We start from the raw sequence: 247154 nt of genomic DNA, 5'->3' as shown, positions 1-247154 counted from the left end.
AAAATGCCCAGAAACTTCCTATTTGGTTTATCATTTGAAACTTCAAGTTACAGAAGAAGACATTTTCATTTGGAAAAAAATCATTTAAAAATAATTATTTTGTGAGGTAAGAGAAAATCTGAAAAAGGTATCTTGGGATCAAAACTGATGGAGTTGTAGCTTTGGCTGTAGAAAGCACATTATTTCTACATTAAATAAAATGCCAGCCCACATTCTGTTTTATTCAGAGAACAGCTGGTAGTCAAACAATGTTTTTCCTGATTCCAACTCAACATAGAACAAAATAGTACAAACTATAAATAGTTTGCATAATCTTTGAGAAGAAATAAGCAAATGTTAGAAGACTACTTTTTCCACAGTGAAGTATGGAGGCCAGTAATAAGGAAGATGCTCTCACAAGTTTTTTAATAAGGGATAGAGTAAAAATCCCTTCTCAACTATAAAGATAATACTTAAAAATTACTTTTTCAAGTAAGCTTGTCGAATGGCATAGCTAAGCAATATATTCATTATTTTTAGTGACCTGAACTTATGACTTATAGTTGTAAATGACATGATTTTTTTCTATTGACACACAATAGACATTCAGTAAATATTTATTAAATATAGCACGTGTTTCAGGCGTGTTACTTTTTTAAAGTGTGATATTTTGAAAATTTATCTACTTGAAAAGAGAAATTATGAGTAGATAATATGCACATGGTACAATACAAGTCACCCAGTTTCTCATCTTGAAGCCCTGGAGTGTGCCCCTCCAGAAATATCCTGTGTATTTATGAGCACGTGCACACATAGATCCTGTAGAAGTTTGTTTTTTAAGAAAAGAGGGGAAGGGAGAGGGAGAAACACTGATGTGAGAAACAAACATCAATTGGCTGGCTGCCTCCTGCACACGCCCCACAGGCGATCAAGCCCAAAACCTGGGCATGCACCATGACCAGGAATCGAACCTGCAACCTTTTGGTGCACAGGGCGACGTCCAAACAACTGAACCACACTGGCCAGGGCCCTATAGAGGTTTTTTAAACGAACCAAAAAAAACCTTAGAGGAAACAGTAGTAAATTTTGCATTCAAGGTATATATGAACATGTATAATAACTAAAGCTAAGTGACTTTAGTTACTTTAGTTTTGACTTTTCTGATCCAAATGTCCTAAGTAAATTCTTTTTGAGGAACAGGAGAAATTTTAGAGCTTCACTGATCTCGTTGACAAGTAGTTCTCAAACTTGAGCATACATCACGGTCACCCGGAGGAATTGGTTAAAACACTGATGCCAACACATCCAAAGTTTCTGATTGGTTAAGGTTGACATGGGGGTCCAAGAACTGCAGCTCTAACAATTTTCCAGGTGATACTACCAATCCAGAGAACCACTGAGTAGACCAGAAAGCTGGCTACTAACCCATCTTCTACCACTCATGTGATCCTACTTAGAAGGTATCAGTGGAGCTATTAACCTTGGCTGCCCCAGCCCTGGCAGAGTTGTGGAAATATTCTTCCACTGATCTAGGCTCCAATTTAATCTCGTGGGATCATTTTCTCACTCACTGTGGGAGTGTCTGAAACTTGATCCTGTTTTGGTTGAACTGTTCATGAAGCTTCTCTGGGGGAGTGGTGAAGGGAGAAAGCTACTAGACACTCTCCTTCTGTAAGGGGGTTCACCGAAGAGGAGGGGCTGCCAAGAGACGCACTTGAGTAGGAGGAGACTGCTGTACAGACAGCCAGCCTTGAATGTCATTCTCTCAAAAGGTAAATAACTACCCATATTGCCTTCCTGGTGAACTTTTTACCAGAATAATTCCAACGATTCTTCTAGGTTTAATAGCACATTTCTACAACCTTGGGAAATGCTAGGGAAATACCTGAGGGAAATAAAGAACTTTTTTTTTCCCCCTTAGAGGTTTTTTTGGGGGGAGGGACTGAAACTTTCGTCTGAGAGAGGATGTCTTAGGCATAGTCTTGTTTTGAGACAAGTGAGGGGGCAGGGAGGGCTTCTATTGGTCCTATTAGCTACAGGGTGTCTTTGTTTTGAGGATTATAGTAGGAAAGCTTCATTTACTATGTTGCTTCATCATCCCCTCTCCCTTTAAACTAAAGTTATGGCCAGGGAAGAAAAGTTGGTTCTTTTTTTTAAGTTGTTTTGTTTGCCTAAGAAACATAAGGTACTTCAGATGGAGAAAAAGTGATTTGGGAAGGGAACACAAGGAAAGGAAGAAGTGATCAATCTTTCTCGGAAGTGTTGCGTAAAAGAGGAACTGACTTTGCTGCAGATTTGCAAATGCTATTATTCTGTTTCCTACTTTAGCAGGACCAAATTTTACGTAAACCAATAGATTGATGCCCAACCTCCTTTTCCCTACTTTAGTCCTGAGCAGGGCTGCTATTCATCTCAAACAAAACAGCAACCTTTAGAGCTACTAAAAAAAATTCTAGGAACAGGTCTTCTCTTTGGAAAACAAATTTTGGATCTACTATTTTATCTGTCATTTGTATCTGTCAAGAAACATTTTTTTGCCCAAGAGGTCTCAGAAGAAAGGTAAGAATATCCAAGGCTCCAATAATTTGTTGTGATTTTTTTTCTCTTTTTTTGTCATTCTAAGGTAAAACCTTTAATTTAGTTTTGTATTCAAAATCTAGTATTCTTTTTTTAATATATCTTTATTGATTTCAGAGAGAAGAAGGGGGGAGAGAGAGAGAAACATCAATGATGAGAGTCATTGATCGGCTGCCTGTTGCATGCCCCCAACTAGGGATCGAGCCCACAACCAGGGCGTATGCCCTGACCAGCAATCAAACTTTGATCTCCTGGATCATAGGTGGATGCTCAACCGCTGAGCCACAGAGGCTGGGCTAGTATTCTTTTTCTTAAAGAGAGCCCGCAACTTGTATAAACTTCAGGCCCTGTAAAACCTGGATCTGATTCCTGCATATGAAAATAACAGCCAAGAATGTACATGGCATAAGTCCCTGAGTTTTCTTTATCACTCCTATCTTCCTCCCACTATATGTCCATTTAATTTATAAATCTTGTCAAATCCTCTTTTACAATCTCACATCCATTCCTTCCTTTTTTGTTACACATTCAGTTACGCCAGTTTATACTCTTTGTTACCCCTTGTTCAGACTGCTACAAGCCTTTCTCACTGTTTTCCAACCTATGGTGTGTCTTATTTCCTGTCTCCAATACCTTTTACATACTGTTATCAGTTATCATCTTAAAGTATGGCTTATTTACCTTCCTATTTGCCTTGATTATTTACTGTCCTTCATTCAACAAGCATAAATTGTGTATGCACAATGTGCCAGGCTCTGACAGAGATACTAATTCATTCATGTAGGTTCACCAACCCTGCCCTAGGCCCCAAAGCTATGCTATGAACGTGACAGACAACACGTAGAGCTTACATACCAGTCAGAGTCAGTGGGATACACAGTAAGATACAGCCCCTGCTCTCAAGGCATTTGTCTGTTCAAAATCCTTCAGTGGTTCCCGTAGGCCTGGAAGCATAAAATTCTTGTGTATGCAAAAGATATGTGCTGCCCTATATGGTCCTAAGTTAAAAGTAGAGCAGTGCTAAGGAGGCAGATTTGGCTCAATGTAAAGACTACTTTTAAAGAATGGACCTTAGGAAATAGTCACTTCCTAAGCCCATGAAGGCAACTGGGGAAATCACTTAAACAGTCAAAGCAGAGGCTTTTCAGAAATGATCAGGAGGCTGTTGCACCAGATGACTTTTAATGGTTCCTTCCAACTATGAGATTCTGTGATTTTATACCTTTCACCTTCATGTATTGTGAGTTCCACCATACTGAATTAAGCAGAACTTCCCAAAAGGGTCCCCTGCTTTATTGTTTCCATCACTGTTCCTTCTATGCCGTCAGGACCTAGGTTTTGTGCTGTGCTTATTAAATGGTAAATGATGCGTTTAAATTAAATTTAAAGTTGATGGAGTTCAAAAGTAATAGAGGGACACCCATTTGTAATCTCTATTTCCCAAACCACACAAGTCTGTAGGTAAAATAAAGTGACAGGGGCCACTATAAAGGAGTATCTCTTGATGTCCCATGCCCTAGGACTCGGGTCTGAGTAAGCTCAGGGGAAGTGGGTCAAAGAACACTTTGTCTCACAGGTTATGTATTGTCAGAATCTTCTATCTCCTCTGACTCTAGTCAGACCCAGGAGCCCAGACTGTCTCCCTTAGGGTGAATTTTTCACCAGGAAAATCTCTAGTTAGAGACAAAACGGATGGCTAGAAGGCTGATTCCTAATCATCTTAAAGATGTGCTTCGACAGGAAATTCGGGAGACACACAGCCTGAGCTAAAAATTGGAATCCTTTCTTCAAGTCATATCACACTGAATATCTATTACATTCCTAACACCAAATGAACTGAAACCCAGAGTAGTGGTCAGTACTTTGAATTATGGGCTTCAGGCCTTCTTAGTTTCCCTTTGCTGTTGATGTTAGACACTTTTAATACTGCACAACTGTGACATATAAAGAGTGTGCTCCAGAGCCCCACTGAATGAAAAATTGAAATGGCATTAACTTTCAGATGCTCCATAGCAAGAGAAAAGGTGAAAGAAATGAGAAGCATAGTAAACCTAAGGAGGGTAATAAAAGCAAACACTTGCAGAGCAGATGGTATGTACCAGGTACTATTCTATGTGTTCTACATGCATTTACTTATTTAAGTTCAACATCTACCTCATAGGATTCTTATATATCATCCTCATGTTACAGATGAGGAAACCAAGACTCAGAAAGGTTAAATAACTTGCTCAGGATCACCAAGCTTTATTAGAGCCAGGATCCAAATCCAGATGAATTGGCTCCAGAATCCATGTTATTCACCACTGTATTACATTTCGTGATCGCCATTAAATTGTTCTTATTGTGGGTTGACTTATCTGCAAAGAATGCCCTTTGCCCTTCCAAAATCAAGAATTGCATGGACAAGCAGGAGTTTCTAATGAGCCCTTTGGCTCTTCATAGGAACCACACATACCCCACTGTCAAAAATACTATAGCTCTACAATAAACCTTGATCATTGATATGGGAAATCTCCCCACCCTATTCTTTTTCTTCCAAATGTATTTTTTCTTGGGCCTATGAGCTCCCATTGACACTTAAGAAAATCAGTTCATCAGTTTTCCCTAAAAACTCTGATAGGATTTTGATAGAATTTCATTCCATCTAACAACTTTACCATGTTGAACCCATAAACATGATGTATCCCTCCATTTACTTTAGGTGTTCTTCAATGACTTTCAGTAAAATTGGATAATTTCTTCCAAAAAGGTCCTGCTCAGCTTTTGTTAGATTTATTTTTAAATACTTTATATATTTTATGCTATTGTAAATGATGACCTTTTTAAAAATTTTTATTTAGTGATTTTTAGAGAGAGAAAGGAAGGGAGAGAGGGAGAGAGGAAGGGAGAGAGAGAGAAACATTGATTTGTTGTTTCACTTATTTATGCATTCACTGGTTGATTCTTGTATGTGCCCTGACCCAGGATCTCACCCACAGCCTTGGCATATGGGGTCAATTCTCTAACCAACTGAGCAACCCAGCCAGGGCCAATAATGCCTTTTAAAAAAATTTGTTTTTATTGATTTTTAGAGAGAGATGAAAACATCGATGAGAAAGAGTGATTTGATTGGCCGCCTCCTGCACGCCCCCTACTGGGGATTGAGTCTGCAACAGGGGGCATGTAGCCCTGACCAGAACTGAACCAGTGACCTCTTGGTGCATGAGACAATGCTCAATCCACTGAGCCACACCAGCTGGACAATTTTGCCTTTTTTAAAATTGCATTTTCTTATTGTCTGTTGTTGGCATTTAGAAATGCAATTGTCTCATGTATGTTATTCAGTCACCTTGTTAAACTCTGCTTATTTTTCATGTTTTCTCTAGATTACTCAGTGGGTGATGACATCTGTGGATAATGAACATTTTTGTTTCTTCTTTTTAAATCCTTACACCTATTTAGGACTGCTAGAACCTCCGGAACCATGTTGAATAAATATAAAGATAGTAACATATTTGTCTTGTTCCTGATTTTAAAAGGGAAGTCTTTCAACTTTTGACCATTATGTGAGGTGTTGGCTATACATTTTTGGTTGATGCCCTTTATCAGGTTAAAGCTGTTCCTTTCTATCCTTATTTTGCTAAAAATATTAACACAGGTGTTTAATATTAGTATTCAATTTTATCAAATGCTTTTTCTGCAACCATTAAGATGTTCTTATGTGTGTGTTTTTTCTCTTTTAATCTGTGTGTATACATACATATATATATGTCATTTACAGATTTTCCAATGTAAACTGCACTGCACTCCTGGGATAAACTCAACTTGGTATTTGCATCCATCGAGGTTTATTTGCAAAGAACAGAAACCATTCTCACTATTTTTAGTAAAAAGGGGTTTAATACATGAAATTAGAATGCTTTTAGTTTCACATGACCAAAAAAAAAAAATTCAAACTAGATTAAACAATACATGGGAAAGTATGGATTTGCTAAGTGTGGGATGCAGGGTTCCATAGGTTTTCAATAATTCAAGTTTGTTAATTGTATTATTCAAATATTTTACATCTTCACTAATTTTTGCCTAGTTGACCTACCAATAATTGAGAAAATGTTTTGACTATCCATTTTAATGGCATTTTAAAATCAATTTCTCCCTGCAGTCCTATTGTTTTCTCACTTATCTTAAGGCTGTTTTATTAGGTGTATGCAATTTGGGTTTGTTTATTTGTTTGTTTTTGGGAGGATTAGCACCAATTGAACATTTATTAATTACTATGCAAGTAAAGCTAAACTGTATAAGGATCTTAGGAAAAACCCCCAGGTTTTTTTTTTTCATCATTTCATATATATTCCAGCTGCTCACAGTTAAATTCTGTTTGGTTTCTGATTCTGCTGATTAGTGTACCAATCATTTTAGAACATTTTTGGATATTTTATGTGTAATATTTCCTTTGAATTTCACTTTGGACCTTTTTTATTCCAGTCTGTTAAAAGCACAACTTAACCTTGCAATTTATCCCCTTTTTTGAGGGATCAGAGAGCCCCACCTTTGTCTGCCAAATGTGGTCTGTTTACTTTGAATTTAATTTGCTCTTCTTTCTTCTAGTTTTCCAAAGTGGAAGCTTAAATTATTGATTTTAGATTATTCTTCTTTTCTTAATACTTTTAAATTTTTTTATTGAATTTATTGGGGATAACATTGGGTAATAAAATTATATAGGTTTCAGGTGTACAATTCTATAATAAATCATCTGTATATTGTATTTTGTATTTACCACCCAAAGTCAAGTCTTCTTTTATCACCATTTATCTCCCCTTTACCCTCTTTTACCTCCCCCACTTCCCTAAGTGCATACAATTTAGAACTGTTATATCTTCCCATTGAATTTTACCCTTTGTTATAATCTATTAATTCTCTCTATCCCTAATAATGCTTTTTGCCTTAAAGTCTATTTTGCCTGATATTAATATAGCACCTCAGTCTTCTTTTGGTTAGCATTTACACAGTGTACTTTTAAAAATACCTTTTCCTTTTAATCTTTCCATGCCTTTAAATTTTAGGTGATTTTCTTATAAACAGCCTATTGCAGCCAAAGGCCAAAAAATAGATGTCATTTTTTTTGTCTGCCCTACATCCAAAACCCCTTTCTTTTTGAAGGAAATCCTTCTTTATGTGAGTCTATAAGAGACAGAATCTCATTCCCACTATAGAAGTCTAGATAAACCAAGTATTCCCTCTTTCATCCCTACCAAGACTGGTGGCTAAGGTGCTGATGCGTGACTCAGCCTTGACCAGTAGGATGCTCCAGCCAGGAACCGGAATGCTGAGTGAGACAAAGATGACACAATTTATAATTCGGGCATGGCAGAAGGAGCAGTATCCAATGACAACAGCAGCAGTGCTCAGCAACAGCAGTGTCCGGTTGTGGTAGTGTCCAGTGCCAACGGTGCCCTAACCAGACTTTTCCTGTGCTGCCCTTGGCTGTGGTTCCCAATGCCTGGCCTCTCATGGTTTCTGCCAGTTTTATAAGATCAGTTCTCCTTTTACTTGATTCTGGAAGCTACCTGATCTCTCTATAATAAATACCTTCTCTGCTTAAGTAAGGGAGTCTCTGTTTCTGTTGCTTGCAAACAAGAATCCTGACTGATATAAAAGTGTTCTTTCTTCCTGTGGAATTGGGGAGAAGGAGATATGTGAGGAAGAGGGAATATGTGAGGTCTGGATTTGCTGGAGCCATTCTTGCTACCACAGGGAAGCCAGCCTGAGTATAACATCAACATAGAAGAAAGGTGGGGTTGAGAAAAATCATACACATATAAAGGCAGAACCCTGATAACACCTTGACTCTCTAGATTCAACCATGCCTAAAGTTAGCCTTACTTTGAACTTCACCCTCATAAGTCAATAAATTCCGTGTATTATTTAATCTCACTTAAGTGGATTTTTCTGTCACTTGCACCCAAATGCATCCTCCCCATACATTCCTATTCTGCCTTTGAAAAGGAATCTCTCATTAACCAATGAACTTATATGCATATATGCATAGCGCATGGACAGACAATATTGCAGGGAAGGCCCGGGGAGGGAGCAGGAGGTAGGTAAAGGGGGCCAATGGAGGAGAAGGGGAGACATCTGTAATACTTTCAACAATGAAAATAAAAGGAATCTCTCGCTAGATTCTGTAATAAACATTTAGCTGCTATTCTTTCTTTTCTTTCCTAGTTGAACTCCTCATAAATGATTTAAAATCTTAGTGTCTTCATTTTCTCACTGCCTGTTCCTGTTTAATCCACTAACATCTGGATATTGTTTACCAATCTGCTGACGCTCTTCTTTTTTTTTCCTTCACTGCCTTTGATCATATTTTTATTCAAAATTAGCTGTCCAAAGTGATTTGACCTTTATGGAATAAACAGATTTAAGCGTATGCCGCAGGCTTCTTTTCTTCTGTGGTGGGTTTCTTTTCTGCAGGCTGCTTCTCAGCTGCTGGCTTCTCGGTAGCTGCAGCCTTTTTCCCCACAAAGGCTTCTTCTGCTTCTTAACGCCAACAGCCTTCTTTCCTTCCATCCCTACCACAGGCTCCTTTCTCATCTGATTTGGCTTCTAGTGCTGCTGCTGCTTCATCCACCCAGAGCCTGTGATTCTTGGCCTGGTGAGGAATGGTGTTCCGACACACGGTCTTTTCATACAGGTTTAGCTTCAACACGATTTTTCAGCAGATTCTTCTGCAGGTCTCTGCGATGAATCTTCTTGCGTGGTGCTCCGAGGGCTCTTTGGATCTCTGGGCTTTTCAAGATTCTGCTCAGGTCTGTGTGTGGGAAGGTTGTGGTTACCCTTAAGGGAGGCAGCTTTACGCCAGGTGCCACACAGATCACCTAACTTGCAGAAAACATTTTCAGTCCAAATGCAGAAACGGCCCACATGCCCACCAGAAGCAAATTTCAAAATGTTCAGTTTGCTTACATTAAGTTGAGTAATTCCAGGGATGTTTCTGAAGACTTTGATGATACCATTGTCTCATTATAGATGATGCAAGGTCCCCTGCTCTGGATACAATGACTGTTTCTCACTTTGTCCTTGCCAGCTCTCCTTCTCTGAGAGGCAGAGACTTTTTTTATATCATTCCAGGCCTTAAGTTTCTTTTTCTTTTTTTGCATTTTTAAAATGTTTTCACTGATTTTTAGAGAGAGAGGAAGGGAGAGGGATAGAGAGAGAGAAACATCAATGAAAGAGAAGCATCAATTGTCTGCCTCCTGCACGCCCCCTACTGGGGATCGAGCCCACAACCCAGGCATGAGCCCTGACTGGGAATCAAACCAGTGACCTTTTGGTTCCTGGGTTGACACTCAACCATTAAGCCACACTGGCTGGGCAGGCCTTAAGTTTCTTAAGCAAAAAGCCTTGGTTTTCTTGTAGCCTTCAGCTTTATCTGCAATCACCAAATGAGGTTCAGGAACTTCCTCAGTACAATGACCTTTAGACATGACCAGTGCTGGTAAGACTGACGCAGCCAGCACAGAGCCAATGACATACCGTTTCAGTGGTGTGTTCCCTCTGCGGTGCCAACAGTGCCAGGTTTTGGTTGGTGCAAACATGCGGCCCCACGACACATATTTCCAAGTGTGCCCTGGCCAGAACAATGAATTTCACCACCTCGAACTCTGGGAATTTGAGCCACAGCTCTGCCAGTACCCCAAGACTCAGCACTGGTTGATGACCTGCCAACTCACTCTGAGGGCTCTCTATTGTTTTTGTGCAAGTTGGTGTGAACAAAGCTCACAATATCTGGTCGAATGGGAGCCTTGAACAGCAGGCAAAGTGACATTTTTGCCAGATGACTCTCGTTTTCAGAGTACACTGATATCAGTGGACGAGCACAGGCGATGCCATGGAGAGAAGGCCACACTCCTGACACTCTTTTAAATCACCAATAGTTTTCTCCTATCTTAATTCAATGCCATATTCTCAGAGTCATTCATTCATTCAACAAACATTTTTACATGCCCACTTCAGCAAAGTGTAGTGCTACATTTATTCATCGAACAGATGTTTATGAAACATTTAATACATCCTAGAATTTTAGGATAAAAAACAAAGTAATTAGATATGGTCCCTATTCTCGTGTAGGATTACTATTTTACCCAAGAAGCAGACACTAAAGTAATTATCATACACTATAGTGAATGTTACTAGAATATCTCCCTGGGAAATTAACACTTAAACTAAGGCCTAAAAGTTAGATAGAGAAAGAGGGGATTATTGCAAAGACAATGTTCATAGACAAGACTTGGAGACAAAGGAGGGTCATTCAAAACTCTTAGAACTGTGAGAAGTCCAGAACTGCTGGGTCAAAAAGTACAAGAGAGAGAGTGGCAATGCAAGGTACACCCAATCATGGAAAGCCTTGAAGCCCCATTAAGAAGTTTGAAGACAGCCCTAGCTGGTTTGCTCAGTGGTTGGAGTGTGGGCCCTCGGACTGAAGGGTCTTGGGTTCAGTTCTGGTCAAGGGTATGTACCTTGGTTGCAGGCTCGTATGGGAGACAACCAATCAATGTGTCTCTCTCACATCCACGTTTCTCTCTTTCTCTCTCTCCCTTCCACTCTCTCTGAAAAGCAATGGAAAAAATATCCTCAGGTGATGATTAAAAAAGAAGTTTGAAGACAGTCCAGCAGGTGTGGCGTAGTGATTGAGCACTGTCCCATGCACCAAGATGTTGCTGATTCCACTCTGGTCAAGGTACATGCCTGGATTTCAGGCTTGGTCCCCAGTAGGAGGCGTGCAGGAGGCAGCCAGTCAATGACTCATCATTGCTGTTTCTCTCTCTCTCTCTCTTTCTCTCTCTCTCTCTCTCTCTCTCTCGTCCTCTCTCTGAAATCAATAAAGACATATTTTAAAAGAAAAAAGGGAGGGGGGAGAAAACACATACATATACATGCAAACCAATAACCTTGTTCTATCCTGTCTTGTGTAGGAATACGACAACTCTGAAGATATGCCTGAGGAGGTAGCTGCAGCTGGACAGGGTAAACAGGGGTGTTCCCATGGGTGACTCAAGCCTACCCAGCGCTGTCGATGTAGACAAAGGCTTTGCCATTGCCTTTGTTGTTCTTCTGTTTCTTTTCCTAATGGTGATGATTTTTCGGTGTGCCAAGTTGGTGAAGAATCCCTATGAGGCTAGTTCACAACCACAGAACCATCTCTTAGCTGAATTATGAAAAAGCCTGGCAGACTCCTCCTCACAGGAGATTTGAAATCTTCTATACAAAGGACTGTGATCCAGATTTTGCATTATTTCGCCTCCCTACTTCTCAGCCCTCTCACTCTTGCATTCCACGATAGGCACATGAGGGTGACCTGCGAATAATAAAAAGGATGACACTTAAGCCACTTTGCATTGTTCCTGTTCAGGGAAATGGTTACAAAAGCAGGTCAGAGACAGGTTGAACTCATCGATTAAAATAAGGCCATGGGTGCCTGACAATGATAAATTCAATAAGGGATTATTACCCAAAATTTATAAAGAAATCAACACCAAAAAAATCCAATTTAAAAATGGGTAGAGGATCTGAATAGACACTTCTCCAAAGAGGACATGCAGATGGCCAAGAGACATATGAAAAGATGCTCAAGGTCACTAATTATCAGGGAGATGCAAATCAAAACCACAGTGAGATATCACCTCACATCTGTCAGAATCGCTGCCATCACTAGATCAACAAGTAAGTGTCGGCGAGAATGTGGAGAAAAGGGAACCCTCGTGCACTGTTGGTGGGAATGCAAATTGGTGCAGCCACTATGGGAAACAGTATGGAGGGTCCTCTAGAAATTAAAAATGGAACTGCCTTATGACCCAGCAATTCCACTTCTGGGTATTTATCTGAAGAAACCCAAAAAACTAATTCAAAAAGAGATATGCACCCCTATGTTCATTGCAGCATTATTTACAACAGCCAAGATATGGAAGCAGCCCAAGTTACGCATCAGTAGGTGAGTGGATAAAGAAGCGGTGGTACATATATACAATGGACTATTACTCAGTCATAAAAAAGAATGAAATCTTACCATTCATGACGTCATGGATGGATCTAGAGGGTATTATGCTAAGTGAAATAAGTCCAACAAAGAAAGACAAATACCATATGATTTCACTTACATGCAGAATCTAAAGAACAAAATAAGGGAACAAACAAAACAGAAACAGACTCATAGATGCAGAAAACAAAATGACAGTTGGGGGGGGTGGTTTGGAGACCTGGGTGAAAAAGTGAAGGGATTAAGGAGTACCAATTTGTAGTTATAAAACAGTCACAGAATGTAAAGAGTATTCCATTCTTTGGGTGTGCCATAATTTGGTTAACCTACCCCTGCTGATAAAAACTTACATTGTAAGTGTGGAACAGATTGATAAATCTCAGTGGGAAGGGGAGGGTGGGGAGTGGGTGGGGAGAGATTAATCAAAGACCTTGTATGCATATATGCTTAACCCATGGACACAGACAATGTGGTGAAGGCCTGGGGCGGGGCTTATGCAGGGTGGAGGGGATCCCTGGGGGAAAAGGAGGATATTTGTAATACTTTCAACAATAAAGATAAATTAAAACAAAACAAAACAAAACTTACATTGTGGCCTGGTGGGCATGGCTCAGAGGTTGAGCATCAACCTGTGATCTAGTAGATCTTGGTTCAATTCCCAGTTAGGGCACATGCCTGGTTGCAGGCTCAATCCCCAGTAGGGGGCATGCAGGAGGCAGCCAATCTACTATTCTCTCTCATCATTGATGTTTCTGTCTCTCTCTCCCTCTCCCTTCCACTCTCTGAAATCAATAAAAACATATATTTTTTAAAAATATTTGCAGTTTCTAAAACACTTTGCTGTTTCAAACAATGTTGCAGAAGATAATCTAGCATTTACATTATCTAGCTTTAGTTTATGATCTAATTTCATTTCAAAGGTATGCATATTCAAAGTATACAATTTCAAAGGTATGTAGTTTAATTCCTAGAAGTTGAATTCCTAATTAAAGAGTATTGCAAAGTTTACAAAATTTTTAAGTTAGTCGTCAACATTCAAAACTCAGAAATTTCACACAAAAATTTGGATTTTTAAGTTTACTTGGAAAATTTTAGGTCTGGCAACATTGTAACTATCACGTAGGACAAAAATTAGCTGGAGCTAAGTAGCAACTGCTTCCTGTAGATGAGACATGTATTTCCCAGGTGACCATAGTTCTCACCCAACCCATTTTACTCCTTTACATTATTTTCCTGATGCCAGAAGCCTTTTGACTTTTTAATCCCTATCTTCTTTTGTTTTGATTCTGAGATCACTCGGCAACCTTTAGCTTATGATCTAATTTCCCTTAAGTCTGTGTGCAAGGAAAGGATCATTTGGCATTCCAAGAGTTTGGCCCCTGTGCTATAATATCTCATGGTCAAGTATTAAGTAGCATGTGGTTGTGATTTTTCAAGGTATCACAGTGTATTACAGGAATGAATGTGCTGAGCACACCAACATGAGTATTCCAAATGGTGCATTAGTAATTTATTACATTATATTATCAAACTGGCAATAAGCTGTCTACCTCAATAACTTTTCAATTTTAATAATGTGAGTCATTTATAATAGGACCTGAATCTCTCTGACAAGAGCTAGTCTTCAGACCTTAACAAAAACAAAGCCAGAGCTTGGCTTCCTAAATATCCAGGCCCTGCCCTAGAAAGGATTACACAGCTCAGGCCTGCCTTTCCTACAGTGCTTCTCATATTTTAGTGAGCAAATTACCTGGAGGTCCTATTAAGATTCAGATTCTGATTCAGTACATACTTAGTGGGGCCAGAGAGAGATTTAGACTCTTTAACAAGCTCCCTGATCCTACGTTGACGGGCAAGGTCTTAGAAGATACTTCCTGAGTCCCACTGCTGATTTCTTTCAGTCTGATCACTTCAGTCTTCGGTGGGCAATGAAGAAAAATTGTAATATGATGCCCCACATAGCTCCTGTTTCTCTTCAACATTCCCCATTCCTTCTTTCCAGCCCCAAACACCCACACACACATCAGAGAGCTGAAAGTAACTAACAGAAACATAATCAAGGCAGAGGAAAGATTTTTCTTCATCATCACACATTACAGAGCACCACATGTGCAGGGAAACACTTCAGGTGCCAGGGGAACAAAGATGATTAAGACAGGACCTCAGCCCAGCAGGGTGTGGCTCAGCAGTTGAGCAACGACCTAGGATCCAGGAGATCTCCCTCCGATTCCAGTCAGGGCACATGCCCGGGTTACGGGCTCCATCCCCAGCAGGGGGCGTGCAGGAGGCAGCCCGTTGGTGACGACTCTCTCATCACTGATGTTTCTATCTCTCTCTCCCTCTCTCTGAAATCAATAAAGATATATTAAAAAAAAAAAAAAAAAGACAGGACCTCAGCCTTGAGATACTCACAAACCAACAGAGGAGACACAGGCAACACAAGTGGCGAGGAATAGCACAGAGGCAGAAGTTAACTCTAAAGAGGGTGAGGGATGGTCTAGGACAGTGAGTCTTAAACTCTGGTCCCAGTACCAGTAGCATGGGAAACGTTAGCCATGCACATTCCCAGACTCCACCCAGACCTACTCCAAGGGTGGTGAGGGGCAGCATTTTATGTTTTGACAGGCCCTTGAGGTGATTCTAATACATGCTAAAGTTTGACAACTACAGGTCTACAAAAACTTCACAGAGAACACACTTAGGTTGGACCTTAGAGAATTAAAACTTCACCAGACAAAAAAAGGAAGGTGCATCCAGAAGATAGATCACAATGAACGAAAGTATGGAGATGCAAAGTAAAATGTATGAACCTATTGGGGAAATAACACATAATCAGGGGTGCGAACAGAGGAAAGGGAAACAGAGAGGTAAGTTAGGGCCAAATTATGAAGAACCTGAAAATTGTGAAGTCTGAACTTTGCTTTATAAGCATAAAGAAAACACAGTTTTAAAGCAAGAGAGTGACATGATCAGAACTGTATTTTAGAGTTACATGTAGGATTGATCTACAATAAGATATCAATTAGGGAGCTATTTTGTCCTGGCAAGAAATAAAAGCTAAACAAAAGAAATAGAATAGAAAAAGAAAGAAGGGGAAATATATAATGAACATTTCCAAACTAGGACAAACAAGCTGTGTTGAGTGATAGTTTAAAATCACAAGCTGTAGGACCAAACTGCCTGATTCACTTTGTAGCTCTCTGACTTTGAGAAATTTAATTCCATGCCTCAGTTTTCTCATCCAGTAGAAGACAACAACAGTTCCTACTTCATAGGATTATTGAGAATTAAATAAATTAATAACTGTAAAGTGCCTAGAACAGTGCCTGGCATATAGTAAACACACAAATACTTTGTTTATATGTGTGTTTTATGGGGAGTTTATGTCCAAAATTATTAGCTCAGATTAGAAGATAATACCATGATGAGATGAATTTGGAACGTGCTGAATTTCAAACATCTAGAGGAGCCCTTCTCTTCTCTGTACTTCAATTCCTAATGTCTTAACAATTAGAAACAGGCATTCAGAATGGTCCCAGGAAACTGGTGGGCAAGTGAAATGAGCACAGATGAAAGTGTGGTCAGTAGGAGAGAATTTCAAGGACTTTGATAATTCTGGCTGCTTGGTCCCTGGTTCCATTCTTACATAGCAGGTTGTGGTTTATACTTTTTAAGTGAAGTCAGGCACAGTTATTATAAAGACTGCTGAACAAATTAAAGCAATAATGAGATACTATGGTAGTCAGTAGTGCTGATTCATCAAATATACCGGGTTCTCCCTCCTTTCAGAGTTGGAGACCTGACTGTTCTTCCTGGCCCCTTGTGGATGGGTAGGGCCTTCTGACTCATTCAGGTCAGAGTTGTAACTGAAAGTGTCCTGAGTCACTTTAATTGCCATTGTGAGACCCTCTAGTTTTCTCTCCTGGCATGATGACTCATTAGCCTGGGTTCCTGAGTAGCTGTTACGAGCAGAGGGAGCTCCACTGCCAACTTTTTAGAGATAATTATGCAGTGTGAACAAGAAATATACATGTTTTTTGTTTTAAGCTTTTGGAGTTGTTGCCATAACATAACCTAGTCTATCCTAATACAGATACTATTTTAACACGTCAAATTCTTTCAACTTAAATATACAGTTAACATCCAGTCCTAAAGAAGATGTGGGAAAATAAATAGTTCCAGGGATTTGCTAGTGGCAGTAAAAACTGTTTCAACTTTTTTGAAAAGTAATTTGACAGCAGAGTCTATCAAAATGGAGAGGGAAAAAAAGTAATTTCCATCCCCTCAGATTCCACTTTGGGAAATCTCTTCCACAGAAATAAAAGTATTACTTCAAAAGGATGTTAATGTTTATTGTTGCATTATTTGTAGTGGCTAAAAACTGAAAATAATCTAAATTTCTAAAGAAAGTTTAGCCAAACTATGAAGTATTATGCAACTGTCAAAAAGACAATTTTTATCCTTGTTATTGACTTTCACTTCAAGGGATGCCCAAATCCTCCCTCCCCCCAAAAATCCGTATGTATGAACTTGTACGTACAAACCTAGAATACTAAGTTGTTTTACCTTAAAGGAGCAGGGGTGGTAAGTGATGGGGGAGCAGAGTGTATTAGCATGTTTCTCTTATTACACCTTGCGATTCCTCAACTTCCTACAATTTGTAAGGCTTATGTAAATTAAAAAACTCAAGTAAAAGTGAGAAAAAAGCCCTAAACCCATGTGGCTGCCAACTGAGCACACAATAAGCTTAGTATTGCAGCCGCTAGCTGGGGGTAGAGAAAGAGGCGGAGCTTCTGTAATATTTCCAGGCCACGCCCACTTTACCATGCCAGTGACTTCTCACGTGTGCACTGGAAGGCTTGCTTTGACGCATGCGTACTCACCCGAGTTTCTCCAAGTCTCTGAGGGGCGCCCAGCAGTTTTGGGTTTGACCCCGTCAGGCTACCGTCGTGGGAACCGGAACGACACCTGAGGTTTGCTTCCGGCCGTCTCTTTTGCTTCCCCCTCCCCCCTTCCCTCCATCACGCTTTTTCCCCTCCCCCTACTCCCTTTTCCCTTTTCGTTCTCTCCCAAGGCGGCCGACCCCTGAGTCGTGAGTCTGGGGTCTGGTTGGTGAAAGGAGCTATAGTAGCTGAAAATAGGGAGGTGTTGAAAATTAACTGAGGTATTTGGAGACCAAGGGCTCGTCTGAAATATTTTGTTTGTGGGAGGAGGTCGGGCGATGGTGGGGAGGAAGTTTTCCCAGTGAAGCGGGCGGGGGCGGGGTTGAGCTGGGTTTGCCAGGCGAGGGTGGTAGGGTGGGGAGGGGGAGGGGAGGGAGAGGGGGCGGAGGGGGCGGTGAGGTGCGTCTCTAAAATGGGTAGCCCGGGGGTGGGGCTGTGTGTGGGCCACGGAAAAATGGAGGCGGTGAGAACCCGCAATGGTGTCGCACGGCGTTCTGGCTTCAGTTTTACTTTAACCGTTTGATGAAAAGGGCAGCTACTATTGGATTGTAGATTTCCGGTAGCCACATTTTATTCTTAGGTTGCTTTATTTCCCTTTACTTTGGAGAAACCTCTTTGCTGCAAGCTTTTGTATGCTTAAATATTACAGACTCTTTTAAAACGTAAATTTCCACATGGAAGCAAAGTAAGGGGAACAAGTAATTAAAGAGGAAACAATGAGTTATAGACCAACTCCTTCTCTCCAGATGGAGAGAGTTGCTCAAACTAGGCAATAGCATGCAGAGTTTTATCTAATTAGTTTTAAGGAAAACAGGTCATAGAAATACAGGCATTCCTCCTTTTATTGCGCTTTGATTTAGTGTGCTTCACAGGTACTACGTTTTTTACAAACTGAAGGCAAAGAGCCTCTACCAGCAAAAAGATTGTCATTAACTTTATTATTACAACACTCACTTTATTAAGGTGTTCTGGAAGCCCAACCCTCATGCCTGTGTCTTCCTCAGTAAATTGTCTTCAGTTTTCTAAAACATTATTTTCCATAGTTCCCTGTTGCATAATATATGCCCTCTCAAATTTTTAAAAGTTATTCAGGCCTATAGTCTATAGAATAAGGTGAGAACTACAAAATCTCAGCATCATATATGGGAGAATGGGGAGAGGGAACATATAATCCAAGGTAACTATTTGGGGACTGAAATTCTCTATTGTGGTTATGATGGCTTCAGAGGTAATTTTAGTTTTTTGTTCCATGTAGAGGACAACAGCATGTCCTCCCTCCCTGGGTGCCTTGGTTTGGATTCAGCAACAGCTGCAGTGGAGTCTGAAGAGATTGCAGAGCTGCAACAAGCAGTGGTTGAAGAGCTGGGTATCTCCATGGAGGAACTTCGGAAGTTCATCGATGAAGAACTAGAAAAGATGGACTGTATACAGCAACGTAAGAAGCAGCTAGCAGAGTTGGAGACGTGGGTAATACAGAAGGAATCCGAGGTGGCCCATGTTGACCAGCTCTTTGATGATGCATCCAGGTGAGGACTACATAGGAAGTGGGGGTAAACCTCTCCTTTGGAAGACACTCTTCCTCAAAAGTTAAGAGTCCAGTATCTTACCTCACAGCTACCCATTTATAGAATATTCATCTAGTAGAGCCTAATGTATGATGAACAGTATGGGAATCCAGGTCTTGAGTCCCTTCCCCTTCTTTCTCTTGCACTCTAGAGCAATTGATTTGTTCCCTTAGTAGAATTGTCTTGGAAGTGAGGATTATAAAGACTTACTGTCTTATGTAACTGTGGAGCATTAATAAGTTCCTAGAGCCCTGAATCTGTTTGTTTCTGGTGAGCTAGTTGCCACTTAGAAAGCATTTTCAAATAACAAGGTAAGTAATGAGGTATAGTTGAAAAGACCATACTTTGGGCTTATTTTGGATTTTTGAGAAACTAGTCTGGAAACCACTATTTAAACATTTTTCTATTGGAAAAGCATTCTAAATTCTAAACAGAGACACTTGGAATATGGCTGTTTATATGTTGAAGACAGCTTATACTTAAACATATATAAATTTTAATGGTTCCTACACCTCCTGCTGGCTTTGACCTTTTCTACATGTGTTCCAATATTAGGGCAGTGACTAATTGTGAGTCTTTGGTGAAGGACTTTTACTCTAAACTGGGACTACAGTACCGGGACAGTAGCTCTGAGGATGAAGCTTCCCGACCTACAGAAATAATTGAGATTCCTGATGAAGATGATGATGTTCTCAGTATTGATTCAGGTAAGAGATGAAGCTATGGAGAGGCAAGTTTCATGATCGAAATTGAAACACTGGAAGATGAGCAGATAGAAGATAAGAGAGTAGAGGAGAAACCATTGCTACTAACTTCATATTCTAAACTGTTAGACTTGTCTGTTACAGGAAAAAATAGAACATTGTTAGAATCATATATGTTCCCTTCATGCTACTTCCTGATTGAATTACCCTCCTTTCCCCATTCTATGTAACCTCTATTCTGAATTCTTGTGCTTTCCTTTATAGGTGGCATTAGCATCTATGTATGTCTCTCAAAATAGATTGTTTGGTTTCATCTATTTTTTAACAGTTTTTTGAAAGTATAATTTACATAATGTAAAATTCACCCACTGTAAGTGTACAGTTTGAGTTTTAGTAAATTTATGCAATAGTGCAATCTTTACTGCAATTCAGTTTTAGAACACTTGCATCACCCCCAAAAGTTCCCTTGTGCCTTTTTTGCTCAGTCTCCATGCCCCACCTCCCCAGCACCACTGATCTGCTTTTTTTCTGTAAAATTTTGCCTTTTCTAGAAATTCCATATAAATAGAATCACAATATGTGTTTTGTGTCTGGCTTCTGTCACGTAACATAATGTTTTTGAGGTTCATCCAGGGCTTGTTGCTGGTATCAGTAGTTTGTTCCTTTTTTGCTGAGTAGTACTCCATTGTATGGCTATACCACATTTTTACCCATTACTCAGTTGGTAAACATTTGGGTTGTTTACATTTTGGGGCTATTGTGAGTAATGCTGCTATGAAAATTGATCTACACGTTATGGACGTTATGTGTGTGTGGATGTTATGTTTCATGTCTCTTGGATATTCTACCTAGCAATGGAATTTTGTTGTCTTAAGATTAGTATATGTTTGAGTTTTTAAGAAACTGCCATGTGGTTTTCCAAAATGGCTATACCATTTTACATTCCTACTAGCAAAGTGTGGGAGGTTCTAGTTTCTCTACATCTTTGTCAATTTTTAGTATTACATAGTCAGAATTTTCTTTTAGCCATTCTAGTGAGTGTGGTGGTGTCACATTGTGATCATAGTTTGAATTTCCCTAAGGACATTGAGCATCGTTTTACATACTCATTTGCCATTTATGTATGTTCTTTGGGGAAATAACTACTCACATTTTTCCCTTTTAAAAAAAGTTGGGTTTGTCTTTTTATTATTGACTCAGAACACAATGTACTTTAGGTACAGTTCATTTATCAGATACATTTTACAAATATTTTATCCCAGATACGGTGTTTTTATTTTCTTAATGGTGTCTTTTAAAGAGTAAAAATTATTAAGTAGGGTTGAGGGTGTTTTGTTTGTTTATTTTGCTTATGGCTATCCAGTTCCACCACCATTTGTTGAAAAGACTGTTCTTTTGGTCCCCTTGTCAAAAATCAACTGGCCATATATGTGAGCATCTATTTTGTCACATTGACCTAAATGTCTATCTATATACCAGCACCACACTTTCTTAATTTCTATAGCCTTATGGTAAGTAGTAAAATCACTTAGTGAAAGGCCTCCAAATTTATTTGTATTTCATATACCAATTAAATTTTAGGAACAGCTTATTTTCTACCTAAAAACAATTTTTCTTAACCTGTTAGGACTTTTTAATAGGAATTGTATTGAGTCTAAAGATTAATTTGGGAAATATTGCCTTTTTAACTAATACTGAATCTTCTAATGGATGTACATGGTACATCTCCTAAGTATTTTATTCTTTCTAATGCTAATGAAAATGGGATTATTTTCTTTCATTTTAGAATTGTTTATTGCTGGGATATAAAAATATAGCTGGTTTTTATGTATTGATCTGTTAGCCTATGACCTTATTAAGCTTGCTTACTAATTCTAGAAGCTCTTTGTGGGTCCATTAGGATTTTCTGTATATTAGATCATATTGTCTACAAATAAAGTCAGTTTTACTTCTTCCTTTCTAATCTGGATACTTTTTATTATTATTTTTTTTTATTTTCTTGTACTCATTAGAATGTCCAGTACAATGTTGAATAAAGGTTTTGAGAGCAGACATCCTTTCCTTGATCCTGATCTTTGGGAGAAGCCATTTGGTCTTTAAACATTAATTATGATGTGAGCTGTAGGTTTTTTGTAGATGTCCTTTATCAGGTTGAGGAATTTGCTTCTAGTCCTAATTTGCTGAGTGTTTTTATCATAGCTAGATTGAATTTTAGATTTTATTATCTACTTTTTCTGTATGGTCCTCAAATGATCATATGGCTTTTGTCCTTTATCCTATTAACAGGCTGTATTACAAATAATTTGGGGGGCTTTAAACCAACCTTGAATTCCTGGAATAAACCCTTCCCCCTTTGTTTTAGTGTATAATCCTTTTTATATGTTGCAGTATTGAATTTGATAATATTTTGTTAGGAACTTTTAAAAATATTTTTTACTGATTTTGGAGATAGAGGAAGGGAGAGAGGGAGAGAGAGAGAAACACTGATGAGAGAGAAACATCATTGATCAACTGCCTCCTGCAAGCCCCCTACTGGGGATTGAGCCCAGAACCTGGCATGTTCCCTGACTGGACTCTAACTGGGACCTCTTGGTGCACAGGATAACACTCAACCAAGTGAGCCACACTGGCCAGGGCATTGTTAAGAAGTTCTGCACCTCCGTTCATGAAGGCTATTGGTTTATAGTTGTATTGTTTGTTTGGCTTTCATATCAGTGTAATATGGGCCTTATGAGTTAGGAAGTGTTCCCCTCTCCTACCTGGGAGAGTGTGGAATGATATTAATTCTTTCGTAAATGTTTGATAAATTCATCAGTGAGACCATCTTGACCTAGACTATTCTTTGTAGGAAGATTTTTTTAATAAGCTTTTTAGTTTGGAATAATAGATTTATAGAAAAATTGCAGAGATAAAGGAGAGAGTTCCTGTATACCTTTCACCATTTCTTCAAATGTTAATGTCTTATGTTACCATGGTACATTGGTTAAAAGTAAGAATCAAACTTGGTACATTACTTTTATCTAAATTCCATACTTTATTTGATTTCTGGACTTTTTCTGTTCTAGGATCCAATCCAGGATACCACATTGAATTTATTGTGGGGAGGTTTTTAATGACTGATTTTCTTTACCTGATATGACTGTTCATATTTTCTGTTCCTTTTCAAGTTGGTTTTATTAATTTTATGTCTTTCTAGGAATTTGTCCATTTTATCTACGTTGTCTAAATTATTGCCATAAAGTTATTTATAATATTCCCTTATGATTCTTTTCAGTTTCCATAGGTTCTGTAGTGATGTCATTTCTTTCATTTCTGATATTGGCTATTTAGATCTTTTTTTTTTTCTTGGTTAGCCTAGCTAAAGGCTTATCAACTTCGTTGCCCTTTTTCAAGGAACCATTTTGGGGTTCGTTGATTGATTTTCTTTTTCTACTGTTTTTCTGTTTCAGTGATTTCTGATCTTTATTAATTTTCTTCTTTCCACTTACTTGGGTTTGATTTATTCTTCTTTTTCTAGTTTCTTAAAGTGGAAGCTTGGCCCTGGCTGGGTAGCTCAGTTGGCTAGGGTGGTGTTCCAATATACCAGAGGTGGGGAACCTTTTTTCTGCCAAGGGCCATTTGGATATTTATAACATCATTCTTGAGCCATACAAAATTATCAACTTAAAAATTAGCCAGCTATATTTTGATCAAACATTTAATTAACTCACCCCTAATGCTATGGCTGGAACGGCTTCTCTTTGATATGCCATGGTTGCACCTTTGGATTCAATCCCTGGTCAGGGCACATAAAAGAAGCAATCAGTGAGTGCATAAATAAGTGGAAAAACAAATCGATGCTTCTCTCTGCCTGCCTCTCTTTAAAAAAAAAAAGTGGAAGCTTGGATTATTGATTTAAGACCTTTCTTTCTAATATAGTCATTTAAAGTTATATATTTCCTTTTAAGCATTGCTTCACTATATCTCATAAATTTTTATATGTTTATTTTCCTTTTCATTCAACTAATAATTTTTTATTTCCTTTGTAATTTTCTTTTACCACTGGGTACATTGTTTGATTTCCAAATTTTGGGACTTTCCCCAATTTCTTTCTGTTGTAAATTAATTTCATTGTCGTCAGAAAACAAGTAAATTACTGTTATAAAAATTCAAATATACAGTGAAAACCCAAAATCCCATAGACTACCACATGTCCCAGTACTTTACCCCAGGTAAGCACTGTCATCTATTTACTCTGTATCTCTTTGGACCCTTTTAGTACTTTTACATATATATGTATATGTCTACTTTGCAGTTGTTATTAATAATACTTCCATGAAAATGCTTTTAAGTAGCTTAGTTCTTGGTTTCTTGAAAATTCTTGAGTGTAAGTATCTTACACTCATTAGAGTTTTTCTCATCCATAGGTGATGCTGGGAGCAGAACTCCAAAAGACCAGAAGGTGAGTTAGAATAAGTAAGGGGGGGGGGGGGTGAAAGATAAGAATATGAAAATGGGCCTGGCCGGCGTGGCTCAGCAGTTGATCATCGACCTATGATCCAGAAGATGAGATTGGATTCCCGATCAGGGCATATGCCTGGGTTGCGGGCTTGATCCCCAGTGGGGGGCGTGCAGGAGGCAGCCGATCAGTGACTCATCATTGATGTTTCTATCTCTCTCTGTCCCTCTCCCTTTCTCTCTCTGAAATCAATAAGGATATATATATTTTAAAAAGAATGCAATAGAGGTTACTTAGGGGTGCATGCACTGATCGCCATATGAATATAGAATTAGGCAGTGCTCAGCTAGGTGGGATTAATCAAGGAAATCTTCCTAAAGCTGATTTCTGAACCAGATTTGTAAGGGCAGTTTTGCCTGATAAAGCAACCTCAAGCTTCCAAACGCAACTAATTCTATTTTTTTGAAAAGGCAAGTTATTCCTTATTCTAAAGTTATTTTTTATCAGTTGCTGCTATTTCAAAACTTTCTTCCCTTGTTCCCTTCCTTACAGCTCCGTGAAGCTATGGCTGCCTTGAGAAAGTCGGCTCAAGATGTCCAAAAGTTCATGGATGCTGTCAACAAGAAGAGCAGTTCCCAGGATCTACATAAAGGTTAGCGTTAGGAGATACTTTGATACAGGCGGGGGGAATTCCTACAGAGATTTCATGGATAACTGGCTTTGTTTTAGCTTCTCAGAATCCTTCTCCACCTCTGTTGGGTTCTTTTAACACCACAGACTATACAGGTCAATATAAAGTTACTTGTGATTTTGTTTTTCCTTGTCTGCGTAAATGTTTTTTACCTGCCACTTTTCCAGTGTGTGATGGCTTTATCCGAATACCATTTTATTTCATGCTCATGACTTACTTCTTCAGATGGAGACCAGAGAGGAGAGTACCCCAAACACTTATAAAGCAGCCTGAGGGAAGCTTTGTGTGTAGAATGAGTCTGTTATAGGAAACTGTTTTATAAATGCTTCTTATTTAATGAGCGGTAGTTAATATTGTTAATAAGGAGTTGTAAACTGTTGTTTAAAGTGAGCTGTTCTTGAATTACATGTGAATTTCGATTATTTAGGTTTTTCCTGTTAGCATTACAGTTGAGTCAGCTATGTTTTATGTTTCTGCCTTTGGCCAGGAGAGCAGCAAAAGTAGCTAAGGATCCAAGATTATCCCGTTTTCCCTGATTACCCTACTACTCTCTTTATTTTTCATTCTCTCCACACACTATGCCATATCTCTTTAGAACAACTTAGCTTTCTTCCATAGGAACCTTGAGTCAAATGTCTGGAGAACTGAGCAAAGATGGTGACCTGATAGTCAGCATGCGCATTCTGGGCAAGAAGAGAACTAAGACATGGCACAAAGGCACCCTGATTGCCATCCAGACGGTTGGTATGTTCAAGCTAGAGGAGAACTAATGAGAGGCACCCTGCAGGTCTCCGTTGCTGATTGTTTCTTTTCCCCACAGCCTTGCCTTTTGTCTCTCACAGCAGCCAGGATTTACACAGAAACTGGTGGTTTTTTAAAATGTTTGTTTATCTTTCCCTTTTACTCAGGGCCAGGAAAGAAGTACAAGGTGAAATTCGACAACAAAGGAAAAAGCCTACTGTCGGGGAACCATATTGCCTATGATTACCACCCTCCTGCTGACAAGCTGTATGTGGGCAGTCGAGTGGTGGCCAAATACAAAGATGGGAATCAGGTCTGGCTCTATGCTGGCATTGTAGCCGAGACACCAAACGTCAAAAACAAGCTCAGGTACCTAGACAGGATTGTAAAGAGAGCAGAGGCCAGGAGCATAGCACCTACCCTATCCAAGTCATAGTCCAGATCTCACAGTTAGCCTTCGTGCTCTTAGTCCCTGGTGGCCAAAAACCCCTTCTCTTTCTTTGCCCCAGGAGTCTTGTGGCAAAGACCCCTTTTTCCTTTTTTTTTTCTCCTTAAGGAGAAAACTTGGAGGAAACCTAGGAAGAGAGTAATCAGGGTTGGTTAATCATTAGTAGAGGAATAGGGAATTCATGTAGAAGGAAGAAATAAAGTGGCTAAGTGATTTTCAGAATAGGAATCTGATAGTTGAACTAATAAGTAGCTTTTGGAAAAACGGGGATATATTGGTCAGATTAAGGGAGAATTCTTAACTCCTGGGATGGGCAGGAAGAATAACAGGAAGAAAGTAGTAGGCTGGAACGTCTCCCCTGAAGTTTTCCTGTTTGATCCAAAGGAGTGGAAGCTATGATGAGGTAATGCCTGTAGCTCAGGTTAGATATAGTCCCCTGATCTTTCTACCATCACTCTTTCCTTACAGGTTTCTTATTTTCTTTGATGATGGCTACGCTTCCTATGTCACAGAGTCTGAATTGTATCCCATTTGTCGGCCACGTGAGTGTCCCTCTTTTCTTCCTTAGTTCTATTTATCTTCCTCTACCTTGTATTTCTTCTAAAGACAACTAGTTGAAAAGTCCTAATTTTGTTGCTTCTGTCTCAAAGAACATAGGTTTGATTATTGTCCTTTGGGAGATACAGTTTTATTTGTCATCTCCAGTGGTGGGTCTTTGTAGTCAAAGAGGGAAACACTGGAAGATGATGACTGACCTTGGGTGGACAATCATATGATAGATGTGTTTTGATTTCATTTCTAAGTGATTTAGGTGTGAGAAGATATTAGTCTCATACTTCAGCTAATGTGTGTAAATCGGTAGGCTGCAGAGTGCTTTCTACAGAAGCTGTGTTAGATGGGGGCTTCATGGTGTCCTCTACACTTGTGACTCAGGCTTGGGGACAGACTCACAGAAGAGCCAACTAACACTGCTGTTTCCACATAACGTGGTAGTAAATGCATTCAGGATCCCTTATAAGTCTGATAGAGAATGAGAAGGAAAGATACTTTTTTTTGATCAATTTCATGATGCCACCTGATCTTTTTTGATTTACCCCTAGACATAACAAGTTAGCAAGAATTTTCACTTGAATTTTCCTACGGAGAAACATCCATTTTTATGAAATTAGTGACTCACTTATATTTATTTACTGCTTGTAGTATTTACTAGATTTATGTGAGCATTCACACATTATGTTCAGTACTTTTAAGTGGTCTTAGTTTTGCTTCCCTTGAGGTTATGATTTTATTTATTTTTCTGTTCTCCCAACTTAAAAAGTACTAAACATCTCCTTGTCAGCCATTTTTCCCTGTCAAGACATGCCCTACATGCCCTTTCTCAGCCCTGCTTCTTTCTTGGGACAGTGAAAAAGACTTGGGAGGATATAGAAGACATCTCCTGCCGAGATTTCATAGAGGAGTACATCACTGCGTACCCCAACCGACCCATGGTGCTACTCAAGAGTGGCCAGCTTATCAAGACCGAGTGGGAAGGCACGTGGTGGAAGTCCCGAGTCGAGGAGGTGGATGGCAGCCTAGTCAGAATCCTCTTCCTGGTACTGTTCTTCCCTAGTTTTTGAGGCTGGTGTTGGGGTGGGCTGGTGTTGGGGTGGGCTGGGAGAGCATAAGAGCAATAACAAGGATGATTTTGTAGAACTTCATAGTTTTCCTTTCTTAGCCTCCTGTCTGTCTGTCCTCACTGTTTTCTCTAGGAATATTCACATTGAGTGTAGGTACAGAGAAAGCAGCCAGTTCCATTTGTCCATGGTTAGGGCTTTGGTAGCATAATGGGACAAAGAAGGAAGGACCAAGGAATTGGAATTAGAGGTCTTGATGAGCTTCCAAGTCCCACAATCTTTCAAGACCCAACTTAATTCTTAGATCTTCTGTACCCATTTTTTTCTCCCCTCTCTCTCTTTGCTTAAAATTCTGTGTCTCCTCTGAACTATCCCAGCTTTTTGTTCCTAAGGCCTTATGATCCTGCTAATGATTCTCATACTTAGTAAAAACATCTGTCACTCCTGAAATTTCTTAAACAAGGAATATGTTTTTCTTCCTTATGCTTCTGATGCCTGTCATGGAGCCTGGCACATAAGTTCACTGAATAGATAAGGAATTCAGGGCTCATCAAGGACGTTTTCCCAAGGAGTCACATGGTGTATATTCTCCACAAATGGCAGGATAGATTCTAGCCTATAACCCATTCCCCCCCCTTCCTCCCTCCCAATCCCCCAGGATGACAAAAGATGTGAATGGATCTATCGAGGCTCTACCCGGCTGGAGCCCATGTTCAGCATGAAGACATCCTCTGCCTCTACATTGGAGAAGAAGCAAGGGGGACAGTTCAGGACACGTCCAAATATGGGTATGTCCAAAAAGGTGCCCTGTGGGAGGGTGGAATGGGACAAACTAGCAAAGGAGATTATAGACGGTGGCTGTCCTTTGTTTACCAGGATGATACTACTGACTCATTGGAAACAGGACGTGTGCCCTGAGTTGTTTCCAGTAGTGGTGATGGATTTGTGGTGCTGCCTCCACATGCTGTGGCTCTGATTCATTCTAAACAACCACATAATCTGAAACAACTGGCTTAGGTTAGGGGTATTGGTGGTAGTAGTTACCTCTGTTACTCACATGAGGATAACTGCTTTTTGTTACCTATGGTCAACTTTTTCATTTTTAATTTTTTAATTTTTAAAAAATATATCTTTATTGATTTCAGAGAGAGAAAAGGAGAGGGAGAGATAGAAACATCAATGATGAGAGAGTCATTGATCGGCTGCCTCCTACATGCCCCTGACTGGGGATTGACCCCCAACCCAGGCATGTGCCCTGACCAGGAATCGAACCCCGATCACCTGGATCCCAGGTCGATGCTCAACTGCTGAGCCACGCCAAGCTGGGCTATAGTCAACTTTTTTAAAGCCTATATGTTTTTGTTTCTGTGTGTTCCCGGCATACTTTCTGGCTGATTTTTCCTGACTTACATTAGTCAAAGAATGCATTTTTGAAAGTTTTCACCAAAATATAATAAAATTACTAACATAAATCATCTTAGGCAGGAAGATAAAGTCTTACTGAGTGAAAGCCAGCCTATGCCAGTATTCCCAGTTATTGGTGTAAATATTGGGAACTGACAGTCTTAGCACTTGCTCAGAATGTTTTCTTTTTTTTTTTTAAATATATCTTTATTGATTTCAGAGAGAGGAAAGGAAAGGGAGAGAGAGAAAGAGAAACATCAATGATGAGAGAGTTGTCATTGATCGGCTGCCTCCTGCATGCCCCAACTGGAGATTGAGCCCACAACCTAAGCGTGTGCCCTGACCAGGAATCAAATCAAAATCTCCTGGATCCTAAGTCGATGCTTAACTGCTGAGCCACGCCCTGCTGGCCCCATTTTTTATTTTATTTTTTTATATAAATTGAAGGTCAGGTGTGTGCATAAGTACAAGTGACACAATTATCATCTTCTCAGAGGTCAATATCCTTTCTCCTATAGGTGCTGTGAGGAGCAAAGGCCCTGTAGTCCAGTATACCCAGGATCTAACCAGTACTGGAACCCAGTTTAAGCCAATGGAGCTCCCACAGCCTACAGCCCCACCCGTCCCACCTTCTACTGCACCCGTCCCACCTGCTACATCCACTCCACCTGCCCCACCTGCCCCACCTCTGTCCCCTCAGGCAGGTGACAACGAGTGAGTGCTATTCCTTTTTTTTTTTGGCCAGTTTCTTTCATATTTCATATTTCCTATATCCTTAACCATATCTCTAATCTCCTAGAAGCTTGGAAAGCCAACTTGCCCAGTCACGGAAGCAGGTAGCCAAAAAGAGTACATCTTTCCGGCCAGGATCTGTGAGCTCTGGTCATTCCTCCCCTACATCCCCTGCACTCAGTGAAAATGCCCCTGGTGGGAAACCTGGGGTCAACCAGACATACAGGTGAGAAAATCTCTGGTTCTCAGAGGGCTGTGAGGGGGAGTGCAGTATGGATTGAGTGGTCAATTGTAGGGAGGTTCTTTGGCTCCAAGGGGCTATGATGGTGAGGAGTTTGGACTTGAAAAGAAAGCTTTAACCTTGGAAGTTTCCAGGAAACAGAACGTAAAAATAATTGAATTAGAAATTGGGTGCCTAGAAATACAGAATCGCCAGAAAGTCATTTGTTAAAACCTCATTAAATGTGATGTCATCGTTGGTACAATAAAAAAGAAACACTTGAGTTATTTTTCTTGAATCATGGGAGTTAGTAAGGACGTTTATAAGACACGTAGCAGGAAAAAAAGCATTAGTAGAAGACTAGACTCCCATAATTTTTTTTTTTTACTTTTTAAAAAAAATATATCTATTGATTTCAGAATGAGGAAGGGAGAGGGAGAAAGATAGAAACATCAATGATGAGAGAGTCATTGATTGGCTGCCTCCTGCACACCCCGAACCAGGGATTGAGCAACTTGGTGGGCATGTGCCCTGACCGGGAATCGAACCAGGATCTCCTGGATCATAGGTCGATGCTCAACTCTTGAGCCACGCCAGCTGGGCAGGCAAAAAAATTTTTATGGAAAGGTATACACACTGTTGAAATAGAGATATTCTCAGTGAAGACTAACTAGAATGTCTCATTGTCCAGGTTTTTGGGTAAGGCAAGGGAAAATCTGACTTCTTTAGCTTCAGGAGCACAGTTGTTTAAAAGATTAGAGAAATGGTTTAGCCAGTTGGAGGGGTGATTACTTAACAGAGAGATCCTGTTACCTTCTTACCTTGATCTGTTGCATCTCATTTGCAGGTCACCTTTAGGCTCAACAGCCTCTGCCCCAGCACCACCAGCACCACCAGCACCACCAGCATCCCCAGTCCTTCCAGCCCTTCCTGCCCTCCCAGCCTTCCATGGCATGCTGGAGCGTGCCCCAGCAGAGCCCTCCTACCGTGCCCCCATGGAGAAACTTTTCTACTTACCTCACGTCTGCAGCTATACTTGTCTTTCTCGAATCAGACCTATGAGAAGTGAGCAGTACCGAGGCAAGAACCCTCTACTAGTCCCATTACTATATGACTTTCGGCGGATGACAGCCCGGCGCCGAGTTAACCGCAAGATGGGCTTTCATGTTATCTATAAGACACCTTGTGGCCTCTGCCTTCGGACAATGCAGGAGATTGAACGCTACCTTTTTGAGACTGGCTGTGACTTCCTCTTCCTGGAGATGTTCTGTTTGGATCCATACGTTCTCGTGGACCGGAAGTTTCAGCCTTATAAGCCTTTTTACTATATTTTGGACATCACTTATGGGAAAGAAGATGTTCCCCTGTCCTGTGTCAATGAGATTGACACAACCCCCCCACCCCAGGTGGCCTACAGCAAGGAACGAATCCCGGGCAAGGGTGTTTTCATTAACACGGGCCCTGAATTTCTGGTTGGCTGTGACTGCAAGGATGGGTGCCGGGACAAGTGAGTTGGTGGGGTGTTGCTGGCCCTGCTGTGGTTGCCTTTCTTTCCACCTCTTTCTTCACCTTATATCTGCACTCCTTTCCCCATCTCCCTTTACCTCCCCCTTCAACTGGAGTTCCTACCTTAAAGTGTCTATGAAAGCTGTGAAATAGAGATGCTGGGGTTAACTTGGTCCCACTGCATAACCTTGGTTACATGTGTCTTGTGTTTGTTTCCCTGATTCTCCTTTTCCTTTGCTTTCAGTGGCTACTTTATGTAGTCTGTATCTTATTCTCACTGCTATGTTCTTTTTCTGTCTTTTCCTTTCTCATTTACATGTATAAGAGAAGGAAAAGAAATTTCATTACCTTATCACCATCATTTTATTAGTACCTCTTGTTTTTTAAGCAAGTCTCAGAGGTCTAGCTTTTTAAGCAAGTCTCACAGCTCCTTTCTATCATATAGGTCCAAGTGTGCCTGCCATCAGCTAACTATTCAGGCTACAGCCTGCACCCCAGGCGGCCAAGTCAACCCTAACTCTGGCTACCAGTACAAGAGACTGGAAGAGTGTCTACCCACAGGGTAAGTATCAGGGGAAAGTGAAGCACCTCAGACTGAGGAGCATATTCTTGGTTTTCTCTGCTTATAGGAACCATCAGAATTCTGAAAATTGGAACCAAAATTAGTATAACTGAAATAGGCATTTCATTTATCATTTGAATCTTATTTACTGAAATCCCAACACATATTTCTTCCTTGGGCTTTCCTTGAAATGAAGACAGAATGATTGAACAGTGTCTATCAATTTTCTGTTGCAGTCAAAGGTGATCTTAATTTGATAGCTCTCTGAATGTCCTAGCAGATTATGGTTTGCTCTGGCAAGTGAAATGTGTTCAGAGAGGAAAAGGCAGAGACTTGATTATTTTAGAACTTTGTAAATCAGAATAAAGATTATAGTCAAATTCATGGTGCAATAGGAAGCTGTTGGAGATTTTTAAGGAGTTAAAGTATCTGCCTTTTGAAGATTATTCTGGCTTCTGTGTGGAAAATAAGTCTTAGGGCAGCAAAAGGAGAATTTAAAGCTCAATTAGGAAATATAAATGAAAGGTTGCTGGTACTAAAATGAAAGTGTAGTAGAGATGAAAGAAGATAGATTTGAGGTTGCATATAGAGGTAGAGCTACAGAACTTGATTGATGACTATGGAGTGGAGTAGGGAAGGGGCAGAATCAAGGACAATTCCTAAATTTTATACTTGAGTAACTAAGTGGGATGTGTGCTTTTTACTGAGTTGGAAGACCAGAGGAGTTGCAGGTCTGAGTGAGATTCATCTGTTCTAGCCATATGAAGTTTTGAGATGCCTGTTAGTCCAAGTGGAAATGTTGAGAAGGCAGTGAGATTTCTGAGAAAAGTGTAAGGGCTTCACAGGAGTAGTATTTAAAGCCTGGATGAGTTCAACTAGAAAGAATATTGGTAATAGAGAAGGGGGCCCAGGAGTCAGAAGGGGTCCCTGGGGCTCTTTAACTAGAGACTGAGCAAAGGAGGTAGAGCCAGCGTGTGAGATTGAGAAACAGGTCAGAGAAAGAGAAGGTCAATGAAAGATGTAACATGGTAAATTGGTTACATATGAACATGTGAACTAATAGGCTTAGTGCTCAAGATATATAATTAGCAGAGAGGATAGAAGAAGAGAGAAGAAAAGCATCAATGAAATAATTCAGAAATTTTCCCATAATTGAAGAATCAGTATTTCCAAATTGACAGGGCCAATCAGGTCCCAGTATAATGAATGAAAATGGATCCCCACTGCCCTAGATGGTTTTGCTCAGTGGTTAGAGCATTGAACAGTAGACTGAAGGGTCCCAGGTTTGGTTCCAGCTAAGGGCATGTACCTCAGTTGCAGACTCAATCCCTGGTCTGGTCAGTGTGAGCAGGAGGCAACCAGTCGGGGTGTGTGTGTCTCACATTGATGTTTCTCTCTCTCTCCCTCCCTCTCTTCCTCCCTCTTTTTCTCCCTCCCTTCCTCCCTCCCTCCTTTCCTCCCTCCCTCCACTCTCACTGAAAAGCAATGGAAAAAATGTCCTCAGGTGAGGATTAAAAAAAAAAAAAGATCCCCATTGAAACACATAATAAAGTGACCACTGCACTCACAGAACACTGAGAACAAAAAGAAAATTCTAAAAGCTTCTAGAGAAGAGAAATAGACCACACAAAAAAAGGATTTAAAATTACTTCAGCCTTCTCAGAATAACATTGAAAGGTAGAAGGCAATTAGGAATTTATTCAGAATTCTAAGGGAAAATTATTTCTAACCCAGACACATTATCAATTCAGTGTTCAAGTAGACTAAAGCATATTTTTTACATGAAATACATCAAAATTATCTATTATTTCACTTCTCAGAAAGTTACTGGAAATGTTTATCAAAATGAGGTGCTAGAGTCCAGAGAGAGGAAAGCATATGGATCCAGAAAACAGAGGATCTAACTCAAAAGAGGGGTGAGAGCCCTCGGCCAGCTGGCTCAGTGGGTTGGAGCATCATCCCGTGCCCCAGGAGGGTGCAGATTCAATTCCTAGTCAGGGCTCATACAGGAGCAACCATCAGTGTTTCTCTCTCACATTGGTGTTTCTCTCTCTCATTGATGTTTCTTTTAAATCAATTTTATATATATGTATATATCTCCTCAGGTGAGGATTAAAAAAAGGAATGAAATGAATCCCCCAGATGATAGCGAAATGAAGGGGGGAGTGAAGGAGGCGTCCAGGCTGACAGCTGTGTGCTGGGTGTAGAGAACAGCCAGTGGGACAGCGGGCCAAACCTGGCTACAGAAGAGACTGGGAAAATAAATGATGTTTTTTTGTTTTAAATATATTTTTATTGATTTCAGATAGAGAAAGGGAAAGAGAGAGAGAGAGAGAAACATCAGTGATGAGAGAGTCATTGGTCGGCTGCCTCCTGCATGTCTCCCATTGGGGATCGAGCCCACAACCCGGGCATGTGCCCTGACTAGGAATCGAACCTCGAACCTCGATCTCCTGGATCATCAGTTGATGCTCAACCCCTGAGCCATACCAGCTGGGTGAAAATGAACGGTATGATAGAAAACTTGCTTTGCCTGAGTATCTTCAGGGGAGAATGAGACTACTGAGGGGATCAGGAGATGAATTTGTGCTAAATACTTACTGAAAACTAAGCAAAGGAAAAGATAGTTATTATTTTACCTGCATTACTGTATCATTTATGTTTCATTTTTAAAAATTTGAATCTTGTAACAGTGTTTAGATTTGATAATGCTGGGTGGTAGATGAGTGTTTGTTGTATCTTTTTTACATGGCTTTTTTTTCTTTTCCAGTCATCACTAGAGGATATTTTTTCCATTGCTCTTCAGAGAGAATAGAAGAGAGAGAGAAAGAAACATCAGAGAAACACATTGATACATCGATTGGTTGCCTCCCACATGTGCCCGGACAAGGGCTGGGGATTGAGCCTGCAACTGAAGTGCATGCTCTTCACCAGAATGGAACCTGAGACCCTTCAGTCCACAGGCCACTAAGCAAAACCAGCCAGGGCTTTTAAAATGTTTTCAGCCCTGGCTACTGTGGCTCAGTGGTTAGTGCGTCGGCCGGCGCACCAGAGGGTCATGGGTTTGATTTCCGGTCAAGGGCATGTACCTGGGTTGCAGGTTCAATCCCAGGCCCCAGTTGGGGCACGTGCGTGAGGCAACCAATCCATGTCTGTCTCTCACATTGATGCTTCTCTCTTTTTCTCTCTCCCCCCTTCCTCCCTCCTTTGCTTCCTCCCTCCCCTTCCCTCTGTCCCTTCCACTCTAAAAATCAATGGGAAAATATCCTCCAGTGAGGATTTAAAAAAAATGTTTTTAAATAACCACAAATAATATATGATCTCTATGCTTAAACCTCTCTAATAGCTTCCAACTGTACTTTGGATTTTATTCTCTTAGTACAGTGTCTGGTGACCCAAGATTATCTTGCTCATTCCTATCTCTCTGCCTCCAAAACTGTTCCAGTCACACTGATATTTTTCACTTCCTGGATCCAGTTCACCCAGTGTTTGCCAGCCTACCTTGAGGGCCTTTGTACATACTGTGCCCTCTTCTTGGCATCCTCCCACTGTTCTTTGCGTAGTTATCTCCTTAGCCTTGAGCTCTCTCAGCTTTATTCTCACCTCAGAGAAACCTTTCCTGGTCACTCTAAAACTAGGTCATTTTCACTTTCTAATTCTGTCATTGAGCACCCTGTTTGTGTCCTTTATAGCATATGTGACAACTTTTATTTATTTGTTCATTTGTTTTTGTACTGTCTTTTTCATTAGAATGTAAGCTCCATGAGGGTATGAACCCTGTCTGTCTTACCATTTTATCAGCAGTAACTAACGTACCCAGTGCCTGGCCCATAGTAACAACTCAAATTTTGTTGAATGAATGATACTTAGTATAGCTACTCCAAAAGTTTCATCTGGTATTGATTAAACCTGAGATCAAATTCTAGCCTTATCCTTCCAAACTGATCCTGTTTTATCAGCTATAAACACAGGATAAGGACATTGACAACCCCCATCTCCAATGGGATTTTAAAGGACTAAAAGTTGTTCCTTTTATTTTTATTTTTTTTATCCTCATATGAGGATATTTTTTTCCATCGATTTTTAGAGAGGGAGGGAAAGAGAGAAACAGCTATGTGAGAGAGAGAGATGTCATTTGGTTGCCTCCCACATATGTCCCAAGCGGGGCTAGGGATAGAACCTGCAACCCTTTGGTGGATGGGCCAAGACTAGCCACTGAGCCTTGCTGGCCAGGGCTGAAAGTGGTTTCTTGATATGGTGTTGGTTCTGTGTTTTGTGAAAATTCATTGACCTATAGATTTATGTGGGTACTTCTCTCTGTGTGTATTATGCTTTAATAATTTTTTTAAGTTAAAAAACACCTCACATAGCTACTTAAGGATAGAATAGGAGAATGTATGTAAAGCATTGGCATAATGCCAATCACAAAGTATATCTTCAATAAATAGAAGCTGCCCTTACCATCTTTGTCTGGGGGATATGACTAATGTAATCAACCAACTGACTGTACTGTTATCTTTCCAAAAGTAAATGTCTCCCTTCAATTTACATACCAGAAAAGTAAGAAAAATCCTAACCCTGAGCAAAGCAGGTAGAGTAGAAACACCGATAGCTGAAAAGATGACAGTTTTCTCAGTGTAACTACTTCCTTTAATGTTGATATTTGCTATATCTGATTAACTTCAATAGTTTATTTTAAAAATAGTTAAGTTGTTAAGTTCCTTAAACTAGATAGAGAATATGAGCTCCCTGACATTAGAGATTATGATATCTCCCACTAGTACAAGAGCTGTACTAGACACTAGTGTTTTAATAAATTTTCACTGAATTGAAGAGTGAACATCAACTTTACCAAAAAGAAGAATCTAGTGAACTTTAGTATCAGTTCCTCCTCTTTGCTCCCTATTATATTGCTATAAATAGCAAAGGCTTCTGCTTTTCTTATACACCTTTATTTTATGCATCTATTTCTGCAAATTGACATAGCTTATTATTTTAATGGCTCTTAATCTGTGCTCACATCATAGTTTCTTAGTTTTTCTCCAGGTTAGACATTCTTGTAACCACTGGTATTAACTGTAGTGCTCTAACTCTCTGTATAAATCACTTTTCCCCCTTATGAATTATTTCCTTGGGCTATATTCCCAAATGAATCAGAGAGCATAGACAGTTCAGTAAATCTGCTCGCTTAGTCGTTACTTAATAAATGATGGTACCTTAAGAATTGTAACAGTTTGGTGGATCCAGTGGATGCCCTGGTGATCATGTCAATTGATTTTATTTTCCCCCCTCCCAGAGTTTATGAGTGTAACAAACGCTGCAAATGTGACCCAAACATGTGCACAAACCGGTTGGTGCAGCATGGACTACAGGTTCGCCTGCAGCTGTTCAAGACACAGAACAAGGGCTGGGGTATCCGCTGCTTGGATGACATAGCCAAAGGCTCCTTTGTCTGTATTTATGCAGGTTGGTAGGAACGGTTTGCTTTCTGGAATTAGGACATGGTGGGGAACTGAATCAGAGACGAGTTTGAACATAAGAATAAAATGCTTGACATATCAACTGTGTCAAGAGGAGGCCAGGATTTTCTGCGGTAAAGAACATGATGAGTGAAGTGCCTGTCTGGGCGGATGAGGGAGGGCAAAAGTGCTTCATGTGAAAAGGGGTGAAATTGTGGATGTGATGATGTTTCAGAGAAGGGGCATGATAGTAGGGTCGAGTGTTTCCTTTTCTCCCACATCACTCCACCCTGTCACTCCACCCAGAGATCTTTTAGCATAGCTGAGAACTCTCTTGGTAAACTAAGTAAAGAGGAACAATGGGAAGGCAGAAAGGGCAAGATACAGAACTCTACAGCAAGTTTCTCATACTGTCCTGGTGAAGACACAGAGGAGGTATTATCAAAGAGAAATGAAACAGAGTAATAGAGGCATTTTGACGTTATGTGCTGGTAGGCTGGGTATTGAGGGAATGGCCCTTACTCTTTCTAGATCTGAATAACCCTGGAAGGCCTTTAATTCTCTTCATTCCCAGGCAAAATTCTGACAGACGACTTTGCAGACAAGGAGGGCCTGGAAATGGGTGATGAGTACTTCGCCAACCTGGACCACATCGAGAGCGTGGAGAACTTCAAGGAAGGATATGAGAGCGATGCCCCCTGTTCCTCTGACAGCAGTGGTGTCGACTTGAAGGACCAGGAAGACGGCAACAGTGGCACAGAGGACCCCGAGGAGTCCAATGACGACAGCTCCGACGACAACTTCTGTAAGGATGAGGACTTCAGCACCAGCTCGGTGTGGCGCAGCTACGCCACCCGGCGGCAGACCCGGGGCCAGAAGGAGAACGGACTGTCTGAGACGGCCTCCAAGGACTCCCGCCCCCCAGACCTCGGGCCTCCACATCTTCCTGGCCCTCTGTCAGTCCCTGTGGGCGGCTGCAATCCACCTTCCTCTGAAGAGACATCCAAGAACAAGGTGGCCTCGTGGTTGAGCTGCAATAGTGTCAGCGGAGGTGGCTTTGCTGACTCTGATAGCCGTTCATCCTTCAAGACCAACGAAGGCGGGGAAGGCCGGACTGGGGGAGTCAAAGGGGAAGCTGAGAAGGCTTCCACCTCAGGGCTGAGCTTCAAGGATGAGGGAGACATCAAGCAAGCCAAGAAAGAGGTAAACTACGCGCAGTGGCGTTTGTGTAACCTGGATACGGTAAAACCTTAATGCACTCTCACCACGAGTCTTCACACACAGATTATTTACTTGGGTATTTCTATGGCAAACCTGATTATCTCCCCCCTCCACCCAGCACAGTTCTGGTGTTTGTTTAAAGAAATTATTTTAAAATCAACCTGCTGGGTTGATTCATTCCAAAAGAAAGGGTTTGAGTGATTTTTAAAAATTAAGTTCTATTTCAAGTTATCTTTGTCATTGCTTGCTTCTCTTAGAGAAATAAGAATTAATTTTAAGTATATTTTTAATGATGTTGAAACTTCCCACATTACAGGTAGTGACCTGTGTCCCTGTCCTTGTAAGACTCTGCCCATGTGTATCCATGAACATGTTATACCTTCTCATTGGGAAGGGTGAGGACCTCTCTCAGGGTGGTTTGCTGATAAGAACATGGTTGCTGCTGTCAAGTTGCAGTCATTTCTCCACATACACCTTACTTTAGAGAATGGACTTCTCACTGGCTAAGGTCTTTGAGGTCATGGGGGATGAATTCTAAATGTTGGATTTGTTACTTAGGACCATAAAAACAGTTAACCCTTCACTTGCTCTTTTCCAGGACCCTGATGACCGAAAGATGTCAATGTAAGTGCCTCTTTTAGACCTGTTTCCAAATCTGCCTTCTTTCAAGCCTACAAAAGACAAAGAAAAAACCAGTAACCTGACTTTTCTCATTTCTTCCCCTCCTGACAGTATTACTGAGAGCTCTCGAAATTATGGTTACAATCCTTCTCCCATGAAGACTGAAGGACTTCGCCGTCCACCCAGTAAGACTAGTATGCATCAGAGCCGACGCCTCTTGGCCTCAGCTCAGTCCCACCATGATGTAAGTGACCTTTCTCAAGCCATACCTTACCCCAGCCTCTGTTTTATTCAGTCCAAGTGAAGGGACATCCTCTCACTTCAAGTCCTTCACCATAATTACTGTTAGATCTTTTCTTGCATCTTTGGCCTTGACTTCCTACCTCATTTTCCTTCATCCAACATGTAATCTTCCTCTTGCTATAACCTCAGCTCCTTTCTGCCTAACCACAGGTGAGAGCAGGAACTTGAAGGGGCGCTCTCCATTCACCCTCTTCCTCCTTCTCCTCCTGCCTCCCAGGATGTCCTGACCCTGTCCAGCAGCACAGAAAGTGAGGGGGAAAGTGGGACCAGCCGAAAGCCCACTGCTGGTCAGACTTCAGCCACAGCAGTTGACAGCGATGATATCCAGACCATCTCCTCTGGTTCTGAAGGCGATGACTTTGAGGACAAGAAGAACATGTCTGGTAGTCTGGAAGAATTTTGGGGGTAGTTGGAAGGAACCATAGGAAAGTTGAGAATAGAGGTGGTTTTTGCTGTTTTATTTTGTTCTTTAGATTCCACATAAATGAAATCATATAGTATTTGTGTTTGTCTTATTCCACTTGGCATAATATTCTCTAGGTCCATCCATGTTGTCACAAGTGGTAAGATTTCATTCTTTTAATGACCTAGTAATATTCCATTGTATATCATTGTATATATGTGTCACATCTTTTCTATCCAGTTGTCTATTGATGGGCACTTAGCTTGCTTTCATATCTTGACTATTGTAAGATATGCTGCAGCGAACACAGGGATACATATATCTTTTCAAATTAGTGTTTTGAATTTCTTTGGATAAATACCCAGAAGTGGAATTGCTGGGTCATAAAGTAGTTCTATTTTTAATTCTTTGAGGAACCTCCATACTGTTTTCCATAGTGGCTGTACCAATTTGCAGTCCCACCAGCAGTGCACAAGGTTTCCCTTTTCTCCACATCCTCACCAGCACTTTGTTGATTTATTGGTGGATAGCCATTCTGACAGGTGTGAGGTGATCTCATTGTGGTTTTAATTTGTTATCTGTTGACCATCTGAGGGTAGAGGATTTTTAAAAGAAAAAATTCCTATCCTAAGAGTTGAAACTTTAGGAGGGCTCCCTGGCTCCCAGCTAAACTGTTAATATTGTTTGACGCATCTCCTTGCTCTCCTCCTTATTTCCCTGCTCTTCCCTCAGCTCCTTGATCTAGCAGATCTAATCCTGCTTGAAAAAAACTGCAGTTTAGACTCTTTGCCTCAGTCCCAGCTTGTTGTTATTCCTAAGCTGCAGTACGTGGGATGAAATGGGAGTAGACTATCCAGTCTTGGGTTGGGATGGGTCCTGAACCTGTTCTCTTTCCTGCCTAGGTCCAACAAAGCGCCAAGTGGCAGTAAAATCAACCCGAGGCTTTGCTCTTAAATCAACCCATGGGATTGCTATTAAATCAACCAACATGGCATCTGCGGAAAAGGGGGAAAGTGCACCTGTTCGTAAGAACACACGCCAGTTCTATGATGGTGAGGAGTCTTGCTACATCATCGACGCCAAGCTTGAAGGCAACCTGGGCCGCTACCTCAATGTGAGACCCCTTCCCTCACCTCTAAATGCTGGATTATCCCATGGTCCTTAAATTTCTAGTGCTTTTAACACAACCTATATATACCTACCTTTTGTTATAAATTCTTGGTCTCAAAGGATCTTGAGGTGGCTTTTTTCCAAAACTTCTGCTATGATGGGGGAGGTTCAGGTGGCATCATTTTTCACCCAACTCTCACTCACCCTACAAAGCTAGATTCTGTTGCCTTGGTTCTTACCGATCCTATCCTTAAACCTACAGCACAGTTGCAGCCCCAACCTGTTTGTCCAGAATGTCTTCGTGGATACTCATGATCTTCGCTTCCCTTGGGTGGCCTTCTTTGCCAGCAAGTAAGAGGGAGTCAGGAAAGAGAGGTGGTTGGGTAGGAAAAGAAACCCAGGATTGGGAAGGGGCAAGGCCTATTGAAATTCTAAGGGCCCCCTCCGTGTGTAATCCAGCTCCACCTGTACACTCTGTAACCCCAGGCAGCTGGGTTATCTGCTGTCTTCACACCCCATCCTTTTCTTCCTTTGTAGGAGAATCCGGGCTGGGACTGAACTTACATGGGACTACAACTACGAGGTGGGCAGTGTGGAAGGCAAGGAGCTGCTCTGCTGCTGTGGGGCCATCGAATGCAGAGGGCGTCTTCTTTAGAGGACAGCCTTCTTCCTAACCCTCGGACCCCTTCCTGAACTGACCTTTCCTCAGGAACTGGGTCTTCCTGACTGTTGAACTCTGACCCTCAAGTCTGCAGTTGAGCTACTCCCCCAGCTCCTAGTAGATAGAAATGGGGGTTCTGGATCAGGAGATCCCTTCCAATGTGGTGCTAGCAGGCTGGGTCCCTCCTCTAACCCCTAAGGCCTTAGGGGGCAGGGAGAGGTTACCACTCTAACCTGGGCCTGACATCTTTCGGTCCTCCTGTTGCTCATCCCTCCCATCTTAGTTTGTTCAAGTGTTCATGCTTCTAACACACTTTATTCCTGGTGTGAGGGCTGTGTATTTACTATCCCTGGTTTGTATTATTTCTTGAGTCTTTTAATAAGATGTGAAGACTAAGATTGTGATTTTATTTTTCTCTCCTCAGCCCCCATACTCCCAATCTGGGTCTTTCAGTGAGCAGCCTGTTTTCCCCCATCCTTCCCAATGGCTTATTAATCTCATACTTTCTCTACCTTTGCTTTTTCTTATTTGCCATGTGAAATTTAAAAAAAAAATAATGTAACCATGAGGAAGGCATGAGAAAGACTACCTTAGTTTATTTAGTTGATCCCCTTCTCAATTCCTAATAGTCTCCGACACTTGTTGCCATGTTTTACTTAATCTTTAATATATTTTAATTAAAAAAACCATTAACAGTACATTTTGGTCTGAAGTGGTCCCACTGCTAAAATGCCAGGTGCTAGCTGTAATTCTGGCTTTAAAACCGAAACCCCAAGTGTTTAATAAATTAAAAAAAAATAGAACTAGTTGCCATTCTACTCCAAACCAACTAGCCTAGGGGAAGAGGCCAGAGAAAGGAGGCAGTAAGATCTTGGACCTGTGACTAAAGGGACAGCTGGCAGAAAAGTAACACAAAGACTGTCTGAGCAGTCCCCGGTATGGCCCCCACTTTTTGGCAGAGGTAGGGTAAGGGTCATGTGTACCCTCCTACACTTAGTTCATTTGCATCTTAGGAGAGAAAAAGTTAAAGTCAGCTCAGCTTTGGTTTCTGGTCCAAGTTAGGGAGCTTAGAAAGGTGAGCCTTGGTCCAACTTTGGCAGAATGAGGCCCACAGACAGGACAGTAAGGCACGACCCTGGCTCTGGAGGTCAGGGAGTCAAAGGCAAACAACTAGGGCCAGATTCTGAAGGATAAGGAATGTGAGTTGTAATCTCCACCCCTAGAGCTGAGGAAGGGTCTTGAAAACAATAAAAAGGACAACTTGGAAAATAAGACTGTCCCCCATCCTCCCACCCCCCCCAAACAAAGACTAGAACCAACCTCCCCAGGTAGAGATGTGGGGATACGTTGGTTAGGATTTGGTTTAAAGGCATCTGGGTGACAAGCAGGGTATGGGAGGCACAGAGAAAACTCCTCTGGCTTTCTCCTCTCTCCAGAGCTTAAAGTGACCCTGTGGGGGGAGGGGAGTAGTTCCTTGGCTGTACACATTAATCTGAGGGGTAGCAGGGACAGTGGTTCAGTCATTCTTACGATGGTTGTTGTTGAGGATGGGATGGCCATTGGCTAGGGCCCGGCTCTTTGTTCCTACCCCAGCCGCAGCCTCCTCCCCCTCTGAACTCTCTGTTTCTTCCCGGTCACTGCGTTCATCTTCTACCTGCTGTGGGAAAGGTTAAGAAGGGTTACTTGATGTCCTCAAACCTCTAAGTACTGCCTCTCTCTGCGGGCTTTTTCCAGCTATTCCCAAGGCCCCATAGAAGTTTTTTAGAAGGTTGCTGGTATGGGAGGGAGTTCGGGCAGTTTCTAGAATTGAGGATAGTAGGGCCTACAAAGTGGGGGGAGAGCTTTTACCTTTCCAGTTATGAACTTGTGGGCCATGCGCAAAATGAGGTAGGCCCAGAAGATATGCAGCATCTGTAGCACTCCCATCATGGAATTGAAGAAGTAATAGCCAAAGAAGGCAGGATAGAGCTCCAGTGGGTACACCACAGTGCAGTGCAGGATCCTAAGGGCGGGACGGGAGAGACAATTGTAAACACAGAAAGGAAGGGGTTGAGATGGAGGACAGATAAATGGGGGGGAGACAAGACCCCTGATTCAGGAGAACAAGAGTATAAAGTCTGGCCCCCTACTCACCAGAAGGGGAGGATGACCAGTCGGGTGATGATGAAGACGATGGCAAAGACGATGAAGATGTTGTTGCAGGTGTTTTTCCATCCCGCATAGTTAAACATCTTGGCTGACTGCACAGACATCCCCATCCGTCATCGTGGGCTCCTGACTCGCCCGTACACATTCATATGTACACCCCAGTTACCACACTGGCTCTGTGCCCCCACCCTCTTTGGTCCCAGGAATGTCAACACCCCCACAAACCCCAAAAGGACAAAGGGACGGGAACCTGCACCAGGGTCTCTAGGTTTGAAGAGATGCCCAGAAAGCCTGACCTCTAGCAGGTAGTCGGAAGAGTCATGCAGAGCCATAATGAGTGTCCCCGCTCGGATGTAATTGGCAAACCAGGAGAAGCTGATGAGGATGATAGTGGCCACGTGGTGGATGATCTGTTCCTTGAAATCCTGCAGAAAAGATGTAGGCTCCAGGGGACTTTGTTTTGTTCCCTGGCGCCCCCTATTCTTTCTCCGCCTCACTTTTAGTTACTCGTATCCCACAGCTCCATCCAAAGCACCCAGAAATCAAAGGGGAGGCTGTTCACAGCTTCACGTTGGCTTCCCGACTTAATGGCACAGCCCCTTGACCCACCTTTCGCTTGACATCAGAGGCGATGCTAAAGAGCAGGGACCAGTAGAAAGAAAGTTCAATCATGTAGTACCAATACTGGGAAGGGATGGTGCTCTGGGGGAAAGGAGAGAGTGGGAGATTAGGTAAGGGGCCCCAGAGTGACTGGACCCAAGAGTCTCACCTCCAGAACCAGCCCTGCTAGCCCCTGAGATTGTGTTTGGCACCATGACTCCAGTCCTTTCTGCCATGTGTTCGAGAGATCCTCTCTTCCCAGGGATGTGTGCATCTAGTCCTATCCTATCCTGATTATCCTAATCACCCCCATACAAGGAGATCGGAACCCCACCTCATACCTGTATAGGATATCCCTCCCAAACTTTCTTCAGGTCATAGAACCAGGGTTTCTGCAGAAAAATGGTGAGAGTTTAAAAGGAGGGCCCCAAATTCTATGGCCTCCCCGCACCTTGCCAGAGAACCTACTCCCACCTCTCAGTAATCCCCACTCACATCCATGATGACAGCCATGCCCGCAACGAAAGCAATCAGGTAGAAGGTGAATCTCCAGCTGGAAGAAGAAGCGGAAACAGCTGGGAGAGCGGGGCAGGAGAAGGGCACAACCCCCCAGGTACCCCAGAGAGCCTCAGGAATATCCAACCTGATCCCCCCCCGGGTGCGATCTCACCCTGCATGCAGCCATTGCCACCCCCCAGCAAGTTACATCAGACACTCTGCTTCTCCTGCTGCGGCCTCCCCACCTGGCTTCTCGGAACTTCTTGAGGAGACTGGGCCGGTCCTGGTTGCGACGGCGGCGGAACCAGCGCTCTACCTGGCGGCCGGAGAGCCCACTCTGCCGGGACAGCAGCTCTACCTCCGCCTGGGTGTAGTGGGGAAGCCCATCACGTTTTGCTTCAGAACTCAGCAGCACTCCCACCCACCTCCTCCAAGTACTAACCTTGTAATAAGCCTGTACCACTGCTTTCCCATCTCTTCACCCACCAGAGCTGATATTCCGACCCATTCCTTTTCCCTCCCCACTAGAACTCAGCGACTCCTAGAGCAGGTCTGCAGCTCATACCTGTTTGGGATGCTTGCCACTGGTCAGGTAGAAATGCTCCAAGGTGGGGTTGGGAGGTGCCCGCAGCCGAGTTTTCTCCTTTACATTCAGGAGGGCAGCCAGTGGTGTGGCCACATAACTGGGGAAGGGACATGAGTGAGAAGTGTCTGGCTCTTGAAGCACCTCACCGTCTTGGTAGCCCTAAGCTGGGAGGGGGAAAGGACTGCAAGCTCAGACTACTTTATTCCGGGCCTCAGTTTCCTGGCAATCCCCTCTCTGGCCTCCTTGGGCTGCTCATAGCTGACAAAGCTGCCTGTGTTCACAAGTGACCAGGCGGGGTGGAGAGTGAGAACAAATAGCCATTGACAGAAAGGGCCTGGGGTGCTGAGCCCTCAGGAAGACAATGCTGCCTTCAGTGGGGGACACACGGTAGGCAGGGACCTGGGTGGCCAGAACGCCAGGGTCTAGGACCAATTAAACAGCAAGAGAGAAACTTGAAGTGCAAGCAACTGTGTGGCTGGCAACCAGGGAAGGCATGGGGGTGGGCTGGTATGCTCACAGCTCAAAGAAGTATCGAATGATGAGGAAGAGCAAAGCCAGGGGCAGTGTGACATAGAGGTCTGAGGCTTTGGCGTAGACACGTCCATCTCGGTCTTCTAGATCCGCCCAGGTTAAGTTCACGGGCAGCCACAGCCGTTCCCACCAAAAGTAGTCATACAAGGTCTGGAGCATCCTGAGTGAGGAGAGGGAGATAGAGGGCATCAAAGGGGATGGCTACGAGGGAGAGACAGGTGACAGTTTTCATGGTTTAGCAAAAGGAGCAGGGGCAGAACCTCACGCCCTGGACTCAGGTCCTTGTCATGTGGCCTTGGACAAATCACTTTCCTCATCTGTAATATGGTGGTTTTCCAGTTCTAACATTTACTATTTACAGCAACTGAAGGTAATGCTGACACCCCTGCCCCCAAGAAGTCCTGATTCCCTAGAATTAAGAATCTCGGGCTTCCAGTCAGTTTGCTATCGCAGCATGGGGGACAGGCAGGATCTGGTCCTAGGAGCTATAGCCAACAATCTGAGTAAAGTCAAAGGCACCCTCCCTTCCCAGCTCTCCCGCCACCACCTCCAGCCCCCAGTCAAACAACAACTGCAAGCTTCCTTGCCTGGCAACTTCAAAAACAAGTTTCAAGGCTGGAGAAAACCCTTCCTTCCCCTTCCCTACAACGCATGTCCCTAGGGAAAATTAAGAGCACAGAGTAAAGTAAAATAATGTCCCCAAATGGGCTGAGCTCTAGGACAATCTGGACTATTGCACAGAAGATTAACACCATGCCAAGCCGCCCAATTCCTGTACATAAAGCAAAAGAATCCTATCAGAAGTGTCTTTTCAGAAACAGTGAAGGCAAAGCTGCAGAGGAAGGGATTGAAGGACAGAGAATCGAGGCAGCAGACCAAGCAATCAGGTGGAATTAGAAGCTATTGCTTATTAAGGCTCATCCAGAAAATAAAACACTAGACTGCAGAGAAACACCGGTCACAATATCCTCAGCTCAGGAAAGAGCTGCTGCTTTCCCCACCTCCCCCTCTCCACTGAAAGAGTAGTGACTGGAGGAGGGGTAGTGACCATCTGGACACTCCAGACGAGGAAGGGAATGGTCTGTGGCCTGTGAGGGGCCAGCAGCTGCTTGGAGCTGAGAGAAGCAGCAAGATGGTCCTGAAGAGTCAGTGATGCTGGAACCAGCACACCACCTGGCAGTCTTGGGACTGAGCAGTGAACGCAGCTCCGGATAAGGACAGTACTTTGCAGACTCCCTACCCCTCATCCCCCCAGGAGGGAGGAGAGGTAGTGGTGGTCAGGCTGGCCTTGAGAGTAAAAGCTGACAGGGAAAGAAGGTGGTCGTGTGTCCCCCCAACCACACTCCCACCAGGGAAGAAGGAAAGAGTAGGAAGACTGTTCACTGCGAACTGGAGAGCAGTGGGTGCCCCTGGCAGAAGGCTGATCAGACAGCGCAGCTGGGCTGGTCCTCCTGCCCCTCCTCCGATGGCTCCACCCCCACCCACCACAGGAGCACTTGCGAAATCCCTCTGGGCCTGTCACGGGTCAGTATTCCAGCTCAAGGACTTTACCCTCTTGTCCCCACTCCTGGTCACTCCTCTCTCAGATAAAATCAGAGGTCAGCACTGACAAAGGAGCTTCAGCTCCACCTTCCCCCAATACCACACGAACGTACATTATACGTACGTATACACATGTGTACACACACGTGTACACACACACAAACACACACATTCCAGGCCTCGGCTCAAGCACGGCCCCTTCCTTCTCTACCTTAGAATAAATATTTAATTGGTTAAAAGATGGAAGCCTTTAGAACTGAACAAAATTAAACAATTATCCACAGTGGAACTTTTCCCGTACAACCATGCACACTCACATACTTTTTTCCTAGGAAAAGTGGTAGAGGAGGTGCCAAGATTGGTGGCACTTCTGGCTCTTCCTTCCCACCCCTTTGCTTAGTCTGACCAGAGGTGGGGAAGTTTACCTGACCCTGTCACCTGACTGGTGTGTCTCTTGGAGCCCAACTGTCCTCCAGTGAGATCTAAAGCCAAGGTTACAGACAGGCCCCTTCCCCACCCTGGTCGGTGGAAACTAACAGGGGAAGTTTCTATTGACAGGGACGTTTTGAGGATTAAAGATTCAGAGGGGTGAGTAGGGCCCCTCTCCCTGACTCCTGTGCCCCAGGAATGTCTGCTGCCAGTCTCCTCTACAAAGAGAGGATCTGGGGAGATAGGTAGGCAAAGAGTCAGTGGTCAAGGACAAGCCCCTGGACAGTGCAACTATCTCAACCCCAGGACAAAATATACCTGCCTCCTTCCGGCTCCCATAGGAAGATGGGTGTGAGCTGAGGGAGAAAGCATGTGTCAGGCATTCAGAAATGCAGATTAATGGGGGCTCTCCTCCCACACCTGGGTTTCAGGCTTTCTGTGACCACAGCCTTCCCTCGCTGCCTAGTCCTTCCATTAGCAGAGGAGCACTATCCCATCCCCCCATCCCCACCCCACCCCACCCCAACCTAGCCCAGCAGGGAGACACCAGATTCAGCAGGGTCAGGACTTCTAACTCAACATGGGGATGAGGGGGAGGGGAGACAACAGAGGCTCCCAGCCCGCCTGGCTTCCATATCCCCACCCAAGCAGCAGGTCTGCTGCTCCGGTGGCAGCCCTGGCAGCTTCTTGGCACCAGCACACCAAGCCAAGCAAGGGATCCCATAAACAAAAGGCTGGGGCAAAAAAAGGGGATGTGTACTGGAGATAGGGAGCCGACCTGCTTTTCCAGATACCCTTGGCCCTTAGGGCAGTTCCTTGATTTTCTGGTTGGGAAAAGTCACACCTACTGATATTTTTCCACTCTTGAAACTTACTCGTCCCACACCCGGGAAGACAACGGGGTGTGTGCGTGTGTGTGTGTCTGTGTCTCACACACACACACCTGCCACAGAGACACAGATGCCACTTTCTGAGGCACAGGCTGGAGAGGAGCCAGCAGAGCAGGGATTTCATGAGCATTGGGTTACCAGGAACTTGAGCTCGGCTCAGCCCAGTCCCCACCCTTTGCCCCAACTCTGACTGACCCCTTCCAGACCTTCACAGATGGATGAAAAGGGACAGAGGGTCTCCATGGGGACTTTTACACCCAGAGGGTTGAGAGGGCAGAAGTTTTGAGTCTGTAAGAAAGGCATCTTACAGACTCAATGTGAAAACAGTCCCACTGGCTCTCAGAGCTTGAAGGAATAACTGAGGAAAATATAATAGGACCAGCAAGGGGGGAGAGTGACACAGAGGGTCCCACAGGCTCCCAGCTCCCAATGAAGCTTGAGGAGCTACAAAAAAGAAGTGGAAGAGGGCCTGAAGTCTTCTGTTGGAAACTTTTCAGGCGGCAACAGCAGCAGGTCATGAACTAGAAGGCTGCGCGCAATGGATGAAGCCAAGAGGAGGTGTCATAGCTCCAGGCTGCAGTAAAGGCCCCCAAATCTAACTTGTCTGGGCTGTCCCACCAGGGGCCCCAACACACCCCAATACTGCATGAGACTACCCCCAGGGGTACGGAGAGGCTGGCAGGTTGAAGGGGCAGATAAGGGGCAGAGCTGAAGGGCAGAGTAAAGGATCAGCCAGTCTGTGGCCAGTGACAGGAGAGAGGAGGCCCTTCCTCCCAGGGGGAAAGTTGGCCAGAGGCCCCAGGGAAGGGTGTGGATTGTGGGGTATCAAGGGAGACAAGAGACTCTTTAGAACAGTGTGTGTGCAGGTCACTGTATGATCAGGGCCAGGCCCTGAGGGAGGAGGCTCTGGACAAGTCCTTACCCCTAGGAGCCCCATCACAAGCGCAGTCAGCCACCCAAATTCAGGCCCAGTCACCTGGACTGTGGTGTGGGACGACCACCCTCCAACACAGATGTGGGAGGATTGCCTGCTGGAGGCCTTCCCTGGTTTGATTCTCTGGGAATAGGGGCTCATTCCCTCCTCAGGGTCCTCAGAACCCCCAGACTGGGGCCTGGCAACTCAGGTGACTGAGCGCAGGTCTGGATGCACGACCCTGGCCTGGGGTCAGAAAAAACCCCCAAACTAAGGCCAAAAATTCGTGCCACACACCTGTAATTAACCTATTTGCCAGAGAACCTCCCAGCCAGTAATTAGCAAGATGTGGCCCAGAAAACCAGTTTCACCAGCAGCTCCCCCTCCACCCTGCCACACACACCCCATAACGGTTTAGGAGCCTTACCCTTGGGGGGCCGGGCAGGCTCCCCGAGCCGCTCCTTCCTGCTTCCCGTTAAGCACATGGGCGCTCCGACCTCCCTCCCGCGGCGGCCGCGGGGCGCGGGTCGGGAGGGAGAGCGAGACCCCCGTCCCCGCCCGCGCCGGGCCCCCGCGGAAATGGTCGCCGAGCCTCGCTAACCCCCCACAAAGCGCGCCCGCGCCCCGCGCCCGCGGCGAGCAGCCCGCGTCCCCACCTCCCGGCCCCTACCTGTTGCCCCCGGGGGCCTTTCCGCGCTCGGGGCGGCGCGTCCCGGGACGCACGGGCTCCGGCCGCCCGCCCGCCCTCCCGCCCTCCCGCGGCCCGGCCGCGCCCGCCCTGCCCCCGGCCCGGCGCCATGAAGCGCCCCGCAGAGGCCCGGGGCCCTGGGCCGCCCCGCCCGGCCGCCCCGCTCCCGCTCCCGCTCGGCCCCGCGCCCGCCCCGGCCGGGCCTCTCCGCGGAGCTGCGTCGGCGCGGCCCCGGGTCTCCGGCTCCCCCGCGGCCGCGGCCCGCCCGCCCCTGCGCGCCCTGCCCCGGGCTCGCGGCCGGGTCCCCACTCACTCGGCGGCGGCGTCGCGGAGCTGGCCGGGCCAGGAGCCGCTGCTCCGTCTCCCTCGTCCGAGCTCCGGCCCCTCCGGACTGGCTCGGCCCGCTCCGCTCCTCTCCTCCCCCTTCCGCCCGCCCGCCCGCCGCTCCCTCCTCCTTCCTCCTCGCGCCGCCCGCCGAGCCCAGCTGAGCCGAGGCCGAGCCCAACCGGGGAGGGAAAGGCCGCGAGCCACCCCGGAGCCGGAGGCTGGGCGTGGGCCCGAGGGCGGCGCGGGCCGGGGCCTCCGAGGGGCAGCCGCGCCCAGGCCCCGCTCCCCGCCGCGCCTCCGGGCCCCGCGCCCCCGGGCTGAGCCCCCTGGGATCGCCGCGCCGAGGAGCGGCCCCCGAGGACGGCAGGCAGTGCGGGCTCTTCCACAATCTGTCTCTGGCTTAGGGATGCGACGTGGCCCTCGGGGCCCCCCGCACCAGACCCGCGAGCTGGCCGGGGACCGGGGGCGCCGAGGGGCTGCGCCCCGCCCCCCACCGCGCTCCCCGACCTCGCGGGGCAGCGCTCCGCGCCCCTCCGCCCCGCCGGCTGCCGCACTTCCCACCTCCAGCCCCCGCGGGCCGCGGAGGGAGGAGGGGTCGGGGCCCCGGGCGTCCTGCCCGAGCGCCGTGCGCCCAGGCCCCGCGCGCCCGGGGCGGACCCAGGCTGCGGGCCCCGGTGATTCCGCCGCCCTCCCGAGCCCGCGACCCCTGTGGCGTCCCCACCCCGCCGCCGCCATAAAACCCACAAGGTTTCCACCCAAGAGCTGCACAGCCTGCCGCGGGTGGCCCACGTACCCTGCTGGTAGACTCTGAAAGAGCCAACCCCCAACTTTTGTTTTGTAAAATGTATTCGAGTTTCCAACCTACATCACAGTCAGCCGTGTTCAAATTCACATTAAACAAAAACATGTTTTCGCTGGTAAAATCGATGTTTCAGGAAGATGCAGGGTGTCTATCCTAGAAAAGCGTCCTTGACTCCTGGCCGGACGGAACACAACTGAGATGTGCTTGAGGGTTTGTTTAGAAAGAGCTACAACGTGCTCCGTGTACAGGCAACTTACTTTGTTACCTCGATGAAATGCTGGCGCTTTTATACTGTTACAGAACCTCTGACAGTAGCCTGTTGCACCGTGTATCTGGTCAAGTTCAGGTGCTCTGACAGTTCTTTTGGGGAAGAGTGTGACCCCCCCCCCACACACACACACACTTATTCAGTTTTGGAGCTTGGTTCTCACCAAAAACTCTTTCTTTCTGGAGAGGTAGAGAGGCAGAAGCTGGCTGATTTCCAGCCTGTTTGTTCATTTGCTCTTTGTAGCAGGACCCCAGCCCCCCTGCCCTGGCCCATCTCGCCCTGAGCCTGTCCAGGGGACTCCCACCTTTTTTAGCCCCAGACCTGCCAGTTCCCAGCAACTCCTCCAGCCCTATTTTCCTTTCTTTTATCGTTGGATCCCTTTGTAACACCCCCTCTCTCAGCCTGCCAAATCCAAAGTTCCCTCTACCTTACTTGAGGGGCCTCCCAGGTTCCTCCTCTGCTGCACATCCACACACCCTTTTCCAGCAGGTTCCAGGATCTCCTCTTTGGGCCATAGCTAACCTTGGGTCCCTTTCTAACTCTTCCCCACACCTCTGTCCTGCTTGGCTCCCCTCCTTTAGCTTTTGAACCCTTTTCTCAGGCAGTTATTTATTTTACATATCTTTATTGATTTCAGAGAGAGGAAAGGAGAGGGAGAGAGAAACATCAATGATGAGAGTCATTGATCAGCTGCCTAGTACACAACCCGGGCATGTGCCCTGACCGGGAATCGAACCCCAATCTCTTGGATCCTAGGTAGACCCTCAACCGCTGAGCCACGCCTGGCCGGGCTAGTTAACTTTTTTTTAAAGATAGCAGTGGAGAGGGGAAGCTTGGGGGCAGATTGCCAAGGCCTGAGAAATAAAGATAAGATGGTGTGCTGCCCCACCCCCAGGAGACAAAAGAGAAGGTGAAGGGAGAAGAGAAAACCTCACCTCAGGCAGCGTTAGAGTGATGCTACCAGTTTTGTCAACATAATTGGGACACACACTACTATACACACACAGGCCTTGGCTGGACCAGGAGATTTGGACTGCCACCCTTCTGACCCACCCCCACCGTCTGGGGCTGGCTGTCATAGCCACACCCACAATGCCCCAAGCTGCCTGCCTTGCCCTGACTCACTTCCTCTATAAGGGCTGCTGAGGTGTCCTGAGGCAGAGGACACCACCCGCCTTCAGCCTCGGATTCAGGTATCTGGTGAGCAAGAGCTTGGACTGCAGTTGTGTAAGGTGGGCCTTCCCAGGTGAGGCCGGCTGGTGCAAGACAAGCCTATCTGAGCAAAGGAGTAGAGCTTGGCTAATCATACGTGGGCAGAGGGATTCAGGTGTAGGAGTTCTGGGAAGGAAAATTTCCTTACAAGAAGAAAAATTGCCCGGAGGAATTTCTGTGTGTTCTGAAATTATTCAATGCAAAGTACAGTCATATGCTGCATAATGACAGTTCAGTCAACAAGAGACCACACATACAAGGTCGTCCCGTAGGGTATAGTGGAGCTCAAAAATACCTGTCGCCTAGTGACTTCGTAGTCATCTTAACATCCTCATGCAAAAATCGACAAAGCTGCCCAGCCGGCATGGCTCAGGGGGTGAGCATCGACCTATGATCGAAGTTCGATTCTGGTCAGGGCACAAGCCTGGGTTGTGGGTTCGATCCCCAGCAGGGGGCGTGCAGGAGGCAGCCAGCCGATCAATGACTCTCTCATCATTGATGTTTCTCTCTCCCTCTCCCTTCCTTTCTCTGAAATCAATAAAGATATATATTTTTAAAAATCGGCAAAGCTGTGGTTGAGATGGCAGAAACTGTAACCTGGGTGTGAATGAAGACACACCGAGGGGCTCCTATGATGGCTCCTGAGAAACTGACTAATTCAAATTGGTGCAGGAACAGGGACACTTCGCTGAAGATGCAAGAGAAAAGGAAACTGCAGGAGAAGTAAGAAAAAGAGCATCCAAAATATCCAATGAAGGGTTTAGCAGAAGCTTTTGAAGACCAACAAGCTCCTTACAAAGTTTGAAAACATGGACCCCAACACTGAAAGGGGTTTTTTAAATATATTTTATTGATTTCAGAGAGAGGAAGGGAGAGGGAGAGACAGAAACATCAATGAGGAGAGAGAGTCAATGATGCGATGCTTCCTGCGTGCCCCCTGCTGGGGATGAGCCGGCAACCCTGGCTCGGTTCCCAACAGACTGGAACTGAACCGAGATCTACTGGATCCTAGGTTGATGCTCAACCACTAAGCTTCACCGGTCAGGCCAGAAAGGTTTTCATTAACAGAGATGAACGTTCATGGTACATTATGTGTGTTAAAGAACAAAATGCAACTGAATAAATTTGAAGATCTAATTGGCTTTATTAAGGAATTCATAATCTCATGCATGGGGCAGCATCCTATCTAGCGACTAGAAGGGCCCTCTGAGGGGTTGTACAAAATGGAAGGTTTTTATAGGCAGAAAGAGGGTGAGACTAAGAAGTTTAAAAAGTGGTTTTGTGTTCTTTCAGGCAAGGACACTTTCCTTTAGGGGAAGGCAGGGGGTCTTATCAGGCAGATTACCTCACCAAAGTTGATCAGGAAATTGCAGAATGACCTAAAATTCCACTCCTGGGAGAGGCTGAAACTGCAATTAGGTTAGTTACTAAGTTTTGGTTGGGTGATGTGGCTTAGCAAAACTGACTCCATTTCAGCCTGTGTCTTTTTAAAAAGTATCTAGTTGGCCCGGCCAGGAGTGGCTCAGCGGTTGAGCATCGACCTGGGATCCAGGCGATCGGGGTTCGATTCCCGGTGAGGGCACATGCCCGGGTTATGGGCTCGATCAGTGACTCTATCATCATTGATGTTTCTATCTCTCTCCCTCTCTTTTCCTCTCTCTGAAATCAATAAAGATATATTTAATAAATAAATAAAAATTTTAAAAATTAAAAATATCTACTTATAAGCAAATCTATAAGAAAAATAAACAAAACGAACCAAGCAAATCACATATTTTTGAAAAGTGCCTACTCCTCAAGAAGTCCCTCAAGCAGGTATTCATTGTTATCATAGGAGATGACAGCTCTGTGCCTGTCCTTGCCCCTGAAGACCTTCCAGTGGAACAATACAGCAATAGGGGAAGACAGTGATGTTAATGATCCTGACCTGTGCAGCAGGCCTAGGCTCATGTACTGGTTTGTGTCTTAGATTTTAACAAAAAAGATTTTTAAAAATTATTTAAAAACTTAAATAGAAAAATGTTTATAGAATAAGGGTATAAAAAAAAATTATTTCTGGTCCTTGCTGGGTGCTCAGTTGGTTGGAGTATTGTCCTGCACACCAAAAGATTGTGGGTTTGATTTCTGGTCAGGCACATACCCAGGTTGTGAGTCCCATTCCCAGTTGGGGTGCGTACAGGAGGCAGCCGATGTATGTTTCCCTCTCACATCAATGTCTCTTTCTCTCTCTCTCTCTCTCTAAAATGAATAAACATATCCTCGGGTGAGGATTAAAATATATATATATATTTTTGTACAGCTATACAATGTGTTTGTGTTTTAAGCTAAGTGTTATGAGAGTCAAAAAATTAAATTAAAATTTATAAAGTAAAAAACAGTAAGCTAAGGTTAATTTATTATTAAAGAAAGAAAAATTTTAAATAAACTTAGTATAGCCTAAGTGTACAGTGCTTATCAAGTCTACAGTAGTGTACAGTAATGTCCTAGGCCTTCACATTCACTAACCAATCACTCACTCACTCCTCACCGAAAGCAACTTCCAGTCCTGCAAGCCCCATTTATGGTAAGTGCCCTATACCGCTGTACCGTTTTTTTATTTTTATAGTATATCTTTTCTATGTTTAGATACACAAACACTATTATGTAACAATTGCCTACAGTATCAGTAATGTAACATCCTATATAGGCTTGTAGCCTAGGAGCAGTAGGCAATGCCATGTAATCTAGGTGTGTAATAGGCTGTACCATCTAGGCTTGTGCAAGCGCACTCTGATGAAATCACCTAACCATACATTTCTCAGAACTTTTCCCCTATGTTAAGTCAAATGACATGTGACTGTATTTGCAGAAAAGCAAGGTGGAGTTGAGTTGAAGAGGCATTCAGGAGTCCACAGCTGAGGCTGTATATATTACTGCTTATCCCCCTGTATTCCACTAAGAGGGGCCCCAAATCAGCTGTGCCTCGCCCTGAGTGATGAAGAAAACACTGAGAAGAAATTAGGAGACCTAGATTCTGGTTCCACAGCCATGGCCTTGGGACGTCACTCAGCCCCCTTGAGTCAGTAACTAGAGGGTGGCAGGCCAGGTCATCTCTAAGATCTCCAACTCTGAAATTCTAAAACTTAGAGCATGGGGTGGAAGGTGATTAGTAAACCTGAAAACATCTTCAGTCTGCCCTGGAGTTGAACAAAACAAAACCAAGGGACAAAAGAAGTGAGATTCCACCAAGTTTCAGTGGAGCAACTGTAAATGCATCACACATACTCCTCACTCCTGGGCAACTAGAACTATGCTTCTGCCACGTGACTGGGCTTCTTCTGCCTGCCTTCTCCAAATCAGAAGTTCAGCCTTGCAGGTCAGCCAGGAGTCCCGTGCAGAGGTTTGGACTGGGGAAACAAGAGCTCTCTCTCGCGCTCTCCCTTCATTGCCCCCTAAGTCTACTTGGGATGCCTTCCCAGAAGAGACCCTGAAGGGTACAGAAAGCAGAAGGCACAGGGACCTTGGCTGTGGAGCCACTGCACTGCAGTAAGCCAGCCTAGAAAGTCTCCTGCCTATGTCCTGAAGTCTGCCTCAGTAGAGTCCCTTGAGTGGATGTCTGCCTGAGAGGCTCTTCCCCTGACCTGGCCTGCCTACCAAGTCCACTCAGGAACCGGAGGCCTGCAGGAGACTGCATTTCCCAACAAGGGAATGAAGAGAGGCTTTGATAGCCGTGGAACCAGAGCCTCGGAGACTTCAAGTAGCCACTAGGGGGCTCTCGGTCTCCGTGGCTGCTGGTGCCCTCTTGTGGGGATTGGCAGGAAAGAAGCTGCAGAAGAGAGGGGAGATAAGATTTCCCAGGGAGACAAATTAATAACAGTTATCATTACAAAAAAACATTATAGCAATATTTATTATTACATATTTCTTATCATTTTGACATGTGTACTTACCACTCTGTGCCCAGCACTCTTCTAAAGTGCTTTACATGCAATGGGGGGGTGAGGGACGGACATCTGTAATACTTTCAACAATAAAGAAATTTAGAAAATAAATAAATACAGTGCTTTATATGTGTTAATATATTTAATTCACACATTTGCCTATAATACAAGCATTATTGTTATCTCCATTTTGACGATGAGAAAACTAAGCACAGAATGTTTAAGGTAGGTGCCATGGCCAGACAGCAGACCAGAATTCTGTTTAAGGGGTCTGGCTTCAGAACATCTTCTTTAACAATTCTGAAACTAAGTCCCATTTTCCAGGTTGCCAGGTAAAATACAGTATGCTCATTTAAATTATAATTGCAGATAAACAACAAATAATTTGTTAGCATAAACATATCCCATGAAATATTTGGGTCATACTTAATACCAACAATTATTTGTTGTTTGTCTGAAATTCTAATTTAACTGGGTGTCTTGTATTTCTATTTACTAAATCTGGTCATCCTAATTTACAAGGCACATTTCTGTCAGAGGCCATCACATATATTACCTCCCAGGAAGCCTCTCAGGTGCCCCAGGATGCCCTCTCCCCAGCCTTTCCCAATACCCTCCCCGCTTTTCTTTTTTTTTCAGATAGAGAAACCGAGACAGAGGCCTGAAATGACTAGCTGTGGTTACAGGACATAACAAGTGGCAGAGCTGGGGCCTGAACCCATGTTCTCCAGCAGAAACCAACGCATGTTTTCCTACTTTAACAGGAGAGGAAAGTGAAGAGCAGTGATCGTCCCGCGGAAATCTCCCTTCCTGGCATCTCCTTAGCCTTGCTCTGCTCTGTGGAAGAGTTGCAGGCACCTCCTTATGTAGAAAAAAAACAGGGAGAGACTTTCTGAGTAGGGACAGTAGCAGAGGAATGGAGACAGCGCTTTAGCTCTGTGCCTGGCCCCTCTAGGGAGGCAGGAAGGAGACTGCTCCAGGCCCTAGGGAGCTGGCTGTGAGGTTCGAGTAACTACCTGCTCAGGGGCCCCTGAGGCTCCCCAAGACTGTTCACCTGCTGCTCTGTGCACTGACAGCACCAAGCTGAGCTGCCGAGGTTGCTGAGTGCTGCTAAAACAGTCCTGGCGGCCAAAAGGCAATAGAAGGAATCTAAGAAACAAGGACCCAGGGAGCCTCCCCCATCTCCCTGTTGCCCTTTGCGAGCATGGTACTTCTGTCCAGAGGGAACACCCTTTGCATTTTTCTCTCTTGACTCTGCTGATCTGCTCCCACCCCAAATACCTGTGCCCTTCTTTCCCCACAGATAGAAAGTCCCCTGCCCCCCTTCTCACCCTGGCTGACTGACTCTAATAAGGCAGTAGTCAAGGGAGTTTCTGGGCTGGGACCCCCTCTGGGGTGAAGGCTGGGGTGCCCTGCTGGTATGTGCCCCAACAGGTTTTTCTCTGTCAGCCTGAAATCAGCATGGAGCCTGTCTGACCTGCCCTCCCCCCCACCAAGGAGCAGGAGCCAGAAGCAGAGGCAGAGCTAGGTCAGAAGCTGGACTTAGAGACTGGGCTTCTGTGGTCCCACCTGGCCCCACTGGGAAAGCAGTGCACAAAGCCTCCTGTGTCCGGGGCTGAGCTACTGAGAGGCCCAGCAGAGTTCCCACGCGTGGCCTGAGGCCCAGTTCCTGGGAGGAGAGATGCTCGGGAGGGGAGGTGTTTGCTTGTGGGACCCGGTACAGCCTGGTCCTCTCCCACGTTTGGGAGGGGCCAGAGCCGGAGACAACAGCTGGGCTGGTCTGCTAGAGAGGTCATCTGACTGGCTGCTCCACCTGGCTGGCTGTACACGCCCCCCCTGTCCTCCACCAGGCTACACAGGAGCTAGTGCTCACACCTGCTCATACCAGGCTGTGACGACACCCACCTCACCCCCAGCACCTCTGGGTAAGCACTGGACCTGGGCCCCCAGGCTGGGGGGAAGGGGCTTGTGGATCTCTTGGGGGAGGGAGAAAGGAGTTTTCCTTCTCAGTGTGAGTACCTGCTCCCTGGTCCAGGCACCCATGTACCCACAAGACCACAAACACATCAGTTCAGAAATTGCACCTGCTGACCTAGAAACCCCAGCCGGAGACTCCGAGGGTGAAAGGCAGAGAGCAGGTAGGCAGCTTGGTGGGCTGGGCTGAAGCAGGAATGGCACTGTTGGAAGTTAGCTCCCACCCTGCATATTGCTCCTGCCAGCTTCCCTCACCTTTACTCACTGCCCCAGGAACACCCGGTCAGGCCACTGAAGCAAGGGGACTTGGACCTCAGAATGGGGTCACCCACATCAGGCCAAGGCTGGGATCAGGGGACCAGCCCTGGAGTCAGGGAGGGCTCGTTCGACGCCAGTTCTGGCAGCATCTCTGGTCAACCCTTGTTTCCTGGAGGAGGGTGAGAGGTGGGGAAGGTGGGGGGCTCCCCTCTCACCCCTCCACTTGGGCTCCCCAAACTGCCAAGCAGGTTAAAGTCCTCTTTTTGTGCAACAAGGGAAGTGGACAGGCAGGGGAGCCCAGGTTTCAGGTCCTAGGGGTCATAGAGAGGCCCAGAAGGGCCAGAAGCTCACCTCAGTTGGCTGCTGGTTCCCAGGGCAGCCAGTTGCACCATGTCTGTGACCAGCGAGAAGATGGGGCCATCCCTGACCCAGGAGATCCTCAGCCACCTGGGTCTTGCCAACAAGGTAGGGGCTCTTGATAGGGGTCATTTTTACTCTATCAACTCAAGGTGTGAGGGCGCTGGGAGCGGGGAAACCGAGAGCAGGCCCTGAGGTCCTGTCAAGAGCCCGGCTGGGGTACTGGGGAGGCCATGGGCAGACCTGTGATGCCTCCTTGCTCTTCTAGGCTGCAGCTTGGGGGACCCTGGGCACCCTCAGGACCTTCTTGAGCTTTAGTGTCGACAAGGACGTGCAGAGGCTGCTGAGGGCCATCGCAGGCCAAGGTGAGCCCCTTTCCGTCTGCACTTGGGGGTCGACCTTGTTGAAGCCAGTCTGTAGACCAGGAAAGAGCCAGGAGGGAGGAAATGACAGCCTCAATGAACGTTTGTGGAATGCCTTAATTCCTGTATGTCAGGTGCCAGGGTGGGTGTGTCATAGCCATTCTCACAACACCCTGTGAGCTAAGTCTCATTATTTCTATTATACAGATGAGGAAACTGGGGCTCAGGGAGGTGAAGAGGCTTTCCCAAGGCCACACAGCTCATAATAGCAGAGCTCAAATCCTAATCCAAGCCTGCTGATGCCTAAAAGCCATTTCCCTCCCACACCTTTGCCTAAATTTGGGTAGGATTTGCATGCCGTTTTGGTATCTTAATTGCATTTTCTTTTGAAACCAAATGGAAGTGGGGGTGATAAGGCCCCTGCTCCTGTCCTTCCAGCCCTTTTCTGGGATCTTGTTCTACCCCCTTGGGGGGCCTCAAGTCTGTGAGGAGTAAGGGGATCCTAACCCTGTACAGACCCTGATTGGCGTCTTTCCAGCATATAGCCCGGCCCCTCACCTTGATCCTTGATTCAGGTGTGGACCGCATTGCCATTGTGGACGTGCTGACCAGTCGGAGCAGAGAGCAAAGGCAGCTCATCTCTCGAGCTTTCCAGGAGCGCACCCAACAGGTAAGACCACTAGGACTTCCCAGGAGCAGTGAGCTGGGGTGAGAAGGCCCTGGAAGACTTAGGGGACAGCAATAGCTGGTCAGCCCCTGCCCCCTGGTGAAATGGGGAGGGGGGTGCTTCAGGCCTGAGATAAAAACCAGCCAATATTCCCAAACCTCCCCACACATCTGGGGCCTCCCCCTCACACTGCTCGTCTGCCATGGGGACCACCTGTAGGACCTGCTGAAGTCCCTGGAGGCAGCGCTCTCCGGCAACCTTGAGAGGATTGTGGTAGCCCTGCTGCGGCCAGCTGCCCATTTGGATGCTCAGGAATTGAGGACGGCCTTGAAGGTACCGGGACAGGAGGCCTGATGGGGTGTCTGGGAAGTCAGGTCACCACCGAGGGAAGGAGGCTGAGTGGCGCCTTTGCCCACCGGAGGAACAAACTTGGCAGAGGCCCCCTTCGAGCATCCCATATTGACCCTTAGAAGGACATGTCGCCAGCACCTGCTCTCTGCCATCCTAATGACACGGTCCAGTCTTAGAGTGGCCTCCTGGTTTCTTGTAGGACTCGGGTTCTGCTGGGGATGTGGTTGTGGAAATTCTTGCTACCCGCACCCCACCCCAGCTGCAGGAGTGCCTGGCAGTCTACAGACACGGTAAGGGCATGAGGGGGGTCCAGGCGCTGGAGCCGGATCTGAGGGACAGTTCTCTCCTCTCCTGCACCCTGTCTGGACGAGCCCTCTGGGAGCCTGTCTGCCCAAGTTCTGCTGCCTGGGGCTCTCTGCTCCCTTCTCCCCCCACCCAGTGCTCAGTCTCCCCAGGGAGACAGCCAGATAGGATCATTAAAGAAAGAAGCAATGATTAACCATCTTAGTCTGGGACTCCAGGGCAGATTCCAAGGTAATGACAACGCTGGGCACTGTGACAGTCCCAAGGGTACCCATGTCATCTCAGCCCGGTGCTCATTCTGCCATCGCAGGCCGAGTTGAACCGTGCTGCAGCCAGGGGGAAAGGTGGGGACCTGCTCTCTAAGTCGTGGGTGTCGCCTCTCAGGCTCCCGGCTGCTGGCCTTGCTGGGCTGCCACCTCCCTCACCCACTAGTTGAGCACGAGGTTTTTCCCATGTTCATCTTAGCCCCACCCCCTTCCTTCCTCTCTTTCTTTCTTTCTTTCTTTCTTTCTTTCTTTCTTTCTTTCTTTCTTTCTTTCTTTCTTTCTTTCTTTCTTTCTTTCTTTCTTCCTTCCTTCCTTCCTTCCTTCCTTCCTTCCTCCCTCCCTCCCTCCCTCCCTCCCTCCCTCCCTCCCTCCCCCCTCCCTCCCTCCCTCCCCCCTCCCTCCCTCCCTCCCTTCCTTCCTTCCTTCCTTCCTTCCCGCCCCCAATTTTCCTTGGATGTCCAGCCTTGGCCTGTCTCTTAATCTGTCTACTTCTCTCCCTTGTGGCTTCTGTTTTTCTCTTTTCTCTTCCTTCGCTCCCTTTCCTGCCCTTTTCCTTTTGCAACATCCTACCCATCGGATCACTTTTCCTCGCCTCCAGTGAGGGGCCAGGCCCGTGCCATCTTCCCTCATTATACGGGTCTCCCTGTGCCCTCTTCGCTGCCTGGCCAGTGCCCGAATGACAAACGCCTCCTGCCCGCAGCAGGTTGGCCCCGAGATGAGGCCGTGCCGTAGGGCATGATCCCACCGCGCATGGGGTACTCCCAGCTTAGGGGTGCTTTCGGGGTGGCTACGGTGGTGCTTCTGCCTTCCATCCTGGGGACTGGCAGCCACTGAGCTACCGCAAGCAGGGCATGGCAGGGTTGGCAGGGCACAGTGGGCCAGACATCTGACAGGTCCTGGAGGCATCCCCCTTGGGAAAAATCAGGAGGATTCAGAGAGCTCCTGACCCCACCCCAGATTTCCAGGTGGAGGCTGAGGAGGACATCAAGTCTGAGACCAGCGGCACCTTTCGGGACCTGCTCCTGGCCCTGGCCAAGGTGAGGACTGACTTGCAGAGGAACAGGGTTCCACCATCTGGGAAGGGTGTGGGACAGAGTGGGGAGCATTGTTCGGATATAATGGACGAGAGAGGGCTTTGTGGGGGGACCAGGTCTGGATTGTTGGCCTAGAGAGAAAAAGCTGCCCCCAAAGAGTCCTCCTGAGAGAGTTTCTCTTCGTAGGGGGCCCGTGAGAGCTACTCTGAAATCATTGACTACAACCTAGCGGAACAGGATGTCCAGGTGAGCAGGAGCTGAGGCGTCTGCCCTGCAAACCTGTCCTTGCCTTGGGGAAGGAGCCCTCAGTGGCGTGATGGGAGCATGGGGTGCCGGGTGGCGTCACATCTGAAGGCTTCTCACTCATCTAACCTCTGACTTCTGAACTCACAGGAAATGAGCTCATCAACTCTCATGGGCATTTGGGCGGGGGACCCTCCCCAGACTCTCCCTTGGGGATTATTTTATTCCTCGAGGGCCAGGATTTCCCCAGAGATGGGATGAAGCTGTGAGAGCAGAGCTCCCCTTGTAGTCCTGCCCCCTCCTTTTATAAAAACCTTCCCATTCTTATCCCGCTTCCACCATCATGGTGATGGATCCTGGGAACATAATAGCCATGGCTCCCCAGCCCCCACCGGTGATCCTGACTTACACCCCTTCCCAGGCACTGAAGCGGGCTGAAGGACCAGGCACAGAAGGGACATGGGTTGTCATCCTCACCCAGAGGAATCCTGAACACCTCGTCCGAGGTACACACCAGCCCTCTTGTCTCCCCCGCTTGCTCTAATGATGAGTTTGGGCTGCGGAAGGTGAGGCGGGCTCACCCTTCTCTGTGATAATCAGCGCCCCGCATTTATCTCTCTAACCACCTCCTCCGCACACCGCAAGTGTTTGATGGGTACCAGCGGTGCACCGGGTGCGAGCTGGAGCACACCGTCCGGAGCCGCTTCCATGGGGATGCCCAGGCGGCTCTGCTCAGCCTAGGTAGGGGCCCGCTCAGGATCCAGGGGAGGGGTCTCCCTGGAATTGGAGCGACCTCTCTCCATCTTTCCCTCTTTGCTTCCAGCCTCGGTGATCAGGAACACAGCACTGTACTTTGCTGATAAACTTCATCAAGCCCTCCAGGTGAGAGGGACACTCTTTTTCCCTTTTCCCTTAGGGACAAAAACTGGGGGAGACACTTCCTGGGCAAGAGAGATGAGGTCTCAAGCTGCTGCTAATGTAACAATCTCATTTACTTTATAAACATATAGCAGAGCTCTCTTAGGTTTACAAACTCTCTTGTCAAAAGTAGAGGAGTGAACTGTGGTTAGAGCTAAGTTAGTTGACCATAAACAAGCTAAAATGTTGGCCTGATTAATGGCTAGGTGGCCAAATATAAATGTGAATTTGCCATGGAAGATAGTGCCTTGTCTGGTTCCAGGTCTTGCCAGAATGGCAATGGTGATAACACCAGCCAGCATTTCTTAGGCACTCATTGTGCACCGGGGCCTATACTGAACACATTGCACACATTTCAGAAATCCTGGTTTTGTAGATGAAAAACTGAAGCACAGAGAGGTTAAGTACCTTGCCCAAGGTCACACAGCTATTAAGTCTTATAGTCTCCCTACAAAACACATAATGGCCCTGTAGGACACTGAACTGCCACATGTCAACTCCTAGTCTATACCATAGGTATTAGTCTATGCAGTCCCACTTCATTTTATTGTGCTCATAGATACTGAGTTTTCACAAATTGAAGGTAAGACCCTCCACCAGCAAAAAAGATCACAACTAAAGGCTTAGATGATAGTTAGCATTTTTAAGTAATAACGTATATTAAAATTAAGGTATATACATTGTTTTGTTAGACATAATGCTATTGTACACTTAATAAACTACAACATAGTGGGTAGACATATTTTTACTATGTGTGACTCGCTTTATCATGGTAGTGTGGAACCAAACCAGCAGTACCTCCAAGGTTTGCCTGTACTATAAACTATACCACGAGCGCATCCAAGATCACCTTTCTCTGGTTGGATTTTATTCCATATTATCCATAATTAATTTGGTGACCTTGGTTTGAATAATTTCATAAATAGAATCCAGTCATTTTGCTCATTGAGCTGGGTCTCCTATTAGAACAACTGTACTCCAAAATCTGTAAGTAAAAAATCCTCTAAAATTTGAAGAACATAAAAATAGTTATCATTTTGGCAAATGGAATAGCTTTTTGTATACTGGTTGAGAAACCATCAAGCCTTGTTGACAGCTATTCAAAAGACAATACCAACAAAAAACAAAGACAGTCCATATAAGCACTTGTTTTACCATCCAGAGATTTCCATTTTGACAATGGATTATTATACTTACCCAATAAAGCCTGTACTATTATAATGAGTTGACACTAAGATTTCTTTGAAGAGTTATGGTAAAAACAAACTTGTATCCACTAGTAAATAATTGTATGTATTTGGATTATAGGACCCACACTTCTCAATATAAATGCCAGATTTATCTTAGAAGTAGGAGTTAAAAAATAATATAGGCCTATTTTTCTGAATTTTTGTAAAAAGCAGAAACTCCTAGAAAGAGTTTGCCAATTAGATGCCAAGTACATTCTCAAGTATCAAGACTAGGTTTATGTTTAACATAGGTTTGGCGTGGAGGGTACGCGTATGCCAGTGGGAATATTCAGTTAATGAGTGACCCTTGCCCCAACTCTACAACTTTGGAGTGACAAGAGTTGCAAGAAGGGCAGAATGGATAGTGGGGAGCAATCAGCAATCTTTATCACAATACAAACCTGATGATATGTGAAATTTAAAATAAAGTAGCCATCAGGCTCACTCACCTTTACTTTCTAGAATAATTCACCAGGCCATCCAATCCCTGTTCTGTGAGAATCTTGAGGCCACCCCTCCCCACTCTGTTTCTTCCCCTGCTAGGAAACTGAGCCCAACTACCACGTCCTGATGCGCATCCTTATTTCTAGAAGTGAGACTGACCTTCTAAGCATCCGAGCTGAGTTCAAAAAGAAATTTGGGAAGTCCCTCTACTCTTCCCTCCAGGTGAGAGCTTTACCCCTATCTCCCCACTGCACTCCCTGTACACAGCTGAGCACATGCCCTGGAGAATTCATGAGTCTTCGGTTAAGTTAGTGTAAGACTCCAAGGCACCAGACAAGTTCTCGACCAGCACGAGGGAGGGGGCAGAGCGCCTGGGCCATGGTGGTAGAAGGTCTTTCTACCACTTAATTCTCTTGCCTGCAGGACGCAGTGAAAGGGGACTGCCGGCTAGCCCTGCTATCCCTGTGCAGGGCTGAAGACCTTTGAGACGCCTCCCCTCTCCATCCCCACATGACATTCAAGGATCTGAGACGCCCATATTTGGCTGAGCCTGTAGGAGACCAGCTGGGCCTCCAACTAGGATAACCCCTCACTGAGTGTCACGTGTTCCAGCATCTTGTTGAGGCTGGAACTCGAAGTTTTCTGTTAAATCCCTTAATTTCCATCATCTCAAAGTGATATCTGCACCTGGGTCCCCTGGTTCTGCCTTGGGTGTGGGTTAATGGGATCTCCTGGATAGTTTCTGCCCTGCTCGTTCTTGCCACGCCCTGGGCAGAGCATCTCACTGATACTGGTAGTCTTTTAGCCAATTTCATTCTTGTTTGTGTTCCCTGGTTGAAGTTTGGGTGGAGCAGGACATGGGGCTGGGAGGAGGCCTTGAAGGTGAAGGTGCCTTTGATGTGCTTTTGGCTATTCAACAGGAATCCTGTTTTGAGCTCTAGCGCTGCACTTATCAACAATCCTCCTCCCTAAGGGTGTTCCACCCCCACTCCCCATTATTCTCTCTTCCCCAGGAAATTTCAGGCAAAATGATTGAGAAAGAGGAGCCTGAACAAGGTCAGCAATGGTCAGAGGTAGCAAAGGACCATCTATAAACTAGGAGGCAAGACGAGGATCAAGCTGCCCCTTGCCTGCCTGGAAAGTTTGGGGCTAGCAGGGAGCACAATCCCAAAATTCATCTGTCCAGAGCGGGGATGTGGAAACCCACCTCCAAATTAGAGGGCTATTTTCCCAAAGAAGACCTGTCAAAGACACACCCCAAAACAAAAAGGAAAATGCAGGCTCTGGTTCCCCCTGCTGGCTCCTTTAGGTATGACAGGCAGCCCCTCACACCTCTACCCTCCCTCCCCTCTTACATTCCTCAATTGGGTCAAATGCTTAACCACTTGACCCCATTGCTACAGGATACAGGGTGAGGCAAACAACAGATCTCAGGAGACAAGTTTTATTTCCAAATCCCTAGGAAGGCATTACAAATAATGAAGATAGAAACCCAAATCACATCCTGAAACAAAGGGAGAGGCACCTGCAGGATAGCAGGAAGGACCCAGCCTGTCAGGGTGGGAAGTAGGAGAGATGCCTTCAAGACAGGGGCCTCACCCTGGAGCCCGAGTCTATATATTAGTGTGATATTCTGGGGAAAGGGAGTTGGGAATCAGAAATCCTCACCCCACCAGTCCCACTGTTGCCCTGGGTGACTGGGAGGAAGAGAAGGCCACAGCCCGGGACAGCGAGGATGTCACTGAGTCTGACCTTGACATTTACATCCTGCTCTGATCCCCAACAGTCCATAAATAAGTTACCCTGCATATCTCAGGGGTTGACCTGGGAGAACAAGCAAAATAGCCACAGCCTCTGAAAGGAGAGGCGGGGCAGCCTGGCTCTGGGCAGCGCTACAGGAGGACACAGTCGGACTCTTGCTTTGGCCTCCGCCGCCGCTCTCCAGCTGGGCGTCCAGATGGGGCTCCTCTCCCCTGTGTGGGATTTAACAAGTGGTCATCCACCGGCCTTGGAAGAGCACAAGGACAGAGAGTCTAGATGGAAGCAGGTTCAGGATTGGGAGAGAAAGAGAGGAAAGGAACCAGGGGAGAGGGCCAGACAGGAGAAGCTCCCCCAGCCCCTGCCCCCAAGGGAAACCTTGAAGAGACAATCACAGGAATAACAATCGCCAATATCTGGACAAGGGGAAGCAGGGGTGGAACACTGGGGAGGTGGGAACTTGGAGGAGCTGCAGCGAGCGCTAAGGGCAGGATACTGCGGGCTCACCTGTGGCAATGGGGCCCTTGCTGGCACAGGCTGGACCCCTTGTTGCTGTTGGTACTCCTCCTGCTGAAGCTGCTGGGCCAGCTCCAAGTCGCTAAGACCCAACGTGCCCTGTGGCTGCTGCTGCTGCAGGGACAAGGCGATCAGGTAGTCCTAGAGAGGGGGAAGAACAAGGGTTGTGAGGTGGGCTGCAGCCTGGGAGATATTCAGGCCAGGTTTAGGTTTCCAAACCAGTTTTTCCTCAGCCTTCAATTTCTCTAGCTCTTTCCCCAGAACACACAGCCAAGTATGTTCTCTGTGGTGCCAGGAATGCACACCAAGTGTGGAGATGGCCTCACGATGACAGGAAAGGGGCACAGGTGTCATATGTTATCATCTCTAATGATACAATGCATGCAGCTCCCGGATGGCAAAAAGGTCTCTGAGGCTAACGAGCTCTCTGCGCCCTTCCCCCAAAGTCCCACACACCTGGTCTACCTGCCGCTGCTCCGGGGAGCCGCTCCCACCTTCTGCTCCAGGCCCCTTGCCCAGGGAATGACTTAGGTGAAAGTCAGAGTCACAAAAGCAGCTGTCTCCGTCCACATTGTGCAGGCTCTCCCACACCACTTGTTCCTCCTGTAGAAAGCCCTGGTCGGTGACCAGTAAGTACAAGTGACTCTGCAAGAAGAAGACAAAGGTAATTAGTGGGATAGAGGCAGTTTACTGCCCCAAATCACCTGAGATGCCCAGAGACCATTCAAACCAATTGGTGTGCCCGCTGGAACATGTCAGTATGAGCCTGTGGGTCTTTTATGAGTATGTGTGGCTGAGGGGAGAGGGAAGGGACGTTTGAGTGGACGGTCAGCCGGGTGAGAGTATGGCGCTCACCATGGTCAAGCGTGGAGTCCTCAGAGCTGGGGTCCCACACAAGAGCCTGCTTCCTACCCTACTTCCCACTGTTCTCCAGGCTCACCTGATGCCTATGAGGGGAAACCCTTTGAGAAGCAAAGACCTCTTCCGCTTCTCCTCAATTCCTAGAGCTTAGAGAATTTCTAACTTGGGAAGGCTATAGTATTGTTAAAAGTTCCCTTCCTGGGAGAGGAGTACACTTTCCTGTCCCATTGATGGCAGGCTTATTCCTTATGGCTTGCTCTGGTCAGTGAGATGGTAGCAGAAATGACATGTGTCACTTCCAGGCAGAAGCACTAAAAGCCAGTGTGTGGTGTCCCTCCCATATTCCGGGTAAAGGCTGCTATGTCAGCCTGAGACCCAGAATGAAGATGATGTGGGACAGAACTGAGCCAGTCGGCAATGGACATGCAGCGGTAGTGAGAAATAAACCTTTGTTATGATGAACCACAGGGACTTTAGGGGTCATTTGTTACTGGAGCTTAAGCTACCCTGCCCTGACTGCACCACTGACCCAGAAGGAGAAGGCGTGAGGAAATAAACGGCACTCCAACCCTCCCCCACCCCCAGCGCCTGATCACCTTGTGCTTAGTCAGAGTGCTAAAGTGGTTGTTTCGGAAGAAGACGCTAAGTTCACCCTCCTTGGCAGCTGCGGTCAGCTCGCACAGTCCGTGGTAGGTCAGCTGTGCTGCGGTGGTCTCCAGGAACTGTTCTGCAATCAGGCCTGCCAAAGGGCACAAGAAGGGGGGGCTTGGCTTCAATCCACAGTCCACAGAAGGCGGATCATCCAGAGAGTCCCTGTCAAAAGGCCTAGGGGTGGTCCCACCTTCTGAAATCTCTTCCCTGAAACCTGTCTGTATTCATTCATTCGGCAAACAATTGCTGAACAGCCACCTTGTGCCAGGCACTGCACTAGGGGGACACATCGTGAACTAACACAGTTCCCCACACTCCCTCTCATGGCATTTACAGTCTAGTGGGATGTAGTTGGGGGAGACAGACAATAACCAATAAATCTAAGTAGCCATCGTTCCCTCCACATAAGATCCACAGGAGAGAAGGGTGGGAGTTCACCTTCTGTCACAAGGTTGGTGTCGCTGGAGTGCTTGCAGGTGATGATCTTCTCCACCAGTTGATTGTAACTCAATTTCCCAACTGCACTCACAGCCTCAGGACTCTGCGTGGGCAGTGGGGTGGGGTGATACCAAAAAAACACACCACCTAAGATCTTTTTAGGAAGGAAATGAACCAAGCCCACAAGGACTGCAACCCTAGGACCAAAGGTTCCTGAAACTTTTGCTGTCTAAAGAGCAGCATACAATTTGTTTGTATTTGTTACCAAAAAAAGTTTAATATTCAAGGAATTCTCCACTGGGTGCTGCCTTTAAGCCTGATTCCCCTTCCAAGCCAATTTAATCCCTACATCCCTAACCCTATCTCCCTAACCCCCACCCCACAAAAGGATGCTTGAGCTGGATAAGAGTCTTATTTGGGCCCTCTCACCCTCACCTGTGGATCAACAAGCCAGCCGTGGTACAGAGGTATCCCTAGTAGGTCGAAGATACTGCACTCAGGTGTATATTCAAAATCTGAGACGCCTGTGAATCGCACGTTGACATCCAGGCCTGTGGCCAGTTTAGGCAATACCGTCATTGCATCGTCCACATTCTGGGGGTAGAAAAGAAAATGATGGATTTATTAAATCAACACATTGTATATCTTTATTGATTTGTGTGGGGGCTTTTTGAGAGAGAGGAAGGGAGAGGGAGAGAGAGAGAGAGAAACATGGATGTGAGAGCAAAACATTGATTGACTCCCTCCTGCAGACCCCCTACCAGGGATCAAGCCCAAAACCCGGGCATGTGTCCCGACCAGGAATTGAACCGGCAACCCTTCAGTGCATGAGATGATGCTCAACCCACTGAGCCACACCTGCCAGGGCAACACATTGTATATCTTAAACTTATAGGATGTTATATGTCAATTATAGCTCAACGAAGCGGGGGAGGGGAAAGAAAATGATGGTCTAGCCTCCCCTCCCCCCATTCCACTCCCACCCCCAGAAGTAAAAAAAAAATTAATCTTGTTGCTTTTCTTCCCTGGTTCCCTTAAAAGCCATTCCATTCCTCCCTTGTCTCAACCCTTCTTTGTCTTATATAAATGAACATATTCTCTAGGACAGAGATTTACCCCCCTCTTCCTCCTGCAGAAAGAAATCATAGTTCAAGGAACCCTCTTGAGAAGCAGCAGAAAGGCTTCTTTTAACAGCCTGGGTGTCCCCTTACAAGCCTGCAAACCCCTTTGTCCACAGACTTTTCTGCTCACCTGCTGAAAATTAAGCTGAAGTCCCTCTGACTTTTCCTGGGGCTTGATGGACAGGAGACAGTCTCCTACAAGACAGGATTCCTTATCAGTTTACCCCACCAACTGCTCCCAAAGCTGCTTCCTCTTCTCCTGGAGAATGGATGGGGGTAATGTCATAGGCCACAGGTTTTCAGAGCTAGAAAGGACCTTAGAATCTAATCCTGACCTTTCATTTCCTAGGGGAAGAAACCAGCTGACAAAGGTGAAGGGCCTGCCCAAGGTCACATGTGAAAGCTAAGGGCAGAATTGGGGTTACAACTCAGGACTCCTGACACCTCGACTTTTGCTTTTAATGCTCCAGCCTTGCAGAGATGCCCCAGAGACCTCCACCCTCCCTGACACATCAGAGCCCCAGATGGGAAGTCCCTCAATATTCTGGATTTCTGGCTGAGTGGATAGTGCTTGTAATTCTGTGTAATTCTTCTTCAAGGCCTAGTCACTCACCAAGATGGGCCATGAGCTCATCGGATGTGACCACTTCCTTCTGAGGGGGCAGCTTCACCTGGAGGCAGAGGGGCGATCAAAGGGTCAGCCATGTGTGTGCTTTCCTCCACAGAGCACTGAGGGAGAGACCCACAGAAAGGTATGGGGAGGGCAGGGGCCGTCCAGTGGTAGGGTGAGGTGGAAAAAGAAGGCTTGCAATGCAAGCAAGGGAGTGAATGTGAAATACTGCAAGACATTCCCATTTGCTAGAGAGCAGAAGATATGGGAGTAGGACAGAGAACTGTTTGTTTGTTTTTATGAACATCTTATCTCATTTGTTCAAGCTGGAGAAATAGGGAAGTTTTGACTTGCTTGTGAAAATTAGGATGATCAAGGAGGTAGGTCAGGGAAGAGTCTTCTCCCCAGCATTTTCTGAGCCCCCATCCAAACTCTCTCTTACCTTCCACTGGAGAAAGAGGATGTTCATGATGGCGAGGAGAGGGCAAGGGCCATTAGTGCTCTGGGTGATGATGGGTGTCCGCTCTCCCTTCCAGGGGATCCACTTCACACAGTAGAAATCAAGCTCAAGCTGTTGGGCCCTGGGGGACTGGGGAAGCTCTTGGGGCCTGGAGCACGCCCCCTCTGTCTCTACCTCGGGCTGTGTCCCGTGGTCTGGCCCTGGCTGGTTTGAGCTAGTGTCAGGTGGAGGGGATTCAAGATTATCCTGGCCCTGAACCAGCAGTGACCCTTGATCTACCGGCTCCTGTTCTCCAGCCACCGCATCAGCATCTCTGGCCGCCTCATCAGCATCTCTGGCTGTTCCAGCAGCATCTCTGGCCACCCCATCAGCATCTATGGCTTCCCCAGTAGCATCTCCGGTCACCCCATCAGCATCTCCAGCATCCTTGCCCTGGGGGTGCTCATCTGGTACTGATAGAACCTCGTGGTTTTCAGGGCTGACCGCTTCTGCAGTCCTGGCCTTGCCAGCGACTGGACACTCAGGTTGGTGGTGTTCCATGATAAGAAGTCAACAGAGGGGCACCAAAGGACTTTACAGTCCTCAGGAAGTTGCCTAATCTAGGCTTGATGTGCAAAAGAGAGGCTGATTCAATAAGAAGGAAATCATTGGGCTGGAAAGCAAATAGGCCCAGGAAAATCTTAGAAGAGAACTGTGGTGTGGAAGGCTGGCCAGTGTCTGCAGTCACTCCTGGCGGTGAGGAGTAGTGTCTTTGTCAGCTTGAGTAAACAGAAGAGCAGCCCCAGGCTGAGCTCTTTCACCTCTAATGCGCTTTCGGGTCTGGGAGGGATGATTCTAGTGGGATAATTGAAGACATTGGGTGGAGTCAGCTTCCCTGGAACAGACAAGAACAAGGAATGTAGAAAAGACAGGGAAAAGGAGAATACGAGGAGGAAGACAGAAGGGAAAGAAATGGAGAAAGAAATGTTACAACTATATTATTAATGGTTATTAAAGCAATGATCTTTAGCTCGCCCTGTAATGGGCATCACATTGGTAGCCTCCGCCTTCGCGAGGATCCAGGTAATTCCTCTGCCCTACACCAAACCCTGCCCCTTGGCTGTTCATGGACCACCCTGAGCACACGCGAGCTGCTTGTATCCTTAGGACTGACTACCTTCTCTCTGCCTCATCCCGGGCGGAGAGATGAACAGTCACATAGCGCTTGGGGTGAGGTGTGGAGATGCAGAGTCAGTATCGTGCCCCCTAAAGAAAAACACTGTTGAGAAAGAAGTCCTCCTCCAAGGACTCCACTGAACTTTACACAATCTCAAACCACAACAAAAAGGTCTTGGGAGGGGCTTCCTGTTGGTCGGAGAGGGGAAATGTAGGCCGGAGGGACCTGAATCAGAGACTGTGCTGATAAATAACTTCAGGTTAGGAGCACAGAAACCACTCCCCACACACACTTTTCTCGTAAGCTTCTCTGGACACTGGAGTTGAGGTACCAACTTCTCCTAAGTTTCTCTTTGCTCCCCAAGCTGCCTTAACCCAGAGATACTCTCTTGCCACTATTTATATGGAATATAAAAATGCTGATTATTGATTTACATAAAAAATACTCCCTCTACATTCATTTACGTGCTCATATGTTCTGTTTGTTCCCATCTAGGTCATTTTAGAACACTGGACCTGTTTAACCTGCTCTGTATCAGCACTAAGCATCAAGTTCAGCAGGGAGAGACATTTAATTAATGCTGTGGATAGTAAACGATAAAAAAAGCCATAAACCCCTGCCCTCTGGAAAACATGCTCCCCTCACCTCTGACTCAGGGTAAAAAAAGGTGAGAAATTAAACTTGCCCTGGCTGGGTAGCTCATTTGGTTGGAGTGTTGTCCCCGATAAGCCAAAGTTGTGGGTTCAATCCCTGATCGGGGCACATATAAGAATCAACCAATGAATTTGTAAATAAGTGGAACAACAAATCGATGTTTCTCTCTTTCTCTTCCCCTCTCTCTGTCTCCCCCCACCCTCTCCTTGCCCTTCCTCTCACTCCCTGAAGTTGATAAATTTTTTTTTAAAAGAAATTAAACTTGTCAGAAATCTTGTTTTTTCTCCGGCTTCTTCCTAACTTGAGACTATGCTTCCTTCTTGTAATCCTGCAGGATTGAGGGAAAGGGTAAGGCCTGGGAGATGATGAGGAACATAAAAGTTCACAAAATAAGCCTAGTCACAGTTATCATCCTCCTGATTCAAACATAATTTAAGCCAGCAAAAAACTGTCTACAGGCCTGACACTTTGTTGTTCTCTCTCTCCTTCTTTCCTCCCTTCCCAAGTGACATTTAGGAGGAGCCTGGGAAGTAGGAACCAGAGCCTGGGAGAGTTAAAAAAAGCTTGGAGAAAAGCAGGGCTCATTTCTTATCTTTTCTGGCCAATGCTAGAAATGATCAATAATTAAGTGGGGGTTGGGCAGCTAGTTGGCTAGAGAGATGAGCCAAAAGAAACCAGGAGCTGGACTCCGGAGGGAGCTGGGTATCAGAAAAACTGGGCAAAGCTAAGTGGGCTAAGTCTTAGGAGGCGGGGCGGGAAATGGAATGGAGGCTTTCCACTCCGTAAGGTGCACACCTGGTGGGGTGGGCCTGGAGTACTTCAGAGCAGGGAAGGGTGAGGGGAAGGGACTCTGAACAAATCAGATTCCATTCTTTTCCTCTTCTTTCCCCCATTCAAGTTCTACATGTTCCCTCCAGCAGGAATTATCTTCTGGCTATGGGGGAGGGAGTTAAAATAGCCCTGGCCCCTCCCTAGTGGTGGCAGTAAGTAGCCAAAAGTTGGGAGAAGCCTATAAAATGGGTAGGGAGCTTCAATAAGACACCCATCCCCCCCATCCCAGGAACTTTCCTCTCCCCACCTGTCCCTTACTGTCCCACTCCGATATCCTTCTCAGTCTGACCCAAATCTTCAAGCAACTAATGGTTTAAATTTTCCCCTCAGAGTAAATCAACCACCACCACAGTGCTTGCTCGCAATGGAGAGGGGGAAGGTTTCATGAAAAGAAAAAATTAAGGAACCAAGCAGCATCCCTTTTACATATTCCCGCTGCCTTACTCCTTCCTCTCACAGTCCAGACCTGTAGGTAGGACAGTCAGTGTCACCTCCCCAGAGCTGGAGAGGAAAAAGAGAACTGGGAGTAGAAGGGGAGGTGAAGGAATTGGATAAAAGAAAGTTTTTACCTTCAAGAAGGTTGTTCCAGGACTGAGAAGGAGGGTTCGGCTCCGGCAATTCGATGGGGGCGCCGCCACAGTGCCAGCTGCCTTCCAGCTGTCAACGCCAGAGCTTAGGCAGGTTTACGAGCCAGCGGCGCCCAGGCCACTTCCGGACCCACGCCCAGGACCCAGGGCACCCGAGGAGGCGAGGGCAGGCAGGGGGCAGCTCAGGTGCTCCCGGGCTGCTCAGAGCGCGTCCTCAGCATTCCCCGAGCCGCCGAGTCTAGGGCGTGCGATCCAGGCCCCGACTCCAAGCCGGTTTTCAAAGGAAGTTTGAGGTTTTTCTTTTTTTCTTCTTTCTCTCTTTCTTTTCTTCCCATCGGGACAAAGAAAAATTAGCCAAGGACAGGCTCCCTGGAGGAGGAGGGGACTGCCCAGCTCTGGAGGGTTTCCATCAGGGCTTTCTGACCTGGTCAGCAGCTTAGTGATCAGCAGCGAGGGAGAGAGAAACAAGGAGAGAAAAACAACAGACCCTTTCTCTTCCCTCCGCCTGCCGCTGGAAGGGACGGAGCGCTTGTGCCTCTCTGGTGAGAATAGGGAAGAGCAAGTGCCCTTGCTGAGTGGGGAGGAGCGGGGCTGGACAGCAGCGGCGGGCTGGATCTGGGCTTTCTCCCTGGGTATAAGGCAGTCCTTTGCTCTGGATCCACAGAGGCAGGACTAAAGAGCAAGGTATTTGCATGTCCAGTCATTTGCAAATTTAAAATCCTACTTCTTTTCAAGTCCTCACTCTCTCACTTTTTTAGTCTAGAAATGACACTGGTTAGGCTATGCCCCTGGTCGTGCAGAAGGTGTGGAAGAAAGCCCAGGCTCTGGCAAGAAGAATGCAGCAGGGAGAGAACAAGCTGAGCAAGCAGGAGATCCAATATCCCTGGGCTCTGATCCTTGTTCCCACCACAGGCCTCAGCTTACACCCATCACCTCCCCTCAGCTCCTAGCGTGGGGAGCAGGAAAAGCTGGTGTCAGACTGGTGGTAGGGGATAAAGGGATGGATTTTAAAAGGAGGGAACATTTGATGATGAGAATATATTTATTTGCAACACTGCATTACGGTGGGACTGGAAGGTGGCAGTTAAAGGAGGTTGGGACCCAACTCTGCATTCTGAAGGGCCCTCCAAACTCTACTTGCAGGGTTGCCATAGGATGAAACTTGAAGCAACTCTGAAGGCTGAAAGGGCAGTTGAAACAATTAGGGAGGCAGGGAGCAAAGAACACGGGATACAACAGTTCAGGAAAAGAGCGAGGAGACATTTCCAAGGCTGTATTAAAAACAGGCCACAGAGTTGTAAAGAAAGCAGCAGCAGGAACTGGCAAGAGATTGTAGGTACTAAGAAGAGGGTCCAAAGATTATTTTAATGTTTTTATAAGATGCACAATCACAAAGTGGGTGACAATGGGTCAGTTTGCTAAAGGGAGAGAATTCGAGAAAGGAAGATGAAGAAGAGCCGTTCTGCGATGTGTAATTTAAGATGTCAACCAGAGGCTCGGTGTAACATATGGAAAGATGCTATACTTAGCCTGACTCGAAGGGGAAAGTTTAGATGTCACAAAGATAGGGTACTGTGACATATATACGCTGTGTGTCAAACGAGTGATCTCAGAAAATTCTCTCAATTCCTGGGGCCTTTTGGGAGCTTCTGGACTACGTTTCCCAAGACGCCCCGCGCCACGCCCCACTTGAAGCCTCCAGAAGGGCGTCCCGTGAGACTCCGAGCGCAGAACTCCGCCTCCGCCGCTGGGGGCGGGGCGACGTCGGACTCCGGGAGCGTCGGATTACGCACTTCCTCCCGGGGTCGGGGCCGAATCGCCGTGTGGCGAGTTCGAGTCCCGCCTCCTGACTCTCACCGCAAGTCCTTGTGTCTGGGGCGGGGCGCATTCGCCGGGAAACCTCTCCGCTGCGAGGGGCGGTGACACGCGTTGGGCTCCACCATGGAGGACTACCTGCAGGGTTGTCGAGCTGCTCTGCAGGTAACGGACCCCTGTCGGCGATCGTGAGGGATGGATCATGGGGTCCAGGAAGGACGAAGATCAGGGAGCTGGGGAGGGTCTGTGTGGAGGGAACACGGGTGGGGCTTGGGATCTGATGAGGCTTGGGGCCTGAGGAGTGGGCAACGAGAATCTAGTCTTGAGAGAGGGACTGCTGCTCAGGCTCCCGGGTCTTGGCCCCCTGCCCCAGAGCGGGAAGGAGAAATCCTGGGTCTGGGTCCTGTATCTGAGCCTCTGCTCGCAGTCGCCTGGGTCAGTTATGTCAAAAGGTCCAGGGCTGTGCCGCCGCAAGGGATGCCCCGCGAGGTGTGTTTGCCCCTTTCACCCCACCCCTCTTTCAGTTCTACACTCGCAAGGCCTCCTTGATCCCCCGGCCTCCAGGTGAACCCCGAGGGTCCGAGGAAATCTGTGCTCATGGCTTTATTGCCTCTGAACGGCGGTTTCTACCTGGGGCCCCTGACTCGTCCTAGATTAGAGGTGGTTGTGGTATTTCCCTGCTTTTAAGATAAACATATACAATATATGTCTGTTGACCAGCAACCTGCATTCCTTTGCCTCCAGTTTTCTTCCTTGGCCTTAAGGCACACAGATTACATAAAAACAAACAAACAAAAAAAACACACACAAAACCCACACCTGGAAGATAAACACAAAGCGTGTTTGGAATCAAAACTATAAACATAACTCTTGAATGCTTTCTGGCTTATTTTTGGTACTCTCTGAGCCAGTTGGAATCTCCCAGCCATGCAGCCTTAGGCTGCTATCCCCAGTTAGTAGCAAAAGCTGGCCACAGAGAGGCTCCAGGATGTCACCCGTTCCCCCTACTTCAAGCTAGACTGCCCCTGTAGAAACCTAGACAATTGGTTGGTTGTGCTTTCCTTTTTTAAGTATCTTATACTCTGAAAATACTTCTGGGCAGTAGATTCTGGTCTTTAACACATCTTAAAAGTGACCTGATTCCACCTGCAGACTCAGCTGCTGGCATAAATGAACGTTCTTACCTGAAGAATAGGAGTGAAATTTAATTTTAACACCAATTACTTGCAAAATACAAATTTCGGGAAAGTTGTTTTAATGCATAAGGCAAATTGGAATTAATTCATTTATGTTACCTCCAATTTTCACCACAGGGAACTTTGTGGCACCATTCCAAGTGCTAAGCAGTTGGATTCCACCCCTACCCCCATCCCCTTCAGTAACCCAAATGACTGGTCTCTTTCCCACCATTTGGTAAAGAGCCCTTGGAATTGAAACCTCACCCAGTAGCATTTCATTGAATGCATGTATCCTACAGCATCTACCCTCCAGAGCATCCCTCCCCCTTTCAGGTTAACAGTATATCTTCTATAGCAGTATGAAGCTGAAAATACTGGATTTTTCTAATATTACTGGTATCCTGACCTTTCTCTGCCTGCATTCATCCCTCAAGGAGCAAGAAGACCTAGATCTTAATTTTTCCTTGAACTTGTGAAGATGAGGTTGTATCTTAGAGCTCTCATCATCACATAGCCTAGCCAGGGCCAGGAGAAATGAGAACATTTGACACTAGAATTGTTAGTTGGTGAACTGGTGGCAGGAGGTACAGGTGGACACCAGTAATTTAGATTGCTTTTAGTTGTATAAGTTGTAAATGTAGATGGTGAACATTTTAAAATGCAAAATGGATATGAAATTAAAAAGATCCTTTTTCTTCTCCCCATCTAATTCCCCAGAGGCCACACTTGTTTCTTGTGTAAAGAAAGTACTAGTTAACCCTGCCCTGTGTGGCTCAGTTGGTTGGAGTGTTCTCTCTACACCAAAAGGTGGCCTGTTAGATTCCCGGTCAGGGCACATACCCAGGTTATGGGCTCGATCCCAGGTCAGAGCTCATTCGGGGGCAACCCATTGATGTTTCTCTCTGTGTGTCTGCCTTGCTTTCCCTTTCCCTCTCTCTCCCATTCCTCTCTCTAAAAAATCAATAAATTTTAAAAATAAGAGAAAGTATGATTTAGAGACACTGTTAACATTTGAGTATTCCCGTTAAACTATAGTTTAACTTGTAGGGAATCGTGAATGCTTGACTTTTACACCATATAGAAATGGCTGATAACCCAGACAACTCTCTTAATACCATATTTTTAGCATTCGATACCAGAGGAATTTTCTACAGCCTCTGCCACAATGACAGTAGGATGTTCCATTTAAAAGAAATCCTGACTCATCCCAAGTGGGGAAAATGTTTTGCCTCAGGGTGGGGCTGCATTCGAGGTTAGGTGTTCATCCAGCAGCCTTTGGATAATCTGGGTGGTCTGTACTTCTCAGGCATGAGGCAGGAACCAGGAGTGGCTGGCTTTCCTGAGAAATTGACAGTCCTGGCATCAGTATTAGTTCCATTTTCTCTGCTGGGAGGGTTTCTCTATCTCTGGCTCCTTGTCTCCTTTTTCGCCCTCCCTCAGTAACTATTTTGTAGAGTAGGCATCAGACCATATTCAGCTTCAGAATGGAACTCAGGGCTTTGCCAGCCCTGGAACCCATCCCCTCTCCCCCCACTGAGGCCAGAAAGAACATCAGGATATAGTCATTTCAAGTAGTGGGTTGTTGTTTGTTTGTTTTTTCAGGAAAAAAAAAAGTTTATATTTACTTATGGCTCTCAGATTGTATTTCTTCCATTGGCAGCTTAGGTTTCCTCATGCTCTAAGTATAGCTATATTTGCTCTGAACTCTTCCCCCATGGTCAGAAAACTGAGGCTGCTGTGCTTGTGCTTTCAGCTGGTGGGGGGTGGGGTGAGGGTAAAGAGTTGCACACGTTTGTCCCAAATGAGGAGAATGTTTCTGTATCAGTTGGGCAGCCATATACCTGCCCTGCCCAGGACAGTCTTAGTTTATTCTGACATAGTCATTAATCGCAACCCCCTTTCCTTCTCAAAAAGTGTCCTGGTTTGAACAAAGTGTAGTGAGCTCCTTAAGGCAGAAGTAAAGTTCCGTAGGAGAGCCGCAGATGTCAGCAGTGGAGGTTAGAGGAAGAGGATTGCTCTGGCCTGGCCAATCGGGGAAGGCTTCCAGAGAGAGGAGGCTTTGAATAGGGCCTGACTACACCTGGAGGGGGAGAGAAGGAGACAGAAGGGAGCCCATCTTGACTACAACAGAGTAGGCACTTATGTGCTGTCTCTCTCTTTTTTTTAAACAGACTTTTTAAAAAGATCTTTTTTTTTCATTGATTTTTAGAGAGAGAGGAAGGGAGAGAGAGAAACATCGATGTGAGAGAGAAACATCGATTGGTTGCCTTCCTCCCGCACACCCCCCGACTAGGGATCGAACTGGCAACCTGGGTTTGTGCCCTGACCTGGAATGGAACCAGTGACCCTTTGGAGCCTGGGACAACACTCAAGCAACTGAGCCACACCAACCAGGGCTGTGCTGTCTCATTTAATCCTCATAACAACTTCATGACATTTATTACAGTACTATCTTCATTTTTAAAATGAAAAATGAGGCTTATTAGGGTGGTCTTTTCAAATGTCAGCTCCGCTGCTTCCAGACAGAGCAGAACTAGTAGTGCAAAGGGCAGAGCTGGGAATGTGCACATTGTGTTTTTCGAGCGTCGAATAGACCATTAGGCTGGGAGAATGCTGGGTGCTGATAGGGGAAAGGAATGCCACCACCTCCCTTGGTCGCTCCTGTTCCAAGATTAGCTAAAAGTTCCAGAATATTCCTTTTGTATTAGTTCCTTTTGGTTGCTGTCTGAGCTTGGCTGAGCGCAAGGGATTGGTTATTCGTCTTCCTCTGGAAATTGTTTCTCCTCACCTCAGAGCCGTGAAGTTGTATTTAGTCTCTACCTTTTGCTTTGCTGCTTAGCCTTCTTTTGATGCTGAAAATCTAACTGACTCTGATTCCTCTGCCACTGAAATGCAGCAGCACTAATGTGAGTTTTGGAAAGGGCCTCTTCGTTCCCAGCAATAGGTCTCACCCCTTTGCTCTGCCTTTTATTTTATTTTTTTTAGAGAGAGAGAAACATTGATCAGTTGCCTCCCATATGCACCCTGACCGGGGATCAAACCCGCAATCTAGGTATATGCCCTGACTGGGGATCAAACCTGCAACCTTTTGGTGTATAGGACAACACTCCAACCAACTGAGCCATTTAGCCAGGGCCCCTTTGCTCTGCCTTTTCTCTGTTCCTCTTGCTTTTTGCTCCAGAGTCAGGGCCATATGGCCGCTTGTGTTTATATAGTTCCCTAGAGAACATCGTGCCCCCCCTTACTGGTTCAGTGAGCAAGTTATCTGTGCAGCCACTTATCTCAAGTGCTTTGTTGTCACTTTGGTACACCGCCATCTGGGCAGTTCTTGGTATCCAGGGAGCTGAGGGGCCTTCTCTGGAGGAGGAATTGCAAGTCAGAGAAGTTACTCTAGCACTGGGGTCTTGGGTACAGAATTCTCATATTGTGTTGTGAAAGAGTTTAATATTGAAAATAATCTCCCATGCTGTTCAATATGAGTGGGTCTTGACTGCCACCCTGTGGAATTAGGCTTAGAGAAATGGGCGCAGGGGAGAACCTCAGTGCAAACTTTCCCCAGAGGTCCTTTGCCCAAAATCTTGACAGATGACCTCTGCCTTTTCTACTTCTCTCTAGGGGTGGGAATAGGAGGTGGGAAATAGGGTGATTGAAGAACAAGAACCTAGTTAGTTATGAGATAAGGCAATTTATACCACCAGAAGTCTTCTAAAATTGTTCCTTTCTGGGGAATTGGGGGAGGAGGTGGTAGTAGCCAATACAGGGAAGATGATTCTAGGCTCCCCGAGATTCTCTTTTCCTAAAATTAATTACTTGATAACTGTTCCTTGTTATGTTTTGCTCCTCTGAACTGTCCCACTTTTCTAAAAACTTTTCCATCTAGCAAATCATCTTCCCTGATTGAAGAAGCCAGAATGTTTGGATTTTCACCTTTCTATAACTCAGTAGTTCTTACCCAGGAGTGATTTTTGCTCCCCAGGGAATATTTGGCAAGTTGAGACATTTTTTATTGTCATGACTGGGGGTGCTACAGGCCTCTAGTGGGTGGACACCAGGGATGTTGCCAAACATCCTGCAAGGCACAGGACAGCCCCCTCAACAAAGAATTAGCCAGTGTAAAATGCCAGTAGTGCTGAAGTTAAGAAACTCTGCTGTAACTAGTGCGTCTCATTTGTTCTCCCTTACCCCTTCGTCCCTCAGAAGCAGGCTGAGAGAGAAGTTCAAAAGCAAACTAGTAAGAGAATTCTTGTGCCCTAACTTGAACCATAGACTTTATGGTCTCATTCCACCTGGCTGGGTACTCATACCTATAATGAAATCATAACTCTTAAAGTACCTACCTCTTCAGGTTGTTTTGCGGATTAAATGATTAGTTCGTACACATAAAGCTATTAGAACAGTGGACGGCACACTCTAAATGTTTCAGAACTAAACCAAATCCCAGTCTCTGGTATTGTGGGCACTGTAGGTTTTAATGTATAGTATTTTAAACTCTGATAGCTAGGGAGATGCAAGGGAACAAAGTTAATAATAACCCTCCCTCCTCAGTTCTTATCAGCAGCTGGACTTTTCAGAGTGTTAAAAATAAAAGTTGCAGCAACTGTGCTCACTTTAAGCTAAACCTTCTGGGAACATGTTTTTTTCTCGGGTTGAGAGTGTTGGTCATATCTGGTTATCATGGAGGCTCCTTGGGGGAAGGAGAGGGAAAGTTTTTACGGACAACTAGATAATGGACTCGATCTTTTTTTAAAATATGTTTTTATGGATTTTAGAGAGAGGAAAGGAGAGGATAGAGAGATAGAAGCATCGATGATCAATGAGAGAGAAACATTGATCGGCTGCCTCCTGAACACCCCCTACTGGGGATCAAGCCCACAACCAGGTCGGTCATGTGCCCTGACCAGGAATCAAACCAGGGACCTCTTGGAGCATGGGTTGACGCTCAATCACTGAGCCACACCGGCCAGGCTAGATCTTATTTTTTGAAGTGTAAGTATTCTTTTTCCTCTTTTGAAAATGGGAAAAAAATAAACCATGGCTTGAATACATCAGCTTACCTCCGACTTGAATACATCAACTTACCTTAACAGCAGTAAATAATTCTCATTTTTAAATGATTAACATTCAAGGAGACAGTGTAGCAGAGAGGAAAGAGCACTTTCCCACTAACTGGATCTGTGTGGGATGCTCAGAGCTTTGCCAAAACACAGGTGCCCCCTCAGCTGACACCTTCGTCCATGAGACGAGGACCCATAGGTGAACCTGCCTACCTCCTCAGTAAGAGTCAGTGAGAGGATGTGTGTGGAGCCCTGCACAGGCACGAGTGAGGCAAACAAATGCGGAGATGCTTCTGCTAGTCTCCCATTCTCCTTCCAGGAGTCCCAACCACTGCATGTTGTTCTGGGAAATGAAGCCTGTGACTTGGACTCCATGGTGTCTGCTCTCGTCTTGGCTTTTTACCTGGCAAAGGTGAGTACTTAGGAACAGAATCCCTTAGAATGAAAAGATTTGGATTCAAGATTCAGCTCCGCTGCTTAACACCATCTAGTCTTGGGTAAGTTAAATCCCTTACCTTTTCCAAGTCTCATGTCACCATCTATAAGGCCTGAAATAATTTACAGTGTTGCTGTGAGGATCAAATGAGTAACTGTATTTTGAAGAATGTGTAAACCCGGAGCATTTTGAGATCTTGCTTCCTGGCAGTTGCCGTCAGTTTGGCTCAAATAAACTCATTTAAAAAAAAGAATGTAAACTCTAAAGCAGTATTCGAACACTTTATTATTGAGTTCCTTATGGGTGTCCATGATCTCGTTTGTGTTCCTAATGTGCACGTCAGCTCTTGACAACTGATAATTCCTTTTCCGCAGCATCTAAAACTAGGTCTTTTCCATGAGTTATCTTGTTGACCTTCATGTTGTTGCTAAGAACGAGAGGGGACAAGAGTTGTCTCTTTATTTTTATCAACTGTGTAATTGTGGCTTTGAGAAGGGCAGTAACTCACCCAAGGTCATGTTTCTTGGTCCCAAATGTCTTATTTTTCCTGTCCCAAAACATTGCCATACCTTTTTTTCTTTTCTTTTTAAAAATACGTTTTTGTTGATTTCAGAGAGAGGGAGAGAGAAATAGAAATATCAACGATGAGTCATTGATTAGCTGCCTCCTGCATGGCCCCTACTGGAGATTGAGCGTACAGCCTGGGCATGTGCCCTGACCGGGAATCAAACTGTGATCTCCTGGTTCATGGGTCACCACTCAACCACTGAACCACACTGTCTGGGCAACCATACCTTTTTTTCATTTTCCTCTCCAGACAACTGAAGCTGAGGATGTCTTTGTGCCAGTTTTAAATATAAAACGTTCTGAGCTACCTCTACGGGGTGACAATGTCTTCCTCCTTCAGAAGATGCACATTCCAGAGTCCCTCTTGATTTTCCGGGATGAGATTGACCTCCACGCGTTGCACCAGGCTGGCCAGCTCACCCTGATCCTTGTTGACCATCATGTCTTACCCAGGTAAGTGGAAGGAAGTTAAGCTGATACTTACCATGTGCCGTGTTGGACTCAGATGAGTAAGATATAAAGAGAGAAAGAATTTTTACTCTCGGGAATCTCATGGGCTAATCGTAATTGATGGATCATATAAGATGTAGAAAATATTGTCACTTCTCCACTTTTGTAAGTAGAAACTTGGAGAGTTCAAACTAAAGGTAACTCAGAAATCATTTAGATCTGCCTTTGGTATCATTATTTTTTTAAGATTTTGTGGCAGATGTATTATAATAGAAACTTTTGAATAATGATTGCAACTCTTTAAGTTTTAAAAAGTTAGCAAAATTATTTCCTACATAAGACAATATCTCATTAGTGTCTGTTTAACAAAGGTACACACCTCTAATAATTCCATCCCTAATATAGGACTGGAAAAAACTGTCAACAAAGCAACATAAATAAGTCTCTCTGGCTCCTGCTAGTATTAAAATGTATGTTTTCCCTTGAGTACACTGGTTATAGCAGGACATTGACAGAGGGTAACCTAAGGGCATTGATCCAGCTGTCCACTTACTCATTAATAAACTGTGTAGAGGATGAAGGTGAGACGAGTCCCTGCTTTCAAGAAACCTTCAGTCAGGAAGCGGGAGCTATGCTAACAGATCATTGTAATGGATTTAGAGGTAGGTGATGACCATCACTCCAGGGGACAGTAGGTGCACAAAGGATGGAGTGGTTAAATTTACTAGAGGGGAGTAGAGGGTGTCAGGAAAGGTTTCCTAACAGAGTTGGCCCTTGATCTCAGTCTCGAAAGAGAACTAGGTGTTTGCTCGGGGAATGGGGAGGTAAGGTAGTTAGGAAAATCATCCAGGCAGGGAGAGTGATTAATATAAGCAAAGGCAGGCAGGCATGAAATAGCATGGTGAGTTGGGGGAATTGGAATTTGCTTTGCATGGCTGTATCATAAAATATGAGTGAAAAGTAAGACATGGAAAAAGATGAGACTAGAGAGGTAGGCAGGGGCCAGATCATGGAGACCTTGTAGGCCCTGCTAGAGAGATTAGACTTTATTTTAGGGCAGTGGGGACCTATTATAATTATATTTATTCCAGGTCCTAACAGAATCAAATTTGCATTTTTCAAATGATCATTCAGGTAGCATTGTGGAGGATGGCTTAGGAAGGCCCAAGACTGGAAGCAGGTGTTTGGTTAAGAAACTATTGGAATAGTCCAGGTGAGATACTGAGGGCCTAGAATAGCAGTAGCAGAGGGTTTGAAAAAGAGGAAATAAATACAAATTGAAGTAGAAGACATGGGATCTGGTGACCTGCATGGAATTTGGGTATTAAAGGAATTGAGGGACCAGGAAAGATTTAGATGTTGGGTGTCAAGGGTGTCGATTGGAAAGGCAACCTTAAAGGACATCAAATATATGGATAAGGTATTGGTAGCAGATACTTTGCCAAATTCACGTATACACTATTTAAAGATGACTTTAGTTATAACATTAAAGAAGAGAATTGAAAGGAGTGAGGCAGAGGTACAAGTGTTTACCTAAGATGTCTGCATTTTCCTTCACGAGTGAGGTGGAGATTGGTTAGAAGTAGCCGGAGTGCTCCTACTTACCTTTGTTTCTCTTTTCCCCCCCGACAGAAGTGACGCAGCCCTAGAGGAGGCAGTGGTAGAGGTGCTAGACCATCGGCCAATCGAGCAGAAACGCTGCCCCCCCTGCCATGTTTCAGTTGAGCTGGTGGGGTCCTGCACTACCCTGGTGACCGAGAGAATCCTGCAGGGGGCACCAGAGATTTTGGACAGGCAAACTGCAGCCCTTTTGCATGGTGAGGGTGGTTTGGTTGGGGCCTGACTCCTTAGTACCTCTATTCCTATCCCAGAGAAGGGACAGTGGAAAAGTCTAGATTCTTCCAGCTTGGTCATACCCTCTCAGAGCCACTCAGTCCATACTGAAGGCTGGGATTCTTTCAGGGGTAATTAGGCATTAAAAGGCTGTGGATACTTTGTTGGAGAACGCAGAAAGGAAGCAGGGGACAACAGACCTAGAAGCTGCCTCAGCAGCACTGTGTGATGAAAAGAGAGTAGCCAAAGCAGCAGGAAACAGATTCCAGTACCATTTCTGCCCAGGTAGTAGTTATATGACCTTGAGCAAGTCTCTTATCCTTTCTTATTCTCATTTTCTCCATTTGTGGGAAAGAGAGAGAGAGAAAGAGTTGGACTAGACGGTCTCAACTTATAAGATTCTTTACTGGGAATTTGGCCCATGGAAGAGAGGTCATCTTTCTCTAACTAGGTTTCAAAATCTCCAAAGATTGAGATGCTCAGGCTTCCTTTCTACCTGTTCCCCATTTCCCTGCCTCCATTTTAGTTTGGATTTGGGAGGCCTTAGGACATTGTCCCAGTTTCTTGTTTTGTTTTCAGTGAGTTTGCATTCGATCTCCCCTGTATTATGTCCATCTGGTTGGAGGGTTATGTGTGTTTCAGTGGTCAAGAGTGGACGTCCACAAGATTTGAGTTCTGCCATCTTCCTTTTCCACAGGAACAATCATCCTGGACTGTGTCAACATGGACCTTAAAATTGGAAAAGCAACCCTAAAGGACAAGAAATATGTGGAGAAACTGGAGGCCCTCTTCCCAGATCTGCCCAAGAGAGATGACATCTTTGATTCTCTGCGAAAGGCAAAGTTTGATGTGTCAGGTATGAAGTGTTAAACCGACTTCTCTCCCTCCCACGTAAGAAAACACCATCAAAACAGTTTCAGAGCATGGGTAATGGTTTAAGCTTTGGAGAGAAACGGGGTAGTGTGTGAGTCCAATCAGGAACTAATCAATCATGTACTGGATTGCTCTATCCGGGCTATTGGGGAAGATGAGGAGGAATATACTAAGAGTCTCAGAGGTTTCCAGTCTAATCAGAGAATATAGACATATAAATAAAATACGCTGAGGGAGTACTAAATTATCAGAGTGCGATCTGGATAATTGGTCAGGGAAACAGGGTGACTATTCCAAGGACAAAGGAAGAAAACAAAAATCTTCTATAATTTTCCACCCAGCTACCACCTGATAAAAAATAAAGTGCCACATGTACTTTTAGAAAATTAAAACAACACAGAAAGGGGGAAAAAATCAAAAGTAAAAACCTGTCTTCCTTTTACTTTTTTTCCCCCCAAAGTCCCTCTCTCTAAAGCCCCTTCTCTCCAAAGTACCTCACTCCAAGGGTAACTACTGTGACCCGGTAATTTAAAGTAATTTTTATTATATTATTAAATTTCAGTTATCTGCCCTAGTTATTGCCCCAGGGAGAAGCTGTGTTTTTCCTCTTCCTTGACTCATCTTGGTGTCTTTACCTTCCTGGGCTCCTCTTTTTTGACCCCTAATCTCACATCTACTTTCTAGGACTGACCACCGAGCAGATGCTGAGAAAGGACCAGAAGACCATCTTCAGACAAGGCATCAAGGTGGCCATTAGTGCAATATATGTGGATTTGGAGGTAAGAGCAAGATGTAGGTGTGGGTGGGAAGAGAAAACCTTCAGTTATGTAGGTAACCTTGCCCCTTACTTCTGGCTTTCCTCCAGAGTATATCTTGTACCTGTCTGTGTTTCACCAGCTCTGTCGTAACTCCCACAGTTCATTGTCTCTCACTGCACGACTCTCATAGCCTGCACAGCTTCCCAGCCTCCACTTTTGCACTGTTACAAACCATTCTCCCAACAGTAGCCAGAGTGATGATGTTAATACGTAACTTAGATCATATCATCCCCTTCCTCTACTGCCTTTTCAATGCACTTTTTTTTTTTTTTTAATATATCTTTATTGATTTCAGAGAGAGGAAAGGAGATGGAGAGAAATAGAAACATCAATGATGAGTCATTGATCGAGCCCACAACCCGGGCATGTGCCCTGACCGGGAATCAAACCCTGATCGCCTGGATCCCAGGTCGACACTCAACCGCTGAGCCACGCCCGGCCGGGCTCAATGCACTTTTAATAAAATGTGAAGACCTTACTGTGGTTTATAGGGCCCACCTTGGCCTGGCCCTGGTCTTTCCTTCTGATCTCACTCACTCCAGCCCCGCTCCTATTCTCACAACACTGCAGCCATACTGGTTTTCTTTCTGTTCCTTGGACCCATTAAGTTCATTCCCAACTCAGGGCCTTTGTACTTGCTTTTCCCTCTGCATAGCTGGCTCCTTCCTATTGTGCAGGTCTTAGCTCAGATGTCTCCTCTTTTTAAGAGGTTTTTCCTGACCATCGTAACTGAAATAATATCCTCCCTGCTTAAAAATCTCTAACAGTTATCTTACTTTGTTTTCCTCCTAGCACTCAACACACTGAAATAATCATATTTCATGGTTTCCTTATTTATTGTCTATATTTCTCTGCTCGTTTATCAGCTCTGCCAGAGGGAGGACCCTGTTTCTTTTGTTTCTGCTATATCTGCAGCACCTTTGACAGTCCCTGTCACAAAGTGGATGCTCAGTAAATGAACATAACTTTGATAATGGTATTTTAATACCTGGTTCCATATTATATTGGTTTAAATCATTTGATAGCCCGATCTTAACACATACTCTCATAGTCTGCATAGCTTTCTACTAAATGCTATGTAAAAATCCTAAATAAATAAAACAGAATAGCATGACCTCTTATGACTCATAACCTAGTTTGGGAAACAAACATAAGAACATAAAAGGCTAAGCTACCAAGTACCATAATCACAGTACAAATCAGGCGTTAGAAATGCCAAGGATAGAGAGGAGCCCTGATCGGGAACATTGGTGTCGTCCATTGGAGGAAAGGCTGTGTGAGGTTTTGGAGAAGGGTAGAGGTTGTCAAAGAAGGAAGAGTCAAGGATGCAGTTGTCACATGTCTGTTCTTATTTGTATGCCCTGTTCTCTTTTAGAATAAAAATACCCACAAGGCAAAGACCTTGCTTGTTTGATTGCAAGAGCAGGGGAGCCTTGTACTTGCCAGGCATGTTACACACGTTATTTTTTTTTTAATACATCTTTATTGATTCAGAGAGAAGAAGGGAGAGGGAGAGAGAGAGACAGAAACATCAATGATGAGAGAGTCGTCATTGATCGACTGCCTACGGGAACATAGATAGCACAGAGTAAATACTAGGTACCGTTCTGATGGAGTACAAGGCCCAGGTTAACATTCGAAGAAACGCTTTATAAGCACTTTTTGTTGGTGGTGACAAGGGGGTTCCAGCTGTATCCCTCATCCCTGCCCATTTCTTCTCTTTCAGGCCTTCCTGCAGAGGTCTGGCCTCATTGCAGACCTCCATGCTTTCTGCCAGGCCCACAGCTATGATGCCTTGGTTGCCATGATCATCTTCTTCAACACTCACAATGAGCCAGTGCGGCAATTGGCTATTTTCTGTCCCCATGCAGCACTCCGAATGACAGTGAGTCTCTGTCTCTTCTCTAGCCTGAGGGCTCTCCAGAGCTCCACCTGTACACGCTGCCCTGTGCTGTAAAGACCTCTCTTTGGTTCTTCCATTTACGTAGAGGTCCCTTGACCTATTTCCAGAATCTCCCCTCCCACTTTTTTCCATTCTGTGTCTGCGTGAATCCTTAGTCATCCTGTTGTTGAGAAGGGGAGATTCCAAAGAGAATTACAGGTGGAGTTCCTACTTAGAAGGAACTTGAAATCAGGTTAAAAGTAAATGTGATGAATCTGGAGTTAGAACTTGATTTTTAGCTTAATCGTTAACTGTTCAACCCTGAAAATCAATTCCTTTCTCTCTACCCTGTTCCCTTGAAAAGCGGAAACATAAGAGAAACCTTTTCTACTACTTACCCGTGCAGGGAGTAATTACTCTGTGTAGCGCTGACTGTGTAGAGAAGTGACCTGAGAACAGGTTTGTTTTCTTGCCTGGTTTTCCGTTTGGCTGCCTTTCCTACCTCCTCCCCTTTCTTTCCCTCTGTTGGTTACTCATTAGCCCAGGGAAGAATTCGAAAGTGGACTTAAGGCAGTCCAGGGCCTCTTTGGGTTGCTTGGGCTGTATGACAACTGCTGAAGATTGGTTTGAATACAGCCAGGTAATCCTTTGAGCCGGTAAAAGCTACGTCCGCCCTTTCCCACACCTCTCTGCCTTTGTCTTCTCCTCTAGGAAGCAAATGTAAATTCATTTAGTGGAGGGTAGTTGGCATTGTGGAAAGACTACAGTTTTGAAAGGTAGATAGACATGCTTTTCTGTCCCAGGTTTGCCACTTACTTTCTCTTTGAGCTAAAGCAAATCAGTTGACTTCTGAGCTTGTAAGTAGCATAATATTACCAATAATTAGTCTGATGTGATCATTAAACATAACATCATATGTAAAATACATTGCTGGGCACAAGCTAAACACTCGGTAAAAGGTGGCTCCTACTAATCATGCTAGAAAGGAAAAGGTACTTTGGCCAATAGAAGTGCCTCTCCCCGCCTTCCTATATCTCCCCACCTTCTCCCAACCACAGCCCCTCTGTGCCTTTCTCCTGGAGCTGTGATGACACTATAGCATAGGCTGCCTTGTGCTGGGAAATGAGAGTCCTCTTTTCACAATCAGCCCTACCATTTCCTCTCTTCTTCCTGTTTTAGGAATAGTATAATACAGTGATTCAGAACACCAGCTTTGGTGACAGGCCTAGGTTCATGTGTTAGCTTTGCTTCATTCAAACTATAAATTTAAGAAGTTACTTAATCTGTCTAAGCCTCAGTTTCCCTACCTCTTAATGAGGGTAATAGTAATACCAATCCTATAAAGCAGTATTTGTAAATGACCAGACTTGGCACCATGCCTGGCATACTTCCCACCCCTACCTTGACCTGTTCATTCTTTCTGCCTCTATCCTTCCCCTGACCTCAGTGTAGATATGTGTCCCTTCCCAGCTAAGGACAGAGTTTGAGTTTTTGAGCACAGGAAAACACTTGGAGACAACACTAGGTTAGAAGCTGGTGGTCCTGGGTTCTGATTCAGACTCTACCATCTTCTACATGATTTTTCTCAAGATGCTTAATCTCTCAGGGATTCAGTTTACTTATTAATAAAATTAAATATATGATCTTAAATGTTTCTTCTGTTTCTAAAATACTATGTATATTAGCTGATGTGCCTTTTGTTGCAAACAATAGAGCTGAACTCTGGGTAACTTAAAAAAAAAAGTCTTCTCTGTAAGAGAATCCTCCAGCTTAGAAGCCTCAGCAATCTGCCTTGGCAGTTTGCTTCACCCCCTTATATGCCATTTCCCTATCTCGTTGCCCCTTTAGATCTGTGGAGTCCTGGAACAATCCCAGTCTCCGTCTCTGAAGCTGACTGCCGCCCCAACCACCCACCCTAACCTCCAAGCCTATCTTCAAGGCAACACCCAGGTCTGTCGAAAGAAATTTCTGCCTCTGCTCCAGGAAGCCCTGTCAGCATATTTTGACTCCATGACAATCCCTTCAGGGCAGCCTGAGACAGTGGATGTGTCCAGGGAGCAGGTAGACAAGGAATCGGACAGGGCAGTGACCTCCTCCCTGATTCCTGGACTGAGCCAAGATGAGGAGGAGCCTCCGCTGCCCCCCACGCCCATGAACAGCTTGGTGGATGAGTGCCCTCTGGATCAGGGGCTGCCTAAACTCTCCGCCGAGGCCATCTTTGAGAAGTGCAGCCAAATCTCACTGTCACAATCTACCACTGCCTTCCTGTCCAAGAAGTGACTATTGGGAGAGGAGGGGACAGTGAGAGAAGTTGCTTGAACCACCTCGAATGCATGTTTTGAGAGGCTTAGGCTCTTCTGTCCCCAGTGCTCCAGGACCTGGTGCACTTGGACTGTTCCCGTGAGTCTGGAAGGAGGAAGAAGTAAGAGAAGGCAGCTGCTCTAGGAATGGCTGTCCGCCTTTCCCCCCGATCTCTGCCAATCCAATTCTGTTATTTAATTTAATTCTTTAGATCTGCACTGACTCCCCAGGGGTACAATGCAACTCCTATGCTGTTCCAGCAGAATAGCACAAAAAGAATGTACCCCCAAAGTGCCCTCAGCAAGGCACTTTAACAGAACCAGTATCTCTCATGGAACCAAACAGGCATTGTCTCCATGTGCTCATTTGTTCTCTCATTGATTCGGATATCTGTTGAATGCCTACTCTAAGCTAGATAGAAAATAGGGTGCACTTTGGAAACTCCTATTTCAGTTTTCAGCCTTTAGCAGATTTCCAGCTTCATGACTCCTCTTTCTTCCCCCAGTTAGGTAAAAGGTGTCTGATGCCGAAATGGCTAAATTTTTTTCCTAAGCTTATGGTGACTTTTTAAAGATTGTTTGGGAGCAGATAGAGGCCATTATCTTCTGCCCTAATCAGGTAACCTGGCCCTCAGTTTCTTTGGATCCCTTGTCCCAAAGCCACAGGGAGCCTGAAGAACCCCAAATCCCCGAGTGTTCAGGAGACACTCAGGAAGGCCTTACGACCTCATGGGCACTCTGCCCAAAAGACAGCAGAACTGCAGTGAGAACCTCAGCTCTGTCCCTGCATTAGTGGGTCCGTCAATTTCTTGTCCATGTCATTCTCTTCTGGCTCATATTAAAAGGAAACATGGAGTTCTAATATGGACTGCCACGGACTGTGTCTTTTGGCGAGACACTTCATCTTTAAGTCTCATTTTCCCCACCTGTAAAGCTAAGGATCTAGACTAGAAGTTCTGTTTTCCCTGGGAGTGCTCAGGGTCACTGGATTGTCTGTATTTACACGTGATTGTATGAAGGGACTCAGCCTCATGTAGCATGTACAGGGGTATAATTCATACCATAGTGACCCAGAAAAGAGCTCCCTCCCGCTGACTTGTTCTGCATGTATAGTCTCCCTTGTTTCTTCAGACCAACCTGTTCCCCCTTTTCCTAACCCACAGCTCTAGTCCATGTAAGTTGCCAAGTTTCATTGAATAGTGGGGTATGTGATGGTTTTGGCATGACGTCTTCAGTGTGAGGGGGACAGTGTGACTTCACTTTGAGGGGTGATGTGTGTAGCCGTTGGAAGACAAAAATAGTGGTGTGATTACTGAACCAAAGGAATTTATGTTTTGTAACTCGGGTACTTTATTTTGCATTTTGTTAAAGTATTAAATAATGTTTTCCTGGTTGGGGTCTTATTGTCTCTTTTTACAACTATCAGGCCTTTCCATCAGATAATTGCTTCAGCCTCATGATTTTCTCCCTTCTTCCTGTTGTGCTTACTATCTTCTTTCTGTTGACTCTTTGGGATTAAGGAGCAGTGTTTAGCTCCCCTCATCCTCAGCCTTTCCTTTCATTTGTTTCTTCCAGAACCATCCTTATTACATACTTCTGTGTCACTGATTTTGCTTATACTCAAAAAGTAGGGCCAAAATAGTCCTAAAACCAAAATGGTTTTTACCATTCCTTTTTTTTTTTTTTTTTTTAAGAGCAGCTTCCAGATTATAAGGAGTCTGGAGAAAAGAGCAAATTGCCTTCCTAGAGCCCTTCAAGATTAGCCATTTTGGAAAATGTACTCTCCACCTTGGCTGGTGTGGCTCAGTTGGTTGGCGTGTCCTCCCGTACACCAACAGGTGGTGGGTTCGATCCCCGGTCGGGGCACATACAGGAGGCAACCAATCAATGTTTCTCTCTCTCTCCCCTTCCTCTCTCTAAAAAAAAAAAACAATTAAAAAAAAAAAAGTACTCTCCTCCCCAAAGCCCGCCCCCACATAGGCATAGACATGGTTTTTCTTTTGGGCAAACCTGCTCATTGAGAAGGGAGGTGGCAAAACCTGTTTGAGGGTGAGGTTACCTCCCTTCCACACCTTGCTCCTTAGAGGCAAGACAACAACAGCTGAGGCAGAGAAAGGGTAGAGAATTGTTGGGGAGCTGGGGCAACCAACTCCCCGAAAACTCCAGGTGTTAAGGAAGGGGACAGATTTGTGAAGATGGGAACCATACAAGAGGCAGAAGAAAAGACATTGGCTCTTGGGTAAGTAAGATCTTAGCTAACTTGGTTAGAAACAAAAAGTGAATAGTCTTGGGACTTTCCCACCATCCAGCTCTTACCAGGTCTAATCTCAGGTTCCTAGAGGCGATAAGGCTGTAAGAGAATTAATTTACAGACAAGGGATGGGGGTAGCTGTCTGTATGGGAAGTAGGGGACAGGGAGTCCAGAGTAATTTCCTACTGTGTTTTTTTAAAAGAAAGTTTCTATATTTTGTGTCTGATAAGTCTGCCCCTATTCCCTGTTTTCTAACCCCCACCCTCGAGAATGGCTATTAGGAAAGCTGACCCAGAACTAAGTTTAGGTCTAGGTTCTCCCCAGCGATCTCTCTTCCCCCTTACCTCCTTCCCCACCCCTCCACCTAGACTGTGGTTTCCCCTGACCACTCCCCAGTATGGTGGAGGAAAGGCAGGCCTGCCTAGGTGCCATCTTCCTAAACTTTGCCCAGTGACTCCTGGGCAGGTCTGTCAGCTTCCAGCCAATTGTAATGTGGAATACTTCCCACCCCTACTGTGTAGGTGGAGCAACTGTCACAGAGGTAAGTAAGATTAACTTTACATACTATCCTTCCTCTGCTCCTAAACCCAACAGTTGGGGTGATCTGTTTTGAGCAAGTGGTGAAGATGATAGAAACATCTGTCAATGAGATGAGTTCTTTTTAAGGCCTGTTCTCTGCTCTGCACCTTAATTACTATTCTTCATGCCAGTGTCTCCTACCTACAATTCAGTTCCCTCAAGACGTCTAGTTTGTCTCACGATAATCTTTTCTTCCCGGGGATGGGGGACTATCTTAGGGTCGGGGAGAACGCAGAAGAAGCAGGACTAGGAGCATCCCTGAGACTTGGGGAACTGGAGCTGAAGGAGGAATGGCAGGATGAAGAATTCCCTAGGTGAGGAGGTGAGAGGGAGGTTGGGAGACGGAAGTGATGGTCACAAGTGGAGGGCAGGGGTGGTAAATAGAACTTGAAGTGGGAAAAAGAAAGCAGAGGTAATAAAATCATGGCAGGGAGAGAGAATGGGTAGTTGGATACCTGGCTTGGTGCCTTTAGCCTATACTTTCCCCCCTTTTAATCTTTTTTCCTTCCAGATTGCTTCCTGAAGAGGCTGACTCTTCTGAAGATCCTGATGATCCCCAAAGAGACTCACAGGCAGGTAGGTAAATTAGAACTGAGGCCTCAAATTCTTGATTCTAATCCAGTGGAGGTTCATGCTGCCTTTATCCCTTTGCAGCTTCCCTTGTCCCAAATGTCCCCTGTGTTAGTCCTTCTTTAGATTTCACCCCATATTATCACTTCCATATACAGGAATTCTAACCAACACATCTTTCTATTTTTTGTACCCCTCCCCCCGCCCCAGGTACCCCCAGCACTTTAGCCTTGTGTGGCCGGCGCCACATGCGTAAACGTCTTTCTGCCCCAGAGTTGCGACTGAATTTGACGAAGGGGCCTGGAGATAATGGCTCTTCTCCCACCCTCTCTGTACCTTCCTCTCCTGATGGCAGTTCTGACCTGGAAATAGACGAATTGGAGACACCTTCAGACTCTGAGAAGCTGGACAGTGGACATGAATTTGAATGGGAAGGTAGGAAAAAAACCTGAGGAACGAGCAGGTAGAAGTAGAGGCCCGTGTTAAAGCTCAGGATGGATTTAATGGGACTGAAGTTAGAACTCATAAGGTGGGGACTGAGAGGTAAGGTCAGCAAAATTAATTCTTCAGAATGAAAAAGTAGAGCCTAGAAATCCAACGTGAGGGTAGTCAGTAGAGGAGGGTTGGGGTCCTTTGTTTATCAAGGAAAGCTATTGAACGACTGTTGCATGCCACCACTGAGCTAGAAACGGAGTTATAAAGATCAATGAGATAATTCCTACCCTAGAGAATCCTCCATTTAGTAAGAAATAAATATATATACAAATAAGTGTAGGCAAAGGTTCTGCTCTACATGTGTACAGGGTAAGCGTAGACAGGGGGAAGGAGAAGGTCAGTTCTGTCTAAGACTTCACAGAGGAGGTGACTGTGCAATTGTTTATCGGGTACTTGGAGAGGTATTCTAGCTGGAGGAAGCAACTTGGACTAGAGCATGGCGTGTTGGGGAACTCAAGGATTAAGCATGACTACTTAGATATTAAGGAAAACTGTTTCTGCTCTACTCACAACACTTCTGACAACAGCTGTGTGGGTTTTCCCCACATCAACCAATTCTCCAACTCTCCAGACACCAACTAGGTAGCTAAGATTCAGTTATGACACTAACTGCCTGGACTTAGCGCAGAACCCAGAGTTTAAGAGCTCAGTCCCCCAAGACCGACGCCCCTCCCCCCACTTTGGACACCAGTCACATGTGCAGGTTGTCACCTGCACTTCAGACCAACTGGCTACCCACTGCCCCCTTCTCAGGTTCCATAATTTATTAGAATGGTTCACTAGATCTCAGGAAAACAAGATGAATTACATCTACAAATCTGTAGATGAATTACAGATTTATTATAAGAGGATACAACTCAGGAACAGCCAGAAGGAAGAGGACAAGGTATGTGGGAAGGGGTGTGGAGCTCCCATGCCCTCTCCAGGCACAGCACCCTCCTAGCGCCTCCATGTGTTAACTAACCCAGAAGGTCTTCATACCCCTTTGGTTAGGGTTTCTATGGAGGCTTCATTATGTGGGCATGATTGATTAAATGGCTGTTAGTGATGAACACAACCTCTAGTCTCTCTCCCCTCCCCAGAGTTCCAACCTTCTAATCACATGGATGGTTCCTCTGGCAACCAGCCACTCATCCTTAGGGGCTTTCCAAAGTCACCTCATTAATATCAGCCCATGGTTTGAAAGGGGCTTGTTATGAATAACAAAAGATACTCCTTTCACCTTTTTCATTAGAAGCTGTCCCCAGAGCCAGGGCCAAAATAACAACAAAATATTAGTATATCATAATATCAGTCAGATATGAAGGGCTCAGAGGTAGAGCGAGAATGACAAAAGACAGTGCTGTGTTGAACAGGCAAGGTCAAATTATGGAGATCCTCGCTGCCATGCTAATGAGTTTAGATTTTATCTTACAGGCAATAGGGGGTCATTGAATGCTTTTAATCAAGGGAATGACATGATCAGATTTCCTTGCTCTGAAAATATTGGAAATAACCTAAAGATCCTTCAGTAGGGTATTAATGCTATTATGGTGCATCCATACAACGGAATACTAAGTATTAGGCAACTATTTTTTAAGATGAGGCAGCTCTTTCTATTGCGATGAAAAGATATTGCAGAATTAGTGGGCATATTATATTGCCATTTCAGTAAAGACGGTAGGGGAGAACAGAAAGCTTGCTCTAGTGGTGGTATGGAGGGTGGAATGGAGGAAAACAGAATAAAGGCAGGGAGGCCACTTAGGAGGCTCATACTAAGGCCATGTGAGAAATGCTAAGAACCTGAACCAGGACTAATAGTGGAAAGAATGATAAGAGAATGTAATGGAGGTAGATGAAAGAGGATCTGGGGTCCAGTTGGCTTGAGGGCTGATAGAGAAGAGTCTCGGATGATGTACAGTTTTCCCTCTCAGGAAGCTAGATGGATGGGGTCCTCAAGGAAGGAAATATGGGAGAGAGGAGGAAGAGCATGACTTTGAGTTGCACTTTGTGTCTGGTGACTTGGAAATGACAGAGACAAACAAAGTGGAGATGTCCAGTCTAGGCATTTAGGGACATGGGTCTAGAATTGGAGAGAAGCCTGGGTTAAAGAGGCAAATTTTGGAGTCATCACTTTATTGGTGGTAACTGAAGACGGGAATAGGTGAGCTCACTCAAGGAGAAGCATGGAAAGAAAGAAAGAATCCAGAAAAATACTGATACTGGCAAGGGCCATCGACCTACCATAATGCAAGGTTACCTCAAGGTCACTGTCTAGTGAAAAAGTGAGGATGGTGAGTCACAGGAAACAGAAACCAGCAAGGGTTTGGGTGTAGTGAACAAACTAGGGCTAGAATCATGGGGAAAAATTGAGGAATGAGAAGTTGGAGTAATAAACTCCAGGAATCTGGGGATGTTACCAGATACTGAAGGTGTGTATCCTGCCCTGCTGATCCTTCCCCATCCCTCTCTTTTAGATGAGCTGCCCCAGGCGGAGGGTCTGGGGGCGAGCGAGGCAGCTGAAAGGCTGGGCCAGGGTTGTGTGTGGGATGTGGCTGGAGAAGACGGTCATCGCTGGAGGGTGTTCCGAACAGGGCAGCGGGAGCAGCGAGTGGACATGACTGTCATTGAGCCCTATAAGAAAGTCCTGTCTCATGGAGGTAATGGCTAGCATAAGTGGAGGGGTAAGAACTGGGACTTCTGGAGTTAAATGCCTAAGCTGGAAACTCAGTTACTGGGTTCACAGTCCTTCTGTAACTTCCAGAGACCCTCAGAGTCCCTCAACCTAACATGTCTGTCGATGCACATTTGCTGACTGAATGAATTTTCCCTTATCCTGCCCAGGTTACCATGGTGATGGCCTCAATGCTGTCATCCTCTTTGCTTCCTGTTATCTACCCAGAAGCAGCATCCCCAACTATACCTATGTCATGGAACACTTATTTAGGTGAGATGGAAGGCCTGAAGGGCTCCAGGGTGGATGTTAGGGAGGGAAAAGTAGGAAAGAAACCCCTTCTTGATCGGTAGCTGATGCTAGAGTCTATAGTAATTCCATCTCACTCCCCACAACCCCAAACACATGCCTATCCTGACAATTTTGTCCCCCCAGGTATATGGTGGGAACTCTGGAGCTGCTGGTGGCTGAAAATTATCTGCTTGTTCATTTGAGTGGAGGCACAAGCAGGGCCCAGGTTCCACCTCTGAGCTGGATACGCCAGTGTTACCGGACTCTAGATCGGCGGTGAGCCTCAGAACAAGGGGGCCTCTCTTAGCTTTTTCTTTTCCATCTTTCCATTCTTTCTACTGCCATTAAGTTCTTCCCCTTTTTTGTCCCTCTACACCCCTTTCCAAGCCTGTCCTCTCTCTTGGGGTCAGAGAAGTCAAATTTCAAATCTTGCCTTTGCCACTTACCAGTTATGTGACTTTGGATTTTGGAGGTTTTTTGTGTGGGGGCTTTTTTGTTTTGTTTTGTTTGTGTGTTGTTGTTTTTTAAACATATCTTTATTGGTTTCAGAGAGAGGGAGAGAGAGAGAGAAAGAAGCATCGATGATGAGAGAGTCGTTGATCGGTTCCCTCCTGCATGCCCCCTACTGGGGATCGAGCCCGAAACCTGGGCATGTGCCAGCTGGGCTTGTTTTTTTAATCAGCTGTGTGACTTTGGACAAGTCCCTTAACCTTTCTGGGACTCAGTTTCCTTATTTGCAAAATGGCAATGAGAATACCTTTGCTGCTGGGTATTTGTGGAAATCAAGTAAATCAGAGTGGCGTATTGCAATTAAAAGAATGGGAGCGCCCGGCCGGCGTGGCTCAGGGGTTGAGCATCAACCTAGGATCCAGGAGATCGAGATTCAATTCCCAGTCAGATTCAACATGCCCAGGTTGCAGGCTCAATCGCCAGTAGGGGGCGTGCAGGATGCAGCTGATCAATGACTCTCTCATCATTGATGTTTCTATCTCTCTCCCTCTCCCTTCCTCTCTATGAAATCAAGAAAGATGTATTAAAAAAAGAAAGAAAAAAAATGAGAGTTATGTCCTGGTTGGTGTGCCTCAGGTTAGAGCATTGGCCTGTGCACCAAAGGGTCCCAGGTTTGATTTCTGGTCAAGGGCACGTACCTGGGTTGCAGGTTCGATCCCCAGCCCCAGTCAGGGCATGTGTGGGAGGCAACCAATCAATGTGTCTCCCTCACATTGGTGTTTCTCTCCCTCCCTCCCTCCCTCCCTCCCTCCCTCCCTCCCTCCCTCCCTCCCTCCCTCCCTCCCTCCCTCCCTCTCTCTCTAAAAATCAATGGAAAAAAATTTCCTTGTGTAAGGATCAACAACAACAACAAAAGAATGGCAGTTAGACCCAGTTGCCAAAAAAATCTAGAACTTAGAGAAGTGAAAGAAGTTAAAGAATATAGTTCACCTGATCTTCAGGCATGAAGGTGGGAGAAGAAACAGAATGCTCTCCTGTTCTTCAGGCTAAGGAAAAACCTGCGCGCCCTGGTAGTCGTCCATGCTACATGGTATATGAAGGCATTCCTGGCACTGCTTCGGCCCTTCATCAGGTACTAGCTCTGGGGACAAGGACTTCCTTCCTTCCACTTCTTCCCGTTTTTTTGTGGTGGTGGTGTTTTTTTGTACAAAATATTACAGATGTCCTTTTTTCTCTCCAGTGACCCTGCCTCACCCACCCCGTTTTTTTTAATGAGTTTATTTGAGCCAAATTGATAGCATAAGCCTTAGAACAAGGTCTCAAATGCTCCCCCCTTCTTCCCATTTTCAAAATCAAGATTAAGAAGAACTTGCCCCACCCTGGCCCTTTCTAGCCTTTTAACCACTCTCCACATGTTCCATTTCCCTTTGTAAGGGTCTCCAGGAGCCCTCTTCCCAGTATACAGCACATGGTTTATCCCCTCTTTTCAGTTCCAAGTTCACACGAAAGATTCGTTTTCTGAACAGCCTGAGAGAACTGGCCCAACTCATCTCCTTGGATCAGGTCCACATCCCTGAAGCTGTCAGACAGTGAGTCCTGAGCTTAAGGATAAAGGTTTGGGGTGGGATGTGTAAAGCCAGTTTCCATTTTCTTAATGCCTTGGGGGAGATACAGAGGAACTAAAAGCCAGAGGCCCTGCTTTTAGATGTTTCGAGGTACCTGAGAAAATATGCACATACCCAGAGAAGAAATTAAGGACACTACTGTATCCAACAAGAACAAATTGAAACACTGGACATATAAGTTCGGAGGCAACAAGGCATAAAGGAATGATCACAGCACAGACTTTAAAGGAGATTCAGACCTGGGCTAGAAATTAGAAAGGGATGTGTTTGTTGGCAGTAAGTTGGAGAGACTATCCGTTTGGGGAGGGGTGCTAGGGATAAAGGATCCTCAATAATGAGCAACTCAAGCACCCAGTCTTCCAATTCACCTGGCTTCTCTCCCCAAACTGGTGAGTAAAACCCAGGCCCTGCCCTGGCTGGGTGGCTCCGTTGGTTGGAACGTCATCCTGTGTGGATTCAGTTCCTCATCAGGGCACATTGCAGGTTTAATCCCTAGTCAGAGCATGTGTGGGAGGCAGCCGATTCATGTTTCTCTCTCTCCCTCTCTCTCTGAAAAATCAATTAAAAAGATATAGATATAGATATAGATATATAGATATAGATATAGATATAGATATATAAAGAAACAAAACCCACCCAGGCCCTGCTCCTGTACTACTTGTTCTTCTCTCTCCTAGGCTGGACCACGATCTCCATGGCTCAGAAAGGACCTAGCATTTAGGACTGGAATAAAGGGCCTTAGAACCAAGCAAAGATATCGATCTGCCTACACCTTAACCCCAGAAACACCTAAGCTGTTCTGTAAACCATCTCATCCTCAACCCCAGTACCCCTGGATCTTTACATCTCAATGTGGTGTCATTCCTTCCGTGACCTTGCCTTCAGAGCTGGGGGTTTTGAGGGCTGGAACCTGATCTGGTTGGTGGCTTTCATTTCAGCACGTAGTGGCATTTTGCATGGGAAAGTGCAAAGCTGTGGGTCTTAGTCCTGCTTTAGCTGTAGAGCCCTGGGCAGTAACTACATCTCTGAGTCATTTTCATCATCTTGAAGGAAGGGGCTGAGGTCCTTCCCACCGGGGGTATTCGAGCAATCCTGAAGGCGGGGCGCTGTGGGAAGGGCAGGGCTTTCCTGAGCACAGCCAGCCCGCCTGCTGGGAGCCAGGCGGGAGCCCCCTCCCGCAGCCCCGGAGATCTGCTGTGTGCCCCGCTTTCGTCCCCAGTCCCGCGTGCTGCCTGTGAGCCCGGGAAGGCGCGCTTTCGAAATCTTTCTCTAGTCGATTCAGATGTAGCGGTTAATAAATTGCGAGAGATTTAAGCTGTGAGCCAAGGAAGTGAACTGCTCTTTCCCCAGCACCTTACATCACAGTCCGTCGGTCTCGGAGTTCTCGCTGCAGGGGCTCCCGAGGATTTTCTGCTCAGCCCCTGGGGCTGCGGGCCCGGAGGGCCTGGGGGAGGGGAGGGGCGTGGCGCGCGTCGAGCCCCGCAGCGGGCCTCGGTTCTAACGACCCGGTGGGTGGGTCGGTCGAGAGCGGAAGGGAGAGAAAGTAGGAGCCCGGCCTCCGTCACTGGCCTGCCTCCCAGCCCCACACCGTCCAGCCCCATGGCCCCCGCCGCGGGCGCGCTGCTCTGGGCCCTGCTGCTGAGTCTGGGGACCCGGGCGGCGGCGGGGGCCCAGGGCCTGACCTCAGCCGGGGTGCAGCCAGTCAGTTTCCGCTCCAGGGGCCAGATGACCCGCAACTACCGGTCCTCCCCCAGGACCGGTTTTCCCCCGAAGAGAAGGGTAATAATGGAGGACGAAGATGACGTCGTGGCCACTGCCGACCGCCTGGCCGGCCCCGCCGTTAACGAGCTCCTGGCCTCCACGGTGTCCTCGGACATCAACAGGTTGCGTTCGTGGGAGCAAGATGAGGATGGGTCTTTGGAGGAGGGGGTTGTGATTAACGCCAATAAGAATAACAGCGATTCAGAGATTGCCAATAGATTTCTCGTTAGTACTACAAAGAAGAGGCTCAGCTCAAGGTTTAAAGCCAATATCCAGGAGCCAGAATACAGGCTGGCCACGAGCCTGCCGCCCCGCACCTGGAAATCTGCCGATCCTGTGGAGCATCCGCTGCTGCCGGACACCACCAGCCTGACCCAGTGGTCAACAGCAGGATCCACGCCCAGGCGCTGGTCACGACACTCAACCACAGCCATGCCACCTCCTGAGGACCTGCGGCTGGTGCTGATGCCCTGGGGCCCGTGGCACTGCCACTGCAAGTCAGGCACCATGAGCCGGACCCGGGCGGGGAGGCTGCAGGGCCTTTCTGGGCGCCTTCGAGTTGGGGCACTGAGCCAAGTCCGAACAGAGCACCGGCCTTGCACCTACCATCAATGTCACTGTGATCGCCGCAGTGAGGAGTGCCCCCTGGACTCCAGCCTCTGTTCTGAGACCAGCTGCCTCAGTCAGTCCACCACCCCCACCCCTACCCCCCTACCCCGCATGGGCACCAGACTCAGACCCACATCCCCCATGCATTTTTACAGCCCCAGTCCCAGCCCCGCTTTTGAGTTTTGGAGACGGGTCAGGATTGGGCTGGAGGATATTTGGAACAGCCTCTCTACAGTGTTCACAAATATGCCGGTAAGTGTTTGGTGATGAGCCAGGATCTTTGTTGATAGATCTGAAAAGTCCTGAACCAGTCGGTGTGCTTGCATGAACTGTTACTTATCTGTTTGGTTACTGATTCATAATATGCATTGGCTTATTCACGTTATTGTTGGCCATGGATTCCACCTGTTACATCTTGAACAAATGCTTGGTCAACATGTATTGGTCATCAGCTGATAACTGACCAAATTAAGATTGTAGATATGTAAATTTTTTTTTTTTTAAATATGTCTTTATTGATTGAAGGGAGAGGAAGGGAGAGGGAGAGAGAGAGAAACATCAATGATCAGAGAGGCATTGATCGGCTGCCTGCTGCATGCCCCTCACTGGGGATTGAGCCCGAAACCTGGAAATCTGTGCCCTGATCGTGAATCGAACCGAGATCTCCTGGTTCATAGGTTGATGCTCAACTGCTGAGCCATGCCGGCCAGGCTGAAAAGAATTCTTGATGCAGATAATTAATGGATATGGAAGATAATTAAGTTTTCGGCTTATTAATGCAGTTTAACAATAACAACAGCCAATATTTGAGGTCTTGCTATGTGCACTTTACCTGGATCCAACAGCCTTATGAGGTATTAATCCCTTTACAGCTGAAGAAATGGGGGTTTATAAAGCTAGTAAGTGGCAGTCACAGCAGGATTTAAACCAGGTTTGACACTAGTGCTGAAGCTAACTACCACTATCCCCAAGAACTCTCCTGGGATTATTCTCAGCAAGCTAAGAATTCTTAAGGAGGGACAACCCTCTGCTTTACCAAAAGAACTACCAAAGGCTCTGATTGACCTGATAAAATATTCTCAATTGATAGGATAGGACCTTTGGGGGAGAGGACAATAAAATGTATACATGGTCATTTTGATGGTTTGTTTTGTCTTTCTCCTTGTGTGTCCACTACCATTATTCAATATAAAAAAGCATCATTAGGGGGTGGTAGTGTTGAGGGAATGAGGGTTTGTGGGGAGAGAGAGATGAAGCATTGAAAAATGAAATAGATGTCATTATAATATTTCCCCTGTTCTCTATTTTGTTTTCTTACCCAGATAGACAGAAACCAGAGGTAATGGCCACTTGATCAGCAAGAAGAGGTGTCAGCATCTCAACCTCTCCTCCCCTTTCAATCCCAGCACCCACTGGGTATTTTTAGTACAGAAAAACAAAACTAGAAAAAACGTTGTTTGGTCTTGTGTCTTTTTACTGAGGTATCTGAGGGAGGAGAGACCAGAAATCTTGTAAAACTGAACTGGGCAGCGGGCAGCATCTGGCTTGGGCCCTTCCCATCCCCCAGGATAAAATGGTGGTTGTTCATCGTACTCATTTCCAAAGTTGTTTTTAAACAAGTACTTATTTTGAAAAAGCTCAGATAAATCCCAAGCAGGAGTTTAGTCCTTATGATGGTGGTCTTGGCTTCATAAACTTAGCCGCCTTTTCTCCTCAGAAAGGGTAATGATACAAAATCCCACATTAGCCACTTTCTAGGAGTTACCTTCATCAGCCATATCTACTGTTTAACCCAACATACACCCGTAGTGATTACTCTGTGACTATTTTGCTAAAACTTTTTATTTGAAAAATGTATTTAGAAGTCCAACAAATTTTCAATATAAATTATGACTCTCAAACCCATTCCCATCACTCTAAATATTGTTAAAGTGATGGTAGCACACACATTAGAGAAGGTAGCTAAAGGAGAGAGAACCAAGGAAAAAACTCTTCAAAGCATTGGCATAAGAATAAGGCTAAAGATCAGGGTGACCAGAGATTTCAGGAGCCCCCATCTTTCCACCCGAGCCTGTCAACCCTTCAGATCTAGTAAAACCCCACGCTATTGAGCTACTTCAGGGCAACAAGATGAGCTATTGTCAGAGCAACTAGTTTGACTGGAACAGCGTAAATTGGGAATATCTCTATGAGCAAACTTAGACCCTGAAAAACTTTAGGAAATAGACTGAAACTTGAAAAAATTAGAACCTCAGTCACTGTAGGTGGGGGCAAACTGCATGGATGGTGGCATCAGCAGAGTGGATCCTCATTCCCACATTCCTGCCCCCCTATCACCAAACAGAATGCTTGCGGTTACTGAGTTACTGAGACCCCTGCCTTCTGGACACAGAGCAGGCACGAGCTCATCTGTCCTGCCTTCCTAATCTCCCTGTAAGGAAGGGGCCAGAACAAAAAACACCTGAGAAAACTGAAAGTGTCTAAAGACCCTGCTCCTCCATTACTTTCCCACCTAAAGCAGACTCTTCAGCCAGGTGGAGAGTGGGACCTGTTCTTCAGACAAAACTCCCTGAGTCTTATTTGTGTCTGGTTCCAGGACTAGGGAATAGAAATAGAGCTTAAAATTTGGGGAGGACAGCACTGGGGTGTCTGCGACTCTACTGCTTTTCTCTCCTTCCTTCCCCAATCCCACCACTGCAGGAACCTCTCCACTGAGCAAGGGAGAAGCATCGTACTTGTTCATCACAGAAACCACCCATTCAAGCACGCGCAACACAACGAATAAAGGATTGCTTGGAGACTATGTGCAGCCCTATGAAGCCTACTTTACAGGGGGTCTAGTTCATCAAGCCTCAGGCTTAGGATAATGGGATGGGGGTAGGGTGTGGGATAGAAATCATTTAAGAGAAAAATATGTTGACTCCAGAGCACTCGCTCTCACCTGGGGGTGCTTTTGCCCCCTGGGAGGCACTTGGCAAATGTCTGGGGACATTTTTGGTTGTCATAACTAGGGTGGGCCAGGGATGCTGCTAAACACTCTATAATGCACAGGACAGTCCCCCACTACTAAGAATTATCCAGCCCAAAATGTCAAAAGTCTCCAGACTGAGAAACCTTGCTCTGAATGTCTCCCTGCTCCCAGGTTGTGAGGATCATAAGATTCCTAAACTCACAGATGATCGTTTTCAACCAATTTATCTCCCTACCTCCCATCCTCAATGATCAGGAAGGAAGTCCACTCTGAGACATAACTCCTAGTTTTGCTACATTCTGGGCTTCTCTCCAGATCCTTCTTCCTCCTCTCACCTGGGCCAGCAGGGAGGTTGGCAGAGGGCAGGGCAGGTCCCCGAGACCTAACTGGAATGTCATCAGGTTAAGATCCATCTCTTACCTTAGGTCTTACTCAATGGGAAACAGTAAGTTTCTAACAGGGATGAGGTTAAGGACAGAGGTAGTAGTGGGATGAGCATAATTAAGAGAACTCATCTTAAATTTTTAATTTAAGAAAAGGAAAGATACTGGGGAGTTAGCAATGCTACAAAAACAGGGCTAGAGGCCTAACTAGAGAAAGATGCTGGTATTGGCAGAGAGATTAAAAAGTTGTAAGCTTAAGGTCTGAGATTTAAAGAGAGTAGACTAGGCAGTGGTCAACCTCCCAGGCCCCGCTTGACGTCTGCTTCAGGTCATTCCAGGAGGAAGGAGAAGGGCAGGGGAGGTAGGGAGCTTTTTAGCAAAGCCAGCTTCAGCTTGGTAACCTCACCCACCTGCCAGATAAGGAGTTCCAGGTTAATAGTTTAAAAACAGGTGGCACCCAGACCGTCATTCAGGAGAAGGGAACTCATTCCAGGTTTCCAGAAACTCCTATTTCAGATCTGAGAGTGTCCAGGGCTTCAGCTGAGCTCCTCTGGCCAACCAGTAGTCACTTGGTCAGTCCTGCTGCCTTGACCCCATCTCCAGGAGGGGCTATAGCCAGAGGGAGTAGAGGGAGTCCAGCCCCCAAGCCTTTTGAGGCACTATCAGGCAGATAAGGAAAAAAGGGGCCCTGGGGACACTGGTTCTAGGAGGGATCTGGTGGGGGCAGCATCTCTTCTGGGCTGGGCACAGAGTGGAGACTTCATACAGCAGAACCTGATTTTAAAAAAAAGAAAAAGATTAGCCTCAAAAAAAAACAAGGCCTCAGGGAGAAAGGCATCACATAGTGCCGACTATTTTCATAGTGTGCTTTTTTCCCTATTTCTGTCTGCACATCCCTTTCTCTCTGCTTTACTGGATCCTACATTACTAACTCTCCCAGGCTAGTTCTTCCTTCCCGCGATTCCCATTCTGGCAGAGGATCAGGGTTCTAAGGCAGGGCATCAGCAGGGGCTGGCAGGTACTGGAGGTGCTGGGTGGCTTTCGCTAATCACTCACCATTCCTGTTGGAGCTACAAGCCCCTAGAATTGCTCCATGGCCTGTCTCGGTTTCCCTTGGATCTCATCTGCTCCTGAACTGCACCTGTCTGTGAAAAAGCAAATGTGAAACTCTCTCCTAAGTCTTCATGTCTCACAGTAAGAGATCTCCCCTGTGCCCTTCATGGAAGAGGTTGACCCCATCTCCTTGACAATAAAATCACATGGAAGGGTTAAAATTAATCACCATTTTTCTAAGGGAGGTCTCAATGCCTCCCTTCACGCTGACCTTTGTGAGGATGAGATAAAAATTAGTCTTTTACACCCTGGCTGGTATGGCTCAGTGGGTTGGAAAGCTGTCCCATACACCAAAAGGTCTCAGGTTCGATTCCCCGTCAGAGTACATGCCTGGGTTGTGGGTTTGATCCCCCATCAGGGCCTGAGGCAACCAATGGATGTTTTACTCTTCCTCCCCCTCTCTCTCAAATTAATAAAAGCATGTCCTTGGGTGTGGATTAAAAAAAGTCTTTTACTAATAAGATTCTCTCCCAAAGGATCCTATCATAGTTATCTAAGTTTTGCAATTGGTGAAAAGACTCCTTCACTATCTCCAGGTCCATCTCCCTTATTTTGAGAGCAGAAATACATATTAGATGTTATTTAGGACAGAGGTGCTCGGCCTTTTTCCTGCCCCAACACTCCCAACCACAAGATGACTTACTGTGGCACCAAGACAGCAGTTCTTAATGAATAGGAGGAAGGGATATGGTTTTTGGAAAAAGCCATCCAAGTAACGCTTAAAGACATATATACCCCCCATTCCAATGAATAATATTCTGGTAACTGTAAAGATGATGGAACGTAGGCCAGAGACCTGAAATGCCAGGTCCCAGGTTTACACAACTGGTGACCAAGACTAGAATCCTAGCTTCTTACTTCCTCATCAAGTATTCTGTTATGACCCCTGCTTGAACTTTCAAAGAGGAACAGTTCTAGGCCACAACCCCATATCAAGCTGTCCCCATTCCCTTATTACCATGGCAAGTCCATCTCCGGCCTCCATCTCCCCAGAGCCAATGTGAGTCAGGTGGACAAAATTCATTGGTTCCCCAATCATGGTCCGGTCGATCCGTCTCCTCTTCTTCTTCTGCTTGGAGAAAATAGGGGAGTTATGTCTGAAAGTCCCTCCTGCAGTCACAGTGGAGGAAGGAAAAAAAAGAATCCTGAAAACCACTAAAGGAGGAGCTAAGAGCCTGATAGGAAAGGGGCTATGGCAATATAATAGGGAAATAAGTCACTACTACAGTATGGAAGGCAACGCTGGAACAACAGACAGACATAGGCAGTTGGGGAGGGCAGAGACCTGCAGAGTGAATAGTGGACAAAGAAAGGACATGTCAAAGTCACCTCTGGGCTGATGAGGAAACAATGGGGAAAGCTGACAGGTATAAGCTCCACCTACAACCCCCATCCAACTCAAAATATACAGGAACAGGAAGTGATAGGACTGCTCACTTCTTTCGTCCCCCAGTCCTCCTTTACTCTAGTGCATACCTGCCTGGCCACAGAAACTATCCTGACAGAGAGGGAGACAAGAAGTGTGCTTTTCAGACAGCAGATCCTAGATGGTGTGTCTACATCACAGTATACGGTAACTGATTTCTCAGTGTGCAGGGGTAGGGGTAGGGGTGGGAAGACTCACCGGCTGGGGTTTCTCTACCACGCAGCAGCCCAGTTTGTGCCAAAATTCACTCATGTTCCCTGATGGTTCCAGTTTCACTCCTCTGCCAGAGGCCCCAGAGGGCTCTTGCTCTGGTGCCTTGACCGCCCACTCTTCACTCCCTTCAGGCGTTACAATACCCTGGGTTCACTCAGCAAGACGGGGCTAGAGAAAGTAGAGTCCTCAGAACCCTTGGCTGATCAGTAAAGGTCAATGTCTCAGACCCTGAGAAGTTGGCAGGGCCAGAGAGTGAAGCGGGCAGGCAGGTACAAGGTTATGTCTTCCTCAAGCTTGGAACCCTGGATGAGCAGAAAGGAGAGAGAAGAAAGGTTAATAACAAATTCCTCCGTCCTTGAGAACCTCCTAATGAGCCCAGAATTTGTTCTCCCTTAAAATCCCTAGTTCTGTACCCAACACTAACATCCTCCAAACATAAGAACCTCACAGTTTCACTCTCAGAGAAAGGAAAAGAACCAAAGGACACCAAGGGGTTAAAGAGCAGTAGCTGCTGGTATCAAGGGAGAGGAAAGGGGCTAGAAGCAGTTAGGATGAGAGGATGGGAGGGAAACCAAAGGATAGTGGCAGAAATTAGCAAAGTTTGGGGGGGTACTACAAGCTCTACCCCCTTTCTCTCTGGGTTTAGGGCAGAAGGGGAAGGGCATTTAAGTGACTTTGAAGAGGAAATGGTGGTTTTTTGTTCTCACAAACAAGGCCTCCACCCCTGTCCCTCCCTTTTTCCTCACCTTACCCTGAACACCTAGATTTTCTTTAAGACTTTGACCACCCAAGTCCTAGGTGACTAACTTTAGCAGGTTGATTCTCAAGAAAGACTTTCACAGTGAGAAATTCTTCCCTCTTCTTTCTATTCCCTGCCCTTGTTCCTCCTCACTTCCCTCAACTGAGATCCAACCCCTCCCAAAGACATTGAGCAGTTCCTTTACTACTTGACCTTGAGATCATTCCTCAAGGCTGTACACACTGTTTCTGTGTGTCCTGTATCACTCACTGCATTCCTGCAGGTGCACCTCTGTTTGCACATATGTGGCATGGCCGTATCTCCCTGTGTGTCATATAGATCTGTGCACAGGTTGCAGGTACATGTGCCAGGTATCTTCTGTCCCATGAGAAATTTTTTTCCAGCGTCCCCACCCTCTTCACATGTCCTATCGTGCCACTTTGCTCTGCGCCTGCTTCTCTCCTCCCCTCCTCCCCTCATGCTATGACCTGTTCTCTCCTCCCTCCTCACCACTTCCATTCCCAAGTGTCATCAGCCAACCAGACACAAGGAACTTTCCAAAGCATTAGTGTCCAAGGAAGAACTTTCATTACTGCCAGTCAGGGTAGGGCACACCTGAGTTTTCTCTGTACTCACTGCATTTCCCCAGTCCTATAACACAGAGAACCTCAAAGTTTCCAAACAGGGCAGTTTTATAAATATTATACTTGAGCACAAATATGAATCTTCCTGAGGCCCTAGCACCCTAGACTGATCTAAAAACTAAGTTGTTGTTGTTTTTTAAACAGCCCTGAGATGAGATCACACACACACTGAGATACAGCTTCTAAGGGAGGGAAGGACCCAGGAGTCTGGGCTTTCTCTTACTTCCCTTCCCACCACTGGAGGGGAGGAGTAATGAGAGGGCGGAAGTCAGAATACAGTTGTCCAGAGAAGGGAGCTGTGGTCAATGGGGAAGTCAGTCACAGGGTTTGTAGTGATGATGGTGGCAGCCTGTGGTAAGGGTTGGAGGCAAGGGTGAAGAAAACAATGAAGAATCAGAGGAAACCCCCAACACCACCAGACAGGCTGTACTGAGACTGGACTCTCCCCAACACCCTGCTGCTCAAAGCTGAGTGGACAGAAGTGGATGGTGGGAGGAGAGGGAAGAAAAGAGGGGGAGAGGAGAGAGAGGGAAAGAGGCAGTACTGGGAACAAGGACCTTTCTGTTCCTTTTCCAGGGACCTGGCCAGAGCTGGGTGGAGGGAAAGTGTGTGTGTGGGACTTGGCATGAAATGACCAATGATGATGAGAAGTGACCAGGAAATTCCATTCCCTAGGACATGGGACATAAGAGTCTCTAAAACTTGGGGGGGGGGGGGAGGGGGTCAGAGTGTGGAGAAAACGGAGCAGGGTGAAATTGGGGGTGAGGGGGATTGAAGGGGGTGAGGAGAACAAGACCAGAAAAGTGACTGGCTGCCACTCTCATTCTTTAAAATATCTCAAGATTAGGTTGAGGAAAAATGAAGTCCTGAGCTGGTAAGCCCAGGAAGAGGTACGGAATCCACTGCCCACTATTTCAGTCCCACAGTGAAGGGGAGGGGCTGGGAAAACAGCAGGAGGGATCAGAATTAGATCACAAAAGTCCATATTCTGACAGCCAAGTAGCCCTGAGAACCGGGCCTATGCCCCAAATAGGAAGGGTGAATTGGTGCTCGGAAAGACACCAAGGTCACGCTGGGGCTTAATAGCTTCAGAACTATTGGGGAGTGAGCAGGAGAAGGGATGGGAGAAAGATTCCAGGGAGGAAGGATGTACAGAGGTAGTTCCCCGGTCCTGTTCCAGCCCCAAACCGGTTTTCCCGGTCCCGCTGCCTGCAGCCCCAAGGCCTCCAACCCGCTGCCTGACAAGCCGTCACAAGAAGCAGCTGGAGAGAAAGAGAATTAAGAGAATGGAGTGGGCAATAAACCCAGGGCTGCAGCCGGTCCCCCGTGAAGACCTCCAGACAAGGAGAGCAACCGAGCTCCTCTAGAGAAGGAGGGGTAGACCCCACTTTTCAGGCAAATGACAGGCATTTGTCCCAGCACCGATCGTGCCCTTCCCCAGGAAAGGTCTTGTGGGGGCTGAAGATGAAACAGAAGTAGGCCCTAAGCTCCCCCTCAGTATATTGTCATTTCAGTCACACAGACTCCATTTCTGCCGACCCCCCAACTCTACCCAGACATTCTCTGTTCCTCTGAACGCTGAACTAGGATTGGGACCCCCCGGTGAATCTTTCGGACTCTGTCACTGTCCTCCGTGGCTACCTCAGTCTCAGATTTAGACCTTCCAGAACCCAGCTGGGCTCCACTTTGTCTCGCACACGCCACCACCGAGCTCAGTGAGTTGCAGAGGAGACCTCCCCTCTCACCTCCCCCACACCCCAGTCCCCCTGCCCTCCTACTCTTCAGTGGCCTCACCGCGGGCGCCGCCCGAGCGTGGATGGGGCGGGTACTCAGGGGGCGCATCCCTTTTCCCACCGACCCAGCCAGCCCACAGCCGGGACGCCCTCCTCCCCCACCCCCAGCATCCGGTGCGGCGCCGTCGGGCGGGGCAGGCGGGGCGCACCGGCGGCCACCAGCTCCACGGTCTCACCTGCTCTGCTCCGGCATCGAGGCGCCCGGCTGCAGCTTGTGAGGGGCTCCCGCTCCGTGCCCGCCAGTGTGGGGGTTCCCGGACTCGCTCCTCGGTGCGGTGGGGAGCCGAGGGCGGGCCGGCAGAGGTGGGGCTGGCCGAGGGCGGAAACGGCGGCGACGCGATTACGAAACCCGTCCGGCTGGGAGGCGGGCGCACAGCTCCCCCCTGGACTGAGGCGGCGCTGCACCCGGCAGGGCCCGGGGAGGAGGCCTCCGGGGCCCCCGAGGGCCGCCGCCGCTGCTCGGCGCCCTGCGGAGTGTGGGCCCTCCGGTGCGGGCCGGGCACCCAAGCTGGGCCCCCCGGAATCACACGTTCTCTTTGTGCGCCGGGCATTGCGGAGCAAAACGAAGCGGAGCCCCTAAATCCCCCGGACCCTACCAAGTTCCGAGTTTCTCAGACGCACCCCCTCCCCAATCTAATGTGATCCACCCCAAATGGAACGGGGCTCGGCGTATTTACCCATTAGGAAGGTGGGGAGGCGAGTCGGGAGGAGTAGGGATTGGAGGGAGGGATAGAGAATTTTCCTGATTCTCAAAAACACTTCTTAACCTGAAATCCTTAAATTGGGGGATAAAGGGGCACTTCTCCATTTATGTCTAGGGTTAAGATTTTTAATCCATAAATCTAAACCCAGAGTACAATTAACTGCTTATTCAGTTGGGGGGGGGGGTTGCTGACCAATAAACCAACGGGGATGCCTCCATCCCGTCTCCCTCCCGAAAGTGCTCTGGCACCTATCGTTTGAATTAGCCGAGTCAGGCAGGGAGGGGCGGGGAGTCCTTCCGCCGGCCTTAGGAGGGGCTGCATTGCAGGGGGAGACGGAGCCGATCGACTCCGCGCAGAGAGCCAGAGGGAGGAGAAGACAAAGCCGGCAAAGCCCCCACTGCTGCCTTTCTCTCCAGCCCAGGGCAGGGACCGGAGCCTCGGGGTCGTCCCTCCATCTTTGGAACACACACTAGTAATTCACTGATAACAGGTAAACTAAACTGAGGGAGGGGAAAAGGGGCTGCAAAGATAGAAGAGCAGCTGCTTCTGGTTAGGATGAGGGCCCCAAAGAAGGATGCGGTTGGGGGACTGACAGTTCAAGAGGAAAGAAGGAGCCGCTATGAACAACGGGTGGTTAATTTGTCATTTGTTCACCGTTTTACATCTCTTGCTCACATCTCCATCCATGCCTTATAATCCTGAACACAGACATTAATTTTTAACAATTTACGTGTAGTTATTTCTAAGCATTTATCTCCTTATTTCAAGTACCTATTTGCCTATAATTTATTGTCCTGTGTATTTTATCTTCAGTCTAGTTATCTCTGTCTTCCTTTCAAGCTATAATTTGTGTGGGGTTTTTTGTTTTGTTTTGATGAATCTCTAGTCCTACTGTACTGCTCTAGCCTCTATTTCCATTTCTTTTTCTGTAGTGTTCTATTGATGTGACTACCCTCACCCCAAACTTGTCTCCATAGGAGGGAGTTTGGGGGAAGGGATATGAGATAATATTGAGATTAATCCTCACCTTCCTTTTAACAGTCCCCTCCCATCTCAAACCTTTGCTCCAAAGAAAGAAGCAGTTTGTGGTAGGAAGGTGGGGGCCTCTGTGTTGGAGAACTATCTGATATTGAATTAGTACAGCCCACAAGAGCAAGGTATAGGGGCAGATTCTGGAAAAGGAATGCTTATTTGCAGCTCAGTGGAATAGGTGGGGGAAGGACATGGCTAATAAAAAAAATCCAAGCCAGAACGAGGCACATATAATGAGGATGCCAGAGTGCTTCCATTCCCCACCATCACCATCCCTGTCCTTCCACCCCATTATGGCAGCATGACACAGCAAGGCCTGGTTCAGTAGACCTTGGATTCCCACTGAGTGTCTGGACAAAGGGTATTTGGGCGTGTCTACGTGGCTCCAAGAGTCTTTTTATAAATATTTGCTAATCAAGCAAATGGGGAAGGGGAAAGAAAGCTAGCTGAAAAGAGACCTCTTGCAAAATTTAGGTACTTGGGAATTAAATTCATACAGTATTAAATTTTAAAATTTCATTATCAATGTAAAGGGTATGTTAGCTTCAATTTTCTGTGTAGTCAATGCTCTTGACTTGATTTTAAATGCTGTTAATGCTTGTATGAGTATCTTTCTAGAATGCATTTGGTACTCTGTACATGTTTCTGAGTCATACCTAGATATTTTAAGTTAATATTTCATGACATTTCCCTTAGTTTTTGTAATTGTCAAGAGAAGCTCTGCCAGATACTCAGGGATCGGACAGCTTTGATACATATGCTGGCTATAAGAACAGGGGTCAGTTTGTCAGAGCTTTTTCCCTTTCTCAGATTCCAGCTTGCTCTCCATGCCTTTCTGCATATTCCCCATTCAGATCAGAACCATAGGAACAATCAACACCTAACCATTGACGATCTGCTCTTCAGGAACTAAGAATTCTTGCAATTTTGAGAATATTGGTATAGGATTACATAAAGCTGTAGGCAACTATCTATGTACAACACATCCAAAAAAGATCAAACTGGGAATTATGAGACCTGGGTTCTATCCAAACTTGGCTGGGAGGCTTCACAAGTCACTAGATAATTTCTAAGGTGTTTTCTAGTTCTAGAAGTCTATGATACCCCCCTCCTCCCCTTATGATTCTGTTTTTTAAAGAGCCTATTATATTTGCCCAGAATTATACTAAGCTCTCACTGGAGAAAACTGGTAAGGGATGGGATATAAAAGAAGCCAACTATGTAGGCAAATAACTGGTAATATTAGTAAAAAATCCCTGTGGGCAAAAGTAACACTATTGTCTCCTAAGGTTTGCTTCTTAGGATCTCTATAACCCCAGACCTAAGCCCTGGTTAATTGGCTGACAGGTACAACCATTTTTTTGTAACTCTTTCTGTGCACATCTCTGCAAATTATTGTGGAGATGATCAGAGCTGAATATCATAGGATGATGACCTCACCTTTCCAACATGTTCCCACTGTGTCTCAGTTCCTGAATCACACTCCTAGGCAGCTTCTCTGCTTAGGGTTTATTTTGGAACTTGAACCTAAGAAGGAAGAGAGCAACTCAGAATTCGCTTTTAACTTTAAAAACATTGAGTCTACCTACTCACCCCTCCTAAAGCCCCCACACTCAAACAAACATGTTCTAGATTAATGCATTCTTTTCCTGCCTTAGTAGAGACATTTCACATTATATGGGCTGATAGGGTTTCTGTAGGATACTGGTTATCATGTTTTTTTGTTTGTTTTTTAGAAATTTTTTTTTTTTGGTCAATTCTGGCCCGAGGATACTTTATTTTTCCATTTTTTTTTAGAGAACAAGAGAAGGGGAGGCATCTATGTGAGAGAGAAACATTGATTGGTTGCCTCCCGCACGCACCCCGACCAGGGCCAGGGTTCGAACCTGAAACCCAGGTATATATGCCCGTGACCAGGAATCAAATCCCTGACCCCTTTGGTGCTCAGGCTTGATGCTCTGACCTCTGAGCCACACTGGCCAGGGCCAGTTATGTTTGCCTAACATATTTTGGAGCCTATTTTAGGCCACTATTTAGGCATCTCCAGGCCCGATGAGGGTCAATGGAGTGTGTTGGAGGAAGTCCTTTTGAAACAGGGTTCTATTTTTGGAGGCGGTGGAATGTTCTTTCTGCTCCTTTGGGAACATTTCAGCTAATGTTTCTGGCCCCTCTCTTGGCTAGTAAGCAGCAGGATGGAGGCTGCAGGGAGGTAGAATAGTCATATAACACCAGGGTGTGAGTGGGATGAGCAGAAAAGGTGATAGAAGTACTCATTAAAGTATGGAAAAGTGTATAATTCTGTTAAAGGACCTTCTCCTTCCAATCTAAACTTTACCTTACTTACCTGGAGTTTCCAATCCATTTGCTTTCACTATCATCAGATATATTCTAGCATTGTGACCAGAGAAAAGAGACCTATTATAGCAAAGGAAAGTTCTTTTAGCACCTGGGTTTTGTTCTGAAGCAGAGGTAGGTGAGAGAGAAATAGATAGGCTGTTAAGGCTTATCTGTGTACTAATAGATGGGAGTGGCAAGGTATTCATTGTATTAAATAAAGAGTGAGGGAAAATTAATCAGCAGCCTTGAATGTCTTTTGTGTGCAAAGCCAGCACTTGTGAAGAAAGTACAAAGTAGACTGGTTTTTACCCTTGGGGATACTCTCAGTTTCTTGAAGGAGATAAAGACTATCCCTATACTTGTAACAGTGATCTGTAACTCCAAACTAATATAGTCAGATAAAAGTAGAGTGGTAAGTTAGATGCTAGAAGAAATGGGTAGTTGGAGCTAAGTTTAAGGAAATCCTCCTGGAAGAGGTGAGTTTATAATAGGGTTTATTTTTAATTTTAGAGAGGAGGGAGAGAGAGAGAAACAGCAATTTGTTGTTCTACTTATTTATTCATTCATTGGTTGATTCTTTTTTTTTTAGAGAGGTAGGGGGGGCAGGGGGAAGAGAGAAAAACATTGATGTGAGAGAGCACATCAATTGGTTGCTTCCCACAGGCACCCAGACTGGGGCCAGGGATGGAACCTGCAACATTAGGTATGTGCCCTTGACCGGGAATCAAACCCAAGACCCTTCAGTGTGCAGGCCGATGCTCTAGCCACTGAGCCACAACTGGCCGGGGCCATTGGTTGATTCTTGTATGTGCCCTGACTGGGGATCAAACCCACAATCTTGGCATGTTGGAACAATGCTCTAACCAACTGAGCTACCCGGCTAGGGCTATAGTAGGGCTTAGAAGGCAGGGAGGAAAAGAGAAAACCAAACTGTCGTGGAAGCCCTTTTTAGAGGTACCATGACCTATTAAACCAAAGGCAGAAGTTCCGTATTTGGAAACATAATAGGAGTTCAGGGGAAAGATTCCTCTAGGCCCTAGGGACTTGAGTGTAGTCTTGAAACTTGGGTAGTATTTTAAGATGGAAAGTGGAGAGAGTTAAGCAAGTTAGTAATGAGCAGAACTGTATCAGAGCATGTACCACTACTAGGAAAAATAGGGCCAGATTGTGAAAGGCCTTGAAAACCAGCCTCAAGATTGACTTGAAGCAGTAGGAAGTAAATAAGTCATTCCAAGTTGGAGAGAAGTTAGGAAATAGTAGAAAATGGTAACAGAGGAAGGGTTCCTGAAGCTTACCAGGGAACTTGGGTTATGTATAGAGGCAAATGGGGATGTCAAGATTCTAAGTAAGGAAAGGCCATGGACCACAAAGAGTTTGCTGTACCACGAAGACTGACAAGTGGTTTCTTTCTAGGAAGTTATGAGGGACCCTGTGAGTAGCCAGTACAGCTCCTTTCTTTTCTGGAGGATGCCCATTCCTGAACTGGATCTGTCGGAGCTGGAAAGCCTGGGTCTGTCGGATACATCTACCTACAAGGTCAAGGACAGCAGCGCTGGCAAAATGACGGGGCAAGCGACCGAAATAGAGCAGGAGAAAAGCCCTGAAGGTGATCCCCTCCTTCAGTACAGCACCTTCAACTTCTGGAGAGCTCCCATTGCCAGCATCCACTCCTTCGAACTGGACTTGCTCTAAGCCCAAGATTTCTCTCTCCCACCACCTTGCCCTCATTGTCTTCCCTCTGAAGCCCCTTTCTTTCCACCTTTTTCCCCTATTAATCTTGCTCTCTCCCCTCCACTGTGTTGAGGTGGTGCTGATGAATCTGCCGGAGTTGTGTTGTATTTATTTATTTATTATTTATTTAATGTATCAGTTTCTCTCAAAAGCCCTCAAGCCACAAAGTAAAGGGTTCAAGCAGTGGAGTACTTACTGGGTCACAGGGATTCCTCCTCCCTACTCCATATTAATTCCAGAAAACAGGCCTGATGGGGGCACCAGAGAGTAGTATAGTAGGGTAAAATGGAAGGATTTCTTTTACCTCATTTTAATCAGCTCTAGAGATTGTTCAAACCTTCCTAATTTCCTGCTCTAGGCCAGTAAACACAAATATTTCTTCAAGAGTTGATAAATACCTTGTAAATTTTAGTTTGAGGTTATCTGTTACAAGACAGTAGGATTTCTAAAAAGCTAAGGTAATAAGACAAACTTGCTGTTTTGATTCTGCTCCTTCTTGTAATATACTCTTTCTCAGAAACTGGGGATAAAGGTATAAAACAAGAGGGAATAATATGTCTTGGAAAATAAAAACAGGGGAAGCCCTGAATCATTTCAAAATAGCCTACTCACTTGACTATTTTGCTCAGTAATTTCTGAGGACAATTACTCAATTTCAAATCTTACAATGCAATATTGCTGACTATTATGATAATTGGTAAGGTTTTGATTCTGTTTCTAAAAGTCATAGGGTTTGGTCTGTAGTACTTTAGACTTGCCCGCCTGCGTTTGCAATGTATCTTAATCAATGGGCCTCAGGCACAGTTCTTCAGCTACCTTGAGACCATGAAATGAACAATCACATTCTGACCTTCAGCCTGTTCCCACTCCTTCCAAAATTTTTGCTGCTGATTTGTGCTGCCATTTACTCATTTATTTAATAAAGACATTCAATCCCAGGATTGCATCCTAGTTTTCTCTCTCCCCATAGGAAAGCAGTATAGATCTCAAAAGTTAGCCTTGCTTTCGCATTCAGCTTATATATTCTTTTCTTTCTAATATTCAACTTTGAGGAAGAACGATTTGAGTAGCCTTTATACACTAAAATGATGAACTTCAGGTTGAACCGGCAGGTAACAAGAAAAAGGGTGAAATCAACTTAAAATGATTTAGGGAGAAAGCTGCGACCAACCATTCTGCTTGCACACTGACCACCCACACATTTGAGGTAGTAATTCTAGCGGCCTCGGGAGGCACCTGTGGCACTTACAGGTGCCTGAGAAAATAAACGAATTCACCCAAATGTGTTATCTGCTTGCTTAAAACTCTTTAAGGAAACACAACCATTTGTACTAATTTACAAGTCGTTTCTGGGTGCCTCCTCTATGAAAGGCACTATGCCAGACAACATGTGAACAGGAATGAAACAAGATTTTGACTCTCAAAAAGGGAGGCGGTAAATACCGAGATGGACAGTACCTGGGCAATATGCTCTAAGTACTTTAAAGGTGACAGGAACACGATCTAGGTAAGTTCAGAAAAGGGAGCGCCACGTAAATCTTCCTCGTGGGCTTTGAAAGGCCAATAATACACGTCAAAAGCCAAAATCTAACAAAGAATGGCTCAGTGACGTGTCCTTTCCTGTCTTTACTTGTTTTTGAAGGACTTCTTTCCTGACTCCTTGCTGTCTGTCCTCCAGTCCCGGCGTTTGGTGGGTGGAGATGGGACACAACTGTTCGGTAAATAATCCGCCTGAATGGATTTGCACACTCAGGCTCCATCCTATTCCAGGCCCCCGAGAGAAATGCCTCCGTTATCTGTTTCGCTGTTCGTGCTGACAGCTCAGCTCTAGGGTCCTTACGTTCAGGCTGGAACTGGATTGGGCCCGTCAGGCACCAGAGTTCATTTCTCGTCCAAAGCCAGGGACGTCCCAGTGAGCTTCGCCCTAGGCTGACCAGGAAGCAAGGTTTTCCCAGCCACCTTACGGCCGGCCTCCCAAGGAGCGACCAGAAAGCGGCAGGACCGACGCACAATCGGTTTCCCTACAGCGGTTCGTCTGATTCTTGGCGCCAAAACAAACCACCGGGCCGTCCCCTGCCGGGTCTATATGACACGTAAGACACGTAATCGACAATCCTCCGCCTCGCTAAATAGTCCCTTCAAGGATTTCCCGCGTACGCGCTTTTGCCCCGCAAATGCTTTCGCTGGATAGTAAATGAGCCTCGGGGGTGCATCAACCTTCTGTCCAAATGGAAATTTCAATTTTCTAATCATTTTCTCTTCACAGATCCCTCCGCCAGAAATTATTTTCGCAGTCCCCACTTCCGGGTCCGCCATTTTGTTGCCTCCATTTCTCCACGAGGGGGGTTAAAGGCCCCCAAAATATGCATATATGAAAAGGCCAAAAAGTAACCGTCACTGACAGGCATTGTAAACTAGAGAAAGAAACGGCACCAAACTGGCGGGTTTGGCGAAAGCGCAGCCGGCAGCGTCCCGGACGAGGAGGTGAGGGGGAAGGAGAGATGCGTGGACTCGGGGGGGCGTCAGGGCCGGCAGGGAGAGTGCGGTGAAAAGTCGCACCGCTCCCCAGCCCAGCCCCGAACTTCTAGGTGCAGACGGAGCGGCGCCCCTTCGTCGGAGAGGGGGATCTTGGGGGAGGGGGACGAAGAGGAAGGGGATGCTGCCGGGAGGAAGGGGAGGGGACTGGGAGGAGGTGAGGAAGGGGGTGGGTGTAAGACCTGGGGCTGGGGAGCTGGACCAAGGGAAATCAAGGCCACGGAGGTGACCACGAGGGGGCAGTGCGGAGCCCGGGCCGAGTGACACCCTGTCCGGGTGACTCTTCTCCGCAGACACAACATCGCTGGGAAGGTTTGCGGTAGAGGAGAAAACGGGGATTCTCATTCCCGCCCCAGTAATAGCCTAAAGATTATTAGTGAGCGCGCTAATCTGAACCAGAGTCTGAGGGCCCCTCCTCCAGGTCCCTTTTTTTAAAGAGAGAGGAAGGAAGGGAAAGAGAAACATCGATTTGTTGTGTTGTTCCATTTACTTATGTATTTACTGGTAGATGCTTCTTTGTGCCCTAACTGGGGATCAGTGCGCAACCTTGGCGTATCCGGAGGAGGCCCTAACCGATTGAGCTGCCCCACCAGGGCCTGGGCCTCGGGTTCTTACACAGTTGTTTGTACAGCTGGCGGCTCAGTGGGGACATGTGTGATAGAAAAAGGAAAAAAAAGGTCAGACCATGGTTTCTTCAATTTCAATTCTTCTTCCCGTTAGCCTTCTCTCTGCTCACAGCTTTACTTGAGCCAGCAGAGATCACCCCATTACTCTCTCCCTTCCCAGGAGGGATCCCTCCCTCTCTCTCTCCCCTCTTCTCTCCCTCTCTCCCTTTCTCTCTCCTCTTACCCCTCTTCCTCTCTCCCTACCCCCCCCCCCCCCATCTGTGGCAAAGGACACTCTATGGCTTCAACAATTTAACAATATTTTTGGCCATCTAGGACCATATTTTCAACATACCATTTGACTCACCCAGTTCAGTAGAGATGTTCTTAAGCATCTGTTTTCATATATGCCTTGATAACAATGAAAAAGCTGCCCTGCCCAAATTCCCATATCAGCCAACTTACTCTCTAATTACTGTCTTTGTCAGGAGCTCAAGCACTTCATCTATTATTAAAACACTATTGATTATTGAAAGTTCTTGTGTGTTCGGGAGGGGGTGTTTCGTTCATCTTCAAAGTCCTAAGGGTCAAGTTAAATCAACTTTTGTTTCTTCACTTTATATGTAGGGAAAGTGGCAGGACATACAGTAAGGAAGAATGTTTTCCCTTTTTTTTTAGTAATCAGAGAGTTTAGAACTAGACTGCCCTCTTGTCTCTTAGGCTACATCTTTCTCTTTTTTTAATAGTTTATTGATTTTTAGAGAGAGGAATGGAGAGGGAAAGAGAAAAACATCCATGTCAGAGCATCAGTGTGAGAGTGCAACATCAGTTGGCTGCCTCCTGCACACACCCCTACTGGGGATGGAGCCCACCACCCAGGCATGTGCCGGTGACCAGAATCAAACCAGCAACCTCCCAGTACACTGGACAATGCCCAACAAACTGAAGCATGCGGGCCAGGGCACAAGTGATACTTCCTTAAAAGTTAATTGCAATGAGAAATCAGAAACTGTATCAGTGAAATTTTATACTGTTACCCTAAAATTTATCTGTTTTTCACTTTGAATGAATCTTTTACCCCTGCATGATTTTTTAAAAATGAAATAAAGGTTTACTTTTAATCGTGCAAAGTCCAATGTAGGCGCCACAATTCTTTTTTTTTTTTTTAATCCTCACTGGAGGATATTTTTTCCATTGCTTTTTCAGAGAGAGAGAAACATTGATGTGAGAGAGACATATCGATTGGTTGCCTCTGGTACACTCCCATGAGCCTGTAACTGAGGTATGTGCGCTTGGCAGGAATTGAACCTGGGGACCCTTCAGTCGGCAGGCAGACATTCTATCCACAGCCAACCCAGCTAGGGCAGGTGCCATGTTTCTTGAGTAGGTCTCTTTCAGTCAACTCAGGAATCTGGGTTGCTTCCATCATGTGGCTCTTCTGTCACATAGTCCAGTCTCCATGTGACTTCTTCTGTAAATACTTGGTTATAAGACTTCTGTTCAGCTAGTCTTCAGTTGGTTGGTTGTTCTATAATTTTGTTGTAATTCTAATTCGGACCTGAGAGGAAGTGAGTATAACTTCCACTTACTCCAAAGCCATCTTCTTCCCCCTCTTTCTACCCCTGCATGATTTGATACCATGCATGGGTCATTTGAAAAATATTGCTTCACCAAATTATGCAGATTATCCAAGGTTTGGTACAATATTGAAAAATTCACATTCATTAGTATCACCTCAAATTTCATCAAAAAGTTTGTAGTAAACTATCAATTCATGGTGGATGTATATTTTCCGAAATTCTAATTTTTGCTTGAAAGCTGAAATTATAATTGATAATTGGCATAAATACTGTGTATTGTTTTCTTTGAAGTGGGAGGTTCACTCTGTTCATTTTTTAAGAAGTGTCTGCCATACACTTTGGTTTGTCTGTCATTCTTTCCTGTAACATATTTCTACCCATGGTCATTTCAAAAGGATGAAGTGTTGTTTTATTGATCTCTTAAGCTAGAAAGGTGGTGATGTGATGTGTTGCACATATTTCCAAAGTATTCTGGAGATTGGAAGCGAGGGAACTGTTGTTTAGGGCCTGAAACTTTCCCAAATATCTGATTGTTAGTGTTAGATGATGAGGTAGAAAAGAAATGCCTACCCGATAGTGACCTTGAAAAGTATTTTAAAGTACAAGGAGTCTTCTAAAGACATTTTTAGGCAGCTCTCCTTGTGTTTGAGTTACAGCTTCCTGAAAACTTTTGTTCCTATGCATAAAGATGTCTTTGGTGGACTTGGGGAAAAGGTTGCTAGAAGCAGCAAGAAAAGGCCAAGATGATGAAGTGAGAACATTGATGGCAAATGGTGCTCCATTCACCACAGACTGGGTAAGCGCTCTCGATTATTCCCACTGTGTGCTGTTACCAATCTTTTTCTTTTTTTATATTTTTATTTATTGACTTGAGAGAGAGAGAGGAAAAGAAGGGGAGGGAGAGAAACATTGATTTATTGATTTACTTATTTATGCATCATTGGTTGAGTCTTGTATGTGCCTTGACCCTGGATTGAACCGGCAACCTTGGAGTATTGGGACGACGCTCTAACCAACTGAGCTACCCGGCCAGGGAACCAGTCTTTTCTTAAAGGCTAGCAGACTTTATTGATGTTTCTTCATTCCCTTTCTGCCTCATTCTCCTCACAAGAGTTTTATTTTCTTTCTATCACCTGAATATGTGGTTTTCTTTTTCTTTTAGTTTTCCAAATTGGAAGTATCTCCTGTGGATATGTAGGTGGTAATTGTAAAGGTCTTATATACTTGTGATTTTCTATAATGCTTTTCAGAGTATTTTCTAAAAGTTTAATTCTCCCTGGAGTGTACTTGGGTTATACACTTCTGTAATTAGCTAGAAATTAAACAATCAGTATAATAAAAGTGCATTTCTAGCCTAATAAACTCCTTGTTTTCTTTTCTCTAAAATGTCCTAGTTAATAAAAATAGTCTAGCATCAGAAGGTCGCTACTTCATTTCCTGGTCAGGACTCATACGTAGGTTGCAGGTTCGATTCCCAGACAGGGTGCGTACAAGAGGAAACTCATCAAGGTGTCTTTCTCACATCGATATTTCTCTCTCTCTCTCTTCCCCCCCTTCCTCCCTCTCTAAAAAAATAAAAAGAAAAGAAAAAAGAAAAGAAATAGTCTAGCTATTGTGTTTGCCTTACCACTGTTTAAAAATATTAAAGAGGACCTGGCCAGTATGGCTGTTGGTTGAGCATCGTTCCATGCACCAAAAGGTTGCCAGTTCGATTCCCAGTCGGTACATGCCCAGGTTGTGGGCTCATCCCTAGTAGGGGACATACAGGAGGCAAACCATCAATCGATGTATCACACACCATTGTTTCTCTCTCTCCTTCTCCGTAAAGATCAATAAAAATATTTTTAAAAACTAAAACATTAAAGAGGAAGGTATAATTTCATGATCCTAGACAGCCAGCTCAGAGAGCAGTTTTAGAAGACCCAGGTCCAGGTTATAATGTGGGCTACAGTGAATGAGTGTTCTCTTTTCTCGAGTGGCTAATTCGTAACTTTAGGGGCCAACAGTCTCTCTCTCTCTTTATCCTCACCCGAGGATATGTTTCTTTATTGATTTTAGAGAGAGAGAAAAGGAGAGAAAGGGGGAGGGGGAGAGAGAGAGAGAGAGAGAACGAGCGAGAGAGTGCGAGCAACGTCAGTGTGAGAGAGGAACCCCGATTGGTTGCTTTCTGCAGGTGCCCCAAACCCACAGCCCTTCCATACACGGGAAGACGCTCCAGCCAACTGAGCCACATAGGCCAGGACTGAGGACAGCAGGTTCTTAGCACCTCACAAAAAGGAAGAAAGGAAACCCATGAGATGAGCATTTCTATAAATAGACCTGAAAAGAGCAATGTGAATTAAATCCAGTCAGGCACAGAGGCTGAATATATAAAAAGCAAAGAATAAGCAAAATAGGCTTAAAATAAAGAGCATAACACAAACCCAGGAATAGAATTCTGGTGAAAGTGGATGCTGATAACTCTTAGAAGATTTACTTTGAGATAATACAGACTTGCTAATTGCTGTTGATACTCAATTGCTAAATTTTTATTGCCTCTTCTTGGTCTTTTTTGCTTTGCTTTACTGTGGTAACAAACTTCTATTCCAAACAAATTGGCACCCCAAGTTCCACATGCAACTTTCTAGTCTCTGCCCTTTTCCTAAAAATTGTTTTGAACCTTTACCCGACTCAGAATCATCTTGTTTGTCCATTTTTTTAACCTTTTTCTAAACCCTGTTTCAAATCATGTCCTTTAGGGAATCTGACCTGATAAATCCACCTGATTTAAATCTATTATATTTAATTGGTGGTATATTTATTTCTCTATTAGTATATTAATTTTTAATTAAGTCATTTCTTCAGTCCTGTCTACCCAACCAGGCTGTCTCTCCAAGGGCAGGAACCATAAAACTCACCTCTTGTTCATTTGTATCTCTCCAGTAATGATTTAGGAGTCTGCACACAGTTGATATTCAATGAGTATTATTTTCCCACAGCTTGGAACATCACCCCTCCACCTTGCAGCCCAGTATGGTCATTATTCCACAGCAGAAGTGCTCCTTCGAGCAGGTGTTAGCCGGGATGCCCGAACCAAAGTGGACAGGACCCCCTTGCACATGGCTGCAGCCGATGGACATGCACACATCGTGGAACTGCTCGTTAGGGTAAAGCTAGAATAGTGGCGGGTCTATATTGTAAAAAGGACACCCACCTCCCTTTCTTACTTAAATGAGTGATAGAAAACTAAGTTGGGGAAGATCAAGTTGAGGACATTTTATAGCATTGACTATGAAAATTTTGTTTTCCAATCTTTTGAAAGATAAACAGACTTTATTGGGGTGTTTTTTTTCATTTCCTTTCTGCAGGTGTTCTCTGTATTTATCCCCATTTTTTCAGACACTCAGCTCTGTTAATAAATGCAACAAAACTCTGTTCTTTTCCCCTTCCTTTCCCATCTGTTATAATTTCCCAGTGATGTCCTTAGAAGATCCACTCATTGAAGGTATTATGTCTGTCAACATCAGGATAATTTGAGAAATGTTTTTCCCTTTGGTATTTCTTAAATTTGATCTAAATTTAAATATGTGTTATCTATGGAAATTCTCTGTATTGGTGATGGGATCTTGCACCTGTGCTGCTATAACCAGTGTCTGTATGAAAACATTACTTTTCTATGACAGAATGGTGCAGATGTGAATGCCAAGGATATGCTGAAGATGACAGCTTTGCACTGGGCCACAGAGTACCACCACCGAGATGTTGTAGAGCTACTTATTAAATATGGAGCTGATGTCCATGCTTTTAGCAAGTTTGATAAATCTGCCTTTGACATAGCCCTGGAGAAGAACAACGCTGAGATTCTGGTCATCCTTCAGGTCTGGTTTTTTTTTAAATCCCCAGAGTATACTTCAATTGAAGTTAAGGATTTATTGTGGGAGCTAAATCAAAACTGAATGTTTTCTGTCTTATCAAAGAGTACTTCTAATGTGCCTTAATCTTGTGATTAGTGTCATTAGTATATTTTAAAACATATACATTCTACAAAGCCCTGAATTACTCATAGTGATTGAATAACAATGTTGGTGGCCAACACAAAAACAAGGTTTATTTGGCTTTAGAATGATTTTTTTTCTCCATGAAAATTTTTCTTTCTAGTTAAATTTGACTTGGAAATATATTAAAAGCCTCTTTATGTTTTCTGAATGTACATCAACTGATGTAAGACAGTACATAGCCCTAAAGCCTACTGAGTCATCTCAGAATTAAGGGAAGCCGTCTCAGAATTAAAAGCTAGCTGCCCAGCTGGAGTAGCTCAGTTGATTGAGTGTTGTCCCATGCACAGAAAGGTTGCCATTTCAATTCCCAGTCAAGGGCACATACCTGGGTCTTGGGTTCGTCCTCAGTTGGGGCATGTACAGAAGGCAACCGATTAATGTTTCTCTCTCACAGCGATGTTTTTTTCTTTCTCTCTCCTTTCCTCCTTTCTTCTCTCTAAGCATGTCCTCAGGTGAGGATTAAAAAAAAAAAAAGTTAGCTGTGATGATTCCACCCATTAATTTCTTAAGCCAACATTTGTATATCAGGAAATAACAGGATAAGAGATACAAAGATGAATAGGACATGCCCTGCCTTTGGAGTGTTTAGCCTGATGAAGTTTAGACAGTACTCTGGTGATAAACAGATATCTACCAACTATTACAGGAGTACAGAATAAGGAGTATTAATGATGCTTAAGGCAAAAATTAAAGTGGATATAGAATCTGAACTGAATTTTGAAGAAGTAGAGAAGTGAGACAGTGATATTCTAGGCTAGAAAGAGAGCAAATCAGAGACATAGAAGTGTGAAAGGACATGGAATATTCAGAGTAAGTAGTTCTGTGACTGGAGACTGGGCAAGGGAAGTGGAATTTGGGAGCTAACACTTGAGAGGCCAGGTTCTCAGCATAGGGGTGTTACATGCATATAAAGGAGTTTGTTTTGTGGGTAATAGGAATCCAATAGAATGTTTAAAATATATGATTGATATTAGACTTTTTTTAAGAAAGGGAGGAAGGGAGAGAGAAAAACACACATCAATGTGAGAAAGAAACATGGATCGGTTGCCTCACATATGCACCCTGACTGGGGATCAAACCGCAACCTAGGTATGTGCCCTGACCAAGAACTGAACCCATGACCTTCTGGTGCACGAGAGGACACTCCAACCAACTAAGCCACACCAGCCAGGGCCATATGATTAGACTTTTTTTAAAAAGGTGATTATTTGGAGTGTGGTATACAGACTGGAGAGAGAAGATTTAATATTAAAGAACCATATAGTGATTTGCATTAGGCTAGGCAAGAGCCAATGAGGGCTTGAGTTAAGGAGGTGATAGGATAGAAGAAGGGCATATTCAAGAAGGAATTTAACAGTAACCAGAGAATGGATAATCTGTTTCAGGCTGAAGCTCTTAGTCAAGGGGATAATTATATATGAAAAATAGGTAGACATTTCTGCTGTATTTTCAGTGGCTTGTTTGTTGTTTTTTACAGACGGTTCCCTATAAACTGGTTATCCTCTTCAACTTTCAATTCCTTGTATAGAGCTCTTTCATAATTGGGACTTTTTTAGTAGTGACCATGTTTGTAGAAAACTGCTTTTGAAAGTAAAAGAAAATAAAGATAAGTTTCTTTACACCAAAATTGTACACACATTCCTGGAAGCAAAGTGCAGCATATGAAACTAGACTTTAAAATCTGGCACTTATTTATTTGCTTGTTATATATTCTCTGAGGAATTCTTCAGTGGCAGAATGGAACAAGTTGTTGGACAAAACTTTGAAGAATATTCTTGTCTGTAGATTCTCTGTAGGGATCTCCTGCTAGCGCATTGATTTGTAGATAATGGATCATAGAATATTAGTGTTGGAAATTACTTTTTAGGCTGCCCCCCTTATTTTTTCAAATAAAAACACAAGCTCCAGAGAGGTTAAGTGAATTGTATAGAAGTTTTTGCACATAATACACCTTTTTTCCTAAAGAAGAATTAAGTTTGAGAAAGCAACTTAACATCTCCGTTTTCCTGGTTGGAAAACAAAAAATAAACATTGGTCTTACTGAGAACTCTGAGCTCCCTGGGACATTGTGTGCTAGAACTAGTTCTACTTGATAGAGCATTGAGGGTGGGGGTGGCTCTTAGTAACTGTATAACTAAGGCTAAAAAGTGTTCTGACTTTAAAATATCCATCTTGTTTTATAGGAAGCAATGCAGAATCAGGTGAATGCTAATCCTGAAAGAGCCAACCCTGTGACTATGGCTACCCCATTTATCTTCACGTCAGGAGAAGTTGTCAACCTCGCTAGCCTTGTTTCTTCAGCCAACACCAAAACAACCTCAGGTAATATTCTGATAGTGTGGCATTTATTTTAGACTTAAAATGAACAGAATCCCAGGTTTTCCTGTGAAATGGATAGATAGCCTCTCTGATATTCCTTTATTAAAATCTTCCCCCAAAATAGAGGATTTATAATAGATTTTAAAGCTAATGCACTTATTCTTCCTAGGGTAAGGGAAGATCATACATAGGGGTTATCCCTACCTGGGTACTTACTGTGTTAAAAGTAAAATATTCTACACATTAATCTGTTGAAGGGTTATGCCTGACCCAAAAAATGAAAATATAGGGGTCCTTCAATATAGTACTGATAAGGAAGATAGTTAAATATTCATAATCTAAAGCAGTAACAAATAAAGCAGAAGAAACATAAGTGGTTGTTGGAATGCTGATACAAAAGAGGTACATGTGATTATTTGAATAAAGTATAAGAATCTCCGTTTGTTCTTGAGAATACATTTAACAACAAAATAACAAAAAAAGCACCTGGTGTTGATCTTTTGAAACATGTGTGTTTTTAACAAAAACATCTATCTAAAAAGGAGAAAACTGAACTTGTTTTCAACATCTCTTTACAAATATTTGTTTTACAACAAAGGAACTTATATCCTCATTTACATAAATTTTCTAGCTGACTCTTGTTTTTTTTCCTGTTTCTGACTTTCATTTAAAAATAGGCAATTGTATTCCTATTTAAGTTGATATAATATCAAAGGAAGATGTTGAATGAAGTGTTATTGAGAGACAGGGTTGTAAAATAGAAAGAGCATATACATAGAATTGTACATTCAGATCTGCATTCAAATACTAATTTATTAATTCACTAGATACTTGGCTGTGGGAAAACTACTTCTCTAAGCCTTCTTTACTAATTTATAAAATTGTGATATATCTACTTTATGAGGTTATTGTAAGACTTCGACAGTTTGTATTTCAGGGTCCATTTTATAGCAGGGCTTCCTTAATAGCTGGTGGTAAGTAAAAATTAACTTCTCAGTAAAGATGGATTCTTTCATATCCACAAGGAGGCAGTAGTGACCTTCATTTTATAGCTCTTTAACTCATTTAAAATCACTTTGCTTTTAGCTAAACGATTAAAACAATTTAGCTTATAAATACATATACATGTAATCAGAACATTCACAGCCTTTTGGACCACACTGATTAGAACAAGTGCTTTTATAATCCAAAAGTCTTTAGAAGCCAATAATGTTATATGTTCACAAACATGTGAAAAGACTAGAGTTCATCTTTAGTCTAACTACTGCAATTCTCTAGACCCTAATCTGGAATGATTATCAAAATTGAAGACATTCAGGATAGAGATACTTAGCCTTGGCTCCCTGGGCTAATATCAGGTTTATCATTTTACTTTTGACAAACCTGTTCTTCTTTCTCTCTTCCATATGTTGACAGCTACAAATTGAAATTACTAAACCATCCCATAATAAAGCTGATCTCTCCAATGCCATCTTAACCACAAAGTAGTTCTACCTAGTTCTCCACCTTTGGGCGATTGGCCTACTTGAAGCTTAATCAGTGTAGATATAAGAAAAGTTATTAGACAAATTCAAGTTGTGTTACTCAGCTGGGTTAAAGGATTTTCTTTTCCTGAATAGTGGGTGAATTTCTTGTTTCCCATCCAGTAATATTTTTAAGAATTAACTGAAAGTATCCCTAGGAGTATCATGTTGGTATATATTTTTAATACCAAAAATCCAGATTAGAAAGTTTGCTTTCAATTTTCCATTTGTGACTAAAGGTGTGAGTCATCAGTACTACCAACAAATTGCAATGATTTAGGAAGGCAGACTATATTTAAACATCAGGGCAAAACAGTTACGAAGATGAATTTCCTGTTTCTGTAGAATCATAAGATTCACTCCAAAGTCAAACATAAATAGCTTTGTATTGGTTCATAAAGAGTACAGGCTCAGAATCTAATGAATTAGGTTTTTGTCGGGGCTCTGATACTCATTAGCTGCCTCACCTTGGACAAATTACTTAGTTTTCTGGACCTAGTTTACTAACTTAGTGAGACTGTCTAGCCTACCATAGCACACTCCCCTAAGTCCTGGCCTGAAGAATTTATTTATATGTCACTTTCTTTTTAATATATCTTTATTGATTTCAGAGAGAGGAAGGGAAAGGGAGAGAGGGAGATAGAAACATCAGTGATGAGAGAGTCATCATTGATCAGCTATCTCCTGCACGGCCCCTACTGGGGATTGAGCCCGCAACCTGGGCATGTGCCCTGGCCAGGAATCGAACCTCGATCTCCTGGATCCTAGGTCGATGCTCAACCGCTGAGGCACGCTGGCCAGGCTATATGTCACATTTTGAATAGGTAACAAGGATTGTCACTGATAGTGCCATTTCCCTTCCAAAAATCATGCAGATTTTACTTTATCTGATGTCTTATATTGAAGAGAAGGAAACAACATTATTAAGCAATACAGTACTTTATTTTCCTAGAACTCCCTGGGATAAGTCTAAATAGGTCATTTGCATTGTTTCTTTTCAATTTCAACTGTGTATGTCAGAACACTAAACCTGATTTTTCACAAATGTTCATTTTTATTGAGGGGAAGGTGGGTGAGTCATTATGTTTCAATTAAAAGGAGACTACTGCCCTGGCAGGTGGTTCAGTTGGTTGGATCGAAGTCTTGTACACCAAAAGGTTTTAGGTTCCAGGTTTCAATTCCATGTAGGGCACATACCTAGGTTGTGGTTTCAATCCCTGGTCGGGGTGTGCACAGGAGGCAACCAATCAATGTTTCTCTCTCACATCAGTGTTTCTCTTTCTCCGTCCTTTCCTCTCTCTAAAAATCAATAAAAAGACATATCCTCAAGTGAGGATTTAAAAACAAAAAGGAGCCCCAGCTGGTTTGCTCAGTGGTTAGAACATCAGCCCTTGGACTGAAGGGTCCCAGGTTCGATTCTGGCCAAGGGCATGTACCTCTGTTGTAGGCTCAATCCCTGGCCCCCCTGTCCGGGTGTGTGCAGGAGGCAGCCAACCATGTGTGTCCCTCCCTCCTTCCCTCCTTCCCTCCCTCTCTCCCTCTCTCCCTCTCCCTCTCTTTTTCTCTCTCCCTCTCCCTATCCCCCCTCCCCCTCTCTGTCTCTCTCTTCCCCTCCCCCCTCTCCCCCCTCCCCCTTCTACCCTCTGAAAAGCAATAGGGAAAAAATATTATCAGGTGAGGATTAAAAAACAAAACAAAACGGAGAGCACCCTTAGGTTGGGATCATCATATTAATGCTCTGGTAAAATATAACAGCCTTGTTTTTTTATTGCTAGTGACTATCACATATAGTCCAACTTTCATGAGTATACATATATCTAAAAGTCACTTGTACCTTGTTGTTTTCATTTGTTAGTTCTTATGTCAGCATTTGTTATGATATGATAGGCTGGGTGATGAGAAAAGCATGAACTAAGCAGAAAAATTAGGGAATAGGCTGGATCTAGGGAATAGGCTGCATGAAGTCATTAAATAGACATGGGCTTCTTTCTGGAGGTCAAGTACTGTGTTCCACTCAGACCATTTGGTTCCCCGAGTATTTTATGATAATTAGAATAAAATAGAAATATCATCACTATGTCCACTCCTACAGTCATCATCCAAAAGCTTTGATTAAGATAGTTTGCAGCTATGAGGAGTACTACATATGTAATCCACCTTTTAAAGGAAAACCTTCTAAAATTTAAATTTATAAATAAGTTAGGTTACCTAGAGTAATCACATCAGAAGAGGACTCTTCGCTCTGTGGGAGGATTTATTACAGAGTGTTACATAGGAGTGTCCTTAAGTATTTTTCTTTTAAAATATGTTTTTATTGATTTCAGAGAGAGGAAGGGAGAGATAGAAACATCAATAATGAGAGTCCTTGATCAGCTGCCTCCTGCACGCCCCCAACTGGGGATTGAGCCCACAACCCGGCATGTGCCCTGACCAGGAATCGAACCTCGATCTCCTGGATCCTAGGTCCCTAGGTCGATGCTCAACCACTGAGCCACACCTGGCTGGGCAGGTGTTTGCATACTTAACAGCTGATAGCTCAGTTGACATTTCTTTCTTTAACCCATTGGAATTAATAATTATTCAAAGTATGTATACATTTTGTGTATATAATTTCTAAACTTATATGTATAACTTATAAAGAATTATTAGTAAGAGTGGATCAACTACTAAGAGGAATGGAGAACCCTAAAGAATACAGGACTAAACAAAATAGGGAGCATCCACTACTTCTATATGACAAAACTTAATTTCATGCCAGCTGACAAGAAATGTTTATGGAGTCCAGCTTCAGTATCACAAGGAAGGGCAAAGAAGGGTGGATTTGGTACTGAGGCAATAAATTTATAACTGGCACAATAAATATCTTTGAAATATGGAAATGCAATTCATTTTATAAAAGTTAGATTTATGCAAAACTGTTGAGTAATACTTTTAGTTCATAAAGTTAGGCGTGCCTGTTGCCAGATCTAATGCACTTCCCTCTTAGAACTTAGCTGTAAGAAAAGCAGATATAGCCCAGCTGGGCATGGCTCAGCGGTTGAGCGTCGACCTGGGATCCAGGTGATCAGGGTTCAATTCCCAGTCAGGGCACATGCCTAGGTTGCAGGCTCCATCCCCAGTTGGGGGCCTGCAGGAGGCAGCTGATCATTGATGTTTCAATCTCCCTCTCTCCCTCTCCTTTCCTCTCTCTGAAATCAATAAAGATATATTAAAAAATATATAGCAGATATAAGACAAAAAAGTTATGAACAGAATTTTTTTTAAAAGCACATTATGCCCAGCCGGTGGCTCAGTGGTTGAGTGTCGACCCATGAACCAGGAGGTCATGGTTCAATTCCCAGTCAGGGTACATGCGGGATCCCTGGTGGGGAGCCTGCAGGAGGCAGCTGATCAATGACTCTGTCTCATCATTGATGTTTCTATCTCCCTCTCTCTCTCCCTTCCTCTCTTTGAAATCAACAAAAACATATTTAAAAAATAAAAAATAAAATAAAATGTTTAGTTATATACTATTTTTTTTTAAAGTATATCATGACATAACTAAAGTAGATGATTATTTTTTTTTAGCATTACTTGATTGTGCTACCTTTGATATTCAATATGTGAAACTTCAGGTTTTTAACTGTTCCCACACTAGAGGTCAGTCCTATTCTTCTCTCCTATCTAGCTGATGAGTAAACGTAGTAGGTCAAGTAAAGCCCAGGAGGGGCCTCTCCCCTCATCACTGCTTAGCTGGAGTGAGGCATACTTCATATGCTTACTGCCTCCTGCCACGGAGAGCTCTGTACAGCCAGCCTAGGGAGTGCACAGCACTCTTGGTCTGTTAGCTGCTAATGTTCAGCGTTGGCCTGGCCCAGAGGATAAGCAAATGAAGGTAATATGTGGCCCTACCCCAAGCATATTACTTCAGTCCACTTTAAAGGGAAAACTTTTTAATCTTAAGACATTTAACGCCCGTCTGGGCGTGGCTCAGTGGTTAAAGCGTCGACCTAGGATCCAGGCGATCAGGGTTCGATTCCCGGTCAGGGCACATGCCCGGGTTGCGGACTGCAGCCGATCAATGACTCTCTCATCATTGATGTTTCTATCTCTCTCTCCCTCTCCCTTCCTCTCTCTGAAATCAATAAAGATATATTTAAAAAAAAAAAAAAGACATTTAACACCGTGATAATTGGTTTAATCAGTTTGTATTAGAGATCAGGATTAAGAGCCTTGGACTGAAAAGCTGAGGTTTTGATATAATAAGACATCTCAATTCATTTTAGTTCATCTCAGTTTATTCTCTCTGCTCGACCTCATTTGCCTTTTTTACTGAAATAGGTGACCCCCATGCCTCCTCAACAGTACACTTCTCAAATTCTACCACCTCAGTGCTGGCCACCCTTGCAGCTCTTGCTGAGGCATCAGCTCCCCTCTCCAACTCACACAGAGCCACAGGTAGGTAAGGGATATCTGCTGGTTGAATCACCATTTCCTCTTTTGTTTTTAAATCTCCAGCAGATTTAATTTGCAGGAAATATTAAAGAATTATGGTTAGAAACAGCTAGGAAAAAGGATGTAGAGTCATGGAGCATCAGAAAAATCACTGTGATATAATCAGATGGCTGCACTCTATCGGAGAATGACTAAGTTATTCCTTTGATTTTGTTTGCCCTGACTCCACTTGCTTCAGGTTGAAATATTGAGTCTTATATTAGCAGACTTTTTGGAAATACTCTGTTATGTTTTGACTGATGCTATCATAGTGATTCAAAATAGCAGCCAAGCTAGCTTGGATTATATTAAAGCATCAAAATACATGGGACTGCTACCTCTCTCTCTCACTGTCACATCCTTTGTATTTCAACTTGGTTTGGGTATTTTTCCACTGGAGGTGTTCTGTTGGTATTTGCAATGGAATTGGGCAGATACATGCTGTATAGTTCTGATATTTAAAACAAAAAGATTTTAACTCACTTAGAGATAGTGACCTATTGGGAAAATGCCGAGGGCTTCATATAGGTAGGGGCAGATAGTTGTAGGTAGGGCTAAATAGTCATCTAGGAGTCTTTCTGGAACCCTCTACAGAGTACTCCATCCAAAACAAAAGCAGATTGTTCTAATTTCTTTCTGCCATTGACATTTGGGTAGTGAGAACATTCTTCCAATCCTGTTTTTCCAACTGGCAGCAATCAAAAAGACCTCTACTTAAATGTGTATGGGTGAGCAGCATGGCAGAAGTGAAGCAATATATTAAACTTGTGTTTGTTTTCTTTTGATTTGCTCTTTGAACTTGAATACGTTTCTTTTTCAGGTCTCAGTTTCCTTGTTTCAAGCATAATGGTTGGATTATTAGGGTCCTTTCAGCTATTAACGTTTAACTGTTCTTTGTTGCTAAAGGGTGTGAATGCTCTATTTCCGTTGAATTACATGGATATATCACATATGGATAGTCCATACCCCACTTATTGCAAAGTTCTACTTGTGATTCTTTAGGTAGAGGAATTCCATAGTGGTAGGAATTGTTTCCCCTAATAGTTATTGGGGACATTGAGTAACCAAACTGAAAATCTTGACTCAACATAATACATGTAAACTTCTCAGAAAGGTGCTGGCACATAGTAAATAATCAGTGTTAGTTGCTGTTAATATTATTGATCTGTCAAACGGAAGAAACCACCTATCATTTTTGTCTGTCAAACTTCTTTAATGCTCTGACAACATACTGTTAATTCACTATTAAATGCCTCTATTTTCTTATAGAAATAGATCTACTCTAACTTATAGTTATTTTTCTAAGCTCCATTGATTTTGACTTTCAAGATGCTTCCTGCAAAAAAGTGTTTTAAGATCAAATATGTTTGGGAAACTCATACCTTACTTATCCCATATTGGAGAATCACAGTGCTCATTAGCTTGTTGGGGTCTCTGATACTTCCTACAAAACAAACAAAAAAGTCTAAGCATGTTTAAACCAGAATTTTGAGAATATATTTGTACATAGAACACATCTTTAGTGAAAGCTATTAACATCTCAATGAAAACTTTTTAGAAAATACATTTAATGCATTCTTTATTTCTTTCTCCTCTGACTTAGTATTGTCAGAGCTTGCTCTTGTACACTGTTAAATCTGACTTTTTCAAGTTTTCCTATCCTCAGTATTATCAATTTCAAGGAGGCTGAAATTACTATACTTCTATTTTTAAAAAAGCTAAAATTTTAAATTTACTTTTGCCATCTCTAGCTAATTCAGAGGAAATTATAGAAGGAAATTCTGTTGACTCATCAATCCAACAAGTGGTGGGGAGTGGAGGCCAAAGGGTGATCACCATAGTGACCGATGGAGTGCCTCTGGGTAATATCCAAACTGCAATCCCTACTGGAGGCATTGGCCAGCCATTTATTGTAACTATGCAAGATGGACAACAAGGTGAGTTATCACATTAGACAATTGTTTATGAAAAGATGTTTTAGACACTCAACTTTCCTGTAAAAATGAGACAATATTAGGTGAGTAGTGAGAATCGGAGAATGCCAGATGCCACATGAGGCTAAAAAGCTCTGAAAAAGAAAAAGAAACCAGGCTGGCAAAGGCACATTTCCCTAATATATATAAAATTTGTGAATAAAAACCATAATCTGGTAGAGCAAATAACATGAACCGTAGGTCACAGAAAATACTGATAGTTTTTGAAAATGTGTTCAATATGTTCATTTATAGCATGAGAAATGTAAATAAATACTGCACTGAGATACCACTGTAACATTATGTTGTCAAGGGTGTGGAGAAACACGCACTCTAATAAATCACCAGTGAGTAAATTAATGCATCCTCTAAAGAGCAATTGGCAATATCTATCACTATTAATGATGCACATACCTTTTGGTTAAAAAGTTCTTTTTCTAGCACTGGACGGTGTGGCTCAGTTGGTTGTGTCTCCTCCTGTTCACTGAAAGGTTGCCTGTTTGATTTCCAGTCAGGGCACATACCTGGGTTTTGGACTCGATCCCTGGTAGGGGGCATGCAGGAGGCAGCTGATGGATGTTTCTCATCGATATTTCTCTCTCTCCCTCTCCCTTCCTCTCTATCTAAAAATCAATAATAAAAAATAAGTAAAAAACATTAAAAAGAACTTTATCCCTAGCTGGTTTGGCTCAGTAGTTAGGGCTTCGGCCTGTGGACTGAAGGTCCTGGGTTTGATTCCAGCCAAAGGCATGTACCTCAGTTGCAGGCTCAATCCCTGGCCCCAGTTGGGGCCCATGCTGGAGGCAACCAATCGATGTGTGTCTCTCAGATCAATATTTCTCTCTCTCCTTCTCCTTCTCCCCCCCGCCCCACTGTCTTGGAAAAGCAATGGAAAAAAATATCCTCAGGTGAGGATTAAAAAAAAAAAACTTAAAAAACCTGCTTGGCTGTCATGGCTCAGTGGTTGAGCATTGTAGATCTCAGTTCTATTCCTGGTCAGGCCACATTCCCCGGGGTTGTGGGCTCGATCCCCAGTAGGGGGGGTGCAGGAGGCAGCCGATCAATGACTCCCTCATCATTGATGTTTCTCTTTCTCTCTCCCTCTCCCTTCCTCTTTTTGAAATCAATAAAGATATATTTTTCAAAATAAAATAAAATTTGAGGCTTTACTTGGATGGACTACACTACTTTTAAAAAATGTGTTTAGCCCTGGCTGGGTAGTTCAGTTGGTTAGAATGTTGTCCAGATATGCCAAAGTTGCAGGTTCGATTCCTAGTCAGGGCACATATGAGAATCAACCAATGAGTGCATCAATAAGTGGAACAACAACCAAAAATCAGTGTTTCTTTCCCTCTCTCTCCCCCTTTCTTTCTTCCTCCCCCCCCCCCCCAAAATCAATCTAAAAAAAAGAAAAGCTGAGATTTTGTGAATTATCTGCAGGGAAATTTTTAAAATTTATTATTTTTTATTGATTTTGGACAGGAAGGGAAAGGGAGGGGGAGAGAGAGAAACATGCAAACGAAAATCTTATGTGAAGACATCAAGCATTCTTTAGACAAGTTATTCCTACAGAATTATATCTAATTGGTCATAGATCCTTACGTCTTTATATAAGAGTCTCAGACCTGGGTCTTAACTGCATGGCTTCCAAACCTGTCAGTCTCCACCCTTCCTTTCAGAGGCCTTCTTAGTGCCTCTCTAATCCTTTCTGTTTCTCTCTGCAGGGTCAGGACTAACCTGTTGATTCTAAATTCCAAAGGCATATGAAAAATAAGATCTCAAAGAATACATTTTAGTTTATTTTCTCATTTAAAGCAAGCAAACCCTCTTTGTTTTACAATGTATTCATCACCTCCAATTGATGTCCTTTGGCTTGTAGTTCTAACTGTACCTGCTGGTCAGGTTGCAGAGGAGACTATAATTGAAGAAGAAGAGGAAGAAGCAGCAGAGAAGTTGCAGTTGCCATTGACGAAGAAACCAAGGGTAGAAGAGATGGCAGACAGTGTGGAGGAAAGCAAGGTAACGTTTTTAGCAGTGTGGAGGGAAGAGAGGGGGAAGAAAGAAAAGCCAGAACTTCTAAGGCCTGAACCCTTTCACCCTTTTGTGTGCTCCCTGGATAACCTGCTATCGGAGCTCTTACCTGGTGGCTGCCGGTTTACTTCCACAGGAGGGCATGGAGAGAGAGCTCCTGCAGCAGCAGCTCCAGGAGGCCAACCGCAGGGCGCAGGAGTACCGGCACCAGCTGCTGAAGAAGGAGCAGGAGGCCGAGCAGTACCGCCTCAAGCTGGAGGCCATGGCCCGGCAGCAGCCCAACGGGGTCGGCGTCGACTTCGCTGTGCTCGAAGAGGTGGCCGAGGTGGACGCCGTAGTAGTCACAGAGGGGGAGATGGAAGAGAGAGGGACGGAAGCGACTGGGGCCGGAGGGACCCCCGAGCCTCACCCTGGAGTTTCCATGGAAACTGTTTCCTCTTAAAGCACAAGGGCCACAGTTTGTACTGTGTCCATCTTTTTCCTCTTTTTTTAAAAGAAAATGCAGAGGACAAACCTTGTTTTAAAATTAAGAATGTCCTTAAGAAGAAAACTGTAACAGGGTACAATGCTTGGGCTCAGGAAGGCTCTCTATGCAACTGGAAAAATCAAAGCCAAATTTAGGGAACAGTTCTTCTGAGAGGCCAAAAAAATAAGGACCAAATTTCTTAGCGACATCACTGCTTTAAACATAAGAGGTAAAAGAATGCTGCATGTTGTAGGTTGATTGTTTTTAAAAAACTGACTTTTTATCAAAAGATTTTACTTCCTATCAAAAGATTTTTTAAGATAACATTCCTAATTGGACCCACCCAGATCCTTTAATAGTTGTACCGTCAAGTGACCAGAGACATTGCCTTAGATTTATGATGGTGTCTGTTACAGAAGAAAACTAATTGGGAAGGAAGTTAGGAACAAGCTTTGGGGAAGAGAAAAGAATATATTCCACTTCCAAAGGATCAGGTGCTCCCCACTATCCTGAGTTGATTTCACTGAAAAGGAATTTGTGATTGCCTGACTAAATTTGCATCCATTGTGTGTCCATAGCTTAGCTGCCAGTTAAGAAACTGAGATATAATTTTTGAAAACTGGAAAGAAAACTAGTTTATGTGGAGAAGTGTATATAAATCCAAAATCCTCCAGGCTGTGCTTTCACAATGCTGGAAAGTGGCCAAAAAGAGGCTTGTTGGGGTTATGAAACAATCTGCTGTTGAGATGCAAACTTTGCTCTGGCTGGATTTTACAAAATTGCAATCAGGATGGTAGTCCGTTGTTAGAACAACTTGCTTTCAAAAATTTATTTATGTAATATCAAGCTTTAATAGCAATTCTTTATTTTATAAAATTTCGTTGAGCTTTCTAAGTGTGCCTTTCTGTGGAGCTTACATGGTATCCTATTATATACAATAAAAGAAAGGGGGAGGGAGAGATGAATGTTGAAGATGTTGTGTAGTTTTGTTGGCATTTGATTTGGGATGAGTAGATTGCCCTGTTTCCTTAAGGAAGAACCTTATGCAGAGCTTTTGTGCCTTATAGGCTCTCAGTGTGTCCTGGCGAAGGGAATAAAAACTATCAGTGCCTAGAGTAAGGAACCAAAGATTCTGGCAAGATGCTTCATCTGCCTTACTCCCTTCTCTCCCACTATGCCTGCCCCCTTTGCCTAGACACTTTTGAAAAGTGTTTCATCGCTTGGTTTCTTTGTGTGCCAGTTTGGAGATTTTTCAAAAGAAGGGGAAATATGGATGGAGAGAGAGGTGGTGGAGAGGTTACGTTACAGAGGTTGTGCCTTTGAAATAGGGCCCTCATCATTCTTCACTTGCTTGCTTGCTTTGTTGTAAATGACAAGAAGAAACCAGAGGGAGATGTGCCAAGTAAACATTTGAATTACTGTTTAGAATATGGTTTTCTTAATTAGCGATCATGGGGAAAACATACATTTTTAATTTGGAATAAAATTTGACAGTTAATATGGTTCTCTTTATCTTGATTAGTGAAGTGATTTGCCACAATTTTCTAGAGGTGAAAAACCATTTGGGGCTCAAAGTAAACTGAAAGCACAAATCCCCAAACTAAATTTCACAAACAGAATTGGCTATTAGAGGCTTCTAGGCAAAAATGTCAGTTCTGAAATTAATCTTGACAATTGGCCACCTTGGCTGGGTTTTCCCCATGGACATGAGTACTGAGCACTTCCCAGCCGGCTCAAGATTCCTCTGGGCTGTTGGGGAAGATGGAGAAGTGCAGTGTATGTTTTTCTAAGTCCTTTTGTGAACCAGGTGCTAACAATAAGCTGCTATTGTGTGCCATTTCAGAGCCTTAGCTTAACTATAGATGGACCAAGTGTCATTTTAGATGTGTTTTGTTTGTGTTCTTGGCGTATATGTTGACTTTAATTCTTTTTTTCCTTTCCTGGAGTGGGGAGTGGGGAGTTTCTATCTAACATTCCCTTTTGAGCATACAGAGTCCCTACTGTTTTGGAGAACTGTTTATCAGTTCTTATTATCTTTCTATAGGAAGCTATCATTCCTATACACAAAAAAATCTTGAATACAGCCCAAGTCATTTTTGATGATGGGGTCCCTGAGATTGGGATTAAAGGAGAGGTTGGAATAGGGAGAGAGAAAGAAGGGAAATGTCCGGAAAGGGGTGGGTAGCAAAAAGGTATTTGTTTCTATTTACTTGGAATAGACCTTTTAGCATCCTAGAGAAGGGAAATAAGATTTGGTCTCCAGTTGTGTTGCTGTAGAGAGAATGGTAAGTCAGGATCCCTTGAAGTAGTTAGAAGTTAAACACTAAATGCATTAATGGCAATACCATTTTATGATTTTTGCATTTCTTTCGGGATCAGCCATGGGAGTTGGGAAAATGTTGCTAGATCTTCTGGGTTAGGGGATTCCACCTCGCCTTTGGCAAGGTTGGGTTACAGAGAATCAAATACAGACAAGTGGTTCAGAGTTGGTACTTGAACAGAAGAGACCTGGAGCCTAGGATGGTTGCCTAACGTTAAAGTAAAGCTGCTTTAATAGTATCAGTATTAACATAGGACTTTTATACTCGATCTTTGCGTTTTGATCTAAATCCTATTCCCCAAGTAGAGAAAAGAAAAATCTTAACATTTCTGTTCTTGTTTCTGGCTTCAGGAAAATTACTTATAAATGTATAAGTGTACATTCTCTTACTATCACTACCTCTGTGAGATCTCTTCATTGTAATGCCAGAGTTGAGGTCTTTTAACTGAAGTATTGGAGAACTTGGTGTTAGGTTTTCTATGTTTTGAACTCAGTGCCTTAAAAGATGTTCTTTTTCTCTGTCAGATCTGTGTTCAGTTATTTTTGTCTTTGCCTTTTCCCCTTCTTCAGCCTTACCTTTGCATTATTAAAGTTTGTATGTCTGCTCAGTAATGTTAGAAATATGTGGCATACAAAATTACTTTCTTTATGCTGATGTAAATAAATGAATTTACCAGAGGGCTCTCCAGTTGAAGTTAGGTATCATGTGATCAAGGATGGATGGATGGATGGATGGATGGATGGATGGATGGATAGAAGTGTGTGTGTGTGTAGATATACACTTTTTTTAAAAAATTGATTTTTAGAAAGAGAGGAAGGGAGAGGGAGAGAGAGATACAGAGAGAGAAACATTGATGTGAGAGCAAAACATCGATCAACTGCCTCCTGCACGCCTCCTACCAGGAATCGAACCAGCAATGGTCACATGCCCTGACTGGGAATCAAACCAGTGACCTTTGGTACATGGGACAACGGCCCAACCAAGTGAGCCACACTGGCCAAGGCTGGGGTGTGTGTTTTTTTTAATCCTCACTTAAGGACATGCTTAGAAGAAGGGGAGGGAGAAACATCAATGTGAGAGCAAAACATCAACCAGTTGCCTTCCCTACATTCCCATATTGGAGTTTGAACCCACAACCCAGGTGTGTGCCCTGACTGGGAATTGAACCAGCAACGTTTTGGTGCACGGGACAACGCTCGGCCACTCTGGGCAGGCATGACCAGGGTATTTTTAATGCGCCTTTGCTAGGTGTATATTAATGTGTATGTTTATAAATATATATGGATTTTCTCACTTTTCTCTTTATTTGAGGTTCAACTCTCAAGTACCTGGTATAACCTGGAAATATTTCATTTCATTAGATGAAATGAGACAGGGTTTCTTTGGATTCGCTAAAGGGCCTGAGGAAGAAAAAGCATTGCTTTGGCCCTTCTCTGAGAGGTGTGCTCTAACAGGCAGTAATGAGAAACCCGAGGAGTGAGACCCCGGGGAGAACCAGTACCTGGCTTTACAGAGATTTGTTTAGCATTTTGTGTGATGACACCATGTAAGCTGAAAAATTCAGAGCAGTGTTGAGGTAGAGATGGAACCGCCCTTCCACAGAGCATCCTTTCCACTCCTATGGCAGCTATTTTGACTGGCACTTATACAGTCTCGTACACCTCTCTCCTCCTTGAGCAGACATCTCTGTATGGCCGGAAAAGGAGCTTAAGAATGGAATACATGTCAAGATCACCAGTATGCTGCTCTGGGCTCTTACCTAACCTATCTCCATTTTATGTGATGAATATTTTCCCCTTCTGAGTGAATTCTCTTATTTCCTATGGCAATATATTGAGCAAGAAGAATATGAATTTAAATTAAGTAGCTTTGAGCCTCTGGTACTGCCTTTTATTTTATTTTTGAGCCTCTCTAGGATTAGAGGGTGGGGTGACATTCCTAGACTCTAGTAGCAATTTGATTTGTTAATAGCAGGAAATTGTGATTTCCTATCTTTCGGCCTCCCCTTTTCCCCTATAACTACTTCTGCTTCTGTGACCCCATTGTTCTTATCACATCATCCTTCCCAGGAACTAGAACTTAATTAGTAGGCCCTTCTAATTTCTGGGCCTGCCTTTCCTCTTTCCACTCCCCTCTATCCCTACTACATGTTTTCTGTTTATTCTGAAGTGGTTTGTTTCTGAGAATTAAGTCACACCCTATAATCCTGTGCTTCCTAGTTGGTTTCAGGCCATCTTGCTCTATCAATAATGATAGCAGCTCCCTTCTCTGGCTTTGCCCTGTATACTGTCCTTCTGCCAAGGCCGTTCATGTTGGGACAGGGCAGGAGTGGGGTTGGGGATTGGGGGGGTTAGAGAGAAGGACGGTGGGTAGGGTGCCTAGATACTTCTTAAAATGTCCTCCATTTTCAGGGTGTCTGACAGCTTTATGTACAGTATGTTTTAGGAAAACTTAAATATACTTCTCTTTTTTATTTAGGATTTTAATAAAATAGGATTTGATTCTGATGAGCAAGTTTGTGTGTATGTGTGTGTGGGTGAGCATTTGTGTGTATATACACCTATACAGATCTATATTATATATATACATTTTTTGTACTATCATTTAAAATAAAGATGTTTCTTAATAAAATATCAAAGTCTTACCATTTCAGGGTGTTACTGAAATTTTTTACATCTCCTTGGCAAAAATGGTATCTACTCCCTGACTACAGATCAACCTCAGTACAGTCATGTACCACTTAACAACGGGGATATGTTCTGAGAAATACATCTTTTAAAAAAAAAATACATCTTTAGGCAGTTTTGCTGTGTGAACATCATAAAGTGTACTTATACAAACCTAGATGGTAGAGCCCACTACACACCTGGGCTATATGGTATATAGCGCATTCCCCCTAGGCTACAAACCTATATACAGCATGTTACTCTACTGAGTACAGTAGGCAACTACAACACAATGGTGTTTGTATACCTAAACACAGGAAAGGTACAGTAAAAATACGGTATTAAAGATGAAGAATGGTGCACCTTGCTGGTGCTCCTTACCATGAATGAAGCCTGCAGGACTGGAAGTGAGCGAGTGATGAGTGAATGTGAAGGCCTAGGACATTACTGCACACTACTGTGGACTTTGTAAACACTGTTCGCTTAAGCTACACTAAATTTATAAAAAACAAAACAAAACAGGAGAGTAAATCAACCACAAGAGAAAATGATGCAATCAAGAGACACGGTAAACACAAGATGCATTAGGCTGCTTCCAGCATAACACTGTCTTACAGCAAACTCTTTAACAATAAAAAGTGTAGTAAATACATAAACCAGTAACATAGTTCTTTATCATTACCAAGTATTATGTACTGTACATAATCATATGTGCTATATTTTTATACAGCTGGCAGTGCAGTTGGTTTACACCAGCACCACCACAAACGTGAGGAATGCATTGCACCACGACATTATGCCGACTACAGCATCACTAGGCGATACAGGATTTTTTCAGCTCCATTATAATAGGGGAGTCACGTATGCAGCTGAGTGAAACATCATTATGTGGTACGGGACTGCAGCAAGTTTTCCCTGCCCAGCTGAGCTAATGAGGGAGAGGTGGCAGGAAGGCAGTGGGGGAGAGTCTTTCCCAGGTTGGGGTACTCGCACCCTCTGCCTTTTCCTTAACTAGCTACTCAGCTGGTATTCTTTTTGTTCTTGTTAATCCTCACCTGAGGATATTTTTTCCATTGATTTTTAGAGAGAGTGGATGGGGGGAAGAGAGAGAGACATCCATATGAAAGACACATCAATTGGTTGCCCCCCTACAGTCACCCCTACCAGGACTGGGGATGGAACCTGCAACCCAGGTACATGCCCTTGACCAGGAATCGAACCTGCAACCGTTTGGTGCCAGGGCTCAGCTGGTATTCTTAACAGGTGAAGCAAGTTGAGGTAAGAATTGAAGTGAGAAAAAGTAAAAGAATGAAGAGAGCTTTTGATTGGCTTGTTAAATTTACATCTTCCTCCCACCCCACTCCCTTCCCTAAAAGCAGACAACCAAGGGAGAACAGTGGCTGAAGGAAATGATTATGTGCCTTGTGTGGGAGTAAATTCAATACTGAGACACAGGGGGCGAAACATCAGGCTCAGGGAAGCTTGAAAATAGTGGATTTGTTCTGCTGGCTTCTCAGCTATTCTTAGTTAATAAGGTGCTTGTTGCTATCTCAGTCCAATTCAGCATGCATTTATTAAGTGAATACAAGTAGCAGTCTGGTGGTGGCACAAACCCCATTGATAGCCAGGTCTGAAAAGACCCATCTGGCTGGTAAAATGGGTGTCCCTGTCCAGTGTGCAGTAGTGTTCACAAAAGCTGCTCCACTGGCAATAAGGTTGCCTTTCTTGAATACAGGAAGGTAATACCAAAGTCAAGGATATATAAGCATCTGTGTTCAACAATTAGAATCTCCAGGCAAGATCTCAAAGTCAATATTCAGGGAACCAAACACCTACCATGGATTAGGCTGTATATAGATAATTGCTTTTGGTAAGTAACATACAGGCAACAAATATAGTGTACATTTTATTTATAAGGTATGTCTGGTCTGGCAGATACCCCATAGATGTATGTACAATCTTTGCTGAGAGAAAAAGAGCAGGGACTTGAGGAGCCCTGAAAAACAAAAAAATTAAGAGTCTGGTTGAATTAAAATCCTACTGAGAGAAGTCATCAGGAATATGGGAGAGTTAAAAGGGAATTGGATAGGAACCTTGAGTTCTCTGAAGGGTAATATTTTAAATGACGGGGGGGACATGAACTAGGGCAACATCCCCAAGACTTTTCTCTCTGTGAAAGTGAGCCTTCTAGTCCAAGAAGATCAATAGGTAGAAAACAAGAGAAGGTGAAGTGAGAGCAGCCTAGTGATGATTACACCTATGTACGTTTTGTGCAAGATGTTTTATAGAGTAAGTTAAGACTATAGGGGACCCCTGAGCAAAGTGTGGGGCTGCACTCTGTTCCAGTAACCAGTCCTAAAGTTTAAGAAAGTCTTTGTTAATCCTCACCTGAGGATATTTTTCCCACTGATTTCCAGAGAGAGTGAAAGGAAGGGAGGGAGAGGGAGGGAGAGAGAGAAACATCAATGTCAGAGAGACACACTGAATGGTTGCCTCCCTCATGCACCCAGACTGGGGCCGGGAATCGAACCCAAGACCCTTCGGTGTACAGGCCGAGGCTCTAACCGCTTAGCCACACCGGCCAGGGCAAGAGTCTTATTGTAAAGGAAATTGATGTTTGAAAGAGAGGCCAATAGCCCAGCTGGGCATTGCTCAGCGGTTGAGCATCAACCTAGGATCCAGGCGATCGGGGTTCGATTCCCTGTCAGGGCACATGCCCGGGTTGCGGGCCCGATCCCCAGTCGGGGGAGTGCAGGAGGCAGCAGACCAATGACTCTCTCATCATTGATGTTTCTATCCCTCTCTCTCCCTCTCCTTTCCTCTCTCTGAAATCAATAAAGATATATTTTTTTAAAAAGAGAGGCCAATAGAAATAACAGCTTCCGTGCTTTAAGCTTTTGCTACATGTCTGGCGATGGGGCACTTTGCATACCCACAGATATACCTATCTTGCAAGTTATGTATTATCTTCAGTATATAGATACATATACTGTTTCTACATAGAGTTATTCGTGTTTTTTCCTCTATAGTTTGTCCTTTAATCAGAGTATCGTCTTACGTGGCTTTGGGCAGCTTAATTCATCTCCAATTGCATTTAAGAACCTGGGGAGACTTAAATTCTCCAAGCAGCCTTTCCTGCAAACTCCACAAAGTAAATTTTGTTCCAAAACTAATTCAGGAGGCATCTCCATAAAGTTGCTGGCCAGCAGTACTTGAGCAAGGACAATCAAAGATAACCTCTCTTTGGGGAATGGGTGGGGTCTTCATCTCTAGGCATGCTGGATATCTTCTCGTTCCTTCCAGATTACTTTCCTCTCTCCTACATTTTATTCTCTACCCTGGGAGACTAACCTGCAGGAATTTCATTGATGGGCTCCCTGTACTTTGACTTCATGTTGGATTCAGCCAATAGAGAGCTCCAGAAAAAGACTGGACAGAGAGAAAAGACACTCCTCCCCTGGGGTCACCTGGGCCTAGCTGTATCCTTTGATTAGAGGTCGCTGCTCTTCCCAAGGCAATCTCTCCTTCCAGGTCCTAGTAACCACTACCTCCCTTTGTCCTTTCAGGCCTGAGGCTGTTACTCACCTCCAGTTACCGACCTATCCCTTGCCCACACTTTTTAGAAATAGCCCTTCATGTCCTGGCCGGTGTGGCTCAGTTGGTTGGAGTACCTTCCTATACACCAGAAGGTGGTGGGTTCAATTCCCCGTCAGGGCACATACCCAGATTGTGGGTTTGTCCCCAGTTGGAGCCAGTAAGGGAGGCAGCCAATCGGTGTTTCTTGCTCTCATCAGTGTTTTCCCTTTCTCTTTCTCTCTCTCTCCAATAAAAAAAATAAAATTAAAATAGCCCTTCATTATTAAGAGAATGTCATCTATTTCCTGTTGGGACCCTAATATACTTGATAAAAGGAGGTGATCTTTTGGATTCATAGTCTTCGTATTTTATCCGTGTACCTGAACCTTTCTCTCATACATGTAACCTTACATTCTTATGAGTCAACAGTACTAAAGGGTCGGCTGCTGAATTAAGTAGCAGAGAGTGACTCATACCTGTGTGGTTCCCAAGTGTGGGGTAGTGGCATCAAGGAGACATAAATCTGAGAGACAATAATAGCTCAGACCCCTGTGACTTAGCTCCCAAAGAACCCAAGATGCTTAACAGCTTTTCAAGCTTTGTGACTGTGGAAACTTCTGTGTTTCAGGTCCCCAAAGCCTTACACAAGCTGATGGACTCCGCCTACTGGGGCCCTGGTTTCTCCATAACCTCCCAGGATACCTCTAAGAAATCAGCTTAGAGATCCCTCTGGATGGCAATTGTATCCCCCTTTTGGTACATTCTGGTTTTTCTAAAGACAGAGTTTGAGCTAATATCCTAATTTTTTAAAAAGACTATCAGCCAGTTCTTTAATTGGGGTCATGTTTATCCCTCTGATGTCAATGATAATAATTTATTTGAATTCATCCCCTTTATTATTCACTACTCTCTGACTGGATGAGGTATATCATGAGTATTAATGAATTGCATACTTGATAGTCTATTTGGGGCAAATATCCATTTCCCACAAAGCACTTAATTTAAACCTATGTATTTATATGGTGCTTTATAAACCCATTGCCATATGTTCTTTCCATACTCTACAAAAGAAATTGAGACTTAGATACAGCAGTTGAATTGCCAAGGTCACACACAAAATTATTAAGTGGCAGAGTCCAAGGACTGTTGCTCTTAATGCAACAAAGTTGCTTTCACTAGCTTTGAGAAGGTTCTGAGAATCCACCTTAGGCACTCTCAGAGAAACCACCATACTTTATAAATAATAAGTGAACACCCTTCACCATTAAACTGAAACCAGGACTTTAACCCATAAGTTGCTGCCTGCAGTCACAAGGTTAGATTTCTATTGTACTTCTCTTTTAGGTCTATATTTAAACTGAGGGTCATTTACCCCTTTCCCTGTGTCCATCTTCAGGGAAAGAACTAAAGTATTTGTGAAACTTGTCCCTCAGAGGGCTGTGAAAGGCTGTAGCCTTAATTTTTTTCTTTGTCCTGGCTTTAACACTTTGGTTTGGAGAGGATAATGCAGTCAGGTGATTGGATAGATTCTCCACCCCTTCCTTGCTGTCCTCCACCATCTAGGAAACGAGCAGTTGTTTCAAAGTATCTTGGTTTAAGAAAGGCATCTAATGAGGGAGAAACTGAGACCTAAAGGACCTCTCCAACCCGGTGAAACGAGCTCCAAGCAGCGAAGACGCTAGAGGACAATTGAATGTGGCCCAAGCAGCTGAGGTCTGAGGAATGTCCAAAGGGCATTTCAAAACCTTGAGGGTAAAACCTATAAATGAAGATTATAAGGCCTCAAATGGAAATGGGTTACTCAGTAGAAGATTACAAAGTGAGGAATAACCTACGCCTGAGTTTGGAGGAACCACCACCTCACAAGCTACCATGCTTTCTCCTTTTAGAATTTTTGCAGACATCGTCATACTTGAGCCTCTCAGACAACCCCATTTCTCAGATGAGGAAACCCAAACTTAAGGCAGAGCTTTGACTTCTCAGATCACAAAGTAGTAAAGAGCTAGAAACAATCCCAGGTTCCTCAAATTGTTCTTAGCTGTTTCCCTCAGAAGGCGTAAAGGCCTAAAGGCAGCCAACAGGGAGGACTGGCGAGGCGTCCTTAGCTGCAGGGCTTGGTCCGGCCTCCAGGCGGCGCCAGCGGGAGGGCGGCCTAGGGCTCCAACTAGGCTGATATCCCGGCCACGCGCGGACAGGAAAACCCGATTTGTAAATCAGCAGAAGCAGCCACAGCTGGCTGGAGGTCTTAAGTGTCCTTAGCGCGAGGTAGTGGGCGGAGCAAACGGTCCCGTTCGTCGCTCCCATAGGTCCCCGGGGGTAACTGACAGACATCTGCAGCCAGCCCCAGCCGGAGGAACGTCGTGACAGTCGCACTGGAGCTGATCCTCCGCGCGCTGGATCGAGCGCGGCCTCAGGCGCCGAGAGGCCGCGCATGCGCACGATGAACTGCGCTTCAACAGCCCTCGGGCTCTGCGACCCCGAGCAGCTTCTTAGGGAACAGCTGGGGCGGACCCGGGACTCCGGCAGGGCTGGGTCCTTTGCAGTTTTTTGCAACCTAGACCCTCCAAATTCTCTTTAGGCCAAGATTTCTTGGTGTGAAAACTTAAATCACGCTGCGGCCTCCTTTTCTTTCTCCAACGATAACCTCCCTCACCCCCGAACAGACGACGGAAAAAGTCCCCCTTCAATCCAAAAACGGGCTCCTAGTTGCCCACCCCAACCCCACCTAAACTTTACCTTGGGTCTCCTGGGCCCTGATTTATCTCCACACCCTTTCAGTTCTAGTCTTCTTCAGGAAACCTTTCCTGATTAACCCCGGTGGGACTGCGGCCATCGCAATTACTCGGGAGAGCTCAAGGCCAAGATGAAGGCAAAGATTCAGGGGCAATGGCGCTCTGAGGGAGCCAACCGATTCCCTTCCCCTTCCCCTTCCCCTTCCCCTCCCGCCGCGAGTAAAATCAGGCAGCGGCTCGAGGACACAGCTGTATTGGGAAGCGAAGGCTCCTACACAGTAGGAGGCACGTCCCAGGAGGTCCGAGGACTCTGTACACAACGCGAGTGGCCCCAGCCCCATCCGTCTGTCCGCCTGCGGCCCGCCGGGGGCCCAGCTAGGGAGGAAGCCCAGAGGGGCGAGTTAAGGCAGCTTGGCTGAGGGAGTGGGGAGTGGGAGTGTGCCAGCCCCCCCAAAAAAGCTGGCTCACTGAGGGGGCAAGCGTCTCGTCTCCCACTGCTCTCTTGAGGGGACAATAAATAAACCCGAGGTGGGCAGGGACCCCGGGAGACTCTCAGAGTCCAGGAAGGCTGGAGGTGAGGGACAAGGAGAGAGGGAGGTGACCTATCCTTGGAGACATGTCCGTGCTCACGGCGGAAGCGGAGCAGCTTCCCTTAGAAGTTAAAATGGCTGCCGTTAGGGACGGCCAGCTGGGAGGAGGGCGCGACGAGGGGGAGCTTCGGGGGCAACTGGGGCTTCTCCGCGTCCACCCTCTTCAGGGTGCGTCCCCGGTAGCCCTCAGGGCGGCCCAGGTACAGGTGTCTCCCGGAGTACCTGGAGGGGCCTCCCGAGGGGACTCGAGTGAGCAGGGCGGGGGGCGCACGGTGGGAGGAGAAGGGCAACCTCCGGCTGCCCCCCACCCCCAGCCGGGGAGCGGGGACCGGCCGGCCAGGGGGCATCGGGCACTGCCCGTCTGGGGGCACGTCCAGCCGCAGTGGCGGGGCGCATTCCCGGGGCAGAAGGCTGGAGCCGGCCAAGAGGGTGGGGGCAGGGGCAGGCTCTGAGGGCAGCGGCCGCGGGGTCAGGGGGCCCGGGGGCCCGGCACCCCTCCGGGCTGGCTGCGGGGCATGCAGGTAGCGCAGCAGTTCCTCCAGGGTGGTGACTTCCACAGCCTGCCCGGGGCAGCCGCGTGGCGGCGGCCTCACCAGCACGCGCGGCGCCGAGCCGCCTGGCGCGCTCCCGCAGCGCGCAGGGCCCGGGGCCTCCTTCGCGTTGTTCCCGTTCTGGTTCCACTCCCAGGGACCCCCGGCGTTGCGGAGGTGCTTGACTGGCAGCTCGGGCGTGGACTCCGGGGTGGGCAGGCAGGCCAGGTCGGGTGGGGGCCCGGCCTCCGGGGGAGGCAGGAAGGTGGTGTAGAGCTGGGGCGTCTGCGCGGTGTCTCCATCCTTGGAGGGTGGTGGCGGCTCAGGGCCCGGCCCGTGCAACCGAGCCAAGCTTCGAAGGGAGAGAGGGCGCGGGAGTCCGGGGGTCTCCATGTCCTTGCTCCGACGTCGGTGGGCGCGGCGACAAGCGCAGGAGACCAGGAGGCCAGAGACTGAGGCGCCCAGGGCGAAGGCTGCGGCCACACAGGCCAGGAGCAGTGGGATGGGGACCGAGCGCGAGGCTGAGGCTGCTGGGAGGTCCCGGCGCACACCTGCCAACCAAGAGGGAGGAGGCTGAGGGAAAGCAGCAGGGCTGGCTGGGGCGGCAAGTTGCAAAGTTCCACCACTCCTGCTGCTGCTCAGCTTCACTCCAACACTTCTTTGACCCTCCTCAGGAATCCCCTCCCCTAACCCTTCCATACACACAACCCCTCACACCACCCCTCACACACAAAGCCAGAGTCCCCATTCCCAGCTCTGGCACCTGAAGCCAAGCCAAGAGCAACTGCCAAACTGCCCCTGCAGAAGGAGGCGGGTCTGGGATGCCCACCTCTGGGGAGGGGAGGCTCCAAACAGGCATTAGTGAGCACCAAACACAGGTCGGTAAAGGGCTTAGAATTCTTCAAGAACCAGCAGCCCCACACTTCACTCCTGTCCCTCCCAGCCAGCCCCCTTACCCTGAGTGTGAGCTCCAAGAGTGGAAGACTGGGGCCGGGGGTGGGCATCACTGGGGGGGCTGGGGGTCTCAGGGGAAGGGCCAGGACCCAGAAGCACTGGTGACAGAGACCAGGTCAGAGCCAGTGAGGCTCCTGCTCTCCACCTCTGACACCCATTGAGCAGTTCTTTCCCCTCCCACACCCACTTGGAACTCCAGTCTCTATTTTCCTCTGGCTGCGGGGAAGGGCTCACCATGCAGGACATTCATTTATTTGTTCAAAAACTATTTATTAAGCACCCTATTATGTGCCAACCACTGAGCTATATGCTGGGTATTTGGAAGATGCTAACCCTGTTTTAAGACTCTCTCAGGGTGTCCAGGGCACTGGTCTGCTGCTGCCCTGGACACAGACTTGAGTGAGCGTGGGATGAGTGAGGGAAGTAAAGTTGGGATAAGAAGACTCACCATAAGCAGAGTCCCCCGCGCCAGACTGACTCCCAGTAGCTCCGTCTATGAAGGGAGAGAGGGTAAAGATGGGAGAAGCGGGAAACTTCATGAAGAACTGATAGGGTGACTGGGCCACAGAAAGGGAGAAAGACTAAACCTATGCCTGCATAGTATCTGTGACCATCAGAACCATGCGCAGTTATGGATGGAGCTGCATCCTCCCCTTCTGTTTACCTTGGCAGTCACCATGCTCCAAGGATTCCTGGTTCCCAGCTGGATCCACATCAGTCCTAAGAGGATATGGAGATGTCTCAATGCAGTTATACATCTCGCCCCCATCCCCCACCCTGGCCCTCAGCTTCCTCTCTTAGTGGTGGGGAACTTTCTCCTCAGGAGATCCAGGGACCCCTCACTTACCCACCAGGTCCCCTGATATCCACACAGCCTCTGGAGCTATGCCATCCACAGTATGGGTCCTGAGAAGCCAAACAGCTCCTAGGGAAAACTGAGTCATGTGAGGCTGGGACCTTCTCCATTCTAATCACATTCCATTCCCCTGCCTCTTCTACTCTCACCCTGGCCTACAGAAGGCTTCTAGTCCAATATTCCCATCCTATCCACCCCAATCCCTATTCCAGACCCTAGTTACTGCCCACCTTCAGAATGCTTGAAGCAACTCCCCACCAACCATCCCCTATATTTCCCTGCCATCCCCAGGGCCTGCGTTCGGGAGCTCCTGCTGGCCCAGGGAGCCCACCCAGGCAGGACCTAGCCTCAGGCCCCTCTCACCTCCTACAGGCCCCATGGCGGGCACACCGACTGAGAGGGAGGTAGATGATACAGCCAGAAAAAGCCACAAAGAGTCTGTGACCTTCAGTGTCCAGCTCCAGCCCTATCACCTGCCGTGCTGTTTGGGCCGCCCGCTTCCCACTGCACCTAGGGTGAGGCCAGAAGGAATCAGAGAAGGGGCAGGCCTGGTGAGGTTCCTTTTTCCCTGAAGGTGGGGAGGGGCACAAGCAACTAAGTACAGCTCATGGGGCTGATGTTCCTGAGTGACCACCCTGCCCCACCACACTGTCCAGCTCTTCACTAGGCCCCTCTCTCTACCCCACAGCTTCTGCCCTATAGAAGCCAATGTTGGAGTTCCCACCCCATTCCCACATTCCCATCTCCCACCTCACATCCCATTCCTGCTCTGCGGACCCTGCCAGAGAAAGGCCTTGTGTCCTCACCGGGAGGGGCTGTAGGCATTGATCTCTTCCAACAGGATGGGTTCACGTCCCCCAGATTGCCCCCCCGGGGGCAGCACTTTCAGCACTGTCCCATCATTGGAGCCGAGGAACAGGACTGTGGTGTTACTATAGAGACCAGCCGTGCCATCCACAGCTACCTGGGTCAGGAGAGCCCTGGAGAAATAACCTCAGGTCAGGGCAACCTGACTAGTGGAAGCTTGGTGTTTCAAGGACAGCCCATATATCCTGGGCCCTTTCCTCAGCTCAGGGTTTTCTTTTTAGCTCTCTCCCTTCCCTTCCACTTTTATGGGTACTTCCTCCCACCACTGTGATTTACCTTGTGGGGTCAGAGAAGTGGCTGAGATAGGAGGGTGGTGGTCAGCGTTTTTTAGCCCCATACCTGCTGGTGAGGGTGAGGAGAGGCTGGTGGGTGGCTGATGGCACAGCAGGGTCCAGCAGTGGGTGAGCCTTGATGAAGGTCAGGACATCATCAGGGAGATCTCGGGAAGAGGGGAACAAGGCAGCTACACCTACTCCTGCACAGGATCCTGGCCTGGTGGGCATATGGGAAGGGGCAGCTTAGGGCAGGGGGCTGGGACGTAGGCCCTGTGCTCCCCACACACACACTGCTCCTAAATATGATGCGTAGCCCTTGCTTCCCCTCCACACACACTACTGCTTCCCTTCCCAGTTGGAGCACCAGTCCCACTGCCAACGCAGCATAGCACTTTCCCCAGGCCCTGAACCTTTCCTTACAATCCCACTTGCTTTTGCCCACAAAAGCCACCCCCATCCTGGGTACCTGGGGGAGGGGACCCTGTCCTCAGACACAGGGGTCCAGGCCCCATCCAGACTCCTCTGCTCCTTGAACTTGCCCTCAAACCCACGTTCAATATCATCCAGGTAGAAGGCACAGACTGCAGAGCCAGGAATGCTGAGGGAGCCAGAAAAGGATGTGGGCTCGGTGTTGGGAGGGACAGCACAGCTCCTCCCAGGTAAGACATGGCAGCTACCCTTCATGCACCATATTAGGGGGCAGAGCCTGAGAGGGTGGGGGTGTTCCTGGGTGTCATGCTAGGAGAAAAAAGATGGGCAGAACAGCAACTGGCTTTGAATGGAGGGTCCCCTCACTGGCCCCATCAGTAAGCTCTGAGAGAGAAGCTTGGGTGCTGGTGGGGCAGGGGACAGATTGGGCTGCACTGGTTAGTACCAACCTGTTGGTTTGGGTGCTGAAGACTCCAAAGAGAGCAGAGCGGCCATGAAAGTTCACAGGCCCAGTTAAGGCCTGTAAGACATCAAAATAGAAGGCAGAGTCCCCAGGAACAGAGCAGTTGAGCCGAAGCTTCAGAAAGGATGTCCAATGACGATCCAAGGCCCGAGGTGAGCCACCCATGTCACGCTTACACACACGGGCCACACGGGAGAACTGTACCTGAAGGGGGAGAGTCGGGGACAGGAGAACAGTGAGAGACAAGCTCAGGGCCAGCAAGGCAAGAGGCATGCAGTGAGTTAGAGCACCAGGACACAAATGTTAGGGGCACAGCAAAGGAAGGGTGTGCTGTACTAGGCCAGTTTGGGTTAAGGATGGGGGACACAGCAGGATATGGGGGCAGAGGGCTGGTGGTGACTCCAACTTGGGGGCCCAGAGTCTAGGGAATTGCATTGTGGAGATTAGGGTTAGGAACTGTCCCGACTCTGACTGCCTTCGCAGGATCCAGAACCCTCAGCTACCCACCCCTGATGCCCACCACCTCCTTACCCTCCCCAGCCGGACATCCTCCACAGAGACCTCCCGGAAGAAGAAGTAGACATGGTCTCCATGCTCCAAGGCATGGACAAAGTGTGGCTCTGAAGGGGGGTGACAGGAAAGGGTATGGAAGGGTATCTATACCTGCTCAGAAACTCCTGGCCCCGCACAGCGTCTCCCCTCTGCATATACATGGACACTGCCACCACCATCTGCTTGCTCCCTGCCACAGTCTTCCCATGCACCTCCTCCCCAAGAGCAGCCTCCCTCCCCCAGGCCCGCCCTGACCTCGGAGCCACTTGGAGTCGTACTTGGCGGAGCGAAGTGGGGGCTGAGGGCCAAGGCTTCTGTAAACTACAGCGTCACTGGCCTGGAAATCTGCAGCTGTGGCTGAATACAGGCTGCCCTCTGGAGGGGTGGGTAGGGTAGGGTCAGGGGAGGGTTGGGGATTGGTATTCTGGTTCTTCTTGAACCTCCCACACCCCTACCTTGGCCTGACTCTGGCCTCTGCCTCAATCCTCTACTTGGGGGGTGGGGGGGAGACCAAATTGGGAGAGGGGCTATGGTGGGAGCTCCATCTAGCTGCATGCCTGCTTCTCACGTGCCCAAGTGCACACCTGCAAAGACGGCCACGTTGGACTGGGTGGCATCAAAGGGGCATCGAGCTTGCCCACTCAGTTCCTCACCCTCCTGCTGCAGTGAAGTTATCTGGAAGCAGAGGGAGCAGGTTCTTGGAACCCTTGGGGTCTTGGCTCTGTAGCCCACTTCCTCATGTCCCCTTGCTTCCTTCCCCCAACCCCTTCTGGACTGGACCCCTGCACTCTGAGCACTCCCATTCTCCCACCCCCACTGGTCCGTCCAAACCAAACTGATTGTTCACTCAGGTATTCCTCCCCCGCCCATCCTGACCGCCCCCCCCCCCCCCGCCTTGTACCCCATAGCTGCGGCACACGGGGCTGAATGAGTTCGTTCCACAGGCAAGGAGCGTCTGTGAGTCCCAGGGAACGAGAACACGAATGTAGTTGTAGCACTCATCCTAGAGAACCCAAAACTCTAGGTCAGCAACAGGGTTCCTGGGACTGGGACAGGGGGTCACAGGAAGTAAGTCCCCTCCCCTTGAACCAGTCAGAGCAATGTTGGGTAAAGTTCCAACTAAGCTATTCACTAGCCCTGTGGCCTTGGGCAAGTCCTTTGGCCTTTTGTTGGAGTCTCACTTTTCGTTTTTGTGAAGCACGTGGAAGAAGCTAAAACTCATTAATTCTCTTTCCTGCACATTTTCCTCTTGTCCTGAGATGAGGAAAGTGGGTGGGAAATTGGGCACAGTAGAGAATTGCTTGGACAGAGCCTGGAGGCGGGGGAATCTCCTTCCCTCGAAATTCTCATTCCACTCCTCACCGTCAGCTTCCCCCGCACAGCACAGTTCTCCATGTCTTGGCTCCTCCATGTTAGATACTGAAGGGAGAAGTGGAAGAGGGAAAATCATGGGGCAACCTGCATAGTGCTTCTTTTGGATTTTTTTTCCCACCCCCTTGACTCCCATTAGACCTTCCCCAGTCTCATCTCCATGCCTGCATCTCCCACCCAGCCCCTCACCTTGCTGGGCACCAGCCCCTCTCCTTCTTCTTGAGCTTGTAGATCAAAGGAGAAAACATGATCCCTGAAGAGAGAAGTAAAGAGGGATCAGGGAGAAGCCAAGGCACCCCACCTGAGCTCCTTAGTCTGCAGCTTGTCCACGTTCAGCTGTTCAGGGACAAGCAGTGCAAGCCTCCTGCCCCCTGCCCTCCCCCTTCCTCCATGCCTTGGCATTTGTGCTCTGGGTCCAAGCATGTCCATGTCCCGTAGTTTGTACACCTGCATGTGTCCCCTGCAAGATCCTACAGTGGCCATGCAGGTCCCATGTCTGTACAGGAGCATGTGTGTCAGCCCCACAACTGTGCTACTGCTAGTTTACCGAGCAGCCACTAGCAATGTCCGGTTCAAGGTCAGGAATTTCTGGAAGTCCAGCCCAAGTTCTGCAACCACAGCATCATCCTCCAGGCCCCGGAACCAGGATAATGGGGAAGTACCTGAAAGGCACAGAGAGGTGGGTGCTGAGAGCCAGCCAGGATGCCACACACTCCCTCAACACCCTCTCCAACCAGAGGAAACCCAGCCATGGACACAGTGGATATATGAGATGAGCTGTAAGATATTAATTAAGTAATAAAAATAACAGCTAACTCTGAGCACTTAACCTCTCTCAAGCTCTGTATTAGCACCTTAGGTGAATTGTCTTATTTAATACAACAACCCTATGAGGTAGGTACTAAGTCCCATTTTACAATGAGGAGCTTGAGGCTTAAAGCCTTAAGGAATTTGCATAGCTCATTTAGCGTGGAAGCAGCAGGCACCTGGATTCAGCTCTGCAACTCCAGAGCTGAGCCCAATCCCTTCTTGGTGCTGCCTTAGGGCTAGTGACTCCCTTTTGCTCCCACAAAGTACACTGTCCATTCTGGAGCTTTTACTCACCCCATTTCTCCCAGCCCTCTCTTTGCACCCTCCCCTCAAGACTCTTCACAGGCCACCTCAGCCCTCCAAGGTTTCTGCCGCCTCTGACCAATTCCAGCATCCACCTGGCCTGATCATGGAAACCACAATCAGCGCTCAAAGGGAGTCTAGCGTTCAGGGGTAGATGGTTTAACATTCACACAGTGCTTAGAACTGCGTCAGGCACATATAAGTGGTTGCTGGTCTTATCTATCCCCCAAAGTGCAGTTCTTTTATCCTTAAAAATACTCTAAATCCTACATATATAACAGGAACCTACAAATAGATAAAATTCTTCTCAGAAAAAAAGTGGGTTTATGGTTTCCCTCACAGTAGGACGTGGGCTTAGTAATAGTATTGGTATAGAGGAGAGGGAGGTGAAAGGTGCTAGGAACCACTGAACTAGTCCCAATCCTTCCTTTTCTACTAGTGATAATGGCAAACACATACAAAGCATTCACTTTGCAAATGAGGAAACTGAGGCAAAGAAAGGGTGAATTACTAGACCAAGGTCGCACAGCTAGTGAGTAGCTTAGCAGGGATTCCCACCTGTTAAGGCAGGGTCTGGCTGAGAGTCATGTTCTTAACCACCATACAGTGCTGCCTCAAAGTAAAGAAAGGCTCAGGGATGAGAAGCGACTGACGGGAGGTGCCTGCTCTCTTTATCTGTCTGCTCCCCTTTGCTGGTCAGGCTCTGAGCTTCCTTGAGGCTGGGATCCTTCCTGCATCTTGCCTCCCACACAGGGGTCTCAGTGTCTAATTTCTAAGCTCACACCCCCGGAAGTGTGGTACTGGGCACTCACCTTGTAGGTCAGAGATCAGCAGAGGGAGGGGGTCCCGGGGAAAGGAGGCTTGGGTGTGGGGAAGTGAGAGCAGCAGCAGCAGTAGCAGCAAGGGCATGAAGCAGGGGGCACGGGGCATCCTGTGCTGGGCAGCTCAGCCCCCAGGGGGTGCCCCCTCACCCATATGCTGGCCCTGAAAGAGGAGACAGAAAAGTGGGGGAAGGGACCAAATTCTCTCCACCCTTGAAACAAGCAGGCTCCTCCCCTGGTCTATCCCCAGAAGACCCTATGGAATGGGAAAAAGAACCCTCTCTCTGGCACTGCCTCCGTCCCAACCAACTGTCACTGTCACTCAAGGCCCTACCCTCTCCAACTGGCCCCAACAGGCTGGAGTGAGGCCTGCCGGCGTGACCCCAGGTAAGGACAGGACACACCCACTCCCCCTCCCTCCCAGCCTTCTCGCTCTGCCTTTCCTCCTCTCTCCTGACTGGGCCTGGGATATTCAGCAGGTGACACCTCCTGGCCCCCCTCTTGCTAACCCCTTCTCAGCTATAATTAGACACCGAAGCCTTAAAATTATAAATAGTGACTCCTTGGCACTGGGAGGAGGAAGGGGGCACCAAGTCTGCCTCCCCCTACCTCTCAGACCCCCACAGCGGCCTAGAGGCAGCTGTGACACAGCCACCATCCTCTTTAGGGTTGAGGAAGAACAGAGTGGGAGGAGGCAGCCTAAGGGTCACTGTCCTAGTCTTAGCTCATGCTTCAGGGGCCCTCCCCATTGCTAGGGAGAAGCTGGGGGGGGGGGCTGCTGTCTTAGCCAGAAACAAATCTGCATCAAAGCCAGATCAGAGGCTAAATTTAGCTCTGGCTGCAGCTGTCTGCCCGACCACTGTGCCCCTTCCCAGCCTCTCTATCCCCCTGCTCCCTCCCTGGCTCCTAAGAACCAGTGCTTCTACTTGGTGGGGGGAGGGGACAGTGCAGGATAGCCCCCCCCCCATGAGGAGCAGGGACAGAAGGGGCTACATTGCTGAGAAGAAATGGTTGCACATGTCCCTCTTTCTCTTCCTTCCCTCTTTGGGCTGCCTCGAAATGAAAATATAAATAATTCAATGACAGGCAGACAACCATAGTCCAAAGACCAGGAAACGAAGGGCAGGGTGGAAGGGATGGAGACAACCCTCCTTCCCACCCATCAGCCTCCCCTCTATCGCTGGGACCCTCAGTGGGGGGTGTATACCAGCTTCCCGCCTTTCCCAGAAATTGAAGTGAGGGTCTGAGCAGTTTCCAGAAATCAGGTCAGGAAGGGTAAGAATCTTTCTTTTTGTGAACAGGCAGCTGTCCTGTACCAGTCCTTAGTTGCCCATCTTGCCATGTCCCCTAAAGAAGAGACCCTGGGCTTCCAGGCTCAGCCTATTCCATCTCCCCAACAACTCCACTCTTGGAACCAGGACCCAAGTGTACCCCACCCCCAATTCAGCGTCACTGGTGGGGAGGTTGACGTCAGATGGGGCCTCAAGAGAGCTGGAGGAGGGAAAGGGGTAGTAACACCTAATGATGACCCCCTCCCCAGGGACAGAGCAGTCAGCTAGCTAACGACCCTCTGGTGCTAAAAAGCCAAGTCTCCCTCCCCCACACCTCCACCATGTTTCTGGATGCTGGTGCTCCCAGGGGAAGAGGAAGGGACACAGCTTGTCTCATATACTTCCGCTCCTGCCCCCCCCCCAAGTTGCCCTGGGCAACTGATATCTTCACCCAGGAAACAACTGAGGTCTCTGGCAAGTGGGGAGAACAGCCAGACCCTCTCCCTGCTCCCAGGCCAGGCCAGCTCCTATCCCCTGCCCTTTCCTTACCTGGGGTGGTGACTGCTGTTGGGGTGTGAGGAAGATAGAAGACCTTTGACCTGATGGAAGAAAGGACAGAGGAGGGAAGAGACTGCGTTACTACACTTCCTTACCACATCCCTTAAAAGTAAATGTGAAAATTCAGAAGTCTAGTGAGGCTAGGGTACAGGAGATGCTGCCCTGGAAGGGTGTGTGTGTGTTGATATTGAGCTTGGTTACGAAGGTGCTGGCTGTTTCACGCCCAGAGATGTGAGGGCAGGGGCTAGGGCTGGCTCCTAGCCAAAAACTCCTGAAACTGCAGGACCAGTCTTGGGAAAGACGAAACAGGGAGAGTTTGTGGGGCATGGTGACCACTCCCCCGTTTAAAACCCTCAGAATCCAACAGCTTTCTTAGCAAAATCGCCCTAGCTGGGGACAATAGAAGCTAATTTGCATCTCATTTACATGTTTTTCATTTCTAGGCAAAATGTTGGTAGCAGGCACCCCCAGCCCCTTCCTTCTGCCCAAGGAGAGCAGGCCATGCCTCCCTCTCACCCAGTCTCTCTCCACCCCACCGCCCACCTAGGTCCAGCCTCTAAAAACACTTGGTTGGCCTTTGCATGGGCCCCTAGACTTAACTGTGATATAGCTTTAAGAGGGCTTTCCATAGCTGTTTTGGGGGAGTAGTATCTGAGCAGCCTGGGGTGAGGCTTATCCTGCTGGGACCAATCCCAGCTGCTTCCTACCCCCATCTGAAGCAAAGGGGGGACGCCTGGCCGTCTTTTTCTCCCCTCCTCTTGCCTTGCTGGGAAAAGGAAACAGCCTTTCTCTCCCCTCCTGGCCCCGAAGCCACCTCTGGGGAGTGGCCGAGGTCACAGCCAGAGTCTAGCGAGGGCTGGGGAAGAGATGGAGAAGGGGAGTCCGGGCTGGGGACAATAGCAGGAAGCCCCCTGGCTGGTCGCCCGCCCCAGTCCACCTTCCTCTGGGGGAGCAGGGGGCGCGCCGAGGAGCCGCGAGAAACAGACCCGTTCCCATCTCCAAGACGTTTCCCCCACCCTCAGCTCTCCGCCCCAGGCTCACACCTACCCTCCCTTCCACCCAGCCCCCAACGAGGACAACCCAGGTGTCTACAGCTTCGCGTGAGGTGGGCCCGGGGCCAGGGGCTCGACGTGTCTCCCCCTCACTGGATCCGGGGCTCCGAGAGGGGCGGGTAGCAGAGTCTGGGCCGGGACCGGGTCCCAGAGCCACGTTAGCGGGAGGAGGGGCTGGAGGGGCCTGCAGGCGCAGACCAAGTAGGGGTGGGAGCGGGGGTGGGGGAGCGGAGGCGGGTCTCCGGGGCCGGGGAAACAGGGCCAGAGGCTGGGAACCGACGAGGGCGGGTCCGGAGCCAAGCCGACTCGGGTCGGCGGGCTCGAGAGGCGGTCGCCAGCCGGGCTCACCTCCTTGGGAGACCTCGGTCTAACAAAGCCCCGGGCCGAGTGGGGTGCGGGAAGGAGATGGACTCTGGGACTGATGTTTCTTGAGGACCCCATTCCCCGACTCTGTGCCGGAGCCAACCCCCTGGGAGGTGCTCAGACTCCCGCATGCACAAGGACAAGAGGTGCAGCCGTGACACCAAAGTCTGAAACGACGCGTCCCCCTTCCCATTCTCGCAGGGGCATCGAGAGGGTCGCTTCTCCGCAGGTCATAGAGCCAGGGAGGCAAGGGACCAGGTTTTCCACCCTCCGTACAGTGCGCGCCTCAAATCAGCCCCTTTCACGCTCGCCAGTGCAGGAGACAGGACCGAGAGAAGCTCGGTCGGCAGAGGCGCCGAGACCCTGCGCCTGCAGGGCAGTGACGGGGCTCGGCTACAGCCCCCTCCTCCCTCCGCGCACCCCAACTCAGCCGACGCTCTCCGCCAGCCAGGCACACAGCGCACGGGCACCTCCCGGGTCCCTCTCGCACTTGGGAAGCTTCACTCCAGCCTGCGGCTCCCAGTCCTCCCCGCCTCCCTGCAGCCCTGCCCCAGCCCCGGGGTACTTGCTCCGAGATGCGGGCCAGCGGGATCGAGAGCGCAGCGGGCGGACAGCGGCCCCGCACCGCGCCGACTTCGCAATCCGTGGTTGGGGCTCTGGCGAGGTGTGATGAGCGAACGAGTTACACGGAGCTTGGATCTGGACTCTCGGGCGCTGTCGAGTCCCGCAAACCCAGGGTCGCGGTTGCAGCCCCCAATCCCGCCGCGGTTCCGCGGAGGAAAACAATGCGACCGCCCGGAGGTCTGGGCCGGGCCCCAGCAGCCCCGCCCGCCTCCCGGTCGGACCCGCCTCCGGCCCGCCTCGAGGTCGCCGCAACTAATCCGGCTGTCGCAGGCCGGGTAGACCCCGCCTTCTCGACACCTTCCCACCAATAGTCCTCCTCGGGGCCGGGGCTCCGGGAGCACCTCCCCGTGAGAGGCCAGGCCGGGAAGCTGAGCTGGAGACCAAAGCCAGGCTCGAGCTGGAGGAACCCGCGGACAACCGCCGAGACCCAGACAGAGGAGGGGGTCACACGCTTTAACACGGAGAGGCCCTGGGACGGAAGAGCTGCTGGGAGGAAAGACGGGCCTGAAACGCAGGGACCTCGGCTGGGCTAGACTGTCAGAGCCTGCGCGACCCTCCCTCCCCTCCTTTCCTATACCCGAGGGCTTTGGCTACTCTGCTCCCTGGGGAGTCTCCCGCCGCCCACTCAGCCCCCAACTTTCTGTTCTTTCTTTCTAGTCTTTTTACCTCAGTCCTCTTATTTTTCCCCATGCCCTTCCTCTGGTTCACCCTGACCCCAATAAGGGAGGCCTGCATGCATTTAGGGGCTTGAGGCCTGGGAAAGAAAAGGAAGATGTCACCTGGAGGTTTTCCTAGTTCCCATCATCTCCTCCCCTCCCATCCCAACTGCCAAAGCAGGATGGGCTTGGGCCACTGAGCCAGGAACTAAGGAGCCAGGATGCCAGAGTGGCTGGCAATCAGGCTGCTGGCTGATGGAAGAGAACAGGTGAGTCAGGCAAAAGCCAAAAGAGAGATGAGATCAGGACAAACTAACTCAGAGAATCATACTGAAAGAATGGAAAAGTGACCAGCTGTCCCAACTCCACATAGCCTTACTGTTCCCCAAACACAGGGTTAGTGATGTCCCATCTTTCCGCAGAGAACCCTGGACATGCCTCCAAACAGCAAGACCGCTCCTTCTCCATCCCCACCTTCCATAAAAATCCTTTGATTCTGGCCCTGGCTGGGTAGCTCAGTTGGCTACAGCCTTCTTCTGGTATGCCAAGGTGGCAGGTTTGTTCTCCGGTCAGAGCACATGCAAGAATCAACAATGGCCCTGACTGGTGTGGCTAAGTGGTCAGGGCATCAGCCCAAGCATGGAAGGGTCACTGATTTGATTCCTGGTCAAGGGCATGGTACCTGGGTGCGTGCACAGGAGGCAACCCATCCATGTTTCTCACATCCATACATCAATGTTTCTCTCTCTCTCTCTCTCTCTCTCTCCCCCTCCCTTCCACTTTCTCTAAAAAACCAATGAGGGGGAAAAAATCCTCGAGCGAGGATTAACAACAACAACAACAAAAAGAATTAACCAATTAATGCATAAATTAGTGGAGCAACAAATTGATATTTCTTTCCCTCTCTCAAATAAAAAAGAAAGACCCTTCGATTCTGGGACTGTCGGTGGGGAGAAAGAATACGGATATTTCAGACAGCACTGATTGGCTCCCCCCTTGATATTGCCTGCTAAGATTCTTCCCTGCGTGGGGGCCGGGACCCAAGACAAATGTTCTCAAAATTCCCAGGATAGTGGGCGGCCTGGGAGACATTAGCGTTCTTGGGTAGTTTTATCTGAGTGAGCACCTCCTTCCACCACGCCCCCACATCCTGAAGAAAAGGAGAGACGGGGTGTGCTACTTCTGGCCAGTCTTTACTGGACTGAGATCAGGGTACATAGCATCACCAACTGGGCTGAACCCCACCATGAGGAAGCAAGAGACATAAACACACACACAGAGACAGAGACAGAGACAGAGACAGAGACAGAGACAGAGACAGAGACAGAGACAGAGACAGGCTCGCAAGGCCAGGTGAACCAGTGAGGCAAGCAGAATCAGAAACAATGGAACAATGTTTATACAAGGTTAACTGCTGAGGGTCTTGGGTCCAAGACAATTCAGTGGCCAGTGGGGATGTTTTAAAGGCTGGAAAGAAGTTTGGGGAGAAAGACACCTCAAAATATAGAGGTTGAAGTCTCCCCAGCTCCTAGTGCAGAGCTTAGGTACTCAGACATGCACTCATTGAACAGGTTGACGAATAGGGATCGAGCTGTAACTCATGTACAGTTTTACAGCCCAACTGAAGTCTCAGTTCAAGCCATTAAATGTTAAGTACTTACTTCAGGCACAATCCATATTGGGATGTGGTCTGGTCTTTAAGAAAATGGCCATCTATCTGAATTAAAACAAGACTTACAGCCCTGGCAGGTGTGGTTCAGTAGTTAGGACATCGGCCCATACACCAAGGGGTCATGGGTTTGATTCACAGTCAAGGGCATGTTACCTGGGCTGTGGGTTTGATCCCCGGCCCTGGTCAGGGTGTGTGCAGTAGGCAACTAATTGATATGTCTCTCTCATATTGATGTTCCTCTCTCTGTCTTCCCCTCTCTCCCTCCCTTCCACTTTCTCTCTAAAAATTAATGGAAAAGCCCCGCTGGCATGGCTCAGCAGTTAAGCATAGACCTATGATCCAGGAGATCGCTGTTCAATTCGGTCGGGGCACGAGCTCAGGTTGTGGGCTCAGCAGGAGGCAGCCAGTCAATGACTCTCTTTCATCATTGATGTTTCTATCTTTCTTTCTCCCTTCCTCTCTCTGAAATCAATAAAGACATATTTTTAAAATAATAATAATAAAAATAAATAGAAAAAAGCAACGGAAAAAATATCCTCGGGTGAAGATTAACAAAAAGCAAAACCAAAAAAACTAGACGTGCATGTATTAAATGATTAAAAGCAATACCAAGTCTAAAACAAAAACCCAAAAGCTACATTGAACATAATTCCTAAACGAAAAAGGAAAGACAATAAATGTTTTTTTGTGATGACTACAGAGAAAGATGTTGGATACATCTTGGGAAGACCTCGGTGGGAGTTAGCTTGGTACAAAAGAAAGGAGAATATGTTCCAAAAAGGAACATAACTTAAGCAAAAGCTTTTAGTTAGTGATCATGGGACCTGAAGCATAGATAGCAAACGGTCCTGTATGACCGATATGTAAGAAAGATACTAATTAGAAGCAGAGGAAAAGGGAGGAGGGAGACAGATTATGGAAGGCCTGGTGTGCCGAGATGAGTAGGCTAAAATAATTGGACAGGAATAGGATGTCATTTTAAGTTCTTGAATAAGGCTGCTTGTTACTTGTCAAAATGCCTTATTGTAGCAAGAAGACAAGGAGACCTTCTAGCAAGAAGATAGGAAAGTTCACGGATGAGGGGGAGAGACGGCCAGACAAAGAGGTTGGCATTGGGATGAAATGGAGGAATCTGAGAGTTATTTCAGAGGAGAAGTCCAAATGATGCTGTTCCTACTCTCTGGAGTCTTCTGGAGAAAATCACACAGTCTCACAGACTGGTACCTTTAATAAATTCAGGATCTCCAAGCTTGGAAAATCACTGTCTCCCAGTCCCTACAAGTAGCTATTTCAAACAACTGCTTCTTTTTTCAAATTCCTTTCCTCACCACCTCCTTGCTCATCTTAAGCAGAATCCACAACCATCTTCGGAGAAAACAGAAGTAACAAGTGAGAATTCCACCAACTTTTTGCCCTCTACAGATGCACTAAGCTGCGTCCTCACACCTCTCTCATCCAGTAGATGCATCCATATTATCCGTCCAAGGCTCACCTTTCCACTTTACCATTAAGCTCTGTGCTCTTGGGGCCCAGCTGTGTCTGTCTTGCTCACCACTGTAGCCTTTGTATTTAGCACAGTGCCTGGCACAGCTCAGGTATTAACACATTGGTTGAATAAATCTGTACCCTGTGTCTCCTCCTACTTAGAGGGCTTTATGCCTCACATCGTCAAATCCTTTATTTATTTATTCATTTATTTATTAAATCCTCACCTGAGGACATAGTTAGAGAGGAAGGGGGAGAGAAAGAGAAACATCGATTTGTTTTTCCACTTATTTATGCATTATTGGTTGATTCTTGTATGTGCCCTGACTGGGGATTGAACCCACAACTTTGGTGTATTGGGATGATGCTCTAACCAAATGAGCTACCCGACCAGGGCAGAAACTGATAATTATAACACAGATAGAATAGAGTACAAGAGACAGACAAGGGGTGAAGCTGGAGGGGTAAAGGTAAGGGGCTGCTAGCAGAATTCTGCATTCAGACGGTATTACTTGTTTTGCATCTTCTTGTATTTTCACTCCCCTTATTTTCCAATTAGATTATACATTTCTTTTAATTAAAAAGGACTTTTGCTATTCCTGTGATTTGAGTAGTGCCACCTACTCTTGCCCCCAGAGTGTGTTGTGGTCGGTGAATTGATAGAGCAACCAGAGTAGAATGCTGCCACATTCATTATGAGGTTGAAGTTATTACCTCATAACCTTGTAAAGTAATTATCAGAAAAAGCATAGGCTTGAGAATCATACAAGGTCTTCAGTCTGCCATTTACTAGCTCTCTAATTTGTAGATAGGTTATTTAACCTCTTTAAGCCTCAGTCTTTTTTATTAGCAAGAAGGATATCTCAACATTTAATTCATATGGCTATCAGAGGATTAAATGAGATATTTACATAACATCTAGCAAAGTGCAATCAATAAATGCAGCTCTCGTTCTCTCCTCTCACTTCCCTCCCCCGAGCTCCTAGTCCATTCTCTTCCATCTGCCCCACACCTTGCTCCATAAGCACTTTCTAAGCCTCCCTCTCCACTTGCTCCCTCCTTTCAGCCTACAAATGTCTTCAAACTCTCAGCTAAAAATAGTCCCTCTCCCAGTCCAATGCCCATCCTCTAAAGCTACCTTTCCATTTCTCTGCCTCCCTTTACCAACACACTCCTTAAAGGAGTTAACACTTCCCATCCACGTTGCATCAAGGACCCTCAGGACCCTCAGCTCTGGAGCCTGGACTGGGGGGGGGGGGTAAAAAGGAAGTCAAGACACAACCACTGTCTCCAAGGAGGAAAGCCAGTGGTTTGGGAGTCAGTGGTCTGCTGACTGTCTTGACTTCTGAACTTCCATTTACTTTTCAACTTTTCACAACCAGCTAACTTTCCAACCCCCCCCCCCTTTCTGCTAGAACTTCTGGTAAAATAATTAAATCCCAAGGTCTCTCATTAGTACTCATCCTGTGCTGAAGCAAGCTATACCATTGATCACTTCTTTTCAAGCACACCCTTTTCTCAGCTAAAAGTTTATTAAGGCCTCTAACCCAATCCCACTGAGCCAATGATTTCACTTTCCTGATCGAAAACCCGTAATGTCTCTGTCTACTGCCTATGGGAAAAGCGTGAAGTCTTGAGCAAGTCTTTAAAGGCCTTCCATAATCTGGTCTTTTTCTTTCTTCACTTCTCTCTCAAGGAGCCTATGCTCCAGACATACAGAATAAATCACCACTTTCTGAGTATGCCCTGTGTTATCTGCTGTATGGCTTATGTTCACCCCATTATCTGGGAAGTATGCCTTTCTCAGAGCTGCCTAGTGGGTGGGGAACGTCCACAGCCCCTCGAAATCTTTTGGTCTGGCCCTGCTGAGGCCTCACTAAATAGAAGCAGTACCAGGCATCGCATTAGGGGTGAGTTAATTAAATGTTTGACTAAATACAACAGGCTAATTTTTAAATATATATATATATATATATATATATATATATATATATATACACACACACACACACACACACACACATATATATATTATTGATTTCAGAGAGAGGAAGGGAAAGGGAGAGAGAAACATCAGTGGTGAAAGAGTCTTCATTGATCGGCTGCCTCTTGCATTGCCCCTGCTGGGGATTTAGCCCACAACTGGGGCATGTGCCCTGACCAGTAATCGAACCTCCATCTCCTGAATCACAGGTCGATGCTCAACTACTGAACCACATCAGCAGGGTTAACAGGCTAATTTTTAAGTTGATAATTTTGTATGGCCTTCGAATAATGTTATAAATATCCAAATGGCCCTTGGCAGAAAAAAAGGTTCCCCACCCCTGGCTATTAAATAGTTAAATCCATCCTTCTAAGTCTGCTTCTTCAGCCCTATTAAAAATAACCTAAACTTCTCTATATTCTCATAATTCTTTATTGATTTGAGAGAGAGAGAGAGAGATTTGTTGTTCCACTTATTTATGCATTCATTCATTGCTTCTTGTATGTGCCCTGACCAGGGATCAAACCCACAACCTTGGTGTATTAGGGTGACACTCTAACCAACTACCTGGCTAGTGCTGTAAGATGGTAAATAGTTTTGCCTCATTTAGGAACTCTGACTTACCTTCATTGTTTATTTCTTTAGCAGCTACAAAGTACTGATGGTAGGCTTGTTTCCTCCAGTAGTTCAATGCTGTGCTGACACCTGCTGGTCACATCTGATTTGGCAGCTCTGGCCCCAGCACCTTCCTCTCTCAACTATTAAGGGTGGGGACAGAGTGCCACCCTAACCCAGCCAGGCACTGGAAGCATATGCTCGTGGTAACATTGCCCCACTGTATCACCCTTCCCTGGAGACTCCAGGAACACATTCAGGTCTGTTGGTCTTTGGCTTGCCTCTGGTATCTCTGGCTTAAGTTCAGTTCAATCTTCAGAACTTTCCCCATTGACCCACCTACCCCAGTAATTTGTACAAGATTTCAAGGAATTGGGCAGCAAGCAAAGAAACAAGCAGAGACAAACAATTTGAGAACAGGGTATAATCACTCCTTCTCACCTCAAAGAATCAAGGCTATTTCCTACAGAATGCGATTCCTTTTGACCTCTGTTGTATTTCTAGGAGGTTCTTGGGCCATAAACCTTCTTGGTAACTGTAGGAAGAACCGGAGGTTGAGCAGAGAGTAGGTAGGCGGGGCTTGAGGGGTGGGGCCAGGCCAAAGGGCCTCTTACTTAGGAGTTTCTCCATTCGGTCAGCTCTTCCGGAACATCCAAGGCAAGACTGGCACCCAGTGCACAGCAGGTGAGGGACGGGCAATGACAGAAGGGTAGGCTTTAGGGGCGATGGTGGCAGAAGAGTCCTGGCTCTGTCAGCCTGATCTTTTCATATTGTGAGATTGACTTGATAGCAGTCTTGGGTTCCTAGTGGGGAGGTCCAGCTCCGTTTACCCTGGGGCAAGGCAGCCTCAGAAAGACAGACATGGTTTGGCATGGGTGGGGGCAGGGCTGAGGCCAGGGGGTAGAGATGTGTGTGTGACAGAGTACTGAGAGATGAAAGGAAATCTTAGGAGACATGGAGGTAAATGTAAGGGACAGAGAGAGAGAGCATGGCCAGAGGATCATAGGGCAGGTCCCAGACAGGAGAAAATGGGAGACTGAAATAGAGAGAGGGAGAGGACATCGGACCAAACAACTGAGAGCTGGGTAACAGGAAGGCCAAGGAGGAAGGAAGGCCCAGATGGAGCAACCTCTTCTCTGGGCTGTGGAACATGGTTCAGAAAGCCCCAGGCAGAGCCAGGAACAAAGCGAGGTTCCAGGTTCCCATTGGACTGACAGCTGGGGAAGAAAACCCCCTAGGTACCCATCTCGCCTGACTCTTCAGACTCCCATTTTGGTTTGGGGGAGAGGGTGAGGCTGCTCCTCACTGCGGTCACAGCCACATCCTGCAGAGCAGGGGAGGGGGAAGTAAGAAGCAAAACAACTAGAACCAGAGGCAAAGACCACGGGGAGAGAACCCTGGACATGTGCAGCTGATGGGCTACCAGGAGGGTCCCCAGTTCAGCCTCCAGTACCGCCTGCCACCAGCTGAGGTGCTTGTTTCTCATGCTTTCTCAGTGTGCTTCAACAGCACTGATGGCATTCCAGGGAAGGAAGTTACTTTGGATTATTTGGTTTGAAGCCCATTTTTATCATTTGCTAGTGATTTGGCCAAGTTGCTGGATTTCGCTTGGTTTCAGTTTTCTCATTGTAAAATGGGGATACCTATCCTACAAAGGGTTAGGAAGACTGAGATAATTCACATAAAGCACTTGGCACACCGTAGGTTCTCAATAAGTGTTATTTTTATCAAGACTCCAGAGGCCCCTCGCTTATTTATTTCTCGCTTATTTAAAGGCAGTACATCACACTAGTTGACATGGAGTCAGAAAAACAATAGTGTTTGTCCTTGGGTAAATTATTTAAACCTCAGTTTGCTCAGCTATAAAACAAGGATAGTAATACCTATGCCTCATAGATGTATGGTACATGGTCAGTGTCCAAAAACAGTAGCTGGGAGAATTCTTTGCCAGGTAAGACTTATCTTCTCCACTGGAGGAGAAATAGCCTACTTCCCCTTAGAACTTAATTTGTGGTGGGCTAGCCTCCTGTGTGTCCCCATTCCTCCTTCCTCTAGGCTTCTTTAGAGATCAAGATTTCTTACTGTAGCAGAGGAAAAAAATAACAAGGCATAGGGGACTGAGGGGCCCAAGGGGAAAAGATGACAAGCAAAGATGACGAGATAGAAACCAAAGAGCCAGAAAGGGGAAAAGCCATTTCTCTCTTTCTAAGGAAGCCTGTGGCCTTTCTTCTGGCTGACCACATACTCACACTCCCACCCCACCCCCTCTCCAGGAGCCATGGAGTCCTTCAGCTCAAAGAGTCTGGCACTGCAGGCAGAGAAGAAGCTACTGAGTAAGATGGCCGGTCGATCTGTGGCTCATCTCTTCATCGACGAGACAAGCAGCGAGGTGCTGGATGAGCTCTACCGTGTGTCCAAAGAGTATACGCAAAGCCGGCCGCAGGCCCAGCGGGTTATCAAGGACCTCATCAAGGTGGCCGTCAAGGTGGCTGTGCTGCACCGCAGTGGGTGCTTCAGCCCCAGTGAGCTGGCCCTGGCTGCCCGCTTTCGCCAAAAACTGCGGCACGGCGCCATGACTGCGCTCAGCTTCAGCGAGGTGGACTTCACCTTCGAGGCTGCCGTGCTGACCAGCCTGCTGACCGAGTGCCGGGATATGCTGCTGGAGCTGGTGCAGCACCACCTCACGCCCAAGTCACACAACCGCGTCCGCCGCGTGTTCGATCACTTCTCTGACCCGGGCCTGCTCACGGCCCTCTATGGGCCCGACTTCACTCAGCACCTTGGCAAGATCTGTGACGGGCTCCGGAAGCTGCTGGATGAGGGAAAGCTCTGAGAGCCCTCACCCCAGCACGTTCCACCTCGAGGACATGGCTGCCTGGGAACGCAACAGACAATGGGCTTTCTAAACTCTGCTCGTCGGCACTAACGCTATTCAGTCCTCAGGCTTGCTTCCCCAAGAGTGTTTTTGACTCTGACACCCCCCCACCCCCAAGTTGCTGGTGGAGAAGCAATGCTGAGGGTTGAGGCCCCTCTCCCACTCCAGCCCCAGGGCAGGAAACACAGCTGCCTGAAAAGATGAAGTGAAACTTGGATCTCTTATTTCCTCCATAAGGGATGTTTGAAACAGGGAAGCCCCCTCCCTTATGAACCCTGGGCAGAGGGCATAGCACATTTTACCCCTCTAGGGACACCAAAGACAAAAGGGGTGAGGGGCCCTTTGAGACAACCTAGACCTCCAGCTCTAGGCAGAGCCAGAACTGATACCAGAGGCTCTGTTCTGGAGTTCAGGAAGAAGGCGCTAGGGCACAGGAGAGTCTCAAAGGGGAAATAAAACTACTAAAACATGCACAGGGCTCAGTGTTTAATCTCTCCAGCTCCTTATATTTTATGACCATCATGGTGGTATATAAACACCACTTATCTCAGCACTCACCATTTCCATACAGGAGATTTCAGGCATATTTCCAGTATCATTGGGGTTCCCTTGCCTACTTCTGTGTAAGAAACAAACACTACTCCGGATCAGTGCTACATTGCAAAAAATACGCAGTGAGGAGCAAGGCATAGATCGAAAGGCTCTGGTGGGGAGGGGGTATAACAAAAAAATGCCCACAACAAAAGGACTCCCACAACTGTCCTCTTCGAACTCCAAGACAGTTCTTGTTATGTCCCTTAGCCTCACACAGGCTGAACAGAGGAGCAGGTTAGAATTGAGGAGTCGGATACCTACATCACTGTTTTTTTCTCATAGAGTTATGAAGAAGTTATAGTGAACTGGTTAGCCACGACTAAGCCCAAATTCTTTACTTTGAGACTGAGGAAAAGGCCTGGCACAGTCTACCACTTCTTCAGTGGATTAGATCACTGATTATCCCACCCTCAATAACATGCTTGGCTAAGAAGGTGGACAGCCGACAGTCACTAGCTCACTGTTCCTGGGTTTCTCTCACACATGGCTATAAAAAAATCTCATTTTTAGCTAAGAGTGGGAAAGAATAAAGTACAGCAAATAAATATTACTTCAATATAGCACCAAATAAATTAGGTAACATAGTTGGAGATGGGCAAGAAGTTGGGGGTTGGGGGTAGTCCCTGCCTCCCTGTTCTAAGGCCAACCAATGGTGAGAGGGATAGGAAAGGCAGCAGGGATGTAAAAAGAACCTTTGAATCTAAAGGACAACTCTAGATTCAGCCCAAGAACTGAGAAGGGGTCAATTCCCCACCCCCACTCTTGCCAATAAAACTGCCTCAGGCTGAGGTACTCTTGATGGGACCATGAGCTGGGCAGGAGTGAGGATGGGCTGGGAAGCTGTGTTCTTGAGCCTCACCTCAGGCTCCCCTTCCCCTCAAGTTGCTCCTTCACCATCTTGCTTCTCTCAGTCAGCTCTGGAGGCATCAGAGTTTGAAGATTTCATCCTCTTGGTCCCGAAGTGTCCGGGTTCGAGAGGTCCGGGTCAGTGGCACAGGGCCTAGGACTGCTCGTTGCTGCATCCGAGGGGAGCTCCGGTGGAGACCTGAATCCTCCCCAGGTACCCTGCAAATGAGGAAGGGGGAGAGACTGAATGTCAAGGGAAGAACCTGAGAACAGGCAAGTGATGGGAGGTGTGGGAAGCTGTCCTCCTTCCCTAGCATATCCAAGCTGGTTGGTCAAAGATGGACTCTCAGTCCCCTCTGGATAAATCCAAATCCTACTGCTCCTCCATGGACGATCAGAACAGTAAGAACAGTCGAGTATCTTACTCCAGTGAGAACACAAAACCGTTTCCCACTGCCTCTAGCCATTCTAGCAGCCACTGGCTCTGCTCATGGTCTTGGGGCCACCGGAGGAAAGGATTCACCTCGCTTCTGCTGACACTGTGCTTTCTTACTCATGTATCTGGTCAGGCAAGGCTGGAAGAACAGAGACATCTAAGAAGGGACTTCAAAATAATCAGTAACACTCACCCACTTTCCTCTTTTTTCAGCTTCTGGGTAGCAGCCTTCTTTGACAGGCTGATCTGTGAATCAAGCTTCTTAAGGAAATCAGAGGCAGAGAGGTCATGGATGGGAGTGGGGGATTCCTGGGCAGGTGTGGGAAGGACTTCACCATTGGCACGTCCTGAGCCTGTCTCCTGTTTCTTCCTCTCAGCTGAGTGTGGCCAAACTTCATCCTTATTTGGCTGTATCTCTTCCTCTCCATCTTTCTCTTCCTCAGAATCCAAACCAGTGAACAGGTCTCTGGGCTCTGTCAGGATGGGGATGTAGAGGGTTTTCTTCAGGAAGATGGAGTCATTAGTATAAAGGCGGTTTGCACGTTTAATCTGTTCCATCTTAAAAAAAATAGTCACCACAATTAATGACAGTAATAATGATAAATGTTATATTTCTATAGCATCTAATGCCTTTAAAAGTACAGCCCTGGCTGGTGTGGCTCAGTTGGTTGGAGCGTCGTCCCATACAGCAAAGAGTTGGGGTTCAAATCCTGATCAGGGCACATCCGCGGTCAGGGAGGTACAGGAGGCAAGCCAGCCTGTCAATGCTTCTCTCTCTGTCCCTTCTTCTCTCTCTGAAATCAATGAGAAACATATCCTTGGGTGGGGATTTAAAAAAAAAAGTAATTGTACAGAGTCTTATCTGACCCTACAACAACCAAGCTAAAGCATAAAAGGCTGATCTTATTCCGACTTTATTGATCAGTGGTTTTCATGCCTTTTGGTCTTAGGACACTTTTACATTTTAAAAAAGTATTGAGGAAAGTCCTGGCCGAGTGGCTCAGTTGGTTGGAATGCCGTCCCGTACACCAAAAGTTTGTGGGTTTAATTCCAGGTCAGGGCACATACCTAGGTTTTGGGTGCAACCTCTGGGAGGCAACCAATCAATGTTTCTCACATCAATATTTCTCTCTCTCCCTTCCTCTTTCTCTCTCAAATCAATAAATATATCCTTGGGTGAGGATTAAAAAAAATTATTGAGGAAAAAAGCTTTTCTTTATATGGATTATAGCTATCAATATTTAAGGTATTATAAATTAAAACTGAAAAAGTTTAAAAACTTATTTGAAAATAATAAACCCATTACATGTTAACATAAATATTTTAATAAAAAATAACTATATTTTCTGAAATAACAAAAAATGTAGTAAGAAGAGAGGCACTGCTTTACATTTTTGCAAATCACCTTCATGTCTGACTTAATAGAAGACAACAGGATTCTCATATCTGTCTCTACATTCAATCTCTTGCACTATCACATGTGATGTAGCCTTTTTTTTTTTTAACTTTTTTTTAAATTTAATTAAAACTGTATCTCAACAGTTTCAGCTGGTTGTCTGTACTGTTCCTAGCTGATTAGAATAAACTGAAATTCCCAATTCACATGTGATGTAGCCTCTTGAAAACACAGTACACTCATGAGAATGAGAATGAAAAAGGCAAATATAAATCTCATTATTTCTATGAAAATAGTTTTGACCTTGTGGATCCCTGAAGAGTTTCAGGGATCCCTAGGGGTCCCTAGGCCTCACTTTGAGAACTTCTGTTAAAGATGAAGGAACTGAGGCTCAGAGATACTAAGTTACTTGTCTAAGATTATCTAGAAAGTTAATGACGGAGCTAGGGCCTTTTTACTCCTTCTGGGAATGCTTTCCACACTACAATATTAATAATTTCATTGACCAAATACTTATTTAGTACCTACTTATTCACTGAACATGGTGACTGGCATTACCATCTACCTTCCTCCCAAGGTAGAAATATTGTCACCCTCAACTCATACTTTTCTTTCACCACCCATATCCAAGTGGTCAACAAAAGTGCTGCAAAACTCTCTCATGTCTGGTTTTGTCTTCAGTCTACTGCCATCACTTTAGAACAACTAATATTTCTCATCTGGGTATTGAGAGTTTGGCCTTTCTCCATTTCTACTCATCCTTCACCCTGCTGACATCTTTCTTCTTTTTCTTCTTCTTTTTTTAGAGAGGGAGGAAGGGAGAGAGAGAGAGAGAAATATCAATGTGAGAGAGATACATTTATTGGTTGCCTCCCACCTGCACTCCGTCAGGGGGATGAGGCCCGCAACCTAGGCATGTGCCCTGACCGGGAATCCAACAGTGCTCCAACCAACTGAGCCACACTGGCCAGGGCACATCTATCTTTCTTAAAAAATTAATCTGATCAACTTATTACCCAACTTATAAACCTCCTATGGCTACTCAATGGCTCAGTTAAAATCCAAATTAGCATTCAAGGGCATCCTCAGTCTAGCCCCCATAATGTCTAGCCTCATCTCACTTCTTCTCCCACCTATACATTTTGCCATTCTGAACTTCTCATTTTTCTTTGAGTATTTCATAATCTTTCACACTTTCGTGTCTTTATCTGCCTGAAATACTTCTCCACTATCCCCTTCTCTGCCTGAAAAACTTCTACTTATCAACTCTCTCTCCCTCTGTGTTACCTTCTTCAGGCTCCCATATTGTAAGTATCATTGTAATAATACCTATCCTATTATATTATTATTCACCTCTTCGCATATTTGCTCAGACTCTGTGAGTCCTTTAAGGCAGGGATGGTGACTTGCTGTCTGTATCTCTAAGGTGCTCCTCAACATCGCACAAACTTGGCACATAGCAGAAGCTCATTAACACTTTATGAATAAACAAACTAGGTAATAAAATATAGAAACCACAGATACAGTATGTCAATATATTATTATCAGAGGCCAGGCAGCCAGTTATATTAAAAACTCATCCCATATTGGCATCAGTTTGGGAAATCATATTTCTTATGTCTGTCAAACATCTAAGCTGTTTACACCCTGGGGCAAGACTATTATAATAAGCTTGATTAACAAAATCTTATGCTATGATATGATTTAAAAATAAAATCAGATTGCCCAGCCAGTGTGGTTCAGTGCCTGAGTGTTGACCTATGAACCAGGAGGTCATGGTTTGATTCCCAGTCAGGGCACATGCTCAGGTTGTAGGCTTGATCCCCATTAGGAGGCCTGTAGAAGGCAACTGATCATTGACTCTCTCTCATCATTGATATTTATTTCTCTCCCTTCCTCTCTCTGAAATCAATAATAAAAAAAATATTAAAAATAAAATCAGATTAATCTGAACAATAAAAAGAGTTAAAATTGGCTTGCAGTTTTGTACTTTGCCAAGTGCTTTGATGCTATTAATTTTATTTTGCCTAGATAAGATCCTAGGTCCCTTCTAGCTCCTAGATGTGATATTAATCTGTAAGCTTTCTGTGGCTTCTGTTATTTCCTAAAAGTACCATATAAGGGGGCATCATTCCACTCTTAAAAAGGATGTAACCAAGGCCAAAGCCCAGAGGAGTCCTAGGCCATCAAGGGAGCCTTTACGAGCTAGAAAGGCCATTAGAATCTAGTTAGTTTAACAGAGCAGTACAAAGTGAGAATTTTAGAATGAAACGACCTGGTTTGAATCCTAGTTCTACTAATTAGACTTGTGCAGTCTATGGCAAGTTATCTCCCTAAGCCTCAGTTTCCTTGCCTTTAAATGGGAATAGTTACACCTATCTACCTCATGAAGTCTTATGAAGATCATACAAGATAACATTTAGAGCCTGGAACACACTGTGTTCTTTATATGATACACAGGTAACAATTTAGTAAATTATCATTATTTAATACATCTTCTTCATTTTACAAATGGTGAGGAAACTGAGGCCCCAGACAGGGGAAATGACTTATGCAGTCACTCAGCTAGTAGGCAGCACAATGAGACCAGAACCTAGACTTCTTCCCTAGACTAAAGGGATTTTGTGCTCAGAAAGGTACAGGGCTGTAAGAAAACCTCAGTCAGTAAGTGTTGATTCACTAGTAGCACAGTTCCCCTCTCCATACAGCTTCTGAGTCTCTGCTGCTAGGGAGGGGCTGCTCAGTACTTTCATATTGACTGACTTTGTTTAGATCATGCCGTCTACCTGAAATGTTCAGTTTCCTGAACCTCCAGTCTCCATATGTAGAAATCTTAGCCAGACTTTCACATATTAAAAAACAATCTATTACGCTTTATGTGTTGGGGACTATGCCACACTCTAGAGATATAAAATTGAAAGAAGGCCCTGGCCGGGTAGCTCAGCCAGTTAGAGCATGGTCCCTATACACCAAGGTTTTTTGGGGTTCTATCCCTGGTCAGGGTGCATACAAGAGTCAACCAATGAATGCATAAATAAGTGGAACGACAAAATTGATATTTCTCTCTCTCCCTTCCTCTCTCTCCCTCTAAAAAAATCAGTAAAGCCCAGCCGGTGTGTCTCAGTGGTTGAGCATCAACCTATGAACCAGGAGGTCATGGTTAGGTTTCTGGTCAGGGCACATGCCTGGGTTGCAGCTCTATCCGCAGTAGGGGGCACGCAGGAGGCAGCTGATCAATGACTCTCGTCATTGATGTTTCTATTTCTCCCTCTCCCTTCCTTTCTCTGAAATCAATAAAAACATATTTAAAAATAAAAGTGAAAAAAATTTTTTTGAAAGAAAATGGTTCTGTCCCTTAAGGAGAGTATAGGCTATTGGAAAGTCAAAGATGTAAAATGTGTAAACAACTGGATTAGATGGGTTTGTAGAGAGAAGCAGAGGAAGGAAGTTCTAAGTCTTTCAAGGCCTTTCATAATGGCTCCCTTGAAATGTGCACTGATGTCTACCCCTACTCCCTTCCAAATAAAATTAATCTTTTTAAATTTCCCACCCTTTGTTAATACCGCTACAAATTCACCACATTCTGTCACCTACAATCATTATTTGTGGCCCCATTCATTTCTCACTAGACTGTAAATTATATGAGGGCAAAAACTATACATTTTATTTATCTTTGTATCACCCAAGATGGTTACCAGATTACTTTAAACCTACCAAACATTAAAATGTGGGCTAATGTGGGGTGGAGGAGATCAATGGGGGGGGGGACACATCTGTAATACTTTCAACAATAAAGATAAATTTTTTAAAATGTTGGCTAAATTAAACAGGATACTGAAAAAAACACCTTCATCAACTTTAGTGCAGTATATTTTTACACCTATCACACATACCCTATGCATGACCTGAAATGTTTGGTGTAGAGAGTACCTTGGAAAGAAGGAGGCAGAGCATTGAGGAGGAAAAAAGAATAAGGAGAGACTGGTACTTCAGCAACTTAGAACTAAAAACCAGCTCTCCATGATTTGCTGTAAATTTTTAATCACTCTCAATTAAAAAGTTTCTATGTGGCTATCAGTACAGACTTTGTAGTCAGACAGACTTCTTTGAATTTCCACACTAATGCCCTTTAGTTATTTGACCTTGGTCAAATTGGTGAACCAGTCTAAGTCTCAGTTTCTTCATTTGTAAAAAGGGGACAACAATTGTATGCTCATAGGGTTGTGTGGATCAAATGGGCTAATGTACATAAAGCCCCTAGCAGAATGACTGGCAAAATAAAAGGAAGCTGCTCCTCTCCACCAAGATAGTGGGACAGGATTTGTCCCAACTAGACAGTGCAAGTGGGAAAACACAAACAAACACATAAAGGTAGATCAGACAACACTATTAGGAAAATTTCAGAGGAAATGGACTAGAAGGGCCACTCTCCTGAGGAATAAATCTCTTCTAACTGGTTGTTCACATCCCAATCCTGGAAGACTCACCGTCACCCCGTATTTGAGTGCTAGTCCAGCCAGGGTGTCTCCGGGCGCCAACTGGTGCTCCAGGCGTCTTTCCCTCACTGGGGAGCAGGTAGACTGCACCAGGCTTCCATAAGAACGAGCCCGGCTCCCTTGGAGCAGTCCTGACCCCCCGAGGGGGTCCTGTCTAGAGGGAGAAGCCATCTCCTCACCCGGCCGGCAGCTGAGGCTGCAACTGCGGGATGCCCGGCTAAGTGACCGATAGTGACAGGCCCGGGGACTGGGAACGGATAATCAGATTCCTTTCCCTTTCTCCCCCAAGTCTCCCCTGGTACTACGCACCCTCCTGCACCCTCGCTTATCCTCCCTCCAAGCCCCTTTCCCACAAATCTGTACTCTTGAGTATTCAGTCCCTACCCGAGTCTCTCCTTAACACCCCTCGGACTTTCGACCCTCTACAACTCGCGACATTGACCTTTGACCTTTGACCCCTAGACACTTTCCTAAATCAAAGGTTCAGTTTTCCCAGAGGTCGGGCAGCGGGTTGAGGACAAATCAGGCCCACCCAGGTGGGATGTCGCCGCCGACGAAGCGCGTGATGATTGCGAGAGTTTGAAGTACACTTTCCCCTCAGAGATCCTCACGGGCCGACTCCGCATCAAATGAGTCACCCCCTCAAATTCGGGCTCCACATCTATCCCTCCAAATGCCTTGAATATGACAAGATGCAAGGGCCAGGGTACAGCTGGAAGGCAGGTTCTTTGAAAAAAGACTTCATTTCCCAAAAGGCTCAGCGCCTGCGGGGGTCGCAGGGGACCACAGGAAATGCGAGCCCCCTTCGCCGGCTGGAGGCGGGCTTTCGGGATCGCGCAGTGCATGCATGGAGGCGCGTCCCCGGAAGTACGGAGGCCAAACGCAAACAGACCAGAAGGAAGAGACGCCCCACTCTTGCTACGGTGGCCTGAAAGGAGTGGCGAAGGCGGTGCAATAAAATTTATTTCTGGGACTCACAGTTGTGATGTCTTTCAAGAGAGAGGGGGACGATTGGAGTCAACTCAATGTGCTCAAAGTAAGTGCGAGAGGGGAGCGTCTAGAGCAGCTTCCGCTGCCTTCTGAAGGCCGTGAAGGAGTTGTTTTGCTGCTCTGGCAACAGATTGGGGGCCGGGAGGGAGTCAGTCAACTAGTGCTGGGCTGTGACCCCTTCTTCGCTCTATGATCTCTGTTCTCTCCATGGTCTTTAGTCCATCTGAGTCCTTGTACCTGTCATCTCCCTGCCACCCCTTCCGCCTATCCCGCTTATCCGTCCGGACTTCTCCCTCTTCCGTCTGCAGAAGCGAAGAGTCGGCGACCTGCTGGCCAGTTATATACCGGAGGATGAGGCGCTGATGCTACGGGATGGACGGTGAGGGCCAGAGTGGATCAAATCTGAGGGCTCTGCGATTAGAGGCTCAATAAACTTTTGTTATTAAGGAGAGCGGGAGTATCTAAGATTTTTTGGTGTGGAGTGAGGGACAGGGATGTGGGTGGTAGAAATTGGGATAGTTGGGAGTAGGGCTTTGGAAAGTATTGCTAGGACTGGTTGGGACCTACGGCAAAGACTCCACTCCCCAGGGACTATTGATATTCTCCTCTTCAGCTTTGCTTGTGCCATCTGTCCCCACCGACCTGTACTGGACACCCTGACCATGCTGACTGCCCACCGTGCAGGCAAGAAACATCTGTCCAGTAAGTTTGCAGGAAGAAAGGGGATAGAGAATAAACCCTTAAGTCCTCCCGTACACCAGAAGGCTGTGGGTTAGATTTTCGGTCGTACGTAGGTTGCGGGTTTGATCCCCAGTCGGTGTGGCGGGTGTGGGAGGCAACTAACTGATCAATATTTATGTTTCACATGGATTTTTCTCTCTCTCCCTCTCCCTTCCTCTCTCTCTAAAACAATAAATAAATTTTAAAAATCAATACAAACATATCCTCGGGTGAGGATTAAAAATATATATATTAAAAAAATAATAGCCCTGCCCTGTGGCTCAGTTGGTTGAGCTTCGTTCCTCCCATGCACCAGGAGGTTGCCGGTTAGATACCTGTTCAGGGTATATACCTGGGTTGCAGATTCGATCCTCAGTAGGGGGTGTGCAGATGGATATTTCTATCTCTCCCTTCCTCTCTCTATAATCAATAAAAACATATTTTTAAAAAAATAAAATGTATGCAGACTACTCATAGTGTTTTGCTTTTAATTCTCTTCCCTTTCTCCTCAGGCCTGCAGCTTTTCTATGGCAAGAAGCAGCCAGGAAAGGGAATGGAGCAGAATCCAAGACAGCAAAATGAATTGGAGAGGGAAGAGACCAAAAGAGAGGTAATCAGAGATGGAAGTGTGTGTTCCAGGGAGGACCATACTGCATAACTTAGGCTTGAAGTGTTATGGCTTCTAGGAAGAAGCTCTGACTCTTTCTTGCATCTCCATACCAGGCTCCTCTGTTAACCCAGACTCGACTTATCACCCAGAATGCTCTACATAGAGCTCCTCACTATAACAGTTGCTGTCGCCGGAAATACAGGTCTGTGGGGTGGGAAAGTTGGGTAGGGAGGAACAAAAGGAGATAAATAGATGTGTTTTTTTCCCCCATCACCATTTATCCCCCCTATACCCTCTTCCACCTTCATCCCCCCTCCCCCTGCAATCACCACACTGTTGTCCCTGTCAATGAGTTCTTCCCTCTTTTATTTTTGTTTTTGCTCAATCCCTCCACCATCCTAGCCTGCCATCCCTCCCACCATAGATGGTTCTTAAGTGATTGTTTTCCAAATTGTATTCTCAGGAACACTAGTGTTCTAGAGACGTTAACTGGCATTTCAGGAAAAAGAATTTTATGATTAAAAAAAAGTATGGGCCCTAGCCAGTTTGGCTCAGTGGTTAAAGTGTTGGCCTGCAGATCCAAGGGTCCTGGGTTTGATTCCAGCTAAAGGCACGTACCTCAGTGGCAGGCTCGTGGCAGTGGGGTGCATGCAGAGGCAACCAGTCGATGTGTTTCTCTCACATCAATGTTTCTCTCCCTTTCTCTTTTTCTTCCACTCTCTCTGAAAAGCAATGGAAAAAATATCCTCAGGTGAGGATAAAATAAATAAATAAAAATTTTAAAAAGTTTGGGAAATGGCACTTTGTAGGATTACAAAGTAGGATACTTTTGAAGAATAGTAACAGTATATTTTAAGGGCTCTACAAAGTCTTAAGGTAAAAAAATTTTTAAAATTTAACCTAGCCTTTTCTAAATTCATTTGATTACAAAAGCCTTTCTATGCAGGACATATTAATATCTTGAGGAACACAGTTTAGGAAGCATTGCTTTAAGGGGTTGGTAGACACAGGAGAGAGCCCTTTCCTTGACTGCTTTGACAGATTTTGATTCTGCTCTACCCAGGCCAGAAGCCCCTCGTTCCTCTGTCTCGCCTTCCCCTTTGCCACCCCCAGAGGTTGAACTCCAAAGTGGGAAGACCAGTAGGGACCCTGAGCCTGGGGCTGGCCCACAGGCTACGGAGTCAGCAAGTGTCTCATCCCCTGCACCTATGAGCCCCACGAGAAGACGAGCCCTGGATCGTTACCTCACCCTTCGAAGGTGAGTATGCAGAATCACTTTTCCCTTTTGTCCATGACCCTCCTCTTTGCAAACCTTCTTAATTGTTTTTTCCTTGTCCCACTGACTTCTCAATAAACCTTTCTTGACCAATTCTGTTTTCTCTGATGTTTCCAGCTCTGGATGGATTCCAGATGGACGAGGTCGATGGGTAAAAGATGAGAATGTTGAGTTTGACTCTGATGAGGAGGAACCCCCTGATCTCCCCTTGGACTGATACCCTCTTTCCCCATTTAATTCACAAATAAACTACAGCAGGCGCTGGGAGCCTAACTTTCCTCAAGTCTGGTTCCTTGTCCCACTTCAGGATTTCAGAGGTGTTCGTTCTCAGCCCAGCCAATCCTTCCCTGCAATGTACACAGCTGCCCATACTTCTAACCCCTCCCCCACCCTCTACCAAAGTCATGCCAAGCGTCAGCTGCATGCAGCCCGGTGCCCTATTAATAAGTCTGTCAGAAAGAGGTCTTTGCCCTTCATGTTGTCTGCCTTCTTCACTACCTCCACTCAAAATCCTTCCTCCTTCAAATCACATGAGGATTGTGGGTAGAAACGGGGGGGGGGGTCTGGCCACATCTGGAAACAGGGCTGAGGCTAGGTATTCTGTGAAAGTAGAAGAGACTAAAGGCATTGACAGGATTATGGGGAACACCAAGGGAAGGAGCTCCCCCACCTCTTCCAAGTAACTTGAACCTCCCTGTTGATCCCCAGAGTATAAATAATCCCCAGATGAACTGGCAGTAACCCTTGGGGGTTAGCGCCAAGATTTCCACCCCAAAGCCCAAGAAAGGAGGCAGGCAGAGTGGAGAGAAGGACCTTTATTTACAGGAAAGGGGGATAGAGAAGGATATAAGCATTCTGGGCTCCCAGCTCTAGATGGTAAAGGCAAAGGTAGTGTTATCTCTTTTTTTGCTGGCGACCTGTAAAAGAGGAAGAGTAAACACAAGTTTTGTTCCATCTCTTGCTTTCTGCAAAGGTGGTCTTCTCCCAGTTCCTTGACCAGACTCGTAAAGAGTTAATATCTTAGGCCACAAAACATGTCCATGTCACATTAATAAAACAAAATAAGAAATGACAACAAAAATACTATGTTTCCAAACAGGTATGTCTAGCTTCCTTTCCACTTCTCTGCAGGTGTATATTTGGGGCAGGTGAACTTCTCAATCTAATTTCTGACCACTTATGGGATTTGAACTTCTTATGAGAATATCACTTTGGCAGCACCCCCGGCTGTTAGTTACTAAGTCAGCTTTCAGGACTATCCCCCAGCTTCTGCACCTACTTGACCCTCCCCCCAATACCATGTCTGCAGTTACTCACGTAGTTCATTGTTCCGGGTCATGGCCTGAGCTGCCCGAGCTCGTGGCCCCTGCTGTGTAAAATGGTAGCCGAAGCGGACGATGGAGGGACACTGTTCAAGCACGGTGGCCATCTCCATCTCCACTGCATCACCAGGCCACTGGCGCTGGGGGAGGCAGAAATGAAAGCTGTCAGCTACGCTCTCTGGGTTGTTCACTTCCAGACCACCCACCCTTTGGGAGGTCGAGAGGCTTGTTTCTCCAGAATGGGTGATGAGAGGTGCTGATTTGGCTCCAGTCATAGAAACAATAAAGGAAAATCAAACAAGATCAAATGAGATCTTGACCCAGTGGCTGCCCCAGGGAGGAGACTCAGTGAGTATTTGCTGAATGCAAAGCCCAAGGGAAGGGAATGCTGACCTGGTTGTCTACACGGAGTTCAGTGAGTGTGGCATTTTCCCGAACTGCCTTCAGCACAGCCATGAGCCCTGTGCTGCTAATGAAGTTGGATTCAATGTTCAGACTCTGGAGGCTACGATTCTCACGCAACATGTCAGCCACCGCCTGGGTAGTAGGGACTTGGGTTAGGATTAGGGAACAGTTTCACAGATAACTGAGGAGAGAAAGAACAGGAGCGAGAGGGAAACACAGCTCTTTGAGACAAGTCCTTGAGGAGCTGTAGGTGGGGCAAGGAGAGATGGAAGTAAGGGTAGGTAGTAGGGGAAGCAGGGAGATTAAGTGTGCAGTGGAGTTGGGGATGGTTGAGAGGGTTGTGGCTCTTTGGGAAGATATGACTTCTGAGCTGTGAGCCATAGGACTGAGGGTAGGAGTCTCCATCAGGGCTACCCTAATAGAGCATGATGGGAATAGCAACCCCAGCACAACCCTTTATTATGACAGCCCTGCCAGAGATACATGTCAAGTTATGGGGAGAGGGCTAGGGATAACAACCAGCCTTACGTTGGCAATGGGGTCACCACTCTTTGTGGCCACCAGACTGAAGCTCCGGACATGGGTATTTGCCTTCATGGCCTCACACAGTTCAGTTAGGATGGGTATTGGGATGTCCTGTCAGAGGGGAACAGGAGATGGTAGGCTAAGGAACTCATATATCAGCAGTTATCCCAGTGTCATTATTTGAAGGATGGGGGTCAAATACCTGTATATTATTGAGGTTCACCTCCTCCAGCTCCTTGTCATTACTTCGAACACTCTTTAGTATCTCCTCAATGTTTGTGGGATTTGGGGGCTCATCTGGCACTGGCTTATACTTGTCAGGCTGCACCACACCTGTGGGTGAGGGTAGGAAGGAAACCCTGTGTTCCCTACAACCTCCTCCCTGTTGGTTCTCTTATCATTTATGCACATGTCTTCTCCCCGATTCACCTGTTTCATCCTTTGCTACCTTTCCTGACTCTGGGACTGCCTGCCAAGAGCCCTAGGGGCCATGCTCCCAAACATACTCACTGCTAATGCCTTCAGTATTGCAGATTTCTCCACTGCAGATGGCATCATAATATTGCTTGTTGCTCATCAGTGTGTACATGCCCAGAATTGCTGGAAAGAGTAAGGAGAGGGGGGACAAGGAATGAGAAGGAATTTGTTCCAAGCCACCCCTCTTACCTCATTCTGAATCTGTTGCATCTTTTCTCCCAAAGAAGTTCCCCCTCCCTTGGCCCCAGGGGTCCCTTCCATAAATTGCTTAAGGCAGTAGGTTTTAAAATATTGAGACAGGACTAAAGGAATGTCCCTAAGGAGCCACTAGAGGGTGAGGAAGTCTATCAGACTTCCTCCTGTTTTCAGCCAGAATATTTTTACTTTTATTTGCTTTATAATCCCTGTAAAATTGCCCTTGAGATACTAACTTATTAAATTAAAAAATGGTCCTAGCTGGTTTGGCTCAGTGGTTAGAGCGCCAGCCCTCAGACTGAAGAGTCCCAGGTTCGATTCCAGCCGAGTGCACACACCTTGGTTGTAGGCTCAATCCCCAGCCCCTGTTGGGAGCGTACGGGAGGCAACCAATTGATGTGTCTCTCTAACATTGGTGTCTCTCTTTCTCTCTCTCTCTCTCCCTCTCCCTCTCTCTCTCTCTGCCCCTTCCACTCTCTCTGAAAAGCAATGGAAAAAATATCCTTGGGTGAGGATTTAAAAAAAAAAGAATGAATAACATGAACAAGCAAATGAAAATTAAAAACCACCACCTGAGGTTTTCTCAAACATCCGTGTCCTGGTTCAGGGCCTTCCCCATTAATCACATGTGATGAATAGGACCCCCTGCCCCTGATCTTCCCACCATCCTAAACTTCCCACAGCTGCCTACCTGCAATATCACACATTTCAGCATCTGTGGCATTGGCCAGTGCCTCCTCCAGCTCAGGCTCCAGAGTGATCTGCTCCTGTGCTGGAATTTCCCTTTTGGGCTGAATATATGGTTTCCCTGATGGGAAGAGGAAGGATGGTTCAGGTAGAGGTCATTTCTGCTAAGATCCAGGCCTCCAGCTTTCTTTGCTTCTCCAGGTTTCAGAATGCTGGGTCACTAGGGGACACTGGAAAGCCTGAATCCTCTACAAGCTCAGGACTCCTGTGTCCCTTGATCTTTTATAATAGCTGAAGAGTGCAAGCTGGCATGCAGGTATCAGAGCAGCGGAGTCCCCAAGCAGCTAGGAGCTGGCAGGTGAGAGGGAAGTTGGAGAGGGGACATGTGAGATACAGCCATTTGGGTTCCAGGAGGCATGGATGTTAGGGTCTCCATACCCTTCTTCTCGCCTGTGAAGGGCACCAAGTCATCACGTTCTTTGACCTCTAGTGCCTCCTGCTCCAGGTACTGCAAAAGGGCCTCTCGGTCCAGTGGCCCTGTTGGGCTCTTCTTTGTCTGGTCACGTTGTCTTAGTCCAGCTGGCAGGAGCATGTTCTTAGGGATGAGTTTTGGGGAGCAAGTCAGACCACCCTCTGACCTGGGGCACCTCCAGGGCTCCCTAAAACATCTCCAGACACCTTTTCCCTGGTCCTCTTGGGACTCCAGGCCCTGTAGGTAGCCCTGGTCTCAGCCGCCCGGGGCCCTGTATCTTTCCCCAAATGCCTGGGGACTGCCCCAGGTTCCTTGTGCTAGAGCCCCTACCTCGGGGTCCATCTCTTGTAGCTCGCAGTCCAGCTGCTCTAGCTCCTCGGGGCTCAAGGTCCTTAGGATCTCATCTTCATCTATGTCTCTGTATTTCTCCAGTTCCTTCAGATACGATGACATGATGGCCCCCACCCCCTCCCCACAGTGTAGCACTCACAGAGCCTGGGGAACATGGGGAAAGTGGTTGGACAATGGAAAGACCTACATGGACAAACATAGTAGGGACACAGAGACCAGCTAGGGAGAACAATAAACTGGATGCCTTAAGGTTAGAAATCTAGTTGGGCATGGGAAGATGGGGGAAAGTTAGGGTTAGTTAGAACCAGAGCCTCCTTCCTGCTTCCCCAGCTTTCAGTTGCTCTGGACGAGGATCCCAGGATCCAGGCTAGACTTGCCTTCCCACTATATGACGGAGAAATCCTGGCGGCACCCCTCCCCTTTACCTCGCCCATTGGGCCTCCTGACCTAACACAGCTGCCTGGAGCCCTGCCAACACTGTTGGCCCCAGGCCCAGTTCTATTGAAAGGAGGGAGGGGGCAGAGAACTCCAGGGATATTCTCCCTCTCTTCCCCATAATCCAGTCTTTTTCCTAAACTGGTTTAAGAAAGCAAGGATTGGGGGAGGAGGGGTAGGGAAACGATTCTCTTATCCCACCCCCATTTCTTCTTTTATTTTAGGGGATCAAGATCTCACTATGTTTGCTAAAGCTCTAAATCCTAAGGGAAAGCAAGGGCACAGAGAAGCTGGGGGAGCGGGTACTTCCAGGTTGGGGGAAGGGTGGAATGGCCTCAGGAGGAGGGGCTGAGTCCCCATAATTTGTCCCTGGCTTTGGACAGGAAGGTGACACCAGACCAATGGGTGGGAAATGCTTTCTAAATGGGATAGTTTCTTTAAAAGCAGTGGGAGAATTAAACTTACACAATCTTTTACAATATGAAAAATACACATAAGCTACACATACACGTCATGCTTAATAGGAAAAAGCCAGAAAGTGTGTGATATTTACATTGACAATATAAACTACACAGTTAAAGGCTATGACGGACAGTAGCAGAAACATACACTGAGTGACAGAGAGACACACTTTGTATTATTCCCAATAGGAGCCACTCTTCCCATCTCCCACCAGGCTCTGACCCATAAGCCCCCTGCCTTCCCCACCTACCAGTCCTGATGGCCACTTCCCTCACCTCCCCTTCTGTCGGTCAGTCTGTCTGTTCTACTGGAGCACTGTCCCTGCGGCAGGAGGAGCCCAGTGCCCGGGTGTGGGGGGAAAGGGTGGGGGAACAGTGAGCTCAGCATTTTATTATTTTAGCTCTGGCCAGGTGGGGGTAGTGGGAGATCACATATACACAGCCCCCATACTCTGCCCAGCCCTGAGAGCCTCTAGTGGCCACTAACAGCCATGACACCTCCTCCTTTTCTCTTCATACAAGCCTAAGCCCTAGAAACTGGAGTTCTACGAGAATCAGGTAATTCTTATTTGGTGTCTGCTATACTTAAGGTAGTGACTATAAGCTGATATAAAGGTGAGTATAAGGACTTTGTTTTGGTGTCTAATTTTAGTGTTTATAATCTAGTTGGAGGAATGAATACCTTACAATTTAAGAATGGCAGCTCCCTGACCAGGTAGCTCAGTTGGTTAGAGCATCATCTTGATACACCAAGGTTGCAGTTTCAATCCCCAGTCAGGGCACATGTAAGAATCAACCAACCAATGCATAAATAAGTGGAACAACAAATCAATGTTTCTCTCTCTCTCAACTCAATCAATAAAATAATAAATAAAAAGGATAGCTGATTGCCCTGGCTGGTGTGGCTCAGTTGGTTGGGTGTCGTCTCATGCACCGAGGGGTGCTGGTTAGATTCCTGGTCAGGGCATATGCCCAGGTTGCGGGCTCGATCCCCAGCAGGGGGTGTGTAGGAGGCAGCTGATAGATGTTCCACTCTCACATCGGTTTCTCTCTCTTTTCCTCTCTCTCTAAAAACCAATAATAAATAAGTAAATAAATAAAAGGGCAGCTCATGATAAATGCTGTTAAACAAATATAAAGACCCATATATACTCAGACATTTACAAATACTTCTAGCTCCCAATCCTAGATTAGACACCAGACAAAAGGATCTTTCTATTTTATTAGATTAAAAAACACAAACAAAACCAGTAGGAACTAGGGGAAAAGATGGTGAAAGAAATATAGAAAAGGGCTGGGCAAAGATTATAGATGACAAAGGGAGAAACAAGGAGAGGAAGGAGAACATTGAGAGCCCAAGTCAGGGCAGGAAACAGGTTTCCAAGGACTAAACATCTCTTCATTTGATGACAATTTTCTGGCGCAAGGCTCGAGGCCCAGAGCCAGGGAGGGGCTCAGGAGGTGGTGGGCCAGGGCCCAGGGCTGAGGCAGTGGGTGGCAGTCCATGGGCAGTGATGTACTTCTTGTAAGCCTCACGAATGATCTTGAAGGCTCGAGCAGTGGCGTAGGGTATGTCTGTAACAGGGTCACGGTATAGGGCTGGACGATGGGTAACTGGGCAGACCTCCCGAACAGGGACCTTTGGGGGCCGCACTTGGGGAAACCATTCCTCAAATGTTGCATCATCACTAAAAGTGATGAAGGTACGTGAGCAGCGAGCAGGAGGGACAACAGGTCCAGTCCCAGCACGGGGAGTCAATGCAGAAGCCGTAGGAGCAGGATCAAGCCTGAGGGAAAAGACAGAGAAAAATACAAAGAGCTGAAAGAGAAAACAACAGATAAAGAGATCAGAGAGTTAAGGAAAGAGGAAGAGGAGGCAGAGTGATGGCAACATTCTGCAAGAAACTATTAAGTGACAGATGGGAGCCCTGGCATGCGGGGCTCAGTTGGCTGGGCGTCATCCCATGCACCGAAAGGTTGTCAGTTCGATTCCCAGTCAGGGCACATACCCATGTTTCAGGTTCTATCCCTGGTCAGGGTGCATGTGGGGGGCAACCAATCGATTTTTCTCTCGCATTGATGTTTCTCTCTCTCTCTTCTCCCTCTTCCTTCCTCTCTCTAAAATCAGTAAAAACATATTTTTTTAAACCATGACAGATGGGAAAGAAAGCTAGGCTGGATGGAAAACAGAAAAGAGGAAGAGGCTGAAAGGGAAAGAAATAAGGAGCAGAAGGGAAGAAGAACCTGAAAGCTATCCAAGCATCAGTGAGAGCTGTGCAAGGAAAGCAAGTGAAATGGGCTGAGAGAATACAGCTAAAGAAGGGAGACATCAGTTTTCCCTTTCCCACTTGAGAGTCACTCACCCTTCCACATCGACATTCTCTTCTTTAGGGCCTGGGTCCCCCAACAGTGGCACTGTCACAGAATGGTAGGTGATTACAGGCCCAGGGCACTTCCGCTTCTTGTGAACCTGCTTCTTTTTGTCAGCCTCAAGTCGCTCATACGTCTCTTCAGGGTCAAGAAAAGGAATGAGATGGCCAGTTCCCCCTCTTCCCATGCCCTGGTTCTGCCCTACAATCTCTCAATTATCTTCCTGGCTGTCTAGTCACTGCCGAACAAGCCAATTATGAAAGTCCTCTAGTCCTCTAGCATCTTCCACCTTATAAATTTTCTGCTCGCCCCTCTTGACATCCTCTTTACTCATTTCTCAAGTCCACTTGGCTCACTCACTTAGAACTGCAGGACTTCAGAGTTGGAAGGAACCCTTTGAGGAGCCTGGTCAATTCCCCAAATACTCCCCACATTTGCCCTGTCAACTAGCTCCCATCCAAAGCAGCACATTACATCTTTAGGCATCTCTAGTCATTACAGAGTTCTTCCCTATTAAGAGCTGAAATACACTTCCTGATGACAATTTTACCTGTTATTTCCCTATTCCACTGAATGAAAGTATGACCCAAAGTAAGCATATGAAATCTGCTGTTCCCTCAATTTCTCATGTACCTCTTATGATCTGAGACTCAGAACACCCTATAAAGAAATGTTTTTGTACTATACACAACTGTAGCACATAAACTGACGAGACTTAAAAAATGCTTTACTTTTAAGCAATTTATCTTATGAACTGACTGATTCTACTGAATTTCCAATTCTCCTGATTATTAAACTAGGCATTGCCACCCTATTTCGTGAAAAGGAAAGCAAGAGGCAAGCAGGTTAAGTAATTTGCCTGCAGTCTTATAGCAAGTGAACAGCAGAACCAGGATTTGAACTCAGTTCTATATAACTCTTACTTTACACTAAAGCACCTCAATAATACTTGTTCCTCAGAGCCTTTATAACTAACTAGTTCTTTGCTCCTTATCATTTACTATTCCCATTTTTTTCTTCAGATTTCCTTGTCCCAAATCTCCACCTTTTGAGTTCTTTAGGTCTTCCAGGTCTTAGTTTTTCTCATGTTCCTCAGCCCGTATACCCACTGTTCTCAAAACTACACACTGACCCAGTGAACGTAAGTTGAGCTCCTCTGTGATCTTGGCCTCCCTGAGCAGCTCCTCCTGGGTCAGTGGCCGCTCACAGTGGGGTCCCTTTCGCCGCCGTGACTGGCCCTGCCTTTCCTGTACACGCAGGAATGTTTGTCGAGTATGTTCAGCTGTAGATTGACGCATGGACTTCCGACCTGGGAAGGAAGTCAGAGAGGAAGAAATTAGTCCACCTCCTTTATTTTTTAATTTTAAAACTTTTTATTTGGAAATCATTTCAAACTTACAAAAAAAGTTGCAAGAATAGTACAAAGAACACCCATGAATTCTTTACCCATATCACCTACTATTAACATTTTGCCCCATTTGCATTCTGTATGTGTGTTATGTATTTTATTATTTCTGAATAATCAGAGTTAAGTTGCACCCCTAAATACTTCAGTGTAAATTTCCTAAGAATAAGGACTTTCCTTACATAATCATAGTACAGTTATCAACTTCAGTATATTTGACACTGATACAATACTTTCATCAGCACATTCCAGTATTGTCAATTGACCCAAATGTCCCCACTCACTGTCAGAGCCATCATCCTGTAGTTCTAGTGGTAGCAGTGCCTTCTCTTCTCGGGCCTTCTGAGAGCTAGCAGCTGGGGTGCTGACCTTTCGAGGCCTTAAGCTCTTGAGAGGCTCCTGGGGACAGAATGGAATCAGACACCAAGGGAAAGAGATGATGAGAAAGAAGATGAGAATCTTAAGAGAAAACGAGCACTGTAGGAAATGGGACTGGTGTGAGGAATACTGGGACCTGATGAAAGGGAGAATAGGAATTAAAGAAGTCCAAAAAACCAGGAAGTCCCCTGCACCTTATAGGCTTTGGTGACTACTCGGCGTTTCCTTCTTGGCTCTTCTGCTTCTCCATCACTGGATGGTTCATCCCCTTCATCGATGTCAAAGTCAGAGTCCACCTCATCCTCTGTGTCTGACTGATCCCCTTGATACTCATCATCTCCCGATTCCTGAGGACACAGAGAGACGAGGTTCTCACTGGCATTAGAGTCATTAACGCCCCTCAGAACAGAATCTCTTTGCTCTCTTTGATGAGGGCTGTCCCACTCTCCTTTCCATCTAGCCATTCATTTTCCTCAGGCAAGAAACCTTCCTAGCTGATGGCCTTTAGCTCTAGCACCACCCTTCCCAACATTAATTGACTGCTCTTTACCTGTAGCACACCATGTTAAGTGCTGGGGTACAAAAGGATATGTTCTGGTCTCTACCTTCAGGGGTTTTACAGTCTATTAGAGGGCAAGACATAATTATAAAAGTAAGTTGTAATACAAGGCAACATATATATATATTTTTTTTAAATCCTCACCCAAGGATATTTTTTTCCTTTGCTTTTCAGAGAGAGTGGAAGGAGGAGAGAGACAGAGAGAAATATCGATGTGAGAGAGATACATTGATTGGTTGCCTCCTACATGCACCCTGACCAGGGCCAGGGATCAAGCCTGCTACCGAGGTATGTGCCCTTGGCCAGAATCAAACCCGGGACCCTTCAGTCCAAGAGCCAACACTCTAATCACTGAGCCAAACCGGCTAGGGCACAAGGCAACATATAAAGTATCATCAGATGGCCATAAAATGTTACAGGTGTTCAGAGGAAGCCATACTTGTTATGGATTGGTAGCCTGGGAAGGTTTAAACAAAAAACAACACTGGGGGCAAAGGAGTTGACTGGGTGGGCACTGTGCCTCAAACATGTGGCTCTCTCTTCAATCAGTGATGCAGGCTAATGGGCTAATCTTGGTACACACACTGCCAAAGTAGGCAAATAACAGAGACAGTTGACACTCCAAGCCTGCCAGAGTTCTATCTTGCACTGATGACCATCATTTCCTCCCAATGATGTTTGTGAAAGACAACCTGGGAACACATTAATCCCCTCAGCTCTAACCTGGTATTAAGTCGTATCACCAAAGGGTAGTACTGTAGTTCAACTACACATTAGGTTAGTGCCCAATCAAAATGCTTTCAGCCCTGGCTGGTGTGGCTCAGTTGGTTACAGCATTGTCCCAAGCACCGAAGTTTGGGGTTCCATTCCTAGTCAGGGCACATACCCAGGTTTTGGGTTCGACCCCAGTCTGGGTGCATACAGAAGGCAACCCACTGATGTTTCTCTTTCCCTCTCTCTCTCTCTCTCTCTCTCTCTCTCTCATCAATGAAAAACATATCCTCAGGTGAGGATTAAGAAAAAAAACGCTTTACTAAGTAAGTTACCAATTTACTACCATTCCTTTGGCTTTTATTAAGGGTCATTAATAGACATGATTAGATAAGAGAATGATTTTACATCATCTACCAAACCCATTACTTTATATATCTTATATAAGGAGGGGAATTCTCCCTAGGATTTATTTATTTATTTATTTATTTATTTATTTATTTATTTATTTTTAAATATATCTGGACCCTAGGTCAACGCTCAACCGCTGAGCCACGCCCGGCCGGGCTCTCCCTAGGATTTAATGCTAACCAATTTAGTCTCTCTTAAAGAACGTATATGCTTCTTTCTTATTAAAATAAGAAATTCAGGATTTGACTGCCAGGGAGCTCACAGCTAAATTTAATATTAATTGCTATTACCATTTCAGCAGAGGATCCCGGTACTTATGATCTCTATTTTTACTGTTCTTACTTTTTGTTTATACGTACGCCTCCTTAAATCCTTTTTGGAAGCATGACGGGTGCATATTAAATAATGACTCGTAAAATGACAGGAATAGGATCATGGCTTTTGGAAGAGGGATGAGAAAGTTCTATTTTAAACTAGCTGGGTAGCGCTGTGTAAGTAATGACTCCCAATCAGTCACCATGTCCTGTGGATTCTACTGCCATAGTTTCACTTGAACCTTCCTGTTTCTTTACTCCTACTGTCCTCCTCAAACCATTCTCTTCATTACAGAGTAATCTTCTAAAGTACAAATTTCATCATCTTTTCAATACTCTGGATGAAGAGCAAAACTCCTTAACCCTAACATGGCTCACACGCCTCTACATGGTCTGGCCCATGACTACTTCCTCCATCCTTATCCATCTTTATTTTCCTTCCGGTTTGGAGAATGAGAGTGGATGTGCAGGTGGAGAACCAGGACCTCAGTGCCTTTACACATCTGCCCTTCCCCTTCCATGGAATAACCTTTCTTCTCCCCCAGTTCCCAATCCCACGGCTCTGCATCCAGCCAAGGCCTACTTTTCATACTGTCCTCAGCATAAACAACATGTCCCCCAGGGATACCCATCCTGACAACTTAGGCTCCCATGTTACCATAGCACCCTATGCTTACAACTTATTTTACTCCTTATCACAATGTTTTAAATGTTAATCCACCCCGGCCGGGCGTGGCTCAGCAGTTGAGCGTCGGCCTAGGATCCAGATCATGGTTCGATTCCCTGTCAGGGCACATGCCTGGTTGCGGGCTCGATCCCCAGTCGGGGGCGTGCAGGAGGCAGCCGATCAATGACTCTCTCATCATTGATGTTTCTCTCTCTCTCTCTCCCTCTTCCTTCCTCTCTCTGAAATCAATAAAGATATATATAAAAAAAGTTAATCCAGCTAGTTCCAAACTAGGGTCTGAAATATATAAGGACAAAGCTGTGGTGTGTTTTTTTTAATTTTTACTTTTGTTTTTTTTTTAATCCTCACTTGAGGATATGTTTATTGATTTTAGAGACGAAGAAAGGGAAGGAGGGTGAGAGTGAGTGAGTGAGAGACAGACAGACAGACAGACAGACAGGCATCAATGTGAGAGAGAAACATCAATAGGTTGCCTCCCCCATGCACCCAGACCAGGGATCCACCTCGCAGCCTAGATATGTGCCCTGACTGGGAATGCAGCCAGTAACCTTTTGGTGTGGGGGGACAATGTTCCAACCAACTGAACCACCCCGCCAGGTCAAAGCTGTGTTAATATTGTTTTCCTAGAGCGTATCACAATTAATGGCTTGCTCTAGGTGTTCCACATGTTTAAAGAATGGACAGATTCAATACAAATTTAACAAATGCCAACCCAATCCAGGCACTGGACTAGGCACTTGTATACTGTTGAACAAAACTCACTATCTCCAACCTAAAAAGCTTACAAACTAATACGAAAATATAAATAAGTAAGCAAACCAAATCTAATTACAAAGTGAAATGTTCTGTGAAGGAAATAAATGACACTTTTTAGGACAGTCAAGGAAGGGTTATCTAAAGAGACGTGTACACTGAGATGTTGAAGCTGAAAAAGGAGTAGGCTAAGCCCCTCTATTTTGGAGAGTGGGCCAACGGGTATACACGCGTGACTACGACATGACACGCGCGTTAGACGTCAGAAGTGCGGTGAGAGATGTAACCAGAGAAGTACACGGTAGGTTTCCACCTTACTCTGGGGTGCCCCCAGAGAGCTTCTCTATCCCTGCCCCGTCCAGGGCTCTCGTCCTTCTGGGACTCCACTGTATCTCCCTCCCCCGCCAATCCCGCCACCCTCGACTCGCTCACCCATCGCCCACCCCGTCTTGAGTACCAACTGCCAGGGCGCCTCTCTATTCCCCGCCCCGTTCTTTGTCCGAGGTTTCTCCCTTCAGGACTCCCCTTAGCTTCCTCCCCGCCCTCTTCCTGGGCCCGGGTCTTGCCTCCGTGAAACCCCCATAAGTCGTCTGGTAGAACTCATCTTCCTCTTCGGCCTCCAGGAGCCCAGAAAGCCGGTTCCCCGCAGTCTTCCGGGGGGCCCGGCCCCCAGCCAAACTCATACCGCCTACCGAGACTGCGCCGCCACCAGCGGCCCCTCACCCAGCGCTGTTCTCGGAGCTCGGCGCTCGACACCACCACCTGCGGGTGGCAGGCGGCAGCGGAAGCCGGCCGTCTCCAGGCAGAAGCAGCAGAGCGTCGAGGGGTTCGTAGTCCCGCCCCCTAAACTGGCTTTGCTCCTCAGCCCCGCCCACTCGCGGAGCTCCCAGCCCTGGCTCGTGCTCTGCTGCGTTGTGGAAATTCCACACGGTGACGCTCTCCTACTACCTTAAGTTCAGAATTTGGGCGTGAACAAATTTGCATTTAGAAGAGGCCGGTCTCCCTCTCCACCAGCCCGTTTTTCACTCTGCTACCAATAGGACTCTGAAAACCCAGACTTTGTTACTCTTCCGCTTAAAAATCTTTAATGGCTCTCAATCATCTGCAGGATAAAGTCCAAAACCCTTGGGGCAGAATAGAAGTGTCCTTAAGGGCAGTCTTAGCGCCAGCTAAGAGTTGGAGTTTGAACCTAGAGGTTCTAGCTGTTTAACTTTGGACACGTAGCTTTACATCTCTCTCTGAGGTTTTCTCTTCTGAAGGTTGTTGAGAAGATTAAGAGATGTAATCCTTTTAAACTGCTTCGCATTGTATTTAGTACACACATAGATGTTTAATAGGTGATGACTATTAACGTGGCACTCAAGAGCCTTCATAATTTAGCCTCTCCCTGCCTTTTTAGCCTCACCTCCTGCCACATCATTCTATTCTACCATCACTTCCCTAACATCCAATTCGCTGTCATGCCTCCATGCTGTTCCTTCTTCTTAGAATTCCTTTCCTTTCTTATCTACTTGGCATAATTCTAATTCTATAGGACAATGAAGTCTTCCTGCACATTCATTCTTCTCTTCGCAGCACAGTTCTCATAACCATGGAGATCACACCTCCTTGATTCTCTAGAATAGTTCCAACCTGAAATAGTCTGGTATTGTCAAGCCTCTGTGTTAATGTTTCTTCCAATAAAAAAAATATTTTTATTGATTTTTAGAGAGAGAGAAACATACATCTAAGAGTGGAACATCTGTCGGTGGCCTCTTGCACGCCCCCTCTGGGAATCAAGTCCAAAACCTCGGCTTGTGGTCTGACCAGAGAATTGAACTCCAATCCTTCTGTGCACAACTGGGCCACACTAGCCAGGACTCTTCCCATGTTTTATTCAGAAAGTATGGTTGTCAAACCACAGCACTTATACATACTCTATGATGGCACCTATTATGTTTTATTCTAATGATTTATGTGTCTGTCTCTCTCACTACACTGCGGTCTTTTTGAGGGCAGGGACTTTATCTGTGTATACCAGCAACTCTCAGAGTGCCAGGGACAGATATCATTGGGGGTAGATAATGGTAACTTAATTAATGACTAATTGAACGATTAAATACCCATCCTCTTATTTTACCTCTACATTCATCTTGGCAGCCCCTAGCCCCTCCATTCTGACCTTAGGAACTGTTTTAAGACGTGAAGTTCACTTTAATAAAGCTGTATGTGTGTGTGTGGCCCTATTTTGAGATCATCAGATTGCCCCTCTTTTCCAAAGTCTACATTGGTGAACTCCCTTTTCCATTTCCCTTGCACCAAGCCAACATGTCCTGCTCTGCCCCTGCTTCCACACCCTGTGACGTCACCGAAGTTCTGCTATGCCAGGAATGTTACTGGGCAAGAGTGGCTCCATGACTCAGAGCACACCAGAGATTGAGTGGGAGTGGGAGTAGAGACAAGGTTTAGGGAGAAAAGATGGGAGATACCACTAGCCCAACTTTTTGAATTTTGCCTTCATTCATTCATATACTCAAGAGATATGTATTGGGCACCTACTCTGTACCAGGCACCATTCTAGATCCTTGAGATATAAAAATGGATAAGATATAATCTTTGCCCTATAATGTTCACAGTCTTGTGAGGGAGACTGACATAATACAAGGTGGTAGGAAGTAACAGTATCCATATTTTGGTCCATAAAAGAGAAACAAAGAACTGAAAGAAGCTGCAAAATACAGATCTTTTCTTTTGGGATGATTCATAGATCAAATCTCAGGGAGAAACCCCCCATTTGACCAACTGCCATAGTGAGTCAATTATTGGTCCATTTCCAGTTTCTAAATCAGAAACAACTTTACCTCTACGCTGATTTATTTTTTTAAACTTTTAAAAAATATATTTTAGAGAGAGACATCGATTTGTTGCTTCACTTGTTTGTGCATTTATTGGTTGATTCTTTTTTTTTTTTTAATGTATCTTTATTGATTTCAGAGAGAAGAAGGGAGAGGGAGAGAGAGAGATAGAAACATCAATGATGAGAGTCATCAATTGGCTGCCTCCTGCCCGCATCTCCTGGATCCTAGGTCCACCCTCTACTGCTGAGCCACGCCCAGCTGGGCTACAGCTGACTTTTATTTTATTATTATTTTATTATTATTATTATTATTAAATATCTTTATTGATTTCAGAGAGAGGAAGGGAGAGGGAGAGAGACAGAAACATCAATGATGAGAGTCATCGATCGGCTGCAGCCCTCAACACGGGCATGTGCCCTGACCGGGAATCGAACCCTGATCGCCTGGATCCTCCGTCGATGCTCAACCGCTGAGCCACGCCCGGCTGGGCTACAGCTGACTTTTAAAGTAACTCAGAAAATGGTAGCAACTCCATGCCTTTTATGGAAACAAAGATAATTTATCCAACAAATATTTATTAAATATCTATCAGCCAAATCCTATGCTAGATAGTGTGTGCCCACATGTCTAGTTTTTGTACTGTTTAGTTGGTGGGGGGAAGTGTAGGTACAGGCAATCATAAAATACTTCAATGCTACACAATTCCATTGCCATGAAATCACAAATGCAATCCAGTCAGTGGAAGTTTGTCTACCCTTCAGTAGCCAAAGGAGTATGAATATTCCAGCAGGTGGCAGCAGGGAAACAATTATTTTAGATCTTAATGAGGGAGAGGTAGAAGGCAGTGGTTAGTGCCTAGGGATATTTTCTGGCCCTTGAGGTCCTAGGTTCCTTTCTGAGGACTCAGAAAGAATCAGAGAATAACCAGGTCACCTTGGGGGCTACCAAGCCTAGGGTTTTTTTCCATTCCTCTTCATTTATTCATTCCACAAATAATTATCGAGGTCCTACTATGTACAAAGTCACATCACTTGAGTAGCTTGAAGATACAAGAGTGAACCAAGGCCCACCTGCTCCCAGTGAGGGCACATGCCCAGGTTGTGGGCTGGATCCCCAGTAGGGGTCATGCAGGAGGCTGGGGATCAATGACTCATCACTGATGTTTCTCTTTCTCTCCCTCTCCCTTCCTCTCTCTGAAATCAATAAAAACACATTAAAAAAAAAAGTGAATCAAGCGCAGTGGTTGCTCTCTGGCAGTTCATTCTCCTCAGAGAAAGACAGGTCTTCAGATCCCCACCAGAGTTCACAACCTCCAGGGTACTTTGTTAAAAATGAGCAGGGTTAGTGCGAAGACTACACTAGAAAGAGAATTTCTCTGTGTGTCTCCATGCCCTTTGGAACATAGATAACAGAGTTAGAGGCTAAGGGCCTGGATCATGGGAAGCTTGTAATATGGCCTGGTCATCTTCCTTTTTTTAAAAAAAAATATATATATCTTTATTGATTTCAGAGAGAAGGGAGAGGGAGAGAGATAGAAACATCAATGATGAGAGTCATTGATTGCCTGCCTCCTGCACGCCCCCTACTGGGGATCCAGCCAGCAACCCCCGCATGTGTCCTGACCGGAATCAAACGCCTGTCATCCTGGATCATAGGTCCATGTTCAACCGCTGAGCCATGCCCGGACAGGCGCATCTTCCCTTTTGACACTGTGCCCAGCATTGAGCTTGAGGCAAAGTGTTCATCTATTTCAAATGTCATTCAGAGGAGGGCAAGACTTGCATGCACGTTAAACTAAATAGTAAACACGGCAGTTAGAGCCGGAAGGATACTTGGTGGCATGGGCTATTGGTGGCGATATTTGACTGCTTAAAGTCTCTGACTTGACACCAGTGACTCTGTAGGGAGTTCTTCCCTGAGCTGTAAAATTGAGAGGGCCCGCCGAACTAACTCAAAATGAACTTAGGCAACGCATTCCGGTTCTTTGAAAGAGCCGAACTAAATTGACTCCACCGAGCCACCATAGGGGCTGTCCGCGGACCGGGGCACGTGTATTCCACCCTGGGATTCGTTAAGCCACGCCGGACCTGCATCATGTGACCAGGAGTAGGCCTCTCGATTGGCTTTGCTTCTCTCAGGGCCTCCCTCCCCCACATTGAGTGGGATGGAACGGTAGGTTGGGCGCATGCGCAGTGCCTGGATTTCGCTGGTCGCCCGGAGTGGAGCGGCAGGGTTGGGCGATAAACAGGCTGTGGCTAGGAGTCGGGGGAGCGAGCGTTCGCTCTGCCGGGACTTCTCACGCCCCCTTTATTGCTTTAGGTGTGGTTTGGTCCAGACGCGGGGTCCAGCAGCCGGCTTGAGCCTATTCCTTGGTGAAAGGGAAAAGTAGCTCCCGCGGGAAGCGGTTAAAGTTGCAGAAAGGGTGCGAGACGTGGATTGTCCCCATGCCAGCCAAGTGGTGTAGCCCTGAGCTGGTCCGGGAGCCTGCCCGACGTCGCTGAGAGAGGCCTCGGAGGAGGCGGGAAGGTGGCTGTCAGAACGCAGTGTTTGTGAACAGAGTGGGAAAGATTCGACTCCGAGAAGAGGAAGAGCCCGATTGAAAGGGAGTGAGGCCGCTGAGGGGGAGGGGGCTGCCAAGATGGCGTCGGCCTCTGGGCAGTCGGCGGTCGGGTTTTCGTCCATGGATCCCGGGGTTTCTACCTGCACCTCATCCTCAGGTAATCAGGGCGGAGGGTAGACCAGGGGGCTGATGACAGCTGTACGGAGAGAGCAAGAGCGAGACCTGGGAGGGTACCTGTAGCTGGGGATGTCAATAGAGTTGCTGGTAAAGAACACATAGGGTTGGGCTTTTAAATAGCAGGGCTTTCTGAGTGGGCAGGGGAGTCTGAGGAAAAGATGGATTTATTGAGGAAAGGGAAGCTGTCAAAAACGTTGACGGAGTTGACTTTAAGTAGTAGGGTCCGGAAGAGGTGGAGATTGACGGTGGGGGTAGGAAGGGAACAGCAGGGTAACCGAAGGGAGTAAAGTAAATGGAGGCCTTATAAATAGAGAGGAATTACTTAGTGTGAGAGGCAGGTAGAATCCTAGTTGGTTGTGAGGTTAATTGAAAATGTGGAAGAGAAGCCATGGGACTTAAACGGAATTGAAGGGACGCTTTTGATAGCTGGGGAGTTTAGGGAATTGGGAGTTTTGTTGGGGGTGGGAGTTGATGGGGACGTCTTTTCCCTTGGACACTCCCCCTAATGCGTCATTCCTTCTCACTTCGTGCCCCCGCCCTCCCCCTCCCCCGCGCTCGCTCGCACAGACACATATTTTATCAAACGTCCTCCCTTGTTGACTCCTGTCTCTAGACTGATCAACTTTGGGACGGAATGGGCAGTATTGAAGGGAGCCTGAAAAATGTGGGAAATTAGGGTTAAAATACCCCCAAAATAGATGGAGGAGGTGGGATGATTAAGTCGTCTGGAGTTGCAGTAGAGGCTGAGAGGGGTGATGTTGGGAATTAGGCCTGAGTAAGATGGAGGGGGGCGGGGGGTGGCCCTGAGTGCTGTGGGGGAATATTGCATAATAGGAAATGGACTGGAAGAATGCTTAGTCGGTGTCAGGAAATTGGCACTTGGAGAATGGAGCCAGGCACTATAGCTCAAAGTATTTAGAAACTATTGAAGTTTGAGAGAGGTCTTTGGAGCCCACAAGAAAAGCAACAGATTGTGTGTAGGAGGGAAAATGTGTGGTGTTGGGATGTGTGTGTGGGGAGTTTGAGTCAGAAACTGTTCTAGAGCTTCCATCAGAAATGTCTGGTGTTCCATAGTGACTGTTGCTTCGACACTGAACAGGATGGGCTACCATATGTTGGATGCTTTACTTGAGATGCTGACATTTCCTTACACCTGGGATTGAATCCTTGCCATTTTGAATTGGCTAAGGAGAGGATTCCACCTTTCATATTCCAGCTCAGATGAGCTAATACTGGTCACAAATATCTTTTTCATAAGCTGCAGTTTTATTTATGTACATCTATTTTTAGTTCTTTGAGAGGTGATTTTTGCCTTTCCTGTAAAGGCATTAGAGAGCCAAAACAACTCATGTTGCATCTAAGTGTAAAGAAGGGTAAAGTAAAATGACAGATTTTTTTTATTTGGCAGGTTCTTAATTTAAATCCTCTTTTCCCCGTCCTCCAGTGCAAGAAAGAAGAATGGTCATGTGTAATCCTTAAACTTCTTAACTATTAAGTTGCGTATTTTCTCTTAGAAACGAGGTTAATCATCTTTTAAAAAAATTTTATTTTAACCAGAGTGATCTTAAAAACCATGTGTTTATATCCTAAAATTTGACTCAGCCTCTAGCTCATGGAAGTATTGGCTAGGTGGACAGATTTAGGAGTAAAAGGAAGTATTTCTTTGTCACTTACTGATACATCTTCTTTTCCATCTCTACTACTTTAGATAGTCCTGTCTTTTTTAGTATTTACTTATTGATTTTAGAGAGAGAGGAAGGGGGAAAGAGAGAAGAACATCAATTTGTTGTTCCACTTCTTTATGCATTCATTGGTTGATTCTTGTGTGTGCCCTGACCGTGGATCAAACCCACAACCTTGGCATTTTGGGATAACACTCTACCTGGCCAGGGCAGTCATGTCTTTTTTAGATGTCACTATTTGATGTTTTTGTATGTTTTCTGCCAGATCCTAGGGCTTGCAGTTAGTAATTCAGATTGCATAAATGTTTTTTCCTATTTTGTCTTCACCAGAAAGTCAAATATTAGGTTTCAGTGGACTTCACAGCACCTTGACTCCTATGTTGATATCTGAAGTCAAGGTGTAAAAATGTCCAACATAAATACCTTTAGAGTCCTTTTTTGTACTTTTGTTTCTTACTCCCACCTTCTCTGCTTCTTTGACAAATACTGAAACTGTTGGATTAAGAAATTAAGAAAAATTCTGTTCATAAATGTTCCTCAAAATATTATGGGATTATTGTATGCAAATATGCAATGTTGACTTTTTTCCTGCAATGTTGACTTTTTGCGTATCTGCATTTTCACCTAGGTTTGGGCTTAGTAAATTTAATACAACATTTCAAAGATATGTTTTTGAAGAGTATAGGATGTTTGATTCTGATGTAAAAGAGGCTATTAAGAATCAGTTTTATTTGTGGTTAGAGGGGAGTGGTGCTCTGTCTGGATAGTACCTGGAGAAATAGGACATTGGCACATTGGCAGGAATAAGTGATGGTTTATGATTTCCTAAATTGTTAAAACCTAGAAGGCTAGCTTTGTAGAAATTCAAAGTAGGGGTGTGTGTGTGTTTTAAGTATTCTAAAACCAACTTATTGTTCTTAGGTGTTTAGCCGAACTCACTTAAATTTTGGTGAAACTCTGAACCCTAAAACTAAAAGCAAGATTGCCTGGCATTGCTGAAAATGGGTACAAAATAAGAATGTCAGGATTCAGGACAGCTTGACTGAAGTTTTAAATAAGCCACTCATAACCTTTGGAGGCTCATACCTTTTAGCATTCAAATTAGGAAGGACAGATGATTTAAAACAGTTGTTCCCTGCCAGTATTAACCCCTGTCTAGATTATTTTGCCATTAAGCCAGGGCTGGTCTTTTATGCTGATGACAAGTGAAATACCAAGGGTAGAGCAAACCATATGCTCCAAGCTCTGTTTGACGTCTTTTCCCACTGGAGTAATTACCATGTTTGGATTTTGGGGGAAGCAGTTACAAATGAATATCAGCTTACAGCAGCCACCATCGTTGTGTTCTTACACTTCTCTTTGGTTGTTAATAAAAGATGGTGCAGTTTGCCATCTAGGCTCAGCTGTTTGGTAAGTAAAGGAAATTTATTCCTTCTCGTCCTTTGTCCTGCATCCTCATTATTTGTACAGTGGCAGCAACATTTAAAAATAAAATCAGCCCTGATAAAGTGCTGTTGACTGTGTGACCATCTAGTTGGACTAGTCCATCAAGAACTTGAAATTCAGCCACTGCGTCCCCTTTTAACTACCATGAAGGCAGTAAAGTGTCTCTGTTTTAGAGACTTGATTTGAAGTTAGTGGAAGAGCTAGAAAGTAAAGTTAGAATGCTAGGGTGTACACTGCTCCTCTGAAATAAGAGCTGTGTGATAAAATCACGTGACTCCCCAAGAAAAATAACTTGAAACCTTAGAAGATCATGAACCTGTAACTCCTTTTGCTTCAGATCAGAACATTTCTGAAATTCTCATTCTTTACATATATGATTTTATCATAAGCACAATGATTTGGAGGTAACTTTACAGCTTCTTTCCTGACTTTTTCTTAACTACTGGGGAAAACAGGACACAGTATTGAAGCATTTTGCTTAGGGCCTTGATTCTGGTGACTTTGTTCTTCCCAGCAGGGCTCCGTCAGTAAATTATGCTGTAATCTGATAACTCTAAATGGTAGGGATTTTTGTTGAGGGTTTTTTGTCTGTTTCCTTTGTGTACAGTATGAACTGTTTGTAGGCTGATTCCTTTCCCTTCAGTTCTTCTATACTAGTGAAAAGTAATGCAACTTAAGCCAGTTTACTGGAATGAGTAAACTGAAATTTGGGAATGTAGATAGAACAGAATGTCATGTAGTCAGAATATCACTAAATACCTTTTGGTTTGTATTTTATAAAGACGGAAAGATTTTTCTGTTTGCTTTCTTTTAGGGGTTTTTGACCACCCCAGTCCTTCTTCCTTTTTTCTTTTGTCCCCTTGGTAGATTCTGCCAGAAAACTGACATCAGAATGTCATGGTTTTTTGTCTTTTTTTTTTTCTTCTTTAATCTTCCCCCGAGAACACGTTCATTGATTTTTAGGGAGAGAGGAAGTAAGAGAGAGAGAGAGAAACACTGATGTGAGAGGTTGCTTCCTGCAAGTACCCTGACTGGACCAGGGACCAGGGTTGGGTAGGGAGGATTGAGCCTGGAACCTAGGTATGTGCCCTGACCTGGGAATTGAACCTGCAACCTTTTGGTGTACAGGACACAACTGAGCCACACAGCCAGGGTGAAATGTCATTGTTTTTGATCAATCATTTATTTCTGCCATGGCTGCTCAAGTCTTTGAATATCAAAATAGTATGTTTGCTTGTTAATTTCTGTGTGCTGTTCTGGGTTGATATAAAACTCTTGAGTAATAACTTTGCTCAAATATGTGTTAGCTACTAACTATTACATATTTTATCAGCCTATTTTTCTTTGATAATATAATGAAAGCTGTGGCCTGTGAAGTGAACAACAGAGATAACATTAGGCCAAAGACAGAACAGGAGAGAAGGTGGTTATTTTATCATTTAATATGGATATTTCCTAGGATTTGGGGATGTTCTTACTTGACATAAAGCAAGCAGCAAGACCAAAGTTGTCATTTTCTTTTTTCTTTTTACTAGATGTATTTTCTTGATCAAGGATAAAAGTATACTTCAGGAAGTATGTTATCTTCTGATAGCGTGGCAGAGGGAATTTCTGTTTCTCTCTGTTCCAAACATCAGCCCCACCATTCAGTCTCAGAGAGTGGATTAATGGTGTTTCCTAAAGGAAACCCCTTCCTAGCCCATTTCCCCTATTGCACTTCACTTCTCCACCCTTTCCTATCAAAAGAGAGCATTTAGTTTCTACATATGTGTTGATCCTGTTTTGTTCATGTCTCTTATGAGCTGCTTATTTCTTTTAACTGTTTCCTGGTGAAGTGAACTTATTTTTTCCTCCACCCCTCTATCTTTTTAAACTTCTTCTCCAATTGTTTTTTCTTCTGTGAAATTTCACTCTGTTCTTTTTAAAAATATATATATATATTTATTGATTTTAGAGAGAGGAAGGGAAAGGGAGAGAGAGAGTTGAAACATCAATGATGAGAGAGTCATTGATCGGCTGCCTCCTGCACGCCCCCGACTGGGGATTGAGCCCGCAACCCGGGCATGTGCCCTGACCGGGAATTGAACTGTGGTCTCCTGGATCCTAGGCCAACGCTCAACCGCTGAGCCATGCCTGGCTGGGCCACTCTGTTCATTTGTAATGACTGTGTACAATATGTATTAACTGATAAACATCTGATTCTTGGAAAATATCCTTATTACTGGAGTCCGAAGAAGATTTTAGCAAAAAGAGAGGAGGGCAGGTTCCTAGTACAGAGGTCAATACATTATTATTTGCCTTATATTCTTTTTTACTTTTTATTATTTTTGTTAATTCTCACCTGAAGATATTTTTTCCATTGATTTTTTTTAGAGAGAGTGGAAGGGAGATAGGGGAGAGCGAGCAATTAGGTGAGAGAGAGAGAGACAGAGAGAGAAAGAGAGAGAGAAACATCAATGAGAGAGAGACACATCGATTGGTGCCTCCTGCACATGCCCTCACCAGGGCCAGGGATTGAATCTGAGACCTGGCCTGCACTCTAACCACAGAGCAAGAACACTGGACAGGGCTGCCTTGTATTCTTAACTGAGCAATATGGAATTAATCCAGAGTAAGCACTGCCCCAAAGAATCAGTGATGTTGATGGGAAGTGAGCCAAGGGAAGGTAAGCAAGGGAAGTTGGTAGAGAATGAGAAGAGGTGGTTTTTTTGGGGATATACGTATAATTAGGTAGAATAGAATATGTTAACTTACCTGTGCACAGCATAGGTAAACAAGCCTGGGAAACTTCAAATTTTCATTGGCAAGAACCTGTAGAAAAGGGATGGCAGAGATTTCCTTGCATTGGTGGGTTGGGGGTGGGTACATGTTGGGGGCAATTAATGCTCAGTATATTGGTTTTGTTGGTTTTTTTTAAAAATATATCTTTATTGATTTCAGAGAGAGGAAGGGGGAGGGAGAGAGAGAGATAGAAACATCAATGATGAGAGTCATTGATCAGCTGCCTCCTGTGTGCCCCGACAGGGGATCGAGCCCACAACCCCGGACATGTGCCCTGACCGGGAATTGAACTTCAGTCTCCTGGATCCTAGGTTGATGCTCAACCACTGAGCCACGCCCGACCAGGCTCAGTATATTGTTAAAGTTAGACTTTCTCTGCTGAAACATGTACATCCCAATCCAGCAAGATGTGTTGCCTTTTCAAGATAGAGCCAGGTTTGAAAATAGAATTAGGTGGTGGCAATCTGTCAGAAATCTCAGATAACACTCTCATGAGTGGTTTATCCAGGAGACTTCGGTCTTTTAAAGAAGGACTTGGATTTTTTTCATATTTTCAACCAAAATTTTAGTGCCAAGAGATACATATTTGAGGCCTGAAAACCATAACATTTGCCCTGGAGAAGTAGAAGCAGATATTTTAATTTAAAACTTCTCATTTTTCAAATGAGGAAACTGAAGTTCAGAGAGATTGTTACTAGTTGCAGAGCTGTTGCATTAAGGCTGTATTAGTAAATTTGTGGCTCAGTCCTTGCTACTTAGTTGGCTCTTAGCCAAGGTGACTCCAGGCCTGGTAGATCAAACTGCTTTCCAGCTTTTAGTTTCTAGGAGCATCCTTGCCTTTTCTAATTTTTCCTAGAAGATCCTTAGGAAAAATTGGCACTTGCTGGAAAACACAATTTAGCTTTTCTTTGAGGTGTGGCTTGGTTTCTTCATTGGCTTGGTTTAGTCCTTACTGAGGGTATAGTAATGGTACTTTTTTTTTTTTTTTTTAATGCTATCTCATAGTTGTGTGCTCAGCAATACTTCTCATGAGGCAGCTGACATTTTAGACAATTTTTGAGTATTTTCATTTGGAGAGTATATTGTGCCTCCCACCTGCTAGGGTATACAGTAGTTAAAATGGCTTTCAGTATTTCAAGTTAAGATGACCAGAGAGATTGCTTCAGATAGTCTAGCAAACATCTTGGCTGATTGTGCGTGGTTTTTTAAATCTTTTAAAGCCTCTGTCTCTCAATCTTAATCAACCAAGACACCCCCTAAGAGATAGCATTTTGCTTCTGAAAAGCCTGCTTGTCTCTTTGTGCTTTGTGTAGAAACTATGGACATATTTACATAGTAGTGTTGGCAGGTCATTGAGTTGTGCCTCTGGGATTGCTTCTCTATGACCTGTTCAGGCACAACTCCAGCTGTCTGAGGAATGCACATCCGGCCAGCCTCTAGTGTCTCCAAATTATATGTATACTTCAAACACTGAAGTCAGTCATACACTGCCTCTTAGTTTCTCATCTGGTGGATGATGTCATCTCATCTCCGACGGAAATATTTCTGCTCTGAAAATGCTGGGAGAGGCTCTGGTATTAAGGCCAACTCTGTTTTGTTCCACATACTGGGTGGAGGGACTTTTCTTTGGAGCTGAAAATAGCTTTGTTTCAACGATCTTTCATTCCCAACTTATTCCCCCTCTGAAGTTTGCCTTTTTCACACTTTGCAGTCATATGGATGTTTTTACTCTTCCTTTACATTTTGGATCTTAGTCTCCAGTGGTTTAGCAGTAGCAAGCAAATTTATGCAGAGTCACTGTGGTGTTTTAACAAGGGGCTAGAAACCAGGCCCCCCAGTACCTTTTTCACCAGAAACACAATTTTGGGTTAGGCCAAGGACCAAGATGGAGTGCTTCCTTAAGACTAATTCGGGGTTACTCAGAAAAATTTTTTGACATGATGTGATGATTCACCTTTGTATTTTAGCAAGAATTGATTGGTTTCCACTTTTGCACTTGACTGCTTCAGCTGTTTCGAAATTATTTTAGTAACATTAAAGATTTCCCAGCTTATTTTCATAATTTAGAGGCAAGGTCTTTTATATTTTTCAAGTTTTGTCAGCCAGGAGATATGCTGAAATTATGTATCCCTGTTTTATAGGAGCAATTATATTCTGAAGGATATAAAAAATAAACTTCTTCAAAGAGAACCTCATATATGCTGATACAGGTTTGTTTCAGGTTGAATAGGCACCTCAAAGTAATATGTAGTAGAGAAAGATTGAGTATATAGGAGTCATGCCTTTTTTTTTTTTTTTTTACTTCTCACCTGAGGTCATGTTCATTGATTTTTTTAGAGCAAGGGGAAGAGAGAAGGAGGAAGGAAGGGGGAGAGAAAGAGAGAGAAAGAAACATTGATCATTTGCCTCCAGTACACTCCCCGAGGGATCAAACCCACAACCTAGGTATGTGCCCCTGACCTGGAATTGAACCCGCAACCTTTCGGTGTATGGGGGATGCTTCAACCAACTGAGCTACACCAGCTAGGGCTAGGACTCTTGCTTTTAAGGGAAAAAAAAAAAAAAATTTTTTTTTTTTTTAAATAAAACGTTTATTATCCTCTTAAAGAAAAAAATTTTTTTAAGGGTCATGCTTATTTGTAGCTTGGGATTGTTAGCAGCATTCAAGGTATTGTCTTATTTTCCTTCTAGCTTTCTCTTCAGTGTTATAGTGTAGTTGTAATGAGCTTGCGTTAATGTGTGGAGCAGGGAATGATGTTGACCTGTATGTGTGGGACTGCTGAATGGTGGTTTACTGGGAAAAATGGGCTATAAAGTAAAGAGAATGACAATAAAGCCACCTGTGTATATCTCTTTTCATTAATTGTTCAATTATCTATTTAATCATTTGTTATAGAAAATTCATATGGACAAGGAAAAATAGAAATTTAAAGGTAAAAAATTAACCTAACCCCACTATCCAAGATAGTCATATTTTAACATTTTGGTATATGATCTTCTGGACCTTTTCTATGTATGTAAATGTGAATTTATAGCTAATTTTTCAAAAACATGGTACTATATTATTTACCTTTTCCAACAACTTATTGTGACATCCTATCATAAGTAATGGTTATATACTATCCCATTTTATGATTACACCACAATTTATATCAGCAGTCCTCTATTGTTCATTTAGAGTCTTTCCAATTATTTTATCTATCCAATTATTATAACAGTGCTGCATTAGATAGCTTCGTATATACATCTTTGTCCACTTGACTGTTTCCTTAGGATAAATTCCCACCTCTAGGTCACTTTGTACATTTTTGTATTTAAGGCTTTTTGCTAGGTATTGCCAAATTGCCCTCTAAGAGTGGAAGGAAGTTCCTCAAGTAAAGTGAATACATACTTCTTAAAAGATTAGAAGCCTGCATGCAAAGGAGTTTTTATATCTCTAAATTTTTTGCCAATCTGAAATCACTCCAGAGAGAAATGATTTGGGTTACAAGTTTTAAAGGATATGCTTATTTTGTTGTAAGTAAGTACAATCCCAGAAGTAAGTGATAACTTTCTGTTTTTCCTCATTCAGGTTTCAACTTTCTGTGCTGTGGGGTCAAGAGTAAGAGAGGTAGATCTGATGTATATCTGCTGAAGAAGCATGAGCTCCGCAGTAACTAGCAGCCAGCTGCTCTTCCCCATAACAGTTGCAGAGTTTTTGTAGTGGAAGACCTTCTGAGAAGGCTGTGGATTTCTTATAAACATAATTTACTTGAGCTTCCATTTCCCTTTGCCCTCTCCAGAAAAGATGCTATCTTAACATAGAAATATCTTTCTCACAGTTTCACAGCATAATTCCCTAACCTTTTGTCTCCCTCGAAATCTTCCCATAACTTCATTTTCTTTTGTTTTAGTAAATGAGTCTCAATTCTTTTTCTTTTCCCTCTCTGCTGCACCTCTAATTTCCCTGACTCTTCTTATGGGGTTTCTTAATTTACAATGATAATAATTGCTTATATTTATAGGGTATATATTGCATATTAAGTATTCTACATGACTTATTTCTTATAACAGCCCTATGAGGTACATATTATTTCTCCATTTTATAGATAGGTAACCAAGGCCCAGAGAATTTTAATAAACTTGTCCAAGGTTACCTAGTTAGTAAATGGTGGATCTCATATTCAAACCTAGCAAACCTAGGTGTTCTGATTTCAGGGCCCACAGTCCTACCTGCTTTGCTGTTATTGCTTCCTCACTAACCTGAAAGTCTGTGTGCAAACTAACTTGGCTTTAAACCAGATTAAATATTTGTTGTTGAATGGGTACTGACTGAACCAGTAGTCCTTGATGAAGGAGAGAATAGTACAGAAGGGAACTCGCCTTTCTGACTTTAGCTCTCCTTAAAAAAGCAACAAACTTCCGACCTCCTGTTGTATAATAATATGTGGAGTTGTTGATCATCATTTCAGAAAATATTTTTGAAGTTTTAATGTGAATTTATGCCAAGGATTGGTAACTGATTCTACAGTAAATGCCAAGATCCCTAAAACTAAACAAACAAGATTTTGCCTCTCAGCTGCCCTCCTTTTGTCCATGGCACATTCAGTAATCATAAGCCTTATGCTTTTAATCAGAGCAAGTCAAGATCCCTCATATACCAAAAGGAAAACTAATCTGAGATGGAAGGAACTCTTTTTTCCCCCTCTGTTAAAGTTATTGAGGTCTTACCACAAAGACAAAAAGGTACTCTCTACTACTAGTGAGGACCTTAATATCTGTAAAACTGTGAAACTACTCTTTCAAGTATCAGACTTGAAAGACAGTTTCTTCTCCTCTAGAATACTGGCATTGTGTGGTTCAGAACAAGGATAATCTCACTAAAAGAAGTGAGATCTATTTTTGCCAGTGACATTATGACTGTTAGCAGAGGAACAGTGTTGTTATTGTTAACCTGCTTGAGAGGAACTGAAGGAGGAGGACTCTGCTCTTAATCCTCTATCAGTGAATACGAAAAATAGATTTTCTTGTTTCAAGGGAGGGGGGTACCTCAGGGAAGAAAATATATGTTCATTTTATCCATTAGCAATTCTGAGGGTTATTTAATTTGTTAGAGCATTCTAGTGCTTTCTTGTCCCTCCTAGACTCTAGTTCCCTAGGAAATGAAAACAAAAGATGGTTTAGGAAAAAAAGAGTTGAATTGGGGGTTAGGAATGTGGATTCCAATTCTGGCTCTGTCACCACCTTTGCTCTCTGATTTTGAGCACATCCTTATGTTCTGTGCTTTTATTTATAAAAAACAGGATTAGACTAAAAATCGTAAAGGCCTTTTCTGAATGATTTTTTCTTAATATAAGTGGTTATTGATTTGTTAGCTTGAAAGTAGGCCAGTAGCTTCACTTGCAGCTGAAAGAGCTAAGTTCTTAACTTGTTCGATTTAAAAATCAGCTTTCATTAGCAGCTATAGATTTCAGTCAGACTGAGTGTGCCTAGGCTAGAATTAAAACACACAAATTCCCAAAGTGAGCACACTCTTGGTTCTCTAGGTCTTAAATGTTTTCTTCTTTCAGCAGAGGAACTAGGGCTTGAAATTCCTATGACTGGATGTGGATCATCTGGTAGCCCACTCAGGAATAAGCTCTTCGAACCATTATTCTTTCTGATGCAGCGTGTGCGTCATGGCTTTATTTTTTGCTTCCAGTAGAGCAGCATTAGCTAGTTGTTTACAGTGCTTCTTGTTCCAGGGCCTGTTAATAAGTAGGAGTCCCATAGTCTTGAAGGAAATAAACTGTGGGCATGAATTGGGAAGTTTGTATAATATAAAAATAATTTCTCTGTTAGAACTTCATCCTTGATGCTTGCTTTTACTAGAGAAAACCTCTCAGAAAGAAGCCAGCTCAGATGAAGAAGCTTGATTATCTAGACCTGCTTTCTTTTCTTCTATGGTATTTTTCCCCCTAAACTTCTGATTGTAGAAATTTTCAGACATATACAAAGTATAGAGAAGAGTGTAATGAACCTCCATGGCTCATCAGCTGGCTTCAACAGCAACATTTTGCCAGTTTTACATCTATTATCCTCCAGTCCCCCACCTCCACCCCTGGGATACTTTAAAGCAAACCCAGTCTTCATGTGATTTCAGCCATAAATACTTCAGAATGTATTTCTACAGATAAGGACTCTATTTTGGGGGGAGAGGGAGTTGTAACATTATCATGGTAGCATTGTCAGTAGCTTAACATCTACAAAATAAAAAAAGATTTAATTTCTCCTCTCAAGGCCCCTGTCTCAGGAATCTTTAGCTTATTTTCTAATCAGCATCCAAACAAGTTTCACACATTTATTATATTTGGTGGATACGTCTCTTAAGTTCCTGATTAAAACAATTCCCACACCCTGTAGTATTGTTTTGAGGGCTGAACAAGATAAATGTTTGTAAATTTTTAAAGTGCTATAAAAATATACATTGTTTGGTCAGTGGAGAGAAATGGCCTTTCTAAAAACATATCAGTGTTTCAGTTTAGTCTTATAGTCAGCATTAAGGTGAAATAGGGTAATGTGGAGATGCCAAGTGATGGAGAAAAAAGAAATATTGTGAGCTCCTCCGCGTCAGGAACATATAACCCTTCCAAAAGGACCTAGCGTAATTCTTGCCATATAACAGATGATCCATAAGTAGTTGTTGAATAAGTGAATGGGCAGGGAGCGGATATAATTCTACATTGAACTGGTGCTGAGATGTGTTGAAATTGAGCCAATGAGGAGACGCTGGTTTAGGACCTTCTCTATAGCTTTTATAGCCAAGCTGTCAGCCTCTATAACCCACTGTGGGTAATTTGCTCTCTCCTTTCTTATAGCACATGCCACGTTTCCTAGAGTGAACTAATGATGATGTAGACATACTCATAATAATCCTTCAGAGTTTTGACTTAGAAGGGGAGAGGCAGGTTTCCAGATTACTCAGGAAAAATGTTTTTCTCTGAAAAAGGTAAATTTTAACATTGGACCTCTACCCTCCACTCAGTTTCCCTGCCCAAAAAGAGGATGATATATATGGATCATGGATATGGATTATAAAGTGATAATATGTTCTTATCAGAAAGTATTTTTCACAGACATGCTAGAAAAACTTTCTGTTGAATAGTACTCTAGTCTTATTCATGAGGATGAATCTCATTATTTCCAAGCCGGGAGTTGGTCTTTTCTCTCTTTTCTTTTTTTTCTTTTCACTTTTCTTCCTTCCCTTCCTTCCCTCTGCTCCTCCTCCTCACTTATTTTTTTCTTTCTCTGTATATGTAGAAGAGAAAGCTTATTATGAGGTGACTAGGCACCATGCTGGTGACTCTTTAGTCTTGTGTACTTCCTCAGTAGACAGTTTCTCATGGACAGAGCTTTGAGCTATTTGGTCAGTCCTTAGCAGACAGTATCTGGTTCCCTGAAATGTCACTCTGCTCTTCATTGGGTTTCTGGACCAAGCTGGGTGTTACACCGACATGGGTAAAATTCTCTTAAGTATTTTTCTCTTCCATTCTTTGGTAGGTTGGAGCTCTGATCTGTCCCCAAGGGACAACAATTCAGGCAAGGAAGAGAATGAGTCTTGGGTCCTGATTCTCCTCCTCCCTGTTATTCTCATTATTATTATTTAGACCCCAATATCATTCTAACTGCTTCAGCTATATTGTTCTTGGGATTAATCCCAGCTTTGCAGTTATAGATAGCTAAGCAGTTGGTACCAAAATTCCATTGAGTGAAGCTCTCCCACCCTCATTCTGCATACTTTTCAAGAGTTAGCAGCCCTAGGGCTATATTTTCATGTCATAAAACCAGGAAAGGTAGCAAAGTAGAACTTCTTGGAAGGAAGAAAGCCCCAAACCTAGTCCCTGCCTTGAAATCACTTATCTGCATTTTTCCCCTCCATTATTTACTCCATGCTTACAGAGGGCATTATTTTGTAGGTCAGACTGTCAGACTAGGACTGGATGTTGACTTTTCTTGGTTCTCCCAGATCCCTTGCAAACCCCTTCCTTGGGGGGAAAAGCAGAAGGGGTCGATTCAGGCACTGATCAAGGAGTCCAGAATCAGTGTTTGTCTTCTCAACTGAAAGTATACTGATTTCCTCATTGAGAATCACTGATTCTATAGTTATGTGTGTGTCCTTTCAGGAGGATATGTTGGAGGGGAGGGGTTTGGGAGGAGCCAAGTATTTTGAGATGCTAATTAAAATTTTATGATTATCTAGGTAATCATTAAACCTTACTGTGGGCTCAACTTTGCTCTTATATTAAAAATCACATATGACAACATATTTGGATAGCACTTTATAGTCCATAAAGTACTTTGAATTTAGCTTATCTAATCTTTATATAACCTAATATAGGTTCCTTTTCTTTTAGTTCAATATAGAGAATAATTTGCCTGATGTAACAGGGATTTGAACCCAGGTCTTCCATTATTATTTTTTATTTTTTTATATGTTTTTATTGATTTCAGAGAGGAGAGGAGAGGGGGAGAGAGATAGAAACATCAAAGATGAAAGTCATTGATTGGCTGCCTCCTGCACGCCCCCTGCTGGGAATTGAGCCTGAAACCTGGGCATGTGCCATGACCGGGAATCGAACTGCGATCTCCTGGATCATAGGTCAATGCTCAACCACTGAGCCACGCTGGCTGGGCAAGGTCTTAGCATTTTTAAATGGCTCAGCATGTTGATTTGCTCTTGGTTAAAAGGTTGTAAGATATAAAAGGTTTGACTACTGTTTTTATTGGTAGACACCTTAAATTTTGTAATAACTCAGTAGCAGTTTTAATTATAAATCTTAGTTGTCCTGGCTTTAGCTTAGGGTTCCCAGTCCTAATTTGCCTAGTCTTTCACCTGGGTGAAGTCAATCACCTTGTTAAAGATGAAGCATCCTACAAAAGATGTAGGTACTTGGGCTCTGCTGGGTTTTTTTCCAGTTTTCTGGGTTATTTTATGCAGCATGTCTTCCTAACAGCTAGGTGACATTTCCCTTGCCTCTTTTTTTGGAAGAGAAATGAAAACTATCTTGTTCCTCATTTTTTGCCACTCTGACTCACCATGAGGAAGGAAATTTTGCTGCTCAGCTTATTGCTACCAGAAATACTTGGTCTGTTCTACTAAGGGCTATTCTACCTCTCCTCTAAGCCCAACTACATTCTGAAATTCTCAGGGCGCCTAACCATGTGTCTTAAACAATTATTACTAGGGCTTTACCTGATTACTCTTAATCCCATGTGCCTCTGTTGCTGCCTCACCATTAATCTTTATATATATGGACTGGAACTAGTCTTCCTAGTCAGGTATTAACTTGTTATTGAAGATTCATCCCATTTGGACTCCTCTTTTTAATTTTCTTCAATATGGCTAATCTTTATTCCTTTTGAATTCTTTAGAGCTAGATTGATGTGATATATCAATAATCTTTGAAGATAAAGGCCAACATTCTCCATTATGAAAAGGGAAGAAAAGTCTGTCTTGCTGAGTGATGATGTGTCTTTGATATGATCATGGATAAAGGTTATGGGAATGGCAATACCTTCAGAATTGACTTAATCTTTCAGAGTAGATTTTTCTATAGATACAGTCTTGTCACTTTCTGAACATGTTCTTGAAATCTTTTCTAAGTTTAAATGGATAAAAGTCATAAATAATAATTACGAGATTTAACTACACACTTATCTTGCACACCTGTACTGATTAAATATTTAGTAAGTAAAACTTACTTTAGTAAGTAAGGAAATGCCAACAAATTCCTGTTGAGTTTACAGCAGAAATCAAGACAAGGCTGTAGGGACGCAGAATCAGTTTCTGCTTGCACTGAATGCTTTTTCATTATTTTCACATTGCATTTTCTCATCCTTAGCCTCTTTCTTCATTTCCATAGATCAACTCTTTACCTTTTTCTGAAATAATTAACAGAGGAGTAAAACACCATAGATATGCTCTAAAAGTTCTCACCCTTCTAGTTCTACAGGAAACATTATTAATCAAGCTCCAGACTTTCCAATTACTCTTGGGTTTCTTATGCCCTTTTTCTTTCAGCCATGGTATCAAATGAGACCTTCTGACTCTGATGGGTAAATGAATCAAGAACAGACATTTCCGAGAGAAAATATGAGCACTTGAGTAAGAAAAGGGACTAGAACAGAAATGGAATGTGCTTAAGGGCTCTGTGAATATGAGAGCCATTCTCTGTCTAAAAGGTATCACAGAGCAAGAGGCTGGAGCTCATTGTTAGGTTTAATTTAACTCAAACCCTCATTGTTTCAGTGTGCAGGATAGAGATGTCTGAGTGTGTGTATACATACTTATGATTGTGTTTTATTATTTTTTAATAGCATCTGGAACCAAGAGATCCATAGCATCAGAGGTAAGTTTCTTATTGATACATGGGTTCTAAAACTTTAATTCTGCGATAGAAGGAGACCTAGTTCTGACATCTTTATTTTCCCCATTTAAGTCTTGGGAGCTAGACAGGGTATGTCTGTTTGGTAAACTAGAAATTATACAACTTTACTTTTGTTGCAGTTTATTTTAATTTTAAAAATAAATTTATTGATTGTAAAGAGAGAGAGGAAGGGGGAGAGAGAGAGTAACATCATTTTGTTATTCCACTTACTTATGCATTCATTGGTTGATTCTTGTATGTGTCCTGGCTGGGGTACAAACCCTCAACCTTGGCGTATTAAAACATATGTTTCCAGTCCAGCTGACATGGTTCAGTGGTTGAGTATCAACTTATGAACCAGGAGATCGCGGTTCAATTCCCAGTCAGAGCACATATGGTTGCTGGCTTGATCCCCAGCAGGGGCATGCAGGAGGCAGCTGATCAGTGACTCTCTCTCATCATTGATGTTTCTATCTCCCTCTCCCTCTTCCTCCTCTCTCTCTGAAATCAATAAAAATATATTATATATATATATATATATATATATGTTTTCATTGATTTATTATATTATATATATATATATATATATATGTTTTCATTGATTTCAGAGAGAGAGGAAGGGGGGAGAGAGAAACATCAGTGAGAGAGAAACATCAACATTGATTGGCTTCCTCCTGCTGGGGATGGAGCCCACGGCCTGGGCACATGCTCTGTCTGGGAATCAAATGGGCAACCTCCTGGTGCTTGGGTCGACACTCAACCTCTGAGCCACACCAGCCAGGCAATTTAGTACATTTTTAATGTACCAAATGCAGTATACCAAAGAATGAGTAATGTACCTAAGTGACCTGTATAGGTATTCTTTTTCTTTTTTTTAATCCTCACCCAAGGATATTTTATCCATTATTTTTTTAGAGAGAATGTAGGGAAGGGAAGTGGTGGGGGGAGAGAAACATCAAGACAAATGGGTTGAGCCTGCAACCCCGGTATGTGCCCCTGACTGGGACTCAAACCTGTGACCCTTTGGTCCGCAGGCCATTGCTCTAACCACTGGGAAAAACTGGCCAAGGCTGTATAGGTATTCTTAGTTAATCTTGCAGACAACTCCTCTGAGGGAAATACTGTAATCCATATTTTACAGATGAAGAAAATGTAGACTAGAGGTTCTATAGCTTGCCCAAAGTCACATAGTTAATAAGGGATTTGTAAGTGTGGAATTCAAACCCAGACAGTCCAACACTGAAGCCTGCTCTCTTGTGTTGCTCTTCCTGCCTCTGATTGCACAGTTTCAGTGAATTTGAATAACTTATTTTAACTATACAGAAGCTAATTTCCCAAGTTTTTCTTTTCTGTGCAGAATATTTTTTATTTGCTTAACTTTCTTCCCAGCCCTCTTCTTGCCTCTCTCCTGGGTTTTGTGGCAGTGCTTCAGTACGTGGGACCTTTTGTCCTGGGATTTTAGGCTTTTCTCTTAGAATATCTTCTAAAAATTTTGAGGTTATATACAGAGGATTTTCTGGCACTAAGGGCCTTATAAGCAAGAAAGAAGTAGAACTTGAATATCAGGTCCTAAGATCGTGACGTTCTATTTTCACTAGTCTTTTTGCCTTCTGGCTTATTAACTTAATGAGTATTGACATCATGAAGAATACCTTCCTGTCTGTTGTGCTGGCATTTTGGCTGTGGGGAATAGCCTTCTAGGCTCTGCTCTACTGGTTTTACTTCTTATTTCAGGAGCTGATATGTTGGTAGAAAACAAAGGCATATCATGTTCTCAGGAATCTCTTCAAGGCACTGAGGCCCTTACCCTATCTCAGAGGAGTCATCTTATTGCCTCAGCCTTTTAATTCCTGGTTCGCAGTACTTGCATTTGCCAGTGGCAAGATAATTTCTCATGTAAATTCAGTTTGAGCAGTTAGCATTCAGATTGGGTTGAAGGTTAAAGGGGTGGTAATTTCTGAAAGGAAGCTGATTGAAAAAAAGAAAGGATCTGTAGAACTCTACTATCTACCTGTCTTGTTTTTGTGTACTTCTCCTGTTTCTACTTTTCTTTAATTATATTCATTTTTACTTTCTATGTCATCATTCTGAGGACCAAAGGTGAATTATGCATTCCTTGTGTTCTTTCAGCCAGTTAATTCACTGGGCAGCAATACTATAGCTGTGTGTTTGCATGGGGCGGGTCTTCTGAAGATTTTATAAATGTTCATAACCTAAAAAGGGTATGTTAAGTGTTTTTATTTGTCATCACGGTTGCTGTTTGGTGTATTATGTGGGAATTAAATATTAATCTTGACTCTTCTTTTTCTAGGTGCCTTATGCCTCTGGCATGCCCATCAAGAAAATAGGCCACAGAAGTGTTGATTCCTCAGGAGAGACAACATATAAAAAGGTGTGTCTGGGTGGAACCCTTTCTTCTTACTCCAAGAAGGGATAGCCTTGTCCCCTTGATATTCTCTGTATTCTATCCCATTTCTTGATATCCTAAGCCTTTGCACAATAGCTGTCATTACAATGTGGACTTTAGAGTTTACTTCACAAAGGGTGGAGTTGTCTTCCATCTGTATATGTGTGATTAAATGAGAATGTTCTTAATGGACAAATCTGGTGTTGGATGCTATTTCACTGAGCTGAAGAAATTGGGTTTCCTTGTTAGGTATAAACAAGTAACAAGCCCTGAAGGCCATTCTTCCCTTGCTACAGGGAACCATGTCTCTTCAAGTCTTTCTGTCTTTCCTCTGGTGCTGGATATACATAAAATCAAGGCCATATCTCACCCAGCCTGGTGATACAGATAGACAGCAGGTCAAGTGTTCTTTTCTTCTTTGTGTGTGTGTGTGTGTGTGTGTGTGTGTGTGTTTTAAAGCTTTTATTTTTATTTTATTATTTAATTTTATTTTTTTAATTCTCACTCGAGGACATTTTTATTGATTTTAGAGAGAGAGGAAAAGAGGAGGAAGAGAGAGGGAGGGAGGGAGAGGGAGGGAGGGAGAGACACAGACAGACATCTATGTGAGAGAGAAACATCGATCGACTGCCTCCGGTACACACCCTCACGAGGGGTTGAACCCACAACCTGGTTATGTGCCCTGACTGGGAATCGAACCTACAGCCTTTCTGTGTATGGGACCATTCTCCAACTGAACCACACTGGCCAGAGCGGGTTTTGTTTGTTTAAAGAATGTAGTTTCAGCTAGTGAATAGGGCCTAGAATAACTGCTTTCTGAGCTTTCTAATGGATTGGAATGATAGTAGTACTAGCCAAGAATAGGAAATGAAACTGATGAAGGGAAAACAGGAGAAAAGCATCCTGGGATGATCTCAGTTTTTCAGCTCTGGATTAATTTGGAGATCCCTAGCCTCCCCAAGGGACCGTGTTCAGCCTCCCATTTAGCACCTGTACCTTGTTTTATATAGGGCATGCAGATTTCTTCCATCATGTTTCTGGCCCACGTAAATTTTTCTTGTGTCTGTTCTCTGCCTTTACTGTATTGTCCCAAATAATAGAGGTAGCCAACTCATTCTCAGTCAGGGACTTGACTCTCCCTAGGAATGGTACTGAGGCCAGTGTCAATCCCACAGACATTTATTGAGCTCTTTTTATGTGCTGACCATTGAGACAAAAAGGTGAGTTTCTAGTCTAATTAGAGAGGCAAACACTTGAAAACACTAGTTATAATTTTAATGCCTAATGAGGACTAATGTGGAATATAAGTAATATCTGATGAGATTTAGGAATGAGGAAAATCATGTAGAACGAAACTATCTAGTAGAACTTCCCACAGTGATTGAAATGTACTATATTTGTTGTCCATTATGATAGCCACTAGTCATACTTGAATGTGGCTAGTAAGACTGAAGTAAATTAAAAAACAACAACAACTTTGTCTTCATTGATTTCAAAGAAAGGTAGAGAGGAGAGAGATAGAAACATCAATGATGAGAGAGTCATTGATTGGCTGCCTCCTGCACGTACCTACTGGGGGTCAAGCCTGCAATCTGGGCATGTGCCCTGACCAGGAATCAAACCACGATCTCCTGGATCATAGGTTGATGCTCAACAGCTGAGACACTCTGGCCGGGCAAGAAGTAAATTTTTAATTAATTTAAAATTAAATAGACATGTGGCTAGTGGCTACTGTACTGGACAGCACATATGTAGGTGATGTGGTATTTTTTCATGGGCTTGGAATCCTAGATTGTAAGAGTGGGGTTCCTGCATTTGTGTTTTAATCACAGTGTGATAATTTCTGAGAGAAGTGTTTAGATTTAAAATTGTGTGAGTCTTTTCAGACCTCTTCAGTTAGGAGGTTTTTGTTGTTTTTTTCTTTTGCCCCCCCCCCCCCCCCCCCCCCCCGCTCTATTGTCCTTAGAACACCAATTGGCCCTGCCTTAGAGGACTGAAGTTTCTATAGCTGGGTAGATAATCAGAACATCAGTTCATTTTAATTGCATTCTATATCAGATGAATAAAATCTTTAGAGTGCCCCAGATACTCTCGAGGAAGGAACTTTTGGAGTAAGACCTAAGATTGCTCTTTCAATACAATATAACTTCCAAGTATAATGGATAGGAGGGAACACCTTGCCTAGCTGAGGCTGGCTAGGACAGTCCCACCTTTGCTACTCTGTATCTTTGGGTCCTTCCATTCTTTGCCAGGCCAAACTGCAACGTAAAACACGGGGATGGGGAAACTGGGTTAGTCTGAACTACTAGAAGGGCATTTGATTTCAAGTGCTCCTTCTGGCTCCTCCCTCCTGAGTTGTTATTTTAAAAAAAATATATTTTTTTATTGATTTCAGAGAGAGGAAGGGAGAGGGAGAGGGAGATAGTTTGAAACATCAATGATGAGAGAGGGTCATTGACTGGCCGCCTCCTGCACGGCCCCCGCTGTGGATCAAGCCCGCAACCCGGGCAGGTGCCCTGACCAGGAATCAAACCACAGTCTCCTGGATCATAGGTCATTGCTCAACTGCTGAGCCATGCTGGCCAGGCCCTCCTGAGATTTTATTGCTATGATCAGATTTAGTACTAGCAACTTTACCTTTTTTTTTTTTTTTTTTTTTTTTTTTTTGCGGGCACCAGGACCAACGATCACTAGCTGCCCTAATACCAAAAAATTATGCTTCCGAAATCTCTTGATGTCAATTCCGCACATAGAACAATCGAGCTGCTCTATGTGTGCCACACACGACAGAAGCCCTTGCAACTTTACCTTTATTTCCTTTCTGTTTCAGACAACCTCATCAGCCTTGAAAGGTGCCATTCAGTTAGGCATTACTCATACTGTGGGGAGCCTGAGTACCAAACCAGAGCGGGATGTCCTCATGCAAGACTTTTACGTGGTGGAGAGTATCTTCTTCCCCAGGTACAGAGGTTAACGTTCAGGATAATGTCCTGAAAAGTGTCCTTTTTCATATTAACCTCAGGGTCATTTTAGGGGCTTGGGTCTAATTTAGACGTGTACCATTCTTTTTTTTCTTTCTTTTTTTTAAAATATATCTTTTATTGATTTCAGAGAGAAGAAAGTAGAGGGAGAGAGAGAGATAGAAACATCAACGACAAGATAGTCGTTGATCGGCTGCCGCCTGTAATTTGGGCATGTGCCCTGACCGGGAATTGAACCCTGATCACCTGGATCCTAGGTCAGCGCTCAACCGCTGAGCTACGCCCGGCCGGGCGACGTGTACCATTCTTAACCTGATTTTAATCAAGGTGATGTGAGGCTCTAGAGTGTGGAGAGCAGATGCTGTCCTTTAGCTGTTTCCATGAGCCTCAGGCCTGTAGAATGAGCCCTTGAAAAACAATTCCATGCACTTGGTAGGAGGCAGTGTTATTCCCTGTGCTCATGTCTTAATCCCCATTTTGTGCTTTTGTCCCACTAAGTAACTGACTCATCTAATCCCACTGGTTCTCTTACAGGGGATGTATTGACCTGCCTCTGGGTGACCCCCAAGGAGGACTCCCTGTATGACAGAGACTGGTAACTAATGGCTTCTTCTATTTAACCCCACAGCGAAGGGAGCAACCTGACCCCTGCTCATCACTACAATGACTTTCGGTTCAAGACCTATGCACCTGTTGCCTTCCGCTACTTTCGGGAATTATTTGGAATCCGGCCTGATGATTACTTGGTAAGCTTCCAGATCTCATGATCCTGTGATTCCAGAATCAAAGCAGTACTCCTGAAAGAAGACCCTCTCTCTCCATAGCCTTACTCTAGTTTTCTTTTGGAACAAAATTGCATCCGTAGTTGATTTCTGCTTGGGCAGGTCCTGGAATTTCTGAACTTCTTGCTCTCTTCTCTCTGGACCCCAGTATTCCCTCTGCAGTGAGCCACTGATTGAACTCTGCAGCTCTGGGGCTAGTGGTTCCCTCTTCTACGTGTCCAGCGATGACGAATTCATCATTAAAACAGTCCAGCATAAAGAGGCGGAGTTTCTGCAGAAGCTGCTTCCAGGATACTACATGGTGAGGAGAAGAGGAGCACTGGCTACCCGTGCTGTCCACTTCACTCCTGGACAAGGCTGGGGAGGCTGTCCTTGGCAGGGCAAAACAGTGTCAGCGCTTCTGTCTTAAGAATGTAGTTCATTTTTGTGCTTTTCACCCCATCTCTTTGCCTCTCTATGGCTAAAAGGAGTTTTATCTGCCTTATTTTATTTTATTTTATTTTATTTTATTTTATTTTATTTTATTTTATTTTATTTATTTTATTATTTTATATTATATATCTTTATTGATTTCAGACAGAGGGGAAAGGAGAGGGAGGGAGAGAGAGATAAAAACATAAATGATGAGAGAGAGATTGATCGGCTGCCTCCTGCATGCCCCCATCTAGGGATCGAGCCCGCAACCCTGGCATGTGCCCTGACCAGGAATCGAACACCGATCTGGATCCTAGCTCAGCGCTCAACTGCTGAGCCAGGCCCAGCCGGACTGTCCTATTTTAAGTCTTTATTTGGCTTAGACTGTCCTACCCAAAGGCAAGATTCAATGATGGCCTTGGCTGAGTAGCTCAGTTGGTTAGAGCGTCCTACCGATACACCAAGGTAGCTGGTTCGATCCTGTCAGGGCACATACAAGAATCAACCAATGAATGCATGAATAAGTGGAACAACAAATCGATCTCTCTTTCTCAAAATAAAATAATGTTTAAAAAAAAAAAAAAGATTCAATGATGATTTTGTTTTCTTAGTTCAGCTTCTACATTGGGCAATGGGGTTGGTTACTTCCCTTGATAGTACTCTATCCAATCTTACTCTGACTGATTGCTCTTGGGGGTACTGGAGAAGTTAGGGAACTCTCCTTTGCCTCCCATCATACCCAAGAATATACTATACCAAGGGTTAAGAGTTAGGACTTTTTCAACACGGTCTTCTCTTAAACCTCTCTAAAGGAATATATTCATCATACGTTCAGTATCCTGACTGATTACTATATTGGAGGGTCTGTGGCTCAGCTTGGTGATGATCCCAGCATTAGATGCATTGGGAAATTTCAAACAAATATGGTACTGTATATAGTGTGGGATTATGGGCAGACAGATTGTACCTGAATGCCAAGTAACAGATGAAGGAAGGTGGGTGGCAGCTTTTGCCCTTGAATTTTGCTGAAAATCAGCTAAGTTGCTCTCCTGCTTTTTGTTTTTGTGTCCTTAGAACCTCAACCAGAACCCTCGGACTTTGCTGCCTAAATTCTATGGACTGTACTGTGTGCAGGCAGGTGGTAAGAACATTCGAATTGTGGTAATGAACAATCTCTTACCACGGTCGGTCAAGATGCATATCAAATATGACCTTAAGGGCTCAACCTACAAACGGCGGGCTTCCCAAAAAGAGCGAGAGAAGCCTCTCCCCACCTTTAAAGACCTGGACTTCTTACAAGATATGCCTGATGGTCTCTCTTTGGATGCCGATATGTACAATGCTCTATGTAAGACCCTGCAGCGTGACTGTTTGGTGAGTTTGTCATATTTCCTTCTCTCACAGACACCAAAAATCACAGTCACTAAAACAGCTTGTCTATCCTTAGGCATCAAGTCTGTGGGAGATGGGACTCTGTTCCTTCACTTCATATGTCCCAGGCTTTATTTAAAATAATTTTTACACTAGAGCGTTATTATGCTTTTGCATTTTTACTTCCTCTGTTTACCCTCCCGCACCTGACTTGATTTCCTCTCTGCCTAACCTGGGCCTCATAGTCATACATTCTTCTTATTTTCATACCAGCACCATCATTCCTCAGGTCTGTCAAATCCTGCCTGTCAAATCCAAATTCATATCTTGGCAGCCGGGTGCTGATGAGGAAAATCACACAACTGTGTGTACTGGCATCTCTACAGATGTATGATATCCGTCTCCACCTGGGCCCTCAGTTTCTCTCATCAATCCATTTTCTTTTTCTCTCAGCAGTGTTCAGATAGTTGAACTCGCTTCAAACCACTTTTTTTTTTTACTAAAAATTTTTAAATTAAATTTATTGGAGTAACATTGGTTAATAACAGTGTATAAATTTCAGATGTGTAACTTTATAATACAGCACCTATGCATTCTATATGTGCTCACCACCTGAAGTCTAGTCACCATGTATCTGACCCCCTTTACCTTCTTCGTTCTCCCCCACCCCTCTCTCTCTGGTAACCACCATTCTGTTTTCGTATCTATGAGTTTGTTTTTGTTTCTTTGTATGTTTGTTTTGTCAAACCATTTTTTAACTCCCATCCCCCAGCCTTGTTTCTCAACAAACCGCCTTAACATCCCATCCCGTCCCGTCCCGTCCCGTCCCGTCCCGTCCCGTCCCGTCCCGTCCCGTCCCGTCCCGTCCTGTCCCGTCCCGTTTATAGACATACCTACACTCAACCATCCTTAATCTCCTTTCTTCCCACCTTGGTGCCTTATTCCAGGTCAGCCCCTTTTGTCCTCTGATCCATTTCCTCCTTTCTTTAGGATCCTGTTTCATAACTCGCTTCCTTTTCCACCTCTGGCTTCAGCCTCTACTGACTGTTTTCTTTCTACATACAAACAAGCTTACCCCTTCTATCCTAAAGTTAGGAGGACTTTTTTCAGTCTCTCCACTTAATGATGCTAGTATTCTTTTTCTTTCTCTTTTCCTATTTTTGCCTCAACCCACTGTGCCCTTGCTTTTACTCTCACCACTTAAGCTGAACCACTCTCTCCACTGACTACCCAAATGCCAAAGAGAGGATTTCTCAGTCCTTCCTTAAATTTTCTGAAGCGTTGAACAGTTAACTATTTCCAGTTTCTTAACATATCTTCTTTGGTTTTGGTAACACCTTTCCCTATTGATTTTTTACATCTCTGGTGGTTTTTTCTGGAACTGGCTTTGCTTACTCTGCATCTATTCCAGGATAATGACTATTTTAGTTTGGCTCCTTTGGTCGTAAGGACTAGAAACATGGTGAAGCAGATGGTGTTTTTCAAACTGTACATAAGAATCAGTCCTGTTTTCTCTTCATCCCTTACTCCATCCACCTACTGAAATGGTTGAGGTGTAGCACCAGAGTGAGCTCCTGGAACTGGTGGGAATAAACTCTTTTTCACCCTGTTCTGGGGTGAAAAGAGTGTTGAGAACTATAGGTTATGACCCAGGCTCCTTAATGTGACATATCAGACTTGTCATTGTCTTGTCCCTACCAACCTCTCTAATCTGCCTCACCTAGCCTTTGCATTTTATGTTCTAGAAATTCTAAGTTATATGCTCTTTCATGCCTCCAGGACTTGCAGTATTATTTCCTTCCTTTATGTACTTGGACTTATTTTCTCTGTAATTTATCTTTCATAAATCTATGTATGTATTACTTCCTGACCTCCTGTATACTGCTCCTCAATCAAGTAAGCGCTTCTATTGTTGTACACATTAGACTATGTTGTATTTACTTTTACATTTGTTTCTTTTCCTAAATCATAATATTCTAGAGGACAAAAATTCTCTTAAATACCTTTTTATCCCCCATAAGCAGGCACAATGCCTACAGATGATAGGTATTCAGTAAATATTGAACTGAATCGAAGCTGGTCATAAGAGGTCCTGCAACAGATTTGCTCTGTCACAAAGCATATTTTACTAGACTCTCCTTATGGATTCTTTACAGCACAATTATGTATTTCTTATTCCCTTGAGAATATGATGCTGTTTTCATGAAGAGATAAAAGGAAAGAACAAACAAAGAGGGTCTTGTGAGCTAGGCAGTTGCCTAATTTACATTTACTCAAGTGAAAGAAAACTGAGGGGATAGAAATGAAGAGCAACGAGAGGAAGTTGATATGCTTTTCTCCAAGGAGTAGGAGGAGCAAAGGATAATTCTATGGTTAGCCCTGGAAGTTCACTATCAAGAATAATTGGATCAGGAAAGCTGTGAGATCCTGAAAAATATCCTCATACCTCCCAAGGTTCAGATCTTGTTTTTTCCTTCCATTAGGTGCTGCAGAGCTTCAAGATAATGGACTATAGCCTCCTGATGTCAATCCATAACTTAGATCATGCACAACGAGAGGCCACAAGCAATGAAACGCAATATTCAATTGACACTCGCAGACCAGCCCCCCAAAAGGCTCTCTATTCCACAGCCATGGAATCTATCCAGGGCGAGGCTCGGCGAGGTGGCACCATGGACACTGAAGACCAGTGAGTAGGCTCAGGGGCATCAGGAAGGAGAGCATAGGCTCACAGCACTTCTTCTTGAGGAAGGGGTGCAGCTTCTGCAAAGGAGTAGCCTTAATTCAGCAGTTAAGTCAACAATATTAACACTTACCACAGAATGAGCTTGCTTGTGTTTTTTTTTTTAATTTTGATATTAGTCCTGGCTGATGTGGCACAGTTGGTTGGCCAGTGACCTGTGTGCACTGAGAGGTCCCGGTTTGATTCCTGGTCAGGGCACATGCCTGGGTTTTGGGCTTGATCCCCTGGTAGGGGGTGTGCGGGAAGCATCTGATCGATGTTTCTCTCTCTCTCTCTCTCTCTGTCTCTCCCTCTCCCTCCCCCTCCCCCTCTCCCTCTCCCCTTTCCCCCCTCCTCCTCCCTCTCTCCCCCACTCCTCCCTCCCTCCCTTCCTCTCTATTTAAAATCAATAAAAACATCTTTTTAAAAAAATTTATTGATTTTAGAGAGAGAGGAGGGAGAGAGAGAAACATCCATTTGTTGTTCCACTTATTCATGCATTTATTGGTTGATTCTTATATGTGCCCTGACTAGGGATGGAACCCACAACCTTGGTGTTTCGGGACGATGCTCTAACCAGGGCCTAGAATGAGCTTTCCTAAGAGCATATAAGGAAAGGAAAACATTTTAAATTTGGGATTTGTAGTACAATTGGGAAGGCGAGCTATTCAAAATTAAAATACTTTTTTTTTTTAAGCTCACTCAGAGTCTTAGATACAGGTCTGCAAATTATAATTTCCTCAAAAACAATTTATTACGGACTTTTTTTCACCTTTCTTACCATAATGGATCTGTCAAGTTACTGAAGGGACCACAGGTGCTCTCTAGTTGGCTCTGTTTTTGAGGTACCCTTTAATATGACTCAAGAAGAATGTCTTAGTGGGCATAGATTTAAATATGAAAGTACTGATGAGGGAGTGTATAGTTAATTGGGGGAACATTCCTAAAATTGCTGAGTAGGGGTGATTTTAGATTCTCTTTGGTGGAATTGGGGTGGAAGAGGCAGGCAAGTGAGATTTGGAGAGAAAGAGGTTATAATACATACTCCAGAGTTGTTGGGGTCAGAAGAAGGCTCTCACTCTTCTCCAGTTTATGGAAGATGGGACAATTATGTTTAATTACCTGCTAGCCAAAAGATTTTCTTTCTCTTTCCTTCTTGTCTTCCTCAGTATGGGTGGCATCCCTGCCCGGAATAGTAAAGGGGAAAGGCTGCTGCTTTATATTGGGATCATTGACATTCTGCAGTCTTACAGGTGAGAAACAAGGATTCCAAATTAGAGGGTAGAGTGGATGCAGATAACCACTCATTTCTCTTTTCGATGGGTTTGTCACTGAATTCTTCCCGAAACAAGAACAGTGAGTTGTAACCTGACTGCTTATCTCATTGGGTTTCAAGTGGTGGTTTATTTTTTTGATTTTTGCCTGTCTTCTGGCTTCCGTACCCCACCACCCCTGAATCATAACATGCACCTCTGTGGAAAGCTGAGTCAGCTCTGGGAAGCACCAGGGTAGAATATACCATTTGTCTGACTCTGAAAAACCTGTGAGATGAGTCATACTCCACCCTGAGATATAGCAGAAAACATGTTCCCCTTTTCCATGGAGGAGTAAAAGGAGGGTCACTGTGTTCTATGAAAAGTATTAATTAGTCTGTGGAACTAAGAGGCAGTAAGTGATGGTGAGGCAAGAGCTGGAAATACAGTGTCCCAAAAAAATGTATACACACACTTTAAATAATTATAAAGGAAGTGTTTCTTTAAATACGTTTCCTTTTCAAAAGTGATCTACCAGCTGTTAAAGTGTGTATACAAGAAATTGAGGGGGCATTTTGGGGGGGCACCCTGTATTAGACCCCAGTTTTGTTTCTGTAAGGTTTCAGGTACTCATGAGGACTGGACAGTGCTTGGTTTACTGATTCAGAATATTATCATCTAATTTTAACTTCTCTCTCAGAGGCTTGCCCATCTATTCCTCCTGCTGTTCTTTTACAGTAAATATTATTGTCCCTGACTTGCCAGGGATATATTAACTACCCTTTCTCTTAGGATAATTACCTAACTAGAAACACCTTTGACTTATGTTCTGAATAAGCACTACTGAGTCCATTCTTTGGAAAGCCAGTATAATAGAGTGCTTTCCCAGCCTCTATCATTTTAAGTTTTTCCATTGACTCTTTAACTCCCTAAAATAAAAAAATATAAGATCATTTATTTAAAAACTCTGTGAATTCATGACACATCTTTTCCTTGGCAGGTTTGTTAAGAAGTTGGAGCACTCTTGGAAAGCTCTGGTGCATGATGGGGTGAGTAGCAGTTAACTAGAGGCTCTCTTTCTGCCTCCCTCACTTCTGATTTGCCCCCTCAATTTCTTATTTCATTTGTGGGTTTTACCCTTCTACTAGGGTCTCAGCCTAGGGAAAGTGGCCCTTGGACTAGAGGTCCTCTTGGTGGACCATCTCGTAACTCTTCAGCCATCTCTTCTGCTCTGCAGGACACCGTATCGGTGCATCGCCCAGGCTTCTACGCTGAACGGTTCCAGCGCTTCATGTGCAACACAGTGTTCAAGAAGATCCCCTGTAAGTGGCTTCTACCAGATGAACCCCCAATGGCTCCCTTACTCCAAGAGATGGCGGGCAGGACACCACTGTCAGGGAACTGCCAAAGCCAGAGGCCTCTCCTGCTCTACTCACATCCCATGATAGCTGCTGCCCGTCTTTATGTCAGTCACTCTGTCTGTTCCAGTTGTTTCCAAGTTGCTTGCTGCTTTCCCCCTGGCTCTCCCTACGTATATCATTGAGGTGAGGGGCATTTCTGGGAAATTGGCGGGATTGCAAAAAATATATAGTGTGGGTATAGGATCCATGTCACAGGCTGAGATAGACAGAGTCAGACTTTTATGGACAGAGATAGGCAAGGGTATTATTACCAGTGTTCTATTTTCCATTTATAAATCCAATGCCAAGGAGTTCTCAGACTAGGTTCAAATGGTTGGAGAAGCATTTACTGATTTCTGTTTAGCAGGTGTTCTTACTCTCTTCCCTCAACTTTTTTGATTGGGAAGTGCCAATGTTCTTCTTTCCAAACCTTTCATGCTGTTGCCACTGGTAAATTCTAGCTCCTCTTCCCGTCTCCTCATCACAGGCATCCCTTAGTGAGTCAGAGAGGACCTAGGCATGCCACACAGTCTTAAGAAATATGAGAAAATCCTTTCAAAGTCTTTTCAAAGGGACGTATAAACAAGTGTGTAAAGTGTCGTCATAGTGCTGTGTGCATAAGCACTACAAGGATATAGAGTGAAAAGGTCATCTGTGGTAGGTTTAACTGAAGGATAGTATTAAAGAACAGGGAATTATGAAATAGAGAACATCTCATCAGGTGGAAGCAAAGCCATTGAGATTGTTTGTAGGAGGGGAGAGATGTATGTGTCTCTTTTCCTCTAGGTTCTCCACTTCTTTCCAAAGTGAAGTGAACTGAGATGCCCCTTCCTCTAAAAAGTAGTTCATAGAGCCTGTCTTTGTTGACATTAACCCTTCTTCCTGCTTTGCAGAAAAACAACTTTGTGTTTGTGTTGGGGATGCTAGCAGTTTGTACCTATGTCTTGGTGATGGTTTCTGAGGTGGGTGCTAAGTAGGCTCTCTCTCTCCCTTTTGAAGTGAAGCCCTCTCCTTCCAAAAAGTTTCGGTCTGGCTCATCTTTCTCTCGGCGAGGAGGCCCCAGCGGCAACTCCTGCATTACTTACCAGCCATCGGTCTCTGGGGAACACAAGGCACAAGTGACAACAAAGGCGGAAGTGGAGCCAGGTCAGCGCCAGGGCTGGGGTTCCCATGTGATTGGGTACTCCCTCCCTCCCTTCTGAGTTCTTATTTGCTTAGGACCTCTGCTTCCCATTCCTGTCCAGGAAAAGCCAAGTTGCTACATAATTTTCCCTATATTTCCCCCACCCCATTTTTTCTTTTTTATTTATTGATTTTCTTCCCCTTTCTTTTTTCCAGGCGTCCACTTCGGTCGTCCTGATGTTTTACCTCAGACTCCACCTTTGGAGAAAATCAGTGAGGTCTCGACTATTCCTGACCCCTGTTTTTCACCTGTAGTTGGAGAGACTTTGCAAATGTTATCTACAAGGTTGGTTCCTTGGCCCCTTTCTCCATGTGATCGTCTCATCTCTCTCTTCAGGTCCTTGGGAACCTCCATACCTGTTTTTTTCCAGAGACCATTGTCCTTTGCTCTTCACTAGATTTTTTTCAGGTTCACCTTCCTTAGAGTTCATCTTTAGGATTTGAAAAAGTGTGTCAACATCTCTGTATCTTTAGGGTGTGAGGGGAAGCTTTTGTTTGCAGACTTTTCTGATACTCAGTCAAAATACCCCAACTAGCCCTTCATCTCCCAGTGAGTGAAGTGAGAGTTCTCAACTTAGGATATAAGGCTGGAAAGATTCCTAGGCAGTAAAGACAATGAATAATCTTTCAAAATAATCCAATGTAAAGCTTGCGATTTAATTTTGTTACCTGGTGTATTAAGTATCTGTTACATCGTAATAAGTTACCCCAAAACTCAGTGGCTTAAAATAAAAAAACGTATGTCATAGTTTCTGTGGATCAGGAATCCAGGTGCAGCTTAGCTGTGTCCTCTGGCTAAAGGTCTTTCATGAGCTGGTAGTTAAGCTATTGGCTAGGGCTAGGGTCTCATCTGAAGGCTCATTTCTAAGTTCACTTATGTAATTTTGGGCAGGATTCAGTTCCTTGTGGGTTGCTGGACTGAGAGCCTTGGTTCCTTGTGGCTGTTGGCTGGGAGCCTCCCTCAGTCCTTTGCCATATGGGCTTCTCCATAGGACAATTCAGACACCTGGCTTCCCTCAGAGTGCATGCACCTAAGCAGAAGCCACATTCTTTTTGTCATCTAATCTCAGAATTGACATCCCTACCACCTGTATTGCATTCTGTTCACTAAATCTAACCCACACTCAAGAGGAAAGGATTGCACAAGGGTGTGAATACCAGGAAGGCAGGGCTCATTGGGAGCCATCTTAGGAGTCACCTGTTAAAGTCCTCCCCTGATCTCTAGTGATTCACATCCCTCCATGTGCAAAATTCATTTCCTCTCATGGTCTCCAAAAGTTTCATTCCATTATAGCATCAGCTCAAAATCCAGAATTTTGTTACCTAAATTCACTCCATATTTGGGTAAGCTTCCCAGGTATTGTTCCTTGAGTGCCATTCCTCCCAGTCTGCGAACCTATGAAACAAAGACAAGCTATCTTCTCACTACCCACCCAGCATAAGTGGTGAGACAGACATTAGATAACCCCTGTACACATTCCTGTTCAAAAAGGTCGAGAATGGGAGGCACAGAGGAATCACTGTTCAATAGCTACCTAAAATGCAGCAAATATTGGAGTTTCTTTATCAGGTCTCAAAGTATGGGAATAATTCCCCATGGCTCTTGGCTCTACCCTTTATATTCCCAAATTTTGCCTTCTGAGTCTTCCTCTTTCATGAAAACTGGAATGTGTGCAGCTGAGTAGTTTTCTCAGCCTCCTTGCTAACTAGGATTTTGGGGATCCAGTGGTCCCTTTTCATTTTGCATTGTTTCTGTTCTTTGAATCCAAGCTGGCGATGTTTCTGCTGATAATACTCTCAAAGATTTTGTGGGCCTCCTGTGAATGTCATTGGGGTTTACTCCATTAGACACAAAAACCATACCTACAAATACCTTCTGGATAAGCCCTGTGCTTCTTAGGGATCCTATTGTTCAGAGGATCTGTGAGACGAACCCTTAATCTTTTTGAATGTTTTGAATGGCCTTTTATTTATGATTGAATAGTACTCTGAAGCATCAACTTTGATTTTTCTGGGGCCTTGAAAAATATTTTGCAGCCCTGGCCAGTGTGGCTCAGTTGGTTGGAGCGTCATTCCATGCACTGAAGGGTCATAAGTTCAATTCCCCGTCAGGGCACATGCCCAGGTGTTCCGGTTCGATCCCTGATCCAGGCGTGTATGGAGGCAACCAATCAGTGTTCTCTCTCACATCAGTGTTTTGCTCTTTTTCTCTCCCTCTCCCTTCCTCTCTCTCTCTGAAATCAATAAAAACATATCCTTGGGTGAGGATTAAAAAGATAAATTAATTAATTAAAAAATATATATTTTAGCCTGGCAGGGCGTGGCTCAGCGGTTGAGCATCGACCTAGGATCCAGGCGATTGGGGTTCGATTCCCGGTCAGGGCACATGCCCGGATTGCGGGCTAGCCGATCAGTGACTCTCATCATTGATGTTTCTATCTCTGTCCCTCTCCTTTCCTCTCTCTGAAATCAATAAAGATATATTTAATAAATAAATAAAAAAAATATATTTTATAGTCATACCCTTGGCTTCATCTTTAGACCACATTTTCCTGACATTGCCCCGGATTTTAGCCTTACTCTAAAGCCATTTCTTTTTTTTTCTTCTGTTTTTTCGATCCTCACCCAAGAATATTTTTTTCCTCAATTTTTAGAGAGAGTAGAAGGGAGGGAGCAAGGGTAGAGAGAGAGAGAGAGACAAAGACATCAACCAATTGGTTGCTTCCCGCACACTCCCTGACGGGGGGGGGGGGGGGAGGGACGGGGGGCTGGGGATTGAACCTGTAACCCAGGAAGGAGCCCTTGACCAGAAATCCAGTCCAAGATCCTTTAGTGCTCGGGCTGACACTAACCACTGAGACATACTGGCCAGGGCCTGATTTCTTCTTAATGCGTATAGTAAAATATGAGAGAAGAAAAATTAAATTAAGGGAAAGTTTATTAAACAAAAAGAAGCCAGGACTTTATGATAGTTTTGAAAATTCTGAGCCTCTCTAGATAGCAAACAATGCTAAAATTAAGAAACAACTTCAGGCCCTCGCTGGTTTGGCTCAGTGGTTAGAGCGTCAGCCAAGCACCAAAGGATCTCAGGTTTAATTCCTGGGCAAGGGCATGTACCTGGGTCATAGGTTTGATCCCCAGCCCTGGTTGGGGTGTGTAACTCCAGCTGATGTGTCTGTTTCTCTCCCCTCCCTTTCTCTCTCTCTCTCTTTTTCTCTGTCTCTCTTCCTCTCCCCTCCCTCCCTTCTACTCTCTCTAAAATTGAATGGAAAAAGTATCCTCGGGTGAGGATTAACCAAAAGGAAAAGAATAAGAAATCAGGTAGCACTTTGCTTAGAAATCTCCATAGCAGGCACATATTCCACTTTCCACATAAATGCAGATGACATTGTTGCTAAACTTTGTTCCACTATATTATAAGGATCCCCTTTTATTTTCTAATAAGAGTTTTTTCCCTCACTGTCCTTTCAGCTCTTACTGGCAACCCCCTTAGAGTCCAAAATTATATAGTATATTAAGGGCACTTTTAAACTTTCCCTAAAACTCTCCTCAAAACCCACTTCCTTCTTCCAAAACCACTTCCACATTTTAGATTTTTATTACAGCAGCACTTCATTTCCGGGTATATTATCTATCGTTGTATAACAGATTACCCCAAAACTTAGCAGCTAAAAACAACAAACACTTATTATGTCATGTTTTATGTGGTTTAAGAATCTAGGTGTGGGTTGGCTGGGTGCCTTTGGCTCAGGATCTCTCAGGAGGTTACAGTCAAGCTGTTAGCCAGGGCAGTGGTCTCATCTGAAGGCTTACCCAGGGGAGGATCAGTTTCTAAGCTTCTGTAGTTGTTTGTAGGATTCAGTTTCTTGTCACATATTCCTCTTCATAGGGCAGCTCACAGTATGGCAACTAGTTTCCCTCAGAGCAAACAAGAGACCATGTCCCCAAGAGGAAGCTTATATAGTCTTTTTTGTAACCTAACCTCAATCAATATCCTATCACCTGTACTAGATTGTGTTCACTAAAAGAAAGTCACTAAATCCAGCCCACACTCGAGAATTACATAATGGCATGAATATCAGGCAGCAGTGATCATTGAGTGTCTACCATATGTGGGAATTGAAGACAGAAGAAGAGGGTATTAGGAAATATTCTAAATCTAGTAGCTTCTGAGCCTCTTCTTTGTGAATCCTGAATTGATTCTGAAGTGAAATATGGAGAAGCAGTATGAGAATAGACTTGAGAAGACAGTCCTTTTTCTTTTTTATCTTCTAATTCTTTTTTTGCTTCCTGTTAGTTCAACCCTCTTGGAAAAGCTTGAAATCGAAGAGTCAGAGTTCATCCAGGTGAGTGTCTGGGACGTGGGGGAGGAGAATGCTTTGAAGGGCCTAACGAGGATGTACTGATGGAGCGTGGTGCAAGGTGTTAATTGGCAAAATTAGAAGGACTGTGTGCCCCTAAATCTTGCTTTTAAAATTTTTGGTTTTTGGTACCCTGTACTTAGAAATTGAGGCTAAAATGGAAGGGAACTTCTTAACTCTGCCAGCAAGGTTGAAATTAACTTGAATTCCTTTCCTATCTCCTTTTATATTCCTTATTCTTAACTTTACACCCTTTCCCTTTTCAGTGAGCAGAAGACCTCAGAAGACCTGGAACAAGATTCTATCTCTATGATCCCAAGATGTCAGCCCTTGACCGAGCAATGCTGAGTTTTCTTCTTGGTCATCGAAAGAGTATAGTGGAGGCTAGGGTAGCTCTCCAACTCCTTTCTGAAGAAGAACCTCTCCTTCCCCTTCCTCATGAACGGGCATTAGTGCCTCGGACAGTTGAGGACGCCAGCACCCTCTCCACTCCTGAGTTGGGTGGCACGAGTTTTCAACTAGCCAACTTTGGCTTCTACAATTGAATTGTTTTCAAACCCCTATTCCTCCTGCTGGAAGCGGGGTTGCTGGACGTGGTGGTTTTCTTGCCTCTCATCGACCTTTCACCCGGAGCTGGACTCTCAGTCCTCAGGATAGACTGGCACGTTATCCCACCGTAGCTCTTTCTCTCCGGAAGAAGAACCCTGGAGGCTCTGTAAAGTTTTTTGGGGGAGTGAGGATATTTAACCACCTTCCAACCTTCTTTTTTTCCTTAAAAAGGAAAAGAAAAAATCATGATGCACAGCACACAATTTTAAGCCAGACAGTTTCAGATCAAAACTCCAGAAGTGTTGGAGAGATGCCTATTCATAGGGTTCCCTCTGAAGAGCCCTGGTGTTTGAGAAACAGAAGTGTGATGATTGCTCTGCCTGGAGCAGCTCCTCTTTAACTCTTGTCTTGATGAATTTCTTAAGGCTGAAGGAATGGAGAGAGGGGGACATGGGGTAATCTTTACCTTTTGTTAAGCAGTGGGCAGTCATGGGGCTCAGAGATCAGGGCCCTTCCTAGGTATGCTCCTACTTACTCACTGCCAGGCCATAATGATTATTACTGTTTTTGCAATTTGAAATATATTCTGGTTGTTTTTCTAAATATGAAGACATCAAATGAATTTTAGCTCCTTCTCCAAAGGAGATTTCTTCCTTGTTCTTCCTACCTTTCCCAACAGTATTCTGCTGTTCATGGGGCTGAAGTGGAGAGAGGGTCACCTGTGTCTGTTTAGCAGGCATTCCGTATTTATGAAGCTAGAGACTATCTCTCGGACTCATAGGAGCCAGCAGATTCTTGCCTCGGTGAGGCCACTGCTGTGCCACCTGTCCTGCCCCCTCTCTTCATGCAGAGAATGTGGAAAATGGGGGCTGTGTAATCCCTCCTCCCCATCCCTAGGCGTTGGAGCTCTCCATCTGAGCCGCCTCCTCCTGGCAGGAGAAGGGGGCCCGGCATCTCAGGCAGATTGTTGAAGTCCCACACTATCCCCTCCATCCCACCCAACCTTGATAGTAGGTTAGCCCGTACCCTGAGTAACTGTCTATATTAGACACCCTCAGCCAGATTCTGGCTGCCTGTCTTTGCTGCCATGTTCTTTTTTTACAAGAAGGAAAGAAAATTCTTGCTGTTTTTTTTTTTCTTTTCATAATTTACTATTTATGATGTATTTAAGTGTTTTATTCAGGACAGAGTTCTGTAGGGGGTGGGAGGGAATCTTCAAGGGAGGCTGGGTCTTAGGGAAGGGAATGGGGGAATGAACATTTTTATGAAGTGTCACTATTTGCCTCTACTTTGTATTGTTCAGAAATGGCAAATGCAATATAAGTGATAACTATCTGGTTTTAATGTATTAAACTTTCATCAGTTATTTAGACCTCTTGTTTCTTCTTGATATACCACCTGCTCCACCCTCTTCCCCCACCACCCAGGCTCAAGTTTTGTTCATGTTGCCCTGAACAAGTGCTTGCATCCTTTCCAGCTTCAGTCAGACTCAGGCTGAGAGAAGTGGCTTCATTCCCTTTCAGCCACCCTCTTCGTCTTAACTTAAACTTGACAAGGAAAAGCTGGGAATGAATATGAAGGGAATTACCATAGGTCTGTTGCCTTGTTTGAAACCAACTTTTTTTTTAAAAAACATTTAAAAACTGATTTTAGAGGGAGTGGGAGGGATAGAGAGACATTGATTGGCTGCCTCCTGAAGATCGAATCTGAAACCCAGGCATGTTCCCTGACTGAGAATCAAACCAGCAACCTTTTGGTGCGCGCAATGATGCCCAACCAAGTGAGCCACCCTGGCCAGGACTTTGCAACCCCCTTTAACTGAGGAATCGGGAATTTAAAGCTCAAAATCTTCCACAGGTTTTGGAGGAAAGGAGAAGGACACTGGGAAAAGCAAGCTTGGGATTGATTGGTCCTAGGATTCCCTCCCTTTTCTTGGACATAGCCCTAGAGTGGCAATTTTCAACCTTTTTTATCTCATGGCACACATAATTACTAAAATTCTGCGGCACACCAAACAATATATTTTTTGCTGATCTGACAAAAAATAGGTATGACGCAAACTTCTTATGTGACATGACCAATACGATGCAACTGTATTATATCACTTACATATTTATGGTTCAAGACAGGGCATTCACACCGGATGACTATTGTGTTGGCTGTTGACATTTTTTTATTTGACAATCTAGGCGATAAGAGGTCAGGGGCCCTAAATGAACAGTCAGGTATTGCATGTTCTAAAAAGTACTTGTTGTTGTTATTAATCCTCACCCAAGGATATTTTTTCTACTGATTTTTTTTTTTTTTTATGGAGAGTGGAAGGCAGGGAGGTAGGGGGGGAGAGAGAGAGAAACATCAATGTGAAAGAAACACATTGATTGGTTGCCTCCTGCACTTGCCCCCCATCGGGGCCTGGGAACCTGCAACCCAGTTATGTGCCTTGACCAGGAATTAACCCGTTTGGCCTGATACTAACCGCTGAGCAACACTGGCCAGGGCATGTTTTAAAAATTCTTGCACACACCGGTTGAAAAATCACTGCCCTAGGGTGTTGGTCTTAGAAAAGCATAGAGACTGCTTCCCTCACCTCTGTTTTCCTATTGTGCTTAGGCTCTTTTACTGAGACACGAACTAGACAGAAAGGGGGCGTGCTCATTCCAAGGCATGTGGGTGGAGGAGCTTTGGAGAGAAACAAGTTAAGCAATTCTTGTTCCTTCCCATACCACAATCTGTCTTGTTATCATTCTACAAATATCTATGCAGCAGCTGTTGAGCAAGGCACTGGCAGTTGGAGGTGAGAAGAAGCAACTGACCTTCAAGAGTTTACAGTGTCCAGGAGTGCGCGCACATGTACACCAAACATGTTAGATATGATACAGTTAAGGGTTTCAGTTCTCAGTGATACAGAACATTAAAGGTGGAAGGGAATTCGAGGTTACTGTGGGCTAGAAGTGTTAGGGAAAGTTTCACTTGAACACAAGGGCCTAGAGGGATGAGAATGGTCTGTTACAGAACCAAGAGCCATGGTGATGACAGTGAAAACTGCGGAGGGAGGCCTGAATGAGAATACTGGAATAGGTATAGGGGAGCTAACCTGCTAGGCTGGAAATTTTAATTTTAAACTGTAGGCAATGAGCCCTGGCCGCGTAGCTCGGTTAGAGGGTTGTTCCCGCTATGTCAAGGTTGCCAGTTTGATCTCTGGTCAGGGCACATAAAAGCAGCAACCAACAAATGCATAAATAAATGAAACAACAAATTGATGTTTCTCAATAATAAAAGAAAAATATATATAAAATGTAGGCAATGGAGCCTGGCCACTATGGATCAGTGGACCAGTGGGTTGAGCATCGTCTGTCCCATGCACCAGGTCACTGATTGGGCTCCCGGTCAGGGCACATGCCTGGGTTGCGGGCTCAATCCCAGGTGGGCCGAGCAGGAGGCAGCTGATCAATGTTTTGTTTTTCATTTTTATTTTTAATCCTCACCTGAGGATATTTTTTATCCGAGGATATTTATCCCATTGCTTTTCAGAGAAAGTAGAAGGGGGAGAGAGAGGGAGAGAGATCGATGTCAGAGAGACACATCGATTGGTTGCCTCCTGCATCCACTCCAGCCGTGGCCAGGGATCAAGCGTGCAACCGAGGTACCTGCCCTTGGTGGGAATCGAACCCAGGATTCCTTCAGTCAGCAGGCCGATGCTCTAATCACTGAGCAAACCAGCTAGGGCACCTGATCGATGTTTCCTTCTCCCTCCCCTCCCCCCCAAAACCATAAAAATATTAAAAAATTAAATTGTTGGCAGTGGAGAATCACATAATGTTTTTGTCCTAAGTATGACATGATCAAAACAATAATTTAGAGACCTGTTGACAAAGTTTATCAAAGTGGATGGAAAAAGCAGACTAGTTAGACTATAATAATTTAGGTGTAAGATGATGTGGGTCCAGGATGTTGGCATCAATTGGAGAGGAAGGGAGAGAACTAAAATGGTAAAAAAAACAAAACAAAAAAACAACAAAAGAAAAAAGAAATGATGGAACAAATCACTGAAGTAAAGGAATTGGGGATTCTTAAAGAGTTTTTTTTTTTTTAAGGAAAAATTCATGATACTTTAAGTGAAAAAAAACCAATATACATATTTTACATATAGTAGTGATGCCAATTTTGTAAAACTAATGCACACTTTAAAAACAAAATGCAGCACAATTTCAACAATGATTATGGCTAAATGGTGAGGTGAGAATGAGGAGACTGAATTTAATTTCTTCTGTATGTTCCGCAAAGATGTCAGGGTCTGAGATTTTACCCTGCTCACCTTACTTATCCTACCCAATCAACTGGCAGGATTCCCATGACACAGCAACAGGCGAATTTATAAACCTGTTACTGTTTCATGGAAATCCTACCAGTTGTCCTTCACCTCCCTCAGGGTAGTATCTTCACATGGCATAGAAGCCTGTATGATCTGGCCCCTGATTTCTCCAACTCATTTCCCACTTTGGCTCCAGCCACAGAGACTCAGTCCTGATTTATCAGGAATGTGCCTGCCTTCTGCACCTCCACTCCCCACATCTACTCACCCTAGAAGCTCCATGTTTAGAATGCAGAAAAAGTTGAGATTACTGTCAGTAAACTCAGGACCCCAAACTCATTGACCTACTGAGCTTGCCACTGTGGGAGCAGCCCGGCTGCGGCCCAGGGGATGCTTGGAGTCTAAGCCCCAGGCTGAGCCCTCCTTTAAGATGCATAAGGAGAAAACTTCGTCTCTAATCTGAACATGTTTTAGGCAAAAATGGTCTTTCTGTTACCCTTGTCATTCAACATATGCAGCTGCTGAGTGCAGAAGGAACCCTCTTATGGTGAGTGTGTGCCTCTGGTGGTGAGCAGCAGCTACTACTGATGTTATACCTGCCCACTGCAATCTATTCAGACGCAAGCAGGGCCTAGTAGTTAAAATGTTTAGCTAAAAGTCAGGGAAATCCCGGTCTAATGTTTTACTCTTAAGCATCTAAATCTCAGCTATTCTGAAAAGTATTCACCAGAGTTGAAGTCTCATTCTTTAAGCAAAGATTTTCCAGTTAAAATAGATTCCAAATTAAACTATTCTTTTAGTTTTTCAAGGACACAAGAAGCAGGTCAATATCTCCCATAAAGTTATTTTTTATTATGGAGATTTTCAACCCAAAAGTAGAGTGGTGTGGTGAACCACCATATACCCATCACCCAGCTTCAATCAATATCAATATAAATAAGACCAATCTGTCTGATCTATACTTTCTACTTACCCCTCCCCAACTTTCTCTGCAATGCCAAAGAATTAAGTTAAAAATAAATCCAAGACGTCATATCCTTCCATCCATAAATATTTCAACACATAACTCAAGAGATAAGGACTTCTTAAAAACATAACTATAACAACATTATTATGCCTTAAAATATTAATAATTCCTTAATAAAAATATCCAGTCAGTGGTCAAAGTTAGCCAGTGAGTGACCTTACAAATGAATTTTCACAAAAGCAGCCATGTGCCACATAACGGCATTTCAGTCAATGACAGATTGCATATATAAAGGTGGTCCCATAGGATTATAATGGAGCTGAAAAATTCCTATTGCCTAGTGACATCATAGCCATCATAATGTCATAGTGTGACACATTACTCACGTGCTTGTGGTGATGCTGTTATAAATAAACCTGCACTACTAGTTGCATAAAAGTATAACACATACAATTATGTACAGTCCATAATACTTGATAGTGATAAACAACTGTTACTGGTTTATGTACTTAGTACACTATACTTTTTATTGTTATTTTAGAGTGTACTCCACTTATTTAAAAAAAGTCTGCTGTAAAATAGTATGCTGTTTTACGCTGGCAGCAGCCTCTACATCTTGTGTTTACTGCATCTCTTGATTGCACCATTTTTCCTTATGCTTAATTTAATCTCATGTTGTTTTGTACAGTAACATGCTGTATGAATTTGTAACTTGGGAGCAACAGGCTATACCATATAGTCGAGGTGTACAGTGGGCTGTACCATCTTGGTGTGCATGAGTGCACTCTATGATGCTCGAACGACAAAATCGCCTAATGATGTATTTCTCAAAATGCATCCCCATCATGTGACTCCCCCCCATTCTCTTTTGAACAAACTCCAAGTTTTTGCCCCCTCCACCCGACCAAAACATCTTTTATTAAAGTTGCTGGTGCCCTCCACGTTGCTTAACTGTATCAGTCCTCATCTTACTTTTCACGTCAGCGGCATCTGACATTAGGTTACTCCCTCCTTGAAATATTTTCTTCACTTAGCCTCTTGGGTACTACTTTTTCCTGGTTGTCTTCACCAAGGCTCTGCGCTGCTCCATCCCTACCCTCTTTCCTCGTTCCTCCTTTTCTCTCAAACCTCTACATATTGAAGTGGTTCAGGGCTCAATCATAGAACCCCTTCTTTTAGTCTAATTTTATTAAGTCCTTTTTTTTAGTCTAATTTTATTTTTATTTTTAAATCCTCATCCAAGGATACTTTTTCCCTTGCTTTTCAGAGAGTGGAAGAGAGAGAGACATTGATGTGAGAGAGATACGTCATTGGTTGCCTCCCAAACGCACCCCCAACCAGGGCCCGGATCCAGCCTGCAACCAAAGTACATGCCCTTGATCAGAATTGAACCCTGGGCCTGTCAGTTTGCTGGCCAATGCTCTAACCACTGAGCCACAACAGCCAGCGCTTAATGTTATTCTTGATTAACAAATCAAAATAGTTACTGGTTTTGTCTCCTATTCTTTGAGAGATTAAAATTATTGATTTGTCAAACTTTTTCTGGGCTCCTACTGCGTTCCAGGCTCTGTACTGGGCTCAGAGATGGCAAGGATTGACATGTTTCCTACCCTAATTAAATGGGAGAGATAGCGCGGATGGTGTGGCTCAGTGGTTGAGCATTGACCTATGAACCAGGAGGTCACAGCTCCATTCCAGGTCAGGGCACATGACCGGGTTGCGGGCTCATCCCCAGTAGGGGGCCTGCAGGAAGCAGGCGATCAATGACTCTTGTTGATGTTTCTATCTCTTTCCCTCTCTTTCCTCTCTCTGAAATCGATAAAAACATATTTTAAAAGATTTTTTTTAATGGGGGAGAGAGAAATCACAAATAAACGCACTTCAGAGGGATAAGGGCTTAGTAGTTGGTAGATGAACAAAGTGCTGTGGAAAACTGGAAGCTGGAAAAAAGTGATCCCACCATTTTTTTAAAATGACGGGCGCTGGAGCCTACATATCCACAACACTTTCAAAGGTTCCTCCACAGCTTCTCTTAGATCCAGAACTCGAACGATGGGCCGATAGCATTTTTTGTGTTATTTCAGTCACCCCCTCCGTCCCCGCAAGTCCTTTTTATTTTGGCTGCGCCTACAACTCCCAGAACGCAGCGCAGGATGGGGGCGGAACCAACGGGTCCAACTGAGGTCTGTGATTGGTGCTGAGCGCTGGGCCAATTGGAGGAGTCGTTGTTGGGAGGTCCAGGAGAACCGGTCTGGGAGGGAGGAAGGTGGCAAGATGGTGTTGGAAAGCACTATGGTTTGGTGAGAACTACTTGGGGGCCTCGCGAGGGGCGGGACTGGGCTCCGGGCGCGCGGAGGCCGGGTGGGCCTGGGGTAGGGGCGCGGGGCTGACGGGCAAGATGCGACCTTGGGCCGGGAGGGAAGGAACCCCATCGACTCCCTGAGTCATCCCAGGCCCGGGAGAGGACAGGCCCGGGGTACCCCGTATTGCCCTGACCCCGCGGAGAGTCATTGACCGCCGATCCCTGCTGTCTTTCTCTATTCCAGCGTAGTCTCTTCTAGACCAGCCACAGGTCTGTCTTTAGTCAGAAT

At 45.2% G+C, this 247154-nt stretch overlaps 19 protein-coding genes, 1 non-coding gene and 1 pseudogene across 37 annotated transcripts in view; 12 read left to right on the top strand and 9 right to left on the bottom strand.

The window, feature by feature from the left end:
- Window positions 1-8956: 8956 nt before the first annotated feature.
- On the bottom strand, window positions 8957-10934 carry LOC107539099 (large ribosomal subunit protein uL4 pseudogene; annotated as a pseudogene).
- A 587-nt stretch (window positions 10935-11521) lies between these two features.
- On the top strand, window positions 11522-11747 carry CTXND2 (cortexin domain containing 2). Its single transcript, XM_087827901.1, is given in 2 exon segments — window positions 11522-11713; window positions 11716-11747. Coding segments are annotated over 2 exon segments (165 nt in total). The 5' UTR covers window positions 11522-11580.
- A 5834-nt stretch (window positions 11748-17581) lies between these two features.
- Window positions 17582-42617, top strand: SETDB1 (SET domain bifurcated histone lysine methyltransferase 1). Of its 4 annotated transcripts, none has more exons than XM_016215535.2 (22): window positions 17582-17735; window positions 18770-19040; window positions 19635-19786; window positions 24190-24224; window positions 24774-24873; window positions 25531-25656; window positions 25821-26022; window positions 26570-26643; window positions 27506-27696; window positions 28376-28505; window positions 29640-29835; window positions 29924-30079; window positions 30921-31580; window positions 32025-32141; window positions 37438-37607; window positions 38175-38803; window positions 39420-39445; window positions 39554-39686; window positions 39963-40128; window positions 41051-41262; window positions 41521-41609; window positions 41796-42617. In XM_016215535.2, the coding sequence occupies exons 2-22, from the start codon at window positions 18781-18783 to the stop codon at window positions 41911-41913; spliced, it is 3942 nt and encodes a 1313-aa protein (XP_016071021.2). In that variant the 5' UTR covers window positions 17582-17735; window positions 18770-18780; the 3' UTR covers window positions 41914-42617. The 4 variants fall into 4 exon arrangements, with proteins under 4 accessions (XP_016071021.2, XP_016071019.2, XP_016071020.2 ...); XM_016215533.2 differs by having other exon boundaries at window positions 29921-30079; XM_016215534.2 differs by lacking the exon at window positions 17582-17735 and adding an exon at window positions 17981-18073 and having other exon boundaries at window positions 29921-30079.
- CERS2 (ceramide synthase 2) lies at window positions 42496-51154 on the bottom strand. The gene is made up of 11 exons (XM_087827755.1): window positions 51058-51154; window positions 46269-46442; window positions 45731-45848; window positions 45411-45529; window positions 45163-45220; window positions 45009-45059; window positions 44677-44769; window positions 44364-44492; window positions 44053-44159; window positions 43768-43921; window positions 42496-43576 (listed from the first exon to the last, which is right to left on the bottom strand). Exons 2-11 carry the CDS (start codon window positions 46439-46441, stop codon window positions 43436-43438), a joined length of 1143 nt encoding a protein of 380 aa, XP_087683881.1. The 5' UTR covers window position 46442; window positions 51058-51154; the 3' UTR covers window positions 42496-43435.
- Window positions 51155-59892: 8738 nt separating this feature from the next.
- On the top strand, window positions 59893-67196 carry ANXA9 (annexin A9). The gene is made up of 12 exons (XM_016215562.2): window positions 59893-59970; window positions 60131-60227; window positions 60800-60894; window positions 61111-61224; window positions 61442-61532; window positions 62769-62848; window positions 63032-63091; window positions 63510-63594; window positions 63734-63829; window positions 63912-63970; window positions 65779-65901; window positions 66103-67196. The coding sequence occupies exons 1-12, from the start codon at window positions 59896-59898 to the stop codon at window positions 66163-66165; spliced, it is 1038 nt and encodes a 345-aa protein (XP_016071048.2). The 5' UTR covers window positions 59893-59895; the 3' UTR covers window positions 66166-67196.
- MINDY1 (MINDY lysine 48 deubiquitinase 1) lies at window positions 67058-75851 on the bottom strand. Its single transcript, XM_016215559.2, has 10 exons — window positions 75305-75851; window positions 72077-72968; window positions 71638-71695; window positions 71155-71219; window positions 70339-70497; window positions 69904-70006; window positions 69411-69553; window positions 68410-68598; window positions 67945-68094; window positions 67058-67652 (listed from the first exon to the last, which is right to left on the bottom strand). The coding sequence occupies exons 2-10, from the start codon at window positions 72632-72634 to the stop codon at window positions 67572-67574; spliced, it is 1506 nt and encodes a 501-aa protein (XP_016071045.2). The 5' UTR covers window positions 72635-72968; window positions 75305-75851; the 3' UTR covers window positions 67058-67571.
- A 1043-nt stretch (window positions 75852-76894) lies between these two features.
- On the top strand, window positions 76895-93390 carry PRUNE1 (prune exopolyphosphatase 1). Of its 2 annotated transcripts, XM_016215560.2 has the most exons (8): window positions 76895-77302; window positions 83689-83781; window positions 84623-84825; window positions 86455-86639; window positions 87353-87511; window positions 88213-88307; window positions 90073-90231; window positions 92077-93390. In XM_016215560.2, the coding sequence occupies exons 1-8, from the start codon at window positions 77264-77266 to the stop codon at window positions 92506-92508; spliced, it is 1365 nt and encodes a 454-aa protein (XP_016071046.2). In that variant the 5' UTR covers window positions 76895-77263; the 3' UTR covers window positions 92509-93390. The 2 variants fall into 2 exon arrangements, with proteins under 2 accessions (XP_016071046.2, XP_016071047.2); XM_016215561.2 differs by lacking the exon at window positions 76895-77302 and having other exon boundaries at window positions 83696-83866.
- Window positions 93391-94515: 1125 nt separating this feature from the next.
- Window positions 94516-102565, top strand: BNIPL (BCL2 interacting protein like). Its single transcript, XM_016215493.2, has 9 exons — window positions 94516-95672; window positions 95870-95934; window positions 96139-96363; window positions 98880-99062; window positions 99247-99349; window positions 99512-99643; window positions 100863-100949; window positions 101308-101406; window positions 102120-102565. The coding sequence occupies exons 1-9, from the start codon at window positions 95560-95562 to the stop codon at window positions 102154-102156; spliced, it is 1044 nt and encodes a 347-aa protein (XP_016070979.1). The 5' UTR covers window positions 94516-95559; the 3' UTR covers window positions 102157-102565.
- Window positions 102566-103041: 476 nt separating this feature from the next.
- C19H1orf56 (chromosome 19 C1orf56 homolog) lies at window positions 103042-105045 on the top strand. Its single transcript, XM_087828067.1, has one exon. The coding sequence runs from the start codon at window positions 103042-103044 to the stop codon at window positions 104077-104079; it is 1038 nt and encodes a 345-aa protein (XP_087684193.1). The 3' UTR covers window positions 104080-105045.
- A 591-nt stretch (window positions 105046-105636) lies between these two features.
- CDC42SE1 (CDC42 small effector 1) lies at window positions 105637-121350 on the bottom strand. Its single transcript, XM_087828068.1, has 5 exons — window positions 120357-121350; window positions 109904-110220; window positions 109238-109348; window positions 108223-108311; window positions 105637-107940 (listed from the first exon to the last, which is right to left on the bottom strand). Exons 2-4 carry the CDS (start codon window positions 109955-109957, stop codon window positions 108237-108239), a joined length of 240 nt encoding a protein of 79 aa, XP_087684194.1. The 5' UTR covers window positions 109958-110220; window positions 120357-121350; the 3' UTR covers window positions 105637-107940; window positions 108223-108236.
- On the top strand, window positions 114169-119836 carry MLLT11 (MLLT11 transcription factor 7 cofactor). Its single transcript, XM_016215547.2, has 2 exons — window positions 114169-114288; window positions 118581-119836. Exon 2 carries the CDS (start codon window positions 118587-118589, stop codon window positions 118857-118859), a length of 273 nt encoding a protein of 90 aa, XP_016071033.1. The 5' UTR covers window positions 114169-114288; window positions 118581-118586; the 3' UTR covers window positions 118860-119836.
- On the top strand, window positions 121092-145410 carry GABPB2 (GA binding protein transcription factor subunit beta 2). Of its 5 annotated transcripts, XM_016215545.2 has the most exons (9): window positions 121093-121382; window positions 124275-124414; window positions 126597-126764; window positions 127281-127475; window positions 129839-129977; window positions 135818-135934; window positions 137722-137907; window positions 139823-139962; window positions 140111-140499. In XM_016215545.2, exons 2-9 carry the CDS (start codon window positions 124307-124309, stop codon window positions 140414-140416), a joined length of 1359 nt encoding a protein of 452 aa, XP_016071031.1. In that variant the 5' UTR covers window positions 121093-121382; window positions 124275-124306; the 3' UTR covers window positions 140417-140499. The 5 variants fall into 5 exon arrangements, with proteins under 5 accessions (XP_016071028.2, XP_016071029.2, XP_016071031.1 ...); XM_016215542.2 differs by having other exon boundaries at window positions 121092-121382; window positions 139823-145410; XM_016215543.2 differs by having other exon boundaries at window positions 121092-121382; window positions 124248-124414; window positions 139823-145410.
- Window positions 145411-151972: 6562 nt separating this feature from the next.
- SEMA6C (semaphorin 6C) lies at window positions 151973-164582 on the bottom strand. 4 transcript variants are annotated; one of them, XM_087828063.1, is made up of 20 exons: window positions 164370-164582; window positions 162377-162426; window positions 160548-160719; window positions 159170-159284; window positions 158812-158875; window positions 158614-158670; window positions 158153-158254; window positions 157836-157926; window positions 157507-157626; window positions 157231-157319; window positions 156686-156903; window positions 156274-156405; window positions 155872-156024; window positions 155472-155645; window positions 155029-155175; window positions 154657-154734; window positions 154474-154529; window positions 154258-154302; window positions 153812-153907; window positions 151973-153406 (listed from the first exon to the last, which is right to left on the bottom strand). In XM_087828063.1, the coding sequence occupies exons 3-20, from the start codon at window positions 160663-160665 to the stop codon at window positions 152388-152390; spliced, it is 2874 nt and encodes a 957-aa protein (XP_087684189.1). In that variant the 5' UTR covers window positions 160666-160719; window positions 162377-162426; window positions 164370-164582; the 3' UTR covers window positions 151973-152387. The 4 variants fall into 4 exon arrangements, with proteins under 4 accessions (XP_087684189.1, XP_087684190.1, XP_087684192.1 ...); XM_087828064.1 differs by lacking the exons at window positions 153812-153907; window positions 164370-164582 and having other exon boundaries at window positions 162377-163418; XM_087828066.1 differs by lacking the exons at window positions 157836-157926; window positions 158153-158254; window positions 160548-160719; window positions 162377-162426; window positions 164370-164582 and having other exon boundaries at window positions 159170-159195.
- A 6875-nt stretch (window positions 164583-171457) lies between these two features.
- Window positions 171458-173784, top strand: TIPE2 (TNF alpha induced protein 8 like 2). The gene is made up of 2 exons (XM_016215502.1): window positions 171458-171520; window positions 173110-173784. Exon 2 carries the CDS (start codon window positions 173115-173117, stop codon window positions 173667-173669), a length of 555 nt encoding a protein of 184 aa, XP_016070988.1. The 5' UTR covers window positions 171458-171520; window positions 173110-173114; the 3' UTR covers window positions 173670-173784.
- Window positions 173785-174021: 237 nt separating this feature from the next.
- Window positions 174022-181723, bottom strand: LYSMD1 (LysM domain containing 1). Its single transcript, XM_016215581.2, has 3 exons — window positions 181471-181723; window positions 175781-176145; window positions 174022-175370 (listed from the first exon to the last, which is right to left on the bottom strand). Exons 1-3 carry the CDS (start codon window positions 181648-181650, stop codon window positions 175232-175234), a joined length of 684 nt encoding a protein of 227 aa, XP_016071067.2. The 5' UTR covers window positions 181651-181723; the 3' UTR covers window positions 174022-175231.
- A 659-nt stretch (window positions 181724-182382) lies between these two features.
- On the top strand, window positions 182383-185348 carry SCNM1 (sodium channel modifier 1). The gene is made up of 7 exons (XM_016215580.2): window positions 182383-182515; window positions 182778-182848; window positions 183083-183171; window positions 183702-183799; window positions 183913-184001; window positions 184863-185057; window positions 185193-185348. Exons 1-7 carry the CDS (start codon window positions 182465-182467, stop codon window positions 185290-185292), a joined length of 693 nt encoding a protein of 230 aa, XP_016071066.1. The 5' UTR covers window positions 182383-182464; the 3' UTR covers window positions 185293-185348.
- Window positions 185349-185875: 527 nt separating this feature from the next.
- Window positions 185876-190581, bottom strand: TMOD4 (tropomodulin 4). Its single transcript, XM_016215579.2, has 9 exons — window positions 189489-190581; window positions 189125-189281; window positions 188691-188807; window positions 187838-187927; window positions 187530-187660; window positions 187331-187438; window positions 186791-186934; window positions 186393-186537; window positions 185876-185992 (listed from the first exon to the last, which is right to left on the bottom strand). Exons 1-9 carry the CDS (start codon window positions 189609-189611, stop codon window positions 185970-185972), a joined length of 1038 nt encoding a protein of 345 aa, XP_016071065.1. The 5' UTR covers window positions 189612-190581; the 3' UTR covers window positions 185876-185969.
- An 893-nt stretch (window positions 190582-191474) lies between these two features.
- VPS72 (vacuolar protein sorting 72 homolog) lies at window positions 191475-198722 on the bottom strand. The gene is made up of 6 exons (XM_016215582.2): window positions 198561-198722; window positions 194753-194905; window positions 194465-194579; window positions 193908-194084; window positions 192769-192913; window positions 191475-192192 (listed from the first exon to the last, which is right to left on the bottom strand). Exons 1-6 carry the CDS (start codon window positions 198675-198677, stop codon window positions 191805-191807), a joined length of 1095 nt encoding a protein of 364 aa, XP_016071068.1. The 5' UTR covers window positions 198678-198722; the 3' UTR covers window positions 191475-191804.
- Window positions 198723-203099: 4377 nt separating this feature from the next.
- On the top strand, window positions 203100-240656 carry PIP5K1A (phosphatidylinositol-4-phosphate 5-kinase type 1 alpha). 5 transcript variants are annotated; one of them, XM_087828291.1, is made up of 15 exons: window positions 203100-203548; window positions 213049-213087; window positions 219813-219844; window positions 222174-222254; window positions 225100-225230; window positions 225879-225996; window positions 226181-226333; window positions 227521-227820; window positions 230301-230506; window positions 231709-231792; window positions 232793-232841; window positions 233030-233114; window positions 234192-234338; window positions 234531-234660; window positions 239002-240656. In XM_087828291.1, exons 1-15 carry the CDS (start codon window positions 203470-203472, stop codon window positions 239081-239083), a joined length of 1716 nt encoding a protein of 571 aa, XP_087684417.1. In that variant the 5' UTR covers window positions 203100-203469; the 3' UTR covers window positions 239084-240656. The 5 variants fall into 5 exon arrangements, with proteins under 5 accessions (XP_087684417.1, XP_016070993.2, XP_016070997.2 ...); XM_016215511.2 differs by lacking the exon at window positions 213049-213087 and adding an exon at window positions 238672-238720 and having other exon boundaries at window positions 203101-203548; window positions 239002-239083; XM_016215515.2 differs by lacking the exons at window positions 213049-213087; window positions 234192-234338 and adding an exon at window positions 238672-238720 and having other exon boundaries at window positions 203102-203548; window positions 239002-239083.
- Window positions 224937-225070, bottom strand: LOC148090872 (U11 spliceosomal RNA). Its single transcript, XR_015716143.1, has one exon. It is a non-coding gene; the product is annotated as a U11 spliceosomal RNA (small nuclear RNA).
- A 6151-nt stretch (window positions 240657-246807) lies between the features above and the next one.
- The window catches only part of PSMD4 (proteasome 26S subunit ubiquitin receptor, non-ATPase 4), a 7858-nt gene continuing 7511 nt past the window's right edge, over window positions 246808-247154 (top strand). For 2 of the 3 annotated variants that reach the window (XM_016215521.2, XM_016215520.2), the window contains exon 1: window positions 246808-246863. In XM_016215521.2, the coding sequence (XP_016071007.1) occupies window positions 246838-246863 (26 nt within the window). In that variant the 5' untranslated portion in view covers window positions 246808-246837. Of the gene's footprint in view, window positions 246864-247098 lie in introns of those variants that run through there. The other variant, XM_016215522.2, reaches the window with a different exon arrangement.

The sequence above is a fragment of the Miniopterus natalensis genome, chromosome 19, assembly GCF_054644295.1.
Source record: "Miniopterus natalensis isolate mMinNat1 chromosome 19, mMinNat1.hap1, whole genome shotgun sequence".
NCBI classification, from domain to species: Eukaryota; Metazoa; Chordata; class Mammalia; order Chiroptera; family Miniopteridae; genus Miniopterus; species Miniopterus natalensis.
This window is presented reverse-complemented; position numbering and strand designations above follow the sequence as displayed.

Bases quoted from the DNA above. Each gene is read 5' to 3' on its own strand.
- MLLT11 (XM_016215547.2), top strand. From the start codon at position 118,587: ATGAGGGACCCTGTGAGTAGCCAGTACAGCTCCTTTCTTTTCTGGAGG.
- CDC42SE1 (XM_087828068.1), bottom strand. From the start codon at position 109,957: ATGAGTGAATTTTGGCACAAACTGGGCTGCTGCGTGGTAGAGAAACCC. The intron at 109,349-109,903 runs GTGAGTCTTCCC...TTCTCCAAGCAG, and splicing joins TGGTAGAGAAACCCCAGCCG to AAGAAGAAGAGGAGACGGAT. The intron at 108,312-109,237 runs GTAATAAGGGAA...GCTTTTTCACAG, and splicing joins CCGGAGATGGACTTGCCATG to ACAGGTGCAGTTCAGGAGCA.
- TMOD4 (XM_016215579.2), bottom strand. From the start codon at position 189,611: ATGTCATCGTATCTGAAGGAACTGGAGAAATACAGAGACATAGATGAA. The intron at 189,282-189,488 runs GTAGGGGCTCTA...CTCATCCCTAAG, and splicing joins TACAAGAGATGGACCCCGAG to AACATGCTCCTGCCAGCTGG. The intron at 186,538-186,790 runs GTCAGCATTCCC...TGCCTCCCCCAG, and splicing joins AACTCCGTGTAGACAACCAG to CGCCAGTGGCCTGGTGATGC.
- SEMA6C (XM_087828063.1), bottom strand. From the start codon at position 160,665: ATGCCCCGTGCCCCCTGCTTCATGCCCTTGCTGCTACTGCTGCTGCTG. The intron at 157,320-157,506 runs GTCAGGGCGGGC...ACCCCCCTTCAG, and splicing joins CGACTCCAAGTGGCTCCGAG to AGCCACACTTTGTCCATGCC. The intron at 153,407-153,811 runs GTAAGGGGGCTG...CTTGGTTGGCAG, and splicing joins TCTTGGAGCTCACACTCAGG to GTGTGCGCCGGGACCTCCCA.
- SETDB1 (XM_016215533.2), top strand. From the start codon at position 18,781: ATGTCCTCCCTCCCTGGGTGCCTTGGTTTGGATTCAGCAACAGCTGCA. The intron at 19,041-19,634 runs GTGAGGACTACA...TTCCAATATTAG, and splicing joins CTCTTTGATGATGCATCCAG to GGCAGTGACTAATTGTGAGT. The intron at 24,874-25,530 runs GTTAGCGTTAGG...TTTCTTCCATAG, and splicing joins TTCCCAGGATCTACATAAAG to GAACCTTGAGTCAAATGTCT.
- C19H1orf56 (XM_087828067.1), top strand. From the start codon at position 103,042: ATGGCCCCCGCCGCGGGCGCGCTGCTCTGGGCCCTGCTGCTGAGTCTG.
- BNIPL (XM_016215493.2), top strand. From the start codon at position 95,560: ATGGGGGACTATCTTAGGGTCGGGGAGAACGCAGAAGAAGCAGGACTA. The intron at 99,350-99,511 runs GTGAGATGGAAG...TTGTCCCCCCAG, and splicing joins GTCATGGAACACTTATTTAG to GTATATGGTGGGAACTCTGG. The intron at 99,644-100,862 runs GTGAGCCTCAGA...CCTGTTCTTCAG, and splicing joins TACCGGACTCTAGATCGGCG to GCTAAGGAAAAACCTGCGCG.
- CERS2 (XM_087827755.1), bottom strand. From the start codon at position 46,441: ATGCTCCAGACCTTGTATGACTACTTTTGGTGGGAACGGCTGTGGCTG. The intron at 43,922-44,052 runs GTGAGTAGGGGG...TCCCGCCCTTAG, and splicing joins CTGGTCATCCTCCCCTTCTG to GATCCTGCACTGCACTGTGG. The intron at 43,577-43,767 runs GTAAAAGCTCTC...CCTTTCCCACAG, and splicing joins ACAAGTTCATAACTGGAAAG to CAGGTAGAAGATGAACGCAG.
- VPS72 (XM_016215582.2), bottom strand. From the start codon at position 198,677: ATGAGTTTGGCTGGGGGCCGGGCCCCCCGGAAGACTGCGGGGAACCGG. The intron at 194,906-198,560 runs GCAAGACCCGGG...CTGTGTCCTCAG, and splicing joins CTTATGGGGGTTTCACGGAG to GAATCGGGAGATGATGAGTA. The intron at 194,085-194,464 runs GTGAGTGGGGAC...CTTCCTTCCCAG, and splicing joins ACAGGATGATGGCTCTGACA to GTCGGAAGTCCATGCGTCAA.
- ANXA9 (XM_016215562.2), top strand. From the start codon at position 59,896: ATGTCTGTGACCAGCGAGAAGATGGGGCCATCCCTGACCCAGGAGATC. The intron at 60,895-61,110 runs GTAAGACCACTA...GACCACCTGTAG, and splicing joins TCCAGGAGCGCACCCAACAG to GACCTGCTGAAGTCCCTGGA. The intron at 63,830-63,911 runs GTAGGGGCCCGC...CTTTGCTTCCAG, and splicing joins GGCGGCTCTGCTCAGCCTAG to CCTCGGTGATCAGGAACACA.
- GABPB2 (XM_016215542.2), top strand. From the start codon at position 124,307: ATGTCTTTGGTGGACTTGGGGAAAAGGTTGCTAGAAGCAGCAAGAAAA. The intron at 124,415-126,596 runs GTAAGCGCTCTC...ATTTTCCCACAG, and splicing joins CTCCATTCACCACAGACTGG to CTTGGAACATCACCCCTCCA. The intron at 137,908-139,822 runs GTGAGTTATCAC...TTTGGCTTGTAG, and splicing joins TATGCAAGATGGACAACAAG to TTCTAACTGTACCTGCTGGT.
- TIPE2 (XM_016215502.1), top strand. From the start codon at position 173,115: ATGGAGTCCTTCAGCTCAAAGAGTCTGGCACTGCAGGCAGAGAAGAAG.
- MINDY1 (XM_016215559.2), bottom strand. From the start codon at position 72,634: ATGGAACACCACCAACCTGAGTGTCCAGTCGCTGGCAAGGCCAGGACT. The intron at 70,007-70,338 runs GTGAGGGTGAGA...CTGCCCACGCAG, and splicing joins GCTGGCTTGTTGATCCACAG to AGTCCTGAGGCTGTGAGTGC. The intron at 68,095-68,409 runs GTGTGTGGGACT...CCCCCTCTCTAG, and splicing joins AGCAGCGGCAGGTAGACCAG to GACTACCTGATCGCCTTGTC.
- PIP5K1A (XM_087828291.1), top strand. From the start codon at position 203,470: ATGGCGTCGGCCTCTGGGCAGTCGGCGGTCGGGTTTTCGTCCATGGAT. The intron at 231,793-232,792 runs GTGAGAAACAAG...TTTCCTTGGCAG, and splicing joins GACATTCTGCAGTCTTACAG to GTTTGTTAAGAAGTTGGAGC. The intron at 234,339-234,530 runs GTCAGCGCCAGG...TCTTTTTTCCAG, and splicing joins AAAGGCGGAAGTGGAGCCAG to GCGTCCACTTCGGTCGTCCT.
- PRUNE1 (XM_016215560.2), top strand. From the start codon at position 77,264: ATGGAGGACTACCTGCAGGGTTGTCGAGCTGCTCTGCAG. The intron at 84,826-86,454 runs GTAAGTGGAAGG...CCCCCCCGACAG, and splicing joins GACCATCATGTCTTACCCAG to AAGTGACGCAGCCCTAGAGG. The intron at 86,640-87,352 runs GTGAGGGTGGTT...CCTTTTCCACAG, and splicing joins AACTGCAGCCCTTTTGCATG to GAACAATCATCCTGGACTGT.
- LYSMD1 (XM_016215581.2), bottom strand. From the start codon at position 181,650: ATGGCTTCTCCCTCTAGACAGGACCCCCTCGGGGGGTCAGGACTGCTC. The intron at 176,146-181,470 runs GTGAGTCTTCCA...ATTTTTTTTAAG, and splicing joins CACTCAAATACGGGGTGACG to ATGGAACAGATTAAACGTGC. The intron at 175,371-175,780 runs GTGAGTGTTACT...CCTCATTTGCAG, and splicing joins CTGAAAAAAGAGGAAAGTGG to GGTACCTGGGGAGGATTCAG.
- SCNM1 (XM_016215580.2), top strand. From the start codon at position 182,465: ATGTCTTTCAAGAGAGAGGGGGACGATTGGAGTCAACTCAATGTGCTC. The intron at 184,002-184,862 runs GTCTGTGGGGTG...TGCTCTACCCAG, and splicing joins TGCTGTCGCCGGAAATACAG to GCCAGAAGCCCCTCGTTCCT. The intron at 185,058-185,192 runs GTGAGTATGCAG...TGATGTTTCCAG, and splicing joins CGTTACCTCACCCTTCGAAG to CTCTGGATGGATTCCAGATG.